Genomic DNA, 288,358 nt, shown 5'->3' on the forward strand with positions numbered 1-288,358 from the left:
CTGCTGTAACCGTCTCCTCTCTTGTCCCTCTGTCACCATCTCTACTCTTTGTCTCTGTGTCACTCACTCTCCCTGTCTCTGTGCCTCCTTCTCTCTTCTCCCCTTCTCTCCCTACAGCCGCTCTTTTCTCTCTCACCACACCCCCAACCATGCCTCCCCACAGAAAGTGCAATCAAAATGTTTTTCCAGTTTTCCCAACCACCTGCAGCCCAAAAGGCCATAATAGCCCTTAAAGTGTGTTTCTTCTCTCCTTTGACCTGCAACTTGATTAACATCTTTAATTCTCCTCTAATATTTACCATTCTGTATGGACACAGTAATAGACACTTTTAGGCTTGTAGAGTGACTCTCCTAGGGACATTTCACCAAAGACTCAAGACTACAGTGCTCAGGCCGGATCAGTCATTCCTAACCCCAGCAACTAGGTCCAAATCTAGTTACTACTTTTGGATCATGACAGAGTTTGTCCATGACCAAGCTCTTAACTTATAGTTAAGCATTATGGCACTTTGGCCATGCCCATTTCAATGCCAGGGTAGCTAGCTCACTGCTTGCCTTGGGTCCATCCAGTCCCTGGTCAGGACCCTGCTTTTGGGGACCTAGGAAGTAAGGCAACTGAGGCTTAAGTTGAGAGTAGGAAGTAATATCTGGAGTCAATCAACTCTCAAGCCACAGGCTTGTCTTTTTAACTGTCTTCCTAGATCCATACAAAAAGCAATTGCGGGGCAGGAGCGATAGCACAGTGGGTAGGGCGTTTGCTTTGCACTCGGCCGACCTGGGTTCAATATTTACAAGTCAGAGTCTGATCAGGAGACAAAGAGTAATTGACAGGTTGAGGGGCAATCAACAAACACAAGCTCCCAGCGACCAGGGAGGAAAAGCAAACCAACTTTATCCTACAGCTGGATGTGGTGCAAAAAAAAAAAATCCTCAAATGTGCATGATATTCCTTGCCTTGGATGCTTTATTTTCCCTTCCCCTTACTGAACCGTTCTTCACTCTTACGATTTCACTTTAACATCTCTTGTATTGCACCCAATTAGGTTTCACCTTCTGGACCACATTAAATAGCCTTTAAAGTGGCATTTGTATATTGTGGTTTAAATGTCTCTGAAGTAACTTTTACACTTAGTTAGGATTACTTGATAGCTTGTCTCACTTTTGCTTGATACTGTGACCTCCCAAGGAAATGCTTTACTTCCCTCACAGTCATTTCTAGAGCAGTATCTGAAACAGTATAATCTCATTAAGTATTTGATGAATAAGAGTTTGAGAAAGTTACAGTAAATAAGAAAGTTGTTAGATTTTCCAGTAAAGACCTTAGTGAACTATAATAATTTAAATATCAAAAGAAAAAATGAAAACACCCAGTGAATGACACAAGAATTGCTGATAGGGGGCTGGAGTGATAGTACAGCGGGTAGGGCATTTGCCTTGCACACAGCTGACCCGGGTTCGATTCCCAGCATCCCATAAGGTTCCCTGAGCACCGCCAGGAGTAATTCCTGCGTGCAGAGCCAGGAGTAACTCCTAAGCATTGCCAGGTGTGACCCAAAAGGAAAAAAAAAATAATCGCTGATAGGAGCTAGAAACAGTACAGTGAGTAGGGCACTTGGATTGCATGTGGCTGATCGTGGTTTGATCCCTGGCACCCTGAGCCTCACCAGAATTGAATATAAATACAGAGCCAGGAGTAAGCCTTGAACACTGCTGGGTGTGGCCCAAAAGCCCAAAGAAAAATTAAATACTGATAATAACTATGAGAAAGGGAAATGTAGGGCCAAAGAGAGCACAGGGACTAAGGCACTTCTCTCGCACATAGCCCACCCTGCACAGCCAGGAGCTATATGGCTACATGGCCACCTGGGCATGGTTAGGAATATGCCCAGAGCACCACCAATATGTCCTGCCCACAAAAAGAAATGCTTGGCTGGAGTGATAGCATAGCGGGTAGGGCATTTGCCTTACACGCGGCCAACCCGGGTTCGATTCCCAGCACCCCATATGGTCCCCTGAGCACTGCCAGGGATAATTCCTGAGTGCAGAGCCAGGAGTGACCCCTGTGTACCACTGGGTGTGACCTAAAAAAAAGAAAAGAAAAAAAAATGCCTTGGTCATCATTTTGTCTTGTCTTTATGCAAAGAGAGCTCAGAAACCATATCAATGTTTGTTTTGTTATGTTTTCTTTTACTCTGGGCTACAAATAGAATAATTATGGAAGAAAATCCTGATAAAAGAAAATGAGTACTTCTATTTACTGCACTCACTATGAGCAAAAAGATCCTGGGAGGATGTTTCATTTACTTAGAGGAAGATCAGGGAAAGCTTTTCGTTGTTTTCATTTTGGGTCACACCCGGCAATGCTCAAGGCTTACTCCTGGCTCTGCACTCAGGAACTAGTAAGGCAAGATACCTTACATGCTGGACTATGCACCAGTCTCAGGCAAAGTGTTATAGAAGCTGTAATGATTAAACCAAGCCTCAGAGGTTGGAGGACTTTTAAACAGCCAAACAACAAAAAAAAGTAAGGGCTGGAGCAATTGCACAGCGGGTAGGGCATTTGCCTTGCATGCCGCCTACCCGGCTTCTATCCCCAGCATCCCATATGGTCCCCTGAGCACCACCAGGAGTAATTCCTGAGTACAGAGCCAGGATTAAACCCTGTGCATCGCCAGGTGTGACCCAAAAAGCAAAACAAATACATAAATAAATAAAAAATGAAAAGTAAACAACTGGGCAAAGAAGAACATCTAAAACTCAGTTTTTATTCAGGGGAATGGTTTCTGCTTCAGCTCTGCTACTTAACTAACTGGCCTCAGGTAGGTTATGTAAGGCCTAACTAGGATCTTTTTTCTTATTCTAGAAGTGAGGTAAAGTTTTCTTAAGTCATTATAGTATTATTATTATTATTATTATTATTATTATTGGACTGGAGCGATAGCACAGCGGGTAGAACATTTGCCTTGCACATGGCCAACCAGGGTTCTATTTCTCCGTCCCTATCGGAGAGCCTGGCAAGCTACCGAGAGTGTCCCGCCCACATGGCAGAGCCTGGCAAGCTCCCCATGGCATATTCGATATGCCAAAAACAGTAACAACAAGTCTCACAATGGAGAGGTTACTGGTACCCGCTCAAGCAAATCAATGAGCAATAGGATGACAGTGATAGGGTGATTATTATTATTATTATTTTATTCTAGAGAGACTGAAATATTGAAAGGCAAAGTGGTTTGACTTGGTAGCACCAAAAAAAAGTACTATTAAGTATGACCTTATACAATATTAGTATTTTTACTGATTTGTAAAACAAAATCATTAAGCAGATAATTTATACACACACACACTGCCATACATAGTTTGTGACACTAAGATGAATGAGAAATGTCTGATGACACCAACCATAAAGTACTCAACATCTTATCCACAGCCTTCATTTTAACTTCACCATAGTCTTCACAGGGGCCACTTAAGTATGTTAGGGAAGATGGATGAATATACATGAGAACTGGTCTGAAATCAGCTTAAAGCTTTTTTCAAATTGTCCTAAATAGTTGAAAATGCCCGAATGTCAATGGGACAGCCTCACTTTCTTCTTTTTATAAAAAAGAACTTATCACAATGCCCATTCTTTGAATATTGCTCTTAGTTCTCACAGTGCCTGTCAGCGGAGCAGAGATCACCTTCCTAATTCTCATGTTTCACTTCCATTTAACCTAGGGAAGTGGACGAGCTGTAAAGCGCATGTACGTTAAAGCAGTGAAGCAAGAAAATCCAAAACACTGGCAATAGCCTGGCAGAATCTGGCTTTAGAATGAATATTTTTAATTAGCCTTGTCTACATAAATGTAAATCAATGAATTAAAACTGTTAGTTAAAATGTTATCAGTGATTTGAAACTATCAATGGGTCAATTCATAGTAGGACTTTTCAATGTAATTCCCCACTGAGTTTATTATAAGATAATGTTATTTGCCTTAACCAGAATTCAGGAAACTCGAGTTTTTCCACAACTGAAGCCAATGCAAGTGCATTAGCATTAACATAGGAGCTTGCAAACAATTCACTATCAAAAAAGATTATTAGGGCTGAAGCAATAGTATGTGTGTTTGCCTTGCTTGCAGCCATCCTACCTGGCTTCGAAACTTGGCACCCCATATGGTCCCCCAAGCTCATCAGGAATGATCCCTGAGCACTGCTGGGTGTGGTGCCCACGTAAAAGAAGGTTATATATTAAAGCACCATTTTGAAAAGCAAAACTTGACTTTTTAAAAGAAAATTTGGGCCACATTAGGTGGTGTTCAGGGCTTGCTCCTTTTCTGCATCACTCATGACCTAGTTTAACTTTAATAACCTTATAAAGGCTTCACTGCCACATGAGCGGCCTTCAACATACAGATTCAGGGGACAAAAGCATTCAGTACTACATGTCACAACCAGTAATGTGCTACCTAATAATATTCTTACTCATTGACATAAAATGATTGAAAGCCAGCCTGGAGATTAAGTAGCTGTTTGCCTTAAAATTATCTCTGCAAAGTTTCTCCATGATTTTGAAATGGGAAATACTGGGAATATTTACAATGGTTGAGCAGTTGTCTTGGGTGTGGGAGGCTCTGGGTTTGATACACACACACACACACACACACACACACACACACACACACACACTTGCACTACCTAGAAGGAAGAACACATTGACACTATCTAGAAACAAGAACAGTTTGTACACCCTTCTCTTCTGCTGTTGGATCTTCAGAGGTTCATTTTTACAGATCAGATAGTTTTGTATCATATTCTTTAAATTTTATAAAGCAGAAAAACTTTGTCTTTTGGGGGGCCACACCCAATGGTGCTCAGAGCTTATTCCTGGTTCTGGGATCACTCCTGGTAGGGATTGGGAAGACCATTCAGGGTGCCAGAAATTGAACCCAGGTTGTCAAAGTAAAACACCCAAGACTAGTTATAAAGCTGACTAGTTCCAGAGATTTCACCAAACAAAAATTCCTAGATCTGATCTAGATCAATCTATTTTGAAAGTGGGTGATACCAGCTCACTTCCCATAGCCCCTTCTCTTTCCCCTGCCTCCCCACCCCGGTAGAGATGCAGGATCCATCCAGCAGGTTGGAGTAGCTTCAGATGCAATTTAGGAATACTTTATTTGCTCCTCCCAGGAAAGGAGATTTCCAGGGAGGGCACTTATTGTTTTTCTGAAAAGGAGGTAGCAACCAAGTAAATTTTGGGAATCTCTGATCTAGACCAATGAGCTTTTCCTGTTAAGGACTAGCGAGAAGTGCAGCATTTAGAATGTAGAGGATACTGGGAGGTTTACTTTCTGTAATTTTCTTTTCTTTTTTGCAATTCTGTGGGTTGAACTCAGTGTGTTGCCCATACAAAGCACTGTTCTACCACAAAAGCCACTCCCCCCGGTACCCACCTCCTCTTCCTCCTCCTCTTATTTTTTTCTTTTGGTGGGGGGAGGGCACTGCAGAATTTAGGTAGGGCTGGGGGAACCATATGTGATGCTAAGGATCAAACCCATGCCGATATATGCAAGGCAAGCACCCTACCTGCTATCTATTGCTCCAGCCCCTATTTTCTTCTATTTTTAAGCAAGTAATAGATTTGACTTCTTCTCCTTCAGAAAACAACTAAAAACAATTCAAAATGAAACTATAGGGCAATTCTGGAATGTAACAAAAATAACCCTGAAGCAAGGAAATCTGTTTTATTCCTTAATTTATCAAATATTTGAGTGCCAGGGAGACACTGTACAAGGCACATGGTATCTGTCAATGAATCTTGCCCACATGGAGATTGTACAGAAAGAAATGAGGAAACAGACAATAATATATATGTTTATGTAGATATATATATACATAGATATATATCTATATACATATACAGATATCAGTGTGTGTATATATATGTACATATATACATACACACACATATATATGTATATATATATATGTTTGGTTTTGGTTTGGAGATCACACCTAGCAGTTATTAGGGCTTACTCCCAGCTCTGTGGGATCACTCCTGGCAGCTATGGGAACTATATGGGATGCCTAGGATCAAACCTGGTTCGATATATACAAGGCAAATGTCCTACTTACTGTACTATCACTCTAGCCTGCAGTAGATTTTTTAAAATAATACAACTTTATGTCATCATATATATTAGAGAAGGGTAAGAAATTTGTTTGGAGGTTTTGTTGTTTTGTGTTTGTATTTGGGTCACACCCAAATGATACTTGGGACTTATTTGTGGCTCTATGCCCAGGGATCACTCCTGGCTGGTCTTGGGGAACCATATGTGGTACCATATTTAACCCCAGTCAGTTGTATGCAAGGCAAGCACCCTGCCCATTGTACTATGTCTCTGGAGTGAGGGGTAAAACATTTGGAAGAGCGATAAAACATTTGCATAGAGTGATAGTACAGCAGGTCGGGTACTTGCCATGCATGCGGCCGATCCAGATTTGATCCCCAGCATTCCATATGGTCCCCTGAGCACCTCTAGGTGTAGTTCCTGAGTGCAGATCCAGGAGTAACTCCTGAGCATAGCTGGGTGTGGCCAAAAAACAACTGACAGAAATTTGGAAAAGTGGGGCCAGAGTGATGGTATGTTGGATAGGGTGTTTGCCTTGCACACGGCCATCCTAGGTTTGATCCCTGGAATTTCATATGGTTCCCTGAGCACCACCAGGAATAATTCCTGATTTTAGAGCCAGGAGTAACCTCTGAGCATTGCCAGATATGGCCCAAAAACTGAAAGAAAGAGAGAAAGGGAAGGAGGTGGAGGGGGGAGGAAGAAAGGCATTTGGAAAAGTAAAAAGGCTAGGATAAAGGATTTGGGGAGTAGCTCAACAGGATGGAGCACATGCTTTGTACGTAGAAGGTCCAGGTTTAAATGGTTCCCAAGCACTGTGAGAAATAAGCCCTAACATCTAGCCCTTTAGCACTGCCAGGTGTGGCCACAAACAGACTAGGATAAGGAAGCTTATCATAGCATGGGAGCATAGCTATGGGAGATGAGGTCATGAATGTAGTATTTAAGTAAACTAGTTAGGGAAATATGCACTGAGGAGGTGACATTTGAAATAATGCTTTAAGTATATGAGTTAGCCATATGTATATTTGAGATATAGCATAGCATGGTAAATAGCTGCACTAAAGGCCCTAAGCCCCCAAACAGGAAATACCCTGGAATTGTTAGAACAGAAAGAAGGCTAATGTGGAATGGAATGAAAAGAGGCTTGAATGGAATGATAGAATGATAAGGCAAGATAGAATGATAGGTAGATTTTGCAGAGATATGCCAAATACTGACATAACTTTTTTTTTTTATTGCTTTGTGACTACACCCAGAGGTATTCAGGGGTCTCTCTTATCTGTGCTGGAGGGACTACAAAGTGCTGGGTATCAAACCTAGGGTTCGCCTGTACAAAGCAAGTGTTCCAGCCCTTGGAGCCATTTCTTCAGTCCCTGCCTTTTTATATTTTGACTCTTGGACCACACCTGGTTGTGCTCAGGGGATGCTCGCAGCTCTGTGCTTGGGGAATCATGAGATGCCAGGTCTTAAACCTGGACCCCCTGTATACAAACTGTGTGCTCAACTTGATGAGCTGTCTATCCAACCCTGACTTAAAAAAAAAAAAACACTAGGTGATTTGTTAAAATAATCTGGACTTGGGATAAGTAGAAAATCAAGACCATATAGAAAGTCACTGGACAATCCAGGGAAGAGGGGATAATGATCAGGTCAGGGTCAGAGGAATGGATATTTTGATGAAAAGAGAAGATTTTGGCTTCATTTTTGAAAGTCACTGTCACTGTCATCCCATTGCTCATCAATTTGCTCAAGCGGGCACCAGTAACATCTCCATTGTGAGACTTATTGTTATTGTTTTTGGCATATCGAATATGCAACGGATAGCTTGCCAGGCTCTGCCATGTAGGCGAGAGACCCTCGGTAGCTTGCCGGGCTCTCCGAGAGGGTTGGAGGAATTAAACCTGGAATAGAGGAATCAAACCCGGGTTGGCCACGTGCAAGGCAAACGCACTACCCACTGTGCTATTGCTCCAGCCCATTTTGAAAGTACAACTAATAAATTTCCACATGAATTCTGCACAGAGTGTGAGAGGAAAAAAGGAATCAGGTTATGACTACAAGAGTCTTGTCCAAAACTGCTAGGAAAGTGGAATTTCCAGTAAGTAGGAGAATTATTTGTGGAACATAAAGGGAGGAGATTGGGGGTTTGGTTTTGGACATAAAGTTTGGATGCTTACTGGACACCCAAGTAGGGATATAGAGTGGGCAGCAGAACAAATGAAGCTGGTGCTTTAAAAAAAATGTTTAGAGATAATTTTGGAAGTACTGAAATAATTTGCATGCATGAGGCTGGATGGGCCAGATCAGAGAGGAGCTCAGAGGGGTGCCCGGAGGCACTTACACATCACTGAACAGGGAGGAGAGACACCTGAGGAGTAACAACCAGTGAGCAGGAAAATATGTCATGTCAAGCCTAGTGTTCAGTTTTGTATTTTGTGGCTAACATCAAAGCTTGTTCTTGACCAGATGTTGACTCTCAGGTAGTAAATCAAGAGTAGTATGGGGATGGGAGAGTGGTGCAGTGGTTTAGAGCATCGGCCTTACAAATGTATGGTCACGAGTTCAAATCTCTTGTGTCCACATGTGCTAAGAGCAATCCTGGTGGCTCTGCTGTTGGAGCCTGCCAGCTCTGCTGTCTGTGATCCCTAGAAATCCAGGGATTTCCCACCATACCACAGCGTGGTGGGCACTCCGAAAGGGGTGCAACCCCTTGCAAACACTGCAACTAGAAGTATGGGTGAGAATCATAACCATAACACGTGTGCAACTCAACTAAAGTGCCAGCCCTGGTGAGCATGTGTGCAAGAAGACACAGATACAGGAGAGCAAACGTTGGAGCACCCCAGCCAAGTGTGAGCATTACAACCTAATGTGTGACCCTGGTGAGCACCACAGCCAAGCATGTGTGCAATCTCTAGTCACCACAACAACTTCAACAGCAGAGGTGAAAGAGATCTGAAAAAAAAAAAAAAAGAAGTAACAAAAACTTTTTGTGTTTGCTTTTATTTGGGGGCCACACTCATAGGTGTTTAGGATTAGGGTTTATACCTGGCTTTGAACTCAGGTATTATTCCCGGGGGAGCTCGGCAGATCATATGGGATGCTGAGGATTGAACATGGGTTGGATGAGTACAGGTCAAGTGCAATACCTTTTCTACTATACCTGTGGCCCCTGAATTTTTTAATTAGAAAAAAATAAGTACTCCTGAATCTGAACATGTTTGTATCTTTAAATATTTAGTGGTATTTTTTTGGACTGCACATATTCAGAAGAAAAAACTATATCCATTTTGTGGAGGAAAATAGAAGCTCCATTTATAGAAAAAAAAACAGCTGAGCAAAGCCAAATTTTGAAGACCTTAATAAAATTTTGACAAGAATCTTCATAATTTTCATAATTTATTTCTACTTACTGGTATACCATCCCAAAATAGCCACCTGACTTTACTATAGGCGTTATTATGTTCTAAAGATTGGTTATAATATATATTTACATTAGTTTTTAATTCATCAAAACTTGTACAGAACAAGAGTGAAACAGCTGCATAATGCACTTCACTACTTCATGAGAAGGCTCATTGTTGATTTATGGTTTATATAAAGAACAAGGGGGTGGAATGTGAATAACTGAAATATTTCTACAAAATACTTATGGTAAACATTTCTATCTCAGTCCTCTCTGATTCATATAACCAAGTAACTTTATACAAAGTTAACATTAAAAATGTTCTGCTTCTTAAAAATAAACTTAGGATCTACAGTTATAGTAAGAATACTATGAAAACAGAAGGTTGTACTTGTGGTGAATTTCTTTATAGAGACTTTTTGGTTTTTGGTTTTAGGACCACACCCAGTAGTGTTCATGGCTTACTCCTAGCTCTGTGCTCAAGGATAACTTCTGGTAGGCTGGGGGACCATACGGGGTTCTGGGGATCGAACCGAGGATGGTCACAAGCATCCTACCTGGTTCATCACTCTGGTTCTCAACACGGTATATTTAATTTTTAAACTGTTAAGACACTGTAGTAGCCTGAAAAATAGTAACTGAAATCTTCAACATTTGATGCCTTATAACATCCAGTCATTTTAAGAGTTTAACCTCAAGCTTACTTAATATCAAAATTTCCTTCTTTCCCTTAAATATGCCCAGAGCAATGCATTATTGCTTAGCATTTCTGTAATCCTGGGGTGGGGGGGGTGGGAAATCATATATTCTATTACAGTGGAAAGAACCATGGAAAAGGTAATTTAATAACTTCCTTTTATACCAAATTTACTTATAAATTATGTATCAGAGTGAGAGAGAGGGAGAGAAAAAAGTATCTACTTCAGAGGCAGGGGGAGTGTAAAGGGGAGGGAGGAAAACTGGGGACATTGGTGGTGGGAAATGTACACTGGTGAAGGATGAGTGTTGGAACATTATATAACTTAAGCCCAATCATGAACAACCTGTAACTGTGTATCTCACTGTGATTAAATAAAAAAATAAAAAATAAAAATTTATGTATCAGAGCCTTTCCAGAAAATAGATTTCAATTCCCTTCTATTTTTAGCTTTCTCATTATTTCCTCTACCTGTTGGCCACAAAAATGATAGTGAAGAAGAAAGGGATACATTTCCTAAATACAAATAGTCTACTACAACAATTTTTGTTTGTTATAAAACAAAGCTGTAAGACATGAGTCTGGGGCCAGAGGTTAAGTGCTACCTTCCCCATGGTCAACCCCAGTTCAATCCCCAGCACTCCGTAAGTTTCTCTGAGCCCTGCCAAGAGTGACCCCAAAGTGCAAAGACAGAAGTAAGCCCTGAGCACCATTGGGTGTGGTACAAAAATTAAAAAATTAAAATTAAAAATATGATGCTAATTATTTCAGGAAGGGGTGAAGCCATAACTGGTGGTGGTTCTTGGGTTCCACTCTGAACTTGGGGTACACGGTTCACTCATGGTGGTGCTCTGGAGACCAGAGGTACCTACGGTCAAAATTGGGCCTCCAGGTAAGATAAAGGACCAGTATGATAATAATAGTTGGAAATGATCTCTCTTGACAAGAACTGAGTGTTGAAAGTAGGTGAATAGATATACATGATAACTTTTCAGTTCTGTACTGCAAACCACAATGCCCAAAAGGAGGAAGGAAGTGGCAGAGAGAGAGAAAGAGAGAGAGACAAAGAGACAGAGAGAGACAGAGAGACACAGAGAGACAGAGAGAAAGTAGTGCCTGCCATAGAGGCAGGTAACAGGGGATGTGACAGGAAACTGGGGACGTTGGTGCTGGGAAATGTACACTGGTGGAGGGATGGATGTTGTAACATTGTATGACTGACACCTAATCATAAATAGCTTTGTACGGGTCTATCTCACAGTGATTCAATAAAAAAAATTAAAAAGAAAATTGGGCCTTCACTATGGAAAACATGCTCTCTGGCCCATTCATTTATCTCTTTAGCCTAATAGCAATTTAAAATTTTTTTTAAATTTTGAGGAGAAAAATCAAAATATGCCCAATAGTGCATATAGTAAGAAAGAATATCTAGGCAGTATAAAATATGCTCCCTTCCCAGTATATTCTTCTAGTTTTGTTAGTCAAGATGTGTAGGTTGAAATAGTTAAGCAGGATTAATAGACAGTATCAATAAAATATGGCACTAGATAATGACATCAGTAGTCAAAGACTATATTGGGGCAATGTGGAAAAATCTGTTCAGTGAAGGTGAAGTTTGTTACGTTTCCAAGGATGAACTGAAGGTGGACTGAGAGAGAAGAGGCAACACTATTAAGGTTAGGTTGAGAAATACAGCACGAGGTGGTGAAACTCTCTTTAAACTGTTGTAAAAGTGTCCAACTTGTCGCTCTTTCAAAAGAGCCAAAACTGTAATTTACCCAGATTTGTTTTCAAAAACACAATTAGCTGGGGCCCGAGAGATAGTATAGTGGTTAAGGTACTTGCCTTGTACTGGCCAACCCAGGTTCTATCTTCAGCATCCCATAAAGTCCCCAGACATTTCCAGTAATGATTCTTGAGTGCACAGCGTCTGAGTTAATTCCTGAACAGAAAGAGAGAGAAAGAGAGAGAGCGAGAGAATGAGAGAGAGATAGAGACAGACAGACAGATAAGACAGACAAACAGACAGAGAAAGGAGGGAGAGAGAGGAAGGAAAAAATGTGATTAACTTTTTTTTTCTTTTTTTCTTCTTCCCCCCCTAAAAAAATGTGATTAACTTTTTAAAATTTTCTCAGCCCAATAGTTGAGATGGCCTTTGTTCATTCAGTTATGCACCATGGGACAAAGTTATCGGGGCAGTGGGTCGAGTTACTCATGAACTGAGCTGTTTTGCATGCTGGAGGCCTGAGTTGAATGTCCCAGCATCTCGGGGGAGCGAGCCCATAGAGCAGGGATAGCCTCTGAGAACCAGCAGATGAGCAACCAAACAAAACACAGGTCACTGGGCGCCAGAAACTAATTCTATTTTATGTTTTTGTGAGCTGTAGTGAAAAATTACAAAGGCAATTCCTAGAACACAATTGAGTCTGGGTTTTACCACCACCAGGGGGAGAAATTACATTTAAAAAAAGGATCTGCGGGTTCGCAACTTTTTCTAAATCCTAGGAGGGCCAGTTGCCCCTATTGAGAACAACCGGCCTCACCCATTGAACTCTTATTAATCTTCATAAATCTTCTACATTTGTGAAGATTAGAACTCGTGCCCATACATTGTGATTCTTAGTGAAGGTTCTCTGAAAGAACACGTAGGAGCTCCTTCCAATAAGCTAAGTAATGAACTCCTACTTAGCACCATTCTAATACACAATCTGACCATTTTGACATCCTCCTTCCAAGATGACGTTTAGATATGTACCAAAGGTTTAATATGATTGCAAAATTACTAAATTCGACATTTAAAAGGGCCAAGCATATAGCCATCGGTATTGGTTTCTTAGATCATTGATCTTAGATCTTGACCTTAGATCTTCAGATGAATACCCAACGCTGGAACCCCTGGATTCAACTTCCCGTGAACTAGGAGCCCCTGGCCATTACTCCCGTTCGGCGAGAATTCTATTCTCACCCGAGTTACTTTGGAGGTGTCACCAATTTCCCGACTGATAACCTCTTAGTAGATAGTGAATCTGAATGACTTCCGCTCATTCATTAAACTTCTTCGGATAATAACGGCAGCATGTGGGAGGGTGGAAGGCGATCTTGGGCAGAAAGAGGTCTCCCAAGCACCGCCAAGAATGATCCCCGAATCCTGCTGGATTAACAACCACAAAAATTGGTCTGTTTTGCTGTTGAGCCACACCCGGTGGCGCTCAGGGATCACTCCTGGTGATGCTCAGAGGTCCATCTGGGCAGGGTGGAGATCGAACCTGGCTCAGCCGCATGCAAGGCAAACGCCTTCCCTGCTGTGCTTATTTCTCCAGCCCAGACAACAAAAAATTCTAATTAGAAAAGAAAAAGTTTTTTTTTTCATTAAGAACAGTTCTTAATTCTACCCGCCACGTCCCAAAGGAAGACACGGAGGAGCCCCCAGACAGAGGATGGAGGTTCAAAACCCAGTCGATCTGAGTCGGCCAGGTCCTCGTCCTGCAGCTGCGAGGATGAGGCGAGGCGGCCCGGTGCCCACCTTCCGTCCCACCCTCCACCCGGCTACTGCGGGGGGCGCGGTTTCCTGAAGGGCGGGCGGGGAGGAAAGGGGGCGCGCCCCCCCACCCCCGTCCCCTAGCGCACGTGACTCTCAAGGCGGGGCGGGGCCTGAGGAAGCCACGCCCCTCGCCACGGAAGCCACGCCCCGGCCCGGGCCGGTTAACCGGCGGAGCGCAGACCTGCGGCGCTGGTGTGCGGAGCTGCGGCCATGGCCACGGTGCGGGAGAAGGCGGCGGCGCTCAACCTGTCGCCTCTGCACAGCCCCGCTCAGAGGCGGCCTCCAGGTAAGGTGCCGCGAGGTGTCGGCGGCTGCGGGGACCGCGCGGGGCGTGGGGGAGCCCTTCTTCCCGTGGCCGGCGCCCGCGCCGTGTGGGCGGACCCGGCTCCGCTCGGGCTGCCTGGGCAGCTGCCAGCGGCGTCCCCCGCAGCGCGCCCGGGCTCCGGCTTTGCGCTCAGTTTCTCCGCGTCCGCTTCCCCGCGCCGCGCCGGTGCGTCCGCCCGCCGCGTGGCCGTGGGGCTCCGGCGAAGTTCCACATCAGCACCTGGACGGCGGCGGCGGGTCTGTGTGGGCTTCGGGGGCTCGAAAGCGCCGAGACTGGGCAAGTTCAGGGGCACGAGCAAGTTCGGTGAGCCCTCCTGCCCTCTTACTAGTCCTCCAAACGCTGGGAGTGACGAGGGGGTTTCTGTTGTCTTCGGTCCCCCCCGCAGAAATCTGGCGTTTAAAAGGTGTTTATTTATTACACTATCTAGATAAGCAGTATGGCTGAACATAGATTTTATTTATTTATTTTTTTGCAACAAAGATTTCTCACGGGGAGTGTCATGACATTGGGAGCGACGTTGGTGAACTCTGCCATGATCTTTGGCGGCAGTTTGTTTAGTTTTCTCTTTCCTTTCAGTGTCCGGATTGAGCGGAGTCGGGTGGTGGGTTCCAAAATTGTGATTCTAGCTCAGCCCCTGCTCAGTGAGACCGAGTTAAGCGCGGCCTGTAACACTTGGAGTTTCCCCAGTTTTCAGATGAGTTTCAGCTCTTCTCCCTTTCTGCACTGCCGAGTGGCACCGTTAGAGGAATTGGTTCCCTGGCTGACCAAAAGCCTGCCTTTTGCACAGTGCCAGCTAGTGAAACGGACTTCTTCCTCCCGGCCACAGTGGTCAGTGAAAACACACAATCTAAGTCCGTGCCACTTCAGTGTCCCCAGTCTTGTGTTTGACTTACTAATAAACCATCCTTTCATTTATTTGGGGGAGACCACATAGGGGCCATGGTCAAGGGCTACCCCCAGTTTGAAGGCCAGGGGTTCCTCCTGACAGCCTCAGGGGTGGTGTGGTGCCAACTTCTAACCCCCCCCCCTTTTTTTTTCTTTTTGGGTCACACCCAGCAATGCACAGGGGTTACTCCTGGCTCTGCACTCAGGAATTACTCGTGGCGGTGCTCAGGGGACCATATGGGATGCTGGGAATCAAACCTGGGTCGGCAGCCTGCAAGGCAAAAGCCCTACCCGCTGTGCTGTCACTCCAGCCCCCACCTTGTAACCCTTTGAGGTGACTCCCTGGCCCAGAATGGTCTCTTTAATCCCTAAAGAGGCAATGATGGGTTGGGAGAAAGAAGCACTTTTTCATTTGCATGTTCCTAAGGACTCTCACAAAATGACTTTCTTCTGCAGATGACTTCCTGACAACTCCATCAGGTTCTCTCCTTGTCTGACTCTTTAAAATCCAATCATAGGGAAAACAGTTTTTTAAATTTTTTTGGGGGGGGGTCACACCCAGCGATGCTCTAGGGTTACTCCTGGCTTTGCCCTCAGGAATTGCTTGGGGAACCATATGGGATGCCAGCGATTGAACTCGGATCAACCGGGTGCAAGGCAAACGCCCTCCGGGCTGTACTGTCGCTCTGCCCTGGGGAAAGTCTTGAAAGGTCTGAGGCCCACTTTCTGAGTTAAAGAAAACCTCACATTTATTTAGGTTTTTATGCCACACCTGGAGGTGCTCAGGACTTTTAGTTCTGTGCTCAGGGAATTACTCCTGGAGGTGCTCGGGGGCCAGTATAGGTTGCTGGGGATCAAACCGGGGTTGGCTATGAGCAAGGCAAGCACAGTACCCACTGTACCATCTCCAGCCCCCAGAAAGCCCCACCTGTCACATACCTCGGGCTTTCTGCATTTGGGAGCAGCTTGTCAGATGGTGCAAGGGGACCTGTTTTCAACACTAAGTAGCTTACTCCCGGCGGGAAGTGCTGGGCAAGAAACCACCCTCCTCTGTAGACCAGGTGCAGCGAGGAGAGGGACCCTCTACCTTTCTCGTTTGCTTGAGTAGCTGCACTTGGAATCTTACCTGTTAGCGTTTGTTAATCTTCCTTCCACCCTTAGGTGCTCACAGCCCCGGGGAGCTCAGTAACAGTAACGGGAGTCTCTGGCACTTGCGACCTGGTCATACTCAGTGTGCTCTAGCAAGCAGCTCTGCGCTTCTGTTTCCCCACCTAGTAGTAACTTCTACCACTTCAAAGGCACTGTCACAACCTTATTAATGGCCCTTTACACGCTAACCTTCCGCAGATACTTTGAAGCCACTTTTTTTTTTAACACAGACAGAAATGTGGCATGTTACCCAGGTTAGCCTTTGTCTACTGTAACTCAACCCCTTGAATTCACATGGTATCACTTTTCCAGAGAGCTCAACATTCTTCCCATATGCCATTTCATTAGTCTCTCTGCATTAAAGCCGGAGCCAGCGCCTACCCTTGATAGATCTCTCAACAAATTTCAAATTGTTCTCACCAGTAGAGATTTATTTTACATGCTTTACGTGCCCTTTTTTCCCCCCCTCAAATAGTCAGCATGACAGCTCGACGGCCAGCCACAAAGAGGAAAATAAACTGAGCCACCAAAAGCAAGTTGCCATAAAAGTTTTGCAATGTTTGTGTTGGTGTTAGGAAGTTTTCCCACATGGTCATAGTTGTCTATTTTTAAGACCTGCAACACATTTCTCTACAATTTTTCTTTTTGTGTGAAATTTTGGTTACACTTTAAGGTTTTCTTCCTTTATCTTGACAATTCTCTTATAGTGTATTAAAGCCTCCCTTAAAAGTTATTAAATAAAATTAGTCCTAAATAATTTAGGATTTGCATATTCATTTGTTTCTTTTGTTGTTGTTTTACTTGGGGACCACACCTGGCAGTGCTCAGGGCTTACTTCTGGCTTTGTATTCAGGGACCACTCCTGGTGAGCTCAGGGTACCACGTGGGGTGCAGAGGATTGAACCTGGATCGACTTTGTCCAAGGCAAGCTATGCTATTGGGCTGGCCCCATATTTGTTAATTTCTAATGAAGTGTGTTAAGTTCTCGGTATTTGTAATGTCTTATCTTTCCTTAGTGTAGTCTTTATTGGGTTGAATACTGTTCAGACTTGACAAGACCTAGCAAGTGTGGACAGGTGAAGGGCAAACTCTTTGAGCTTGGGACTGTTCTCTTGGTTCGAAGAGAAGATTCTCTTTGCTTCTAAAACTTTGGCAGTCGATTTATATTTATACTTTAATAAAAACAATCATCCCGTTAGTACAGAGAGTTCCTGTCTATCACTCAGTTCCCTTATCTTACATTAGTATAGCTTATTTCTCAGAACTACTGATACAATTGATATTAACTAAAGCCCTTACTTTGTTCACATTTCATTAGTTTTTGCCCACTTGTACCCCTTCCTTGCCCCTAGGACCCCATCTTTTTTTTGGGGGGGCAGGGGAGATATTCCTGGCAGTGCTCGGGGTTACTGCTGGCTTTGTGCTTAGGGGTTACTCTTGGTGGTGCTCAGGGAACCATATGAGATGCCAGGGATCGAATCAGTGCCTTCTGGTCTATTTAAAACATTGACTAGATCTGACTCTTCTAGATTATGATGATTTCCCCCTTTTAGTTATCCAAGTTATCCATCTGTTCATTGCTGGCAAGTCAGCTAACTACTTTGCATATTTGTCTCATATAATCTTTATAGTAACTGAGAGAGGGGGAATTGCCTTTGTCTTAGGAGCAGAAAAGGTTGGCAGTTGGCCAGATTGCCTGATAAGTCTAGAATGGAAACAAGAAAGGAAACCATGTCTCTAGGACTCTAAACCTTGTACTCACAGAGACTAGTTCTGTGCCTGCTCCGCTGGCACAGTTCTAAACATTATTCAGTAGCCCCAAGGTTTCTGAACTTTGGTACTACTGACGTTTTGTTTGTTGGGGCTGCCCGGGTATTGTGGGATGTTGAGCAGCATTCCTGGTCCCCTTCTGCCCAGTAGGTGTCACTTGTCCCTCCTCAGTTTGTCACCAAATCTGTTACCAGACATTGCCAAATGTCCAGTGGAGAGTAAAATCACCCACTGAGAACCACTCTTCTTTAAAAATGTTTTAGTAGTTGGAAATAACCTATAGCTAATATATATTGAATAACTGTTGGTTGAGAACAATTTGTAAAGCTGTTAAAGAATTTGAACCTGGGGCTGGAGCGATAGTACAGCAAATAGGGTGTTTGCCTTGCGTGTGGCTGACCTGGGTTTGATTCCCGTTTGATCCCTGACATCCCCATATGGTCCCCTGAGCATTGCCAGGAGTTAATTCCTGAGCTGAGCCAGGAATAACCCTTGAGCATTGCTGGTATGACCCCAAAGCAAAAATAAATAAGTATTTCAACCCTGAAAACTCTTAAGAATATTTGAAAGAAACAGTGCACAAATTCATTGTTTCTAAAAAGCTTTGTGGAATTAAATACTTTTTTCTTTGTGAAGGTAATTTTATTTATTTTTATAAAAACATTGTGAGTTAGGGGCTAGAGCAATAGCCCAGTAAGTAGGGTCTTTGCCTTGCATGTGGCCAACAGGATTTATTCCTGAGTGCAAAGCCAAGAGTAATCCCTGTGCATCGCCGGGTGTGACCCAAAAAGAAAGAAAAACGATCGTGATTTACAAATTTGTACATAATACAGTTGTTTCAGGCATGCTTTTTATTTATTTATTTCTTGGAAGACCAGTATAGTGCACTAGAATGGAAATAGAATTATTTCCAGACATATAATAATAGAATTATTATATGTTTTTTTGGAAGTAGCATGCTCTAGTTATTCTATATGTTTGCCTTACATTGGGATCATATTTATGATGTATAGAGGTTTAAATTTGATGGATAAATCTGGGGGCTGGGCACAGGCTTGCTCTTTGAACCCATGTTCTCCCTTGCACATGTATCTCTCTGTCTGTAGGGCTTTGTTTGCTTATGTTCTCTCTGGAGAAGCCCGTGTTCTCTCTTGAACACATTTCCCTCCTCATCTCTTTACCTCTTTCTGAGCAACTTTCATTCAATAAAAACTATCTTTCTTCACACACACAGACACACACACACATACACACACACAAAATGGGGGCGGGGTGGTTAGATTTTAAATACATGAAAAGAGCAAGTCTTTGCTTTTGAGAAATTGCTGCTGTTGGTCTGGGGGTATGGCTCAGTGGCAGAGAACTTGAGACCCTGGCATTGAGCCCTGGCTCCATGTGTTTTTGTTCCCCAAGCATCTAGCCAGGGGTAACTCCTGAGGTATGGTACACAACTCCCACCAAAAAAAGAAAAGTAACTGCTTCTTTTATTCAGTTTATTACTGTATTACTGTCATCCTGTTGTTCATTGATTTACTCGAGCAGGTGCCAGTAACGTCTCCATTCGTCCCAGCCCTGAGATTTTAGCAGCCTCTCCTTACTCATTTTTCCCAACAGTTGGAGGATCTTTTCAGGGTCAGGGGAATGAGACTTGTTATTGTTACTGTATTTGACATATCAAATACCCTACAGGGAGCTTGCCAGGCTCTTTTTTATGGGTGGGATAATCTCGGTATCTTGCCAGGCTCTCTGAGAGGCATATATATATTTCCCTTTATGAGAATGTGTTCACAGCCATGCGGTCCAAGAATATTATGTTCACTCATGTGTGAGGCTCAGCCCAAGCATGTGGAAAGTGGCCTGGAGCGTGGTGGCAGTTGGGTAGTGGAGGTCGGCTGCTGGGGCTGGGTCCCTTCGGGCGGAGAGGGCTCTCACCCATCCCCTCTGGGGCATCCCTGGTGTAGAGTCCGATGGCATGATTATGGGGGCCTCATTTTATGCTCCCTTCTGGGAGAAGCAGCCGTGAGTTCTGGAGGGTGGCCAATGAGGAGATAATCTGGCCATTGTCTTTTATTCAAATAAAGATAAAATGTCTTGAAAGCAAACCTTGCCTAAACAAAGTACTTCTTAAGAATTTATTAGAGAAATAGAGAATTTGGGTTTTTTTTTTTTTTGGAGGGGGTCACACACAGTGATGCTCAAGGGTTACTCCTGGTTATGCACACAGGACTTAGTCCTGGCAGTGCTTGAGGGACCACAAAGGATGCTGGGGATTAAACCCAGGTAGGCGTGTGCAAGATAAATGCCCTGCCCACGTTACTATCGCTCTGTTGACTAGAGAACTTGTCTAAAGCATTTTTTTTGTTTGTTTTTGAGGCCACACCTGGCAGTGCTCAGAGGTTACATTACTCCTGGCTCTGCACTCAGGAATCACTCCTAGTAGGCTTGGGGGACCATAGGGGATGCCAGGGATCAAACACAGGTCAACCACATGCAAGGCAAACACCTTACCCACTGTGCTGTAATTCTGGCTCCTTAGAATAATTTCTGAGCCACATGTTAGGCCATCTTATAGAAAACTTTTCAATTTAAATAGGGTCAAATGCTTTATGTCTTACCATATTTTATTTGGTATTCATTGCCCCTATGTAAAAGAAAATAGAAAAAACTTGAGTCTCTAAAATCCTGTAATTGGCATTTTAGACCTAACATCCTGCTCAAGGCTTCTGATTCTCTGCTCAGGGATCACTTTTTTTTGCTGGAGATTGAACCATCTGGGGTGCTGAAGTTGAACCGGATCAGCCATGTGTATGGCAAGTGCTTTACCTGCTGTCCTATCTCATCAGCCCCTACAGAGATAGTCTTATCAAGGTTATTTAAGTTGATTTCTAGATATTATGATCCTTTGATCATAATATTTTTGGTGCACACTTAAGGAAATATAAACAAGGATGCATCAAGATGTAAATAGTGATGACTTCTAAAGAATTATCCAGCTTCCGGGAAAGTGAGATTTGTGACCAAGCTAAAGATTAAATTCTGATGGTCAGACTTACAAAGCATTTGTTATAGATGTCTCTTGAATCCTGTTTAGAAATCACAATAGTTTGTCCATACGGGGCTGTGTCTTCAAGGCAGTGTTTTTATTTTTCAGTTCATAAATATGTTTCATAAATTCAGATGATAAACACATTTCAAACCAGCTTGTGGGGGAATCTGTGTTCATCAGGTGAAGTCAGCACTTTAAAAAACAGGTTATCCAGGTGTGGGTTTTGGCACATTTACTTGTCAGATTCGGGGTATGTTCTGTATTAAAGTATCTGTAAGACCATGAGTTACTTTAGGTCTGTGGGTGGTGGTGCTTGAAGGAAAATATCCCAGCGTGCAGTGCTTGGGAATGAATGGTCAGTGAGCGCAGAGGGGACCTGAGCGGGCTGGGTTGTATCATGCCTGGGGAACTCTGGGAGTACGGTGCGGCCCACAGGTGCCCACTGTCCTGCTCTAACCTGTTCTTTAATCTTCTGTACCTTGCTATTCAACCTGTAAAACTTCCTGATTTCCCACCTTTACGAAGCAAGTTAATATGGGGAAATTTATTCTGTATTTCTTAATCCCCCTGGGAAGATTAGTCTTTTCAACGTCACAGGTTGTCTGTCCCCTCCCTTTTCCCTCCTTAGCAAATGACTCAGCCTTATCTTTTAGGATTTGTATGCTAACCTACCTGTAGCTCAACCATTACCTGCTTTTATTTATTTATTTATTTATTTATGGCTTTTTGGGTCACACCCGGTGATGCACAGGGGTCACTCCTGACTTTGCACTCAGAAATTACTGCTTGAGGTGCTCGGGGGTACCATATGGAATGCTGGGATTCGAGCCTGGGTTGGCCGTGTGCAAGGCAAACACCCAAACCCTCTGTTCTATTGTTCAGTTCCCCCCCCCCTTTTTTTAGAGGTTCTATTTATTTATTTATTTATTTGGTCACACGTGGGGATGCTCAGGGGTTACTCCTGACTCTGCACTCAGGAATTACTCCTGGCGGTGCTCGGGAGACCATATGGGATGATAGGGATCAAACACGGGTCGGCTGCATGCAAGGCAAACACCCTCCCGTTTGTGCTATCACTCTGGCCCTACAATTTATGCTTTAATATTATCACTAGCCCTGACATCTATTTCACTGATACATAAAGGCAGCCTAATCTCTACAAAGTTTTATCCTACTATTTTCCTTCACTGTTTTACCCTTGTACACTGGATTGTATATGTTACAGAATTTCTGATAAACTACTGTATTTCTTAATCCCCCTGGGGGATTAATATTTTTTTCTATTTTGGTTTTTTTGAGTGGTACTTAGGGCTTATACCTGGCTCTGCACTCAGGGATCACTCCTGATGGTGCTCAGGGGAACATATGGAGTGCTGAGGATCTAACTTGGGGTGACTGTATGCAAGGCAAATGCTCTACCTGATTTTAGGAGCAGTGACTACGAAGTTTGAAATACTGACTAAGGGTTCACAGACCTTAAAGTTTTTGTTTGTTTTTGTAATTTCATTAGCTTGCTGAAAGCTCTTTCATTTAATTCAAGTCTCCAATGAAAAGGTTAATAAAAAATTATCTGGTGGCAGACTTTTAGTATGCTTAAATACTAGAAAAAATATTTTTTATTAGTTGTATTCATGAGTGCAAATTTTTTGGTTTTGGGTCATATCCAGCAGTGCTCAGGACCCTAACCCCCCCCCAAATAAAAAATCCCAAAACCCTCTCAAAATCTTTCCCCAAATCTTATCTTGTAAAACAAAGGTAAATAAGATTTTCTTTTAAAAAATAATTTCAAAAAAGTTACCAGGATTAAATAAGAGAGGTTCAGAGTGATAGTACAGCAGGTAAGGCGTTTGCTTTGCACGCGCTGACCTTGGTTCAATCACCAGCATCCCATATGGTCCTCCCAAGCACTGCCAGGAGTAAGGCCTAGCATTGCCAGATGTGGGCAAAAAAACAAAAACAGAAACAAACAAAAAAAGGATTAAGTGAGAGAAAGCAAAGCTTTTCATGTTGTCAGTGCTCAGTTAACATAATAATAAAATGACATTTGGAAATAAACTACAAAGCAAATATTTAACTTCATTTAACTTTCAGCTATGAGTTCTAGTATTTGGGAAAGTTAGGAATAGGAACTGCCAGCACTCCTTTTATTGATTGTGTTTGGAAACAGTACAGCTATCCTTGAGTTCTAGATATCAGGAATGACTTGCACATATTTTGAGATTCCATTAAATGACTGATTCTGACTCTGTTCCATAGACACTAAATACTGTAGCATAAATGACATGCTAATAAATTATCCCTGTGCCTTTGGTGTTGGAAACATATTCACAAACAGTTTCTCTGTGTGTTATTAGTTTTTACGATAAAGATGTTCAAATACTCTCTAGAGAGTATAGCCCATGCTTGAGACTCACCTGTTTGACGCCTAGAATTGCATGATCACCCCAAGATCCAGTGACCTCCTGGCAAGGGCCTAACATTAAATAGGAGCCACATATCCTCCAGGCAACACTGAAGATGCTCTTTAAAACACACACACACATACACACACACACACACACACACACACACAGAGTTCCTAGTAGCAACCAAATTCCACTGGTGTAAATACAACCCACAGGTTCTCTATACTCCCATGTTTATTGTAGCACAAAGATAAAGTTTTTAAAATCCCAATATTATGACTGCCTCATTAAGTGGAAGGTTTTTCCATTTGTTTTGGGGCCACACCTGACTCTTGTGCTCAGGGGCCACTCTTGGAGGTGCCTGGGAGAAACCATAGGTGGTGCCAGGATGCTAACAAGGGCCTTGACCTTTATACTAGCTCCCCAGCCCCTAGTGGAGTTCTGAAGTTCTTCATGAAGTCATCCTTGCTTTCACCTTACCCTTTCTTTTTCCTTTCTTTCTGTTTTTTTGGGGGGGCCTAGCCCAGCTGTGCGTCATGCTCTGGGGGGCTGCTCTGAAATGGTTGGGGGTGTGCGGGGTGGGTATGTAGTGCAGGGATAAAACCCAGGCCTGCAGCATGGAAAGCATTGCCTCTTGCCCTTTGACCTCTTTCCCACATCCTACGGTGTGTTGATTTTAAGTTATTTAATTACAATGCTCTTTACTTACTTTTTATTTTTGGTAGAGGTGTTACTCCTAGCTCTGTGTTCAGGAATTACTCCTGGCATTTCTCAGAGGACCAGATGGGGTACTTGGGATCGAAGCCCCCACTGGCTACATGCAAAGCAAGTGCCCTCACACTATAGTATCACTACGGCTCCTCTCTTTATTTCTTACTAAGAGAAACTTGGTTTGGCCTTCTACCCTCTTTTCAAAAAAAGCCCAAACAAACAAATAAATAAATAAAAAATCAGTCTGCACCCCACCCCCAACCTATCTTCTTTATTTGAACAAAAAATTTTTAAAAGCACCGGAGGCTCTTACCACTCTCCCCCACCCCCGTCATTCCAAAACACCCCCAGAGTCAGTAGATACCTCTCTGGAATGATGTGGATTGCTTCCCTTTTAAGACTAAGACGGTAATGTTCGCAACTTCTCTGTCAGGATGTCCTAAAAATAAATAAATACACTCGACAGAAATGGGGGCTTGGGGAAAAATAAGAATCACTGAATAGCCAGAGGACCGCAGAAAAGCATGGTAACATCTCAAAGGATATTCTGTTGTTTATATAAAAAGTCTCACCATTCAGAAAGCCACCAAGCTGATTAGCTAGATTCTGCTCTACCCGTTTTCTAAAGCCTATGCTCCATTTTCCTTTCAGTGTTTCTCCTTTGTAGTTTATTAAATACCAACTGATTACAATGATGGGAAAATGTGATCTCTTTGAAAGCATGTTTTCTTTCTTTCTAGATTAAAGTCATGCTTTATTTCTTCTGGCTTTCCCTATCTTCCTAGTAGCTTGTAAGCTCCTCCTGGGCAGGAACCAAAGTGTTTGTTTACTCTGCTTACAAAATACTTAAGTCATCAGCCATGGGCCAAAGCAACAGTACCTTGCCCACAGCTGACCCGGGCTTGATCCCAGCACCCCATTTGGTTCCCGGAGCCCCGGCAGGAGTGATCCCCGAGCACAGCCAGGTGTGACTCAAAAACAACAACCAACTGCCCGCCTGCCCCCCCAAAAAAAAAACCCAGCAAAGCAAAATCCGGGGAAGTTTAAGAACATTAATTGATTTCAGCAACTATTGTGCGTATATACCTATAACTGTACCTACCTACGTATCTGAAAAATAATTGAAGTCAAAGTCCGTCTGTCATACCCAGGTCCACCCCCTCCGTTGTGTCTGGAAGTCATACTTCCCCTCTGGGGCAGCAGGGCTATCTCCTAGGGCTCCTCAGATGGGCAGATAATTACATGTGAGGCTCTTCATGGCGTTCTTAGCAAACAAGTCCTCCTTGATCTCCTCCACCCAAGCCCCATCTCCTCTCTTCTCTCATCTCACTTCCTGTTGTTCTCTGCCCCGATCACTCACTCAGGCCATCCCTCCCTCCTTCCTGTCCTAGCAGAGCACACTCTGTCATCGGGCCCGTGTTCTTTCTAGTGTCCGCCTTTCCCTGGATAGCTGGGGAGTGCATCCTGGGCTTCTCAGGTTTCCTCTCAGATCACCTTGTCAGAGAGGTCTTTGCTGGCATCCTTACACATGTAGCATCTTCTTTCTTTCGTATTTTTATTTTTCTTCCTATTACTGATCTAACATGTGTGTTGTCTATATCATCCCTCAAGACATAAATCCAGAAGAATAGGGATTTGGGGCCTGAGCTATATAATAAAGACCTGACATGTGGCCGACCCACGTTTGATCCCCAGCACCACATATAGTCAGTCCCTTGAGCCTTGCCAGGAGTGAGCCCTGATAGGAGTAAGCCCTGAGCATTCCCAGATGTGTCCTCCCCACCCCCCCCCCCGAAAAGGGAATAGAAACCTAACTGTGATCACTATTGTGCTCTAGCAAGAACAGTGTTTAATGTATGGTAGGCACTCATTTTTAAAATTTTGTTATTAACAATTCACTGTTGTAGTAACAAGCCACCCTCATAATTGTTCCTTACTAGCAACTTTGGAAGTTGACACTCTTTGCTTCCAAGTTGCTTAGAAAGGGCCCTAATTATAGATAAACAAAATTTCTTTATCATAATTTTTCCTGTTCCAGGTTTCAGTGTGGCCCAGAAGCCATTTGGGGCTACGTATGTGTGGAGCAGCATTATAAACACTCTTCACACACAAGTCGAAGTGAAAAAACGAAGACATCATTTAAGAAGACACAATGACTGTTTTGTTGGTTCAGAAGCTGTCGATGTCATTTTTTCTCACCTAATTCAGAACAAATATTTTGGTGACATAGATATTCCTCGAGCCAAAGTGGTGAGAGTGTGCCAAGCACTGATGGACTATAAAGTATTTGAAGCAGTTCCAACCAGAGTCTTCGGAAAAGATAAGAAACCCACCTTTGAAGATAGTAGTAGCAGCCTTTATAGATTCACGACGATACCCCACCAAGACAGTCAATTAGGCAAAGAAAACAAGTTGTATTCACCTTCTCGGTTAGTATGTGTTGGTAGACCTTCAGGATCTATCAGCAAGATTTTGTCTGCTGTTAATGAGATGCTCACTGGTTTTAAATTACTTTGAACCAGTTAATTAGGCTAATCTGGGTCTGTGGATAAATTTGATGGCTGTTATCTCCTAGAGTTCTTGTGTGCTCACATTTTGCACTTAACAGAAACCACCATTTATTTTTTTATTTCTCTGCTTTCAAGTTCTAATTTCAGAATGGACCAGGGTTAGAGTTGAGACACAAAGCAGTATGAGAACCAAGGGGAATGAAGGTATGTTCTCATGTCACGAGAATCCACGTGGTAATGTGAACTCTGAAAGGCACATGAGAGCCAGAATTCAGAGGGTTGCATGTGACATACTCAGGAGTTTACAGTTCACCAGTCAGGTGTGGAGGAGGCCCTGGAGGGATTGTTAAACCCAACAAGATTGTATTTTTGAAAGACTGTCCCAGCAGCTCGCTCGAGAGAGCCTGGTGGAGACAGCTGTGGGCGTCTGCCCCAGGTCTGCAGATGAGCACCTCAAAGAGCAGCAGTAATAAATAGCAAAGAGAAAAAGTACGGAGAGCAGCTGGGAACAGATCTGTAGCATCCAGTGAGCTGAAAGTGCTTCAGTTGATAAATTCATAATGAACTTATTTTTCATAACACAGATCTTTGCCCTTTATTCCCATCAGCTATGTACAAGTGCCTGTGTAATCAGTGCTCTGAAAGTTGAGGTTAGATCCAAAATCAGTTTTTGTGTATTCACTTTAAGGTTGTGTTTTTTTTTTTTTTTGCAGGGGTTGTGGGGGCTGGGGAGGTGGAGCTCCAGGGATCATGCAGTGCCAGGGATGAAACTGGGGGCTACAGCATGCAAAGTACATTGAGCCATCACCCTGGCCTGTCAAATATTTTCACACTTTACATAACACGAGAACATTGTTTCTATATAAGGAATGTAAAAACATCAAAGGCAGTGTGAACATATTGCACTGGCAGGTCTGCATGCCTTCTCTGAAACCCTTGGGCCCAGATGTGTTTAGGATTTTGGACTTCTTGGGGGAGAGGAGGTGGGTTGGGACCATATTCAGAAGTGCTCAGGGGGGCAAGAGCAATAGCCCAGTGAGTAGGGTACTTGCATTGCACGCAGCCGACTCAGATTCAATTCCTGGCACCCCATATGGTCTCCTGGGCACTGCCAGAAGTAATTTGAGTGCAGAGCCAGGAGTAACCCCTGAGCATTGCTGGCTGTGGGCCCCTCTTCTCCCAAAAATGAAGTGTTCAAGGGCTATTCATGGGTCTGCTCAGAACTGACCCCTGACCATTGCTGGTGGTGCTGGAGTTTGAACTAGGGTTGGTCACATGCAAGGCTAGAACTATCTCTCTGGCCCCAGGAATTCTGTTTTAGTTTTTTGGGAGGGGCACATCTAACTGTGCTCGGGGCTTGCTCCTGGCTCTGCACTCAAGGATCACTCCTGATGGGCCCAGAGGACCATGTGGGGTGCCAGGAACTGAACCCGGGTGGCAAGCACCCTGCCTGCTCTTCTATCTCTCAAGCTCTTGACCCCCTGAATTTTGGAACGTTGGAATTTTAGAAAGGTAAATTGTATATATTTGTTACAGGACAACCTTTGAAGGTACTGGAACAACATGCAGCGTTAACTCAATAAAAGATGAGTTAATAAAAGACTAGAACAGATTAAAGATAGATTTTGTCATTATGATAGCTCTGGATCAACGTGATTTTTTCAGAGTCTTAGGCCTTCAGAGATGTGGAGAAAGGACTGAAGGACCTGGGCAGGGAAAGTCTCAGGCAGGCTGGAGCACAGACCTCAAAGGCAGGAGCCGCAGGTTCAATCCTCTGAGCACCTCTGGACACGGCCCCAAAGCAAAAAAAGGATTGTAAATCTATATTTGGAAAGTGATAGGCACTACCTTCAAGTAAAGCCTCCATAGTAGACATAATTGATAAAAAATAGCATAATGTAAACTTGATGATGTTTTAAAATTGGAGACTAAAATTTTTATTATTGAATGTTTTTTGTTTTTGTTTTTGTTTTTATGATTTAGGGGGCACATTCCCCTGTGCTTAGGGGATACACCTGGCTCTGTACTCCGGGGTCACTCGTGTGTGGTGCTGGGGTTGGCTGCATAGAGGACAAGCACCTTAACCACTGTATTGTCTCTCTGACTCCCTGAATTTATTAACTATAAATATTTAAAGAAAAATTTATTGAGGAGTGCACTTTTTAAAAAAAATACTTTTTATTGAGGTACAGTAATTTACAAAGCTATTCATAACACCCAACTTTACGACCAGTCATGATCAAATTTCATGTGTACAATTTTCCCAACCTCAATCCCATCACACCAGTATGAGAGATCAACTCCCATCTGGGCACTGGGGCCAGAAGGGGTACCAGGGACCAAACCCAGATCAGCCACATTTTGCAAGGCAGACACCATAACCGCTGTCCTATAACTCTGGCTCTGAAGTGTGTATTTTTGAGCCTCAAAAGAAAGATGGAATATTTCTATGTTTCTACACTTCTAATATGCATTTGTTGTGGTTTTACCAATAAACTTTCCAGAAACCCTCTAAGTTTGGAAGTACTAAAATATTTATGTGAGCTTGTTTATAAAAATTGACGATCAAATAAACTCACTTTAGGTATGCAGATACATTATGTGAGTCATCTGATATCAAATCGGCAAGTTTAGAGGACCTGTGGGAAAATCTGAGTTTACAGCCAGCGAACTCTCCTCGCATAAATATCTCTGCAACCTTGTCTCCCCAAGGTAAGTGAAAGATGACATGATTATTAGAAACCTCTCTTCATGATAGTTGTTTAACATTTTTCAGTCTTAACCTTTATTAGAATTTAAATATTCAACCACAAAGAAAGAGCACACTGTATTAAAGCCATTTAAATTAAGTTTTAACAGAGGTCTATTATCTTTAACAAATAGATCAGTGTTGCAATTCTTGAACACTGACTTTTGTCCTATCAGCTGGCAGAGATTCAGGTCTGAAATGTTTGGCATGCAGATTTTTATTTGAATTGTGCTTTCACATATTTCTTTCCCTAATATTGTATTTAGGTTAAATAAAAATAGAAAATTACATTAAAAAATTAACATAGGCTTTTTCGTGTTTTTCCTTGTCTGTGGCAGTGGAATGTAGCTTAATGACTGATTTCCACCTTCCCTCCCTCTTTTCAGTTGTGGAAACCTTGAGTGGAATAATCTGCAGTCAATGGTTTTAAGCCAGTTTTCAGCTTCAATGAGTCATTCTTTCTTCCAAAGTCCTTATTAACATGTTATATGACTTGATCTCTTATCTCTAACATTCTGCTTTTTATAGTACAAAGAATGAGAAGAATTCCTGTGTTCAAAGTCTATTCTCCTAGATCTTAAAAAATAAATTTTGAATTGTTTAACTTTGTTATAAAAATTCACTCTACAAGGTTGGGTTTTTTTTTTCTTCTTGCCATAAATTTATTAGCTTAGACCTGCCTTGACAAATATTGTGGTGATGAGCCATTTACTAGTTATTAACTGATACTTTTCACCTTGTCATTTTCCTATTAGTTATTAATGAAGTATGGCAAGAAGAAACAATTGGGCGTTTACTTCAACTTATAGATCTTCCACTTCTTGACTCCTTACTCAAACAGCAAGTGACTGTATCCAAAATTCCTCTACCTAAGAGGCAGCCTGACTTGGTCAACAGTAATTATTTGGATCGAGGGATTCTCAAGGCTTACGGTGACTCTCAGTATGTAGAAATACATGGTGCCAATTTGATGTGTTTGTATGAAGATTCTAGATAATGGCTTCATGATCTTTTGGATTCTTCTAGGATCAGTGAATGTGTTCATTTGGTATTGGTATTTGGGAAGGTGAAGAACAAAATTACCTTTTTAAAGATAGAAAACGTTTTTTTTCATACTCATTTCACATCATTTACTTCCATGTCAAGTGCTTGTGTGTGGACTTGTGAGGAACTGTTTATGAGTAAAATGATTATAAGGTGAAGAAAATGGTAATGTCCCATCCTGGTAAATATGTCTTACTGTCTGTTCTTCAAAGGAATCCAAGATAAAATTGACAGATTTTACAAATTGTCTTTTTGGAAGAAGGCAGGGAATGCCACACTCAGAGGTACTCAGGGATTACTCATGACAGTACTCAGTGGGACCGTGCTGTGCCAGGGGTCAGTCAGTTTGGGGTCAGCTCATGCAAGGCAGGTATCTTATCCTCTCTACTATCTCTCCAGACCGAATTCTTATTTGTTTTTGTTTAGCTTTTGTTTGGGGGCCATTCTCCGCTCTGTTGCCCCCCTCCCTGTGTTTGGGATCTAACCTGGGGATGTAACCTGGGGCTCCAGGCATGCCAAAGTACCTGCTTTGGCTCTCCCCTGCCTTTTTTTTTTTTTTGAGCCAGACCAGGCAGGGCTTCAGTACTATATGGGGTGCCAGGGATCACATCCAGGTCAGCCGCATGCAAGGCGGGCACCATATCTGCTGTACTCTCCCTCCAGCCTTTTTTTGGGGGGTCACACCCACCAATGCACAGGGGTTACTCTTGGCTCTGCACTCAGGAATTACTCCTAGCGGTGCTCAGGGGACCACATGGGATGCTGGGAATCGAACTTGGGTTGGCCTCGTGCAAGGAAAATGCCCTACCCGCTGTGCTATTGCTCCAGCCTCCTCTCCAGCCTTTTAAGCCATTTTCCTGGCTCCCAGATTTGGCAGATTCTTAAACTTCTTTGACTGCATACACTCTTACACACCTATAACACCTCTTGAATATGTACTTTTTAGTTCACTAGTTCTTTTCTTAAAGAAATACAGCACAGTAGTTCTTGCTCTCACCTGTGACTGCACCCCTGAATATAAATACTAAGATATGAAGGTTTCTCATGCTAAGTAATTATGATATTTTTAGTTGTGTTTTTTTTTTTTTGCTTTTTTTTTGGGTCACACCCAGCGATGCTCAGGGGTTACTCCTGGCTTTGCACTCAGGAATTACTCCTGGCAGTGCTTGGGGGACCATATGGGATGCCGGGGATCAAACCCGGGTCGGCCGCGTGCAAGGCAAACGCCCTACCCGCTGTGCTATCGCTCCGGCCCCTTTAGTTGTGTTTTTTATTATTTTTCTAGCTTATTTAAATGTTAATTGTTTTGCTTTAGAAGCAGAGTTCAACTTAGTTCAAAAATGGTAGGACTCTTTCTTTTCTTTTTCAAAGCCAGGGTTCAAACACAAGCATTGAGCAATGTGCTCTACCACTAAGATATATCTTGGCTCTGAAAGAAAGGCAGCTTAAAACCTTATGTGAGGGCTGGAGCTATGTGCATCATAGAAGGCACTTCCCTTGCATGCAGTCAACGCAGGTTCATTCCCTGGCACCACATAACAGTCCCCTGAGCACTGCCAGGAGTAATCTCTGAGCACAGAGCCAGTTACAAGCCCTATGCACAGCTGGGTATGGCTCCCAAACAAAAAGAACTCTTAACGTGAAAGTTAACTTTAACACATTAGTTGTTGAATGCTGCTTATGTAAACAGGAACAGTATTCTGCAATTTAAGTTGCATGTATACATTCTGAAATAGTATGTTAAAACCTTTTATAATTACTAAATTTGAAATAGATAACTGACCTTTCATGAGGCTGACCCTGGTTTGAATCCCCAGCAATCTCACAGTTACCACTCCTGAGTACAGTGCCAGGAATAGCTCCTGAGCCCCTAAGAATATGCCCCCACCCACCCCAGCCTCCTGATCTCCCCCACCCCTAACAACAAAAATTGTTGTTCTGCATCCATTGCAGAAGAGAAATAGGTTAATTTGTGTGTGTGTGTGTGTGTGTGTGTAGTTGGGGCAGGGATTGGGTCACACCAGCCGATGCTCAAGGCTTACTCCTGGCTCTGCACTCAGGAATCACTACTGGTGATGTTCAGGGGACTATATGGGATGCTGGAGATCGACACGGACTGGCCGCATGCAAGGCAAGCGCCCTGTCCACTATACTATCACTCCAGCACTGAGAGATGTTTTTTTCTTTTTTTTTGGGGGGGTCACACCTGGTGATGCACAGGAGATGCTTCTGGCTCTGCACTCAGGAATCACCCCTGGCGGTGCTCAGGGGACCACATGGGATGTTGGGAATCGAACCCGGGTCGGCCGTGTGCAAGGCAAACGCCCTACCTGCTGTGCTATTGCTCCAGCCCCACTGAGAGATGGTTTTTAAAACAAAAGAAATTAAGAAAAACAAAATCTGTATATATATCAACCAAATGAATGTTATTTTATTTCTTGAAGTGTAGCGTGTTTTTGAAGTTGCCCAGCTGGCATTTTACTGGAAGTGGTAGTTAATATTTAATTGTTTTGAAACTTTACCTTCTTCTCTAGCCAGAACAAGGAAGGATAGGTCATACACAGAACTCTGAAGTAAGCCACATTATAGTAGAAAAATAATGGTGAAGACACTTCAGCAGCACTTATGCCGAAGTTCGACTGACAGAGAAGATTAGCATGGTTCTATTCTAGGATAATATACAAATTTGTGAAATGTTATATATGTTTTAAAGAGGGTGGGAGAGGGGAAATGCTGGTTTAAAAGTCAGTTCTGGGATCTTGTCTCATCTTGCCTTGGTACCCTGAGCAAGTAAATTTAGAGTTCCTGGGCTTGTAAATTTTGCGTTTTTTATTTTATTTTTTATTTTTGAGCCTCACCCCACAGTGCTCAGGGCTCACTCCTGACTCAGGGATTATTCCTGGTAGAGTTCGGGGGACCATAGGTGGTGCCAGAGATTGAACTCAGTCAGCCATATATAAGGCAAGGACCTTACCCACTGTACTATCTCTCTAGCCCCATAGAGATTTTTTTAAAGTAAAGTTTGAATTTTGATATACTATAAGTCTGAACTGTCAATAACTTGTTCTTTAAAGGGAAAATATGACAGTTCAAACTATTTCCCTGGGATATACAACCTCGTTGTATAGCAATAACTGGATTGTTGGGACTGGCAATAGAGTACAGCAGATAAAGCACTTGCTTGCACACAGCTGACCCAGGTTCAATCCCTGGAATCCCATATGGTCCCTCAAGTACCACCAGGAGTGATCCCTGAGCACAGCCAGGAGTGACCCTTAAAACAAATAATTGTGCTTATCTTTTTTTAAGTGCATAGAAATTTGCTCTGCTAACAAACCTGGAATAGCTAGATAGCTAGTAAATTAGTCACTGTGTGTAATTTGTTCTTCTTTACTTTTTAAAACAACTTTTTTCCCCCATAGGGAAGATGAGTGGCTCTCTGCAGCAATTGACTGCTTGGAATACCTTCCAGACCAGGTGGTGGTGGACATAAGCAGAAATTTTCCTGAGCAACCAGATAGAATAGACCTAGTGAAAGAACTTCTGTTTGATGCCATTGGCAAATATTACAGCAGCAGGGAACCTCTATTAAATCACTTATCTGATGTGCATAATGGAATTGCAGAACTCTTAGGTAAATAAAATCTTACTGGATTCTAGAATTTATCCTTTGGAGGAAGTAGAGAAAAGCTAATTGTTCTCAAAATTTACCAGAGCGATACTGCTTCAAGCTGGGAGATGGTCTGGATAAATCCATGATAAGGAGGTTTACCCCAAAGTTTCTAGGGCTTATTTGGAAAGAGGCTTTATGTAAAGCTTTGGAGGAATCTGACTGCCACAGGGGAATGATGCTCTCATTCACTGGAATTTTAATAAGCAGAGTATTAATTATACTCCTTAGACAGCATTACCATTACCACCTCATTCATCCTCCCATCGGCCTTTATAAAGAAGAACAGACATTTCTGCTTTGACCATTCTTCCTGTGAGCCAGACTGTTCAACTTGATTTGTTGAAAATAAATTGGGGTTCCAGAAAATCTTGTTATTCTCAAGTTGAGATGTATCACAAGATATACCCCTGAAAGGTATTAGTGAAGAACACAGGCTGAGAATTTACAAAGCCAAGAGTTAGATTTAACATCATAGGATTAGTATGTGACAAGGAACTTAGATAGCATCTGCCAATTTTATAATAGGCTGCTTTTTTTGTATGGCCATTCGCGTAATTTCTAGTGTTGTTTTGTTTTGCTTTGGGGAACAGTTTTGAATAAGTTTACTATTTAGATTAATTGGAATTTTCTTCTGTTTAAAGTCATGCTTATTTAAAATTAAAAGCATTTTCCCCCCTTTTGGCTGAAGTGAATGGGAAGACTGAAATAGCACTAGAAGCAACTCAGCTCTTTCTGAAGCTTTTGGATTCCCAAAATAGAGAAGAATTTAGAAGACTACTATATTTCATGGCTGTTGCAGCGCATCCTTCAGAATTTAAGTTGCAGAAAGAAGTAAGTTTTTTGTTGTTATGTCTTTAGTATCTGGTTTGGTGGCTTAGATCCTGTTTCGTGACTCACTGCTAGTGAGTTGATCCTGGTGGTTCTCAATGGTCCTGTGTGCCAGGGATGGAGCCCGGGGCCTCACCACACGAAAGCATGTGCTCCAGCCCTTTGAGCTCTCTCCCTGGCTCTGGACCCTTAGTCCTCCTTGGGGCCTTATCAGATGATTCTATCTTTAGCATCAACTGTGCTGAAATGGGCAATAGCTATGAATACTTGATATTACATCTATAATTTTGAGTATTTTTCTAGTCTGAGACCCATTTTGTTATATTTTTGTAGAGTGACAACCGAATGGTTGTGAAAAGAATATTCTCAAAAGCGATTGTGGACAATAAAAATTTATCCAAAGGCAAAACTGATCTGCTGGTACTCTTTTTAATGGATCATCAAAAAGATGTTTTTAAGGTAAAACTCTTGACAGTAGTTAAGTTGTACTTATGTCATAGATCACTAGGTTAAAATGTGTTTGAATAATTTCCCATCATCTTTTTTTCCCTTAAGATTCCTGGGACTCTACATAAAATTGTCAGTGTTAAACTGATGGCCATTCAGAAGGGAAGAGAGCCGAATAGAGACACAGGTAATCTCAGACACGGTGTTACCACAATCTCCCAAAGATAAATGCCTTTGTTTGAAAAGAGTTGCCGTAGTTGTTAAGCATACAGCTGAACTTAAATAGTCTTCTCATTTACCCAGCCTTGGTAGAGAGTCTCCATGTCCAATGCAACTTGACCAGGGGTTAGCCAGCGAGTTAGCAGAGCTTAGTATTGTCAGTGAGTTTTACAAAATGGGGAAGAAAAATAAGAAGTATAAAAATGATGATTATTAACTTTTTACTTTGAAAACTTCAAGGATATATTTATTGCCAGAGAATTGATCAAGGGGACTATTCTGACCATACACAGAAGACAACCAAAGATGAACTGTTGAATTTACTAAAAACTATTGATGAGAACTCAAAACTGTCTGCCAAAGAGAAGAAAAAAATGCTGAGGCAGTTCTATAAGTGTCACCCGGACATCTTTATTGAATACTTTGGAAACTGATTACTAATGTTTGTATATAATTTGTATGTTTAAAAATTATGTGTCCTAAAGATCCAATCATATTTGTAAGTTTGGGGGTTCTTCTAAATGTGAAACTTTGCAATAAAAAAAATTTTTATAACCATGTGTGCCTGAAATTAAATATTAGTTGGTATATTGCTGCTAAGTATTGACCTCTTTTAGGTGAGCTGATTCACAATTGTGCACAGTACTTGATAGAACAGCATAGGAATTTAAATGATTTTTAAATTCATAGCAGTGTTTACATAAGGAAGTATTAAACATAGGGAAGTCTGTAATTAAATGTTAATAGGAGTGCGGTTTGTACCTTGAAAGGTTCTCCTTCACTACAAGATAGAACTTTAGGCTTTGATCAAGTGAAGATGCTAATTACATAAACTGTATACAAGTCAGAAATTTAATTTACCATAATGCTTTAGAAAACTTTAATATAGTTCAAAGATTATTATGGAAAAACTTCAAATGAATAAAAATTGGAAAGGATAGGAGGCCAGAGAGATAGCCCAAAGGTCTGAACACAGACTTTTTTGGGCTTTTGGGCCACACCCAGCTGTGCTCAGGGGTCATGTCTGGCCATGTTTAAGGGACCATATGGGTTGCTGGGGATTAAACCCAGGTTGACTGCATGCAAGGCAGGTGCTTTACCTGCTGTACTCTCTCTCTAGCCCCTGAGCACAGACTGTGGATGAGGCTTACACTTAATCTTTGTGCCACACAGTCCCCAAAACACCGCCAGAAGTGACTCTCTGAGCACCACCCAGAAATCAAAAAGTGGTGAATGAAATTATACAAGTGAACTTATCATTCAGTTTTAGCAATTGTCAACATGTACCTAGCCTTGTTTTACCCAATCTTCCCACTCATTCCTTTCTCCTACTTCAATGTATTTCAGATATCTTACCCCTTGATCTATAAATTTTTAGCATACATATAAAGATACATTTTTTAAAAGACACAAACCCGCAAGTTTCATAATATCAAATATACTGTGCTGCTCTGCTTTGTATTATAAATTCATGGTGAAAGCTGAAGAATTTCAGCATTTTAATGTTATAAGGGATATGTTCATTAATTATCACCTTAAAAATACTTTAGGGTCGGTCCATCACATTTATATATATATATATATATATATATATATATATATATATATATATATATATATATATATATATATATATATATATATATATATATATATATATATACATATTTGCTTTTTGGGTCACACCTGGCAATGCACAGGGGTTACTCCTGGCTCTGCACTCAGGAATTACTCCTGGCGGTGCTCAGGGGAACATATGGGATGCTGGGAATCAAACCCGGATCGGCCGTGTGCAAGGCAAACGCCCTACCCACTGTGCTATCACTCCAGCCCCATCCATCACATTTTTAGAGGGAGTAAATTTACAGAAACTGAGCTACTTCAGAAAATAGTAAATTTAAAAAAGAAAATTTTAAACACTTTCTTTTTGTTTTGGGGCCATACTTGGTGGCACTCAGGGGTTACTGAGGGATCTCTCAAGGATTACTCTTGGTGATGCTTGGGAGCCATGTGGGATGCCAGAGATTGAACCCACATCGGCCACGTGCAAAGTTCAAACCAGGTTTGATCATCTGTGTGCGAGCACCTTACTGTGTTCTACTCCTTGAACTATCTCCTCTGGCCCCAACTACATAAAAAGAATGTATGTAAGCAAAACAGGTCTCCAACTCACACCAGCATTACAGGAAGCATTTCCAATGACGAGACATCTGAATACAGGATACAGTTTTAACAGAACACGTGCTAGGAAAGGGATTTGGAGATTCTATTATATATCCCATTAAAGAAATTTAGCATTTCATCCAATTCTGTTATTATTTTTGTCTTTGTGCCACACCTTCCTCCTGCTGCTGAGGGGTCACTCCTGTCACTCCTGAAAGCATCGGGGGGTTGTATGTGGTGCCATGGATTCAAACCAGGCTGCACTAGTATGCCCAGGGCCTATCTTCTGTCCTCTCTGGCCCCTTGAAATCTGTTTTTAATTTAAACATCTTCAGGTATCAGGATATTTAGAGGCCCATGAGATAATACAGTAGATAATATGCTTGCCTTGCACAAGACCAAACCAGGTTCAATCCCCAGGACACCATATGGTCCCTTGAGAGTCAGCAGGAGTGACCCCTGTGTGCAGGGCCAGGAGTAAGTTCTGAGCACTATCAGGTGTGGCCCCAGAACAAAGGGATATTTTGTTTATTATATATATATATCTAATGGGGATATAATTGGTATAAGTTTTATGCATATGAGAATGATTTAATATGTTGTATTTATTACAAAAGTGCTAGGTCTGTATTATTAGGAGGGAAGGCTATGTGTGTGTCTGTGACACCCAGTGGTGCTTAGGAATCATTTCTGATGATTCTTGGTTATAATATTTAGTGTTAGAATTGAACCATGCAACCCTGTATTATCTCTGGCCTCCAGTGAAAATATTTTTAATTGTGATTAAGACTTAAGATTTGGTGCTAATCAACTTTTCATATGTGTATGAGTATTAAATGCAATTGCTGTGATATATTATGTTCTCTCTCTCCCCTCCCCTTCCTCCCCCTCCTCGCCCGTTCCCTCCCCGACCCCTCCCCCCCCACCCACCACACACACACACTCTGGGATCAGGGATTACTCTTAGCAGAGCTCATCTGCCAAGGATCAAACCCAGGTCAGATGTGTGCAAAGCTAGTGCCTTATCTATTGTACTATTTCTCCAGCCCTGGAAGTTTGTACCTTTTGGTTCACTTTTGAACCTTTTGATTCACTTTTGATTCACCTCACCTATTTTGCCTATCCAAATCCTGCTTCTGGAAACTACCAAGCTTTTCTGTGTGTCTATGAGCTTGGATTTTTTTTTTTTTTTTTGCTGGCATGCTTGTATGCCATATCATGCAGCATTTGTCTTTCTCTGACTTCACTAGAACCTGAATAGACTTTGAAGGCATACTGACAAATGGTGAGGGTTTTGGGTTTTTGTTTGTTTGTTTTGCAGTAATGGGAATCAAACCCAGGGGCTCACACTGCAAGTGCTTTATCACTGAGGCATTCCTTCAGTCCTGTCTTTTTTTTTTTTTTGAGGAGTACCAAAGCAGTGCTCAGGAGGCTGAGGGGTCCCAATAGCAATTTTCAGCCCTTAAGGCCTGTGGTTTAATGAAGAGTCCGAGCATCAAGACCTGCAGTGCTGGGATTTTTAGAGTCACCTCTATGGCATTGAGTCTCCACGGTCACAGCCCGGGCTGGTGCTCAGGGGGATCATGTGGTGCTCGGGGCAAGTGGGTGAAGATTGGAGGTGGGCAAGAGGTCATGCAAGAGGTCATGAGAATGTGGGGATCCAACATAAGACCTCACACATGCTTAATTTATATTCCCCACACCAAGTGGCCTAATAAGAAAGGGCCAATGGAAATTTTTTCCTTTCTAGAACACAACATAGAATTCTCCAGTACTCATTGTGTCTATGAACTACCTGAGTTTGTGGAACCCTCATGGGTACCATTTTCCACATCCTTTAAGCCTCCACCTTCAGCTTTTCAAGGGCCAAAGTTTCACTCTTAGTTCTATGTGTAGTGGCCACCAAAGTTTCACTCTTCTAAGTGTAGTAGTCACTTAGATGACCGCCCACACTCCCTCTGCCACCCTTCCCAATGAAACACATTCTGTGCCATTAAAGTGAGGCTTGACAGTGGTGGGCCTGACTATTACTCTCAGCAGGTGCACCTGCCAATGGACCCAGGGCCTCATGCCAAAGTAGCGTGCATCCCTGGCTAGGAGTAACTATTATTGTGAAAGTAACACTGGTTTTCCATAGTGCTGCTTATGCTTTTGGCATACAGTTATTGCACCTCCCACCCTCAGATACCCAAATCCTGCCACTCCTGTCCTTATGCATGATATTTGAGGGGAGGGGGCACACACAGCATACTCAGGGCTTACTTCTGGCCCTGTGCTCAGGGAGCACCCATGGCAGTGCTCAGGGACTATACCGTATGCAGATATTGAACCGGAGTTAGGAAACATCTTCCCTATCCGGCCCCCCATGTGCGACATTTTTTTCTTTTTGGGGGGGCCACACCCAGTGGTGCTTAAGGCTAATTCTTTTTTTTTTTTTTTTAGAAACTCATTTCTTTTCCGTCAACCTTATTTTCACTTTCCGTTTGAGTCTAGAACAGTTTAAGACCACTCAGTGGTGGTTCCAACCCATTCCGTGGCCTGGGGCATGGGAGCTGCAGACCAGTCTTCTGTGGCAGGCTGAGCGCTCCAATCAGTAGGGAACTGATTGGGCACAGAGGGCACCTGCACCCCTTCAGACCAGTCTGCAACCTCAGGCTGAGTCGCCGTGAACTCCAGCGCTGGGGAGGACCATTCATCCTGGAATCCCTCCTTGGTCACGGCCTTCTTGGCAGCAGCCTGCTCTTCCTTCTCACTTTCCTCAGGATCTCTGTAGAAGTAGAGATCAGGCATGACCTCCCATGGGTGTTCACGGGAGATGGTGCCTCGCATACGCAGAACCTCCCGGGCCAGCATCCACCACATGAGACCCACAGAGTGAGCTCCCTTGTTGTTGCAAGGGATGGCAATGTCCACACAGCAGAGGAGAGTCTGTGTTACACAGAGCAATGGTAGGCAGGCTCACGTTAAGACGCCTCTGTGGGGGGCTGGTGGTCAGCCCTGGGATCAGTAACCACCAGCAGTCTGGGCTCCCGGAAAGCCGCCTGGATTTGGTCGGTGAAGGTTCCAGGAGTGAAGCGGCCGGCGATTGGAGTGGCACCCATGCCAGCAGCGAACTTCAGCACAGCACGCTGGCACAGCACGTATTCCCGGATGAGATCTCACTGACATCAGCTGGGTTTTCAATGGCAACAATGGCACGAGCTGCCAGCAGAAGCTTCTCCCAGGTTCTCTTCAAATTTATGATGTAGATGCCATCACTTTTCCTTTTGTAGATGTACTGTTCTATCTGGAAATCCAGGTTGGTGCCACCTAAGTGGGTGCCTGGTGCAAGGAATTTGAGGACATCCTCCTCCTTCATCTGCAGGACATTGAGGGCTCCGGACATTGTGAAATTTCCCTTTAAGTTACGACGGGAATCGTGAACAACGCCGTATGGATCCCTCGCTGGGCAGCGCGAAAAGAAGGCTAATTCTTGACTCTGCACTCAGTTATCACTCCTGGCGGGTCTCGAGGGTCCATATGGGATACCGGGAACCGAGCCATACAGGATGCCGCGTCCATTGCAATAACTAGTTTTCAACAGCAAAAATGGTGGTGGGGAAAGCAGGGTCTGCACATGAAAAACGCGGTAGTTTCAAAATCTGAAACCGCGGCGGAAGAACACTTTTGAACACGATGACAACTCAGTGTCCTTTTCCTGGACGGTGCTGGTGGACAAGGTCCACTCAACCACGGTCGTTCTCCCTAGAGAGCTCCGGCCCCGCCCCCGCGAGGTTTTAGTTCCGTACAAAAACATGGCGCCTCCCAGTATGGGGGCGACCACCTTTCAAGCTCCGCGCCTTCGCTCTCTTGAGTGGACCCCCATGCCTGTGTGAAGCCTAACCCTCTCGCTACCGCGTTCAGAAACGTGGCACTCTCGGGCCCGAGGCACCGATTCTACCGGCCCCCGGCCACCTCTAGTCGCAGAACGCGCCTCCCTCTTTTCCGTACGGAAACATGGCGCCTCCCTATGTGGGGCGGGCGCCTCGCCGCTAGGAGTTGCCTCCCCCCGCTGGCCGACGCCGGGGTGCGGGCTCGCTGGCCGCTCTCTGCCGAGCGGGGCAGGGAGGAGAGTCCGCAGCGCGGCGAGGGATGCAGCCCCGGTGGGGCCGAGGCTGAGTTGCACCTGCCAGCGCGCACCGCTCTCCCCGCCACCACCAGCACCACCAGTGCCTCCGCGCCGGCCCCGCTGCTCCTAGACTGGACCGATAGGAGGGAAATCGCCGGGTCCCCTGCAGGTGAGAGGCTGCGGCCGGGTCGGAACCTGGTGCTTTCCCTCGGGTCGAGCCGTGATGTCCGGTGGAAGCGAAGCAGAGGCCGGGACGGCGGGTGAGGAGAAGGGTCGAGAGGCCTGGGTCCCACGCCCCTCTCCTCTGCCCTCTCGGGCTGCCGCTGGGCCACTCCCTCGCCGACTGAGCACTTGTTTACTGCGGGATGTGGATGCTGGCAGAGAGTGGCACCGAGTGACCTCCCCCCCTATCCAGCGTCGGTGGACAGATCCTCATTCTTTCGCTGCAAGACCCTTGGCGGGGGTGAGGCGGGGAGCCGGGGGCGAGGGGGGGGGCGGTTCTGCTGGTCAGCGGTTTGGGTGGACGCTCTGCCCGTCCGGGGACGCTCCCCTGCACCGATTCCTCCCCGCCAAGCCCGCGTCGGTGGCGGCGGGGTGGAATGAATGGGCGCTCGAGGACCCGTGGCAGGTTCGCGCTGCCGCGTGGCTCCGCGCCCTAGCGACCCGGGTGGTGGCAAGTCGGCCCGGCGCGCTCTGGGCTCATCCCAGCAGAGCGGAAGAGGTGGGCTGGGCCCCGGGGAAACGCAAGTTCCACAGCTCAGAAAGAGCCAGACTTGCCTCTCCCGGATGTCCGAGACCAACGCCCCACGGACCCGGGCAGCCAGACGTGACACAGCTATATCCACCTGCTTGGGGCGGGGATATGCCGCACCCCACCCCCTCCCAGAGTCTGCTGGCATCCTTGCAAGGCGCTGGTCCTTCCGAAATTCAAGTCTAGGGGCTGGAGGTCCAGAGGTTGCAGCACACCTGGATTCCTTCCGAGCCCTGCACAGTGATCCCTGAGCTCAGAGCCAGGAGAAAGCCGTGAGCACGGGGTGGATGTGGGCCAGTTCCACACCCCATCCCCAGCCCCCCCAAAAGTTCAAGACTAGCGGCGGGGTAGATGGCCCTGAAGGGCTGGAGTGTCCTCTAGGAACCCGGAGCTCAGGCACCCTCCAAGCACCACGCCTGGGGGAGCCCCCAGCTCCGACAGGTGTGACCAACCCACCCTCCCCACAAAGGAAGTTACAGTGTAGAACTGGAAATGTAGCTCAATAGTGACACGGCTCCCCACCCCCTATATTAAAATCTAGGCTCAGGTCCTGTATTGTAAAGATTATCAATTGTCTCCTTCTGACCTGCTTTCAGGCATCATCGCCTGTCACTTCTTTATTTCTTCTCACTCGCCAGCCTTGTCCTGAATGAAATGCCCCCGTTTCTACTTCCTTTGCCTTTCCAGACTTTCTGTTTTGTGCTTTCCCTCGGGTCGAGGGAAAATCTTCTTTTTTTTTTTTTCCAGACAAATCTTCTTTTTCTCCTCTCCCTCGGCAGACCTGCTCAGATATCACCTTTATGGGGATAGATAGGCAGAATTAGTTTCTCCCTCTGCTGTATTTACCCTTAGTGATTCATAAAGCCATTTAAGCTTAAGGTTCACTTTGGTTCTTTATAATCATATCTGCTTTCTCCAGACCATCTTTCTATGTCTTTTATCTTTTTATTCCTATTTAAATAAGCATATTTTGAATTGCATTAGGCAGTGATGAATGCCAGATGTCTAGACACCAGGCCACATAGGAGTTCAGAAGAAGATGCAAACACTGAGAAGGTTGGGGAAATGTCCTGGGGAGAAGGACGCACCCGAGTCATTTTTTTTTTCCCAAGGATGAGGTTAGTGTACTTAGCGCAGATCCGAAAACCCTGCCCCTTTCTCCTCAATGGACAGAATGCATTACTTCATCCTTTCTGAGCTCATTCTCAGCATGTGAGCAGGATAAAATTAGAAGTGTTTTTATTTGTCCTTTATCAGAGAGTATGTTGGCAGTGTTATCTCTTGAATCTTGGACCATTTCCAGAGCATAAATAGGATGAAGGAAAGTGGAGAGGGGTGCCTGGAGCAGTATGTTAAAAGGTAAAGTGAGGCCAGGGGATGTCTCAGCGGGCTGAGTGCATGCAGGAGGCCTGGGTTTGATCCCTGGCACGGCTCAGTTCCCCCAAGTACCAAACCACCAGGTGTAACCCCTGAGCTCCAGTCGGAGCAGCCTCAAAAACAACAACAAAAAAAAAGTGGGACGTGGGTCAGAGTGATAGTACAGTGGGTAGGACCTCTGCCTTGCACATGACTGAACTGGGATTGATCTCCCGCATCCCATGTGGTCCCCGAGCACTGCCAAGAGTAATTCTTGAGTGGACAGCCAGGAATAATCCCTGAGCGTCACTGGGTGTGACCCCCTCCCACACACACAAAAAGGAGAAGGTAAAGTAGGAAGGGAAAGTTTATTAAAGCAACCCTCATATTAAACAATACAGGCCTGAAAATACCAATTCCAGCAACTTCGTCTTATTTATTGGAAGTTTCTAAAATTTTCAATAATTATATCAAGCAGTTTGGTTCTCAGCATCCGCAGTCATGTGCAGGCCAAACTTCTCAAAAGGAAACACTTCTTTTGATCCCTTGATTATCTTCCAGGTATGTAATAAAGTCAAATTAATGTTTATGAAAACGTTTTGTGATCTTCAGGTGCTAATAGTACAGATGCTAATTACTTTCGGTGTTGTTTATGCAAAAACTTTGTGTCATCTCCCGGAGTTAGAGGCATCTTATAAATGAATAGCAAGCAAGCTCTTAATAAACATAGCACTGTAGCACTGTTGCACTGTCCGTAGCACTGTTGTCCTGATGTTCATCAATTTGCTCGAGCAGACACCAGTAGCGTCTCCATTGTGAGACTTGTTGTCACTGTTTTTGGCATATTGAATATGCCATGGCTAGCTTGCCAGTCTCTGCCGTGCAGACGGGATACTCTCGGTAGCTTGCCGGGCTCTCGGAGAGGGACGAAGAAATCAAACCTGGGTTGGCCACATGCAAGGCAAATGCCCTACCCACTGTGCTATCATTCCAGTCATAGCTCAATAAACATATAGGGGGGTGAGGGAAAGCCCTGGGACTAGGGATGCAGCTCCTATGCTTCGCCTATGTGAGGGCCTGGGTTCAATTCCTGGCATCACATACACAAAACCTTGGAAGGAAACTGACAAATGCTTTTACAGTAAATAACAGGCAACTATTGTGGACTTGCTTTTTTTTTTCTTTTTGAGCAATGCACAGGGGTTATCCTGGCTTGTGCACTCAAGAATCACTCCTGGCGGTACTCAGGGGACCATATGGGATTCTGAGAATCAAACCCGGTTCAGCTGTGAGCAAGGCAAACACCCTCCCCAGTATGCTATCACTCCAGCCCCAGGACTTGCATTTTTGTTGGCTTTTGTTATGGAGGTCACTGCTGATGATGCTTCAGGACTACCAGGGCCACATTTGTGGTGCCCAAGGAGCCATGGGGTGCTTTGGGGATTGACCTCAGGGCCTTGAACATGCAAGACACGTGCTCTATCATTGAGTCATATCCCAGACTCCAATTTTTTGTATTGTTTTTTTGGGTCACACCCAACAATGTTCAGGGATTACCCTTGGCACTGCACTAAGGGAATTACTCTTAGTGTTGCTCAGGGGGACCATATAGGATGCTGAGGATTGAACCCGGGTTGGCCACATGTAAGACATATGCCTTACATGCTGTACTATCTCTCCAGCTCCCTCCAAGTTTTCTTTTAAACCAGTCTAAAGAAATTGAAAATGTTGTTATTCCTGTTTTTTTTTTAAATTTGTGCTAAAATCCTTAAAACATCTGGACTAGAGAGACTAGAGTATAGGCTAGAGTATAGGAGGGAGTGCTTGGATTGCTAGCCCTGGACTTTTGAACCCTGCTTCAAAACCTCAGCACCTCATATACTCCCCTGACACGGCTAGGGGTCTTAGCACCTCTGAGTGTGGCCCAAGATCCAACCCCCCACCACTGAATTAAAAGTCTACCCAACCACATGCTATTATCATTGTTTGCAACTTCTACTTTACTCACCACCTTTTCCTGGCAAGGGGTTCATAAAAATATTTGATCCATATGTATCCTACCTGCACGGTAAAGCATGGCAAGCTACCCATATTCAGTATGCCCAAAACAGTAAAACAAGTCTCACAATGGAGACGTTACTGGTACCCGCTCAAGCAAATAGATGAACAACAAAAAGACAGTGCTACAGTGCTACAGTTTTTCGCTGTTTTATAATATTCTACCTTTATTATCTCTTCAGTAGGAATGAGATCAGGGAACCAGCTCCTCAACCCAGTTGAAGAGGGTTTCTCATAGAACCCTGATTAAAAATATTATTTCCTGAAATCTCAGGAATAAAAATAAAGAATTTGAGGATTGAATTGGGGCTCTGGGAATGTGGCTCAGTGCTAGAGCACACAACTTAAATGTGTGAGGCTTTGAACCCTGACACCTGCCCCTCCCCCCCGCCAAACAAGGATAAAATAGAAGTAAATAATTTTTATAATTAATTTATTTTTTGCTTTTTGGGTCACATCTGGCGACGCACAGGGGTTACTCCTGACTTTACACTCAGGAATTACTCCTGGTGGTGCTCGAAGGACTATGGGATGCTGGGAATTGAACCCTGGTCGGCTGCATGCAAGGCAAACGCCCTACCCGCTGTACTATTGCTCCAGTCCCAGAAGTAGACAGTTTAAAGCATTTGTGTTATCATCTAACACTTGTTTAATAGTCCTGTGTCTTTGTTTTCTTCTTTATTTGGGGCCACACCTGGCTGTACTTAGCTTACTTGTGGCTCTATGTTTAGGATCACTTCTAGAAGCATTCAGGGGATAATGTGGGGGTGCTGGGCAAGAACCCTTTTCTCTGTACTAACTCTCCAGTTCAGTGGTCCCATGTTCTTATGACATGGAACTCAGGAGTGAGACAAGAATATTCAGATTTGTTACTCTATCTGAGGCACAGATCTTGAAATTTGGTAAACTACAAGTATCAGTTTACAACTATCTGTTCAGTCATTGAAGTAGAATATTACAGCTAGATAAGATCTTAGCAAGTCCATTTATTTTACGGATGAGAAAATAGGAACCCAAGGAGATGGAATGATTACCAAGAGTCACATTGCTAGGTTGTGACAGAACTGGTACATTTTTGGGTTTATTTACTTGTTTTTCTTTCCTAGGAAAGTGAATATACTTGACTGAGAATGTCTGAGAACCTTGACAAATCCAGTATAAATGAAGCAGGAAAATCAAAATCAGAGGATTCTGAGCAAGGCCTTGAAGATGCAGTGGGAGGTTCTGATGAAGCTTTACAGGAAACAAAAAATTCAGGCTCTCCTAGCACCCAAAGACTGCAGCAAAGACCTCACTGTAAGCAAAAGCAAATCATTTTTTAAAAAATATTTTATTTTGTGTATTTATTTGTTTTAGGCCACATCGACTGTGTTTGTGGGCTTACTTCCAGTTCTGTGCTCAGGAAACATTCTTGCCTGAACATATGGGGTGCTGGGGATCAAAGTCAGGTCAGCCATGTGTAAGGCAAGTGCCCCACCCACTGTACTATCATTATTGTTCCTGCCCCACAAATCATTGTTTTTAGATGAATTTGGGGGAAGTTTTTCGCTTTTGGGGTCAAACCTGGCAATGCTCAGGATTTATTCCAGGCTTTGCACTCAGGAATTACTCCTAGTGGTGTGGGGGGTGGGGGGAGGGACCATATGGGATGCCAACTATCAAACAATCAAATCTGGGATGGCTGCATGCAAGATAAATGCCCTACCCATTGCAATATATATATGCATACATATTGCATATATATATATGCTCCATCTCCCTTTAGATGAAATTTTTATTAGGCTTTCTGCTACAGATTTAATTAGAAGTAGAGAATAGCTAATAGAATAGTTTCTCTGCTAGCATCCTGGTTATTTAAGGTTATTGGTTGCATGAGAAATTAAAATTTTAGGATAGTACTTGGCATATTCCTGCCTTCCTCCAGCCTCAGTGACATCCAATGTTTCTTAAATGCTCTGAGAAATACTAGGGTGGAGTGCAAATTGCAGCTTTAATTAAGAGTGTCTGAAAAATCTGAGGCAGGCTCCAGCCAGGACTGTGCTTGTGCAGGTTGGGAAAAAAGGGGTTTTGAACGTGAGTTCACCACACCCTAACTTCACTGCCTGGGGGCCGAGTTCCCACGAGGTTGAGGGGATTCAGTGTGTGTGTGGTGAAGTCATTTCAGATCCCTGGCAGGGAGCAGACCTAGATGAAAGGGTGATGATTTCTATATGTCTTCCCAGCAGTTGTCCCAACTCATATCTTTTATTAAAAAGACTTAAGCTTTTTGAAGTGAATCCAAAAAAGTAAGTTATAAGTGGGAGAGTCACAGTCTAAGAATGTCAGAGTTGATATTATCTCTGCAAAGTGTAGCTGATCGGTGATTCTTTGTATTTGGAAGAAGTACAAACATTTTGGAGTTGAGATGTGGTCCTGCTAAAATGATCAAAGCCCTTCCCAGGTAATTTATTGGTCAACATAGTATTCTTATAGTGGACACAATTGGGTTCCATTTTATTTCCAGTTTATTATCCACATAGATTTTGCTAAGTACACAACTAGGTCAGACCATGTTCAGGGAAACGGTGCCAGTCCGTCATGCAAGAGGCAAGAGTATTTATCCCTATACCCATGATCAAGTTTTAGAGAATCCAGAAATGACCCCCCGCCAAAAAAGTGTCAAGAACTGGAGAAATACTACAGCAGGTAGGGCACTTGCCTTGCATGCAGCCAATCTGGGCTAAATTCCCAACACCCCATATGGTTCCCTGAGCCTGCCAGAAGTGATCTTGAGTACAGAGAGCCAGAAGTAACTGTCTCCAGTACTGATAGTTAGAAAGCATCTGTTTCCTCATTTTGGTTTAGTTTGTTTTGTTGTGTTTGGGGACCACATCTGACAGAGCTCAGGAGCTATTCCTGGCTCTGTGATCAGGAGTGACACCTGGCAGTGCTCCTGGCTCTCAGACTGTATGTGGTGCCGGGAATTTAGATTGGGGTTGGTGGGATACATGGCAAGTGCCCTAACCCTTGTTTTTATCTCTCCAGCCGTGTTTCCTCATTTTAAACAGAAATACACTTTTAGTGTGGTTGTAGAGATTAGAAGAGATTAAATGAATTTATGTAGGACATTTAAAAGTCGTTGGCACATAACAAATGCTCAATAATTTGTTAGTGGTATTGTTACTAGTATGTCATCTGTTGTATTAAGGATACCAGGACTAATTGCTGTGATGTGAATATGCACACTAGCATGATAGTTTTTATTTTTATCAGTTTCTGATAAAGGACAATCTTTGGTTTAGATCTTTTGTCTTTTGATGACTTTGCCTTTGGCGTCCTACCATGATACAGGATTCCAAATTAATGTCAGCATTCCAAATGTCAACACTAGCTTACATTTTCCTCAAATGCATGTAGTCAGTGACCTTCAGGCAAGAGTATTTATCCCTAAATCCATGACCAGTTTTTAGAGGATCTAGAAATGACAAAAAAAAAAAGTATTAAGGACTGGAGAGATTTTACAGCAGGTAGGACACTTGGCTTGCATGCTGCCAACCTGGGTTAAAACCAGCATGGTTCCCCGATCCTGCCACAAGTGATCCCTGAGCATAGAGAGCCAGGGCAAACTGAGCACTTCTGGGTGTGCCCTCCCCCCAAAAAAGTATATCTATATTTGGCTTTTTGTTTGTTTTTGTTTTTGTGGTATACCCAGTGGCTTACTCCTGGCTCTGTGCTTAGGAGTGTTTCCTGGCTGGGCTCAGGGAACCATAATGGGTGCCGAACATCAAACCCAGGTTGATCACATGCCAAGCAAGTGCTCTATCTGCTGTACCATCTCACCACCCCCCCCCCCAATATTTATGTACCTATTTTTCTAAGAGAAAGATCATGGAAACTTTCATTAAATTCTCATAAAAATTGATACCAAAAGTGGGGTTCAGAATCAATGGCCTGCACTGTGCCTGCAGGTTTCTTTGTAGTATGCAGGACTATGAGCTCCAGTGGTAAAACTAAGAGTCCCAGAGTCCCAGTTGCTGAACCTAGAAATGCTCAGAGAGACCAGGGAAGCTCCGCACCCTTCCCCATACTTGGCCTGTGCATCTCTCCAACAGGCTAGTACCAAGTTACATTCTTTTATTACCAGTAATTAACTAGTAAACATCATATTTTTTAGCTCTGTGGGGTGCTCTAGAGTCCTAGGTGGGCTAGGGTTGGTAAAGTCTGTCTGCCACCAGTTCCGGCCCAGCATGGCCCCTCACGTCCTCCCAACCCCACTGGACAGCCATGAAGCTGAACCTGACGTCCACTTGATCTCCCTAAGTGTGGGAACTGCCTCCCCACACCCAAGATTTTGGTAAGATGAGAACTCAGACTAGAGCAAGGAGTTTCTTTTTGCAGAAAAAAGGAAATTCAGACTTAAAAAAAATTTTTTTTGACATCATGAAATCAAGTTGTTCATAATACAGGCATTAGATGTCCCAACGCCAATCCCACCACCAGTGTGCCTGCCCTTTCCTCTACCAGTGTCCACAGTTCCCCACCCACCACTCAGCCTGCCCACTGGCCAGCACAATCAAATTTGATTTATATTGTTTGATGAAACTTAAAGGCAGATGGAATTATCAACACTTACATCAATAAGAGCCAATTTGTGCTCGTTGTTGTATCTCTCAGTGGTGTGACTAAAGTCACTGTCTGAGAATCTCCTGTGCTGGTTGGTGCTGTCTGAGCCTTCTGTGGTACGGTTTAGGCTCATTGATCTTGGTGGGCTTCTGTGCAACTTTTCCATCAGATTTGCTGTGGTCCTAATGCACTGATAGTACTATGAAATTTGGAGGTATTGGTCCAGGAGCTATAGACCTGGAACAATTCAGTGGCTTGACAGTCTGATGAGGTTCAGTTGCATAGCTGGGCTTTTTAAAATAAAAGTTGTGGAGGCTATTGGGTATGACTATGGCCTTCTGGGCCTTCAAGCAGAAGGCCTGCCCTTATCCGGAGAATAAGAGGCCCCAGAGTTCTCAGGTTGGACCAGTCTACCTGGACGATTCTGCAGCATCATGTTCTTTTGGAGACATGATGCTGGGCGGAGACTCAGTCTTAACCTCTGTCTATGGTTTTTAAGTTTGTCATCATCCCTGGCAAGAGAAGAATTTCCAGAGGAGATGAATAGTGAAGTAAAATAGTTTCATGTAGGGAAATATAAGGAGGGTAAGGGAAGAGGGGAGGAGAGAGATTTTCTTTTTCTAAAAAAATAATGTAGGAGTACTGCTATTTGTTCAGCCATTGATTAAGCTAATTGAATCTGGCGTGAACTCCATGTTACTTTTTTTTTTCTTTTAAATTATATCACCGTGAGATAGAGTTACAAGGCTTTTATGTTTGAGATTCAGCCATACAATGATGGAACAGCCATCCCTCCACCAGTGCACGTTTTCCACCACCCACATCCCAGTCCTCACCCTGCCTCTATGGCAGACAGTTTCCCCGATACTCTATCTCTAATTTGGGGCATTATGTTTTGCTTGAAATTTCCCACCACCCTTCAAGCCTACCTGCCAGGGGCAGATGCTAGGTAATTTATTTTCCATTGCTCATTTTGAGTATCATAAGAGCTCGCACAGCCTCGATTGTAAATGTAAATTTCTAGATTGTAAATGATTGGGTTCCAGAGACATCTCTGTATGGCACTAATCCATTTTGGGATTCATTTGGGATTCAGTTGGGATTCAGTCTCTGGGCCAGGGCTATTGGTGTGCTAAGAAGACACCCAGGGGCAAAATGTGGGCATTACAGCCAGTCTACTGTGGGTGAGGAGCCGGGGGCAGCCTGGGTCCCCTGCCGCCATGAGGTCTGGAGATTCAGTCCTGGGACCCACATATCTGGGCCTTGCTTGTGGAAGCTCTTGGTCACCAGGATTCCAACTGGAGTAGGTAGGGAGAGCACACCTGCTCCTTCTGGGATGCACCAGTGAATTTGGCTCGGTATGAAGCCCAGAATGATCTCCAGCGCTGTGGTGACTTCTGGAATTTGCTGCTGTGTCTCTGGATCACGGCTGTTGGTGTGCTAAGATCTACATTACAAAATTTTCAGCAGATTATATCTTGGTGAGGTCCATCTTGAGACGGTGGAGTCAGGCTGGGGGTATGGTGGCAATTTTGGATTGTGGAAGCAAGTGGCTGCTGGGGGCTCTGTTTGGGCAGGCACAAGCCAACCCGCCCCCGCTCCAGTTTACCCCAGTCTGTTCAGCCATGCACGGGTCCAAGATTTTCTGTGGCTTTTGATCTCTTCTGAGATTTATTTAGGGGTCTCTGAAGCAAGGCTGGCAGTAGAGCTTACAGAGTGGCGCTGGAGTTGGTTTGTGAGGGTGACGGCCAGTGCTTCCATGAGTATTGGGAAGTAGGGGGAGGTAGTACACCTCAACTCTGAGAAAGCCTGGAGATTTCAGTCACAAAGCCCGCATACCTGAATTTTCAGCAGATTATATCTTGGTGAGATCCATCCTGAGACGGTGGAGTCAGGTGGGGGATACGGTGGCGATTTTGGATTGTGGAAGTGACTGTTGGGGGCTCTGCTTGGGCAGGCCATCAGGCCAACCTTCCCACCTCCGATTTACCCCAGTTTGTTCAGCACTGAAGGTTCGAGATCAACAGTGGCTTTTTATCTTTTTCAAGATGTATCTATAGGTCTTTGGAATAAGCCCAATAAATGAGCTTGTATAGCTGAGCCGGAGGTGTTTTGTGGGTATGGCTCCCATATACCTAACTTCTGGCCATTTAATTTCTTGGTAAACTTGGTCCCAAGTTGTTGGGCTCTGGCCACAGGAAGAGAGGCAACTTTGGGGTATCAGGAAGCCTGAAGGCACCATCAGGCTGCTAATGCACTCGCCCCACAGGTACAGGTTGACCTGTTGGCGACACCATACCCCCAGAGAGAGAGCTTTTCAAATGGGTTTCTCTAAAGAGAAGGGTATCAGGGAATTACTTTAAATCCTAAAGAAAGAAATTGTGCATCTCAGGTTAAGATGTGAGCAACCCCCAGAATGAGAAATGCTCCCTACTTGGTTGCTGACTTTTTTATTTTTTTATTTTGGGGCTTTTGGGGAACAAGGCTTTTCTTTGGCTTAAGGATCACACCTGGCAGTGCTCAAGGCTTGCACCTGGCTCTGTGTGTAGGTTATCATTCCTGGGGTGACCGTACGGGGTGCCGGGGAGTGAACCCAGGTTGGAAGATTTGTTGTTGTTGTTTTGGAGCCAGGGTCTCGGTGCTCTGGGGCACTCCTTTCTCCAATGCTTAGAGGCTCAGGTGCCACTCCTGGTGTTACTCAGCCAGCAGAGGGGCAGTTCACTGCTGGGCCCAAGGATGTGGTGCCACTCACACCCTGCAGGTTACCACTAAGGTCACCCTGGTGGAGTTTGGGGGCTGCCAATGCCACATCCAGTGATGCTTGGGGGCCTTCTAGGGGAGACCTCCAAAGAGGCTCAGGGGGCCATGCGGTGCCAGGGATCAAGCTTTACATGTGTCCCACACCCTTTAAAATTTATTTTTAGAAGATAAGAACTCAGTGGAGTGTAAGAAGTCTTGGTACTTAATATAGATAAATTACAGCTTTATTTTCTGACAAACGGTATGAGAAAATACTATCTTAAAGAAATAGAATATCATCTGTTTTCTACAGAGTACCTTAGGAACGTGTTTTAATCAGCAGATGCTTTCATCAGACTGCTTTAATCAGTTTTATTAATGTATAATTTATATGTCATAAAATTCAACAGTTTTGAAGCATGCAATTTGATGAGTTTCAACAAATAGATTTCCAGGTGTGTCACTACCAACAGAATCATGAGCTACTAGAACACTCTGTCACCTTGCAAAATTCTCTTGTGCCCCTTGGCAGTGAATCTGTTCCTGCCACTTGACAACCACTGATCTTTCTGTCACTTTAGTTCAGCCTTTGTTTAATGTCACATGAATGGAATCATATTAGAGTCTTTTGTGACTGACTCTTGCGATAATAACCTTTTCAAAATTCTCCATATTTTTGCATATATCAGAATTCTGTTTCTTTTTTATTGCTGAGCAGTGCTGAATTGTGTGTTTATGCCATAATTTGTGTATCCATTCTGCAGTTGTTAGGCATTTGAGTTCTTTCCAGGTTTTGCCTCTGATGAGTAAAGCTGATGTTAACCATGAGTACAAGTCTTCACATGACTGTGCTTTCTTATTCCCAGGAAAAGAGCTAGGAGGAGGACTATCGAGTCATGTGGTACGTTTACGCTTTTCTTTTTAAGAAACCAGAACACTGTTTGCTGAAGTGACTCTGCTATTTTGCATTCCCAGCACTTAGGTCCAAAAGGAAACTCTAGGTGTCCCCTTTGTGTGCCAGCACTCAGCGCAGTCGAAATCTTTTAGTTTTTGGTCTTTGTTGTAAGTGTGCTGTTGTATCTTCTCTTTTATTTATTTATTTATTTATTTATATCATAATGAATAATAAAATTATTTATTTATTTATTTATTTTTTGCTTTCTAGGTCACACCCAGGACAGGGGTTACTCCTGGCTCATACACTCAAGAATTACTCCTGGCGGTGTCAGGGAACCATATGGGATGCTGGAAATCAAACCTGGGTTGGCCGCATGCAAGGCAAATGCCCTACCTGCTATGCTATCGCTCCAGCCCCGTATTTATTTATTTGTGTTTGGGGGCCATACCCAGCAATTCTCAGGGGCTGCTCCTTGTTCTGAATTATTCCTGGTGGTCTTTGGAGAACCATACAGGATTTCGAGGTTCAAACTCAGGTCAGCCTCATCCCAGGCAAGTGCCTGACCTGTGGCACTATTGTTCTGGCCCTATTTTTATAATTATGAGTATAGTATCAATATACAAATCAAACATTTGCCAATATAAAATTATGTATTTAAAAACATTCTTTAATAGGCAGCAAACCCACATGGGTTGTGGCCCCCAATTTATGATGTTAGCTCTAGAAAGTAGTAGATATATAAGGACATATTAAAAAGAATTCTAAAGACTAAGATTGTCTACTCTCATGTTACAGATCAGGAATCTAAGGATTAAAGAGATGGAAGTGACTTGAATTTTAGCAAAGCCAGAACTAGAATTTTGGAATAGCATGAGGCTGTTATCTCTCATCTGGCACTGCTTCTATCTATGTAGAATACATTTTCTCTGGACTGGAGTGATAGCACAGCAGGTAAGGCATTTGCCTTGCACGCAGCTGACCTGGGTTATATTCCTCCCTCCCTCTCAAGCCCAGCAAGCTACCGAGAGTATCCCACCCACACGGCAGAGCCTGGCAAGCTACCTGTTGCATATTCAATAAGCCAAAAACAGTAACAACAAGTCTCACAACGGAGATGTTACTGGTGCCCACTTGAGCAAATTGATGAACAACGGGATGACAGTGCTACAGTGGTATAAATTTATCATTTTTTTTAGTCATCATGAAATTACAAAGTTATTCATGAGTAGGTTTCAGGCATACAGTGTTACTCTAATCCCTACATCAGTGCCCACATCCCTCCCTGTCCTATCCCCCAGCCCCCTCAAGTGGCATATTTCCTATTGAATATCAATTCTCATGCTCTTCCTTTTTCTTTTTTCTCTTTGGGTCACACCTGGCGATGCACAAGGGTTCCTCCTGGCTTATGCACTCAGGAATTACACCTGGCGGTGCTCAGGGGACCATATGGGATGCTGGGAATCGAACCCGGGTTGGCCGTGTGCAAGGCAAATGCCCTATCCGCTGTGCTATCGCTCCAGCCCCCTCATGCTCTTTCTTTCCGTTGCCTTGGGTAGTCATTATTCCACAATTAAGTTCCTTGATATCTCGCATATGAGAGAGATCGTTCTGTGTCAGTCTCTCTCCTTCTGACTAATGTCACTCAGTATGATACTCTGTTGGTCCCTCCATGTAGCAGCACGTTTCAGGACCTTATCTTTTCTTATGGCCATCACTCTGGTTTTAAACTGCATTTCTGGTGGCTGATGATGCTGAGCATCTTTTCATACACTCATCGGCTCTTTGTATATCTGCTTTGAAGAAATATCTGTTCAGAGCTTCTGGGTTTTTTTTTTCCAATTGGTTTTCTTTCTTACAATTCAAGAATTGTAAGAGTTCTTTACCTGATCTGGATACAAGCTGTCCAGGGGGGAAACACCACTCTCCATCCTGCAGTGCTTTTCTTCTCTGTGTGTCCTATACACATCACTTCTGACATGTAAGGAGATTTCCCCTACACCGAGCAATTCTCTGTGATGTCAGCCAGGTGGCTTACACGTGGCTTACACAGGAACTTGGTCCGACACCCTGAGTAGTGTCAGATTCTACGGCCAAGGGCTCAGTCCTATAAAACCTTCCTGCCCTCTTCAGGCACCAGTAGTAAAAGTCTAACTTATACCATGCTTCACACTAACTACCTTAGTAGGTCTGTAGTATACTAACTGTACTTAGTAGGTCTCAACATCTACTCTTTTAGTTCCCCGTAAGCTGGCTAGAGCAGTTACAGTCTCAGAGAAACACTTTATGAAGGCAGTGATCTCCAGCCACTGGTCTAGGGACACGTTCAGGTCCACAAGGGTAGTAAGGTTGGAAACCACTGGTCTGCTGCCTCAGTTATAGCTCTGGTCCGTGGACCATTGTGCAGGACATGGACTGGTGTGCAGGTGTAAAAAGCCAAGGAAAGCTGTATTGATGGATGTGACAACCAGGACAGTGCTGAAACAGAAGAGATCTGTAGGCAAAGTTTGGAGGACAGAGTGTCCAGTCCCTCTCCAGTGAAACACTCTCCATCCCCTCCTCTGCACTTTCCATCTTCACTAACTAGAAAGTTCTTTCAACTCTACTGTTGGGTTTTGGTTGTTTTTCAACTCTGTTGGTTTTTGGGGAATGGGTGGGGGGGGCACACCTACAGGTGCTCAGGGGACCATATGCAGTGCCAGGGATAGAATTCGGGCATGCTAGGCAAGCACTCTCACCCCTGTGCTGTGTCTCTGTCCCTGTCCCATTTGTCCTATTGCATCTTCATGGGGGTTTATTACATAAGCCTTGCATAGTTCTGTTTGATTAGATCATTGACCTTTAAGAGTCGATCCAACCTCTGGGCCTCCTTCCCGACACAGCGGTGTGGGTGGGTGGGTAAGGCCAGAATGGTGCCTGAAAGGTCCACACCTCCATTGTGTGGTTGGTTTCCCTGGCAACCAACCCCTCTCCTTAGATGAGGTCCAAAAGTCACCTATACACGTGATCTGAGTTACCTTTGCTCTCAACACTCAGATAATCTCTAGGGTTTTAGGAGTTTCAGGGCTGAAAGCAATATTGGGTTTTTTTTGTTTTTAAAATTTTTTAAATTAATTTTTTGTCTTATTTATTTTCTCATTATAAACCTCAGCATCATGCAAGTCCCTTGTCAGAAAAGTGGTTTACAAATATTTTCTATCTGTAGTATGACTTTTTATTCTCTTTCACAGAGCAAAAACTATTAATTTGGTAAGATCCAATTCATCAGAAATTTCTCATATTTTGAGATTTCTCCATCCTAAGAAATTTTAATCTAACAAAAAAAAAAGGATTTTTCCTAGAGCAATATAGTTTCAGTTATTATACTTAGTTCTGCAGTTTATTTTTAATTTTTTCTTATCATGTGAGTTAAGGTTATAAAAGTTAATTTTGTTTTATTTTTCACATGTAGATAGAGGTGTCTGTGTTTATTGGTCTGTTTCTGGATCCTTGAACTAGCTTTGTTTTGTTGATCTTTTCATCTGTCTAGCCAAAAAACATTTTTTTATTTAAATTGTAGCTTTCTATTAAATCTTGTAAGCATGTAAATTCTCCAATGTTTTTTTTTCTCTTTCTCTTTTTATAAAATAGTCTTGTTGTTTTTGGGGCCTATTCATTTCCATACATTTCAGAATTTGTTTGGTAATATTAACAACGTTTGCTGGACTTTTGGGTGGGGGTTTTGAGTCGTACCTGGTGATGCTCAGAGGTTACTCCTGGCTCTGCGCTGAAGAGTTACCCCTGGCAGTGCTCAGGGGGCCATATGGGATGCCAGGGATCAAACCCAGGTTGGCCACTTGCAAGGTAAACACCCAACCTCTGGCCCTGTTTGCTGAGTTTTTTATTGGGATTACGTTTTGTTAATAAGGTCATTTGGAGGAAGTTGACATCTTTAATAATATTGAGAATGAGGAAAAAAATCTATTTAAGATTTATTTTTTGGGGTATTATCTTTTGCCAATATTCACTAAGCAATTTTATTCTTCTTTGGAAGTGCTAAGAATTTTGTGTTTTCTCAACTTCCCCTTATGTGAACAAGTAAAGATGCTTACCAAGCAGAATATAACCAACTCTTAGATTTGGTTCCTTGTTGTTGTTGTTTTTTTTAATGAGCAGGAGAAAAATGTCAAAGAAGGGAAATAACTTCACTACCCTAAGAAAGCCTTTATGCCTATTAAACTCTGGACAAGTCAGTGACATTATTTAGCTCATTTGAGTTCACCATCACAGAAAATTAACATCAGGACATAAAATTAACAATCATATAGACTGCTGTTTTTGTAGTGTCTGGGGGGAGTGTTTTGGGTTGTGCCTGGCAGTGCTCAGGGCTTACACCTGGATCTGTGTTCAGGTATCTTTCCTGGTGGTGTTCTAGGGACCATGTGGGGTGCCAGGAATCAAATGGTGTTTGGCTGCTTGCAAACACCTTACCCACTGTACTATCTCTCCAGACCAAGACTAGTACTTTTGAATGTATGGGCGTATGGTTTCTGGGGCCATCAGCTGGTACTGATGGTCCCAGAAGACTTGTGAGAAGTACAGCAACTTTGAGCGGGGTAAGCATCAGTCTGTTTACACATGCCCTCTCTCTAATCCTGCTAGAAGTTCACAAATGCTAAGACTTTGTGTTGTTTGGGGGCTGCACATAGCAATGCTCAGGGACTATTCCCTGCTTGGTGCTCAGGGGGCATTCCTGACAGTCAGCCCAGGTGTGCCACAAGAAAAACATGCTCTCTGCCCCTCTGCCCTAGGAGCTATGTCTCCGGTCCCTATCATGAACTATTTTTTTTAAAGAAGTGTATTTTTTTTGGCTTTTTGAGTCACACTGAGCGATGCTCAGGGATTATTCCTGGCTCTACACTCAGAAATTACTTCTGGTGGAGCATAGATGGACCATATGGGATGCCGGGAATTGAACACAGGTCAGCTGCGTGCAAGACAAATGCCCTATCCACTGTGCTATCATTCTGACCCCAGAAAGTGTATGTTTTGAGGGGCCAGGGTGGTAGTACAGCAGGTACGGTGCTTGCCCTGTATGTGGCCAACCCACGCTCAATCCCTGGTGCCCTGACAGCAATGATCCCAGAGCACAGAGCCAGAAACAAACAAACAAAAAAACCATTTCAAAAATGTGTATTTTGAGGTATAATTGATAATCAAAAGTGGGTCTTTACTCATAGGTTTTTTTTTAAGCCTCAGAATTTTCTTTGTTCCTTAGTTTGGAACACCTGGAGTGATGTGTATGAGACATTTTTCTTTCCAAAAGATAAATTTCCAGTTTTATCATGAGAAAGAGAAGTACAGGGGCCAGTTACAAAGCTCTTGTAGTTTATAGAGAAGTGAAATCCATGAAACTTGAATAAGGGGACAATAGGAAGGGTGTAATCACACATGACTCATTCTTCAAAATGTTTTGACTTATTCAGTGGTCAGTACAGGACTCTCACAGTCTGTCTTGTGGTGGTGTAAATCAGAGCTTCTAAAATCCCCCACTTACGGTCACATCTTGTTAGAAACACTTTGGCTTCTCTACACATTTGTTGCTTCTTTTGTTTTCATTTTTGTTTGGGGGCCCATTCCTGGTGATGCTCAGGGCTTACTCCTGGCTCTGAACTCAGGAATCACCCCTGGCAGGGCTGGGAGGACCATATGGGATGTTGGGGATCAAACCCAGGTCGGCCATGTGCCAGGCAAGCACCCTACCTGCTGTACTGACCCTCTGACCCCTTCTTACACTAAGGGTTTTGGATTCATAGTTGATGTTATATCATCAGAAACCCTTTACTGTCGCCTGATTTGCTGGGACCCACAGTTGAAGCAGCTAGGATGTAAACAGCAGCTGGGGCTCGGGGATGTGCTTGCCTGCCTGTGGACAGGAGGTTGTAGATGTGATCCTCATCACTGCCCCACCTCACTGTCCACTGTGCCACCCCCTGTGAGCACTTCAGCCAAGTGTGTGCGGTGAGCACTGCCTCCAGTTATGGACGTTGCAACAACAAAGGGAGAGGAAGAGGAAAAAATGAAATTGGATGTCAAGCAGTAGTTAGAAACAGATACCTCTCATCAATCTATAGTTAGAAACAGATACATTTTAAGATTATCTTTTAAAATGTATAAATGGGGCCAGAGAGCAAGAATAGGGGTAAGGCACTTACCTTGCTTGTGTCAGGCTGGGTTCAATCTTCGATGCCACACATGGTCCCCTAAGCACCGCCTGGAGTGATCCCCGAGCACAAAGCCAGGAGTAAGCCCTGAGCACTAATGAGTGTTGTCCCCCTGCTGCCTCCAAAATGTGCAGATGACAGCTACATCCTAAATGCCAAATTGAAATACCTCTATGCTGTTTTAACTTGTGGAGATTCATTTTGATCCCAGGTTAGCAGTGGTGTGACATATGAACTGTTGGTGGGAGCAAAAGAGGGAATCTTAAATCTAGCGTATTTTTGTTTTGATTTTCTAAATTAAGGATGTCAGGCAAAGAGATTGGAGAAGAAACCCTTGGTTTGTTGGGACTGTGATAAGAAGCCCTCGGTTTATTGGACTGTTTATTGGGTCTGTGACTAAGATGTGCTTCGATAGAGCACCTGCGCCAGGCTCGCTGGAGATCAGGAGCTTCTCGAGCGAGTGTGAGCAGGGCGAGTTCATTGGAATTTTTGTTTGTTTGGGGGCCACACCTGGCGATGTTCAGGGCTTACTCCTGGCTCTGAACTCGGGCTTATTCCTAGCAAACTCAGGGGAACATGGGGATTTCTGGGCATTGAACTCAGATCAACCAATGCAAGACAAGCGCCTTAACCTCTGTACTATTTCTCTGGCCCCCATATGGAGTTATTGGCACCACAACAAATGTGTGCAAGATCCCATGTAATGCCACCAGGTCTGTGACCCTTCAGTCTTAACAACAGCAAAATTAAGTGGGGGAATTTTTTTTTTTGGCGGGGGGAGCGGGAGGGCCACATCTGGTGGTCCTCAAGGGTTCCTTCTGGTTCTGCACTAAGGGATCACTCCTGACTGTTCAGGGGACCATACAGGATGCAAGGATCGAACCTGGGTTAGCTGTGTGCAAGGCAAGTGCCCTACCCACTGTGCTATCACTCCAGCCCCAGGAAGAAATGTTTAAAAGAAGTTTATTGTCATCATTTTTCACTGACTGGTCTTAGTACAAACAGAGATCTTGTAGTTACTATAAATGAGCTCTGCTTTTAGGATTCTGTGCTGAAAGAAAAAGTGAGTGTGAAATAGATGAAATTCTGTTGTTTAAAATTGTCACAATATTGTCATAAATAAAGTTACAAGCTAAATGATGAACTGATACCAGAATCATGCCCATCTTTAATAGGAATTTTATAGTAAATGAAGCAACTGTTTCTCTTTTCCTCTCCCTCTTTCCCCCTCTCTCCCTCCCTCCCTCCCTCCCTCCCTCTTCCCTCTCTCTCTCTCTCTCTCTCTCTCTCTCTCCTCTTTTATTTTGGGGCCACATTGGGTGGTGCTCAATCCTGATAGTGCTCGGGGACAGTGTGATTGAACCTTGGTCTGCCGTTGCAAGGCAAGTGCCCTCTCTGCTGTACTATCTCTTACCCTGGGTTTTTGTTACAGCCAGCCCTCCTCGATTTGTGACCGTAGAAGAACTTCTAGAGACAGTAAAAGGAATGACTAACATGGCTCTTGCTCATGAAATTGTAGTAAATGGAGACTTTCAGATTAAACCAGTTGATTTACCGGAAAACAGGTAAGGTGGTCAGCTGATTTGGCCAAACACTGCCAGTTTTGGAAATGTTTCCTTTACCTGATGTCAAAATGCTCAATTTTCTTTTTGCATGTTGTTGCTAGAAACTATCCCTAGCCCAGGAATTAGTAGAGTTTTAAAATGTATCTCAGGCTAGAGAGATGGTATAGCAGAAAGGGCCCTTGCCTTGTAATGACTGACCTGGGTTTGATCCCTGGTATCCCATATGGTTCCCTGAGCCTGCCAAGAGAGTGATCTCGAGTGGAAAGCCAGAAATAAACTCTGAGCACATCCAGGTATGGCCCCAAGGCACACACATACATACATACATACATATATATATATACATATATATGTGTGTGTGTATATATATATATACACACACACATATCACTGTATCACTGTCATCCCATTGCTCATCGATTTGCTCAAGTGGGCATCAGTAACATCTCCATTGTGAGACTGGTCTTACTATTTTTGGCATCTATAAAATATAATTTTAATATAATCAAATAATTTAATAATAAGATAATTCATTTAAATATTTATTTACCAATGTTTATAATTATTTAATTAAATAGTTTAATCACTGTCACTGTATCACTGTCATCCCATTGCTCATCGATTTGCTCGAGTGGGCACCAGTAACGTCTCCATTTGAGACTAGTTGTTACTGTTTTGGCATATCAAATACGCCACAGGGAGCTTGCTAGGCTCTGCCGTGCGGGCAAGATACTCTATAGCTTGCCGGGCTCTCCAAGAGGGGCAGAGGAATTGAACTCGGATCGGGCCGCCTGAAAGGCGAACGCCCAACCGCTGTGCTATCGCTCCAGCGCAAATAGTTTAATATTAAATTTTAATTGTAATCAGATATTAAATATTATTTAAAATAGTTAAATATTACATTTAAGTTAAACATTTACTACTTAGTATTACCTTTTTAGTATTTATTTTAGTATTTTAAATAATAATTTAATAATATTAACATATTTTAAATATATCTTAAAACTATCTCAGAAACTCTAATACAATGTAAATAAAAAGTCTTGAGCTGTCCTGTATAAATCTACTTTTCTTTTTTTGCCGTGTTAGGGGGTTTTTTTGTTTGGGGGACACACCTGGTGATCCTGGTGATATCCAGGGGTTACTCATGGGTCTGTACTCAGGAATTACTCCTGATGATGCACAAGGGACCACATGGGGTGCTGGGGATCAAACCCAAATTGGCCACATGTAAGACAAACACCCTACCTGCTGTACTACCTCTCCGGCCCCTGGAAATCATACTTAATTTTTTAAAAAAATTTTGGCTTTTTCCCCTGTGGAGAAGTTTGTGCTCTCTTTTAAACAAGTTTCTCTCTCTCCCTTCCTCACCCCTTGCATTTCTCTAAATTTCATTTAGTAACAGCTAGCTTGCTTCACTAAATATTAATTCAAAAAAGAAAAAGGTTAAAATTTTAATTAATTTTTGGGCCATACCCTGCAGTGTTCAGGACATACTTCTGGCTCTGTGCTCAGAGATCACTCCTGGCAGTGATCGGGGGACTGTATGGGGTGCCAGGCTCTGAACTGGGTCAGCCGGGTGCAAGGCAAACACCTTTCTCACTGTACTCTTTCTGGCCCACCTGTGGGAATCTTGTATGTCAGCTTCTTCCGGCTCTGCAGGATTTAGCCGCTTTATCTCGTGTTTTTATTTTATTCATCCTTTGTACTGACTCTGTAGAGTAGTTGCTGGCTTGTGTGTTCTTTACAGGATTGTAAACTACAAAGACAGGACTATGGGTTTTTCTCTGTGTCCCTACCACCTGGTTATATACGTTGAATCTAAAACACTTTATTAAAAGAGACAAGAGAAAAAAAAATAAAACAGTCTGTAAGATGTGCCTGTTAAAACATATTGTCATAAGAAAGATGTTGTAATTGTTAACTACTGTAACTGGAAAAATATCTTGGAAAAAAATCATGGGCTGCAAAGGTAGTTCAAGCCAAAGGCCTCCTGCCGAGCATGGACAAGGCCCTGAATTCAGTCCCCGGGCACCATATCCCAACCCCCGAGCACTGCTAGATGGAGCCCTGAGAAATGACATGGAAAACACTGGGAGTCTATCACAAAGAAGGAGTGGCTGCTGTGTTGGCAAGCTAGAATGTTCTGGCATGAGTTTCCTGAATATGAGTATGAATATTACTTAGATGTTCTGCAAAGGATATATTTTCACATTAATAACATTAATAGTGGAGAATTGCTTGTTTTGCTTTCATGAATCAAAATTAGTTTTAATGAGCTGTTTTAAGTTGTTTGATAACTAACCACTAATCAATTGTCCCATACATCATATAAAAATAGAGATCTTGGCGCAGAGGGCACAGCTGGCAATGCTCAGGGGCTACTCCTAGCTCAGTTCTTGGGGGTCCCTCCTGGTAGTGCCCAGGGGTCAAACCTCAGCCTCCTGCAGGGAAGCATGTGCTCCAGACCTTTAAGTGATCCCTACAGTTGGAAAATAGAATGTTTTTAGAGAATTAAAATCCTTCAGCCTATATACATGTTGAATTGTTACCCCAAATAATTTGTTACCCTAAATATCTTAGGAAGTTTGCCTGTGGCAGGGAATGATACTATTCACTATCTAAATACCTGTATAAACATTGTATAGTGTTTTGTATCATGATTTTTTTACATAACTGCTGTTAATTACACTTGTGTCTTCTATCAAATTAGTTAAAAGTTATTCTTTCCAGTGGTATGCTTACTGAAATAAGTTCATAACTAAAAATAAGGTATGTGATTGCTTTTGCTATTTCTAAAAAATCGTTTTTTCACCCAACTTATTTGAAAATTTTCTCACCCTAAATACATAAAATTTGTGCTTTTGAAAGTGATTTGTCATCCACATAGTTTCCTTTTTTTCTTTTTTCTTTTTTCATTTACCCCCAGCTTAAAGAAAAGAGTAAAGGATATTGTCCATAAGGCATTTTGGGATTGCTTGAGTCACCAGTTAAGTGAAGACCCCCCGACCTATGACCACGCCATCAAACTTGTTGGAGAGATCAAAGAGGTGAGGAGAGCAAAGGGAAGGCTTCTCTGGTGTGTGCTATAGGTGGATCTGTGTGTTTGGGGGCCACACCTGGCAGTGCTTAGGGTTGCCCTGGCTCTGTGCCAAGCACACTTCTGCAGAGGGGGGGGCATGCTAAATGGGGTGCCAGGAGTCCAGCCGGGTCGGCCACGTCCTGGGCCAGCACCTTGCCTGCCCTGCTTGCCTCCCTGGCCCCTGTAAGCACTCCTCAGCCCTCCTTTGTTACTGTGCCAGGAGACTCAATAATTGAAGATCTGATTACATTTAACCTTGGGACTCTGTGCTGGGTTGGCCATTCCGAAGTCAAGTGGTAAAGCCTTGGGGAAGGCTCTGAAAGACTCTGGTCAAGGAGAGAAAGGTTCTCATTACAAACGTGTATTGCAAAGGCTGTGAATAAATGAGAGGCTCCGTACACCTAGTTTGCATGACGACTCTATCATGATCTGGTTTTTGTTTTTTAAAGTGAAAAATGGGGGTTTTATTTAGAATTTTTGAGGGAAAGGGGGAAGGGAAAGAGAGAGTAACATGCTCAAGAAACAGGGTAGGGGGCTGGAGCGATAGTCCAGTGGGGAGGAGGGCATTTGCCTTGCACTCAGCGCACCCGGGTTCAATCCCTGGCATCCCATGTGTCCCCCCCTCCCCCAGCACTGTCAGGAATAATTCCTGAGCACAAAGCCAGGAGTAACCCCTGAGCATTGCCAGGTGTGACCCCTCCAAAGAAGCAAAAAAAAGCAAGAAAGAAAGAAAGAAAGAAAGAAAGAAAGAAAGAGAGAGAGAGAGAGAGAGAGAGAGAAAGAAAGAAAGAAAGAAAGAAAGAAAGAAAGAAAGAAAGAAAGAAAGAAAGAAAGAAAGAAAGAAAGAAAGAAAGAAAGAAAGAAAGAAAGAAAGAAAGATTTTTCCAGAGGCAGAAAGAGCCCCTGTACACATCCCAGTGTTCAAGTGTGAAAGTGTGAAAGTACATGGGAAGAGAGGGGTAATGCAGGCAGCACATGCTCGGCAACAACACACAGGCATAGGCAGCACATGGGCTTAAGGTTCAACAGGGAAGGACAGACTGTGAGCACACATTTGAACCAAACATAAAAGATAATTTAACCTTGAGCCACTAACGTAAGTGATGGCGGTGGTGATGAGTTTCGGAGTGGGCTTTAGTTACTGTAGCACTGTCGTCCAGCTGTTCATCGATTTGCTCGATTGGGCATCACGTTTCCACTGTGAGACTTGTTACTGTTTTTGGCATATCGAATACTCTATGGGTAGCTTGCCAGGCTCTGCCGTGCAGGCGGGATACTCTCGGTAGCTTGCCGGGCTCTCCGAGAGGGACGGAGGAATTGAACCCAGGTCAGTCAAGGCAAATGCCCTCCCCTCTGTGCTGTCGCTCCAGTCCACATTAGTTACTACTGTATGGCAAATCATGGCGATGTAATGGCAAGAAACAGTGTCATCTCAAACTCTGTGTCTGTTAGGAACTCAGAAGCATCTCTGCCAGAACCTGGCCTTTGGTTCTAAGGAAGTTAGGTTGCTAGTAGCTCCAGAGACAACTCAAAAGTTTTTGTTGTTGAGTTTTTTTTTTAACACTTAACAGTCTAGAGAGACTCTCTGTGAGCTCTTAGTGGCTCAGTTTAGAAGATCAGCAAAATGGCCTTCTGGGAGTTAGGCTGCGGAGTTAGGCAAAAACTCTCTGGGACTCGCTTAGAAGATCATATGGCAGGCCTTCCAGTATACCCTTGGTCACATCAGAAGTCCCAGGTCCAATCCTCACTCCAGGGAAAAGGAACAGAGAACATTTTGCTGGGTGGAGGGCTCGGCAAGCACCTTAATCTCTCTAGCCCAGGTTTATGTTTTTAGAAGCATGGTTAAATAAAGCAAAAATTATTTCACAAAATATAGGTGATTGGTAAAATTTTTCATAGGTCTGGACACATTCAATTTGGCCAAGAAATTAGTTTAGTCCTTGGGGGGCGCATTAGAAGGTGGGACTGTTTTTTGCAGTGTTCTACCAAAGGCATGACTGTGGAGATAGATATCAGCGCTCCCAGGATCACGTTAATGAACCGAGTTTTCCTTGTCTTGGCCTGGAGCGCCTTCATGCTAAACTCCTGCCCTTTGGGGCAGTCCCCTCTCACTTTTAGAAGTTTTTCCTTGTTGGCACATTCCATTCTGGAATCGCTCCACATCCCAGCTTGGGCTATGTCACTCCTTTCTTTTTCTTTATGGCATTCCCTGGGGCCTAGGGGGGCTGGAAACGAGCTTTTGGGAAATAATAAAATTTAAGAAAATGGTGCATCCCTGAAGTAGCCCAAAGGCAGGAAGGACTACATGCCTTTGAAATGCAAATCCTGAGCTCTTTGGATAAACTGAGGCATCACCTAAGGCAAAAACCTGAGGCCCCATTAAGAGTCCCCACCAGGGTAGACCCCTCAGGGAAGGAGAACCTACTGGAGAGTCTAAAAACTTCTATATCCCCCACCCCCCCAGAGGTAGGAGAGTTGGTACAGGGCAATTCCTGGCATCACCATTAGTAATTCCTGAGCATAGAGCCTGGAGTAACACCAGAGCATTGCTGGGTGTGGCCCCACAACCCCAAATAAATAAATAACTATCCTGGTAAGAAGGTGAAAGGACCAGCAGCAGCGCAAGGGTTTTCCATGACTGCAGCCAGATTGATTTTTTTTTTTTGGAGGGGAGGGGTCACACCCTGTGATGCACAGGTGTTACTCCTGGCTCTGCACTCAGGAATTACTCCTGGCAGTGCTCGGTGGACCATATGGGATGCTGGGAATCGAACCCGGGTTGGCCGCATGCAAGGCAAACACCCTACCCGCTGTGCTATTGCTCCGGCTCCCTGATTGATTTTTATGTATGTGGAGATCTCCAGACATGACAGTTTGGGGGAATTGTGTATAATCTCCCCGAGTTCTCTTTTGAACTCTCTCTCTCTCTCTCTCTCTCTCTCTCTCTCTCTCTCTCTCTCTCTCTCTCTCTCTCACCCTCCCTCCCTCTCCTCTCTTTGAATCTTTTCTAAATTCTCTTCTGTGAGGGAAGGCAAGGGACCTAGACACCCGTGCCGAGGTGAGGACTGATTTACCTTTGCTGCAACGGGCAATTCCTCGCTCCAGCCTGAACCCACAGCCCCCCCAGGAATGCGGGTGGTGGGATCATTCCCCACGCTGTGCAGAATAAGTGGATTTCAGATGCAGCTCAATGGGCTGCCTCTTGGGACTGGGGGCCGTGCGTAGTTGTGCACGGTAGGTGCTCAGGGCGGTCTTTACCAGTCCTGACCCACTCCAGGCGTTTGATTGGCCACGGCGGGCCGAGCAGATAGATGGAAGCAACCGTTTTCTCAAAGCAGCACCCCTCACTCTCCTCTCTACCAAGCCACCTGTGACAAATGGAAGATGGAGTAGCTCATTGGATTCCCAAGCATGATTTCTGTAGATTTATTCAATAATCACTGTATCGCTGTCATCCTGTTGTTCACCGATTTGCTCCAGTGGGCACCAGTAATGTCTCCATTGTGAGACTTGTTACTGTTTTTGGCATATTAAATACGCCATGGGGAGCTTGCCAGGCTCTGCCACGCCGGCGGGATATTCTTGGTAGCTTGCCGGGCTCTCTGAGAGGGACAGAGGAATCAAACCCGGGTCGGCCGTGTGCAAGGCAAACGCCCTACCCACGGTGCTGTCGCTCCAGTCCTTGTTCAATAAGAGGTTAAATGAAATACGTGAAACATTACAGTAGCTGCTGGCAAACCTTTCTGTGGAGAGTTGTAAATTCTAAGAGGAAAGAATGTCTGACTCAAACCCTGTGATTCAACCTGGCTTTGCTGTCTTCCAGACTCTCTTATCTTTCTTGCTGCCTGGCCACACTAGACTGAGAAACCAGATAACAGAAGTCTTGGATCTGGATCTGATAAAGCAGGAGGCCGAGAATGGGGCCTTGGACATTTCCAAGCTGGCAGAATTCATTATTGGCATGATGGGGACACTGTGTGCACCTGTTCGAGATGAGGAAGTTAATAAACTGAAGGACATTCAGGAAATAGTGCCCCTTTTCAGGTATGGGGGTTATGTTAATCACCTGGGGCGTGCCTACAGTACAGAGCCTGGTGTTTTTCTTAGTGATTTTGGGGGTCCTGGGGGTGGGGGTGAGGGTGGGTCACACTTGGCAGTGGTCAGGGGCTACACTCCTGCCTCAAGGCTTGGGGGTTGTTCCCACAAGAGGGATTGAACCCAGATTTCCTGCATGCAAATCATGTGTGCTCTGTCCATGGGTCTCTCTCTCTCTCTCTCTCTCTCTCTCTCTCTCTCTCTCTCTCTCTCTCTCTCTCTCTTTCTTTCTCTCTCCAGCCTCACAGTCTATTTGCAGCTTTAAATTTCCTTAAGTTTAGGTACTCTTGCATTTAAAAAATATCGATATGTAGAAGGAAAATACTGACCTGTCATCCTGTTGCTCATTGATTTGTTCGAGCGGGCACCAGTAACGTATCCATTGTGAGACTTGTTACTGTTTTTGGCATATCGAATACGCCATGGGTAGCTTGCCAGGCACTGCCTTGTGGGCGCGATACTCTCGGTAGCTTGCCGGGCTCTCCGGGAGGGGCGGAGGAATCGAACACTGGTCGGCTGCATGAAAGGCGAATGCCCTCCCCGCTGTGCTATCACTCCAGCCATGCTTTTATATTCCAGGGCACAGTTCATATGGTTCTGTTTCTATAGGAATGCATGTATGTATTGTGGGGCTACTCCTGGGGTCCTGGGGGGCCAGCAGGGCCACACATGGCAGTGCTCAGAGAATCTGCATGCTGTGGCTATTACCCAAAGGATGTCACATATGGCACACTTGCAGGGCTCTACCGCCTGAGTCATATCCATGGCTCATTTTATTTCTCAATACTTTATTATTTTTTGGTTTGGTTTTGATTTGGGGCCACATCTGTCAGTGCTCAGGGCTTACCGCTGGCTCTGCACTCAGGATCACTCCTGGCAGACTTGGGGAACCATATGCAGTGCCGGAGATTGAACCTCAGTTTTCTGTGTGCAAGGCAAGCATCCTACCTGCTGTACTATTGCTCCAGTCCTCTCAACATTTTATTTTATTTTATTTTATTTTTTATTGAATCACTGTGAGATACAATTACAAATCTTCATGTATGAGATTCAGCCACACAATGATCGAACACCCATCCCTTCACCAGTGCATATTTTCCAGCACCAATGTCCCCAGTATCTCCCCCCCTACCCATGCCAGTCCTCACCCTGCCTCTAGGACAGTCAATTTCCCCAGTACACTCTCTCTCTACTTTTGGGCATTATATTTTGCTCGAATTTTCCCATCACCATTCAAGCCTGCCTGCCAGGGGCAGGCACTAGATAATTTATTTTCCATCACTCATTTTGGATGTCATGAGAGGTTGTGTGGCCATAAAAGCGACCATGCGCTTCTGGAATTCTAGATTGGAAATGGTTGGGTTCCAGAGACATCTCTGTAGGGCATCAGTTGGTTTTGGGATTCAACTGGGAGTCTCTGGACCAGGGCTGTTGATGCGGTAAGTTGACACCTGGAGGCAGATTTTGGGTGAGACAGCAAGGCCGCCAAGGGAGCCAGGAGCCAGGGAGGGACAGCCCGGCGCCTCTGCCGTCATGTGGCATGGGGGTTTAGTCCTGGAACCCGCACACCTGGGCCTTGCTTATGGAAGCTCTTGATTGCCGGGATTCCATCTGGAATAGGCGGGAGAGCGCACCTGCTCTATCTGGGGTGCCCCCGTGAAATTGGCTTGGTATGGGGTCCCCAGATATCTCTGGCGCTGTGGTGTCTTCTGGGACTCGCTGCTGTATCTCTGGACCAGGGCTGTTAGCATGCTAAAATGGCCCCTCTTGACATTTTAAAAAATATTACAGAAAAGTTGAAAAAAATGGCATGAGTATGCAGTGTCTTTTACATAAATCTAATAGTTTTGAACAATTTTGTCAAGTTGCTTTGTCTTTTACTCTATCTGTGATTGTGTATGTATGGGTATAAGTATACATAGGAAGATGTATTTCCCCCTGAGATTCTGAGGATTAGTGGTAGACATGGTGATACATCATCCCTAAATATTTTAGCAAATACCTCCTATGAATGGGAACATTCCCTTACATTACTAAAATTTTAAAAGAAAGACATTTCAGGGGCTGGAGCAATAGCACAGCGGGTAGGGCATTTGCCTTGCATGCAGCCGAGCCGGGTTCGATTCCCAGCATCCCATATGGTCCCCTGAGCACCGCCAGGAGTAATTCTTGAGTTCAGAGCCAGGAGTAACCCCTGTGCATGGCCGGGTGTGACCCAAAAAGAAAAAAAAAGAAGACATTTCAGAAATATAACATCAATACAATCCCATTCAGTTGCCAGAATCCATATTAAGTTCCTTTAGTCTTTTAACTATATCTATTATTATAATTAAATTTATATAAGTTTTGTGCTGATATGGAAAAAAATTGTTAGGATGCTGTGCCCTCAAGATAGTATCGTGTGTAGGATGTCTGCCTTGCATGCATCTAGCCTGAGTTCAATCCCTGGTATCCCATATGGTTCTCTAAATCCCACCAGGTGTGATTCCTAAGTGCAGAGCCAGGAGTATCCCCTGAGCACCACCAGGTATGCAACCCCCTAAAAGAAAACAAAACAAAAAAACAGAAACAAACAAACAAAAAACCTCTGTATGTCTTTGAGAGAGAGAATAATGACTTACCATTATGGTTTTGATCTCAGATTCCCTAGAAGAGTCTTGGGAACCAGGATTCTGGGCTACCACTCGAGAACTGCTAGACATGACTGGTCTCCTTCCCACCTCTGCATTTATTGTTAAAGCTGTACAGCCCTCACGGCCAGAGCACCACCGTGCACACAGCTGTTAGGAGTCGGCCCTGAACACAGCTGAGTGTGGCCCAAAATGAAAATGGAACCAAAAAAAGAATTGTCAGGGCATTGCCCTGATAATTTCACTTTTGGTGGTGTTTAGTTTTGTTTTTTTTGTTGTTGTTGTTGCTTGTTTGTTTGTTTTGCAAACAGATCATTTATTAGCTATCGAATGTTTATAAGTGGCATTGCTCTAGAGAAAATAAACTTAGACTGGCCAGTTTCATCTGGACTGAAGGGAACCACAACTGAAGCAGCTGAACTATAAACCCTGGGCCAGGCACTAGCCATTCTCCAGCGGAGTAGCATTCCTGATGGAACACACTGGCACACTGGGAGCCGGTCATTAAGCTGTTGCAAGATATGCTGGGACATGAGGACTTTCAAGCAGGTCGATCCCTGCCGAGACAGCGAGTCTGAGATGTCTGCTTGGGGCTGATAGTGTGATTCTGGCTGAACAGGAATGCGAGCTTTTGCCCCGTTAGCAAGCCCCAGGAATATGTGATACTGAATCTGTGGCAGATGATAGTTTTATTTTGTTTGGGGGTATATTTTTTGGTCGGGGGTGGGAGTGGTGGTGGCTTTGGACCACATTCAATTGTACTCAGGACCCTTTCTGGTTCTGTGCTCAGGGGACGTTCCTTATTTGGGGATTCAATGCAGGCCTGATGCAAGGCTAGCCCCTTAACCCCTCCCTGCTGTCTCCCTGCAGCCTCTGCCTTTTGTCTTTCGTAGCTTTATGAGTCAGAGCATTCACATGAATCTTAGAAGACTCCTGGTGGGCATTGCAGGCCTGACATTTTTTGTTCACATCAAACCATAATCATTTTACTTAATTGAAAGTGTCACTGGGGTGATTATATATTCACATAGAATCATTAGAAATAATGTAATTTTCTCCTAATTTTCTCCAGTTTTCTCCTAATGTTGACATTTTGTGAAACACAGTGTAACACAGCCTGGATATAAACTTTATTTTTTTTTTATTGAATCACCATGTGAAAAGTTACAAAGTTCTCAGGCTTATGTCTCAGGTATACAATATTCAAACACCCATCCCTTCATCAGTGCCCATATTCCACCACCAAGAACCCAAGTATACCTCCTGCCCCCGTCCCCCCACCCCCAACTGCATAGCTGATAAATTTCACTTTATTTTCTCTTTACCTTGATTACATTCCATATTTCAACACAAAACTCACTATTGTTGTTGGAGTTTCACCCCAAGAAGGACAGCCCTACGACCAAGGAAGCATTTGATAATTAGTTTTCCATTGCTTAGAATGAAGAGATATGTAGCCCCACTGCTCCAAGTACATAACTCTTTTTTTTTTTCCTTTTCCTTTTTCCTCATCCCCCTTCCCGTGCCTCATAGTATGGTGGATGCCACGTCGCGTTTCTCCCCGAAAATGGGAAACAACCGGGAAAGAGGGATATTTTCTCTTCTCGGCTGGTGTGGGGTTATGGCTTAGTTCACAGTCTAGAGAAATGGCTGCTACTTTGATTACCTTCAATATTTCAACAAAAAACTCACTGTTATTGTTTGGAGTTTCCCCTCAAAGTCAGACCTGCTAAAAAGGAACTGTTTCACATTGCTGACAATTAAGAGATGCCACGGTCGCGCGGTTTTGGATTTTTGTATAAAGTCCAGGGAAAATTCTGCCAGAAATTGCATAGACCAGCTCACAGTCCCAGTGCATTGCTGTAAGGAGCCACTCTGGATGCCCAAATGGGTTAGAAGACCTCTGGAATCAAAGTCTTAAGGAGCAGAGGGTCTGTTTCCAGCTCAGCAGCTCCGGATTTTTCAGGGCCGAGGGCGTGCCGGTAACACCCACTTCCCATGATTGCCTAGGAGCCCCAAACTGTAAAAACCGTATACCTCTGGGTTAGGAGTCTTAGAAGGTGGCTCCTGCCACGTGGATATTGCTGCCGCCGCCATTTTCCATGCAGAAAAACAGGGTGGAGAGGGAAAATCCATCCCTGGGCAGCACGGAGTTGTAGCCCAGCTCACAGACCCAGTGCATTGCTGTAAGGAGCCGCTCTGGATGCCAAAATGGGTTCAAAGACCTCTGGAATCAAAGTCTTTAGGAGCAGAGGATCCTGGATATTAACTTTTTTGTTGTTGTTGAAAGTTTAGGGCCACACCTGACAGTGCTCAGGGAGATTTTACAGTTTGAGGGATCCACCCCAGGTCTCTTGCCCATTGGAGCATCTCTGAGTCCATTGTACTGACCTGGTGCAATCCACTGAAATTTCCTTTGTTGTTTGTTTGCTTGGGGCCACATCTGGCAGTGCTCAGAGCTGACTCTTGATTCTGCACTCTGGGATCACTCCTGGAAGGGCTCAGGGGACTATTTGAGGTGCCAGGGCTGAAACCTGGGTCAGCTGCATGTAAGTCAGTCCTCTCTCTCCACCCCCAAGATTCCTGTTTTATGTGTTTATCCCTATTTTATGCAGATTCCTATTTTATATGTATATTGGCTAATAATTTTTATTTTGGCAATTAATAACTTTTATACAGTCATATCACATCTGTCAGGATATTCATCACCAAACTCAAGAGGCTGAATAGTTACAAAACCTTAAGGATATGGAAATCAGACTATTATAAAGATTATATAAGTGGGCTTGCTTTATTTACTTATTTGTTTATTTATTTTTTGGGGGGCCTACGCTGGATGGTACTCAGACCTTACTCCTGACTCAGTGCTCAGGGATTACTCCTGGAAGGCTTGGGCACTGTAAGTGCTGGCTGATGGAAGCCAGGTGGACTGTGTAAGGCAAGTGCCTTACCCCTTGGTACTATCGCTCCAGCCCAAGTGGACTTGCTTTAAAGTTAATGTCCAGAGACCAGGAGTTGGCGAGAGAAAACACTGCAAGCCAGGAATCGAGCCCAGGCCAGACATGCATCTAGCCCATGGAGCCCATCTCTCTGAACTCCTCTACTTTCTTTTTAAAATTATTTTAAAAATAGTTTTTCATTCAGAAAGAGAGAGACAGACATAGAAGGTTTGTACTCATTTGTGGAATATAAAGTAACAAGATGGGAGACTGGCACCCAAGAATAGTAGATAAGTACCAGGAGGTTGACTTCACAGCTTGAAAGCTGGCCCCACATGCTGGAGGAAGGGGCAGCTCAGATAAGAGAAGGAAACACCATGTAAAGAATGGTTTGAGGACCCACTGGAGATGGGAGACACACGCTGAAAGTAGACTATAGACCAAACACAATGGCCACTCAGAGCCTCTATTGCAAACCACAACACCCAAAAGGAGAGAGAGAACAAAAGGGAATGCCCTGCCACAGAGGTGGGGTGGGGTGGGGAGAATGGGGGGTGGGTGGGAGGGTTACTGGGATCATCTCATCGGTGGTGGAGAATGGGCACTGGTGGACGGATGGGTACTCGAGCATTGTATGACTAAAACACAAGCAGAAAAAGTTGTAAGTCTGTAAAAATTTAAAAAAAAGTTTTTCATTAATTCACTTACTGATAACTTTCCTAATAGTTTTTTGCTAGCCTTTTGGAATTCGAAAGACAATCTGAAATCATTTTACCTTTTCTGTGAAAACAGTTTACAAGTGCCCTTTTCTGAATTCTTTTCTTTCAGAGCAATTTTTTCTGTATTGGACCTGATGAAGGTGGACATGGTGAACTTTGCTGTCAGTAGCATTAGGCCACATCTCATGCAGCAGTCGGTAGAATACGAAAGGACGAAGTTTCAAGAGCTTTTGGAGAAGCAGCCGAGTATGTTTAATTTAATTTTATTTTTTGCTTTTTGGGTCACACCCGGCGATGCACAGGGGTTACTCCTGGCTCATGCACTCAGGAATTACTCCTGGCGATGCTCAGGGGACCATATGGGATGCTGGGAATCGAACCCGGGTCGGCCTCGTGCAAGGCAAACACCCTACCCGCTGTGCTATCGCTCCAGCCCCGAAGCAGCCGAGTATGTTTAATCCCTTCTGGGTCTGACTGTGCTTTTTCATTGTGGGTTTGATGGTAGCCTGTTGCATAGTGATAGAGTTTTCTAAATGAAAATTTAGTGATATATACCTAATATGATGACAGCAAAACACTAAGGAAAATGGACAAACAAGAAAAATATAAATAAGCTATAAAAATTAAATTTTAAGGGCCCGGAAGATAGTGAGATAGTACAGTGGGGAGGGTACTTGTCTTGCATGAGGCCAACCTGGGTTCAATCCCCAACATCTCAAATAGTCTCCCGAGTATCACCAGGAAAGTAAATCCTGAGTGCAGAGCTGGGAGTAACCCCTGAGCATCTCTGAGTCTGGCCCCCAAGCCCCTCAAAAACAAAAATAATTAGAAAAAATGTTAATAGCAATATGAACATAAATGTTGTTATTCATTTTTTTTTTTTGGAGGGGGGAAGTTATAGCACTCGGGGCTCACTCCTAGTTCTGTGCCCAGGGGTCATTCCTGGCAGTGCTTGTGAGACCATATGCAGGGCCAGGGATCAAACAATTTTTGGGAGCACATGAGCAAAACCACTCACCTCCTTAACCATCTTTCCAATCCCAGACAGAAATTTTTAGGCAAGTTATCTACTTGGTCTTCATTTTTAAAAGCACCACAAAGTTCTTAGAACTGTTTAATTCACTTTGCTTCTTCCTATGAGGTCGATTTGTTTCTTTTTTTTTCTTTTTTTTTTTTTTGCTTTTTGGGTCACACCCGGCGATGCACAGGGGTCACTCCTGGCTCATGCACTCAGGAATCACCCCTGGCGGTGCTCAGGGGACCATATGGGATGCTGGGATTCGAACCCGGGTCGGCCGCGTGCAAGGCAAACGCCCTACCCGCTGTGCTATCACTCCAGCCCCTCGATTTGTTTCTTAAAAGAAAAAATCAATTTGCTTCTATTCTATGTACACATGATTTCACATGCAGAAATAGTGTTATTTTTATTACCTCTCAGATGACTCATCAGAAAACAAATGACAGATGAAGACAGAGCCCAAAGTGACGGTGCATTTCTAGGGGCCTCGTTTTGCTTCTGCATGGGCTCTCGTGCCAGGGAAAGCACAGCCTCCACACCTGAGGGGTGGGGGTGCAGCACAGCCTCTCACTGTGCTGATCGCATGTCGGACTTGGTGGAGACTCAGACGCCCCATTGCTGCTGTCCTGAGCCTGTTCTTCCAGCCCTAGCTAGAGGAACGTGAGATGGTGCTGGGGGTCTGGAGGGAAGAATGGAGAAGGAGCAGCGGGGGGGGGGGGGGGGAAGAAGACAGAAAAACTTTTGCTGAGGTCACCAGAAGCCCAGGAGGCAGAGACTTGCCTTTTTTTAAAAAAAAAAAATAGTTTAGGTAGCATGGTAGCATGGTTAAACTAGTAGTAAAGGTTTTATTTTTAGGGTTTTTTGTTTGTTTGTTTTTTAGGGTTTTGGGGGGGGGCACACGGAGCAATGCTCAGGAATCACTCCTCACAGTGCTGGGGGGGCATATGGATGCTGGGGATTGAACTGAGATCAGCCGTCTGCAAAGCAAACGCCCTACCTGCTATACTCTCACTCCAGCCCCAGTGGTAGTTTATGGTACTGACGTACAGAGTTCCTGCCCCGACCCCACCCAGCTGTCCGTGACCCTCAGCACTCTGTGTGTCACCGCTCCGTTCCCTCCCCTCACTGTCCAGTGATCAGTTTTGTCATTGTTCAATAGTAATCCAAGGCTTGTCATTGTTCAATAGTAATCCAAGGCTTGTCGTTGTTCAATAGTAATCTAATCCCTTGCTTTGCATCTCTATCCCACAGAATTTATCCTTCCCCCTCTGGCTTATTTACTTACCACTCTTCCTTCCAGGTCCATCATCCCCATCCCAGCGAACTGCAGGAATCTAGCTTTGGTTACAGCGGCATCGTTTTCCAGAGTGTAGAAGCACCGTAGCTTCTCCATTCGCCTGTAGTGACTTGCCACACGGGTCCCGTTCCCAGCCCGTGTTGTTCGGCTCCTGGGGAGTTCCCAGGGTGGCGGCTTCATCAGCGCCCTGTGGGAGAGGCGGGTTGCTGGCTGCTGGGCCTCAGGGCAGGCTGCGCCTCTGGAATGAAGGGTGCCCGCAGCCCGAGCCAGAGGCGGGCCGTTATTTCTCAGCCGCATACAAACCCAGACTTCAGGGCTGCCAGCAGAAGGCTAAGGTGACAGTGGAGCTCAGCGCCAGGAGCTCAGCGCTGCCTCGGGATGCCAGGCTGTCACGTCCCTTCTTGCGCTGGGACAGGTGGATGCCAGCCAGGACTGTCCCCAGGTTTCTAAGAGGGTCTCTACTGGCCATTCTGCAACACCACCCAGGGCCTGATGGAGGCAGTTTTGTTGAGAAAATGTGAACAGAAACCTCATCTTTTTTTTTTTTTTTTGCATCCTTCAATAATGTCTCATCCCTGATCCATTACTCAGATTAGAAGTTACTCCTCTGGGGGCTGGAGCAATAGCACAGCGGGTAGGGCGTTCGCCTTGCACGCTGCCGACCCAGGTTCGATCCCCGGCATCCCATATGGTCCCCCAAGCACCGCCAGGAGTAATTCCTGAGTGCAAAGCCAGGAGTAACTCCTGATCATCGCTGGGTGTGACCCAAAAAGCAAAAAAAAAAAAAAAAAAAGAAGTTACTCCTCTGTGTCACTTGTAGGTCATACTTTGCACATACTTCGCAGGAGACCAACCCACACCACATGGTTTCCTGAGCATCAAGCAGCTGCTTCCTGAGTGCCCAGAGTGGTCCGCAGCCCTGTGGGCATCACTTGGGGGAAAAACTTCCCCTCCCTCTCCAGCCTACATCCCCAGAAGAATATAGAAGTAAGGGGAGTCTGATGGTGGGTGAAAGTCAACCGAGGGGCCCCCCCACCAGGAGAAAATGCTGCTTTCTTCATGCCAGACACCTGACAGCTTCACCTCGCACATGCTGAAAGCAATCCAGACTAGGCGAGGTCTAGTAGGCCAGAGCCAGAGCACTGCAGGGAGGACACTCGCATTGCAAACAGTCGACTGGGATGGATCCCTGGCACTGCATCCGCGCCCTCAACCACCCCCAGGAGTGATCCCTGAGTGCAGAGCCAGGACTAAACCCTGAGAGCTGCTGGGTGTGGCCCCCAAACAAAGGTTTAAAAAAAAAAAAAGAGAGAGAAGATCTAGACAAGATCTTCCTCTTTGGCAGGGAGGCTGAGTCACTCTGGGAAGCCCTCGCCAGTGTCTCGGACAGGAATTTTTGTCATCTCACAGAGCTGGACTTATCAGCACCATGGGGTGGCCACAGTGGGGCCAGGAGGGGAGAAAAAGGGAACAAAGCTCCCGTGAACCTCTGGGGTGGGGGTGGGGGGCAAACCCTGGCCGTGTGTTGGCGCCACAGTCTACCCCACGGCCTGTGAGTATGTTTCTCTGCACCGGGATTCGGGCCGTGGGGCAGAGCTCCACGTGCCTCAGGTCTCACAGCCCGCCCTGGGCCCGACTTGATGTGAGCCGAGTTCTGTTTGACTCCAGAGTCCGTTGTCCGGACTCCCACACCCTCCCGGAGGATGGGCCCTCGCGTCATTCTGGTGCGCATCCCCGTGGAGTGGCGTCGTAAGGAGCCCGCCTTGTTTTTCAGACGCGCTGGACTTTGTCACCCAGTGGCTCGAAGAAGCTGCAGATGACCTTCTGAATCAGAAGGGTAAAAATGCCCTGCCCGCCGCGGGAGGGGCCGCCGGCCCCCGGGACGCCCCGGCCCCGAGCCCCACCACTGTCCAGAACCACGCGTACCTCAAGCTTCTGAAGTGGGACCACGTCCAGAGACCCTTCCCTGAAGTAAGTGTCTGGGCCCTTCTCATGGCCTGTTTCTTTCTGGATCTCTGAACTTTCAAAAATTAAAAAAAAAAAATCATTTTGTTATGTTCTAATTCACATCCTGGAAAACTCCTCGTTTTCCGTCAGCCCGGCCCTCCTCCACCTCCCGGCCACCAGGAGGCTCCTGTTGGTCTCCAGGGAGGTGACTGTTCCCGGTCCCTGAGGATGAATCATGCAGTTTGTCCTTTGGTGACTGGCTTCTGTCATTCAGCGGGACATAGTCCGAGTGGGTGCTGGCGCAGGTGCTAGCCTTACTTTCCTCCGTGGGCCACTTGACGGTCACGAGGTGATGAGCATGTGGGTTGTGACTGTTGTGAATTGCACATGTCTGTGCACCATTTTTTTTTTTTTTTTTTTGCTTTTTGGGTCACACCTGGCGATGCTTAGGGGTTACTCCTGGCTCATGCACACAGGAATTACTCCTGGCGGTGCTCGGGAGACCATATGGGATGCTGGGGATCAAACTCGGGTCAGCTGCATGCAAGGCAAACGCCCTACCCGCTGTGCTATTGCTCCAGCCCCTGTGCACCATTTTAAAGCATAAGTTTCAATAAATAAGTTTCGATTTCTCTGGAGCATGTATGTGTGGAGGTAGGATTAGAATTGCTGAGTCAGGAGCTGGAGCAATAGCACAGCAGGTGGGGTATTTGCCTTGCACACTGCCGACCCAGGTTCGGTTCCCAGCATCCCATATGGTCCCCTGAGCACCGCCAGGAGTAATTCCTGAGTGCATGAGCCAGGAGTAACCCCTGAGTATCACCCGGTGTGACCCAAAAAGCTAAAAAAAAAAAAAAGAATAAGAATTGCTGAGTCATGTGGTGACTCCTCCTTTTCACATTTTGCAGAACTGGCAAGTTGTTTCCCAAGGCACTGCCTCTGTGTGACAGCCCCACAGTGTGACCCCGGGGGTTCCTATTTGTGCTGCTGAACTTCCATCCATTTTTTTTTAATTCAAGTGCTAAGATTTATAATCCCATTACCATGATTTACAGTACCGTTACATTTCTCGGATGCAGTGCTCCCACACCACTGCCTCAGGCAGTGCCCGCTTCCCTCCCCCACCACGGTCTCAGTTCTCCCCAGAGTCTTCCTCTCCTGTCCCCTGGTGAACTCAGCTCAGAGCAGGGCTCAGATCCTGTCGCCTTAGATCATCTGTTATTCCCTTCCTATGTGTCTTTATTTCCCATCTATGAGAGATCACTCTGTCCATCTCTCTCCCGGTCGACTTCACTCAGCGTGGTCCCCTCCAGTTCCATTCACATTTCAATCTGAATTGCACAATTTCGTCTTTTCTTACAGAGGAGTAAGTTGTGTGCATATTTATCTTAGTTTCTTTATCCAGTCAGCGGTTCTTGGATACTTGTTTCCAGATTTGGGCTACCATAACTAGTGCTACAATGAGAATGGGGGTGCAAGTCATTTTTGAATAGAGTTTTGTGTTTGTGTGTGGTTGGGGGGGGCCACCGTTGGTGGTGCTCCGGGCTGACTCCTGACTTTGCACTCAGGGATCATTTCAGGCAGTCCTTGGGGGATCATATGTGGTGCCAGGGGTTGAACCTGGGTTGGAAAGCAAGCACCCTACCTGCTACATGGTCTCTCAAGCCCTAAGTAGAGTTGGGGGCGGGGCTCTTGGAGCAGATTCTAAGAAGTGGATAATATGGAAGCTCAATTCTCAGCTTGATGAGAAGTGTCAGATTGTTTTCCCAAAGAGTTGAATCCATCAACATTGCCACCAGCAGTAAACGAGGGTGCCTTAGCCCACACGCACACCCTCGCTGGTTGTTTTTGTTCTCTGGGATGTGTCCCAGTCTCACTGGTGTGAGGTGAGATCTCATTTCTTTTTGTTGTGGCTTTGGTTTTGTTGAAGAGGGCCAGCCACACCCAGCGTGCTCCGAGTTTACTCCTGGTGGCGCTTGGCAGGGGGTCATGTGAGGTGATGAGGATTGAACTCAGCTTGGCCGTGTGCAGGGCAAGGCAAGCGCTCTACCCACTGTACTAGCACTTTGGCCTTTTATCTCACTTCTGTCCTGCGTCTATTCATCTTCATTAAAATTGCTTTGTTGAGGCTGCCTTTGTTTATCTAAAGAAACTTCTTCCTTTTTCTCTGTGGAGCAGCATGTTTTTGTATCTTTGTTTTGGCAGCTACAGTAAGTGCTACTAACTGTGGACATCCTTTAGAAGGTGACTAATGGGACCGGAGTGATAGTAGAGCAGGTAGGGTGCTCTCGCCTTCTGGTAACCTACTGGGGATAATCCCCAGCATGCCATATGGTCCCCCAGCACCACCAGGAGTGATCCCTGAGTGAAGAGCCAGTAGTAAGCCCTGAGCCCAGCCGGGGGTGCTTCCCCTCCTCCATAAAAAACATGACTAGGGCTCCTCCATTCCTGAACGACCATGATTCCGGAGGCCCACTAGCTACTTTTGGAACCCTCGGCTTCTTGCAGAAATGCCTCTAGACTGTGAACGGCCCCATGCTGCCCCGGGAGGGGAAAGTTTTTTCTCTCTCGGCCTTTCCTTTTGCGGTGGCGTCAGTGGCGTGGTGACTGCCATTTTTTAGAGCCCACTAAGCAGAGGTACGAGCTTCCCGTGATGCGACTTCTGGCAGAAATTTCTATGGACTTAATTACTAAAATACCAGAAATCCAAAACCTCATATGCTCTTTATTCTCAGCAGTGGAAAACAAATTATCAAATGCTGCCTTTTGGCAGGTCTGATTGTTGGGGGAAAATTCCAAGAAATAAGTGAGTTTTCTGTTGAAATATTAACTGTAATCAAAGTAAAGAGAGAGTTAAGTGAAAGTCACCAGCCACACCGGCGGGGGGATAGGGTGGGATGGGAGGTATACTGGGGTTCTTGGTGGGGGAACATGTGCATTGGTGAAGGGATGGGGGTTTGATCATTGTATGACTGAGACTTAAACCTGAAAGCTTTGCAACTTTTCTCATGGTGATTCAATAATAATAATAAAAAAAAAGATGACTAACGAGGGAGTCCCCTTTTGTCTGCACATCGCTGGTTTGGTGGGCAGACTTCCCCTCTTTTGGCACACAGACTCCTAATCTCTGGCCTCAAATCCTGCTACTTCTCTAAATAACATTTTTTTCCATCCAAGTTCCTTATTTTCCCTTTATAAGATGTTATAAACTGATGGTTTCATGTCTTGCCTTTGTGCAAGGGGCAGAGCCTTTAAAGAGGGTGTGAATTGGAGGAAGGAAGGTTGGGGGTGGGGAAGGGTGTGTGTTTCTCCTCTGGATGGTGGAATGCAGGAGGGTAGTTCTTTTCCCGACATTGCTCTTCAAAACCCTTTTGTGGGGCCAGAGAAGTGGCTCAGTGGACCGAGCTTGAGCTCCGCAGGCAGGAGGCCCAATTACATCCCTCAGCCCACATGGTCCCCTGAGCACTGCCAGGCCCGACCTTTGAGCAAAGAGCCAGGAGTAGCCCCTGAGCATCGATGCCTGTGGCCTGCAAACTGGAAACAAGGAAATAAAAAACTGCAGGCAGTGGTGGCCCCAAAACTAAAATTTTTATAAAATAAAATTTAAAAGACAGTTAATGGGGCTGGAGCGATAGCACAGCAGGTAGGGCGTTTACGCCTTGCACACGGCCGACCCGGGTTCGATCCCCAGCATCCCATATGGTCCCCCAAGCACTGCCAGGAGTAATTCCTGAGTGCAAAGCCAGGAGTAACCCCTGAGCATTGCTGGGTGTGACCCAAAAAGCAAAAAAAAAAAAAAAAAAAAAGAAATAAAAGAGGACAACAAGGAAATGCAAACACATCCATCCCCTGCTTATGGATGAGGAGGATTAACATTGTCAAAATGGCAATACGCCCCCAAAGCACTGTACAGATTCAGTGCAGTTCCTATTTAAAAAAAAAAAAAAGACAGGAAACCCTGGATTTATTTATTTGTAAATTATTTGGGTCTCGGGGTGGAGCGACAGTACAGCGGGTAGGGCATTTACTTTGCACCCGGCCGACCCCGGTTCAAGCCCCAGCATCCCACATGGTCCCCTGAGCACCACCAGGAGTGATTCCTGGGTACAGAGCCAGGAGTAACTATCTGAGCATTGCCAAAAAAATGGTCAAATAAATAAATGTTTTAAAAAAATTATTTGGGTCTGGGCCACACCCGGCGGGGCTGGGGTGGGTGGGATGGGGGTGGGCCCATTCCTGGTCCTGCGCTCATGGATCTCCCCTGGCAGTACTCAGGGAACCCTATGTGGTACCCGGGATCAGTCAAACTGGGACTGGCTGCCTGTGAGCCAGGTGCTTTCTGTCCTACAGTCTCTGGCCCCAGACCTGGATTCACAGCCAGGCTCATGTTCTCAGGGCTCTGCTGCCTCCTTTCTCCGGAATGGGGCAGCGAGGGGAGGCAGGGGAAAATCCTCCAGGATTTTCAGGCGGAGGCCCGTGTGCTGACTGAGGCTACGGCGCCCTCTGCTGGCGGCACAAGAGCTGCAGCTCCGGCTGACTTTTTCAATCCCCGTGCTCCTTCCAGACAGTCCTGATGGACCAGCCCCGCTTCCAAGAGTTCCAGCTCCAGCTGGAGTACCTGAGCCTCCTGGGGGCTGTGCTGCTGGTCACGTTCAGCATGGCAGGCCCGGGGGTCTCCAGCCAGGCCGACTTCGCCGAGAAGCTCAAGATGATTGTGAAGATTCTTCTCACAGACATGCACCTGCCGTATGTCCTGGGGGCCGCGGGGCGGACTGTCCAGGGGAGGGTGGCAGCCGCCGAGGGCACAGTTGGTGCAGACAGAAGAGGTTCTCTCAGCAGCTGGCAGAATCGGGCCACTGCCCAGGAGCCAGAGCTCTCTCTCTCTCCACTCCAGATGGCCTCACAGGGGTTGAAATGACACACTTTCACAAATATATGGAACACAAAAGAAAACTTCACAGTGGGATGATTTTTTTAGAGTTCATCAGATTGTCATAATTTATCATAAATCCATATTTATTTATTGAATCACTGTGAGGTAGACCCTTTCAGAGCTGTTCATGACTGGGTTTCAGTTGTACAGTGTTCCAACACCCATCCCTCCACCACTGTGCATTTCCCAGTGCCAGTGTCCCCAGATTCCCTCCCAACCCGCAACCCCAGCCTGCCTCTCTATGTCAGGTGCTTCTCTCTCTCTCTCTCTCTCTCTCTCTCTCTCTCTCTCTCTCTCTCCTATACAGGTACTGAGAGGTTATCAGGAATATCCCTTTACCCACTTTTAACACTCAGTTCATATCTAATGTGATTATTCCCAGCTATTATTGTCACACTGGTCTCATCACAGAGTGGCACGTAACTGGACTATGCTTGATACATATCAATATTATTCTTTGGGGGGTTACACAGCTGGCAGTGCCCAGGCCTTATTCTCATGTTTGTTTGTTTGTTTGTTTGTTTGTTTGGCATTTGGGCAATTCCTGGTGATTCCCAGGGCTTACTCCTGGCTCTGTGCTTAGGAATCTCTTCTGGAGATTCTCAGGCAACCATACGGCATCCTGAGGATTGAACCCAGGTTGACCATATTCAAGGCAAGCACCCTGCCCACTGTACTATCTCTCCAGTCCCCCTACTAATATTGTAACTTATTTATTTGGATTTTGGGCATACTCAATGGTGCTCAGGACTTATTCCTGACTCTGTGCTTGGGATATTATATGTGGTGCCAGGGATCGAACCTGGGTTGGTTAGGTACAAGGCAAGTACCCTCCAAGACAGACAAAATATTCTGAAGTAAATTCTTAGTATTTCATCACACAGATGCTGGGTTTTGGGTTTTTGGTCTTGATGTATAGTGAGCTGTCTCCTTTCCATGGGCCTTTCTAGCAGAGAGGGAGAGGTAGAGAGAAGAGAGAAAGTAAGGAAAGATAGTGCGTCCTCTGGCTGAGCCGGCTGTAAGGTCAGGAACCAGGCTGGCGAGCACAGAATCTTTTTTGGAGCGCCTCAGCCCCAACTTGGTTTTTGTTTATTTATTTTTTTGTTTCTTGTGGTAGTCTCAGCTATGATCAGGGCTCATTTGAATTGAAGCAATTACTTCTGGTGCTTGGTGGGGGGGGGGGGGCATAAGGGATGCCGAGGATGGAACCCGGGTGGGCCGCGTGCAAGGCAAGAAACTTCCTCACTGGACTGTCACTCAGGCCCTCAGTCCCTGACTTGATTTCTGTGCCACTGACTGAAGTCGGGGCAGTTTGTGCCCTTCACTGCAGGCCTTCCCTCCTCCTGACATCTCCTTCCCCTTCTCTGTTCCAGCTCTTTCCATCTGAAGGATGCCCTGACCACGATCGGTGAGAAAGTCTGCCTGGAGGTGAGCAGCTGCCTTTCCCTGTGTGGGTTCAGCCCCTTCACCCTGGACAAGGAGACGGCGCTCAAGGGCCAAATCCAAGCAGTGGCCAGTCCCGACGACCCAGTCCGCAGGATCATGGGTATGTTTGGGGGAAGGCAGGAGGCAGAAATGTACCGTTGGGGACTGGTCAGACAGAGCCCTCTGTGGAGTTCCCCAAGGGTTTTGATGGGTCCTGAGGCCGAGGAGGGGGGAGATGGTCTGAGATACAGCCAGTAAGGGCCAGGCAGCTTGTCTTCATGCCCTGAAGCTCCGACTTTGCAATCACAGGCTGTGGTTCAGTTATTCCTGCCCTGTGAAGCAATAGTGTGTGTGTGTGTGTGTGTGTGTGTGTGTGTGTGTGTGTGTGTGGTCTGTGTGTCCTTGTCCTGGATTTGTGGCACAGAGCTTCCATATACCTTTTGAATTCCAAAGATAATAAGTAAAGTTGAGGTTGAAGCAATAGTGTAGCTTGCATGCCACCTACCAGGGTTCAATTCCTGGCACCCTATATAATTCCCCAGACCCACCAGGAGTGATCCCTGCCTGAGTGAATCTGGGAGTAAACTCTGAGCAAAATGAGGAGTAAGCTCTGAGCACAGCTGGACATAGCCAAAAAATTCCCAAAATAATTTTTTTAAAAAAAGTTTTAAAGTAAATTTGAGGGGCTAGAGTGATAGCACAGCAGGTATGGCGTTTGTCTTGCAGAGTAGCCAACTTGGGTTCACTTCCCAGCATCCCATATGGTCCCCAGCACTGCTAGGAGTAATTCCTGAGCACAGAGCCTGCAGTGAGCCCTGATCATAGCTGAGACTGGCACAAGAAGTGACACCTGTGCATCGCTGGGTGTGACCCAAAAAGCAAAAAAAATTGAAAAAAAAAGATGTGAAAGCACTAGAAACGTCTTTTATTGTAGTATTATTTATTTATTTATTTATTTATTTAAGGTTTGGGGCCGCTTACAGCAGTGCTCAGGGCTTACTCTTGGTTCTGCATTTAGGGATCACTCCTAAGTGAGCTCAAAGGACCATATGTGGTACCTGAACTTGATACCAGGTCAGCTGTAGCTGTACTATTACTCCAGCCCCATGTTCTAGTGTTTTATTATTATTTTATTTTTTGGGTCCTACCTGGTCAGTGCTTAGGGGTTAATCCTAGCTCTGTACTTGGGAATCACTCCTGGAAGTCTTGGGGGTCTATATGGGATGCCAGGGATGGAATTTTGGTCAGCTACATGAAGGGCAAGTGCCCTCCCTATTGTCCTGTCACTCTGACCACAGATGACATTTTTTCTTTTTTTTTTTTTAAGTATCTTTTTTTTTTTCTTTTTTTTTTTTTTGCTTTTTGGGTCACACCCGGCGATGCACAGGGGTTACTCCTGGCTCTGCACTCAGGAATTACTCCTAGCGGTGCTCAGGGGACCATATGGGATGCTGGGATTCGAACCCGGGTCGGCCGCGTGCAAGGCAAATGCCCTACCCGCTATGCTATCGCTCCAGCCCCGACATTTTTTCTTAAATTTACTGAATCACCATGAGATAGACCATTGCAAAGCTATTCATGATTGGGTTTCAGTCATGCAGTGTTCCAACAGCCATCCCTCCACCAGTGTACATTTCCCACACACCAATGTCCCCTGTCACTGCCCTCCATCAACCCTTCCCCCAGCCTGCCTCTGCACTCTCTCTCTCTCTCTCTCTCTCTCTCTCTCTCTCTCTCTCTCTCTCTCTCTCTCTCTCTCTCTCTCTCTTTCTCTCTCTCTCTCTCATGGTTTGAAATTCAGGTAGTAAGAGGTCTTTGTGTTTGTTCAGGGAGTTCAGTATTTTTATCGCTGGAGCAGATTTTTTTTTTCTAACTGGGTGACAACTTTGGAGTGTGGATGTGACTGCCGGGTCTTCCAGAAGTACAGGTGGGGGGCGGTAGCCCATCCCAACTCCGAGAAAGCCTGCAGATTCCAGTCACAAAACCCGCATACCTGAATTTTTAGCAGATTAATATCTCTGTGAGTTCTGTCCCGAGATGGTGGAGTCCAACTTAGGGCATGGTGGCAATTTTGGATTGTGGGAGCAGGTGGCTGATTAGGTCTCTGGGCAGGCACTGGGCTAACCTGACCCCCTCCGATGTGCCCGATTATTCAGCCATGCATGGGTCTGAGACTTACTGCATTTTTTTTTATCTCTTTCGAGATTTATTATTGGGTCTCTGGATCAAGGCTGGTGGAAGAGCTTACATGGTGGTGCTGAAGTTGGTTCATGGGGGCAACTGCTGGGGCTTCTGGGAGTATAGGGAAGTTGGGGGAGGTAACCTCTCCTGACTCCAAGAAAGCTTGGAGATTTCAGCACATGATTAATTTTTGAAGAAGTCTGTCCGGTTTCTCTGAGATCTGAACCTGTCAACACCTTAAGCCTTCCTTTATTTATGCATACCCTATTCTTCTATGCCTAAAGTGCTTTTCCTGGAGTATTCCAGAGAGAGAATGACAGACCAGCTTGGTTCCCACCCCGTAGCACTGTAGCACTATAGCACTGTAGCACTGTCGTCCCGTGGTTCATCAATTTGCTCAAGCGGGCACCAGTAACGCCTCCATTGTGAGACTTATTATTACCATTTTTGGCATATAGAATATGCCACGGGTAGCTTGCCAGGCTCTGCCGTGCGGGCGGGATACTCTTGGTAGCTTGCTGGGCTCTCCAGAAGGATGGAGGAATCAAATTTGAGTTGGCCATGTGCAAGGCAAATGCTCCACCCGCTGTGCTATCACTCCAGTCCCTAATGAAACTAATCACTGAGAAGTCAGGAAACATCACAAAAGGGGCTGGAGAGATAGCACAGCGGGTAGGGCGTTTGCCTTGCATGCGGCTGACCCGGGTTCAAATCCCAGCATCCCATATGGTCCCCTGAGCAGGGCCAGGGGTAATTCCTGAGTGCAGAGCCAGGAGTAACCCCTGTGCATCGCCAGGTGTGACCCAAAAAGCAAAAAAAAAATAAATAAATAAATAAATAAATAAATAAATAAATAAAAATTAAAAAAAAAAAAAAAAAGGAAACATCACAAAAGAGATGAGTGTCGAGACATGCAGGGTACTGAGAGTATCTGTTCTGGGAAGGCTCCCGTCCCCCCCAAGGAATATGAAAGTTTAATCAGAAGTTTGTGAAGTCGTTGGGAGTAAGAAACAGTGCCGGGCTTTCTTTCCTATCACAGATTCCCGAATCCTGACCTTCTTAGAAACCTACCTTGCCTCGGGCCACCAGAAGTCATTCCCCACAGTCCCGGGGGGGCTGGGTCCGGTTCAGAAAGAGCTGGAGGACGTTGCTGTGAAGTTTGTTCGCCTGGTCAACTACAACAAGATGGTCTTCAGCCCCTACTATGACGCGATCCTCAGCAAGATCCTGGCCAGATCCTGACACATGCGTGTCCCACCTCCATCGCAGAATTCCTCACTCAGCTCCCAGCACCCGTTCTCAACTCTAACAGTTGCTTCAGACGATGGCTATTTAGTATATTTCTATTTAGCGGCACAGGTTTTCCAAAGGCAAGACTGTGGCAGATCAACCGTTGAGAGGAACACGCCGGAAGACCACACCGAGTTCTCTTTTGAGAGTTTGTATTTCTGAGTGCAAGTTTACACATCAAAGAAGCTTTTTGTGATTTCGAGATTTGTGGGTAGCACTTTGCTTGGAAGGTGTCGGCTTCCTTGTGCCCCCACTCCGTCCTGATTGGCGCTGCCTTGTCCCTCCACGAGGCTGGGACATTAGGGTAGTTTTTCGTTCAGAAACCAAGACTATGACACCCAAGAGTGGAGGCAACCAGGCAATACACTTAGGGTTCTTACACCTCTGCTGGCTGGCCCCACTCCTCCCCCCAGATATTTTATGTCCTGAGGGCTGCGTTTGGCCTTACTGCTTGCTTCCTTCCCTGTTTATTGCAGTCTCTCTGCCCAAACTAGCTTGAACCCCAGGGCCCTTCTGTGTTCCATACAAGAGTGACTTGGTTTTTAATAAGTTACTTGATTGGAGTCAGGGATGAATTCCGTGGTAGGGCTGCATTCAATCCCAGGCACTACCAAAACAGAGTCACTAGGTTTGAAAAGTTTTTCCTTTTCAGAGGCTGGAGCACCATCGAGTAGGGAGGGCGTATTTGCCTTCCATGTGGTCAACCCGGGTTTGACCCCCCAGGCCCCATGTAACCCTGCCAGAAGCAAGCCCTGAGCATAGCTGGGAGTGGGTGCTAACCAAAACCCAAGGTTTTCTTTTAAAATTATCTATTTATTTATTTATTGGGGCATGGGGGGGGGGACTACCTGGAAGTACTCGGGGCTTGTACCTGGCTCTGTGCTCAGGGGTCACTGTTGGTGACCAAGGGACCATCATACTTGGGGTGCGGGCGATCAAAACCTATGTTTTAAATATATATGGTATCCTGGGGCCTGAGCAATAGTCCAACTCGCAGGGCACTTGCCTTGCATATACCTGACCTGGGGTTAATCCCTGGCTAAGGGACCTGCTGAACTCTGCTTGGAGAACGTCTGTTTCCCAGTCAGAGAGGTCTGCTATGTCAAACGGTCAGAAGGTCTTACCCAAGTTTGGACTCAAGAAGAGATCTTCCCACATCATCGGAAGGGGATAGAAATTCAGTAAGTAGAAACTACTATAGATCAAAACTCTGTGTTTTTCAGTGTATTCTGTGAGATCATTCTGGGAAGGTCATTGCGTGGTCACTGTTGTTGGTTTGGGGGCAGAGGCTGGAAAGCCCAGGCACCCGTGACTGACACTCCCTGCCTGATCCTCAGTGTTTGGCGCCCCTTCTCCAAGGCTGAGGGAGAGAACTTTGATCCCCAGATACACGGGGCAGATCAGTTCTTTCTCTCTATTTTTCTTTTCAAATTAATTTATATATATATATATATATTTTTTTTTTTTCAATTGAGTCACCTTGAGATAGTTACAAAGCTGTTCATGATTGGGTTTCAATCATTCAGTGTTCCAACACTCTTCTCCCTCCACCAGTGTACATTTCCCACCACCAATGACCCCAGTTTCTGCAGGCACTCTCTCTCTCTCTCCCCTAACCTCCCTCGCTCTGCCTTTCCCTCCCTGCCACGCCTCGCTCCTTTGGGACATCATGGTTTGCTATAAAGATACTGAGAGGTTATCATGTTTGTTCCTTTACCTATTATCAGAGCACAGTTCTTATCCAGAGTGATCATTTAGAACTATCATTGCCACACTGGTTCCTTCTTTATCCCAATTGCCGTCTCCTCCAACCTATGGACTAATCCACTGGCCCGTGTTTCTACTGTCCTTGGGTTTCAAAAGTTCTAAACTCTTGTTTTTTTTTTTAATGTGTGTGTGTTGTTGTTGTTGTTTTTTTGTTGCTTTTCTTTGGGGGGAGGTGGGGGGAATTACTCCTGGCTGTGCTGGGGAACAATATGGGATGCCGGGGATTGAACCCAGGTTGACTGCATGCCAGGTAAACACCCTACCTGCTGTACTTTGGCTCCAGATGTTTTTTTTTTTTTTTTAACCTGGTGCTTCTAATGTGTCAAGAATAAACTCGGACAGTTTGAAATCTTGGTGCATGTCTAAGTATGAGGGAGCTTCCCAGTAAGTACTGGGGGCCTCCCAATAACAGGGAGCCCCGCCTGCCTCAGTGTCCCCACTCCAAGTGGCAAACACGGAGAAGGAAAGAGGCAGAGCTCAGAAGCAGCAAGTTTATAATGAACCATTGTTTCCCTGCTAAGACAACTGAAATGCTTAGAATCCCACAGTATTATCACTAAAGGGCCAGGAAGTCTAGTTCACTCAGTAACAGAGGCAGTATTTATTCTCTACTTTTATCTCCCCTGTGTCCCTCCAAGCAAAAAAACATTTTGAGGGCTGGAGAGACAGAAGAGAAATTCAGTCTCTTGCCGTGTATGTGGTTGGACCTGGTTTAAATCCCCAGCACCCCAGTGGGTCTCCCAGTATCACCAGCTGTGATGGTGTGCTCCAAGAGCACTACTGGGTACACCCCTCCCCCATTTGTCATGCAAGTTATTCTTCAAACTTGAATTAGCTCCAGACATTGCCTCCTCACTGGATTTGACTTCCTAACTGAACAGATTTATCTTATTAGCTGATGTGACTTGATTTCTTGACTGAACAGGTTTACAGTCTAACCCCGTTTATCTGGTGGTGGAATATCACTGCACATGCTAGAACTGAGCACCCGGGGAGTTGGGTCACCATCACCAGGCCTTTTAGATTTGCAAGATTTGTCCAGAGCAACAGTTGCCGCTTTGTCAGTCCTTGGTTTCGTGGGTGGATGACTGGGCTTCGTGTAGGTGTTTCAGTCTCAGTTGGGTGGGTGGGTGGGTGGGTGGGGAGGGCTACAGATAGTTAAAGTCGTAAACCACATGCCTAGCCTGTGTCGGCAGGAGAGTGATCTCTTGCATTGCTAGGTGTGGACCCTCATTAAAAAAAAATTAAACACAGAAAAAGCTTCAATCTCAAAGCCAACTGTGAATTGTGATTGTTTACATGCATCTGTGAAAGTGCTTCCGGTGAGAACCACCACTGGGAGCCCAAAGTGATTAAAAGGCAGTAGAACTTTTTTTCTCCGTGAAGGAAGGTGGTAAGTTTGACAGAACAGGTGTGTCCTGTGCATATAACAAACAGGCCCATGCCGGCAGCCTCGGGAGGCGTTCCTCAGAAGTTGTTTTTGTGGAGCTTTAATGTGGTCTTAACCTTAGGAATCCTGGGAGTAGAGGGCCGCTGCCGCTCCCCTCCGGGGACTTCCGGTGGGTGTGTCTGCTCTGTGATTCCCGAGACCTTTCAGCTTGCCCTGATGCATAGGTATAGCATTTCTCTTCTCATTTTGTGGTGGGGTGGTAGGTTAGAAAGATTGGGAGTTGTCAAATCGCTCTGCTCCCTTTTGCTTTGTACCAGCCCACTTCCAACACCTATAAAATGAGCACACTAGCCCACCTCTGAGCTCCTTCCTATACTCTTGGGACATTCTGGGACCAGTCTGTTACGCATATCAAGCAGGGTACAGTTGGATTTGTGCAGTTCCTGGTTTACAAAAGTTCGGGTGTCAGCCTTTCCCCTGGCCTCCCTATTAGTTATATGATAGTGGGTCAGTCCCATGGGCTTCAGTATTTTCTTCTATAAAATAGGAATAAAGAGTAACATAGTTCCTGTGAGGATTGAAGCTGATATAAAAAAATATTTCACATGTGGAAAAGACGACAAAATGCTTGATTATTGGTGCCCAGGTGCCTTAGTCAAGCACATTTTATAGGTCTGTAGGGAAGTTTTTCCTCCTTTCCAGGCTGTTCTTTCATGACGTTTTCTGTATCAGGGCTGCAGTCTTTTCCAAGTCCCAACACCCATTCCCCCCCACTGGTTTCTGCCTACCTCGCTTATTTGAATTAAGTGCACGAATGATAGCAGTGGATGGTGGACTATGAACTCATTTATTATTTTGGCTTATTTGGCTCTGGGGAATGTCTGGTGCCAGGGATTAAACCTGGACCTCCCAACTGCATGCTCTCCAGCCCTCTGAGCCCTCTCCTCACAACCTGTCACATAAAGGCACTATCGCATCGAAAATATAATCTAAAGAATAAGAGTGGTGCTTGCATGGTGCTTGCAGTTGTATATTTGTAAGGGCTTTTGATGGATAATCTTTTTTTTTGTTTTGCTTTTGGGGCACATCTGGTGGTGCTCCAGGTTTGCTCCTGGCTCTGTACTCAGGAATTTCTCCTGGAGGTGCTTACAGGATCATGTGGAATGCTGGGAATTGAACCTGGGTTGGTCACATGCAAGGCAAGTGCCCTACCCACTATACTATCTCTCCAGCCCCCTGATGCATAATCTCTTTATTTATATAAAGAATATATAAAGAACTTGATGGCCAGGGAGATGACTGTTAAGTCCTATTAATCTATCAGAAATGTTCACTGATGACACAGCTGGAGTCCTAGAAAATGAACTTGAAACCCCTGAAAGGCAGAATTTTACTTACAATATCCCCCAGCGTGAGTTTCTGTTATTCCTGACTTAAATATATTGCTTTCTGACTGAGAACTAAATCTGTTCTAAAAGCCTGGTTGGATGGAGCAACGCTTAGTTTTGAAATCAGGCATTTCAAATTATCCAGAGTTAGAAACAACAGACCTCACCATTTGAAGTGTTTTATCTGAACTGAACATTAGGAACGTGTGTGTACAACTTCCGACTCAAAAGCAACTTTGAAATTGAAGTAACACTTCTCTATTCTTTTCTCCTCTTCAATTTTTCCGTTCTCTCTCTCAGTTTTTGGGCCACATCTGGTGGTGCTCAGGCCTTACTCCTGACTCTACACTCAGGGGTCACTTCTGGCTGTCTCAGGAGACCATTTGGGGTGCCAGGGATGGAACTGAGATCAGCCACATGCAAGGCAAGTACCCTATCCGGCATACTCTCTCCAGCCCCTCTCTCTGTTTTCTTAAATTTAAGAGCAGAACTTGGATAGTGCTTGTATTGGGAAGAAAATTTGATGAACTATCGAGTAGTTTTTCTTTTATTTCCAAAGCTTGGTAAAGAGACAATTTCCCTGAACAAGATTTTTCTTTTTATCACAAACATGGTACCTGAGTTTGTTATTTGGTATGAATTATCTTTCAATTGTCTTTGAAATTTATTATCTTTCTAGTCTTTCTAAATGTCAGTCAAGGAATCTACCAACTGTAATGAAGTTTGCTATGGGAATTAAAATGTAAAAACCCCAATTTTATGAACATAATTATGATACTTTACTATTGTATAAATGAACTCTTAACATTTACATATTACAGAGGGTTATATAATCCCAAATAAATTCGATTATTGATCAAAGTCAGTATTTGGACAAGTGTGTTTTTTCTGTTTTAGTAGAATTGATTTATTTGGGGGAGAGGGGCACAGACTTAGGCAGTGCTCTGGGCTGATTCAGGGACCAAACACATGTGTAGGACTGAACCTGGGCCTTCTGCCTGCAAAGCGTGCACTCCAGCCAGCTGAGCTCTCTCCAGCCCCAGAATTTGGGTACTGTCTATTAGCTACGTAGCTATGACCTTTTAGGGCTGGAGAGAGCGCTCAGTGGACTGAACACATCAGAGAGCCTCAGGTGCCAGCACGGTTCTCTGAGCACTAACAAGTGAGTTTCTAAAATAAAACAAAAAAATATACCCCAAACCAAGAAAATTTTCACTTGATTAGGTATGGTGACATGATAATTTGAAATGCAGCTGTAAAGTAGCAATCTGACTAGCCCTAGTCCCTTCATTTGGGAAGAACTCACAGTTCTTAAAAATTTTATTCCATTCGGGGCCGGAGCGATAGCACAGCGGGTAGGGCGTTTGCCTTGCACGCGGCTGACCCGGGTTCGATCCCTGGCATCCCATATGGTCCCCCAAGCACTGCCAGGAGCAATTCCTGAGTGCAAAGCCAGGAGTAACCCCTGAGCATCGCTGGGTGTGACCCCCCCAAAAAAAATTTTATTCCATTCAAGAATCATGGAGAAATGCTGCCATTGCTTTGTATTTGGCTCCAGGAATCAAGGCAAGCACCTAAACCAGTGTACTCTCTCTAGCCCTTGATATTTATTTTTAAATAATGTGGCTGAAGAATGTAAATACTTGTTTTAGATACAAGGTGAACAAAAGCAGCAGGAGGCATGATATTTTTGAGATCCTTATGTATTTTTTAAAGGATTGTTTTTAAAATGTTAAACTACAAAACAGATTCCATACATTCTGCCATAAATAAAAACAAACAATAAGGCAGGACTCTACATAAGCAAACCAAGAACAACTGTTTTCAGAAAATGTGATAAAAAGCTTTACAATCATAAGCCATCCAGTTTTTAAAATAAAACTGTCGAAAACTCACAAGTCTTCAAGTGGCAGATATAAGACACCCTTGAAGAGGGAACAAAATGTGGTTCTGGCATTTTGTACTAGTCTCACATTTTTGAAAACCTAATTTTGCTTACAGCATAGGTCTGTTCCATATTCTAAAATTCACACAGGTTGTTTTTTCTTTCCCTCAAGAACCATATGATCGAGGCACCAATGACAATACAACTTTGTTTCCAAAGACCTTGTAACAAAGCATTGTCTCATTTAAACATATGACTTAAGAGGCAAAAGGGAAAAACTCTGCAGGAGAGATTTCTTTCCAAGGTAGATCTGAGCCTGCTTCACCGAATCCGCTTCTGCTGCCGCGCTCTGTAAATGTCATGAACAGGGGGGACAACAGCTCCCTTTTCTTCATCGTCATCTGAGTCCTCATTAGGCCTTTTGACAGCCTTGGTGAGTACCGCATTACTCTCCACCGGGCCATTGCCTTCTACAGCCAGTTCTGGGGCTCCACCAGTAATGATCCTCACAGCTTCCTCGACAGCTATTGAAATGAAACAAAAAGGACTCTGGAGGACGTTGACATAACTTTCTTATGTCACAATCAAAGAGTATGTGAATATCACTTAACTTTCACCGCAAAGTTGGGATGCTACAGTTTACTAACACTAAGAAATGAAAAGACAAGATGCCACTGAAGATAAAATTATTCCTATAAGACATATCTAATAATGTATGTCCAGCTAAATATCAACAATAAGCTATTATGACATTTCACATTAGTGGAATTAGAATATGAACAAGCCACTGTGACAGATATGGCTCACTCCAGAGTTCTGAGATGGCCAGCTGGTTTAAAAACTTCAGTGTGAAAGAACAGTTTCCTTATAATACTGTAAGCCAATGACAAATCAGTGGGAAAACGTGTCTGCTGTGTAGCTGAGGATATGAATTCCAGCCTACAAAGTACAGCGCTCATCACTTACTATTTGGTATCTTGCATCTTCGGAAAATTTCCATCAGTTCATCCACTTGTACAAAAGGCCCCTAATTTAACACAAACATAATGTTTTAAATTTATATTTTACCTTTTTGTAGGATTTTTTCTTTTTTTTTGCTTTTTGGGTCACACCCGGCGACGCACAGGAGTTATTCCTGGTTCATGCACTCAGGAATTACTCCTGGCGGTGCTCAGGGAGTCATATGAGATGCTGGGAATTGAACCCGGGTCAGCCACGTGCAAGGCAAACGCCCTACCTGCTTGCTATTACTCCAGCCCCAGGATTTTTCTTTTTAAAAAGGATGAGGCCATGGTCAGAGAGACAATATAACCCCCTATACTGTGTAAAAAGTGTGTGCCTTGCACATGACCAGTTCAAATCCCTGGCACCGGATATGATCCCCCAAGTACCATCAGGGGTTACCCTTTTTTTGTTTTGTTTTCTTTCTGGCTTTTGGGGTCACACCAGGAGTGCTCAGGGTTTACTGCTGGCTCTGCACTCAGGAATTATTCCTGGCAGTGCCCAGGAGACAACATGGGATGCTAGGGATTGAACCCGCATCACCTGCATACAAGGCAAATGCCCTACCCACTGTACTATTGCTCAGGCCCCAGGGGTCACTCTTGAGTAGAGCAAGGAACAGTCCCCATGAGCACTGCTTTTGGATGTGGTCCAAAACAAACGGTGTGTGTGGGGTGGGGGAGGAAGGGTGTGCAACAAGCAGTCTTCAACAGGGCAGTGCTCGGGCTCTAGAGAGGTCTACCGAGATAGCTCAATGGGCTGAGTCACACTTTGCATGCAGGAGGCCTGGCTGTGCTCTCCTGTCTCACATGGTCCCCCCAGCACTCCTGGGTTGGGCTCAGAACAAGAACACAGTCAGGGCCCTAAGCATTTGCTCAACCCCTCGAGCTACCTTCCCAGCCCGCATTTAGTTCCCAAATATCTGAGAAGTTAAAGCAGCAGTACTCTAATCCCATGATCAAAGAAAAATCATACTACAACTAGTAATTAACAAAGCAATGTCTATAATGAAAAGAGTGATCGGATTTTTTAAAAAAGGAGCACGGGGGATAGTGAACAGACCTGGAAACAGATAGGAGGAGGGAGAAGCTTCATTAAAACCACTGCAGCAGGTGGCACGGGGAACACGCCGCCGGGCACTGGGTGTAAGCCAGGAGCTGCCGGAGAAAGAAACCAACGACTCAAACAGGACGAAAAACTCCTATACACATAAAAGCTAAAACAGGACATTCATACAGAAAGACACTGCGCATTCATGTTGCTTTGTTTTGGGCATTTTGAGAGCTCCTAGTTCTTAAACTTGTCTGACCAAATATTCCCACTTTTGGAAGATAGAAACGCAAACAAGTGACTTCATAAGACGGCCAGGGGCTGAAGCAAAGTCAGTTTTGATTGAAAACCGTTTCTAAGGCTCAAAAATTGTTTAGCAATCCTGTGTAACAGGATGTTAGAGGAGCGAGTTGCCGCTCATAGGTATCAGGAAGACCACTGAAGGGGCTTTCTGACTAAGAATCTTCACGAAGCAGGATTTGGGAAAACTATTACCACCAAAATGGGTCCCTGGAATCTGGGTCACTGAGGGTTGAGTTTTTTTCTTTTTTTTTGTCTCCTCCCACCCCGCACCCCTACTTCCGACACTCTTAACCCACCTGGGTTAAAAAATTATAGCCAAGTCACTTTCATAGAGACACTGAGTCTAGTAATTAACCTACGATGTTCAAGTCACATAGCTTTCCCCACCCGCTCCTCTGGATTTAGTCAATAAACTGAGGTTTCAGTACTGGAGCCAAGGTTAAGGCTTACGTGCTAAATGTCGTGGCTGAAATGGAATCATCTGCTGAGTGTCTGGCTTAGGGTACTCTGGTTTTCTATCCACTTCATCTTTCAGAACAGGCACTATAGAAGGAGCTACAACTGGGTCTGGAATGATAGCTGCTAGCTTAGCACGGGAGACATCCTGAAAATGCAGAACAAAAGAATCCTAAACCTGAAAATGGGATTTGTGTATATAACTGTGCAATTCTTTAATCTTCATGATACACTGAATTACTGGTTAAGAATCACAGAAAAAGAATGGACGGAAAACTGAGAACTTTAGTGATGTTAAAAGAGAAATTGTTAAGAACTCAATAAGGAAAAGCCAAAAGGTTCTGAAGACTTGCTATTTTAAATACGCAATACACCTCAAACCCGGTTACAAATTATTAAACTCTGTGTCCAGGGAGGACATTAATAGACCAGAAAGAAGCTTTTTTGGGTAAATACTTAAGACTGAGCACCAACCATATTTTTCGAACTGTTTTCTTCATTAGAACTAAACATCTATCAGTTTCTCTAAGTGAAAAAGACACAGTGAGGCTCAGCTTCATGAAAGCTAAAATAAATACTTAAACTAGTTAAGATTTTGCTAATGAAATGAAAAATTGCCACTAACTCATGCAAGCTAGAATAATCACTAAATTAGTTAAGGTTTTGCTAGCGAAATGAAAAATTCCCACTGTTCCAAAGAGGGTACACTTGAAGCAGCCTAATGTCAGTCATGTTTTCTCTCCAATGAGGCAGGCAATTTGAGAGAGGCAGCTGTTTGATAGAAGGCAGTGAGAAGCTCAAGGAAATCAACAGAAGGTCATGCAGCTGACAGGCAGAGGATTAGGAGCCCAGGTCTCCACCCTCAAACTCATCCAGTCTTCCTGATCACAGTAGAGCTAACAACTCTTCAGGTTAGATCAACGGGAACAACAGGGCAACAGTAGGGAACTGATCAATAGGGGTCTGGCTCAGAGAAGTTCCTCTGCTGCAGAGAACCCGGTGCCCACCTGCCTCTCTAGAACCCCCAAGAGCTCCTTTTGCTACCAGCAAGGGTCATAAGAGTATTTCACTTTTTCAACATTTGCTCACATGTGGTTGGTGACATCAAATGTAGACTGCAGCCGGTCTCAATGAGGCGGCCCACTGGGAATTACTCCTCTCCCTTCCCTCTCTCACTGGCACATCACACCAGTAGAAGTACCCAAAGAGAAATACAAGATGGAAAAACCATATTCAATAAGTTTCCACTCAGAAACGGTTCTACTTGGTTCCAATTGGTTCTACTAGAAACAGTAATATGTCTATTTTCACTCAATTCCTATTTCCATTTTGGTAAAGCTGGCACAGTCTTTCCTAATGATTCACAAATGAATCATTAATATATCTTTGAGGGTTTTTTTTTGTGGGGGGAGGAGGATTATTAAATCATATCTAAATTCTCACTTTGATCAGTCTTTTGATATATATGTCATAAGCCCACATTAAATCTGTACACTTTGTTTATTTCCTGAAAATATATACTAAAATTTAGACTAGAGATATGGCTGAGAAGTAGCACACATGCCTTGTATGCATGAGGCCCTGGGTTCTACCCCAAGAAGAGAGTGCTGCATACAACAACGATATACTGTAGAGTGGTGTTTACTCATGAGCTATTTTGAAACTTTGGAAAAAGTCAGGACACTACACACATTTTGATTCTAAGTACATACCTTGTAGCCAAGGGCTTTTAGCTCACTTGCAGAGCAAGGATATAAATCCATGAATTTGTATCTATCTACCAGTAAAGCTGTTTCTTTGCCTTCATACTCTTCTTTGAATGCTGTAAACCGTCTTTTCTCCACTTTCAGTATACTGGCTAGGTCTCCGATATTACTTTCAAAAGCTAGAAATCGGGCCCAGATTTCTCTGTAAGAAAGTAAATGTAATCAACATTTAATTATTTTGGATTTGGAGAAAGGAGGCCATTTAATAAAAAATTTAAGTTCTCTTGATCACCCACTTAAAAAAAAATTAGAAGTCTTTTCAGAATCAAGATTTCCATGTTAAAGAAAGAAAAATGGAATAGCACAATGAGCACACATATTTTAGCTAAATGTGGCATTAATAACTTCCTTCTCTATTACTATGCTTAAGAATTCGTGAAAGGAAATTACAGATGCAAGAAGTTTCCCTAAATACTTCTGTATTTAAACTCTTTTTTGGATTTTTACTTATTCAGCATTATCGTTTATGACCAATCAGAGACAGCCTAGTGCGAATAGGCAGAATATTACAGGATTCCAGACAGTTCCCATTTCTCGTGAGTAAAATGATCTCGGGCTGGAGCGATAGCACAGCGGTAGGGCGTTAGCCGACCCGTGTTCGATTCCTCTGCCCCTCTCGGAGAGCCTGGCAAGCTACCAAGAGTATCTCGCCCCCATGGCAAGCTACCCATGGCATACTGGATATGCCAAAAACAGTAACAATAAGTCTCACAATGAGAGATGTTACTGGTGTCCGCTTGAACCAATCAATGAGCAACGGGATGACAGTGACAGAACAGGGGAAAATACATTTCATTAATGTGATCTCAACATTATGTTGAGTAGCAGGAATTACAACACAGAACACATTCTTTATTCAATATGTGAATAAATACAATCTAAAATCCAATGACTTCCATTTCCACCCCCATATTCTTTGTGGGGAACACATTAATGCCTCATCATACAAAACAGTCTAAATTAATGCTCTGAGATTCTATTTGTATGTCACTAAGTACCTCTGCGCTAAAATAATATTTTCAGTTTCTATGATATAATAAATAAAGTAATAGCTATCACAAAAATTTTCCGCTGGCAGAAGTGGTTGCTCCAAGAAGAAAATTAGACTTGGTAAGTCTCTAGACCAGGGATGTGGCTCAGAGGGAGATCAACTGCCTTGCATGTGTGAGGTCCGGCATAAATGCCCCAAGACCACGAGACTGGGGTAGATGGGATGTCTGCATAAGAGAGGAGCCTGGGAGAATGGCTCAGTGGTATATGCAGAACATCCACTTCGGGTACTGGTCCAAAGTTCAATCCTCAGTGCTCCCACGTGTGCCCTGCGCAATCCTAACGGCTCTGCTGCCTGTGCTCTCTGGCTGCCACAGCAGGAAGTGTGTGAAATCACGGCCAGAAGCGAGGGCAGTGGATACTCCCCACTGTGAGCGCATGTGCATAACAGAAGAGCGCGCCTCCAGCGAGCACGTGTGAGTACAACTGCAAGGAGTGCAAGCCTGAGCGAGCGCTGCAGCCAAATGCCATCAAACAAGGAAAGAAGGAAAGGGGGCAGGGACTGGGGAGGCTGTAAAGTCCTCAACGTGTAGTTGGCTCAGATAAAATTTGAACTCAAGACTCAAGAGACTGTTATTTCCATGGTGGCACTATACAATGTTCCTCTGTTCAGTTAGAGTGAAAACAGCAAATCAGAAAAATAACAAGTGAAAGGCACTTTCAATAGGTAAGAGTCTTTACTCCAGTAAGGGAGGTCAGAATTTCTTAGCTCTTCCCTAATCGACCTATATCAATTTCCAGAAAAATGGGAACTATAAAGATCTCTTAAAATGTTGAGGGACATTCATTCATTCATTCATTCTCTCTCTCTCTCTCTCCTCTCTCCCCCCCCCCACCCCGGGGGAAGTGGGGGACGACACACTTTGCAGTGATCAGAGCTTACACACTTGGGTCAGTGCTCAGGGGTCACTCCTGGTGGGTTCAGGGGATCAAATGAGCTGCCAGGGTTCAGACCTGGTCAAATGCAAGGCAAGTGCCCTACCTGCTGCTGTACTGTCACTCTGCCCCCAGGGATATCTTCTCTTGAAACTTATTTATACTCAAGTACACACTTAAGTCATAGACCACAATTCAATGATTCAAGCCACCAACTAGTTTTCACACTTACCCAGACTTCTCAGGAGGAAGGCTTCCAGATGTTAAAACTCTTTCAAACAAAACTCGGGTATTATTGTCCTCTAGGATTTTAAAAAAAGATGTAAAAATTTTAAATACATATATATATATTTTTAAAAAGCAGCGTCACAATCCAACAATCTATCTGCATATGCGTTGTCTCATTTAATCTATAAATCCTAAGTGAAAAGGTGACTATCACATCAATTTCTTGTCCTGGGTCAGGACTAGAACCTGGAACCTTACACTTGTAAGGCAAATCTCTACCACTGAGCTATGTTCCTGACAATCTGGATTTTATAAATTAAGTAATTTCCGTTTAAAACAAGTAATTTGATTTGGTCTTTATAAAAGATGCAAACTAAAAGCATTACACTATTTTTCACACCCACTAGTTTTAAAAGTGTGGTAACTGACAGGTTCTCCATTTGACTTTTAAATTACAAATCTATTCATATTATCAGTGTCAGACTACTAATATTTTTAAAATATGTTGAATATGAAGGGTAGAAAGCTCAAGATTCAACATAGCTGAGTTTATTTTGCACCACTTGGATTACTCTATTTAGCTTAAATTCCTGTTATAGGCATAATAATTAGATATTTTAGATTGGTAGATAAGTATGAAATAGTCACTAGAGGCAGATTAAAACATAAGGGCCTCTGTGGTTAAAAAAAGAAAATGATACTTCTTGCTGAACTCTAAGGATCTATTAAAAATTAACTACAATAAATTTATGAATAATCATGAAATCAAAGGCCAGAGTTACAGCACAGTAGGTAGAGTGCTAGCCTTGCACACATCTGACCTGGGCTCAATTCCAAGCAGCACAAATGGTCCCAAGCCCACCAGGAGTGATCCCTGAGTGCAGAGCCAGGAGTAAGCCTTAGTTGTTGACGAGTATGACCCCCCCGCCCCCCGCAAAATAAAAATCACTGAATCATATACTTATAAGGGGTACATTTATAGTATTTAAACTATACTTGAGACAGTTGAAATTACTTTTTAAAAATTCCAGTATAGTGATTATTGTTTTTATTTTGCTTTGGTTTGGTTTTTGGGTTACACCGGCAGTGCACAAGGCTCACTACTGGCTCTGCATGTGCTCAGGGATTACTCCTGACAGACTGAACCCAGGCTGGCTGCATGCAAGACTGTCTAACCCCCCGAATGATGGCTCCAGCAATTGGAGCCAAGCAACTGGCTTTTATTAACTCTAAGTGCCCAGTTTTAAAACATGTTTATATGTAAAGTTAAGTGAAGAGACTAAAATGGCAACAAATTTCGGGTTTTCACCTTCAATTTAATATGCGCTATATATTTAAAAAATTTTATTGTAGTTGGTTTTGAAGTGACATCCAGTGGTGCTTGGGACTTAACCCTGGTGGTGCTCAGGGGACTCTAGGAGATGCCTGGGATGAAACTGGGTGAGCTGCACGCAAGGCAAATACCCTATCCCACTATTTCCTATTTTTTTTTTTACCTGCCTTACAATGTTTTACCCTTCAAAGCATCTTATGAGTCCATTATGACACTTTATAGTAGTACTTAAAGCAAGCTATATATGTATATATGTATATTTTAACTATATTTAAGAGTAAGAACAGGTGAAATTTTATTTTATTTAATCCAATGTAGCCAAACAATTACTTCAACATTAAATCAATTCATATTTTCACAAATGCTTTCAAATTTGACATGTATTTTATATCTCAAACACTTCGTTTTGACCTACCCACATTTCAAGAGCCCCGCACCTAACCTTGATGGCCACCATAACTAAATAGCATTATTCAGAACTAAATTAATACTCTCTTCTCTGCTTCCAAAGTACTTCATTCAGGGGTCTATTATAGTACTGTACATACTTCTGTATGATTATTACCATCATCATAAGTAGTTAAACCTTTAATAGAATGCTTGCTTACCACATTTCATGTAAGTCAAACACATGCAAAAAATTTATTTAATCCTCTCAACAATTCCATGAAAAGCACTCATAATCATTCTTCAAATGAAAAATCTGAAACAGGATTACATTCTTAAGCCCAGAACTCATGCTAGAGTTAAAAAACAAATGATGGTGTAATTGTGCTTCCATATCAGCCCACCATGAGAATGTTTGGTAGGGAAGAGAGTTCCTATTCCCCTGTTCCCTTTGCATTCTCACAGTAATAAAAAGGTACTGAAAGGTAATGAACAGATAGCTGAGTGGATAAACAAATGAACAAACTAAGACACTGGTTAAGGGAGATAATAATGGTGACATCAGACATCCTCATTTTTAGGATAATAAACATATGTATTGGCAATCATGTATCAATATCAAAGAGAAGAGCAGTGACTATTACATAAGAAAATTTCTTTATAAATTAAAAATTCCATTATCTCACTTTTTGGAGTTAAGTCTTTCCAGAGTATAGTGTCACTAAGCTGAAATACAAAATCATAATTTCTTTCTTTCATATTATTTAGGCATATAAAGTGAATTATTTTATAAAACATGAAAACCATTAATACCCCTAATACATAATTTTATTAAACATAATACATAATTGTGTATTTTTCCGTTAAATCTTCTCTAAAATCAGTTAAGAAATTGCATCTTAGTTAAGAAATTACATTTCCTGGGGCTGGAGTGGGAAAGGTGTCTGTCTCGCAAGTGGCTCAGTTTTGTTCCCAGTTTTATGGTCCCAAAAGCACCACCAGAAGTGATCCCTGAGCACTATACTAGGTGTGGCCTAAAAACAAAAAAATTACATGTCCTAGACATGTAACTAGACTAACTAAACTGAATGATACATATATGCATAAATGACACATACATACACAACTATACACACAAATTCCCTCAGTGCCTGGTATAAAGCAGGAACGCAAAAAAGGATAAATAAAAAGGCTAATATATATAATGTCTGTTTTGAAATCTCTTCCCCAGGAGCCTTGAAAGAAGCACTTTCTTTCTTTCTTTCTTTCTTTTCTTTTTTTTTTTTTTTTGCTTTTTGGGTCTCACCTGGCAATGCACAGGGGTTACTCCTGGCTTTGCACTCAGGAGTTACTCCTGGCGGTGCTCAGGGGACCATATGGGATGCTGGGGATCGAACCCGGGTTGGCCGCGTGCAAGGCAAATGCCCTACCCGCTGTGCTATCACTCCAGCCCAGCACTTTATTTCTTTTTTTTTTTTTTTATTTTTATTTTTTTTTTTTTTGGATTTCTCTATCTTCCACTTTTATTTATTTTTTTTTTTAATTTATTTATTTTTAATTAGAGAATCACCGTGAGGGTACAGTTACAGATTTATACACTTCTGTGCTCACACTTCCCTCATACAAAGTTTGGGAACCCATCCCTTCACCAGTGCCCATTCTCCACCACCCGTAAACCCAGTGTCCCTCCCACCCTCCCCAATCCCATCTCCCCCCCACCCCACCCTGCCACTGTGGCAAGGCATTCCCTTCTGCTTTCTCTCTCTAATTAGCTGTTGTGGTTTGCAACAAAGGTGTTGAGTGGCCGCTGTGCTCAGTCTCTAGCCCTCATTCAGCCCGCAACTCCCTTCCCCCACATGGCCTTCGACTGCAATGTAGTTGGTGATCGCTTCTCTGAGTTGACCTTTCCCCGGAACGTGAGGCCAGCCTCGAAGCCATGGAGTCAACCTCCTGGTACTTATTTCTACAGTTCTTGGGTGTTAGTCTCCCACTCTGTTATTCTATATACCATAGATGAGTGCAATCTTTCTATGTCTGTCTCTCTCTTTCTGACTCATTTCACTCAGCATGAAACTTTTCATGCCCATCCACTTAACTACAAAATTCTTGACCTCCTTTTTTCTAACAGCTGCATAGTATTCCATTGTATAGATGTACCAAAGTTTCCTCAACCAGTCATCCATTCTGGGGCATTCGGGTTTTTTCCAGATTCTGGCTATTGTAAACAGTGCTGCGATGAACATACATGTGCAGATGTTGTTTCGATTGAACTTTTTTGATTCTCTGGGATATATTCCCAGCAGTGGTATTGCTGGGTCAAATGGGAATTCAATATCTAATTTTTTGAGAGTCGTCCAAATTGTTTTCCAGAAGGGCTGAACCAGTCGGCATTCCCACCAGCAGTGAAGAAGGGTCCCTTTCTCCCCACATCCTCTCCAACAGCGGTTGCTTTTGTTCTTTTGGATGTGTGCTAGTCTCTGTGGTGTGAGGTGGTATCTCATGGTTGTTTTGATCTCCAGCACTTTATTTCTTAAGCAACTCTGATTTATCTTTTTCTTCTTGGGGGTTTGGGGGGTACGGTGAGGAGTCCACACCCAGCCATGTTTAGGGGTTACTTCTGGCTCTTCACTCAGGAATTATTCTGGTGGTGCTCAGGGGACTATATGGGGTGCCTGGGATTGAATCTGGGCTGGCCACATGCAAGGTGAGCACCCTACTTCTGTACTATCACTCCGGCATTGATTTATCTTTTATTTTTGGGAAGGAAATAGGGGTTTTGGGCCACACGCAGTGGTGATCAGGGGCTACTCCTAGATTTGTGCTCCAGAGTGATCCCTGGCAGTGCTTAGGGAACCTCATGGTGCCAGGGATTTGAATCAAGTTCATAGCCCTGCAGCCACAAGTGAGGCCAGTGCCTCACTTCCTGTACTACTGATTTTTTTCAATGGGTAGAATGATTTTGTCTGTTTCTTAGCCCCTCTGAAAACAACAATTAGCCTAGAGTCAGCAGAGATGCACAGAGAACTCTGAATTTATGATTTTTCTCTACTATTGATGGGACTTTACTTAAGACTGAGGAATCAAAGGCATCTACTATTACTTAATAAATATAAATTATTCACTAATAGGTAACAAATGTTTTTCTTTTACATTGCCAGGGATTAACCTGGGCCTCACACATGCAAGGCAAGTATTCTATCATGAGGCTACACCAGCAAACCCCCACAATATTTCTTAAACGTCTAGCAAGTGTGATGACAGCAACATAATCTCAAGAGAATGAACTTGATGGTTTACTATTAGCTGTCATTATTGATTAGAATCTACTACTTACCATTGAGGTGAGAAAGATAGTCAATATATGCAAGGACATATTCTGGGATGTCTCCATATTTCTTTAGTCCCAGCTCAAAAATCTTAAAGGCAACAGACTTGTCCTGAAGTGAAAAAAAGGAAAAAAATACATTTCATGATTTCCATGAAATGTCAGACAAAATGGCACAAAGAATAGCAAAACGGCATTACATAAATATGGTTTTATGTGCTATTTGGTATAATTTGGGGATTTGGAAAAACTAAAAAAGTTTTCTTTTGAGGCCACACACGGTGATGTTCAGAGCTTACTCCTGGCTTCTGCACTCAAGGATCACTCCTGGCAGGGCTCAAGGGATACAAGATGCTGGGGATCGAACCTGGGTTGTCCACATGCAAGGCAAGCATCCTATCTGCTGTAGTGTAGTTCTAGACTACACTCTAGACTACCAAGCTAAAAAACATTTTCCTTCACTTCATACCATTCTGGCTTACAAAAGATTTCATAGAGCCCAGAGAGATAGTTTAGGAGGTAAGATGCTTGTCTTATACACGCAACTGACCCTTGCTGGGTTCCAACACCACATACCGATCCCTGAGCATCACCAGGAATGACCCCTGAGCACAGAGCAGAAAGAACCCCTCACCCCCACCCAGCATCTCCAGGGGAGGCCCAAAAAGACCAAACGAAACCATGAAACAAACAAAAATCAATTTCATAGGAACACTCTATTTTCAGATGGCAGGAGAAACCTGAACACTTATGCTTCGCTTACAAAGTAATTACAACGTAGTGACAGAAACTATAACTTTTTTTTTTCATACCCACTGATGCTCTTGGAATCATATAAGGATGCCAGAAGATCGTGTGCATGACAAGCACCTTACCCACTAGACTACTGCTCCAGCCCCTAGAACTCTCTTTTGAGAGTATGTATCTCAGCTGAAGAAAATGATCTTACTTTTCTATTACATTTCAGTACTTACCTTACTACAGTAATATTCCATTAGAGCTGCAGTAACATAGACATGGTGACGGGTTCTGGTATCTTCTCTTGCTTTCTTAAATATCATTCTTCCAGATTTGATACCTTCTGCTCTTCTTGCAAATTTCATATATTGGATGTACACCTATAGAAAAAGACAAAAATATTTATTTCTTACAGATTAAGTTGAATGTAAGTCTCAATAGCAGCTCACACGATTCTTAAATATCTCCTATATAAAACCACCAATTTTTAAAAATATATTTATATACCACTAATTCCAGAGCATAAAAATTTATCTTTATGAAAAAAATATAAGAGAAGCTAGAAAAAATCCCACAAATGAGTAATACCTAAAAACTCAAGGTTTGATGTAATACAAATGTTTTTGTTTCTAAAAATGTTCATTCTTACATATGCTTACTTGTAGCTTCATGTTTGTTCTGTCTTTGAGGTTTTGGGCCACGCCCAGCTGTGTTCAGGGCTTTCTTCTAGCTCTGTGCTAAGTAAGCACTCCTGGCAGGGCCTGGCGGACCACAAGGATAGTCCGGGGTCCGGGACCCATACCATCTTACAGCCTTTTGTTTATAACTTTAAAAGCTTACTACTCAATTTTCTAAAGATCTTATCACAGAAATTCATTGATAAGCTGTTAATGAATCATTTTGAGTTGTCACTAGAGTTTCCAAAGTACAATGTGTATGCACTATTTGTTCAATGAACAAATAATCCTATGAGGGTGACTATGAATAGATCCATGAGTTGCCCAGTTTTGGTGATGTCACATATAATGTTGCCTAGTTTAGCAGATGGACGGATGGGTGGAATTTTACCTAGTGCACAATACATGGCATAGAATGACTTACTGAATGAATTTTAAACCAATTAAAAAGTGTAAGCAGGCCCTCTGCTTGCTGCTACACCCCTCCAGTGAGGCTGGTTTTCAGCTGACATCACTGGGCCTTCTTGGGAATGAGAGGCAGAGGCCCTCCCTTTCCGGCTAGGTCCCGGCAGCCTCCACACCCAACCTGTGCCATAGAAAGGGCCCACGCTACAGCACCTCAAGTGCATGTCCAAGTAAGTCTGTAAGGGCCCTGGGACAGCTCTACTCAACAAATTACTTGCTGCTCACAATTACGCTTCCTGTCACTTGGTGAGGACAGCCAGAGTAAAGAGCAATCTCTGGCCAAATCCTTCAGCAACTTCCAGGGGCTCTAACTACAAAGACTCACCCCCCAGTACAGCAAGAATACTAGAAAACCAATGGGGAAAACACTTAGAAGCTCACTAAGTTGAATGAGCAGGAACAATTATCTCTGAAGTCATAAATAACACCAACTAGTTCAGTAAATCCTCACATAATGTCTTTAGTGACACCTTTTGTTCAATGAAGCTCAGAGAAACAATGGCACAGGTAGTAAATCAGCTATTGCGAGGAGTTGGGAGACTGAGAAAAAGACAATTATAAAGGATAAAGGATAATGGGTCACATTAAGGGACTTTTTAGAGGGTATCAAAGTGTATATATTTATTATGATAAATATCACATGATCCATGACTTGATGCCATTGCCAGATTCAAAGAATGGTACATAACAGGAATTTTTAAAAATTGGTGTGAGACATTCAGCAAATGGGAGATTTGTATAGTTACTCACCAAGGTGGGGTCAATATCCTCGATAGACAGGAGTCTGTTATATATGCTGTGAACTTTCTCATATTTCATGCGACTCTAAGGAGGTAGAGAAGAATGAGCTTAAATATACACTCATAAACAAGCAGGCTTTAAGCTCTGAGGCCTCCGGAGGATGCATCCCATAATGGCACCTACTTGGATTAAAATACAAAATGAGGGGGCTGGAGAGCTGGGGGGATAGTACAGCAGGTACAGCAAGTACGGTGCTTGCCTCACATGGGTTTGGGTTGGGTTCGATCTCCAGCACACTGTCAGGAGTGATTCCTGAGTGCAGAGCCAGGAGTAGCCCTTCAGCATTGCTGGTTGTGACGCCCCAAAACAAAACAAAGAATTTGTATACACATATGTATGTATATGTATATGTGTATGTGTTGTGTATAGAATGAGTTAAGGACTATCTCTTGATATCATTCTTTGTCTACTAAAAGCAAAATGCCTGGCAAAGAGCAACCAGAGGGAAAAATTCAGTCTTGGCTTGCTCTTCAAGCCCATCCTCTCCCTTGTACATATTTGCTTGTCTCTATGTCTCTGCTTTTTTCCACTCTGGGGAAATCTTATTCTCTCTTGAATACATACTTCCTCTTTTTTTCTCCGCTGACATCTTTCTAAGGTTCATTCTATAAAAATTATCTTGCTTCAATTAAAAAAAAAATTCAGTCTTGTACTAAAAAATCCAATTATATGGAGACTTAAAAATGTTTATACTCACCTCTTCATAATCTGCATATGCAAAATACAGAAGCATGTTCTTTTTCAATAAAGTGCTTATGGCTCTTTCATATATATTAGCAGCTTCATCACTAAATAATTTGGCATTATTCATATCCTATAAGGAAAAACAGAAAATTCAGTCAATACTTTTAATATAGCTGGAAGATAATAAAATCAACTGCCAGCACCTTATTTATGAATAATATCTATTTAATATCTAAAATGGTGTCCCAGGGATAGCTCAGTGACAGAGTCTATGGTGTAGGCATGAAGTCACAAGTTCAGTGCCTGGCACAGCCTCACATGCTTGGCATAACCCTCGAGGCACTGTTGTTTGTGATGCCCGCTGTCACAACAAAGCATGCTATCTCCAGTACACAGTAATCAAGTATGCACAAGAACCACAACTAAGTGTGCAAGGACCACAGTCAAGTGTATGAACCCTAGTTATCTTAAAAGCAAAGCAAAAAGCAAATAAAAATGTTATATCATTAAAATTGACAGATACAACAAAGAAAACACATTCACATGCATACACATAAGGACTCAGATGCACGTCTGGATTCTGAAAATATTCAAAATCATTTAATGAACACTGAAATACACCAGTATGAAAATATAATACACTCATGGGAAAATTAAATACTATGAAAATATGAAGACAAGAACTGGAAAGACAGCTCAACAGTAAGTACGCATGCATGCATGTAAGAAGCCCAGGTTTGCTCCCCAGTACTGCTAGGGAACTGCCCAGTACCAGGGCAGAGAATTGCTAGGTGTGGCCTAAAAACAAAACATAAATAAAGGGCAGAGGCAAACTCTTGGTTTGTGGGAGGCCCAGGTATGATCCTTGTATTACATGGTCCCTGGAGCACCACTGGGTATGACCCAAAACCAAGAAAACAGGAAGACTGAAAATATATCTACTTCGATCTTAGTGCACCAACAGCCCTGGTCCAGAGACACAGCAGCGAGTCCCAGAAGACACTACAGTGCCAGAGATCTCTCCAGGCCCCGCACCAATCCAATTTCACTGGGGCACCCCAGATGAAGCAGGTGCACTCTCCCTACCCACTCCAGATGGAATCCCGGAGACCAGGAGCTTCTACAAGCAAGGCCCAGGTATGCGGGTTCCAGGACTAAGTCTCTAAGCCGCACATGAGTAGAGGAGTCAGGATGTCCCCCCCCCCAACTCCCCACCTGCTTGGCAGTCTGGTTGTCAAGCCCACAATCTGCCTCCAGGTGCCCTCTTAGTGCACTAACAGCCCTGTCCAGAGACTCCCAATTGAGTCCCCAAATGAATCAGTGCCATGCCATACAGAGATGTCTCTGGAACCCAATCATTTACAACCTAGAATGCCAGAAGCATGCGGCCACTTTTGCGGCCACGTGAGCTCTCATGATATTCAAAATGAGCACTGTAGCACTGTTGTCCTGTTGCTCATCGATTTGCTCAAGCGGGCACCAGTAACGTCTCCATTGTGAGACTTGTTACTGGTTTTGGCATATTCAATACGCCATGGATAGCTTGCCAGGCTCTGCCGTGCGTGTGGGATACTCTTGGTAGCTTGCTGGGCTCTCTGAGAGGGACGAAGGAATTGAACCTGGGTTGCCTGCATGCAAGGCAAATGGCCTTCCCGCTGTGCTATCGCTCCATGTAGTCTAATTAAATGTTCTGAATTATCAGCTTCACTTGTTGCAAGGGTTATGTCTCCTTTCATAGTACTGGCCACACAATAGTTCCATTTTTTCTTTTGGGTTTTGGTCATATTCAGCAATGCTTAGGGATCACTCCTGGCAGAGCTCAGGGGACCATATGCAGTGGCTAGGGGCTGGCGACATGCAAGGAAATGCTTTACCCCATCCTATCTCTTTGGCCCAGGACACAAAATAGAAATAATATTCATAAGATTAAATTTTTTTTCTTTTTTGCTTTCTGGGTCACATCCAGCGATTCACAGGGATTAGTCCTGGCTCATGCACTCAGGAATTACTCCTGGCGGTGCTCGGGGGACCATATGGGATGCTGGGAATCGAACTCAGGTTGGCAGTGTGCAAAACAAACGCACTACCCGCTGTGCTATCACTCCAGGCCCAAGATTAAAATTTTTAATTGTCAAATTTATTTCATTATTTTAGTGTTTTATTTTTAGCCATGTCCAAACCATGAGAAGATCAAAAGTGGGGGAAAGGAATACTCACCCCCTTCTCTGCAAGTAGCTTACTTGACTGTTCAAGATATTGGGCAGCTTCATACCAAATATCAGGGTGATGGCCCAGTACAAGCAGGCACTGTTCATAAGCAAACATAACTAAGGGAAAACATTCACAAACAATGAAATTAAAACCAGCAGTAAATAAAACTCTCAAAGTACCATAAGAAAATTACTAAGTTAGCACAGGGACCTCAATTAGGAAAAAAAAAAAAAAGCTTTACTAATTTCTGGCACCAACACCCACCTAAGCACCACTTATCCACCTTTCATTAAATTAGTATTTATGAAGACCACCTGTATACTAGGAAATGTGAAATACTGCATGACAGTACCAGTAAAGCATGAAGAATGCTTTGAATAAATGAATAAGACTTCCCGTACTTAAGAAGTCAGTGATACAGGTTCGAGGAAACAGCTCAAAGGGCTAGAGCACATGTTTGCCTGCTGGAACTCCAGGTTTATCCCTACACTGGATAATGACCAGAACACCCAAATGGGTGTACAAAAGAAAACCAAAAAGAAGTCTGCAGTCAAATGAACAGATAGACACAGAAAGAAATGACAAAAAGTCAGAAGTATCAGTTGAGGTAATAATTGTAATAATTGTGTACTCTTGAAACTTAACAGCAACAGGACTTAAGATAGCTTAAAATGTCTGAACAAGGGAATCTATGAGATGTCAGTTGAGAAATCTGAAGAAAGAGGAGGAGCAGCCTGAGAATCTGGGCATAAACATCTCTACACATATACAACAATAAATAAATGGGACCCAAGTAGAATGTTAAATTTGAAGGCTGAAAGATCTGAACAGATTTGAGCAGCTGCCCATCAAGTAAGAAGATCTGGGTAAATATCCTGAATTTTCTATAGTCTTTCAAGCACAGACTATCCCCCAGAACTAATACCTATACCTTGAAATTAGTGTCAAACAAAACCAGACAGATCTTAACAGTATAATGTAAAACCAAGCATCCACAACATCCAAGTTCTCTTCAGTAAGAAATGACACTAAAAATGTTTAGGGCTAGAGTTATAGTAAAGCAGGTAGGGTGTTTGCCTTGCACGTTGAGGACCCATGTTTGATCCCTGGCACCCGATATGATCCCCAAAGCCTGCCATGAGTGACCTCTGAGTGCAGAGACATGAGTAAGCCCTGAGTGTCACCAGATATGGCCCAAACACAAAACAGAACAAACAAAAACTTATCAGAGGTATAAATAGAATTCATTCTTTGCCCATATGCCCTCACACTATCCAAAAGAAGAAAATGAAATTACTGTATTTATGACAAGACATGGAAATATGTGGGGCTGGAGATATATATAGTACAAGTGGGTAGGGTTTGATCCCAGGCAACCCATGAGGTCCACAGAAGCACCACAGGAGTAATTCCTGAGTATAGAGCCAGGAGTAACCCCTGAGAATCACCAGATATAGCCACCCTCCCCCTCCAAAAAAACCCAAACAAACAAACAAAAAACAGGAAAATATGATCCATGGTGAGAAAAAACAATGCCATAATGCCATAATGTCCAAACACTGGAATTAGAATATAAACTATTTATAGTTAGTTATTTGGGGCGGGGGAGGTGGTCATGGAGAAATCATACCTGGTGGTGCTCAGGGATCCAGCAGAGGCCAGCCACATGCAAGGTAAGCACCCTACCTGCTGTACAATCTCTCCAGCCTCTAACTTTACAACTACTATTATAAATAACATTCAAAAGTATAAAAACAAAATAAAATCTCAATTAAATAAAACTAAAAAATTAAAAATGTCTAGAATGGAAATTTACAGATCACAAATATAAAAGGATAATGTTTGAAATAAAGCATTCACTGGATGAGTTTAAAACTAGCCTGGGAAGGGGCACTGGAAGATGGTTCACTGATTTGAAGAAAACCACTGCCAACCAAGCAGGAGGCTGTGAGGAGTGTCACTGTAAGCACAAGCATCATTCTGGCAGCAGCTCACCGGGGCAAGTGATTTCAGGCCATACACAGCCAGGCATGTGCTAGCCTAGGATCTGACTCTAGTTTATACTGCTATTCCAAAGCTGTGCAAGCACTGGGACCAGGAGTGTGACCCTCAACAAGCAAGTACATGAGTAACGCAGCAAAATTCTAGCAAATCTTTATAATCAGAATGTTTACAAGTGCCACAGCTAGAGTGTAATCCCTGACAAGCACCAAGGCAGAGTGCACAGATCTGTAGAAAATAATTCTGAAGGTAGGGGGAAAAAAAAAAAACTTGTGGCAAAAAGCAGCCTTAGGGATGGTAAGATAATCCAGGGGTAAGGCACACAGGCCCAATTCCAGTTTAATCATCAGAACCACATGGAGCCCAGAGTTGCCAGTTATAGCACTAGAGGCCCCCGAGCAGTGCTGGGTGTGGGCTCGTGAGCAACAGTACACCGCAGGGTCTGAGAAGCACTCCCTTCTCTGGCCCTATCAATGAACTGCAGTCCAGTTGGCTATCATCAGGAGTGGCCCCCAGGTCACTTGACACCCTCTCCCCAGTCCCCCAATCATTAAAAATAAAGCAGTCTTAATAATGGGTTAATGGGTTAGCTGGGATACTATCAAACGGTTCAGATATGAACTAGATTCCCAAGGTAGCTTTCTTACCTCTCTTAGTGATAAGGGTCTGATCTTCTGTACGCAGAGGGTTGCTCTTTTCCCACTGGATATATTTCTTCCACATATCAACCTGCTGAGCTTCTTGAGGAGTATTCTGAGGAGGCACTGAGGGAGCATTGCGATCCAAACCTTTCATTACTGTCTCATATTCCTAGACAACAGACATTCAGAATTCTGGGGTGAGCCTAGAACTACTCAGACAGAATTGATCAGTTAAGAATTCTGTTCAAAATGCCTGTTTTTTCCAAATACTACTTTGCTAATTCCAAGGGAGAAAGGTTACAGAGGATGACCTACGCAGTTAACAGTTTCCCAAACTGGGTGAATAGAACACCTAAAAATTTTCTCCTGTGGTAATTAGGAGAATTTTCTAGTTCACCAAGAGCTAATAGAACAACAGAAGTAATTATCTCTACTGGCACCAAGACTGCCATCTCTGAAGATACTATCTTTTAAATTGTCAATCGTTTGTATTACTAGGGAATTTCCTCTAACTTCTAGCAGATCAACTAAAGGAAAATTATGCAAATAAAACAAAATATGTCCCTGAGAGTTTTGTTACTTCTGAGAATTTGGGTTTTCTATTAGAAGTTTTTTCCTTGCCAAGTTGTACTATAGTATATCATATTAAAGGGATTTCACTTAAAATATATCAAGTGTTTAAAGTCTCCAAAATTGCTAATAACAGAAAATATCAAGGGTAAATTAAACAAAGAAGACTTTGTACATAGCATTCTCATAACAATCACTAAGAGGCCAAAAGAAAATCCATACCTTTGCTACACGCCTAGCATTCATGTAATCTCTACTCCGATCTTCAATCATTTTTTTAGCTAAATGAATATTGATACCCTATAAAACACAAAGGAAACATTATTTATAAAGATGAGTATATTTTAACTTTAGCATAATTTATTCATTTTCCAAGTTACCTTAAAAGTCACTTATTTTATTTTTTTGGTTATTGGGTCATACCCAGCGATGCTTAGGGGTTATTCCTGGCTCTGCACTCAGGAATTACTTCTGGCAGTGTTTGGGGAACCATATGGGATGCCAGGGATCGAACCCGGGCTGAAACACATGCAAAGCAAATGCCCTACCTGCTGTACTATCACTCTAGCCCAGTCACTTATTAAAGATAGTTTATGACATGAAAAAGATCAACTAGTTTTTATTTATTTGGGGGAGTGGGGTTTGGAACCACATCCAGAGATGCTCAGAGGCTATTCCTGGTGGTGCTGAGGGGACCATGTGGTACAGGGAATCAAATCAGGATTGGTTTCATGCAAAGGAAGCACCTTACTTTCCAATCTCTCCAGCCAAAAAAAAAAAAGATCAACTATTTCACATAAAATTATACAAAGACTTATGTTTAGAATCCTATAGCTGAATGGACATGGCTTGGCTCTCAAATTCTGTCTTCTACTGAGTCTATAGAACTTTACTTTATTGGAATTTTGGGCCACATCAAGTGGTGCTTAGGGCTTACTCCTGGCTCTGTACTTGGGGAACCATATGGGGGGCTGGGGATCAAATGAGGGACAGCTGTATGCAAAATGAGTGCCATACCCACTGTCATATCACTGACCCCAAGGTCTATATAGTTTTAAAAAAATAAATGCAGAGGTGGGAAAGAGACCATTTCACATCTAGCAAGCTGTTCTCAAGTAGTAGCGCAGAATCCTAGTTCCCAAGACACTTTTAGGGGATTTGAGATCAAAACAATAATGCTAAGACAATAGTGTCTCTTACAAATATACAGCAAAGTTTTGTTTCCATTTTTGTTTTGTTTTTTTTGGGCTATTCCTGGTTCTGCACTCAGGAATCACCCCTGGTGGGCTCGGGGGACTATACAGGATGACAAGGATTGAACTTGGGTGGTCTGCGTATAAGGCAAATGCCATACATGCTATACAGCAAAGTTTTTCAGCAACATTATGACATTCATATAACATTTAATTTAGGAACATGAATATTCAGATCCAGGGATGTGGCTAGAAACAAGAAAATCCAGGGCCTCCTTGTATATGGAAGACCTGGGCCTCAGCTCAATTGCTGGCACCAAACAAATACATATAAAATCATCTGTCTTCTACTGTGTTAGATATTAAAAGAGATTTGTGAGCCAGGTAGTACAGGAGTTTAGACACTTGCCTTGCATGCTGCCGGACTCCATGCCAGGCTGTTTTCACTTGGGGCACCCCAGAGGGGGGCAGTTGAGAGCCCTCCCTGCCCTAAGGGACTCAGCCCTGGCAGCCGACCTCTATAACCCAACCACCTCCTTGCTCCAGGCCACTTTCCACAAGCTCAGGCCAAGTCTCATGCATGAGTGAACATATTTCTTTTTTTTTTTTTTTAAGCTTTTTGGGTCACACCCAGCCTTGCACAGGGGTTACTCCTGGCTCATGCACTCAGGAATTACCCCTGGCGGTGCTCAGGAGACCATATGGGGTGCTGGGAATCGAACCCGGGTCGGCCGCATGCAAGGCAAACACCCTACCTTTCCTATCACTCCTGCCCCCAAGTGAACATATTTCTAAACTGCGTGGCTGCAAAAGCAGCGACATGACACATCATAAGACACTCTCTACTCATTTTCCATAATTACACCATATTTGATTGGAGGTCAGATAGCACTGAGGCTACCCAAACCCCTCGCGCTCTCGTGAACCCGGCTCACCATCTCGCCTTAGACAACGCGTGGCTCAGCATGCCAGGCATGAAACTCTACAAGTGATCCCTGCTGGAACTTTAAGCGTGATTCCTGATGGACATAGCTGGCTGTTTTACAAGATTCGGACAGAATGGCGTCGGTGGGGCACAGAGAAACCATGGTGGCAGCCGCAGTGTCATCGCTCGCCCTGGCCAGGCTAGCTGCAGTGCCATCAGACACAGAGCTGCGGCGGCAGTGCGTGAAGTGACTCATCTACTATGGGGTACTATCAGCCAACCACTGGGTGACCTGGGACTCGGTGCAGGTGTTCAACCTAGCACAGATCCTCCAAAATAGGGTCCTGTTCTGCCATCTGCTCAACAACCTCTGGGTACACTACATCAACCTCAAGGAGATCAACCTGAGGTCGCAGATGTCCTAGGTGCTGCCCAGGGGTGGAGACAGGTGTGTGTTTGTCAATGTGCAGATCGTTACAACATGCCAGTCAACCAAAAGCTTACATTCAGTAGACCGGGAACACCTGTAAAGGCGATTAGAGGCTGCCCCAAAAGCCTCCATCCCTCTCAGAGAGCATGGCAAGCTACCGAAAGTATCCTGCCTGCATGGCAGAGCCTGGCAAGCAACCCGTGGCGTACCTGATATGCCAAAAACAGTAACAACAATGGTCTTCATTCCCCTGATCCTGAAAGAGTCCCCAATATGTGATCGGGCTATACTAGCATGTGACAGGGACGAATGGAGATGTTACTGGTGCCTGCTCAAGCATATCGATGAAACAATGGGATGACAGTGATACAGTGATGATGCATAAAAATAAAAACGGCTTGGCTATAATAATAAACAACTTTGGAACTGGGGAGATGGCACAGAATGTAGCCATGCATGCGTTATTTCAAGGGTTCGACCCCTACCACCACAAGATCACCACGACACTGCCTGTGTAGTTCTGGAGGCCCCAAGTATGGCCGTGGTGGTCCCCTACCCCACAGGGACCAAGCAACACCAAATCCACAGGCTTTAATACTACCTGGTGACCCAGTTGGCCAAGTTATCAGAGAAAATGGCGACAAGGCCCAGTGAACACTTGGGAGAATGCTCCTCCACCCAATCAAGTACTAAAAAACTTAAAAACAAAAATACTCTGGCCTAATTTACCTCTTCATACTTGTTATAGTCTCTCCAGAGTTGTTCAATATTGATCATTGGATTAACACAACCTCGTTGGTAAACTCTTCGGACGGCAGTTATTCTCTGATTTTCTGCATAAGATCCAACAGCTTCCCTGGGGTTGGATCAAAAATGCCATCAACTATAGTACAGTTAAATATACTATTTATACATGCACAAACGACAACAAATTCTACAGGAATACTTACACGCCTTTTAAGAAATTGATGTAATCCACCCAAATCTGAGAAATAAAATATTAAATGTTACTGATATTTTAAATTTTATTAAATGTACATGATTTCATTAAAATTTATTAAATTGTATACTTTAACAAATGTTCATTATAACTCTACCTGATAAGACATAATTTCCATTCCAATTTTATCCAGTGCAAAGTCATATGCTTGAGCCATTTTTTCTCTGAAATAAATTAAAAATTTTAATTACTATTATGAAATGTACCTATAAGTATGTCATAACAACTTTTCATTATATCACAAGAATATTTGAACCCTTTGTATAAACAAAAAATGCAAGGAAATCTTTGCAAATGTATAGAGAAGTTCAAAGCAGCTCCTTTGTTTGAGTTTATCAAAAATAAGGCCTATACTTTAATTTTTCTATCCTTTAAATAGCATAATCTCTTATTTTACATTTTTTTGTACTGAAGCCACACCTGGTTCTGACCAAGGAAGTACGTTACATTTTAAGATCTACTAGTTCCAAATAAAAAATTTGGGAGAAAAGACTTCTCCTCAAAAGGAAATAAAAATTAAAATAAAAATTGAATTGTTATAGAAGAGCCGGAACAATAGTACTGTAGGGCACTTGCTTTCATGGTCAAACTGGGTTTGATCCTTGGCATCCCATATACTTCCCAGAACCCGCTAGAAGTGACCCTTGAGTGCAATCAGTAGTAAGCCCTGAGTACCACTGGGTGTGGCCCAAAACTCATCTCCTCGCCCCCAAAATTTCAATTTATAGAGTAACCTGCCCCTCTATCTTTTGATCTATCTGATAGAGAGAGATGCATTTGAGTAAGTCCAATATACAGACTGACTGAGATGGATAGGTAGGATTTTGTTAGTAGGAAGCCCAACTTTCTTCTTTTTTTTTTTTCCTTTTTGGGTCACACCCGGCATTGCACAGGGGTTACTCCTGGTTCTACACTCAGGAATTACTCCTCGCGGTGCTCAGGGGACCATATGGGATGCTGGGATTCGAACCCGGGTCGGCCGCGTGCAAGGCAAATGCCCTACCCGCTGTGCTATCGCTCCAGCCCCAGGAAGCCCAACTTTCAAAAAAAATTATAGGGGCCAGAGAGATAGCACAGTAGGTAGGGCTCTTGCCTTGCATGCAGGTGACCCAGGTTTTATCCCTGACATTCCATGTAGTCCCCCAGGCACCACCAGAAGTGGTTCCTGACTGCAGAGCCAGGAGTAACTCCTGAGTATCGCGAGGTGTGACCCCCAAAACAAAACAAAACAAACAAAAACAATAAAGTTTCTCAAAGATGCCTTAAATACTAATGTAGCACAGTGCATTGTACCCTGCCATGTGCTGGTGTTATGACAAGTAATAAGTGGAATTTGATTAAATTTGACAGGTCTGTGAACAAAATAATTTATTGTTACATTGTACAGTATTTTGATATAGAAAAGGGAACTGGATGATTCGATTCTAATACCAGTGGCTTTCTCTCTTTCATTCATGTATACTTTTTCCCAAGCGTTACCAAATCCTGACTTTTAGTCCTTCCTGTCCCCACTTTGAGTAAAGAGCAAGTATGAGTTTCTACAGAATTTACAGTTTATCCAGAGATTACTTGCATTATGACCTTGATTTGACTTACTTGTAACTTGGTAGTTTACCCTTGGTTTCTCGAACATATGAAAGATAACACTTCCACAAATCAATGTGCAAAACTTTCATAAGGCATCTCTGAAATAACTAAAAAAAAAAAAAAAAGAAAATATAAAAATCCTCAGTTAAATAAATTTCATACTGTGGAAAAGGATGAAATGGAACAACAAACAAATTAGCTCCTTCAATGAATTTATGTTCTTGGGGGCTGGAGTTATAGCACATCGGGTAGGGCGTTTGCCTTGCACGAGGCTGACCCGGGTTCGATTCCCAGCATCCCATATGGTCCCCTGAGCACTGCCAGGACTAATTCCTGAATGCAAAGCCAGGAATAACCCCTGTGCATTGCCGGGTGTGACCCAAAAAGCAAAACAAAACAAAACAAAAACAAAGAATTTATCTTCTTAGTCCTAAGTGGCAAATATTAACTCCCTCTTTTCAGTTTAGCTCATCAAAAACATTCTAAAGATTCTGGTCAGTCAACTGTATTTTCTGTATCTAAAAATTTTAATTTTCAGGCCAGTAAGCTCTTCCCTTTACATGTGGCGAATTCTGGTTAGATTCCAGCAATGCATTTGGTTCCCATAATATCACCAGGAATGAATCTGGTGCACAACAACTTAAGCCCTGCTAAGTGTGGCCCAAACCTCCACCCCAATTTTTAATTTCAGTAAATTTTAATTTTTTCCTTGAGATTTTAATTGTGCATTTTGAAGCACATAAAAGTCAAAAAAGCACAAAGAACTCCAAATAATCATGACTTAAGAGTATTTGCTTATATATAGTTTGGGCTAACTCACCTTTTCAACCTTGTCATAATTTTTAGCTTTAATCTGAAGAGAAACAGAAAGAAAAAGAATTAAAATCACTTTCCAGATTATTAGATTCTCTTTTAGCAGTTCGTTGCAAATTCACGTGTTTTTCAATTATTTGCCTTTGAAGAATATTTTCAACTTAATAGTAAATACTGCAAATATTTGTATGTAATCTGATTCTATACAACTAACATTTTAAAATCTTTTTATATAAAAATTTTGTAAATTAAAAATTATGTAGACCAGGGGCTGGAGCAATAGCACAATGAGTAGGGCATTTGCCTTGCATGTGGCCGAACTGGGTTCGATTCCCAGCATCCCATATGGTCCCCCAAGCACTGCCAGAAGTAATTCCTGAGTGCAGAGCCAGGAGTAACCCCTGAGCATCCGCCATGTGACCCAAAAAGCAAAAAAAATAATAATGAAAAAAATGAAAACTATGCAGACCTGGGGAAATGCCTCAAAGGACTGAGGAAGGCACTGCACATGGCAGGCTGGGTTTGGATTCCCAGTACACATGGTCCTGAGTACCACAAGGGCAAACCACAAATAACAAGGTGGAAGAGACCCCAAACACACTTAGTTGTAGCATAAACACAAAAATTTATGATAGTCCTAAGATGAAATATATATATATATATATATATAAATATATAGAAGTGTTCTTGAATAGGGTTATAATTAGAACAATCTGAATAGAGTGGCAAAAAAGATTTGGCTAATTTTACTATAAATCAACCCACCACACTCCAAGCACTGCTACCACTGAGTACAAGACACGAATTATCTGCCCCTGTCCTCGGTGTCAAAGATAAGAGAAGTTCAGGGGACTAGGGACCAATTAGGAAGAGTATGAACATGCCAGGAATTCGCAAAAATTTCTTGGGACAAGAAAAGAAATTTTAAAATGAAGTATTAGACTGGTAAATAAAGGAATTCTGAGCAGGAAGAATAATGTGCAATTACCAAAGTTAAGTATTACATTTAACCTTTACTTATGTTTATCAGTTGGAAGATGGGTTATTCAAACATATAATATCAAAAAGAATTTCTTTGTGACTGACAGACGAATAATCTGATTGATGGCAGAAATCTTGGCTTGAAATCCTTTTATCAGTTATATACCTGTATTCTTACTACTTTGACTGAAAGTACTGCAGATGAGAATTATGATAATCTCTTTATTTTACTGATAATTTCTCTCCAATTTGTAAGACTTCACCTTGAACTTCAGAATTCATAAATGCTAACCAGATAGCGCTTTGCTCACTGACGCAAGTTTTTTATGGCTCTGCAGTCAGACCTCTGGATTTACGGGCTCACTTAACCTTTTTTCCTCATTTAACCATTTCCTTAGCCATTAACTTAACCATTTCCTCATTGAGTAGCTATTTTCTAAGTCTGTTGAGAAACACAGTAAGTAAATGTGAAGCCATCAATAGTCCCTTGGACTAGCAGTGTGGCATTTGGTAATTATCATCGTGAATTCTGCCTGTCACTCACATGTTCTTTGAGGCTATTTTGATTCGAGCTTTATAACTTTGTGTTAAAAAATTATTTTCTCTTTGATGATTTTTGTCTTTCTACAATTCCTACCATACACATTAGATAACTGTCCTTTCCTTAAAATGTTATTTAACCCTGCCTCTGAAATTCCGTACTAAGTTTAAAATTATTTTTTCACTACATTTTCCAGGACACAAATTTGTCTCCATGTTATCGTTCTACTTACTTCATCTAATAGATTGATGTTACTGGTTAAAAATAATGATTCATGAGTTTAGGGATATAACTCAGCAGTAGAGCACTGCTTTGCATGTGTGAGACCCTGGATTTGGTTCCAGCACCACAAAAAGTAAAAATGAAAAATAAGAGTTCAAGTGCTAGAGCAGTAGTACAGTGGGAAGGGTGTTTGCCTTGCATTTGGCTGATACCCGGCATCCCATATGATCACTGGAGTCCACCAGGAGTGATTCCTGAGAACAGAGCCAGGAGTAGAGTAAGCCCTGAGCAGCACAGGGTATGCCCTGAAAAACCAAACTAAACAACAACAAGAACAAAACCAACCATAAAATTTGCTGGGTTTATTTTACTTTGTTCAAGTTACTATCTCTTTTCTAATTTTATTGGGGGACTGTCCAACAGTTTTATTTTATATTCCTTTCTCACCGCTGGATCTTCAGATGTGCAGTTTTTAATCCATATGCAGAACTTCAATATCAGCAATCTACACCAGCAAGTGTAGACAGTAAATTGATTACTAAGAACCAGAAATCAATCTTTGTTTAAAAGTGCGTAGGACTCAGACTATTCTTTGTTTTTTTTCCATGTGTACAGGCAGCTTTTATTTTTTATTATTTTTTTTTACTTTTTTTTTTCTTTTATTAGTTCACCATGTGGAAAGTTACAAAGCTTTCAGGTTTAAGTCTCAGTTATACAATGCTCAAACACCCGTCCCTTCACCAGTGCACATATTCCACCACCAAGAATCATAACATACCTCCCCCCTTCCCCCCACCTCCCCAGCCCCCCACCCCGCATGTGTAACTGGTAAATTTCACTTTACTTTCACTTTACTTTGATTACATTCAATATTTCAATAAAAAAATTCACTATTATTGATTTGGAGTTTCTCCCCCCTAAAGTCAATCTGCTGAAAAGAAAGCATTTGGTAATATGTTTTCCATTGCTGAGAATGAAGAGATATGAGGTCCGGAGGCTGCACTAGCAGCAGCATAGTTTTGGATTTCTGTATTTTAGTAACTAAGTCTAGTGAAATGTCTGTCAGACTATTCTTTCTTATGGGGCTGTTTTATTTTTGGTTTCCTAGAGGCCAGGATGACTTAAACATTCTTCTGGGGTAGATAGGAAACTGAAATGGTAATCAAAAGTCTTCCCCAAAACAAAAGCCAAGACCCAGATGAATTCACTAGTGAATTCTTTCAAACCTTTAAAGACCTACTGTCAATCCTCTTCAAGCTTTATCAGAAAATTGAAGAAAGAGAAACACTCCCAAACAGTTTTTAAAGAGGCAAATATTACCCTCATACCCAAAGCAGACAGAAACTCCACAGAAAAGGAAAATTTCAGACCAATATCCCGGATCGACAAAATACTAGCAAATAGAATCCAACATTAAAAAAATCATACACCATGACCAAGTAGGATTCATCCCGGGGATGCAAGGATGATTTAACATTCACATGTCAAACAACTTAATAAACCATATCAACAAAAGAAATGAAGAAAAACCACATGGTTTTATCAACAGATGCAGAAAAAGCTTTTGACAAGATTCAGTACTCATTCATAATAAAAACTCTTAATAAAATGGGATTCGAAGGCGCTTTACTCAAAATAGTCAAAGCCATCTACCACAAGTCCCACAACAAGCATTATTCTCGATAGGGAAAACCTAAAAGCCTTCCCTCTAAGATTGGAGACAAGACAAGGTTGCCCAACTCGCCATTTCTACTCAACATAGTAGTTGAAGTACTTGCCAGTTAGGGAACAACAAGATATTAAGGGCGTTCAGATAGGAAAGGAAGAAATCAAATTCTCACTATTTGCAGATGACAAGATACTATACTTAGAGAACCCTAAAGTCTCCACCAAAAAGCTCCTAGAAACAATACATTTGTATAGTAGAGTGGCAGGTTACAAAATCAATGCCCAGAAGTCCATGACTTTCCTATACACAAATAATGGAAAAGAAGTTATATAAAAAATTCCATTTACAATTGTGCTACAGAAAATCAAGTACATCAGAATCACCTTAACTAAGGAAGTAAAGGACCTGTACAAAGAAAACTACAAATCATTACTTCAATAAGTAAAAGAGGATAGATAAGAGGAAATGGAAACGTCCCCTGCTCATGGACTGGGAGAATTAACATTGTCAAAATGGCAATACTCCCCAAAGCATTATAGAAGTTCAATACAGTCCCTATAATGATACCCATGACATTTTTCCAAGAAATTGATCAAACATTCCTGAAATTCATATGGAATAATAACCCTCCATGAATAACTAAAACAATTCTTGGGAATAAGAGGATGGGAGGCATCACCTTCCCTAACATCAAACTCTACTACAAAGCGGTAGTAATTAAAACAGCATGGTATTGGAATAAAGACAGACCTGCAGACCAATGGAATAAGGTTGAATATCCTGGCACAGACCATAAACTATAAAAGATTAATTAATCTTTGTTAAGGAAGCAAGAAACATGAAGTAGAGCAAGAAAAGCCTCTTTAACAAGTGGTGCTGTGAAAAATGGACAGCCACATGCAAAAAAAATAAAAAAATAAACTCTGACCTCTATCTTATGCCATGCACAAACATCAAATCAAAATAAATTAAAGACCTTGGGGCTGGAGTGATAGTACAGTGGGTAGAGTGTTTGCCTTGCATGCAGCCGACCCAGGTTCAATTCCCAGCATCCCATATGGTCCCCCAAGCACCACCAGGAGTAATTCCTGAGTGAAAAGTCAGGAGTAACCCCTGAGCATCACTGGGCATGACCCAAAAAGAAAAAAAAGAAAAAAGAAAAAAAACTTAAAGACCTCAACATCAGACCTGAATCCATAAGGTACATGGAAGAAAAAACAGGCAAAACCCTCTAAGACAGTGAAACTCAAGGCATCTTCAAAGATGAGACACTGCTGACCAAGCAAAGTGGAAGCAAAGATTAACAAATGGTACTACATTAAACCAAGAAGCTTCTGCACCTCAAAAGTGACCAAGATACAAAGAGCCCATGAAATTAGAGAAACTATTCATCCAATAACCATCTGATAAGGGGTTAATATCAAAGATATACAAGGCACTGGTAGAACTTTAAAAGAAAAAAACAACCAACCCCATCCAAAAAAATGTGGAGAAGAAATGAACAGAAATTTCCTCAAAGATGAAATCCAAATGGCCAAAAGGCAAATAAAAAAATGCTCTATATAACTAATCACCAGAGAGGTGCAAATCAAAATAACAATGAGATATCATCTCATGCCACAGAGACTGGCACACATACAAATGAACAACCAGTGCTGGCACAGATGCAGGGAGAAAAGGATCCTCACTCATTGCTGGTGAGAATGCCAACTGGTTCAGTCTTTTTGGAAAATAATGTAAACATTCCTCAAAAAACTAAAAATTGAGCTCCTGTTCGACCCAGCAATACCTCTTCTGGGAATTATACCCTGGGGGTCCAAAAACACAGCAGAAACACCATCTACACTTCTATGTTCATTGCAGCATTATTCACAATAGCTAGAGTCTGAAAACAACCTAAGTATCCAAGGACAGACATATGGATAAAGAAATTATGGTACATCTACACAATGACTACTACATAGCTATTAGAGAATTTGCCTATAGATAGACTTGAAAAGTATCATGCTGAGTAAAATGAATCAGAAGGAGAGGGACTGATAATAGATTGACTGCATTCATTTGTGGGATATATATATATATATATACATATATATACACACACGTGTGTATATACACCACACACACACACATATATGTAAAGTATCACGGAAGAGCCTGGCAAGCTTCCCATGGCATATTTGATATGCCAAATACAGTAACAATAACAGATCTCATTCCCCTGACCCTGAAAAGAGCCTCCAAACGTTGGGAAAAATGAGTAAGGAGAGCCTGCTAAAATCTTAGGGCTGGGACAAATGGAGACATTACTGGCGCCCACTCAAGTAAATCAATGAACAATGAGATGACAGTGATACAGTGATATATAAAGTATGAAACTAATATAAAGCCAGGGAAAATGGGCCAGGACGACTGGTTAATAGTGAGGGAGATGGTGGATAGTTAAGACAGAGAAGGATCCATTCCAATACTAGTAGGAAATTATCACTCTGGATAAGAAATGAGTGTTGAAAGCAGGTAAAGGGATATATATGATAACCTTTCAACATCTGCATCACACACTATAATCCCTAAAATGAGAGAGAACAAGAGAGAAAAGATAGACTGGTGGTTCCCTGAGCATTGTCTGAGAGGTGCCTACCATAGAGGCAGGCTGGGGTGGGGGGTGGCTTGAAGGGGCAGGAGGGAAACTAGGGACACTGGTGCTGGGAAATTACACTGGTAGGGAGATGGATTTTGGAACACTGTATGACTGAAACACAATCATGAACAATTTTGCAATGCTCTCACAGTGATTCAATAAAAAGAAAAAGTCAGAAAGATAGTACAAGAGGTGAGTGGTTTTTACTTTGCACAAGGCTGACCCAGGTTTGATCCCTGGCAGCCCCGAATGATCCCTTCACTCCACCAGAAGTGATCCTTGAGTGCAGAACCAGAAACAAACCCTGAGCACCATCAGGTATGGCCCCCAAACAATAAAAGGCACTCGAGTTCCAAGCATTTCTCTGGGTCAGTTTCTTTTTCTTTCTTGGAGATGGGCACATAGCCAGTGCTCACAGGCTATTCCTGCTGTGTTCAGAAGTCACCACTGAAGGAGCTCAGAGAATGTATGTGGTATCGGGGAATCTGACCAGGATCAGCCACATGCAAGGCAAGTACCTTAACCCCCACCTCCCTTCAGACATCATCACAAAGAGGCAATGTGATACAGAACCCAAGTCCTCTCTCCCAGGTGAGTTTATTCAGTCTTTTATATCTACGAATTTAAGTAAAGCAAGGTTTTTCTTGGTTTCTTATATTCATCAATTATTTCCTTGGTATTCAATCCACATATAAAACGACAATACTAATATAGAAACTCTTTGGCTTTGAATATGTGGCTAATGAATGTTAATCATTAATTCAATAAATAAAAATTATTTGAGACCTGATATATTAGAGGGATTCAGGCTTATGTTTTTCACATGGTAACCCCAATTTAAACAACAAGTTTCCCAAGCACTGGTGGATACAACCATGGTGGTTCCCTGAGCATTGTCTGGGAGGCCCCACTACCCAATTTCCCCCCACACAGCCTACACTAGTAATATCATCACAAATATGATGGCGGTGGTGCCAGAGATTAAAGACATGACTTCACTCATGCCAAGACATGCATTTTACCAGTGATCCACACCCTGGTCTCATTTCTCAAACTGTTACTCATCAAAAAATGTATTTCAGGGGGGATAGCACAGCGGGTAGGGCGTTTGCCTTGCGCATAGCCTACCTGGGTTCAATTCCCAGCATCCCGTATGGTCCCCTGAGCACCACCAGGAGTAATTCCTGAGTGCAAACCCAGGAGTAACACCTATGCATTGTCAGGTGTGACCCAAAAACTAAAAAAACAATGTAGTTCAGGGGCTGGAGAAACAATATAGTAGGTAGAGTGCTTGGCTGGCATGCAGCCAACCCGGTTCTATCCCCAGCATCCCATATGGTCCCTTGAGTACCAACTGGAATAATTCCCTAAATTTTTTAAATTTAAATATATATCTGTACACACACACACCCACACCCACACACCACCGCTCCCCCCGCCAGCTGTAGAGATAGTATAGTGGATAAGGTGTTTGCCTTGCATGTGGCTGACCGAGGTTCGATCCAAGCACCCCATATGGTCTCCTGAGCCTGGCAGGAGTGAGGGCAGAGTCAGGAGGAAACACTGCACAGCTGGGTGTGGCCCAAAATAAAACAAAAAATACATACCAACCTGCTTTGAAGACAGTATGATAAAACAAAAAGAATCTCTCCCATAATGAGCATTCCCAACTATAAAAGTGGAATGGTAATAATTCCTTCTACTATACAGGGCTTCCAGAATTGTAAGAAAATAAAACACTCACATATTCTAAGTACTATAAATCATATGCTTCGATATAATTATGAACCAACTGAATATAAAATTTAATTTTATCTTTCTTAAATAGAGCTATCTAAACTATATACCCATGAAAAGCAATTATTATCATATTGGTCCCAAAGGAGAGAAAAGTAAAGATATTCTGCAAGTCATATTCAGATTCCATTACTGTTAAAACTACCACATGAAAACATAACTCATCCAACTACTAGTTCCTCTTATAAGGTTATTATCCTAGGTAACAGATACTAGTCAATATATAGTCTTACCTGTAAGTTACTCACATTTTTAAAATTAAAATTTTTAAAGTTTTGGTTTTTGGGACAAACTCAACTGTGCTCACATCTTACTCCTGGACGTAAACTCAGGGACTACTCCTGGGACCATATGGGATGCTGGGGATCAAACCCAGGTTAGCCTCACGCAAGGCAAACGCCCACCCACTGTACTATTGCTCCAGTTCCAGGTTAAATATTTTTAAAATAATTTGCATAGTTATATACATTTGTACAAAAATAAACCCGAAAAAGCCAGTTTCAATTTTTTAAATAAAGAAAATGATTACTGCTTTCAATCTTCTTCTATTTTTGTAGTGATTCTCAGATTTACATTTAAACCAATGCAGTTTTTGAATAGATTAGAAATATTAAAATAAGAATGTTTATGTATGATAGAAGCCTTCAAATTTCTGTAGTGTAGTTAGGACCTTAAAAATTTAAGGATGGGGGCTGGAGCAACAGCACAGCTGGTAGAGCATTTGCATTGCACTTGGCCAACCCGGGTTCGATTCCCAGCATCCCATATGGTCACCTGAGCACTGCCTGGAGTAATTCCTGAGTGCAGAGCCAGGAGTAACCCCTGTGCATTGCCGGGTGTGACCCTTCCCCCCAAAAATTATTTAGGGGCTGGAGAGACAGTAAAGTGGAAGGGTTCATCTTTTTGTTGGTATGTTTTGGGGGAGGTAGGCTCACATTTGGCGATGCTCAGGGGTTACTTCTGGCTCAGGAATTTCTCCTGGCAGTGCTTGATGGACCATATGGGTTGGCGGGAATTGATAGAATGGTTCTTGTCTTGTATGTGGTGGATCCAGGTTTAATCTCTGGCACTTCATATGGTTCCCTGAGTCTATCAGGAGTGATTACCTGAGTGCAGAGCTAGGAGTAAGCTCTGAGCACAATGGCATGTGACCCAAAAACAAAACAAAAATTAAGTTATTCTTTTGGGGGCATACCAAGTGGTGTTCAAAACTTAAGCTCAGTTTACTTCTGGTTCTTTGCTTAGGGATAACTTCTCGTGGTGCTTGGGGGTCATATACAGTGTCAGCGATCAAACTGGGTTGGCTGCATGCCAGGTAAATAACTTCCTGGCTGTACTACCGTTCCAGCCTCCAACTTTTTTTTTTTTTTTTGCTTTTTGGGTCACACCCAGCGATGCACAGGGGTTACTCCTGGCTCTGCACTCAGGAATTCCTCCTGGTGGTGCTCAGGGGACCATATGGGTTACTGGGAATTGAACCCGGGTTGGTCACATGCAAGGCAAACACCTTACCCGTTGTGCTATTGCTCCAGCCCCGAGCCCCCAACTTTTAATTATCTAAACATTATTTTTAGAGGTACACTTTTTTTTTTTTTGCTTTCTGGGTCACACCCGGCGATGCTCAGGGGTTACTCCTGGCTCTACACTCAGGAATTACTCCTGGCAGTGTAGAGGTACACTTTAAAATACTACTGAAATATTTTTACACTTGCAAAGCCACTGTATCTGTGTTTTAAGATCCTGCCAAGCATTGTTTCTAACATTTAATTCTCCACTTTGATACATCTAGTTTTGTTGGAGTTGTTCTGTGTTTTGAGGTAACACACAATGGAGTTCTTCCCAGACACACTTAGGGGTCAGGTTCAACTTGAACCCAGGTCTCCTGCATGCAAAGTAAGTGTCCCAGCTCACTAAGCCATCTCCCCATCCCTACACCTGCACCTTATTACTATTAAATGCTGCAATTTATCATGCAATTAACTGATTTTTTTAAAGCAAGTTTTTCGTGTTTTGGGGCCACAACCAGCAGTGCTCAGGTATCACTCCAAGGAACCATTATGGGGTGCTGGGGATCAAACTGATTGGCCACATGCAATGCAGGTGCCGTAACCCTATTATCTCTCTTACCCAAGATAATAAAAAATTTTTCACTGTATCATGGTCATCCCGTTGCTCATCGATTTGCTTGAGTGGGCACCAGTAATGTCTCCATTGTGAGACTTGTTACTGGTTTTGGTCTGCCGTGCGGGCGGGATACTCTTGGTAGCTTGCCAGGCTCTCTGAGAAGGGCAGAGGAATTGAACCTGGGTCGGCCAAGTGCAAGGCAAACCTCCTACCCTCTGTGCTATCTCTCCTTTTGTGGAGGAAAAAATTTTGAATTGTCAACAGTACTATTTTATAATGGGGAAGATAACTGGAATACTGCCAAGATTTACTTTTTCTTTTTACTTTTGTATGTAATCAAACAGTCTCATTCCTGTGCAAAATAATCTCTATCATGGAGTCACATTGCCTGCTAAGACTGATTTGTTTTCATTGTTTTGTGATTCGGTGGATTGAAAAAAAGAATCTCACAAATGCACAGTTAGCGCTCTATATTTGAAGTTTCCTAGCTATCAAGATATATTTTTAACTTTAAATGAGCGATTGTCTAGTGAAGAGTAAAAGTATTCAAAAGCAAAAATCTGTTCCTCACAGCAAAAGCTAAAAGGGTTGGAACTCATACAGAAGCCCTGGGCTCATATCTGGCACTTCGAGGTACCCTGAGCACTGCTGATGGTGTGGCCATTGAGAGCCACTGGGTGTGGCCATTAAAAAAAGTCTGATACTTTTGAAGAATTCCTAGTTCCAGTTTTTTTTGTAACTTCCACAAGTATTAACTGAACAGTCTTTACAATCTAAAATTATCAGGGCTGGAGATAGTTTGCCTTGCACGGGGCCAACCAGGTTTAATCCTTGGCAACCCATATGGTCCCGAAAGTACTGGCAGGAGTAATTCCTGACTGCAGAGCTAGGAGTAATACTTGAGCAACACCAAGTGTGACCCAAAACAAAACCCAAAAACAAACAAACAAAAAACAAGCCAAAAAAAGACAATTACATTAGGGAATGAATGGAATTAATGGTCATTTAGATATTATTTTGTAAAATGTACATCTTTTTAGGAGAAAAAAATGACAAATAGCCTTTGACAAACTGTAGTAATGTCCATTTGAAAATTCTGTTGTTTGGGGGTGGCTGGAGCTATTATAGTACAGTAGGTAGGGCGCTTGCCTTGTATGTGGCCTACCCGGGTTCGATACCCAGCATCCCATGTGGTCCCCTGAGCACCGCCAGGAATGACTCCTGAGTGCAAAGCCAGGAGTAACCCCTGTGCATCGCCGGGTGTGACCCAAAAAGAAAGAAAAATTCTGTTCTTTGGGGGCTGCAGTGATACTACAGCTGGTAAGGTGTTTGTCTTGCACACACCCCACCCAACCTGGGTTTAATCCCATATGGTCCCCTGAACACTGCCAGGAGTAATTCCTGAGTGTAGAGCCAGGAGTAAACCCTGAGCGTCGCCAAGTGTGACCAAAAACTTAAAAAACAGAAAAAAAAAATTCTGTTGTTTGGGGGGGAGTCAAACCAGGCAGTGCTCAGGGTTTACTCCTGGCAGGGCTTGGGAGACTATATGAAGTGCCAGGGATAAAACCCAAGTCAGCTATTTGCAAGGCAACTGCACTATCCTCTATACTATCTCTCATCCCACTCATTTTAAAATCTTTATTTAAAGAAAATTCTTTTGCAGTTCTAGAGCTATTCCAGGGCCTTACACAGCAAGGTATGCATTCTACTACCACTGTCACATACCTAACTTGGTAATGTGTATTTTTTAACAGCCATATCATTAGTCTCTCAATTTGTATTCTATGCCTTGGAGGAAAAAATCAGTGTCAGAATATCAGAAATTTAAACACAGAACAAGACTGTATTACAGGAGTTGGGGGGTTTGCTCAAAAGGCTGCAGGAAATGCCTAGCATGTCGGAGACAGGAGTTCTATCCCAGGTACCACACAGTCCCCAAGCACCAAGCTGGGAGTAACCCTCAAGAAGTGCTGGGGCTAGAGCAATAGCACAGCGGGTAGGGCGTTTGCCTTGCACGCAGCTGCCCCGGGTTCAATTCCCTGCATCCCATATGTTCCCTGAGCACTGCCAGGAGTAATTCCTGAGTGCAGAGCCAGGAGCAACCCCTGTGCATCACCAGGTGTCACCCAAAAAGCAAAAAAATAAAAAGAAGCGCTGAAAGTATCCTTCCCCCCCCCCATCTATCATAAATTGTAAATATAAGTAACAGTACAATAAATGTAAATGGTTAAAAATTTAACAAGTAAACCAAACAATAAAACTCTATAGAGAAAAAAACAATCTAGAGAAAGAAGTTTGATATATTTTGCTTAGATTTGCATATACATAAGTTGAGGATGTCAATATTTGTGTTTTAAGACCTTAATTAACAGCAGAGACAGACTAAGGCCCAAACTCAAGGCAGTTGCCTCAACTGTCATGAGTAAATAAATGAGTGCATTGCAAATAAATGAGTACATTTCTAATTTGTTCTCTTCATGTTTTCTACTGTGTAACACATTTTCTTCTATTGCTTTCAAAAATTTATCTTGGAAGATTACAGAATATAAGTTTTAATGAACTTGGAAAATATTAAAGATATACCAACAGATTTTTCAGTTGCTGGAGCAGCAATAAAATATTCTTCTTCCCACCACACATCCCAATTTTAAGAAAAATCTATCAGGAAAAAAGGGTCTGTCTACAAAGTAGTTTATTTTTATTCAACAAATGATTGTGTATCTATGTGACAGGCTCTCTTCCTAGCAATGTAAACTTAGAACAGATCAAACAAAAAAAATAGTTTTTTTGCTATACTCTGAAGATGTTCATTTAAAGTGCATATAAGACAATATATTTGGAAGCTTATAAACAAAAGCAATGACTATATATACTATGATTGGTCTACACAAAAAATTTGTCTAAACAACGTATTTAATTCAAAAAGCAAAGATGTATATTTATAAAACTGAATAGAAATAGGTCTACATTTAATAAAATCATTTAAAAATATAAACATTTGATATACTTATTTTCTGAGCAAGAGATACAAGCTCAGAAGAAATATATACAAAACTTATTACATGGATCATTGTCTAAGCTACACACTATCATTATGTTTTGTTTGTTTGTTTGTTTTTTGACTATGTAACACTCAGGGAACCATGCCAGGGCAGGAGTGCATGCCCAGGCCTCCAGTGAAGCATGCACTCAGTCCAGTGAGCTCTCCCTATAGATGCCAATGCATTTTATTTCTATAACAGTATCATGGCAGTCAAGAATGTGGGGTTTTATTTGGTTTTGGTTGGGGCTGGGGAGGCACACTCACTAGTGCCCAGAGCTTACTTGTGGCTGTGTGCTCTGTGCTTGTAGCACTCCTGGCAGTGCTTGGAGGGCCATATGGAGTTAAAGCCAAGCACTTGGACCCCCATGCTTTGCAGTCCACATCCTGTTTCTTACAAGGCAAAATCAGAACTGTTTCAATAAAGTTTCTGCTCTGTAATTCCTTTGTATTTTTCTAGTTATGAACATCTCCACTTCAAATAATTTGGTTCTGTTTCAAACTTTACAAGTTAATTTTGTGTACATGGCCTAGTTTTGATACTACTTCCAGTTCCAGTCGACTACCACGATCATCTTCTCAAAATCAATGGGATAGGGTTAGAGAGACAGTATGGAGTAACACAGAAGAAAACAAAGAGTATGGATTGAGCATAGCCAGGTGTGGCCCCAAACGACCTCCTTCCAACTCCCCACCTAAATCGATGATATAGACTATCTTGTAAATTGAAATTAATAAGAAATTTGTACAATCATTAGAGATCCATAATCTCCCATAAATGTTTGACAACTAAGATGCTGATCTCAAAACCAGAACCAATTTTGCACACAGAGCAGAGCTCCATAGGTATCTTAATTCAGTTTCCTCAAAAAGTCACTTTGTTATTTTCTGATGCCATAGACTGACGTGACAGCTTCACACTTTGCAAAACATGGTTTACTACTTTAGTCCCCAGACTAATATTTATTTCTCAAAGAAATTAGTCTTTTATCCCCTTATACTTTTTCTGCTTTAATATCTTCTAAATAAAAAAATTCAATTATATAATTTTTCTTTAACTACAACTTGAATTATAAAATTTAATTTATAAAAATTGCTTTAGGAAATGGTTCAGTTAGCCAACCATTAGTACATTCAAATAAAAAAGAACTCAGTATGTGGAAGGGAAAATTGTAGAGGGGAAAAACCATCTTCTTAAAACCTTGCAATACAAAAAAAAACAAAAACAAAACAAAACCCACCTTGCAATACATGTTTTTTGCTTGCATTTTGTAGTGACCGGAATAGAGCTCAGGGTCTCAGACAAGGCAAGTGACTACAACTGACTACATTACCAGCTCTTGCAATTTTTCTACTACATTTCTCACTGCATACAGATCAAGAATTGCATTTTAAAAAATAATCACAAAAAAAGGCAAGACAAAAAAAATCACAATTGAAGGATAAACACTTAATTTTTAGTTACTCCTATAATGAAGTTTCTCTAGATTTACCATTTTTGTGGATTTCTACCATGTTACCTAATTTTCATTGCATCACAAATGTCTATGTACATTTCCCTGTTATTAACTCTACATACCTTTATACAGTTAGCTTTCATACAAGTATCACAAGCAATGCTTTCACCCTTTATATATCTTTTGGGGGCCATACCGAGAGGCTAGTCAGCCAGGCAGCACTTTAGAGCTTTGATGCTCAGGGGGTCTCAAAGGCTTGGGACTAAAATCAGTGACAACTTGCAAAAATTCCATTTCCTCATTCTACAAAACAGATACTCAGTCTGCAATACTCAGACTAAATTATTTCTATAAACATTGCTATCCAAATACATTATTAAAGGGGAAGTTTTTGGGTACACCCACCTGTATTCTGGGCTTACTCCTGGCTCTGTGCTCAAGGATCATTTCTGGAGGTGCTCGGGGATCATATATGTTTCCATGGTTTGACCCAGCGTCAACTGCATGCAAGGCAAGTGCCTTATCTGCTGTATAATCTCACCAGCTCCCAAACTTAGATCAGAAATTTTTATTATTTGAGCAACTGTCTTGATACTTTTTAAAAAATAAATATTTCTAATACAAATATACTGGGCTGGAGCGATAGCACAGCGGTAGGGCGTTCGCCTTTCACCCGGCCGACCCGTGTTCGAGACCTCCGCCCCTCTCGAAGAGTTTGGCAAGCTACCCGTGGTGTACTGGATATGCCAAAAACAGTAAGTCTCAGAATGAGAGACTTTACTGGTGCCTGCTCGAACAAATCGATGAGCAACGGGATGACAGTGACAGTGACAAATATACTATAACTCAACTCTAGTTTTCTCAATACAACAACCACAGTTTATGTGTCATTAGTGAAATTACTTTGATGTTCCTTAAAAAACTCTTTACCAGGGGCAGGGTATATAGCTCAGTGGTGATATATTTGCCTTGCATATGTAAGCCCCTGGGTTCAATTCCCAGCACCATGAAAAAAAAAAATCATAAAGCCAAGAAAATAGCTACAAAAAAAAAGAGAAAAGCTTAAGTGCTTGCTTTGCACATGGGAGTTGCAGATTCAATTCCTGACAGCACATATTATAGTACAAAAACAAAAAGAAGTTAGTAAATAATCTCTTTTTTATAAGCAAAATCACTTATTTTGTAGTCTTATCCTCTACTTTTCAATATCCATTGTCTTTTACTGAAATTGAGGGTTTTTGTCACATATGGTGATGCTCAGGGGACCATATATGGTGTTGGGGACTGAACCTGGGTGGCTACATGCAAGGTGAGTGCACTATCTCTCTGGCTCCTATTTTTACTGAATTCTGAAGTTAGAAAAAAAAAACAAAAACACAGCTCAATTTGAAAGATCATGCTAGGAATCTTTGACACAAGCTTCAAAGGTAGACCTAAAAATTCATTAACAAATGTGTAGAAAGGAAAAGAGCAATAGTATAGCAGGTTGGGCGCTCCCAGGCTTGATAGTAATACAATCATGAAAAGTTCCTCTCTTCCTCCATCTTTTTATTAATTTGGTACTGCTTTTATGCTTAGTGATGACTCTAATAAATGTATTTTCTCAGAACTCCAAGTATTATTCCACTGCCTTTAAAAATAAGGCAACAGGGGGCTGGAGCGATAGCACAGCGGGTAGGGCGTTTGCCTTGCACGCGGCCGACCCAGGTTCTAATCCCAGCATCCCATATGGTCCCCTGAGCACCGCCAGGGGTAATTCCTGAGTGAAGAGCCAGGAGTAACTCCTGTGCATCGCCGGGTGTGACCCAAAAACCAAAAATAAATAAATAAATAAATAAATAATAAATAATAAATAACTCTCCAAAAAAATAAAATAAATAAAAGGCAACATAGGGAGTTGGAGCAATAGCACAGCGGGTAGGGCATTTGCCTTGCACGTGGCCGACCCGGGTTCGATTCACAGCAACCTATATGGTCCCCCGAGCACTGCCAGGAGTGATCCCCGAGTGCAGAGGGTGTTTGCCTTGCACGTGGCTGACCCAGGTTCAATTTCCAGCATCCCATATGGTCCCCTGAACACTGCCAGGAGTGATCCCCGAGTGCAGAGCCAGGAGTAACCCCTGTGCATCACTGGGTGTGACCCCCCCCCAAAAAAAAAAGGCAACATAAAAAGTAAGCAAACAAAAAGGCTGTAGAGGTAGTTCAAGAGGTAGAGCACATTCCTGGCATATGCCAGATCCCAAGTTCAACAGCACATGCCCCAACCCTGACCCCAGGTAGTCTCTATTAAAAAAAAAAAAAAAAAGATCCTAACAAGGGCTTGGGGCTGTTGTTCAGAATCTATTCCTCATGTGTATGAAGCCTGTATTACATCCTCAGTCAATATCCCACCTCCAATCTACCACTGCCATATTCATTCAGTTTCTCCTAGAGGACTGGAAGGATAGTACATCAGCTAAAGTGTTTGCCTTGCATTCGGCTAACATGGTTTGATCCCTGGCATCCCTTATGGTCTCCCAAGACTTGCAGGAGTGATCTCTTACCAGAGAAGCCAGGAGCAACTCTTTCTTCTGGAGGGATCAGATAGTAAGTACCGTGGTAAGGCACTTGCCTTGCACACACCTGTCCTGTGTTCAATCCCTGGCACCCCATAGGTCCCCTAAGCCCTCTAGGAGTGATCCCTGAGCACAAAGCCAGGAGTAAGCCCTGAGCAACACAGGGTGTGGACCCCAAAACAAACCTTTTGGAATTCTTACACTATATCAAATGTCAATAGAAGTAGAAATGGGGGCCAGAGAGATAGTAGAGCAGATAAGGTACTTTCTGGCTATGGGTTATCCCCTGCCCCAAAATGGAGATTGTAACCGTTTGTTTGGGTTTTTTGGTCATACCAAGTGGTGCTTGAAGTACCATATAGAGCTGAGGGATCAAACCTGGGGCTCTTAAACATGAGCTCGGCCTATTGAGCTTTCTCTAACCAAGAAATGTAAAAAGTCTTTTAAAAGTTGTCTTCTGGAGGCTAGAGCGATAGCACAGCGGGTAGGGCGTTTGCCTTGCATGCGGCCGACCCGGGTTCGATCCCCAGCATCCCATATGGTCCCCTGAGCACCGCCAGAAGTAACTCCTGAGTGCAAAGCCAGGAGTAACCCCTGTGCATCGCCAGGTGAGACCCAAAATGCAAAAAAAAAAAAAAAAAAAAAAAAGTCTTCTGGACTACACATGGCAATATTTAGGGGCTAGTTCTGACTGCACTTGGGGTGCCATGTGTTCAGCCCACTGGTCCCATTGATCTATCTCTCTGGCCTCAAATGAATAAGCTATTGTGGAAAATAAATGATTAAGTTCTGTAGAACTTGCTAAAAATATCAACTAAAAACTCATTTCAATATTTAGAAAAAATACTAAATATTTTACGTCCAATCAATTAAGATTAACAAAAAACTGAGTAAGAACAGTTAAAAAATTTACGGAGTTTTGATGGGCTGGAAAGATAGTTCAGTGGACAGGGTACTTGACTTGTATGAGCCAACATGGGTTTGATTCCCAGCTCCCCAACTGGTCTCCTGAGCCCCACCAGGGGTGATCCCTGAGCACAGAACCAGGAGTAAGCCCTGAATACCACCAGGTGTGGCCCCAAAATAAAGAAAACAAAGTATAGAATTTTAGGATTAGTAGAATTTCACCAACCCTATGGCTTACATAATTTCATATGAACACACAAATTAAGTTTATTAATTAGTTCTCATTATTTCCCATCAAACAATGTTTCAAAGAATGACTCAAATGCCATGAATATTTGAATTTTGAGAATGGAGTCTAAAAAAGGAAAAGTTAACAAATTATCTTTGAGAACACCAATGGGAGTGGGGTGAGGAAACAACATGTAAAACAGTCAATTTTACAACAATCAAGAAGTGAGAAGAAAAATAACCTCCCTTTGTGATATAATGTTTCAAAATGTTTTTCTGGGTTCAAGCTTTATGAGCTAAGTTCTACTTGTAAATTTTAAGTACTTATCATCTCTGGAATGCCAGTAAAGCAATCTAGGGCCCAAAGAGCTGGAGCTCATGCTTGCAAGCAGGACCTACAGCACCACATGGTTACCCCAAGCAGCAACCACAGGAAACAACCTACCAGTACCCACCCCTCCACCACCAGCCCCCAATCACTGCTGAGTATGGGCCCCCAGAAAAGCAAACAAAAAATTTTAAATAAAGAAATCTAATACAAAATTAAAAAAAAAAAAGTTTCCCTTGCTTCCTAAGTTCCTGACTGCATTTCTCTAAATCAGGCCATAGTGAAAGTCTTTTAAAAACATGCCAAATATTTTCTTCTCTTAATTTGATTTATATAGCTCTAAACATCTGGTTTGTGTTTTACAGTTTATCTCATCACAAATAAGTTTGTGATGACATTTTTCCAAAATGATACTACAGAAAGTAAAATATTAAGTTCAAAGTCTATGAATTACTTTCAAAATTTTAGTAAACAAGAATGAAGATTATAACTTAAAATCTTGCTATAAAATTAGGAGATCCTTAATATACCATCATAAAAATGTGAGAAGGGAAAAGTTGAATTAAAAAAGCGAACACCAAAATCTTGGTCAAGAAAATGATACTTGAACCTGCAGATATATTCTAGATGGAGACTCAATCTAAAAAACTTTTTATTATTTAGGCCATCTCCTGGGCCCTAAATTACTTAATCAGCGTTCCAGAGATGGTAAGTATTTAAAATTTAAAAGCAGAACATAGCTTATAAAGCTTGAACCCAAAAAATTCTTTTTGAAACATTATATCACAAAGATTATTTTCCCCCTCATTTCTTGTGTCTAACATAAAGACTCAATTTTTGTCTAGGTATTATGTAACCAACAGCTTACTGAAGCTGTCAAATTTTCAAATGTGGTGACATATATTTTTTTTTAAAAAAAGTTTTCTTCCTCAGTTTCTTAACAAAATTTGAGTTCCGGGCAAGTCTTTCATAATTACCTAAACCTGAGGGAGGAGGCTAGACCACTATTCTGTTCCCCTATCCACACCCTCCCACTATCCCCCAATAAGTATGCAGACAACGCTTAAAACAATCAAGGAATTAGGTTTCAAATTGCTCCTAGTTGAAACATAGTGATGGGTAAGAGGATGCACCTGTTCGGAAACCAGATATTGAAGAGTCTGGTGAATTAACCAGTAGGAAAATTAGTTTTAAAATGCTTAGTGAGGGGAAAGAGAGAAAGTAGGAAAATTAGTTTTAAAATGCTTAATGAAGGAGATAGAAAATACAGTGGGTAAGGTACTTGCTTTGCAAGTGGCTGTCCCAGGTTTGATTCCTGAGCGCTGCAACAGGTGCAAGCCCTGAGCACTTTGGGTGTGACCCAAAAATCAAAAAATAATTAAATAAAATGTGTAATGTTTAAAGAATAACTTTTTTTTCTTTTTGGGTCACACCCAGCGATGCTCAGGGGTTACTCCTGCCTTTACACTCAGGAAATTACTCCTGGCAGTGCTTGGGGGACCAAATGGGATGCCAGGGATTGAACCTGGTTGGCCGAATGCAAGGCAAACGCCCTACCCATTGTACTATCGCTCCGACCCAGAATAACATTTCTTATATTCAGGACACATGTCAAAGAAATTTCTTATTCTTAAAAAATGCCTGTGATTTTTTTAGCTCTGATTTTCAATGACCATATTGAAAAAAAAAGGAAAGAAAATCTGTACTGCAAGTAAGTTTTCTTAAAAATGTTGAGGATGTGGCTCATGCAAGTAGAGAAAACATCTTTCTTGTGTGAGGCCTTAAATATACCACACCACCACACCACTTCATCCACACCACATCATACCTCTACATCCACACCACACATTACCAGTACATCCACACCACACATAACCAGTACATCCACGCCCACCCACACCCATACAATTTCTTTACAATCTTAGACAAGCAATTCAGTTTAAGTGGAATAAAAAAATGTTAAAAAACAAAATTAAAATGCCCTCTTAAGTCCCCCAGCATCACAGGTGGAGCACTAAACTGAGTAGCTGTTGGACAATGCCAGGTGTGTCCATTCAATTAAAAAATAAAAAAAAACCACCAAAAATAGCAAGAAATTATTGGTCTTTCATCTTAGCACACATTTATCATTCCAATCTGACAATGAGACAAGAGCATAAGAATAAAAGCAATATACTAGTTAAATTACTTGAACTTCTAAAAGCAAATTATGCTAAGGGCAAAAGCTTCCCTTAACTTTTCTTATGTATGCAAAAAAGGGGAGGGAAAAAAAAAAACAGAAAAACGGGATTTTAGAAAAAGAAACCAAAGGATCTTTAAATATGAAAGTATTTTCAACCTAATTCATGAGATAAAAATCCATCTCAATATACTGAATTAGGATGTGAGCACCCGGGTTCGAGTCCTCCATCCCTCTCAGAGAGCCGGCAAGGTACCAAGAGTATCCCGCCTGCATGGCAGAGCCTGGCAAATCCCCCCCCCCCCCCGTGGCATATCTGATATGCCAAAAACAGTAAAACAATAACAAGTCTCACAATAGAGACATTACTGGTGCCCGCTCAAGCAAATCGATGAACAATGGGATGACAGGACAGTACTACAGTGCTACAGGATGTGAGCAAATAGACTCTCTAAGGACCAATGGAGTTGTAAACTGTTAAACCTATACGTGGAAAACAATTTTGGATATAAAGTTTAAATAAAAAATACCTGGAGGCCTTAGAGATATAATACAGGGATAAAGGCACTTGTCTTGTATGTAGCTGACCCCAGTTAGGTATCTGACACACATACAATGTCTTGAGCACTGCCAGGAATGATCCCTTAGCATTGCTAGGTGTGGTTGTAAAACCAAAATAAAATAAAATAAAACGTTATTTTTAGAAACAAGGCATGCAAGAGAAGCATCTTACCTCCTGTACTATCTCTCCAGTCAATTTTAAACTTTTAAAAAACAAAACCACCTTAAGACAAAACAAGTACATAGGTCCAAACCATAAAGTTTTAATTCCTCTGGGGTTGGAGAGATAGTATAGCGGGTAGGGCACTTGCCATGCACGTGGCCAATCCCCAGCACCCTATAGATCGCCCATGTCCGTCTGCAGGCGGGATCTCCAAGAATGGAGCCAGGAGTAAGTCCTGAACACCACTGAGTGTGCCCTCCACAACCACTCCCATAAATTAACTCATTTAATATTCAATCTTGAACACCAACTAATTCACTAGTGTTGACTAAAGAGTATTTAATATAACTAATAAAACTTAAGGTCATTAAAAATAGATGCATAGGAAAAGTATGAAAGTCAATATAAAAATTTCTGGTTCCAAACCAGCAAAATTTACCAAATTTATAAACAAAAGTGAAGGTCACGGCCATTTTCTTTTAAATGAAGCTAAAGCATGCCAATTGTAATCCTAAGCCTTTTCACTTAAAAAACCTTCTTTAGAACAGAATAACTTTGGCAAAGAAAATATTGAGTGACTTGATGAATATTAACAAAATGAGTAACAGTTTACATAAATAGTATGTTTTAAAGTTACATGTCATAATTGGAAATGCCCCAAAGCACAGTACTTGATGATTGTTATTTTGTCTAAATATCTTTCATCCTCATCCTCAAAATTATCTTGTAATATGACAGCTATTTCCAGCAAATTAAACTCAATTCCGCTGTCTCTAGCTCCCACTTTTTCAATCTTGCTTGTCATTTCTTTGAAGCTGAATTGATCTTTTGTATCCAGCAATCTAAGTTTTCTAGTTTCATTCAGAAATGTCTGAATGGGAAAAGTTTTCACTTCAAAACCCTGCCTCAGGGGCTGGATAGATAGTACAGTGCGTAGGTTGCAAGCAGCGAGCCTGGATTAAATCCCCTGCACCCGAGATGATCCCAAGCATGCCAGGAGTGATCCCTGAGCAGAGTCAGGAGTAAGCAAAAGATTTTTAATTAAAAATTTTTAAAAATCTTTCAAATTCATTATACACCCCAAATCTGTTCTAGATCTTTTGAATAATCCTGGAAGAAAAAAATTCTTTAAAAATTCTGTTTCTGGGATTGGAGCAATAGCACAGCGGGTAAGGCGTTTGCCTTGCATGCGGCCGACCCAGGTTCGATTCCCAGCATCCCATATGGTGCCCTGTGCACCACCAGGAATAATCCCTGAGCGCAGAGCCAGAAGTAACCCCTGTGCATTGCTCGCTGTGACCCAAAAAAGAAAAAAAGAAAAAAACAAAACCCACACAATTTGTTTCTGGGCCACACCCGGCAATGTCCAGACTTACTCCTGCCTCTGCATTCAGTAATCACTCCTGGCAATGCTCTGGGACCACATGGGATGCCAGGGATCAAGCCCAGATTGGCAATGCAAGGCAAGCATCTGCTGCACGATCACTGGGATCCCTTATTCTGGAAATGTTTTAGAATTTCTGAAACGTTTAGTATTTCATATTGTTCTACTGCCCAACACCTCATCTACTTCTGAAACTTCAGATACATTTTTCACTACAGACTTAGCATCTCATTCACTTTATTTCATCTTGATTTCTTTCATTCTCCAGTTATTTCTTAACCCATTCTTAATCTACTGTGAATCTAATTCAATCTTACATCTAGTTTCTAAAGTCATTGAAGATTTTTCTGATATAGGTGGATTCCTCTCATGTTTAGTTTTGAGCAACATAACCTTTTCCTTATGGGGATTCTTTTTTTGGCTTAGACGTTCAGAAAACGTCTAACAAACATCTAAGAGCCTAATTCAGGTTTTTGATTACTCAACTGGTGCTTATTGTAACCACTAATCCATACTAGTCAAATTGTTGTTTTAGAGTTTCCCCATTCTGCTCATTCATGAGAGCATAACTCTCCTTAGTCTCCTAATAGTAGGATGGTAGTCTATCTGGCTCACTTTCATCCTACTTCTTGCATAACTTTAAAGAGAGATGCCCCAGCAGCTGGGACATTTTATGATCTTTATCAAATGATAAAAATACTGGGGCTGGAGTGATAGCACAGCGGGTAGGGCGTTTGCCTTGCACGCGGCCGACCCGGTTCAAATCCCAGCATCCCATATGGTCCCCTGAGCACCGCAAGGGTGATTCTTGAGTGCATGAGCCAGGAGTGACCCCTGTGCATTGCTGGGTGTGACCCAAAAAGAAAAAAAAATAAAAACTGCAGCTCAACTCCCAGTTAAACAAAAATTTGGGGTAAAACATTAGGAACTATGCTTATCTCTTAGTTTTATTTGTATATGTGCATGTTTGTTTTCCAATACATAATGGCATGGTTGTTATTTTCCATGTTCTCAGTTCAATGTTTGCAAAATTTGTCCAGTAGTCTGAATAGTTTTCAATGAGAAGAGATCTGAGCTCAGCATATTAGCATAATCTTAAAAGTATTTAACTTTAAGCTTTCAAAAAAAAAAAAAACTGGATGGACATTAGTAAAGGAAAGCTAACTGCTGATGAGGCTGGTGTTTGAATAACTTTGCAAATCATGGTCCCTTAATCAAAAAAGTTTAAAATTACATGAAAACTGTCTTGAAAAGCAACTAAAAGTATTGAAACAATAAATCTCAAAGGTCAAAGTAAAAAGTTATAGAAATAACCAAATATATTCCCCTGGAATGTAGTAAATTCTCAATAATTCTCTGAAACATCTTTAAAAATCCAACTATTTAAATTTACCTAGAATGTTTGTGATGTCTACAAGTGAATACTGACACAGTAACAAAAGTAAAAAAAGCAAAAGTAAACAAAAAGTAAAAATATTAAATAATATTTAATATGTAAATTTAAAAGTAAAAGGTAAAAGTAAAGAAAAGTAAAAGTAAAATATTAAATAATAATATTTAATATGGGAACACTGGACTGAAGCGACAGTGCAGTAGGTATGGAGTTTGACTTGCATGCAGGAGACCCGGGTTCAATTCCTCCATATCTCTCAGAGAAGCTGGCAAGCTACTGAGCGCATCCTGCCCGCACGGCAGAGCCTGGCAAGCTACCCATGGAGTATTTGATATGCCAAAAACAGTAACAAGTCTCACAATGGAGGCGTTACTGGTGCCCGCTCGAGCAAATCAATGAACAGGTTGACAGTGCTACAGTGCTATGGGAACACTGGTGGTGAGATTAGTTTTAAAATGCTATATAAAATGCAAATATCAATAGCTTTGCAAATCACAGTTCTTAAAAACAAATATTTAACAAACAATTTTTTAAAGTGAAGCACAATGTATTTATCGAAAAAGAAAAAAATTACTTAGAGAAGTGTGAGGGAGAGATATTCAGAACATGGGATTCTTCAGTGGAAAAAGCAAACAAAAGCAAAATCAGAATTCTTTTTTAAAGATAAACATAGTAACTTTTACATATTCAAGAGAGAACAAGGGCTTCTTCCATGGGGGTGGGGAAGGAATATTTTTAATTTTTTTTTAATTTTTTTTTTTTTTTTTGCTTTTTGGGTCACATCTGGCGATGCACAGGGGTTACTCCTGGCTCTGCACTCAGGAATCACACCTGGCGGTGCTCAGGGGACCATATGGGATGCTGGGAATCGAACCCGGGTCGGCCGCATGCAAGGCAAACGCCCTACCCGCTGTGCTATCGCTCCAGCCCCATGGAATATTTTTAAAGATAAAAACCAACCAGAATTTTTTTTTAAAGATAGTGATATAAAACAATATGTGTTCAAAAATAAAACTGTATGACATTTTGGCTTAAGTTAAACCGAAGAGTTTATGAAATTCATAGTACCAGATGTCTTAATAAATTTCCAATCATCAGATATTGGAATTAATGAAGTACTGAAAGAGGATATTTGTATATGTGAACTAGATTTACAGTATACAGATACAAATGTCTTTAGAAATACGCCTTAAACTTTTATTTTTTAAGAGTTGAATATTTTTCTTCCCTATCAGGATTTTGATTCTGGCCATAGGGTAGTGTTCAGGGGCTATAATTATCTCAATGCTTGAGACTGGAACTCCTGGAAACAGGACATGTACTCTGATGCATTGAGTTCTCTCTCTGGTCCCCCTATGAGGATTCAAAGTGTTGATTAACACATTGATGCCAGACACAACAATTTCAAGTGTGAGCCACCAGTGGCAAATATCAGTGTCAACATGTTTAAGTACTTGATGATCACATAAACAAACTTAAAAAAATACTTAAAAATATATATATATACAGAAAGAGGGAAAAAAAGATGTTTCTAGAAGCTGGGATATGATTTCAATGGTACAGCAATGCTAAGTTGTAAATAACAAAGACTTTCTAATTCTGGATAAGTTTGTAATGCATTGTGACTTATTAACTATTCATACTTGGCAAAACCACATTAAAATAACTGAATTGAAAAAGAACAGAAGTGGGAGTCAGTACTGTGGGAGGGCACTTGCCTTGCATGGGAACCAATCTGGGTTGGATCACCAGCATCCCATAATGATCCCCTGGGACCACCAGGAATAATCTGAGTAGAGCTTGATGTGGCTTCAAAAGCCTCCCCCTTCCTCCAAGAGCAAAAAAAGTCTGGGGATGGTTAGAAAGATAGAGTGGGTAGGCTGACCCAAGTTCAATCTTTGGCATCCCCCCAATGGACCCCCAAGTTTGTGATGAGTGACCCTTGAGTACAGAGCCAGGAGTAAGGCCTGAGCACTGCTGTGTATGACTAAAAACAATGGCCGGTGATGCAGCTCAGTAGTGCAGCATTTGCCTTGCATGCATGAGGCCCTATGTTCAATTCCCCAGCACAGCACGTCTGTGGGGAAAAAAGCAAAAGATGTGAAGACATCCAAAAGACAAGACCAACAGATACAGGAAAGTATGCTTACCAGCACTGACTGTCAGGGAAATACAATGAGATGCTATCGCTTATTTGTGAAAACACCTGTATCAAAAATAAGTGCAAAAAAGTACACCAAGTTTAGTGTACTGTTGGGAATGTAATATGGTATTAGCCATTTTTGGAAAACAGTATGAAACTTCCTGCAGATGCTAAAGATAGAACTGGAGCTACCATATGAACCAACAACCCCACTTGGACTATCTAAATATGTAAATGTTAACAAAAATATTTAAATTCACCCAATGTTTACTACTATATTATTTACAATAGCAAAAATTACCCCAGCAACTTAAGTGCCTGTCAACAAACAAAGATGTGATTTCAGTACTATTGGAGGGATAGTACAGTGGGTAGGACGTTTGACTTGCACAAGGCCCATCTGGGTTCGATTCCCAGCATCCCATATGGTCCCCCGAGCACCACCATGAGTAATTCCTGAGTGCAAAGTCAGGAGTAACCGCTAGGAATCGCCAGGTATGACCCAAAAAAAGCAACAACAAAAAAAGAGAGATGTGATTTCACATCCAGAAATTATCCCTGAGCAGAGCCAGGAGTAAGCCCTGACTAGTCAAGTACCAAAAACACACCAACACACACAAAACCCAAATTAAAATTTATTGTAGGTACCAGAGCAATAGTACAGTGGGCAGGATGCTTGCCTTGCAGACAGCCAATCCAAATTCAATCCCCAGCATTACATATGGTTCTCCAAACCCCTCTAGGAGTGATGACTGAGCATAGTCAGGAATAAGTCCAAGCACCTCTGGGTGTGACTCAAAAAATAAAAAAAAAAATTTTTTTTAAGAAAATTTATTGTAAATTAGTAAGAAAAATTTTTTATCTCCCATTGTGGTTTTCATCCAACAAATACATATCTAGACCTGCCAAATGCATAGATGTGTATTATCATACAAGGCCATACTACTGTGTATTACATTCAGACACAGGGACCTGGGAAAGAAATCAAAAGGTTGGTGCACATGCTTTATATTAGGGAGGCCCAATTTTGATGCTTGGTACCCCGAGGCCCCTGGAGCAACACCATGGAGTGACTTCAAGCACCAAGACTGGTCAGAGTAACACACCAAGCACTGCTCTGTGTCTCTCCCTGCCCCCAGAAACCGCATCAAGCAAATTTCTATCCCTAAACTGGTATCGAAGTTTGCTCTCTCAAGCCCATGTTTCCCCAGGAACATGGATCTGTTTTTTATATTCTGGAAAAGCCCCTATTTTCTCATGAATATGTATTGCTTTCTCTCACCTCAGGTCTAAGTAAATTTCAATAAATTCAATAAAAACTATCTTGCTTCATTAAAAAGATAAGAAAAAAAATAGGGCCGGAGCCATAACAGGTAGGGCATTTGCCTGGCACACGGCCAAGCTGGGTTCAATCCCAGGCACCTGATATGGTCTCCCAAGCACTACCAGGAGTAATTCCTGAGTGCAGAGCTAGCGAGTAACCCCCTGAGCATAGCCAAGTGTAGATCCCCCCCAAAAAAGTACATAGTATTTAGTACTTATATTTTCTACTAAAAGTTGCCTTATTAACCAACCTATCTGAATTTTTTTTTTCTTTTTGGGTCACACCCAGCAAGATGCTCAGGGGTTGTTATTCCTGGCTTTACACTCAGGAATCACTCCTGGCGGTGCTCAAGGGACCATAAGGGATGCAGAGGAATCAAACTGGGTCAGCCACATGCAAGGCAAATGCACTACCCGCTGTGCTACCACTCCAGTCCCTGAATTTGTGAACAACTGATTGAGGTAACATTGGTTATGCACTTAACCACCAATAACCTTCCTTTCTACTAACTCTATTCCCCAGTTCCCTTCAGGAACCTTAGTTCTATTCTCAGTGTCAGGGCTTGTTTTCATTAGACAGTGTCTATTCTCTTAATATGAAGAGTTCTTAAATATCTTAGACTTCAAATTTTATTACCCAAAAGATACAAGTTTATTATACATTGTTGCTATATATCCCAATTTCCACTAGCTATAGATCCTAGCAATGTTTCTGAAAATTTCAGGATGTAGCCAAACATTATCAAGAAAGGGAACTCACAAATTCAGATGAAAATATCATTATAATCCCCACATACAACTATTATGAACATTTTATTTCACATGATATAATTATCATGAAAGTTTTGTTATCACATTAATACAATCTTATACTTCCCTCCTTGTATTAACATATGTAACTTTAAGAAGAATATAAAGACTGACATAAATTTCTAACCAAACACATTTGGAAGCCAGTTCTTTTCCTTTCACTTCTCAATAAATTAGGCAGTCTTTATTCAAAAGTTATGAAGAGGACATCAGAAAATTATCTTCAGGGTTTTGTTCAAAATTGTTTCAATTTTTGATGTGAGAATCAATGAAGGTAACATTATGGCACCTGAAGATGGCTCAGTAGCTCAAAGATCTTACACAGCAGGCAAAAAGGTTGAGTTCAAACCCCAGTGATAATCCTGAGTCCCAGGTTCCTCCTTGGGATCCCTGGCAAGGTGGAAAAAGTGACGCTTAAGTATCGTGGTTACTGGGGTCAGAGAGATAGTACAGCTATTAAGGCGCTCATCTTGTTTGCAGCCAAGTCAGGTTCAATCCTGGGAACCATACAGGATGCCCTGAGCACTGAGCCGGGAGAGGAGTAAGCCCTGAGCACAGTTAGATATGGTACCAAACCCCTGTCCCAATTATTTTTTGGTCCCTCCCTCTGGTATATTTAATTATCCTTTTAGTACACATTTGCACTTTAACAGTTGTATTTAACTAAAATTAAGAGGGTAGTTACAAATCTTACTCAACTTTTAGTTAATAAAATTCATGCAACAAATGTTTAATTTTCAAAAGGGACACCCCTAGTGGTGCTAAGGGAAGACAGGAGATACGGGGCTACTCTTGAAACTCTCAGCTTGGCAGTGGGTGGCTAATGTGTTGTGTTTGAGACTCTACTTAATGCTGTTGGGGGCACACAGTGCCTTGATGCTATTAGGTATAAGCTTTATTGCTTGTGCTCTGTTCTGGCCCAGTTACTTTTTTCCTGTATAAAAGGAGCCAAGCTTGAAATGATATTTTATTAGAAACTGGTAATGAGGTAACCTAGCACATTTATTTTTAAAAGAAAAAATATTCATTTTTAAAAGAAAAAACATTTATGCTCACTTTATCTACCAGTGAAAAATAACCTCTCTTCCAAAAGTGAATACTGCGGCTGTAGTGTACAACAGGTAGGCACTTGCCTTGCACACTGCTAACCTGGGCTTGATCCTTGGTGCCCCAACTGGTCACTTGAAATCTCTAGGAGTGATCTCTGAACTCAGAGACAGAAGGCCTAAGCACTGTTGGGTACGGCCCAAAACGAGTAAAGGAGGGGCTGAGAGTTAATATTATTCAAGGCAACAAAATATTTCATGGCTTCATTCTATATCTTATTACTCAGAAACTAAAGTCTCAGTCAATGCTTAAATTATGTAATAGACACTTGATTTTAAACAAAGATGAGGGACCAGAGTGATAGTACAGTGGGTAGGACGTTTGTCTTGTACACAGCCAACCCGGGTTCGATCCCTGGCATCCCATATGGTCCCTCCAGCAGTGCCAGAAGCAATACCTGAGTGCAGAGCCAGGAGTAACCCTGGGTGTGATCGCTGGGTGTGATCCAAAGAGCAAAAAAATTAAACAACAACAAAAAATCAAGAACTACGTATCAGGACCAAAACTGTAGTACAGCAGGTAAGGTGTCTGCCTTGCATGCTCTGACCCAGGTTTAATCCCCAGCACCATATGGCCTCTGGTGACTCCTGAGAGCAGAACCAGGAGTAACCCCTGAGCATCTCTGGGTGTGACCCAAAAAGAAAAAAGAAAAGAAAAGAAAAAAGTTGAGAAGTATCTCAACTTAAGGTTTTCCTAGAGCAAGGGGTGGGAAGGTCATGCCGTGGATCAAGAAATCCAGTGGTCTGGCCTGGTCCATGTCCCAGCCTGGAACAGACATGTTTCTTATCAGCTAGCCCTGGCCCACCTCTCCACATTATATTGCCCCTGAATCATGCTATAAATATTGAAATAGCTTATGGCAAAATAAAGACTACCCACATCTTTTCTAGAGCAGGTATGAACACTAATTCAATTATTTAAAAATTCCACGTGTATGTTTTTTTTTGGGGGGGAGGGGGACAGGCACACAGATGAGAAAAAAAATAGGTTATGCATGCTCCCACATGTGAGGCAGGCAATACTGCTGAGTCCCATCCCTGACCTGTTCATGTTTTCACCAGCTCTATTTCCCCATAGCTCAACTGCAATTTGAGATTCAGTACTGTGCTATATTAGCCATGTTTCTATAACTAAGAAAAACTTCAGTGCTCACAAGACATTTAAAATACAACAAAATGGGTAAAAGACTGAATGAATGGGAGAGAAAAGCTAGACTTCTAGTGATAGACACTGTGTGTTATATACATGTCAAGGTGTGATGCTGTACTCCTAAGCATGTTATAAATCAACTTTACCCCAAAAAATAAAAATAGAGCCAGGGATGTACTTGAGTGGCAAACTATATGCCTTGCATGTGTAAGATCCTGGGTTCAATGCCCATCACAGGCAAAGATAAAAAATTTAAAAGCATAGATACATGCAATACTGCCAATGTATTTCACAAATATACAATCAAAGAAATTATAATGTGAAGAACTTAGAATCGAAAAACTGTTTCATAGATAAAATAATTCAAATTTTGACATACCGTTGTAATGACACTTAGAATCAGTAGAGCTGTATCAGAAGTATCAGAAGTTTCACAAGATTTCAATTTTCGTGATAGATTGGAGATGTTTTAACAGTAGTTCATTAATTTCTATGTCTGACAGACCAGAAATTACAAGTAGAAATGATGATCCAGTTTCAGTATTTTCCCCACAATAAGTCAAGATTGTGCCTGTGACTTATATTCTCATTTGCACTTTTTAAAATTAAGTTGCTTCATACTTTCACGTTTTAAAGCATTTCTCCCCCAATCCATCCACTCCCCCACCCAAGAAAACCACCCTGCTTAATCAAATTAAATAACTTATTCTGCTTGTTCCCTATACATCAATGAAAATAAAGACAACTGTTTAATAAGTATACATTCAAAGTCTAACAGTTACCTAAACCGTAAGTGTTGTCAGTTTAAATGGCTGGTTATAAATTACAAAGGTTTTAATATCCTAATGAAACTCGTAATTGCTAAGTTAGAAACTGAAAGGTAAAATCTCTTGTTCATTCATTAATGTTGAATATAAATGTCTGGAACTATTAAAGGATATGATCTAATAAAAGTCCAGAATTACTTAAAGTCGTTGCCTCCGTGAAAGAATTCCCTTCTGTTATTTGAAATCAGACCAAAGTACAATGGCTAAAAATACAGAGAATAGCCAGAATCTCTCATCTTTTATACAAACTCTAAGTTGAAGTTGACAGAAGTACCATGTTACTGTGCCATGATACCTTTCTAAGATGTTTAACAAAATTTTATTGGCTCTTGAAGGCCAGAGAATTAACTGCAAAGGATATCAGCTGCACGAGGCCTGGGTTTGATCCCAGGCACGTGTGTCCCCTGAATCCCCAAAGCACAAATTCCAGCCCCAGCTTATAAACCAAGATAAAAAGAAGTTAGGTATGAACCTACTAATAACCATTTGCACTTTATTTTATATTCTATATTTTAGGTCCCATAAGTTAGTACCAGTGTTAACTCAAGAATACATGACCCAAGTTTTTCCACTTCCCAACAGCTTAAAATGGTATTGCTGTCTTTTTTTTTTTCTTTTTGGGTCACCCTGGCTATGCACAAGGGTTACTCCTGGCGGTGCTCAGGGGACCATATGGGATGCTAGGAATCGAATCTGGGTTGGAAGACATGCAAGGCAAACGCCCTACCCTCTGTGCTATCGCTCCAGCCTCGGTATTGCTATTTTATTTAAATCACTTAAATCTGAAAAATGAGGGGGCCAACACAGTAGCTCAAAACTGTAGAGTGCTGGTCTTATGATTGAAATCCAAGTTCAATCATCAGTATTGCATCCTTTACCTCCACAAATAGGTATAGCCTTACCCTGAAGCCACCACCTGGCTGTACCACCTGGCCTATAATGCTGGGAGCAGATGCTGAGCACAGCTTGGGAAGGTTCAGCACCTCCTTTTTTCCAGTAAGATATTAATATTTTTTGACAAAATCAAGACGTATTTTGATTAAATGTAAGAAGGCTGAGCATCTGAAAAAATAGTGAATACATGTACCTATCTCAAAAGGTAAAACATGGTACCCAAAATGTAACAAAGGCCTAATAATATTTTAGCTATTACTGATGTAGTACTGATGAATAAAGAAACTATTGAAATACAAGTGAAAATCAGTAACAGGCTTTGAAACTATGTATTTTTCACTTCTGAAATTCTACTTAGGTTGTTGGATTTCACCAAATAAATGAGAGTTGGAAACAATACAGCAGGTAGTGTTTGCTTTGCATGTGGCCAACTTGGGTTCGATCGCTGGCACCTCATAGGGTCCCCTGAACAAGGCCAAGAGTGATCCCTGAGCAGAGTCAGGCATAAGTCCTGACTACAGGTGGATTTGGCTGTATACATTTTTTTATAAATGAAATTATAGATAGAAAACACTTTCAAAAGTGCCTTCCTCACATAATTTTCCTTATAAATGTCCGATTTCTACAAAATGTAGTTTTACAGCTCTACACAGAAAACCTAACATAAATAAAAATAATCTATAAATTATAAATTAAATCTCACTGCAAAAAGAAAAAAAATCCCTCATTGCATATTATTTAAATTCTGAACAAAACAAGTTGAGTCAGAAAATTCATAAAGTCCCTCCATACTGAATATTATGGCAATCCTAAAAGTCAATTATCCTTTAAGGTACTAAGTAGGATTTTTTACCTATAGATCACTGAAATACATATAAGCAAATTACTGATAACACTGAAATTCAGATTAGTTTTTCCATGCAGATGAAAGTGAGAATTAAAGGGTGTGGAGCAATATTACAGAAGTTAAGGTGCATGCCTTGCATGTGGCCAACATTGGTTTAACCTTAAACAAGGTCCCTTGAGCCTCTCTGGGTATAGTCTTGAAGGCCATACATTTGGGATTTCCCAAATAAATCCTGGCACAACAGGGCCCACACACTAAACACCTAGCCTGGTTAGCTAAGAATCACTAGGAGAGGTCCACAAAGAGAGCAAGAATATTAAATATGTATGCTACTTAAAACAAAAGTCATAGCAAAAAGAACCATTAGAACGTAAAATAGGGGCTGCAAATACAGTATAGTGGGTAGGGCTCCTTGGCCTTGCACGTGGCTGACCCAGGTTCAATCTCCAGCACCCATTTTGGTCCCAAGAATGCAGAGCCAAGAGTAAGCCCTGAGCACAGCTGTGTATGGCTAAAAAACAAAACAAAAAAAGATGTTAAATACAATTGCAACTGCAGTGACCATGGAAATAGGAGCTTTAGGAACCTGGGACAGCTGAAAAATGAAAGTATGAGTTTCTTATAAACAATTTAGAATACTACTTTTCAGTGTGATAATACTGCACTGTGGTTCTGTACATATTTAAATATAAAGTAGAGGTGGCATGGAGGAATCAGCCGGGATGGAAGATGTGTCCAAAAGTAGATAATGAACCAAACATGATGGCCTCTCAGTGTCTGTGTTGCAAGGCATAATGCCCAAAAGTAGAGAGAGAGTATGGGGAGTATTGTCTGCCATGGAGGCAGGAGGAGGGTGGGAAGGGGGGTATACCAGGGATATTGGTGGTGGGGAATGTGCACTGGTGGAGGGATGGGTGTTTGATCATTGTGAGATTGTAATCCAAACATGAAAGCTTGTAACTATCTCATGGTGATTCAATAAAAATTTAAAAAATTAAAATATTTTTAAAAAGTAGAGGTGGCAGAGTGAGTTAAAGGAGGAGATATATATTTTTGCTATACCATTCAATATTTCTAAATTTCTATAATACTCAGGAAAGAAAAGAACAAAAAAAATTCATAGTGCATCATCCCAAATCCTATCACTCCTACTCTCTATCTACCCTTTGGAGTAATGTGTACCATCCCACTAATTCTGTGAACCACCCTTTAAGCATGCTTGCCCAAACACTGTTATCAGGTCACTAGATAGTAGGGAAGAACTCTAAACCTGAAGGAAATATCCATCCTACTTAAACATACAAAAATGTTTTTTACTTTTGTTCAAACTGAAATATAGTGGACACCATAGGAAATAGTATTTCTATGATTTATCATTTTAATCCCTCCCCCTATTGTTTTGCTTTGTGTGAGAGGCACGCCTGACTGTGCTCAGGGCTTACTCTGGGCTCTAAGCTCAAGGAACACTTCTGGTGGCCTTCAAGTGACCATATGGGGTTCTGGGGATCAAATCCGGGTCAACTGGGTGCAAGCAAAGCACCCACTGTACTATTTCTCTAATGCCTAAGTCATTTTAATCCTTTACATTTCTAACTTCCTAATTTATGTTTCAAAAGCTAAGAAACTGAGTCAGAGACAATACATGGTTAAAGTGCTTGCCTAGCATGTAGCTATGGCCATGACTCTGGATCAAATACAAGCATCAAATATGGTACAACATCAGAATGTGCCAGAGTAACAAAAAACAAACCAATAAAATGGAAAAGTTATTTAAATAAGTAATCTGAAACTATGGTACTTGTAAACACATTGTAATATATAGGTAATAATTTGAACTTTGGGGGAAGTAGGTAAAGTCTGGGCTATGCCTAGTTGTACTCTGATGTCCATGCAGTACCACAGACCAAACTGGGGTTGACTGCCTCTTAGGCATGCACTTAACCCCTTCCAAGTCCACTTGAACTTTCTAATTTGACTATGAATGAATGAATGAATGAATGAACGAACGAACGAACGAACGGGGACTGTGGAATAGCAAGGCAGGTAAGGCCTTGCATGTGTCTGACCTGGCTTTGGTAACCAGCATCCATATGGTCCCCTGAGCACCGCCAGGAGTAATTACTGAGTGCAGAGCCTGGGGTAACCCCTGAGCATTGCTGGCTACCACCCAAATACCAAGTAAAATAATATGGGGTCAGAGAGATAGTACAGCACATAGCTAGAAAAAATGATTTTTAGAATTTGATGATTTACATTTTTTCTAATTACCTTGCCTTGCTGACCCAGGTTCAAATCCCAGTATCCCAAATGGTGCCCAGCCCTGCCAGCAGTGATACCTGAGCAGAATCAGGAGTAAGAAATTTTGGTGTGGAAAAAACAAAACAAAACCCAAAAAACCAACAACAACCTACACACAACATGAAGTTAAATATAAAGTTTAACTCTTGAGCCTTAAGTGATAGCTTAGAGAGCTGGACCTCAGGCGATACAGGTAGGAGGACTGAGTTTGATCCCCAGCAATGCACGATCCACCAGGCACCACCAGGAATGACCTCCAGCTGATGGTAGCCACGCTATGTATTCTGTATTTAAAATAAGATCAATTGGGGCTGGAACAGTAGTGTAGCATGTAGTGCACTTGCCTTGCACATAGCCAACTGGGATTCAATCCCTGGTATCCCATTATGGCCCAAAAATAAAGCAAAAAACAAAACCAAACCCACAATAAGGCTTTTAGTCAATTAATTACATCATGAGGGTAATTACAATTAATGAAAGAAAATATAACACAGTGGGTTTCTAACGAGGAGGAAAAAAGAGGGGATAAGGGCCACACCTAGCGGTGCTCAGGGTTTCCTCTTGGCTCTGCACTCAGGAATTCCTCCTGGAGCTACTCAGGGGAATATATGAGATGCTGAAAACCAAAACTGAGATCAGTTACACGCAAGGCAAGTGTCCTATCTGCTGTATTATTGCTCCAACCTTGGAGAAAATTTTTATATTCTCCAGATAGCATGATAGTATTTAAAGACATTACTGGCAGAACCTAATTTTATATTTTGAAAACTTGTTGTAATCATAAACCAATCAAAATCCTGTAAATCATCTTTTCTAACCACTCATTAGGTAAGTTCTTTAAAGGGAGAAAAGTGATGGCATAAGAAGCAGCTAATATTTTCTAATATAAATAAACTTAGTTTATTTTAAGCTAATTTAAAATAAAATTATTTCAGTCATTAATAGCAATCATACTCAACAACAATAAAAACATTGTATGTCAAAAAGTATATAAAGGCCACTCATTAATCCAGGCAAGAATCAAATGGAGAAGTTGGAAAAGAAATAGGATATTTAGAGAATCAAAGGATCTCCTTTTTATTAATCACAAAAGAAAAAAATAGTATCAATAAAGCAAATGGCCAACAATGACATAAATATTATGTAGTGAATAAATATCAGTATGCTGTCTCTGAACACAGAACATCATTTGTAGTTTTTCAGCTGAAATATAATGTAAAACTAAAATCTGTAACTGTGAAGAAATAGCCAGGAGACCCCGAGCTTAAACAGGAATAGCCCCTGAGCACCTCTGGACGTGGTCCAAAACCGATCCCCCCATTCCTAGAAAAAAACAGGAAAATTTAAGCAGAGGAAATGTTCAACATTAGGCAAAAGAGTAATGACAACTATAGCAGACCCTCATATAATTTCATTTCCTTCTTTCATGCTAACATTGCTGTGGAAAAAAATTAAAGACAACATAGAACATTATTAGGTAATGTGAAGATGCAGTTTCCCAAAATCTACAACCCTATCATTATGTATACAATGATCATGGAACAGATGATTTAGAAGAAAATTGATATATACAGGAAAATATTAGAATAGAAGAACACAGACTTAGGTTAACATTGTTACTGTAAAATATCCTGAGTTTTCAAAAGAATTTATTCATGAAACTATTTTTATTGAGAAACAGTTTAGTATTAAGATACAGTGAATGAAATCTAATCTCCTATGGTTCACGGAAAAAACACACACACACACAGATAAGGATTATGTACAATGTTAAAAATCTGTGAGAAAGGTGTATGCATTTTGGAATTCCATACATTGTTCTAGCAATGTTTTTGTCTAGATTGAAAGTAACAAGATACATGATAAAAACTACTTTATTAAAATGTCAGTTTTATAAGTCTTAAAAATATTAACCTGCTGTTTAATATCTAACAAATTAGATCATGGATTCCCAATGACTGGCATATAACTTGAATCTTCATCTCTAAACAATAATCTTAACAACTGTTTTGGCATTACCTCACGTAACAAATCCTGAGAACAACATAATTAAAAATTTCAGTTACACAAAAGTCAAAATTGTTTATCAAGGAAGTGGTGGTTGAGGTAATGTGTACATATATACTACAGGAAAGTTATTTGTTGGAATATTCATTATATTCACTATATTCTATACTCTATAAAGTAGTACCATTCTTGGCATTTGTTTCACAAAACTTTGGTATTACTGAAATACTTATCATGGGTGATAAAATTCTCATGAATAGTTGAAAAGAGCCCAATCTCCTAATAAATATTAATTGGATAGACTGAAAGAAAAAAATAACATCTACTTGTTTCTGAAACCATAAAGACAAAAGGGGGAATAAATTAAGGGAGGGACATTAGTAAAAAAATTATTGAAAGAGTTAACTTGATTTTTGGAGAACGATTCAGAAACAAAGGCCAGGGAGATGGCCCAAAGGATTGAAGTACATTCTTTGCCTGTGGGAGTTCCAGGTTCAATTCCTGTCACTGCATGATCCTCCAGCACAGTGTGGTGTGCATCATCTCAGGCAGCTAGAAAAGACTAGTTCTTTGTAAGAAATTCAACAAACCTCCCTCCATCCATAATTGTTTGCATATAAAGACCGAAGTAGTAACTAAATGAATGGATGCTAGCTAGTAATCTGAAAAGCTGTGGTACTCAAACATTACAAAAATGACAGAACCTTTTTTCAGCGATGCTATCTAATTTGTGTGGCTATCTTAATAATTTGAAACCTTCCTTTGTAGTCTAATTCCAAAGGAACCTGGTACTGCAATGATAATGCATCCATTAAAAAATGTTTTTGGAGGAGACAGTATAGTGGGTAGGAATTTGCCAAGTACACAGTTGACCTGGGTTTGATTCCCAGATTCCCATATGGTCCCCAGTCCAGTCAGGAATATACCCTGAGCGTAAGTGTGTGACCCCCCCCCCAAAAAAAAAAAGGTTCTGGAGCCCAAAACAAAGTTTTGATATCAGAAGATCAAGAACACTGTCAAAGTCCATGAACATAACTCTAAATGTAACAGTCAGCACACGGCCAAGAATACTAGGAAACTCAGTAAATGCTCAAAGATTACTACTTAATACTGACTGATAAACACAGTTAAATGAACAAGCCAAGAGAATAATCACTTTATTGTCCACATGGATATAGGCAGTATTCTGTATAGTATGAAATATACACACATCATTAAGACTTAACTACTGCCTCCGGGTCTCAATTCCCAAAAATGACCATCAGACTCACCCCAAAACATTTCATTTGTTCACCCTTTGGAAAGTGAGTCAACAGTACCAATTTGATAATAGTGGAGGTTTAAAGCTTCCCAGGTGATCAACTCCAAAGCAGTCAAGTATGTAAACTATTAAGAGATAATTAAGGATTGGAACCAAATAGTACAGCAGATAGGATGTTTGTCTTGCACATGGCCGACCCAGGTTCAATCACCAGCACCCCATATACTCTCTGAGCACTAGCAGGAGAAATCAGAGTGCAGAGGCAAAAGTAAGCCTCGTACACTGCTGGGTGTGGCCCAAAACCCAAAAACAAATAAATTAGAGATCAAATGAGTTGAGGGGGGACAAATAGGCAAATGGACAAGTCAGGAGCAACCGTGGCTCTGCAATGGAAAGCATGGTACATGAACACTGTCTGCCTAAAAATCACATATTGTAAATTATTTCCTTCCAATTTTATGAAAATGCTGCAGAAAATGCCACCCTCAAAATCAATTGTCATGGAAGTCAGGGGTGTTAAGTAATGTACTATAATAATCTGAAAAATACAGTTATCTTTTATAGTAAATTTTAAAATTATATGTCATTTAAAAAAGGGACCATACCATATCACCTATGCTAGGGTTAAAATCGTGCTTATTTTTAAAAATCTAATTTACAACTCAGTTATCATCAGATCTTATTTCAAAGCATTATTCCTTATTTTAATTAACATACATCAATTCTGACAACTGAGGGGAGGGTGCCAAGGATCAAAGCCAGAGCCTCACACATGCAAGGCAAGTGCTCCTCAACTGACTTAGTGTTACGATGGCAAAGGGTCCCCCAATGGAGTATTATAATAATCCCTGAGTGCAGGGCCAGGGGTAATCCCCTGAGCACTGGTATAAGTGGCCCCCAAACAAAACATATATAAATAAAATAACTGTGGAGGCTGGAGAGAAAACTCAAAAAGGGCTGAGGCAAGACACAGCCCTGTGAGCAGAGCAGGGAACAATGACCCAAGTACAGTCAGGTAGGGCCCAAATCAAAGTGAAGAGAATTTTAAATATGGGACAGAGAGGGGCCAAGAGATAGTACAACACTGGGAAGGCAATGTGCAGCTGACCCAAATTGGATCCATGGAATTCCATAATGGTCCCCCCAAGTCTGCCAGGAGTGATTCCTGAGCACAGAGCAAGGAGTAAATCTTAAGCATCGAGAGGTGTGGCCCCAAAACAAAAACAAATAATATAGGAAGAGTATATTTATTTGAGCTTGATACTTTGAAACGCGGTTTTCTGTTCCCAAACCGCTAAACGGGCCGAGAGACAGTACAACAGGGGTACAGTGCTTGTTTGCTTTGCACATAACTGATTCTGTTTTGAATACAAGCACCACATATGGTCTCTTGGGCACCATTAGTATGGCCCAAAACCCAAAAAATAAAACTTAAAAAAATTTTTTTAAGCAAATAAGTGCATTCTTATCCACATTTAGAAGTACATATATTTACAGATATCACTATGTACTTGAGACCAGCTTCATTTCTAAGAAGTGATTTGAATCAGAGTTAATCAGAAATTGTTCTTTGCAATTTGAAAAGAACATACTGAACAAAAATAATGAACCCGTTAGAAATTATCTGAAACTTTGACTTTGAGATGTTTTCTAGAAAGTCCATTTTGATCTGGTTCTCGAAGAGTGCTCTGCACCCTTGGTTCTTTGAACATAAAGGAACCAGACAGGATTAATTCTCTCTCCAAATAATATTTCCAATTCTGCATAAAAGGCTTAAATGTGTTTGTGCTTATTCATGAAAGCCATTTTGGAGTCTATCTTTAATTAGAGAGAAAGGGAGGATATACCAAAATAATTCCCTATGATCTTACCGACTACTATGCTGATAATTTTTTAAAGACTATTAGTATTCTGTATTTTTCCATTCATGTTTTAATTCATAAGTTAAAGAAATTTAACAAAAATACTAACCACAGGGAAACTTCAAGTTGCATGATTGAAGGGCATTTTTTAAAAAAGAGCAAATATTCTTGTCATAAATCTGGCTGAAGATGATTTTCCACATTTTCATAATATACCATGAACTCCTATTTTACAAACACAAAAATCGAACATAAAAAAGCTGGGCTTAAATGTTAAGAAAGTTTATAGAGGAGGACCAGGGATGTAGCTCAAGTGTAGCTCAAGCACTTGCCTTGCTTGTGTAATGCCCTGGGTTTTTACCTGGAACCATGTGACGATGGGGAAAAAAAAAAAATTACAGATTTTTATGTTCATCAGTAACAAAATGTTACCTCTGCTAATATAAACACAAAAAGCATTAGGTTAACACAAGGTTTTGCTTTAAAGGATATATCCTGGGGGTTGGAAAGATAGCTCAATGGGCTGATCATGTTTTATTTAGGAGACCAACGGACTGCATAGCTATATTCCCCCAGTAGAACCTGAGCACCACATATATGGCCCAAAACAAACAAAAAGGTCAACTCCTCCAAAAAAAACTCAACGGAAATGAATGAAAATGGCTCTATTGTAAAAAAGAGTAAGACACAAAGATTTTCAAAAGATAAAGATGGGATATTTCATAAACTAAAAATAGAACCTTACCATCTTTAACATTAACAAAGCAACTATTTCCTGTTTTAAAATAGTATGCAATCAAAATACTATTGATCAGTTTTGTGTATTCAAATAATTCTTCATGCTTTTACACCTACTCTACATTTTAATTGTAGATTAAAGGGTATATTTGTATTTTAGAGTAACATTTGAATAATCACACAGACATGGACCAACATTTATTACAAACAGGAAAAGAGCAGATTTATAAGAAAAAGAGTACAGACTTTTCAAAAAGGTCTTAAGCTTAAGAAAAGAAATTATAAACTATGTTAATTCAATAATTTTATCTGTATTTAAAAACCACATTACTTAAAATACACAAGACACTGCAATACAGTACTGCTATTTGGAGGCATGAAAACATTGACAGTGGAGAAGTTCATTTCAATTTAGGTCACTCATGTTCCATCCTGAGTTCAGTTCCATTTTCCAAGAAGAAAATTATTTAAAGTCATTTTTCCGAAGTAGAAAGGCTTTTTAAAAAATGATTTACTCCATAACCCATTATGTATATGATTCACTTTTTTACACTTTTAAAATAAAAAGCAATCAATTCTCTATATATTTTATTAGAAATACAGCTTTCACAGATAGCAAGATACATTGTTTCTATTACCAACAGTACTGCTTTCATTTCTCCTTCAGCTAGTAAAAATCACCTGATCTTAGGAAAATTTCTTATGAAGATGGCCAATTCAAAATTTATTTGTAGCAATAAAATATAGCTTACATCGAATGTACTGCTACATAAAAGGTTATAGAAATCAAAAGACATGGAGGGGCCAATAATTAGGCAAAACTACCTCAGTGCTCATAGTTTTGTTTGGGGGCCTCATTTAGCAGTGCTCAAGGTTCACTCCTGGCTTGTGCTCAGAGATCACTCCTGGAGGGGTTAGCAGTGCCAGGAATTAAACCCAGGTCAGTGCAAGGTAGGCGTCCTAACCCAGATTATCTCTCTGGCCCGCTAAAATCTCCAGTTTCTTAAGCTCAAAAATACACTGCAACATGATAGTCTCCAAATAATTGACTAAATGACAGATTAAAACACTTCCTTTTATAAGTAAGCAGAAGTTTCTGATTTAGATACTTTACTGAAACTCTAAGCATCATCACTTAACTGTTCATTGCTTCAATACTAAGGCAGCTGTTTTGACCTACAGAGATAGTTTAAGAGGTTCAAGCACACACAGTGCATGTTGGAGGGCTGGGTTAATTGCAGGCTACTGCATGATCCCCTGAGTACTGCCAGAAACTGTGAAACTCAAGAACAGAGCCAGCAGTGGCCCCTGAGAACTGAGGGTGTAGTCTCAAAAAAAAAAAAAAAAGTAGCAGTTTTGGAATTCAAGAACGAATATATTTCACACTTGAGACATATCTCCTATGTAACATATAAAAAATATATAAAACACTTAAGTAATTTAGCTCAATCTTGAGATTATGTAACTATACTGACGATTAAGTAGGTATTAAATGTCAATTCAATAGTTTTACTTAAAAAAATTTCTATGCAAAAAAAAGGAAAGTGAGTAACTATGACATTTCAAAGCTCAAATTTCACACAAGTACTAAGGTACCATTAAATGCTCACTCATAAAAAAGCAGACATATTGACAAATAAGAATTAAATTCTCTAAGAAAAAATTACATTATGCTCATTTGGTTTGAAAATTAATTTTTCAAGCTTAAAATGAAAAATAACCCTCTTTTGCCACATTGTTAAAAGGATTTTAAGATATTTGAGGAAGCAAATTATATTGTTATTAAAGATGTATTTTCTATTAGATAAAAGCAAAGTATCTTTGGATGCACACATGTTGATTTAGCTGAAGATAAAAGAAATGAAACACTGCAATTGTCCCACCACAAAGTACTGATTACAACAAATGTAATAACAAAACTTTATTTTCTTGAGAGTGCATACAGGATGTTATGTGAATACTTTAATATCACCTTTAATGTAATGACATTCTTATTATCATTTCAGATTTATTATAAATAGATCGTGGGTCTTATCCAGAAATATTAGAGGTCACACTGGGTCAGAGGACCAAAGAAAACTTTAGCCTGTCACATCTAAACAAATACATATTTGAAAATGTAAGTAAATCAGAAAGAAGAAAACCACAGTTCTGAAATTGGCATAGAACCTTAATTCCTCAACTGGAAACAGAAAGTTTACAAAATACTACTTTACCATTTTTCAACAGATGTTTCATACATATGTATCTGTATGTGAATTAACTGAAAACATTATCTACTGATAAATAGCTCTTTGCACCTCTAAAATATATGACATAGGCTGAAGAGACAGCTCAAAAAGTTGAGCACATGCTTTACATGTTAGAAGTTGGGTTTAATCCCCAATCCACCCCAGCACTGAACCAGTAGCAGCCCCTGATCACGGCAGGGAGTGCCCCCCACCCCCCAAAAAGCAAATATATGTGATGTGCTTGTTAGCTGGACAAATTTCAAGCCTTTGGAATAACACCTGCCACCCCCTCCTTTTTGGTAGTAAAATGGATCACACCAAGGACTCCCACATTTGAGGCAAGCGCTCTACATTTGAGTCATATCCCCAGCCCTCATGTAGTCTGTCATGGGATTGGTTGTTTTTTTTTTTTTAAGGATTATACAGTTAGACAGGAAATGGGACAGACTAATTGTGTTTATACTTACAAAATGGAGCATTTAAGCGCCAATTTCAGTTTAACTTATGCTGTAATAAAATACTCTCTGAACATTTGAGAAACAAATTTCTAACTCAGAAAGTACTGCCATATTATGCAAAAAGTATCACGTACAAAGTATGTTAATTTATGATGAGTTTGCATATATGCAATGTGTTTATAGACTGAATGCAGACCAAGTGTGGTGACCCAGGATCGTTGCATTAAAGAAAAATATAAAGCAGCACAGCCTTTAGCACACTTCAAGCATGCCAAGTCACTCAGTCAGTGAATTCTGTGCTAGTATACTTTTAAGGTTAAATATATTAAGGAAAGAAATGATTCCAAAGGATAAGTGATGAAATCTTAAGGAAACAGATGGTCCTGGGCCAAAACCACAGCCAGACGCCACATGACACAACCTCTCTCACACATACAAGTACACATACCACACACTACCACAACACACAAAGAATGAACACACACACACAATGTTCCTGGTCTTGTCAGTTACTTCATCCCTTCCCCCCAACAAATACAACAAAACTACAGAACAAATAAAATGAGTACACTGTAGCCTCAATTTCAATCTGCTGTTAGCTGGGTCTATTATAGCACTGTTGCATAGCAATATGTTCAACACTGCTGATACTGAAGCCCTTTGGAAAGGTCCAAAATGAACCGGCATATCAAATTTCAGCTACAGTGAAAAATGCTATGAGGAGGCTGCAGTGTACTTGTCTGCCTAATTTGTTTTAGAAAATATTCCAAGATAAGAAAATGTCATGATAGTTATAAAAATGAATATCATTTTCAGCTTAATGTGGCTGTTATTCCCACCTCATCCCATTAACTAGAACCTGAAAAATGATTACATGGTGCCACTGTTATCAACACATTAACACTTTATTTTCATGTTGATTGCTAACTCTAGTTTGCAAAAATGAACATTTTCCTTCTAATCAAAATAGGGACCTTAATCTTAAAATAGAATGGCTGACTTCAAATTTCAAGATAAAAATCAATTAAGTATCACTGGGTGAAGCATGATTATATAGGTTTGAGTCACATTAGCTTATTCTGTATAATGTAACTTTATCCTACAAAACTTTTCTTTAAACTACTGAAGTGCATACATGTATTGATAAAACCATGCAATTTCACATTAAATCTGAAATAATTTTTGCCTAGATGTTTCATTTTACAACAGACACTCAAAATACTCTACAAAACTAAAACATTTCTGTATTTTCTCATACCATTCATATTAAATTGTAAGTAGGAATAAAAAGAAAAATGAGATCTAAATAAATGACACAGGAGGCAATAAATTGACACGACAAGTAAATAAAAGGCTAAAGCACTCCAATACCATTGAAACTGTTTTAATGTTGTTGCAACTGCAAAATGCAACAATCATCAATTTATCAAGACCCAAGTTTCAAAAATGCATTTTAATTACTACTTTATACCTATTTTACAAAATAAAGGCAAGAGACATTTAAATCCTCCTTGTCCTAGTTATGCTATCTACGTTCCTAACTGATTTACTATCACTATAATGTATAAGCTGCAATTCCCATAAAATGCTATATAAGAAAAAATAAAATAAAATATTAACCTCAGCTTCAATGTATAGTTTCCAGAATCTGCCAGAACTGGGGAACTGGGAAACAAGGCGTTCATAAGTCTTCCGTGCTTTGTCTATAGGTTGATTCTAAAATTGAAAACCAATAAACAGCATTTACAATGTTAGGATCATGAAAATATCATTTACTGTAGAACCAAGTAGTGTGATTGGACCCATAGAGAAGGAAATGTAATCCTATTATCACTAAACCTGTGCCTCTCGAATGAGAATGCTCCAAGCGTCAAGGTCATATGGATTTTCTTCTAATTTCTTTTCAGCTTTCTTCACTTTCTCTGGGACATACTCAGCTGCCTGGTGGGGGGAAAAATAATGAAGTTAATATTTTAAAATCTCATGCTTAATTTAAAACAAATACATCACACAACTGCCCTCAGATACATCATAAAGTGAATAAAAACGTTTTCTTATACAAGAGATCTTGGAGAGATGGAGTGCTAGTACAGCGGGTAAGGCATTTGCCTTGCACACAGCCAACCCACGTTCTATCCTCAGCATCCATCCCATATGGTCCCCCGAGTAGCACCAGGAGTAATTCCTAAGTACTGCCAGATGTGACCCAAAAGGCAAGAGTGAGAGAGCAAGAGAGAGAGAAAGAGAGATAGATTTGGGGACACTAGGGCATTAGCCTTGCATTTGGTCAACCTTGGTTTGATCCCTGCACCCTATGAGCTCCACCAGGAGTGATCCCTGAGCACAGAGCTAGTAGTAAGCCCTGAGCACTGCTGAATGTGGCACAAAAAACAAATTACACACACACACACACACACACACATATGTATACAAGGACTGCACTTTGTAGTATCTATATGCTTATATACATGTACAGCTACAAGTCACACATAAAAAAGAACAGAATCATCCATTGGGGCATTTTAAAGTTCAAAAAGTCTATCTTAAATACTACAGAGCAGTAACTGAGATCAAATGTGATCTCAAGATACTTCCCTTTGGGGCCGTAGTGACAGTAAAGTGGGTACGGTGCTTGCCTTGCTTGCAGCCAACCTGGGTTCAATCCTCTACATCCCATAAGGTCCCCCGTGCACCACCAGGAGTAATTCCTGAGTGCAGAACCAGGACTAACTCCTGAGAATCACCGAGTATGACCCAAAAAGCAAAACAAAACAAGATACTTCCCTTTAATGCTCTGAAAATTGTGTACATAGGAGGGCCAGAATGCTTGCCTTGCATGCTGCTGACCCTTGTTGATTCCCAGACCAACAAAATGAGTGCAGGTTCAGGAATGTGGTTCAATTGTAGAGTGCACGCCTTGCCTTGCATGCATGAGGCCCAAGGTTTACTCCCCAGCATCTATCCCCCCACTTGACAATTAGAGTATACTTAAGAATTTCTGCCTCTATGGTGACGAGGCGGGGGAGGGGCTTGGAGCGTGTCACGCGGGGCGGGGGACGGGGGCTGGAGAGTCGGGGTGGGGGCACGGAGAATAAAATAAAAAACTTTTAAAAAAAGAATTTCTGCCTCTATAATCTCAATCTTTAAACTTTATAATTAAAATATATAAATATATATGAAACATCTGTTAACTTACAAACATGTGCATGCTATTTTTATGAAAAACCTCTTAAAATTCACTTAGAATATAATATAATTTCACACATTTGCAAATCTAATAAAGGGCTGACTTAAAATGCATCTGGACTTTGAGCATTCAATCTGTGGCATTATCACATCATTTCACAATTCCATTATATACTAATCAGAAATTGAGTGAAAAAGGTACAAACCCCCCAGTCCTGGGAAGAAACTGCCATAGGTCATTCTAGAGAGACAGCTAAACTGTCTAGAGAGCATGCTTTGGCCAGTTCTTTGGTTTAGGGCTCACACCCAGTACTGCTCAAGCCACACTTATCCCTCTCTCTGCACTCAAGTATCACTCCTGACAGAGTTCTGGGACCATATATGGTGTGAGGGATCAAAATTAGGTCAGCTCTGGGCACATCTAGTGCCTTACATACTGTACTGTCACTCCAGCTCTGATCACAAAGCTGGGTTTGCCCAAAAAACGTGCATGGGACAGAGAGAGAGGGAGGAGAGAAAGAAAGGGAAAGAGGGGGGAGGGGAGAGAAGGAGAGAGGGAGAGAGAAAGATTCATTTGACTGATTGATTTTAGGACATACCCAGCAGATGTTTGACCAAAACCACGTCTGCGTGTGCATGTATGTTAGATTTTGGGGCCATACCCAGGAGATGTTCAGGAGCTACTCCTGGGTGCTTGGGAAACCATATGGGATGCCAAAGATCAAACCATGGTCAGTCGTGTAGAAGGCAAGCACCCTACCCACTTTACTACTTTCTCCAGCTCTGCAAAATATATTCTCATACGAAAAATTGTCTTCTGGTATTTTCTAAATACTTCAAATGGTAGTGTTATGAGCTAGAACCCTAAAATATTAACTAGCAGGTAAGGCATAAATATAAATAATCCTTCTACATTGTAGCTTGCCAGGCTCTCCAAGAGGAACAGAGGAATCGAACCCAGAACGGCCTGCCAATAAAAACAAGAACAAAATATCCCAAAATACAATGTTTGGTCATATAGAATTAATCAAAGTCTTGCGTTTTTTTGTGGAACTTGCCAAATCTTAATATCAATACAAGAGAATGTTTTCAATACTCTCCTTAAAAAAGGTTGTCATTACTATTATATAAACAAAATATTTAAGCCAACACCCTCAACCATTAACTAGTAAGCATGAAATTGCTACTTCAGTTAGGTTCCTAATACTACCATGTATAGACACTTAAACTTAATTTATCCAAAGTTTTCTCTTACATTTTATAACACTTGTTGAAATGTAAATCTGTCAATACAGTAACATAGTTTAAAAGGAAAAGATGAAAGCACTCTCCCTGAAATCATTCTATTTATCTCCCACAGTCACATCTAATAAAATCTCATAAAACAATCCTGCCCCAAAGGCAGTTAGAGAAATTATTTTCGAGGTCTCATTTTATAACTTCGGAGAAACCTATTCTTCTTTAGAATAAATTAGTTCACATCACTGTGAATATACATTTAGGAGAAAATCAAAATTGTGGTGCTAGGGATAGAATCAGAGGCCTACACATGCAAGGCATGTGTTCTACCCTGAACCAACTTTTCCAAGAACCTAAGGAAGAAGTTTTATTTTTTTAATTTTTGGTTTTGGAGCTAAACCCAGGGGTAACCTGGGAACAACGTGGCACCAGTGTAGAACCATGGTGCACAGACATGAAAGCATGCACTCCAGGCGTTTTGCTGACCTACTGTAATTGCTGGCTACTATAATTTTAAATTGCAAAATAACTTTTAAAATAGCTTTCACATACACACACACACCAAAGCAACAAAAAACAGGCCGGAGATATAGAACAGTGTTTGCCTTCCACTCAGCTGACCAGGATTCAATCCCCAGCATCCCCTATGGGCCCCAAGCACCGCCAGGAATGATCCCTGAGTGCAGAGCCAAGAGTAACCCCTGAGCATCCCCAGATGTGGCCCCCAAACAAACAAAAAACAAATTAAAAAACTTAGTTTTCACCAAAAAATAAACAAAAGCCCTTAAGAAGCCTAAAGACTAAAGTCATCTACATGTTTTTAAAGAACGTGGAATTAAATATAACTGACAAATTAATTACTGGATTAGAAAGGTTCACAAAATAAAGCTGAAAATTAGCAAGGATGTGGCATTTCAAATCAGACTGGCAGATTAGTCAAAAAACGGCAGCAGACTAACTTTTAGCTATGTGAAGAGTAATTATAGTTAACTTTCTCAAAAATAAAGCTAAATTCCTATTTACACTTTCTGTGAAAGTAACGCGGTAATTAAGTAACGGGGTGGGGTGGGAGTGGCCTTTGGGTCATACCCAACAGTAGCCAGGGCTTACTCTTGGCTCTGTGCTCCGGTGACTGTGTGTGGTATTGGAGAATCACACCTAGGTCAGCTGCATGCAAAGCAAGTGCCTTCATCACTACACTACCTCTCTAGATGAGACAAAAGATTTTAATATCCAAGTTACAGGGAATGGATTTTACATGGGAAATGCCTAGGTTTGACACCTGGCATGGTGAAATGCTTGATCCCTGGCATCACCTTGTCCCGAGCACTGTACATAAAGCAGCCTGGAAACCACACAATGCCCATACCCTACCCACCATGAAAGAGTAAACTTAATTACAAAAAATTTCAGTTCGCCCAGGAGAAAAGAGTAACCAAAGTCAAACTTTAAAATGCCCACAAAAGACATAAGAAAGTGCTAAACTAATTATGTGGTCCTAGCAATGAAAAACCAATTCAAAAAAGAAAATGAGCAAAGTACATGAACAATTTCAAGGAAATGTTTACCAGTGTAAGGTCCAGTCAGTAAAAAACTAATTCAAGGAGAAATTAATTATATAAACAATTCCTAGAAAAATAAAAATTAACTACAAAACTGGAATAAATATAAGCCTTAAAAATGAGGTACTGAGGGACACTACAGCCAGTAGGGCACTTGCCTTGCATGTTGCCGACTGAAGTTCGATGGCCAGCATCCCATATGGTCCCCAGAAATAATCCTATAGTCCCCATTCCTATAATGTCCCCATGAGCACCAGGAGTAATTACTGAACGCAGAGCCAGAAATAACCCCTGAACATCACCAGGTGTGGCCCAAATTCTGAAAAGGGGAGGTAGGGATCAAAATTAACAAAGCAGTAAAAAGGTATGCAGAAGTGTGTGCCTTGCACACAGCTAACTCAAGTTCAATCCATGGCATCATATATGGTCCTCCAGAGCTTGGAATGATTCCTGAGCATAGCTGGGTATGGCCCCAAAACAAAAAACAAGCAAAAAGGAAAAAGAAAAGGAAAAAAAAAAGTAAATACTGTGTGCCAGAGCTAGGAATAATCCCTGAACATAGCTGGGTGAGGTCAAAAAATCAAAAAAATTTAACATGAAAATCTAATCCTTAATTCCACTTTGTGCAACTTAACCTGATAAAAATGAATGAAAATAAGCTGTGAAGGGGCTGGAGCAATAGCACAGCGGGTAGGGGCGTTTGCCTTGCACGCGGCCGACCCGGGTTCGAATCCCAGCATCCCATATGGTCCCCTGAGCACTGCCAGGGGTAGTTCCTGAGTGCAGAGCCAGGAGTAACCCCTGTGCGTTGCCGGGTGTGACCCAAAAGGCAAAAATAAATAAATAAAAATATTTTTTAAAAAAAGAAAAGAAGCTGTGAAGAATATTCAGCTGTTAGGCCATTTGTAGTTGCAGAAAAAAAGATACCGTTTAAATAATCATAATTTCTGTTACCAAAAGGAACAAGGCAGGTCTCTAAATGGAAACAACAATTTTCAGAGTAGGTTTTAAAATGTGGGGGGAGGTTTGGCTAGACACACACAAACACAACATACACATTTTAAATTTTCATTGTATACTCCTCTGCTCTGAATTGTCACTATTCAATTGAAAAATAACAGCTCAGTGGCTAGTGTGTAGCCAACATTGCTGAAGGGCCACTTGGGATACAATAAAATAAAGACAATTACTTCATGAAACAATCATTGGAAGATTGGGAAGATAATACAGGGGATTAAGTACATGTAATGAATGCAGCTGACCCCTGGCACTGCACAGTCCCATGAGCACCAAGAGTAGCCGGACAACACTGTCCAGAGTCCTCCAAAATCTGCCAGCCACCCACCTATCCACCTCAAGCCAATATTTGAGGGCAGAGAAATAGCTCAAAAGGCTGGAGCACTACCTGGTCCCCTGAGAACTTCCAGGTGTGGCCCCCAAATAACACAAACAAAAACCTTTAAGTAAATTAGGAACTTTGGTATTAAGATACCAACTAGAAGATGTTAATGGTAAGGGTCAGGAGTTAGTTCAAGGGGCTGGAGTGCATTCCTGGCATATGCTGCGCTCCAGGTTTGGACCCCAGTACCACTGGAAACTATTCTATAGCTCTACAGACTGTGCACCCAAAACAAACTCCAAAACTGTAATGATAGAATAAGTAACTTCTATCACTGTTAAGACACAGAAACTTTAAACCAGAACTAAAACCAATCATCAATTGCCTCATTTAACAAATGCTAACAGTGTATTCAAAGCAGCCTGAATAATCGACGAATCATTCAATATCCACCTGCTGAAAATTAAACCTGACAAACCAGGTAATAATGTATACCGTGATTTATAAAACGAATTCATAAAATAGCACCTCGTATATGACTAAGTATGATCATAGCCAAGTAGAACTGTCTCTTTACTGAACAAAATACATCTTTACATGATTTGCCAATGCGGTAACAACATATTAGAATCCCTGGGGAACTGGGGAATTAGAAGATGATCCAGTCCAGACCAATTCAATCAGAATCCTTCAGGGGGCTGGAGTGATAATACCGGGAGCAAGGTGTTTGCTTTGCATAGTCAACCCAGGTTCAATTCCTAGCACCCCATACAGAACCCTGAGCTCACCTGAATGATCCCTGAGCAATGCCAGGTGTAGCCAAAAACCATAGAAACTAAATTTTTTTTTTGCTTTTTGGGGTCACACCTGGCATGCACAGGGGTTACACCTGGCTCACGCACTTAGGAATTACTCCTCGTAATTCCTGAGTGCATGACCATATGGGATGCTGGGGATCGAACCAGCCCCTAAATTAAATTTTTTTTAAATTTTAAATCAGAATTCTTCTAGAAATGGGCATAAACCAGATACATTTTGAAACAGCACCGTGGGTTAAGATTTTTTTTTTTTTTTTACAGAAGGCCGACCAGGTTCGATCCTTGGCACCCCATAAGGTCCCCCAAGCCACCGTGCGGAGTGAATCCTGAGAACACAGAAGTGTGGCCCAAAAACCAGAAAGAAAAAAACAAATGGGCAGAGTCGAAGAGATAGCACAAAGGACACATGCTCTACCTAAAAAAGGCCCGGAATCCATCACCCACCATCAGAAGCAATTCCCGAACACTAAGCTCCTGGGCACCGCACCAGGTATAACCAAAGGTCAAAAATACCCATAAAAATGTTTTAATTGTTTAAAAGAGAGGTAAGTCCTATATTCTATCTGAACATTTGGGAGAAATGGTCCCATGTATTTAAGAATCTTTGCAAGAATTGTTGCAGGCCAAGGAGGGGCTCAAAGAGCCAGAGCACATGCCTGGTATGCACCCGGCCCTACGCTGATCCCTGGCACGGCATGGTTCCCCAAGCAGTGATCCAAAGTGACTGACCCTTGAGCACCACCTGGTCTGGCCCAAAAAACAAACTGCTGGCCCCACAGAAAAATCCAGAGGGTTTGGTAGAGTTTAAGTTATCATTTCACAAGAATTAAGTTATATCAATCTTCCCAAAGTACTTACATTCTGGCAGAATAATGGCTCAATCTTTTCAGAATTTATTGCATCCCTTAGTATTTTCCTCTGGTCAAGGATTTAGTCTAATGTTCTTGAGGGCAAGGAAAACAGCTCAAAGGGCTGCTATACAGGCATTCTACACAAGAATTCCAAGTTTGAGCCATAGCACCACAAGAAATTACCCCTCCACTCCCAGTACTGCTGAGTGAGGCCCACTCAGCACACCACTCAATATCTATGAAATTCTCTAAATATAAATGTGTGTGGGAGTCAGAGAGGAAGGGGGTGTATGTATACGTGCATCTAGTTCACTCCCCACACACACTTCAATCAAGTGTGATAATTAGCAATGAAAGCCAACCCAAATGGCCACGAATTTTTTGGTAGTTGTAATTCACATAATAAAAGGCACTTAATCCATCAGAGCTACAAACTAGTTAGGGTAGAAAACACTCTTAATATCTTTGTTTCTTTGCTTGGTTTCCATATGCTATAGGGTAAAGAAAAGGTAGGGTCAAAGAAAGCAGTTTTCTACTACACCTAAAGAGACTTGGGCCTTTTAAGGAATGGGGCTTTATTAACAGTTCTTGAATCTCTTGTCAGAATAGGCAATTTTGCCAAGCTTTTAATCACTCATTTGTAAGGGACTAAGATCAATTTCATCTATATCAACCAAAATAACTGTCCTATCCAGCAGTTATTATTAACTCCTGGCAGTGCTCAGTGGACCATACGGGATGCTGGGAATCAAACCCGGGTCAGCCGCGTGCAAGGCAAACGCCCTACCTGCTGTGCTATTGCTCCAGCCCCTATTTTAAGTTCTTATTGTGAGAAACTATCAGATTTCAGATTCTGCTATTAGAATATAACCATTTTTCTTTCTGGGAATGTTAAAGAAGAGCAAGCTTCTCTACAAATTAAGTAAGCAAGCCAAAGCTGGACTAGTTTCCCTGGTACTGCATAATGTACAAAAAATAATAGATAAGGGCCAGAAAAAACAGTACAGCGGGTAGGGCACTGACACTCAGCAACATGGGCTCTATCACTGGCACCCCATATAGTCCATGGAGTCACCACGAGTGAGCCCTGAGAGCAAAGCCAGGAGTAAGCCCCACGCACCACCGGCTGATCCAAATACCAAAGAGGAAACAACAACACACCAGAAAAACAACACAACTGTATGGAGTAAATAGAGATATTAACATACACTACTTCAAGTGGTATATTTAAGATATTATATACTTAAGTGGTATGCATTTTTAAAAAATCTAAAAATCGTGAACTAGACAACATACTTTTTTAATAGAGAAAAATGTCATTGAAGAAATACAAAGCTAGAATCTGTTCTACAAAATTTTTCCCCCAGGGACAGTATACTGCTGAGTATTAACTGACTTAATTGACTCCTTTTCTTTTCTTTCAAGCTTTTACTACTTTGCACACTCTCAAAGTTCATGTTTTATCATTGCCTGTACTTTTCCTTCCTTTTGCTAAATACTCTATTGTATAAATATTCCACCTCTGATTATGTCATTACTTGACATATATTTGGACTACTTCCATTTTAGAGTGAGTTCCTCTTGTGTTTTTTTCTTAGGCTTATTATCTGTAAGTGAAGTTACTAGGTTTTATCTTAATAACAACAGTTGACAATTTTGGGTGGTCACAGCAGGGATTCAATCCAGGGCCTCACACAGGTAGGGCAAGTGATCTACTACTGAGCTATACATCTTGGCGATTCAATTTAGAGATGACCTGCCAGCTTCCCAACTTGCATAGGTACCAACAATACATGCTGCTACCTGTGTTATTGAGGGTTCCAATCTCCCCATTACCTCAGTATTATTGTCTATCTTTTTAACACCAATATTCCTATTTTTTTGTGATGGTGAGACTGAACCAAGGCCTTACATGTGGATGTGAGGTGAGCAATCTACCACTTAGCTACCATGGACCTACTTGTCTTTTTGAAAATTATAATCATTGTTGGGTGAGAAGCAGGATCTCTCACTATAGTTTTGATCTACATTTCCCTGAAAGCTAATGAAGCTGACACTTTTTATTCCCTTTCATGTTATTTTGGCTCTGTAGATATATTTTAAGTAGTGTTTGCACAATTTCACTGCCCATTTTAACTTGGTGGCATTTCTATTACTAAATTGCAAGAGCCTTTTAAGTAGTATAGGTACAAGCTCCCATCAGATAAGGGACCTTAGTAGAGAAACCGAACATGACCTGAGTTCCTTAAATTGTCAAACTTTTCATAGATCAATTAAAATTCTTAAAAATTGAATAACCTGGGTTTGAGAGTATTAAAATGGGTAAGTCGCTTGCTTTGCATGCAACCAACCCAGGTTTGATCCCCAGCATTCCATGTGGTTCTCTGAGCTCCGCCAGGAGTGATTACGAAGAGCAAAGCCAGGAGTAACCCCTGAGCACCACCAGTAATGTCCCCAAAACCAAAAGATAAATAAATAAAATGTACCTACGAATACTGTACCAGCAATTAAAATTAGTAAGATTCCAGTATAGTACAGTGGGCAGGGCATTTGCCTTGCGCGCGACCAACCTGGATTTGATCCCTGGTATCCCATATGGACCCTCTAGCGCCTCAAGGAGTAATTCCTGAGTGCAGTCAGGAGTAACTCCTAAGCATCACTGGGTGCTGCCCTGGTGGTGTTAGTGGGGGACCTGGCATTCCTGACCTGGCACTCAGAGGACAACACTGCAGGGAAAAGAACCCAGCACCTCACATATCCTCTACCATTGAGTCACATTCCGCAGCTCATTTTAAAGTTCCTAAAAAGATGAATTCCTTTAGGGGCCTAGAGTAGCAATACAGCTAGAAGGAGCTTGCCTTGCTCGTGACTGACCTAGGTTTGGTCCCAAGGCACCCCACATGGTTAGTCACCTAAGCCCCATGAGGACTGATCCCTGAACTCACAGCCAGGTGTAAAACCTGAGCATTACGAGATGTGTCCCAAAAACCTAAAACAAATTAAATAAAATCCCTTTAAAATTATTTTCCAGGGGCTGAAGTGATAGCATAGCGAGTAGGGCGTTTTCCTTGCACGCGGCTGACCCGGGTTCAAATCCCAGCATCCCATATGGTCCCCTGAGCACTGCCAGGAGTAATTCCTGAGTGCAGAGCCAGGAGTAACCCCTGTGCATCGCCAGGTGTGACCCAAAAAGGTAAAATAAATAAATAAATAAATAAAAATAAAATTATTTTCCAGAGCCAGAGAAATGGTCCAGCAAATAAGGCTCTTGCCTTATACATAGTTAACCTATTAGGTCCCCTAAGCCTGCCAAGTGTGATCCCTGAGCACAGAGTCAAGAGTAACCCCTAGGCACACTCGGATTTAAGAGTTTGTCCTACAATCAGCCAACTCTGATTCTATTCCTGCCACCACATGGGGTTCCGCCAAGCAAAGTCAGTAGTATTGTCCCTGAGCCCTATCAAGTGTGACTTCTAAGTTCCCCCTCTACCCCTAATCAAAACGTTTTCCAAAACAAAACAGTAAAATATTTTACTTTGAGTGTTTGGCTTTCTATTATATTTGGGGGCCACTGTGTGTGGGGGCGGGAAGAGGGGGCCTCTGGGGGAATACTACTGTCACATCTGTATTAGGTGGTGACTGCTCACAGGGTTGTTCACACCACTCAAGAGACCATAAACATGTCAGGGTCAGTTCACTGAGTTCTCTCCAGCAGTTAGGTTCATCTTTCAGTCTAGTGCAAAATATTCTGGATGAACAGATGAGGCCTCAAAGGTATGCAGTGGAAAAGTGACATACTATCATTATTAATCACTGAAAGAATGAAATCTAATTTCTTAGTCCCATTTCCACAAGGAAATAAAATTGGAAATAAATTCATAAATTGAGAAGGTTTTCTGTTATATGTCACACAGAAATGAGTCATTCAAGAACTTCTTAAGATCCACATATCCTCAACCTCTAACTCAGTAGTTTGCATGCCTATATAAAAATCGTTATGTGGGGATGATTGCAGGCAGGAGACCAGGACTGATCCCTGGCACTGAACCAACAAGAATTTGATGGGGTGGGGATGGGGGAAACATGGGACAACGGTGGAGGGAAACAAAAACTCAGTGGACTTTAGTTTAAAGTCCACCAAAATGCCAAACAATTTTTTTAAAATTCTAAGAGGCCAGTGGCTCTAGCGATAGTAAACGGGTAGGGCATTTACCCTGCACACGGCCTACCCAGGTTCAATCCCCAACATCCCATATGGTCCCCTGGGCACTGCCAGGAGCAATTCCTGAGTAGAGAGCCAGGAGTAACCCCTGAGCATTGCCAGGTGTGACCAAAAAAAGTAAAATTAATTAAGTAAAATTTAAGAGACCAAAATGATTTCATAGCAAATAGGATGTTTATTTTACATATAGCCAACTCAGAACAGTTTGAATGATTTATGCAAGAAACCCTACCATTAACAGTAAACCAACCGACATACCTAAAACATTTATAAAAAAAAAATTTTTTTTTTTAGTTATACCCAGCCATGCTCAGAAATTACTCCTGGCGGTGCTCAGGACCTGCTATGGGCGCAAGCTCCAGGAGTAGTTGGGAAAACTGGAAATAGTGGTGGTAGGAAGGTGCAATGGTGGTGGAATACTGAATGTCTGTAACTATACTAATAACTTAGTAAGGGGTTTTTGTTTCAATAAGAGAAGTCCATGGATGAATAAACTATTTTTAAGGAGTTATTTTAAAGATCTGGGAAGAGATAATATAGTATAGCAGATAAGGAGGTTGCCTTGCACACAGATAATCTGGCTTAATCCCCAGCAACCCATATGGGCCTGAGCACCACCTGGAGTAATTCCTGAGTGCAGAGCCAGGAGTAAACTCTGAGCATCACTGATTGTGACCAAAACAACAACAAAAATCTGATAGTCTGTCTACTATCTCTTTTATAAATACCTGTGAATATAAGGCAATGAACTTCATTTTAAGAAACATGACATAGTTTATCTATGCTGTAAATAAGTATTTTCCAAATGTTAAGCTTCAGAAGTTGGGTAGACAAAGGGCAGAGGAAACTGGACTAAATCCCCCAGAAGTCTATGGTCCCTGGAGGACAAATGGGAGCAACTACTAAGCAATGTGTATCCCCCACATAATTTCAGACCCAAGTCATTACATTATTTTTGCTATTTACAAAATTAAAAGCATTTACTATGTGGTAGTAGAAACTAAGCTAATTTATATACTTGGAAAATAACGCACTTAGGGGCTAGAGAGATAGTACAGCAGGTAGGGCATTTGCCTTGAACACATCTAAACTGGACCCAGATTCGATCCCCAGGATCCTATAAGTCCCCGGAGCACTGTCAGAAGTAATCCCATGTACCGTGGATGTGGCCTCAAAACAACAACAAAATAAACAAGAAAATGACCCACTTCTAATGTGACAGGTATCACATTAGAATCAGATGTCAGCTTAGCTGTATTCCATTTATGGGCTAGGGGGGCATGATTTAGGGTTACTTCCAACTTCTCAAGAAGTGTATGGAAGTAACCATACACCACCATGTATGTGGTGCCAGGGATCAAACTCAGGATTCCAAGTATACAAAGCATACACTCCAGCACTTTGAACTATCTCCCTGGCCCAGTTTTGTGCTTTTACCAGTACAATAGAACTCGACAAGATCTTTGGTGAAAGTTTCATGTGGACCCTACCTATACATGCAATAATCCCATCAACCTTTCCCAACACTAGAAGCCCATCAAAACTTCAATTTAAAAAATTATAAGGGGTTGGAGAGATAATACTGTAAGTAGGGTGCTTATCTTACATGTACCCATCAGTAGTGATCCCTGAGTGGAGAGCCAAAAGTAAGTCCTAAGCATCCCCAGTGTGGCCTCCCTTTCCAAAAAAATGTAAGTAAAAATAGGCTTAATATTACTAATCTAAACACCTTCATTTGCTTATTAAATTACTTTACCACCTAGGAAGCAAGTACCAACAAACCAAGGCAAAAAATGTTTAAAATGTGGAACCAGAGGGATATTATGCACGGTTTACCCAGTTTCAATCTGTGGCATCCCATATGGAAATGTCTCCAGGACGCACTGGGAGTGATCCCTGAGCACAGCGCCAGAAGTAAGCCCTGACCACAGCCAGGTGTGACACAAAACTAGTTTGTTTTTTTTTTAAGTTAAAACTTGAAAAACAGGATCAGAGCAATAGTACAGTGGATAGAGTGCCGGTCTTGCACCCGTGTTCAATCGCCAGTATCCCACATGGTTCCCTCAAGAACTGCCAGGAATAGGAATAATTCCTGAGTGCAGAGCCAAGAGTAACCCCTGAGCATCGCCTAGTGTAACCCAAAAGCAAATAATAAACAAACAAACATAAAACATTAAAAACTGGGGCCATTTTAAAAAAAAGGATCACACACAGGGGGGTTGCTGGAAGGGATTTTGACCTGAGGACACAGTACTGCTGCTGGAAGATATGGGGTGGGGGGTAAGCAGGCCATACCCTAGAGTGCTGGAAGGAGGTAAGACATGCTAAGGATTAAATTTAGGGCCTCATACATGCAGGACATATGCTCTAAGACTGACCCATAGCTCTCCACTGGGGGACTTCTTTATACTGATTAATCAGGAAGACAGTGTTCCCTTCTGACTTTACTCAGTATTCACTGCCTACCATAAACTGTTCAGAGTTCAACTGAATGCACGCATGAAGGAAGCTCAGGTCTGATCTCTGGCACTGCACGATACTGAGCAAACCTGGAATAGGCTCCAAGAATTTCCCTTTCAAAAGCCCAGCCCCAACCAAACCTGAAAACCAGAAACCATTCAAATTGGTTTGGGAGATAGCTCAAAGCCTTGCATCCTTGACATCCTTAGTTCAATCTCTAGCATCACATGGCCCCAAAAAGCACTGCTGGGAGCAACCCCCAAAGAAAACCCTGGGAGTTGCCCCCAGGCAGCACCCAGAGTGACACAAAACCCAAAAGATAGCAAAAACGCTGCTCAGTATAAAAAATTTAAACATCTGTCCAACTAAAATTTATTTTTACTTAAACCAATTCTCATACCACTACCAATTGTACAGCAAAATAAGACCCAAAAAAAAGATGAAAATTTATAGGTAGGGCTTGTCCAAAGAAAATAATTTTTTTTGTTGTTTTTGGGTCACACTGATGATGTTCAGTCTGGGGCAGGGAAGAGAAGGGATTATTCCCTATAGATTCCCTATAGTGCTGAACCTTAGGGCTCCCATATGCAAAGTAATTAAGTATGTGTTCCAGTCCTGTGCACCTGAAAACAAATTAAAATCGCTAGACAATGGCAAATAATCTTTAATCTATGAATTGTTAAGACCAGAGAATTACGTCAAAGGTCTGAGCACATGTTTTGCATGCAGGAGGGTTAGACTCCGTATCTGGCGCTGCAGGATCCCTGAACACTGCCGGGAGCAAACCCAGAGCCCTGAACTGAGTTGCCCCTAAGCTCGCTGTGTGTGGCTCACCTCCCTTAGCACAAAAATAAATAAATAAATTGTATCAAGGGGCTGAGACACAGTACAGGAAGTAAAGCACTTGTTTTTATGTGGTTCTGAGCACAGCGATCATTCCTAAACAGAGCCAGAACAGCCCAGGAGCACTATTGGGTGTGGTCCACTCCAGCCCCCAACTCCCAACCCCACTGCGCTGGGCAGTCCATTTGCACAGTAAGAACAAATATCTAAATACCTCTTGCCATGCCAAATAGTCTACATTAGACATAAACTTCAGTATTTCCTGAAATTCCTGTAGTTCTATTGCTAAAGAAACACAAGTTCTCCCAATATAGCATCTTTCTGCTCCGCCTCCAAATAACAATACTCTTAGTCTGTAAACACAGACCAAAGTCTCTGAGGAACAACTGCCAAATTCTGCACACTCCATTTCTCAAGAAAACATACAACAAAGACGCAAACTAATTGGTCCAAAACTGTTAAAATAAGGATTAGAATATGGGAAAGTAAACGATTATAAAAGACTTTGTTGTGGTGGCTGTTTTGGTTTTGGGGCCACACCCAACAATGTTCAGGTCGATGTGAGGCCATGGACCTCCACGGCCTTCAGATCTACAGCAAGATTTTGTTAAAAATAAAAACAATTGGGGCTAGAGTATCAGCACAGCGAGTAGGGTGTTTGCCTTGCACACAGCCGACCCAGGTTCGATTCCCAGCATCCCATTCAGTCCCCTGAGCACTGCCAGGAGTAATTCCTGAGTGCAAAGCCAGGACTAAGCCCTGAACATCGCCCGGTATGACCCAAAAAGCAAAATAAATAAAATAATAAAAATATTTGGGTCAGAAGAATATATATTTAATCCCTTTCCTTCCTTGCTTAATGTTGTCCAGCCTGAAGAAAGTTCAGTGCTCAGAGGCTGGGAGCAGTTTGAGCTTTACTGGCTATGGTCCCAAACACAAGTCAATCTTAAAATTGATAGTGTTTTCTCTTAGTAGGGAGTAGATACTAATGGTCACCCAACAAAACAAAGCAGCTTTCAACAATGTGGGCATTTGAGTACATAACAGAACATACTTTTTGTATTTTTTATATCTTCCCAAACATTTTTCACCAAAAAAACCTTTTTGTTCAAAACTACTGACAATAAATTTATGCAGCTAACATCAAGCAAGCTTCCCAAACTGATCACCATTGTGTTTTTTTATTTTAGGTTCATTTCTAGGATATGTTGGCTTACTCTATAAGTGAAGTATTTTTTTTAAAAAAAGTATAGATGAAAACAAATTTTACAAGTTTAAAGGCTCATTTGAGTTAACGAGGCTAAACACATTTCTCCTCCTCTTGTTCAACAAACTTTAAAAACCATTTACTCGTTTTCAAAACATTTTACTTTGTATTATTTTTAATGGGCTGGAGCGATAGCACAGCGGTAGGGCACTTGCCTTGCACGGGACCGACCTGGGTTCAATTCCTCCGCCCCTCTCAGAGAGCCCCGCAAGCTACCGCAGAGTCTGGCAAGCTACCCGTGGCATATTCGATATGTCAAAAACAGTAACAAATCTCACAATGGAGGCGTTACTGGTGCCCACTCGAGTAAATCGGTGAGCAACAGGATGACAGTGATACAGTAATACAGTGATTTTTAATACACCTATCTTCCTAAAAAAGTTAAATTCTTTGGGCCAGAGATAGTACTGAAAGTAAGGTACTTGCCAGGCTCTGGCTGCAACCCTAATTGAAAGCCCTGGTACTACGTATGGTCCTAAGCATCACTAGGAATCACTCCGATACAATGCCAGGAACTGCTCGATTTTAGATTAGGGGTAGCATCAAACCTCCTCTCCCTCAGCCCCGTCCCACCCCCACCCCCAAACTGGAAAAATTTAAAGAACTGAGAATTAAGTGTACTACATATAGTCTTGTACCGAAAGTCATTAGTTTCAGAACACCTAGGTTTTCAGGTTCTTTTGTTTTTGTTCTGCCTGAAGTAGTACACCTGCCAGTGCTCAAATCATTCCATTCTGGTGCTCAGAAGTGACTCTGGTTATGCTTAGACCATGCAGCACCAGGGATTAAGCCCAGGGACCCCATATATAAAATGTGCACTCGAGACCTCTGAGCTATCTTTCTAGCCCCTAATACCTAGTTTTTAAAGAAGCAACAATGATTAAGGCAGCCCCTGTTCAACTCAAGTTCAAATCCAGTAAAAACTCAAAATAGCCAATGGGCCACAGACGTGGCTCTGTAACATGTGGTCACAAATGTGGCTAAGTGACAGAACCCAGGATGATCCCTGGGTTCTGGCCCCAGCACCACCCACACACCCACACACCCTCCAATACCTACTGATACAAGGTGAACCGAAGCTAAGATTGAGATTAAAATGAACCCAGAGGGGGTTAGAGAGACGGTATAGTGGGCAGAGCACTTGCCTTACACTGGTAGACTCAGCTCTATTCCTGGCACATCATATAGTACCCCCCACCAATATCACCAGTAGCGATCCCTGAGTGCAGAGCCAGGAGTAAGCCTTAGCACCACTGAGTGTAGCTACCCTCCTCAAAAAAAGCTAAACCAGTTATTTAAAAGGGGGGTAGGAAGGGAGGCTTAGTGATAGTATAGCAGGGAAGGCACCTGCCTTGGAACATGGCTAACCCGGGTTCAATCAATCCCTGACACCAAGATGGCTCCTCAAACATTCACTGTCAGGAGTAATTCCTGAGTGCACGTGTGGGGCCTGTCTGGGAGGGGGCAGTTACTGACCCTATACACAGTTTTGTCACAATTAAACTGGCAAAAACAGTAAATGAACAGAAAAAAAATGTATGAATACTGGAAGGTGATTTAAATAGCCCTCTAACTCCAAAATGAAACTTCTTCCTTACAAGAATTAGGAGACTAGATGAGTAGGGCACAAAGGTGAGGACTCCTTAAATAGACAGTATCTTAGGGGAGAAAAAAAATAAGGAGACCACACTAGGAACATAACCCCACTTCACAGGAGAACCTAGATAAAAATTCTGATGTAAAACAAACCTAGGAATCATTTTTTTGAGATCTTTAAAAAATCTGAACATGGACTGGATTTTAGAAAGGTAAAGGGGGACAGGGTGAGGCTCAGTGGTAGAGAGTAGATCTCAGTATTTTGAGGCCCTGAATTTTTATCCCTGTAGCGAAAGAAAGAAAGAAAGAAAGAAAGAAAGAAAGAAAGAAAGAAAGAAAGAAAGAAAGAAAGAAAGAAAGAAAGAAAGAAAGAAAGAGGATACACACTCAATATTAATTTTCACAGGTGGAAAATGGTGTAATGTCATCCAACAACATTAAATACCTTATAAGGTGTGATGCAATATAGAGGTCTGAAGATATGTCTTGTTTCACAGCCAGATCCCTGTGATAATGGCAAAGCTTTCTCTTCTCAGGCAACTTAACCTCCAGAATATAAAGAAAGAACTGACTAAGGAGATCGTGTTTCATGTCAAGATACTCAAATTTGAGGAATTAAAAATATTAAGGAAGGATGGAGGATGTGCTCTCACGGGTTAGTTCTTGCCTTCTTAGTTTGAGGATCTAGATCCCATCTACTGCACTACACAAAATAAATAAATCCTCTTTAAAAAAAAAAAAAAGCCTAAAAAGTCAGCACTAATCTCTGGGAGGGAGATCAGACTGACTTTCAAATAAATATGTATTGACAAATAGAACAGCTGGAGCAAACAATGGCTGATTCTAGTCACTAATTCTATTTTCTATTACTTTATAGCTGCTTCGGCACCACCCCCACCCGCATTTTTGAAACACAGCCGTGGTGCTCAGGGATCACTCCTGGTGGGGTTTCCGGGGGCCCATATGGAGTGCGGGGCATTGAACCCAGGTGGGCACGTGAAAGGCAAACGCCCTACCCCCAGTACTGTGCCCCAGCCCCTGTTTCAACTTCCTCTAGATGTTCTCAGTTTTGAACAACTCTTGGGACAAAATAACGTAAATTTTCACCATCAATACACACAACAAAGAAATAAATTACCAGTTAAGAGACATCGAGGCCACGACCACGTTTCAGGGTCCTTACAATTTTAGATAGACACCATTTCGAAAGCTTTCCGTGAAACCTCAGAACCTGATTCTTTCTTCTATGTTTCGAGAACAAGTCCGGAAAAGGGTAGGCACACACACACAGTTCTGGGGTCGTTGCAGGCAGTATTTCGCAATCTTGGGCCCCCTAAGCCACCTTAAACCAGACGACGAGCGAGTATGAAACGCAGGCCACGCACTTTCCCGACTGAACGGAAACCCGGGCTCAACGGCAAAGCTCCGACTATCCCTGATCTCTGCCAGACTCCAGCGACAGCCTTCTCGTTTAAAACCCGAGACTTGAATTTAAAAAAAAAAGAAAAAAGAAAAAGAAAAACCTCAGCGCATCTCGTTGCCATGGAAATAGAAAATTCCAGGAAAACGGGGACCGCATGCTAGGTAGCCTCCATTTCTAAAACGATTTTATTCACCTGAACACGAACAGGAATTAAGACCAAAAGACGAACGCAATTATCTTCCCTCTTTCCAACTAAAAGATAAAAATGTGATCTTACAAAAGCTGGAATGAACGAGTAAATGACCTAACAAGCTGAATTTAAAAGTCACATTAAATATATATGTATATATATATATACACACACACACACACACACACCAAAGGATGGCTTTTATTTACAATGACCAAAAACAGTTTTCTTTTTTCCCAATTCTGCGATACTTGTGTCGCCGCGGGGAATGCAAATGTAGAGAGGAAAGGGAGGAAGAAAGCGGGGAAAGCCATCAAATCCGCGAATCTCGGTCTCGAAAAGCTGTGTGGTTGTTGTTTTTTTTTTCCACACTCGCTCTGGCAAGCATCTAATACACCTCAAAGTATTTCTGTATTTCTGAAGCTAGTAACCTATTACTGAGGAAGAGGATAATTCGGAGACGGAGGCGACCCGAGCGTTCTCGAGGTATTCGTAAACAGCGAGCTCAAGATAAAACGATCGGCCCCGAGCATCATCTTTTAAAGCCATTTCCTCAGCAAACAGCCCCACGCACCTAACCAGGGTCAAGGCAGCTTCCGCCACGATTGTCCGAACCTGTTTTTTTGTTCACATGAACGCCACTGAGCCCCAAAAAAGAAAAGAAAAGCCCACAATTTTCAAGTATCAATCAAGATCTTGCTCCCCCATTCCTTAAAAACCTGACGTCCGATTTCAGTAGACCCCCCACCCCCGCCCCGACACACACCAAGGGGTTCCCTCGGCAAACATGGCCCGAGTTCCCGACAACAGACGTGGAGAGAGGTCGCCACGAGGCCCCATCACCCTCCTTCCTCACCTGCTCCGTGGCTCCGTCTCCTGACATGGCCTCCGCGGGTTACAAGGTGGGAAAATGGGCCGCGAGGAGAAGCTAGAAAAAGAAAAATTAAACTAAAAAACGCTCGCACACCAGTCAGGCCACCCCCGGCCCAGCGGAGCCAGACCGCCGACAAGACTCGCCACCGCCCACTCAGAGATGAATTAAAATGGCTGCGCCCCTGCCGGACGAGGAGGGAGGTGTGGCTTCTGCATTAACTTCCGGGGTAGTGGGCGGAGCCGCGCGCATAATGGCTGTTACTGCGATTGCGCAGACGCAGAGCGCTCTCCGGGAACGGGACCTCAGCCAGTGCTGACGTCACGGCTCCAGGCTGGAGAAACTGTTGATTGTCTACGGCAGACTTCCTGGAGGCGGGAAGCTGTTTTGCCGGTAGTCTCGCGCCTTTGGGAATTCAATTCTCAACCTTTGGACCTCAGTTCTTCTCCATTGAGGCCTGACTGCCAATCATTTCTGCTCAAGCAGTGCTAAGCGTTAGATAGCGTGTATTTAGATGAGAAATAAATCGAAGTTTGTTTTTTTTTTTTAATAGTCTGGGTTTATATGCCTTAGGGGCAGAGGGAGGGGGAGATTGGGTTTAAGAATCATACCTGGTGGCGCTTAAGGGCTGCTCCTAGCTATGTGCTGAGGAATGGCTCCCTGGTGGTACTTGGGGGACCATGCCCTGCGAGGTATGGCACCTTGGCCTCCCACGCGTATGCGACTTGGCTCTGTGCTATCTCCTTGGTCGTAATCGAATGCCTTTCAACGCTTATTCTTGTGGGCAAGAGAGGCAGAGCAAGTACTTACTAATTTATATCTGTACCATCTACTACTGAAATCAGTGAGTTAGAACTTAAGCTTACTTTTCATTAAGGTTTTTCATCTGCAACGTGTTGATTACAGCACAGCACGCCGGCTCTGGAGCCAGACTGATCAGGGCTTATTCCTGGCTCTGTGCTCAGCCATCACTCCTCGCTGGGCTCCGGGTAAAGGACCCGGGTTGGTCACAATGCCTTACCCATTGTACTACCTCTCCAGTCCCTAAAGTAGTTTACTTTAGGGCTGGAAAGAATAGAGTCGGTAGGGTTTTTGCCTTATGGCTGGCGCAGATTAGAGCACCGCCAGGAGTGATCCCTGCAGAGACAGACAGAAGCCCTGAGCGCTACTGAGTATGGAACACAGACAAACACACACGCACAAAGGTAGCTTATTAGATTGTGAGTCACATTTTCTCAACTATTTTGTTTGTTTTTTCGTTTATCTACAATGACAACAGTTTAAGACTACTCAGTGCTGGTCTGATTACAGCGGTGTTTACAATTAATCACAGCCTAATTATAGATATCTTTATTCCTTCTCCACTTTAGCCTTTAAAAAAAAAATTAGTATTTAGGAGTCAGGGAAATAACTACTGTGCTTGCTTTGCATGTTAGGTTGGTTCCCCCTGAGCACTGCCACGTGTGGTCAAAAAAGAAGACATTCAGGACCTAGAGGAATGGTGCCCAGGCATAGACCCTGCCTTGCACCCTAGTTATGAATTCAGGTCTCCAGTGACATACATGTAGCAGCACCTGGCAGTTCTGCTGTTTGAGGCTGGTCTCTATACTGTCTACAGCCAAGGGCACAAACAATTTCCAGGGGAGGTAGAGGTGGGATTTAAAGAAGTTGCTGAGTCATCAGCCCTAAAGTAGCTTCAGGGGATGAAGGGAACCACCCAGAGAAGGGTGTGTCCCTCCCGGGAAACTAGCTTCAAGAACAAAAGGTTATGATAAGGACGGACCATACAAAGCTCTTCCCCTTGGTCACACCCTTGCATCAAAGTCCAGGTGGGGCAGTTTGAGAAAAGCCCTAAGATTAAAGCACCTTTGCAAAGCAAATAAGTGATTCTCCTGCTTTCTTGACCTGACTTTCATCTTTCATTAGTATCCAACCAGGGTCACATGCTGTCCTTCTGTCTGGGCTAAGAGCCCTGGGGAGAGAGACCCACAGACAGAGACCAAGAAAGAGACATAAAGAAATGGAGGGAGGAGGAGCGGGAGAGGAGGAACCTTTCCCTCCCCCCCCTCCTCCTCCTACTCCTCTCCCTCTCTCCCTTTTATTTTCCGTTATTTCCCACCCCATTATATTCTTGATTGGATACCTTTTCAGGCTGGGTAAGATTAAAATGACCAATTAGATTAACCTTAGGTTAATTCATTTATCCAGCGTTCCACCCTTTCACTCCCACTGTATCAGTGGGGACCAGTTCCCACACCATGTACACAAGGTAGACTTAGGACAGATACCAGTGGGGCTGGTATCCAACTTCGCAGTGCTTCTGGGTGACTTTACAAGTACCGAATGCTCCCAGGTACTTCCCTGGGTGACTGAGGTGGGTCAGGCAGGGAGGGAATAGCACTTTCTCCGGCCAGCTCCCTTACTCCCTGCTTCACGCAAGTCAGGACTTGGTGTGATAGCCAACAGTAGGGTGACCTGCAACATAATTGGCAATTCAGCCCAAATAAAGAATTAGAACAAAATTTCACCAGCCACCCAGAAGACCTATTTCTTTTGGTGGGACCCACTTTTGCACCTTCAACATTCTTGTAAACTTGTGACCTAAGCCATAATAATTGAATTTCTAAACTTTTCTGTTTAGAATCCAGCTGGATTCAGGAATTTCACTCCTGGTAATGCTCAGGGACCATATGGGATGTTGGGGATCAAACCTAGGTCAGCTGGGAGCAAAGTAAAATGAGTGAAATGAGCCAGAAAGAAAGACATAGAAAGATTGCACTCATCTGTGGAATATAAAATAACAGAGTAGGAGACTAACACCCAAGAATAGTAAAAATAAGTACCAGGGGGTTGGCTCCATGGCTTGGAAGCTGGCCTTACATCCTAGGGGAAAAGGCAGCTCAGATACATAAGGGAACACCAAGTAAAATGTGGTTGGAGATCCTGCGCGGGAAGGGAGATGCATGCTGAAAGTAGACTAGAGACTGAACACGATGGTCACTCAATGCCCCTATCGCAAACCACAACACCCAAAAGGTGAGAGAGAACAAAAGGGAATACCCTGCCACAGAGGCAGGATGGGGTTGTGGAGATGGGATTGGAGGGTGGGAGGGATACTGGGTTCATTGGTGATGGAGAATGGACACTGGTGGAGAGATGGGTTCTCAAGCATTGTATGAGGGAAACACAAGTATGAAAATGTGTAAATCTGTAACTGTACACTCACGGTAATTCATTAATTAAAAAATAAATAAATAAATAAATAAATAAATAAAAACAAATAGCCTTACCCACTGTAAGGTCCCAAATTTCTAAAATATTTTAAAATAAATAAACAGAAATAAATTTTGCATGCCATGAAGATAGGCTTCCTTGATAAAAGTGCATTTCCACACCAGGGATACTACTCAGTGTGGGAGGGCATGCCTCATTTGTGTGACACCTAGGTTCAATCTCTAGCACCACAGAGAAAAAGAGAAAGATGTTTTGTGTTGCAGCTTGTTGGGGAGAGGGGGTGTTTTCTTTGCTTTGGAGGGGGGCGGCAAGGGTGGAGGATTTGGTCCAAACTTAAGAGTGCTCAGGGCTGATTCCTGGCTCTGCTCTGGGATCACTACTTGTGGAGCTGGAGGACCTTATGTGGTGCCAAGTATTTTGTTTTAGGTTTTGTATTTAGGCATTACTAACACTACTCAAGGATTACTCCTGCCTCTGAACTCATGGGTCACTCCTGGTGGTGCTCCAGGGACCATATGTGATGCCGGGGATGGTATCTAGGTTGGTTGCATGCAGGTAAAAGTCTAGCTACTATACTCTCTCTCCAGGCTCCTGACCACAGCAATTATGAAGCATAGAACAAGCCAAAATCAAATGCAAATTTCCGCCTTCCCTTCCCTCTGTTTAGGTTATTATTTTGATGACCTAGTATGACACAGACACACTTTGTTGTGTACTCACTAAGGGCCACGCCCTTTAATTGTAGTGTGTAGCACGCACACCTGGCTTCAGTGTGGCTGGAAGTTGCTTGAGGTGGCACTGGGAAACGCAAACCTCCAGGCACAAATAACAAAGCTGTCAGGGTCACCTGGGTACATGTGGCGACACCATGAATTGAACTAGGGACATCATTAATAAGGAGCTGCAGCCACTGAGCTACTCCTGCTCGCCCAACTCTGACATAATAGATTTAAGGAAGATTGCCAGAGAGAGCTCAGTGTGTTGAACAAGCTTCATACCCAGGAAGTCAGTTCAATCCCCAGCACAGAAGGTCTTGTACTGCAAAAACAAAACTGAGAAGCATGCAATAACCTGCTGCTGTCGTGATCTCCCAGTTGCCAAATGCAGTGGCGAGTCTTCAATTCTCTTCATCTTATTTGATCAATTAGCAGCAGTGTATAAATTCATAACTTTATTTGTTTTTTTGCTTTTTTGGGGTCACACCCAGCGATGCACAGGGGTTACTCCTGGCTCATGCACTCAGAAATTACTCCTGGCGGTGCTCAGGGACCATATGGGATGCTGGGAATTGAACCCAGGTCGGCCGCATACAAGGCAAATGCCCTACCCACTGTGCTATCGCTCCAGCCCTTAAAGGTCATTACTTTATTTCACCACCCCACTTCCTTTTTTTTTTTTCTGGTGTCAGGGATCAAACCCAGAGTCTCAAGTAAGAGGCTCGTGTTTTACTTCTTTTGGAAGGTTTTTTTATTTTTCCATGAAAAAGCAGTGTTAAAATTATTATGTAAATAAATATGTAGACAAATTCTTCTGAATTTTCCACTTGCAATGCTTCCATAAATCCCCCAGGTGGCAGACAAATACACTTTCAACCTGATGGTAAGAGCATCAGTTCCTTAATCCAAATCAATTTAAAATATTAACCAGAATTTTAAAATACAGCTTAAGGATATTTACCATCTGTTAAGAAAATACATAACTTATATCAGTATCTTATTCACAACACACGCAGCAATTATAAATTACTTTGCAAATGTAGATACTCATTAGGCACTCTGATAAAATGCTATCATACATTCCATTTACTTCATTATCCTGAACACTTGGAAATGTATCTGTCGGTCGTTCTTTGGAATATGCAGAATAAATTAAACCTTACTGATGGTAAAGTGAAGTCTCTATTAATACTAGTTGTATTGAAATATTGTTTTTGAGATTCCCAGTTATTTCAAATTTTAAATTCATCAATACAAATTGCACATAAGAGACCAGAAAGACAATTCTCAACAGTCTGGAGCACATGCTTTGCATACGGGAGACTCATGTTTGATCCCTGATTCCACGTGTTCAATACCAAGAGTGACCCCAAAGCACCAAGCTGGAAGTAGCCCCTAAGCACTACAGGGTGGGGCACCCAAAAAAGTGGTGATAGAGGCTCAGTGATAGAGCACATGCATGGGTGAGGCCCTGGGTTTGATTTCTGATGCTGCAAAAAAAAAATGTTCATCAGATATTGTGGGGGGGGCAGAGGGGTTAAAGATCAGAAAGAGACCTCAGTGGGTTGAGTGCATGGATTGCATGGCAGGAGGGTCAGGTTCTATCTTGGCACTGCATAGTACCCTTAACACTGCCAGGAGCAAGCCCCAAGCACCCAACCATAGTAGCCCCAGAGCATCACTGGGCATGGCTCCAAAACAAAACAAACATCCGTAGATGCTGAGTATATATTGTAACATTCCCATTAAGCTATACCTGTACCTCATTTCCAATCGCACAACTATATTTTTCTAGTAATACTTCAGACTGCTTTTTGTATTCTGATCTATATTGCAAAAAAGAAAAAGAAAACAACTTATTGGGCACATTACTTCAGCTAGGTAGAGGAATGGGAAAGTATTTATTTTTTAGGGGCCAGTCCTGGCTGTGCTCAAGGTACTTGGGAATCATTCCTAGTAGGACTCTGGAGACCATATGGGGCACCAAAGACAGAACCCAGGTCAGCTGCATGCAAGGTGAATGCCTTACCTGCTGTATTATTATCTCTTCAGCCCCATGGATGGGAACATATTTTAAAAGCTTGAGCTGGGGTTGTAGCACAGCAGTAAAGCACTTGCCTTGCATGTGAGACCCTGGGTTCCATTGTTGGCACTGGAGGTAAAAGGTAAATATAAACATAAAAATTGTGTGAGAAGGACATGGATAGATGGAGTTTTTATTGTTTTTAAGTATAAATAACCATTCCAGATAATGACTTCTCCATAAGAGTAAACTGACTAGAACGATTCGTGACAGCAACAGCTCGAATTAGAATGGTAATTAAATACAATTCTCATAGCTCCTAAATTGACTGATTTTCCTAGTTTGATTTTCCAGATTGAATTTAAATGATTTGGAAAAAAAACCCCAGAGATGATCAATTTAAAATATCATCCAGTGTTCTGCACTGTAGCACTGTCATCCGTTGTTCATCGCTTTGCTCAAGCGGGCACCAGTAACGTCTCCATTGTGAGACTTTTATTACTGTTTTTTGTCATATTGAATACACCATGGGTAGCTTGCCAGGCTCTGCTGTGCAGGCAGGATACTCTTGGTAGCTTGCAGGGCTCTCCGAGAGGGACAGAGGAATAAAACCCAGGTCAGCTGCATGCAAGTCAAATGCCCTACCCGCTGTGCTAATATTCTTATAGCTTTATTTATTTGTTTGTTTGTTTTTGTTTTTGTTTTTGTTTCGAGGCCATGTCTAGCAATACTCAGTAGTTAGTCCTGGCTTTGTATTCAGAAATCACTCCTGGTAGGGCTCAGGGAACCATATGGAATGGTGGTGATCAAACCCTGGTTGGCCACGTGCAAAGCAAGTGCCCTACCCACTGTACTAACACTCTGGCCTGAAGATAAACTTGTGTGTGTGTGTGTGTGTGTGTGTGTGTTAGTTTTGTTTACGTAGGCTGCACCAGCAGTGCTCAGAGGTTACTCTTCAATATGCACTCAGAAATCACTCAAGGGATGCCAGGGATCAAACCCAGGTTGGCACATGCAAGGCAAGCAACCTACATGCTGTATTATTACTCAGGCCTCTCTTAGTAGCTTTCTTTCAATTGTGAAAGAACTAGATTAACACAATTGGACCTGAACTTAGCCAAAGGACTAGAATAGCACTACCTCACCACCTGGAGAAGTATTTTAATTAAAAAATATTTTGATGCAGGAAGAAAGTACAGTGGGTAGGGAGCTTGTCTTGCATGTAGCCAAGCCAGGTTCAATTTCTAGCATCCCATATGGTTCCCTGAGTAGCATCAAGACTGAATCCTGAGTGCAGAGTTAGAGTAACTCCAGAGCATTGCCAGGTGTATGGAAACCCCCACCCCAGAAAGAGAAAAATTCCATATTTTATTTTAAGTCATAGGCATCTAATTTTTTCCACTGTGGTAAACACTGGGTAGATATAATTTTGCTTTATGCAGGGGACTATTTTTATTTTAATGTGGGCCTACCCTGATCATTTTTGTTTTCAAATGTGGGACCTATTCAGGTCTGGAGAGATAAGGAAGTTAAGGTGCTGCCTCGCATGTGGCCATAGCCATGACCATATGTGGTCTAGCCCCCTGTACCACATATGGTCCCCTGAGCACGGTCAGGTTTAGCCCCTGAACCCCACCAGACATGGCCTCAAAACAAAACAAAAAAAAACCAAAAAATGTGAGGCCTATCTAGGCTAATATGATATGCCACAGACATTATATTCCCTCCAAGGGTCTTGATTAGGGCTTCATCTCTGCAGGGCCGGGACCATGCCATGTCAGGGATGGAACTAGGGGCTCCCACATACACAGCATGTGCTCCACCACTGAACTACATGCTTAGCCTGTGTCTCCTCTCTTTTGAAGTGAGCTTGCTCATGGAGTGATTCATTTGAAATAGAAATGATTTTTTTTTTTTTTTGCATTTTGGGTCACACCTGGCGATACACAGAGGTTATTCCTGGCTCTGCACTCAGGAATCACCCCTGGCGCTGCTCAGGGGACCATATGGGATGCTGGGAATCGAACCCAGGTCGGTCGCGTGCAAGGCAAACGCCCTACCCGCTGTGCTATTGCTTCAGCCCTAGAAATGATTTTTTGGTTTGTTTTGGGGCCACATTCAGCAGTGCTCAGTGCTTACTCCTGATTCTGTGCTCAGGGATCACTCCTGGTGGGACTTGGGACCATATGGGATACCATATGGGACCAAACCCGGAGCAGCCATATGCAAACAAGTGCCCTGTGCACTGTACCATTTCTCCAAGCTCTACAAATGACTTTTTTAAAACAGATGTCACCAACTCTGAAAACAATTTGATGTTGTGTAAAATTAATGAATATTTTAGAACTTTGCTTCCACGGTTTCCTTATAGTCCTTTATTCTGCAAATTGAATAAAAGATGTATTCATTTTATAGGAAAGGAAAACCTACTATTTCCATAAATTTGCATTATTTAAAATGCCATCTCTGTCTTGGGGACATGAATTTGATGCACAAAAGACTCCCAGTAAAGTGTGTATGCTTCATAATCTTTGGCATAATAATATTCTATATAATAGTACAATACTACCACTATACTCTGTGGTGATTTTCCTCCAAAGACTTCAAAATTCCTTTTGAGGCAACAGATACTTAGACTCTATGATGGTCATTTAATAGTTTACTAGTAATAGTACAGAGAAGCATGGAATGTGCTATCTTTGGACTAAGAGTTCCGCTAGAAATGGAAGAGAATAAAATGTCTTCATATTTCAGTGACTATGGAGAAAACACTTGTGGTAAATATAGAAAGCAAAGATCCAGGAATTATGTATTTATTATTTCTTTGCCGGTTAGTTGTAACTCCTGGTCTATGAGGTCATAGTTTTGATTCCAATGTGGCTCATTTATTTTTGCTAGCTCCTTAATTATAATATTCACCCCCCAGGTCCAGCCAACAGCTTGACAGATATCTCTTTTTTATCCAAAAGGGTAAAAAAGGAACAAAATATTCTGTGCAAATATACCACCATAATTGGCAAGACAATTTTCAAGCTTGCTCAATTGATTGTTTTAAGTTATTTTAATTTAGATACTTGTTAGTAATCATACAAAGAAACACTGAGTATACACAAACAATTCTTTTTTTTTTTTTTAAATTTTCCTGAAACTTTATTTTTTTTTATTTTTTTTTAAATTTATTTATTTTTAATTAGAGAATCACCGTGAGGGTACAGTTACAGATTTATACACTTTTGTGCTTATACTTCCCTCATACAAAGTTTGGGAACCCATCCCTTCACCAGTGCCCATTCTCCACCACCCGTAAACCCAGTGTCCCTCCCACCCTCCCCAATCCCATCTCCCCCCCACCCCACCCTGCCACTGTGGCAAGGCATTCCCTTCTGTTTTCTCTCTCTAATTAGCTGTTGTGGTTTGCAATAAAGGTGTTGAGTGGCCGCTGTGCTCAGTCTCTAGCCCTCATTCAGCCCGCAACTCCCTTCCCCCACATGGCCTTCGACTACAATGTAGTTGGTGATCGCTTCTCTGAGTTGACCTTTCCCCGGAACGTGAGGCCAGCCTCGAAGCCATGGAGTCAACCTCCTGGTACTTATTTCTACAGTTCTTGGGTGTTAGTCTCCCACTCTGTTATTCTATATACCATAGATGAGTGCAATCTTTCTATGTCTGTCTCTCTCTTTCTGACTCATTTCACTCAGCATGAAACTTTTCATGCCCATCCACTTGACTACAAAATTCTTGACCTCCTTTTTTCTAACAGCTGCATAGTATTCCATTGTATAGATGTACCAAAGTTTCCTCAACCAGTCATCCGTTCTGGGGCATTCGGGTTTTTTCCAGATTCTGGCTATTGTAAACAGTGCTGCGATGAACATACATGTGCAGATGTTGTTTCGATTGTACTTTTTTGCCTCTCTGGGATATATTCCCAGCAGTGGTATTGCTGGGTCAAATGGGAATTCAATATCTAATTTTTTGAGAGTCGTCCAAATTGTTTTCCAGAAGGGCTGAACCAGTCGGCATTCCCACCAGCAGTGAAGAAGGGTCCCTTTCTCCCCACATCCTCTCCAACAGCGGTTGCTTTTGTTCTTTTGGATGTGTGCTAGTCTCTGTGGTGTGAGGTGGTATCTCATGGTTGTTTTGATCTGCATCTCTCTGATGATTAGTGATGCAGAGCACTTTTTCATGTGCCGTTTGGCCATTCGTATTTCTTCCTTGGTAAAGTTTCTGTTCATTTCTTCGCCCCATTTTTTGATGGGGTTGGATGTTTTCTTCTTGTAGAGTTCAACCAGTGCTTTATATACCATTGATATCAACCCCTTATCTGATGGGTATTGTGTAAATATCCTTTCCCATTCTGTGGATAGTCTTTGTATTCTGGTCACTGTATCTCTTGCGGTGCAGAAGCTTTTTAGTTTAATGTAGTCCCATTTGTTGATCTCTGTTTTTACTAGATTGCTTAGTTCCGTGTCACCTTTGAAGATACCTTTATCTTCAATATCGTGGAGGGTTTCGCCGACCTTGTCTTCAATGTACCTTATGGTTTGTGGTCTAATGTTGAGGTCTTTAATCCATTTTGATCTGACTTTTGTGCATGGTGTCAGGTCAAGGTCTAAACCCATTTTTTTGCATGTGGTTGTCCAGTTGTGCCAGCACCATTTGTTAAAGAGGCTTTCCTTGCTCCACTTCACATCTCTTGCTCCCTTATCAAAGATTAGATGGTCATACATTTGGGGTTGTGTGTAGGGATATTCCACCCTGTTCCATTGGTCTACGGCTCTGCCTTTGTTCCAGTACCATGCTGTTTTAATTGTTACTGCTTTGTAGTAAAGTTTGAGGTTGGGGATGGTGATGCCTCCCATCATCTTTTTCCCAAGAATTGTTTTAGCTATCCTTGGACGTTTGTTATTCCATATGAATTTTAGGATTGCTTGATCCATTTCTTTGAAGAATGTCATGGGTATACTTATAGGGATCGCATTGAATCTGTATAATGCTTTAGGGAGTATTGCCATTTTGACAACATTGATTCTCCCTATCCACGAGCAGGGTATATGTTTCCATTTCCTCATGTCCTCTTTGATTTCATGGAGTAGCGTTATGTAGTTTTCTTTGTAAAGGTCTTTTACTTCCTTGGTTAAGCTGATTCCGAGGTACCTGATTTTCTGGGGCACGATTGTGAATGGGATTGCTTTTTTCATGTCCCTTTCCTCTGCCTCATTGTTTGCATATATGAAGGCCATGGATTTTTGGGTATTGATTTTGTAGCCTGCAACTTTACTGTATAAGTCTATTGTTTCTAAGAGTTTTTTAGTAGAGGTTTTAGGCTTCTCTAGATATAGTATCATGTCGTCTGCAAATAGTGAGAGTTTGATTTCTTCCCTTCCTATCTGGATGCCCTTAATCTCTTTTTCTTACACAAACAATTCTTAAGTGATAATGAATGAGCAGTTAATCAACCCATCTTAGTGACTATAGGATTTCCCAAATGTGTTTCACTATGTCAATAAATGTACAGATAACCATACTATTAATGTGAAGGAACTGAAAGGTTTTTAGCCCTACAATTGTAATACTATTTTCACATCAAAATTATGCATTTGAATATGGAGATCTATCACAAATAGAAATAAAACTGCCAGATGACCCAGAGATATTTTTTTCAGAAAAGAAAAAACAATGACCTTTACCTCTTGGGCTTTCTTGGTCAAAGGCTATTAGAAGAAGAATTTAGTGCCCTCTGTAAATCAGAAAGAATGTAACATGTCCCTTATGACTACCTTTGAACTACAGCTATGTGATTGCCAAAGTATTATTTGATAAGAAAGTAAATTAGCATCTATCTCCAAAATACAAAAATATTAATTAGAATTATATGTGCACACCTTGTTTATCAACACTTAGTACAATAACCAAGATATAGAAACAACGCAAATGCCCAAATACAGATAAATGGATCAAGAAATTATTTTATATACACATTGGAAAGCTATAGCTCTAAGAAAGAACAGAATCATGCAATTTACAGTGACTTTGCTGCAACTAGAGGACATCATGAGTGCAGTCAGTAAGAAAGAAAGGATAGGTAGCAGAGTTATCTCTCTCATCTGTAGGATACATAGCAAGGTATGTATGGGCAAAGGACCAGAGGCAGCACATAGAGAAAACTGATCCACTCACATGAACTGGTGGGGAAAGGTTGAAAGAAAGGGGCATAAAATACAAGGTCTTTGTGGGAAGAAGATGAGTACTCTGGTGATGGGTGTGGTGTTGGAATTATATACATGAGGTATTATCATCAACAGTATTGTAAATAACAGAACCTCCTCTATAAGATTTATTTTGAAATTCCAAAATCATGCATTTGAAGCACACCAAATAAAACTATATATACTTTTATTTGTTTGGTTGTTTGTTGGCTTTGGGCAATACTCAGCAGTGTTCAGGGCTTACTCCTGGCTCTGTACTCAGGAATTACTTCTGGTGAGCTCAGGGGACCATATGGACTGCTGGGAATCAAACCTGGGTCAGCCACAGCATGACACATCTTCTATTCCCTCTACTATAGTTCTGGCCCCTCAAATCAAACAATAGTAGAGAAAAAATAAAAGCAATGAGCTTCTGAACCTTTTGGGCTTCCTTGATCAACAGCTATTAGTAGAATTTAGTGCCCTCTGTATGTCAGAAAGAATGTGACACATCCCTTACGTCTACCTTTCAACTACAGCTGTGTGATTGCCAAAGTATTATTTGATAAGAAACTAAATTTAACCCAAGGACAGTAGAAACAAGGGCAAGGAGGATTAGTCCACAGTTGGAAGCCTGCCTCAAGTGCTGCGGGAGAAGGCAGTTGGGATAGAGAAGGGACCATTATGACAAAGATAGTTGGAAATGATCACTGGATAAGAACTGAGTGCTGAAAGTAGGTAAAGGAACAAACATGATGACCTCTCAATATCTGTAATGCAAACCATACTGCCCAAGAGGAGGGAGAGAAGGAAAGTGACTGCCAGAGAAGCAGGCTGGGGGAGGCAAAGATGGCAGGAGGGAAACTAAGGTCATAGATGGTGGGAAATTGACGCTGGTGGAGGTATGGGTGTTGGATCATTGTATGACTGAAACCCGATCGTGAACAGCTTTGTAACTGTGATCACGGTGATTCAATAAAGAATAAATAAATAAATAAATAATTTTTTTAAAAAAGAAACTAAATTTAAATAAAAATAGCACTAATACTGGCAATACTCTGGGGGAATATGGTGCTGGGCTAGATCCCAAGGCCTATCACACATGCAAGGTAAGTGTTCCAGCTGCATCTTTAGCATATTTTATTCTCATATTTAAGGTAGGGTACTCCCAGCAGTACTGAGGGCCTCAGGGTCACACCCAGTGGTTCTGGGAATCAAACTTAAGGCCTCACATATATGGAGGCCTGAGTGATAGTACAGCAGGTAGGGCATTTGCCTTGCATGTGGCCTACCTTTTTTAATCCCTGGCATCCTGTATGATCCTCTGAATACTGACAGGGGTAATTCATGAGTGCAGAGACAGGAGTAGTACCTAAGTACTGTCTAGTGTCGCCCAAAGACCCCCCCCCAAAAAAAAGAACTGGTATTATAGTATATATTGATCATAAGAAGTATACTACAATAAATTATTTATTAATATCATATAATTTTGTATATTAATTTTGTGTATTAATTATATTATTCTGTTATTATAAAAGCACAATTAACACTTCCAGAGAGTGTGTGATAGCATACATGACTCAGCAGTATTCAAGGATTATTCCTAGCTCTGTGCTCAGGGCTTACTTTTGATAATGCTCAGGAGACCATATGAAGTAGTGGGGATCAAACCTGGGTCAGCATAATGCAAGGCAAGCGCCTTAACCCCTGTATTACCTCACTGGCTCAATAACATACACTGGCCTCTCAATAACATACATTGAGGGGCTGGAGCAATAGCACAGCAGGTAACGCGGCCGACCCAAGTTCAAATCCCAGCATCCTATATGGTCCCCCGAGCACCACCAGGAGTAATTCCTGAGTGCATGAGCCAGGAGTAACCCAGGTGTGACCCAAAAAACAAACAAACAAACAAAAAAACAAACAAAAATAAACATACATTGACCTCTTATTAACATACATTCAACGAAGTGTGACCCTGTATTTGCTAAAACACGTGCAATGTTGTAAACCAACATTACCTCACTGGGCTGGAGCACATGCTTTGCATACAGGAACCCTGGGTTTGAGCCCCAGCACCACATGATTTCCTGACCACCACCTGAAGTGACCCCGTCATGATGAGCTGGGAGAAACCCCTGGCTCCTGAGTGCTCCTGAATGCGGTGTGTGGGGAACTTACAGCTCATCCTGTACCCATAGCAAGAAACAAAGGTCAAGCCAACTCTGATCCTGATCAGCCAGGGTCTAAGGAAAAAAAAACCAAAACTCCCCAAAGTAAGGACTTGAAAACCAGCTTGTCTACAGAAAAAGAAGCCAGAATTGTGCTAAAGGGCCTCATCCCACCATTTCATTGTGGGGCTTATTCTATGGTGGAGAAAGGGGGCGTGACCCTCAAGAGTCACTGCTTTAGAAAGATGGTGGTGTCCCCCATGATGATGAAATCTCCAGTGGCCTGGACCTGGAGAAGCTTAAGGAAGAGATTGAAGAGCCAGCACACTGGAAAGAGGATCTACGGCAAAGAAACAGTGTAGACGAGTTCACCATGTCCGTCTTTGAGGAGTCGCTGTGTGTTCCTGTGTTCTTTCATCCCCCTTTCCTTGGAGGTGGAGGGGAAAACCTCTCAAAAGGACCCGTGAGTCCCTGAGAAGCTGCTAAGTTTGGGGGTTGCTAATCAGTCAAAGCCAGAGTTGTATAGTTTATATGCCAATCAAATAGGCTAACAAAAGAATAGGGGCTGGAGAGATGGTAGTGGGTAAGGTGCTTGCCTTGAATATAGCTAATCTGGGATCCCATCCCTGGCACCCCCATATTTGCATTCAGGAACCCTGGGTTTGAGCCCCAGCACCAGGTAGTTTCCTGATCACCCCCAGAAGTGACCCCGTCGTGATAAGCTGGGAGAAGCCCTTAAGTGCTCCTGAATGTGGTGTGTGGAGAACCTACAGCTCCTCTGAGGTCTCTCCAGGAGTGATCCCCGAGCACAGAACCAGGAGGAAGCCCTGAGCACAGCCAGGAAGAAGCCCTGGCCTCTGCTGGATGTGGTCCCCCCAAAAAGAACAACAAAATCAAAAATACATCTACTTCTATGAATGGTCACACCTCAAAAAAGTGGCAGAAAGATCAGAAATCAAATGAAGAGTGAGGTTATATAGTCAATCTGGAAGATAGCTCAGTGGGCTCAGAACAGGCTTTGCATGCGGGAAGCCTGACTTTGCTTCCTGGTATGAGACAGTCCCCTGTGCATTACCAGACACAGAGCTGGCATAGCTCCTAAGCTTCACTGGGAATAGCCCTAGAACAAAAGCAAAAATAAAAGGCACCAGAGAGATGGTACCGGTGTTGAGGAGATGTCCTTGCATGACACCAACCCCCCCCCCCCCCAGTACTACATAGTTCTCAGAGCATCACTAGTGGGGCTCTGGAGACTTCTAGACACTGCTAGATGTGGCCCTGAAGGTGCCTGAGGGCACAGCACTCTCATCCTGGCCCTACCTGCTGGGAGCAGCTCTGGAGCCCTTCAGGACACTCCTGAGTACATGCTGTCTTGGAAAAAAAAAAACTAAAATCTATTCACTTCTCTCCACCCCTACTTCCACCACCCTGTTTCCCAGCTATAGTGCTTTCTCATCTGCATTCATCTGATTTCTCCACATTGGTCTCCCTGCTTCTACCTTGCTGCCTACGTTAGTTCAAGTTCCAATAAAAGAGATGCCAACTGAGGGTGAAGTGTACAAGAAATGTATTATGGGAACCCCTGTGGAAAAAAAGGAGAAAGGAATTACAAAATTCTTGGAGAGCCATCAATGATCCAAGATTGACCTCAAAAGGAGAACAGAATGGTTGGGAAGAATAGTCTAGGGTGCTGTGCAGGAAAGAAAAGTTCTTGAGGATGCCAGAACAGACAGGGTGCTTGCCTTGCATGAGGCTGACCTGAGTTTGATCCCTTATGCCCCATCCCCATATGGTCCCCTGAGTCATGCCAAGAGTGACCTCTGGGCTCAGAGCCAGGAGAAAGCCCCTGAGCACTGCCGGGTGTGTTCCCTCCAAATCTCCCCCAAAGAAAAGTGTTTTGAAGACACAGGAAGGCTCAGTGCTAAGCACCTGACTTCTAGGCATAAGGCCATGAGTTTAAACCCCTGCACTTCTATACCTACCCTATGTCATCCTGATGGCAATGCTTTCTGGGATCCCTGACACATAACCAAGTATGTGTGAGCACCACAACCATCAGCATCACAACAACAACAAAGGGAAGGGATAGGGGGAGTCAAAATTAATTGTCAAAGGCATCCTGCCTCGGTATCTTTGCAGTGCTCAGTCATTGATTGACAGCACCCTGTGGAAATCTTGGCTTCAAGTGCCACAACTGGGGCCCTCTGTTTTGCTTCCTGCAGAGGGACACTGTGCATCCGGAATGGCCATGGCCCCTTTGGCCTATTTTCTGTACAGTTGTTAGAGAAACTATGCTGCAGTATAGTCAGATCACGGCCCAAAGACAGTACAGTCAAGGCATCTGCCTTGCATACAGCCAACCCTGGTTTGATTCCAGCATTGTTGGGGTGACCCTGGTTGAGGCCCCTGAAACATAAGAACTAATAAGCTAAATCTTCAAAAAAAATAATGAAGTGTCATCAGATCATGTCACTCTGTTGCTCAAAAGCCTCTGATCACTTCTCACCCAATTCAGAACTAAGACTCCCCACTCTGCAAAGAAGGGAGAGAAATAGGTTCTCAATCCAAATGCTGAAACATGTGGGGCGGATGTGAGGGTGGCTTGACCTGGCAGTTGGCTCTGACTGGATTTAGAAACAGTTGGAAGGTCAGATGATTTGGAATTCTTAGAAAAAATACATTTTGACGTTTTTGGATCTGGACCAAAATATCCTGGTTACAGTGTTAGACCATTTGCTCAGAGTATTAGGTCACAGGACCCAAAGGGGATTGCAGCAACATGTAATACATTTACTTTTCCAATGAGAGAAGGCGAAACTATGCATACTTGAGGTTTTCTTGAACAAACATCCAGAGATTCATTTACAACCAGGCGCTGTTAAGACTGTAAATAGATTGGAATGTTTTTCCTAGCTTCCTAATAAATGAATTTGATTTTTTGATTATTCTTATTCACTTCTGGAAGTTATAGACGACTCACGCTGGACTCGATGTTGAGAAAAAAGCAAAAGGAATAAGCATCCTGGGTGAAATGGTTGAGTCCAAGGTTATAGCTGAGTTTGGATCATTTAATATCAAAAAATAAGGAAGTGGGGGTTGTGAAGTAGGAGGGGTTAGGGCACATGCCTACTAAGTGTCTGGTCTGGGTTGATTTCTGAAACCACTCGGTCCTGTGGGAAATGGGCCTGAAGACCCCCAGCACCACCCACGTGGCCCTGGCTCTTTGGGCCCAAGTAGCACCACATGCTGGGGATTTGCACAGAATAGACTGCCCAGGTGCCTGAGAACTGTCAGTGAAGCCTGCAGACTCCTGAGCACTGCTTGAGAGTTGGGAAGCAACCCCCGCAAAAAAAGAAAAAGAAAAGGGGAAAAAAAGTGCTAAAGGTTGAGGAGAATGGGCTGGCATGATAGTACAGTGGGTAGGACTCTTGCCTTGCACACAGCTAACCCAGGTTCAAACGCCAGCATTTCAAACCCCGGTACTCCATATAGTTCCCCAAACCCACCAGACATGATCTCTGCGCACAGGGCTAGGAGTAAGCCCTGAGCACCACCCAGTGTGGCCCCAAAACCAAACATATATACTTACTATATATATATATTTGAGGGGAACACGGAAGCTACTTAGAAGTTGTTCCCACTTGCCAAATGTTGTGGCCTTAAACATTAAAATACATAAGAGTAGGAGTGAATTGCAATTCATTGCTTCACAAAAAATAAATTGCTGAGTCCATGGTATAGAAGAAAATTTTCTAGCACCCATAGCAATAATGGTGTCATACATATAAGAATCATCAACAGACACTGAAAATACTAAGATGAATGAAGACTGGGAAATGTAATACAGAAATGACCCTACTTTGTTGTTTGTTTGGGGGGGCCTTACCTACGGGTACTCAGGGGGACTAGGTCCTTTCAAGGATTGAAGAGTCTCTGGTATGTAAAACATGCACTCGAGTCCCTTGAGCTGTCTCCCCAGCCTTATATAGACATTTTTATAGTATCATTCCACAGTGTAATTGTAAAGGGAAAGGATATATTTATGTAAGGGACATTCAGAAACAACTTAGCAAAAATGAGCAAAGTGAACACCAGGAGGAAGCAAACCAACATTAGGACTTCACATTTAGCAATTCACCAAAAGGACTTACACAATTCTCAAAGCTGTTATAGTCATATTTTAATATACCAAGATGATATTAATTTACTTCAACTGAGTGAAAAGGAGTAAGGAGAAACCAGAAGGAAAGTTTCCATAGTTCATGTGCTGTGGGGTCACAGGAAACGTTAAGAGGCATCAGTGAAGAGAGCACATGCTTTGCGTGTCAGAGACCTGGGTTCTGGGTTCCATTTCTGGGGCTTTCTGTTCACCCCACTAATACTGGGAACAAGCCTCTGGTGTGGCCCATAACGCCCTTCCCCCACCTACAAACACACACACACACACACACAATTTCTCATAGTAACTATGTTGGACATTACATGTAAAGTGGTGCCAAACTTTGCACATAATGTTTACATATGTAAGGAAGCTTCCCCAAGACTCAGAATCTAGGGACGAATCGTATGGGTATTAATATCATGGGACTGATCTTAGCCACTCAGTGTGCAGAGTACTCCCAGTGCCAAAGCAATCTGACTCAGTTCAAAGCCCAGAGCACATAAAAACAGGCATTTGGGCTGGAGACACGATGACTTGCACACAGCCGACTGGGGATGCCAGGGTTCCATCCCCTATGGTCCCCTAAGCTCTGTCAGGAGTGATCCCTCAGAGCAGAGCCAGGAGTAAGCCCTGAGCTCCAACAGGTTTGGGCCAAAGAGTCCCCCACTGTACTTCCCCCTCCACACATCAAAAGAAAAAGAGAGAGAGAGAGAGAGAGAGAGAGAGAGAGAGAGAGAGAGAGAGAGAGAGAGAGAGAGAGAGACCAAAGAGACATCCTAAGTAAACACCTTGTGTGTCTCTTGCCTCTTATTTTGCTATAGGGTCCCAGGACACTAAGGCCATTTGAGGTGAAGCCTCCTGTCACTCTGCTACTAGCCAGCACCTAACAGCACTTGCCCAGCTTCTACCTACCCCCATGGCCTCTTCTGCATCCACTCAGCCCACATCCTGCACAGTAAGGTGGAGGTGGTGGTTGCAGAGGATAGGAGCGACAACCTCATCAAAACAGCCTGTATAATAGCTGAAGTTTTGGACGTGGCTGGTTTTCGGAGGCTCTGTCCTCATCAGGAGTCCCTACAGCCCAGCAGGCTTGCACCAGTGCCCCAGCAGAAGGGCCTCTTAAGAACATGGAAGGTGGTGGGAGAACGGGCTAAGCAGATGCTTTTCCTGAGGGAAGCCCAGGTTCGATCCCCAACACAGTTAAGTCCCCAGATAGAGCAAGGTCAGAGTGGAACAGCCCCGCCCCCCCCCCACACCACCAGGTGTGGCCACCTGCATCTCCCAAAAAAAAAAAAAAAGTTGGAGCCAAGAAAGGAATTTTGGGAGTCTGGTGATGAAATGAATTCTGATTCCTTGGATTAATTCTCTTCTGTAATATGTTCAATAAAAAGTGGATCTCAAAATAAAACAAACACAAAAAAACAGGAAACATGTTCCTAATGATGACAAAATAAAATGCAACAGCTACAAAGATAGTATTGGTATAGGCGGGGGCATTTGAACATGAACAGCATAGCATATTCAGTCAGTAGCATGTAATATTATCACATTTTGAATCCACATTAATTTTACCTCAAAGACAAAACTACCATTTCCTTTGATGAAAATGAGACATGAGTTAGATTCTTTTGTCATTTTTCTGACTATGACCCTGACCTTGGACTATGACCTTGCATTGTTTAGTCCAGTTTTAGCAAGAATTCTACTGAATAAATTTATGGGAAAATCTCTCACTATGAGGAACAGTTAACTCTTGGTATTTTATCAAATCCCTTAATGCCGCTCTGTCTAATGTTCATCGATTTTAAGAAGGCCTTCGATTCTGTTGAGACTGAAGCGGTCATTGAAGCCCTAGCTAAACAGGGCATTCAAACTCAGTACATCAAGATCCTCCTCGAGCTGTATTACGGATTCACCACCAGGATCTCACCATTCTACAAGGAAGTGATCATTGACGTAAGAGAGGGGTTCGGCAGGGTGATACCATTTCACCAAAACTCTTCAGTGTCACCCTCAAGAACATCATGTGATGACTGGAATGGGAAGGAATGGGAGTGAAGATAGACGGTCGGCAACTACACCACCTCCGCTTTGCTGATGACATCGTTCTCATAATGCCAAACATTAGCCAAGCGGCACACCTGCTGGCTGACTTCGACCGAGAATGTGGAAAGGTCGGACTGCAGCTGAATCTCAACAAAATGATGTTTATGAAATGAACTAGTTCCTGAAATTCCATTTGCTCTCAATGGAACGAACATCTCTGAATTCAGCAGCTATGTATACCTGGGTCGAGAACTCAACATGAGGAACGACTTGGCGGCAGAACTGCACAGGAGGAAGAGAGCATCGTGGAACGCTTTCAAGAGCATCAAAGTGGTTAAGAAGATGAAGAACCTCCAGCTCTGGGCACATCTTTTCGAGTCCACCGTTCTTCCTTCACTAGCATACGCCTCAGAGACCTGGGCCCTATGAAAACAGGATGAGAACGCTATTAGGGTATCCCAAAGAGGGATCGAAAGAGCTGTGCTAGGAGTATCACGTCTCACTCAAGTGAGAGAAGGAATCCGGAGTTCTGACCTCCATCGACAGTCAAGAATCAGGGACACTGTCTCGTTTGCCAAGGCGTCGATCAGATGAGCCAGACATGTAATCCGATTCAAGACGACCGCTGGACTAGAGCTGTTACCGACTGGATTCCACAGGACGCCAAAAGACCGAGTGGCCGCCCACCAACGATATGGTCAGACTTCTTCGTCAAAACCCTGAATGAACGATTTGAGGCTCTTCCTGTTCCTGGAGCGTGCAGATATCATTGGGCTACACTCGCACGTGACAGGGACAAATGGAGACGTTACTGTTGCCCGATCAAGCAAATCGAAGATCAATGGGATGACAAGTGATACAAGTGATTTTATCAAATCCCTAGTCCTTGATACTATTTTTTAAAAATTTTATTGAATCACCATGAGATAGTTGCAAGCTTTCATGTTTGGGTTACAATCACAGATACTCTTTATTGTATCACCCCACTGGTCTTTAGCACACATTTTGTCGAGTTGATTTTTCTAACCAGTATTTCCTTACACATTGCTGACCCAGGTTTGATTTCTGGCTTCACATAATGTCCCCTGAGCCCCACCAGGAGTGATCTTTGAGTGTAGACCAGGAGTAAATCCTGAAAACCATTAGGTGTGGCTGAATTTTTTTTTTTAATTTTTAAAAAGAGAGAGAAAGAATTTCAAATATTTTTAAAAGCACATTAATTTAGTCATCTTAGTCATCTTATATTTTTATTTTGGGCCACATGTGGAAGTGCTGAGGGTCTCCTCTACAGGCTTTGACCTGGGGGATGTAGGACATGCAGGGCTGGAGGTCAGACCAGGACCTCCAGTGTTCACATGCACGATTCGGCCCATTGAGTCATATATGCCATCTTACCCATTTTTAAGCTTACAAACCACTTGAGTTCCCGCTAATCTTTTCTCTACACTCTTCTCCAAACAACCACCTTTCTACTTTCTGTGACTTTGAGTGCTTAGATCTCTCCTCTTAGTGGAATCATTCCATATTTGTCTTTTATGACAAATACTACACTTATTTCACAGAACCTAATGTCTTTGAGTTTCATCCATGTAATAGAATGAGATAGAAAACTCTTGTTCTTTCTTTCTTTCTTTCTTTCTTTCTTTCTTTCTTTCTTTCTTTCTTTCTTTCTTTCTTTCTTTCTTTCTTTCTTTCTTTCTTTCTTTCTTCCTTTCTTCCTTTCTTTCTTTCCTTCTTTCTCTTTCTTTCACAGCCAGTAGTGCTCAGGGGTCAGGCATTACTTCCAGAACTATGCTCAAGAGTCACTCGCAGTGGAGCTCTGGGGATCATGTGATACCAGGAATCCAACCTAGATCTCATGCATGCGAAGCACACACTCAGTCCATTGTCTCTCTTTCTGTCTCTGGTCATTCTTTTCAGGTTTTTGCGGCTTTTTTTCCATTGTTGTTTGTCTTTTACAATGGCTATTTATTTTATTTTCTATTTATTTTCTTAATGCCTTTTTATATTCCTACTAATTATACAAAGTATTCTAATTTCTCTGCATCTTCACCATTTTTTTTTTTTTTGCTCTTTAAATACTGATCACTTAATTTGATCACACCTGTGTGTTTTTCTTCCCTTTTCTTTGTTGTTTGGTTGGGTTACACCAGGAGATGTGGGGTAGTGCTAGGGATCACTTTTGTGTTGCCTCACACATACAAGGCAGGTGGTTTACCAACAAGCCACATCCCAAGGTGACAGCCCTAGGGTTGTTTTGGTTTTTTGGGCTGGAGCAATAATACAAAGGGAGGGCATTTTCCTTGCACGCAGCCAACCCAAGTTCAATTCCCAGCATCCCATATAGTCCCCTGAGCACTGCCAGGAGTAATTCCTGAGTGCAAAGCCAGGAGTAACCCCTGTGCATTGCCGGGTGTGACCCAAAAAGCAAAAAACAAAAAAAAAAAAGATATGGTTTTGATTTGCATGCCTCTATGGCTAGTAAAGTTAGGGCTTTTTCACATGTAAGGTTTTATGGGGGTTTGGTTTGGTTTTCTTTTGAGGGGAGGACACACCTAGAAGTGCCTCATGATCACTCTCTGACTCCAACAGAGCCAGCTGGATAGAAAGAACAATCCCGAGACAAAGAAAGCCGTTTGCTCACACCCAATCCTGGGGTTGCCCACACTCCAACCTGGGGTGCATGGTTTCTCTCCATTTACTTTGTGAGACATACTCTCACCTCTTCTATTCCCAAAATCTGTTTTTTGACACAAAAATGAACAAGCAATTTGTTTGCCCATTTGCTTTCCATAATAGCAGTAACAAGTACACCTTGCTTAGAAAATGAACATTGAAAACAAGCTTGTAAATCTCACATTGTGCTAAGTATTTCTCTGAGGAAAAAAAAAAACCGAGGACTGTCTTAAGTAATAGGATAGTGGAAGATGGGACATAACAAGAGGCATTTAGGTTGATTTAATTAGTGTCCTGTTGAATTTAAGAATACTGTGTCCCACACACGCACAAACATAGAGCGTGTAGATTTAGAGGCGCACTATTGGTCTGCACCTGTTTGTCTCTGTGAGCCCGTCCTTGTCTAGGGCTTCCAGCTGGCGTGGGCAGTTGTTGCAGGGATTAGATTATTTAAAGCCTTCAGCTGGCTAGTGTAGGCAAGCAGTAGCTTAGAAAACATTTAATCTATTTTTTAAAATCTGTTCCTAAGTTTGCTTTGTTAGGAGGTCTTAAGGTTTCTCACACTACCCACTTGTTGCTTTCTGGAATCTTTTACTCTGAGAGAGTAAATGTATCAAGGAGACGCAAAGGTTTTTAAAGAAATATTAATCCAATGAACTTGTATTAAAATTAAGTTCAAAAAAAAATAAATAAAATAAAATTAAGTTCATTACCTAATCAGAGAGAGAGAACAAAGGGGAAGACCCTGCCATAGTGGCAGTGTGGGGTGGGGGGAGACGGGACTGGGGAGGGTGGGAGGGATGTCGGGTTTACTGGTGGTGGAGAATGGGCACTGGTGAAGGGATGGGTTATCAAACTTTGTATGGGGGAAACATGAGCACAAAAATGTATAAATCTGTAACTGTACCCTCACCTTGACTCACTAATTAAAAATAAACTAATAAAAAAATAAAAAATAAAAAATAAAAAAATAAATTTAAATAATAATAAAAAAGAAAAAAATAAAATAAAATTAAGTTCATTGATTATGCTGAGCATCATTTATTTGTAATAAATCGTATTTTGTCAAACCACTGCCACTGTCATTGTCATCCCATTGCTCATTGATTTGCTCAAGCAGGCACCAGTAATGTCTCCATCGTGAGACTTCTTGTTACTGATTTTGGCATATTGAATATGCCACGGGTAGCTTGCCAGGCTCTGCCATGAGGGTGAGATACTCTCAGTAGCTTTCCAGGCTTTCTAAGAGGGGCAGAGGAATCAAACCTGGGTCTGATGCATGCAAGGTGAACGCCCTACCCACTGCGCTATCACTACAGCCCTGTCAAACTACTATTGATTACATTTATTTTTCAAGTGGGAATTACTTCAATGGCATCTTTCAAAGTTTTATTTTACTCATTATAGATTTCTTGCTGGGTCTGGGCTACACCCAACAGTGCTTGGGACCTTCTCCTGTCTCTCTGCTCACTCCTGACCAGAATGAGGCCTGGCAGCATTCAGGGAACCATATAAGGTGCCAGAGAACTAAACCTAGGGCGGCCAAGTGCAAGGCAAGTGATTTAACCCACTGTGTTATCTCTTCAGTATCCCCAGTTTTTTTTTTTTTTTTAAAGTTACAATGGGGCCAGAAAGATAGTATAGGGCTTACGGCACTTGTCTTGCATGCAGCCAACCCCATTCTGATCTTGGCACTGCATATGGTCCCCAGGATTGATCCTGAGCAGAAAGCCAGGAGCAAGCCCTGAGAATCACTTGAGAGTGGTCCAAAAATAAACCTAACAAAAATTATTGTGAACCCACACCTAGTGGTGCTCAGAGACTACTCCTAGCTCAGTGCTTGGGGGACGGACAAGGGAGAACATTGTTCCTAGTAGTGCTCTGGGGATCATGAGTTGCTGGGTGATCGATCCTGTGACTCTTACTTTCAAAAGACACCCTCCAGTTCTTGGAATTATGTCCTTGACCCACCGTTAATTTTGGTTATAGAGAGGCTTTTGGTAACAAGTAATATTTGAATCCTTTCAGCAGAAACATTTTTTTTAATTTTTTTAATAATAAATTTATTTATTTGTAATTAATGAATCACCATGAGGGTACAGTTACAGATTTATACACATTTGTGCTTATGCTTCCCCCATACAAAGTTAGGGAACCCATCCCTTCACCAGTGCCATACTCCACCACCAGTAAACCCAGCATCCCTCCCATCCTCCCCAATCCCATCTCCCCCCACCCCACCCTGTCACTGTGGCAGGGCATTCCCTTCTGTTCTCTCCCTCTAATTAGCTGTTGTGGTTTGCAATAAAGGTGTTGAGTGGCCACTGTGCTGTCTCTAGCCCTCATTCAGCCCGCAACTCCCTTCTCCCACATGGCCTTCGACTACATTATAGTTGGTGATCCCTTCTCTGAGTTGCCCTTTCCCCAGAATGTGAGGCCAGCCTCCTAGCCATGGAGTCAACATCCTGGTAGTTGTTTCTACAGTTCTTGGGTGTTAGTCTCCCACTCTGTTATTCTATATGCCATAGATGAGTGCAATCTTTCTATGTCTGTCTCTCTCTTTCTGACTCATTTCACTTAGCATGAAACTTTTCATGCCGATCCACTTAAATAAAAAATTTGTGACCTCCTTTTTTCTAACAGCTGCATAGTATTCCATTGTATAGATGCACCAAAGTTTCCTCAACCAGTCATCCGTTCTAGGGCATTCGGGTTTTTTCCAGATTCTGGCTATTGTAAACAGTGCTGCGATGAACATACATGTGCACATGCCATTTCGATTATACTTTTTTGCCTCTCTGGGATATATTCCCAGCAGTGGTATTGCTGGGTCAAATGGGAGCTCAATTTCTAATTTTTTGAGAATCGTCTATATTGTTTTCCAGAAGGGCTGAACCAGTCGGCATTCACACCAGCAGTGTAGAAGGGTCCCTTTCTCCCCACATCCTCTCCAACAGCGGTTGCTTTTGTTCTTTTGGATGTGCGCTAGTCTCTGTGGTGTGAGGTGGTATCTTGTGGTTGTTTTGATTCAGCAGAAACATTTTTTAAAAACAGTTTCATGCTTATTGAATAATTCACAGCACACTAATATATATCTATATATACATATATATGCACACATATATATATATTAGTGGCTGGAGTGATAGCACAGTGGATAGGGCATTTGCCTTGCACATGGCCAACCTGGGTTCAATTCCTCTGCCCTCTTGGAGAGCCCACAAGCTACCGAGAGTATCCCGCCTGCATGGCAGATCCTGGAAAGCTACCCGTGGCATATTCGATATGCCAAAAATAGTAACAAGAAGTCTCACGATGGAGACATTACTGGTACCCGCTCGAGCAAATCGATGAGCAACAGGATGACAGTGGTACAGTGACAGTGATATATACTAGTGAAGCAACACAGTTTTCATTGAACAAAAATTTCTTCAAAAAATGTGAGAGGGGCCAGAGCAATAGTGCAGTAAGTAAGGAGCTTGCCTTGCTCATGGCTGATGTAGGTTCAATCCCTGATATCCCATATAGTCCCACTATATGGGATATAGCACTGCTAGAAGTAATTCCTGAGTGCAGTGCCACAAGTAGCCCTTTAGCACATGTCGCCCAAAACACTTTATTTAATTTTTACTTGAATTACAGTGAAATATAGTTACAAAGTTGTTCGTAATTGGGTTTCAGTCATACAATATTCCAACACCTGTCCCTTTGTCAGTGTAAATTTCCCACCACCAATACCAATATCCCCAGTTTCCCTCCCCTGCCTCTATGGCAGGCACTTTTCCTTTATCTCTCTCTCTCTCTCTCTCTCTCTCTCTCTCTCTTTGTGCATTATGGCTTGCAATACAAATGCAGAAGGTTATCCTGTATATCCCTTTACCTACTCTCAACATTCATTTCCTGTCCAGAGTGATCATTTCTAACTATTGTCATACTGGTCCCTTCTCTATCCAAGTTGCCCTTTGTCACCTCCACACTTGTGGCAAGGATCCAAAACAGTTTTTAAAAAGATATGAGAGGAGAGAAAGAGGGGAAGTAGGTGTTCAAAAGAGAACACAGGCTTCTGCCAAATGGTAAAAGCAAGCAAAGAAACAAGAGACAAGCAAGTGAGACATGTGCTCAAGGGAGGACATGGGCTTGAAAAGCATAATATATTAAAGTATATTTGACTTAAAAAAATAAGAAGAAAGGAAGGAAGAAAGAAAGAAAGAAAGAGAGAGAGAGAAAGAAAGAAAGAAAGAAAGAAAGAAAGAAAGAAAGAAAGAAAGAAAGAAAGAAAGAAAGAAAGAGAGAGAGAAGAAAGAAAGAAAGAAAGAGAGAGAGAGAGAGAGAGAAAGAAAGAAGGAAGAAAGAAGGAAGAAAGGAAGGAAGGAAGGAAGGAAGAAAGAAAGAAAGAAAGAACGAAAGAAAGAAAGAAAGAAAGAAAGAAAGAAAGAAAGAAAGAAAGAAAGAAAGAAAGAAAGAAAGAAGAGAAAACTGGGACTGAGAGATAGTACTATGTATTTATCTTGCTCACACAGACAATGGTTTGATCCTCATCATCCCACATGGTTCCCTGAGCCCCACGAGGATGATCCCTGAGTATTGCCTGGTGTGACCCAAAAATAAAAAAAAAAAAAGAAAATGGGTGTTACCTATCAAACCATACTGTGCTTGAATGACCTATCAAAGCCTTTGGATGATTTGTTCTAGATAATTTTGAGGCAGAGGATTTGTTAGCAAATCTCCTTATAAGCAATTAACCCCTATGTGGATGCCCAATGTATCTGTGTCATTGGTGGAACAAGCAGATATCTTCCTTCCTACTAGAATGCTTTACTCTAGTGGGTATCAGTCATATGAATTTGTTGGAGGCATGATAGATTTAGTTAACATATTTCCAAACTAAAGAGCTATGTTTCTGACATCACGGACTGCCTGAAGTTCTTTCTGAACTGCCTCTGAAAAGAAACGATATTTCAAAATTTGGGGGAATGAAACAAAATAACTGTGGGGTAAGAAACAAAATAATTCTATACAAAATAAATTTATAAAATTGGTTTGGGGGCACGCCCAGCTGAGCTCAGGGCTTACCCCTGACTCTATGGTCAGGGATCACTCCCGGCTGTGATCTGGGACTATACAGGATGCCTGGTACTGACGATATGCATGGCAAGCTCATGTCTACTTAAAATGTCTTTCTTTCTTTTTCTTTCTTTCTTATTTTTATTTTATTGGAGGCTTCCTTAGCAGTGCCTGGGAAGGGGCCACTCCTGAAGAAACTCAGCCTGACACTTGCAGCTCTAAGAGGTGCTCTGGCCTGCAGTGGAGGTGGAGTCCTGCTATATATCTGCTGTGCTGGGGTCCACCAAGGCCATACCCCAAGTTGCTTGGGTATCATGTGATATCAGGTTCAAAAATAAGGCTCATTGTATGCAAAGATGCACCCTCACTCCTTTGAGCTATTTTTTTTTTTTGGATCAATATGTAGAATTTTTGTCTTTCTGTTTGGAGGCCACAATGCTCAGAGTGTATTTCTGACTCTGTGCTCAAGGATTATCCCTGGTGCTGCTTGGGGGACCATATGGGATACTGGGGATCAAACCCATATTGGTTGCATGCAAGGCAAGTCCCTTACATGTTGTACTATCACTTTGGACCCTCTTGTGTAAAAATTTTGGAACAAAAACCTATGAAATAAAAATAAAATGTTGAATTTAAAGTTCTAAAACTTTTTTGCTTATTTTTTATTTTGTGGGGGGTCACCACATTTGACTGTACTCAGGACTTTTTTACTCCTATCTCTGCACTCAGGAATCACCCATATAGAGTGCTGGGGATTGAAGCCAGGTCAGATGCATGCAAGGCAAGTGTTCCACTGCTGTACTCTGGCTCCAAGGCCTAAGCATGTGTGTGTGTGTGTGTGTGTGTGTGTGTGTGTGTGTGTGTACGCGCGTGCTCACCAGGAATCAGAGTCAAAGCCTTAAACATACAAAGCATGTTCTCCACCATTAAACTAAATTCTCTGATCCAAATCTTTTAGAAGATTGGTTTCAGACCTTTTATTTGAAGCTAAGAAATTTTACCACCTTCTTTCTTTCCTCCCTAAGATTTTTCACCACTTTATTTTTAGAAGCTTATTTTTGTCCTGCAAAGATGAAGGAAAAAAATGTTAGGTATGAAGCAGAGGAAGAAAATCAATTTAGGACAAACTGCCTCTTAAATAGATAAAATAACGGGCGAGCTATTCCAGTACATCATATAACTTTGCTACTACTGTACTCCCAAATAAAAGTGAAATTTGACTTCATTTCAAATGCTCTGGGCATCTTTAGAAAGGAAGATTGGGCAAACCAAACCAAATGACCGGAACATTTACACTAGCCATATTATTGTAATTATTATTAAAAAAATTTTTTTGTAATGAGGCAGAATGTCATAGTTTCTCCAGTTTGGTTTCTTTAAAAATATTATCATTGGGCCCTATCCCAGGACCCTATGAGCAAGGCAGCTAGGAAGTGCCCAATCTAAAAGGCAAAATTAAACAGATTTTTTTTTTTTACAAAAAGGAGGAGGGATCCTTTTTGTTGCTCAGCTATGGCAGTGCTGTACACGCCTCGCACGTGTGAGGCCATGGGTTCCATCTCTAGCCCCACAAAAGACACAAATAAAAATGACAAGACAAAACAAGCAACAAACAGAAAGAAGTGACAACTCCATTCCCTAGTTAGCCTCATCCCTTAGTCTCTTGGTTTGTTCAGCGGGCTCTGGAGGGACTCAGCCCCCGGTCCTCTCCTTCTCCCCCGCTCCCACTGCTCTTATTTCCTGCAGTCGTTCCCCCTGCCCACCCCACCCACCTCTAGCTGGCCGTGGTCTGACCCACTTTCTTTAGCTTCCTGGATTCCCCTGCTCTGAAAACAAGTCTAAAGGCTATTGACATACCAAGGGAACAAAGCACAGGGACAAAAATGCCGTCAGCTACCCTGCCTCTGTCACACACATATCCTTTGCTGACCCATCACCCTAAGGGCCTGCCGCCCCCATAGGGTCCGAAGTAATAAAAAAAAAAAACAGTGTATGTCTTTATAAATGATTTGCCTTTTCAGCTTGCCCTGCTTTGCCTAGAGTGGCTGCTTACTCCTAACACAATGATTAGCATGACCTGGTAAAACAGTAGCACTGAACGATGCCAGCGACTGTTGAGTGGTGTCAGGAGGAAGCCACACTCTTCATTGTCTACATGGATTCCAGGCATCAGTGTTTCTTCTTTCTGCAGTGGGTCTTTTTCAGCTGAACGTTTGTCCAAATCAGCCCATCATGCCTATAGGTTTATCGTGCATGCTGTGAGAAAAGTTCAGAAATCTGACACAATATGTCAGAGCCTGGATTTTTCACATGTAACCAAGAACTTCTCTTTAACTTGATTTTAACTTCTGTGGGAAGACTCCTTGCAGGCAGTGCACAGGGATCTAGGAGCTGTTCAGTCAATGGTTCAATGTTAGGGTCCAGTGATTTGATGCTGAGTGTCTAGTAATGCTAGGGCCACCAGGAGACTTTCTAGAGGGCTGGCATGATTTTCTAGAGGGCCGGCATGACCCCATGAACCATCTCCCTGGGCCCTAATTCTTTCATTTTGCTCTTTCTCACTACACACACTGAGGGACTAGTAACAAACCGGGCCCCACCCTTATCCTCCTATATTCAAGTATTCAAGATCTTCTAGTCTATTTTGAACCACCTCCCATTTTTACTCTCCTCTAGTTCCAAGCAGATTGGATTTATGTATCTTGATCTACAGCCCTCATTTGGATTTAATTAGCAGCCTTCAGATTCTTTTTTCCCCACCCCCCAGGAATTGACCTGGTAACTCCATAGAATGCTGCCTCTGGCAAGTTCCTTTGACCCTATGGAAAATTGGGTTAAAACTTTAAATCTCTTCAAGAACTGGGGCCCTATTCTGTCTCTTTTACCCACGGGACTAGAAGGATTTCCTCTTGCAATAGAATTCAGCAGTGGAGGACTCATCTTTGCCTGTGTGAAGCTGTGGATTTGATTCCCAGCACAGCAAAAAACAAACAAAACCCAAACAAGAAAGAATGGCATTCTTTGTGCAGTGAGAATTCATTGTGAAGCCTTGTCCTTAAACACATGGTGTTGAAAATTATGGCACGGTGACTAATTCTGCTTGGAGAAAGCACTCTGGTCCTAGAGAGATGGCTCACAGGGCTGGAGCACATTCATTGCACGTGGGAGGCTCCAGTCTGATCACCAGCTCTTCATGGTTGCCCAGCACTGCCAGATGTGACACCCTAACATAGAGCAGGAAGTAGCCCCTGACTATGGCTGGATGTGACCAAAATACAAAAAAACAAAAACAAGGAAAGGGAAAAATAATGTAATGCCTGTAGAGAAATAAACCAGTAAACGAAAAATATCTTAAGTCAGGGAGATGACTCTAACGGTTAGAATGAGTGCTTTGCATGTGAGAGCCCTGAATTCAATCCCCAGTACTGCATGATCCTCAATATAGGAAAACCGTCCTCCACCAAAACAAAACCAAAGGTTAAATAGAAATACATTTCACATAAAATAAAGCGATACCAAGGAAGTATGTGTTTAAGTACAGTAGAAGCACCAAAATGTTTTAGATCTTCCTGCATTTTGTTTTTGCAGATTCAGACCAACGTGTAGACAACACCCTAAAAGAAAATGATTAAAATGAATCACTGGGCATCCTTAACATGGTCTGCTATGCAGCTGTTTAAAAGAATGCGGCAAATTTATATCTACTAACACGTAATTGTTGCCTGGCATTAGCATGATTTTAAAAAAAGGAAAGTGTGGAACAGTATGTCTGGCATGCACACAGATGGATGCTTTTAAACAATCCTATTACATGAGCCGTGCTCAAAATAAGGAAAAAGTTAAACCCAACTTTATTTTTTCCCTTCACTGTCCTTTAAACCTTGGAGGCAATCTGGTGCAGGATCATAATTTTTTTATCACTGCTAGAAAATGAAAAGTCCCCTGAGCACTTTTGTTTCCAATAACAGTTTCATTTCTGTAATTAAAGTGGCCGGTCTGCTGAAATAACTGAAACTCTAAACCTCTATCTAATTCAGAGCTTAACCTTCCCCCACCTCAGCTCCATTTTCAACGCAAGGGAAGAGACAGGCTGGCTGACTGCTCCACTGCTCAGTTTTGGTCTTCTGCCTCTGTCCTGCTTCTCTAAGCAACTCTGGCTCCTTCAGGGTTATAAGAGGAAAAAAAAAAGGACAGGAAAGGTCACTCGACTGGCAAACCAGTAACCTGACTTGGAGATTTCTAGGAGTCGCAGGTTCTGGTTCTGAGTCATTTTTGGTTTTGTTTCAGTTTTACTTTTTGGACCACAGCCAATTGTGCTTGGGATGCTGTTGTCTGCCTGGTGCTCGGGGGTCACTCCTGGTGGTCTTAGAAATCAAACCTGAGGTCTCACACATGCAGAGCAAGAGCTCTACCACTCAGTCCCAGTCTCAGTCTCAGTCTCAGTCTCTCTGATTTTAATTTTTTTTCTTTGTTTCTGGGCTAGATTTAGCTCAGATGCTACTCCCAGTGATGCTTAGGTACCATGCATGCGATGCTGAGAATCAAAGCCAGGCCTCCTGCGTGCCTTTCCTTTGCTCTAGTCCATTAAATGATCTCTCTATCCTGATTCTGATTTTTGGTGTCTTTTAAGGTTTTCTCAGAGATTCCCAAAATGGGCACCTCCAAAGAAATTTCAGTAATGGGGTAAATACTTTTTTCCTGGCAAGCCATTCCTGCCTCCATCTAAGCTTTGGGTATCTGGTGGTCTGTAGTACACATACATATGCATACGCATACAACCACTCTGTCAAAGTCTCATTTTAAAACTTAGTTGATTTTTTAAAAAATTTGTTTGTTTTGGGGCCACACCCAGCTGTGCTCAGGGCTTACTTCTGGCTCTGCATTGAGGTGTCACTCTGTCAAGTCTTATGGGACCATATAGGGTGCCAGGGATTGAACATTCTTTGCCTTGTACAAGATATAGGCATTGACTTGTCCTTTCTCCTCGGCTGCTAGGAGCTTAGATTTACTGAATAACACCCATCACAATGTTCCCGAAGCACTCCCATTTCCTTGATATTCACCTTTAACTTCTCCTTTGTGATTCCCTTATCTGTTTATCATTCATTTCCCCTAACCAGAACCTGTGACTTATACAATCAAATTCTTCAGAAATCTCTGGATTTGTAATTGTAAGTGAAATATTGCTTTTCTCTTTCCTTTATGTCCTTTGCAATTTACCTTAGAGTAATGCTATTTTTGTATAGGCACCGGAAGACAGTTAATGCTATGCTTTTATAACTTGGGAGTTAATTGACTCTGAATAATATTTACTCCTGGGAATCTGTCATATTTACTTAATTAAGCCTCAGTTGCCCTTAGTTCCTAGTACCCCAAAAGCAGGGTCCCAACGAAGGGACTGAATGAATCCAGGGCAAGCTGTAAGCTACCCTGGCATCAAAACTGGACAGGGTAAGTGCCATAAAACTTATAATAAGTTTAGTGCACAGTCATGGACAAATTCTATCATGAGCCAAAGAGAAATGACTGGACAAGGAGCCTGCTAGGGTTAGGAAAGACTATTCTGGCCTGGGGACTGTAGTCTGGGATCTATAGTGAGATGTTCTCAGAAGAGCCACCCTTTAAGCTTAATATATCTCTTACTGTGTCCATACAAAATGACTAGAAAGATTATTAAAAGTAAATTTAAGGTGACTGTTAAATGGTTATGGACTAAGGAAAGGAGAAATACACCCTAAGATGAAATTACACCCTTAAGCAGAGCTCCTAGCAGGATGAGATCTTTGTCTTCCAGGAGTTTCCCCAAAGGAAGGGCTTTACGCATGTTGACTGTGCTATCTGACCTGGGTGTAATTGCCACTCTCAGCCTTGGAGGCTGGGCTTTTGACTAAGGCTGTAAAACTGGGCACAAGAAGACTAGCATGGGAAAGTAGGAGACAGGAATGAGAGGTAATGTAAGACTGAAATGAGGTTCTCAGTGAGATTGGAATAGGAGTGTGGGGAGAATGGAATTAACTGCAGGACAGAGATTGGAATAAACGGCGACTGATCACCAACCAGTTTGGCAGCCCTATTTCCTCCTTCATGCGTCTGTTGCGGTGGCTGCAAGCCCAGTTGGGGAAGCAGCTCATGGCCACCGAATGCATGCCCCCGGTGAGAGCCCACATTTTATCAAACACACAACGCAAACACCCTATCTGCTATACTATCGTTCCAACCTCTGACATTTTGTGGGGGGAAGGTCACACCTGGTGGTATTGAAAGTTACTCCTTCTATGGTACTTAGGGGATCTACCCATGGTAGTACTGAGGGAAGTATGTGATTCTGGGGTTTGATTCTGGGGCAAAGCATGTGCTTCAGATCTTTCAGCCATTTTTGTGGCCCCAACTATTATTTTTTAGAATTCCTTTTCCCACTTCCCTTCATTATGGTTACTGATATCCCTGGCACATTCATCTGGCTGTGGTGCTCATACACTTTTAACCGTGATGCTTTCCAGGGGTCCAGCATCAGGTTGGTGCTTGTATGCTTAACCATTTGCTCATTGATATCTGCTCTCTTTCGATGTACTTGCACATGAGCTTGCTTGGTTGAGGCACATAAGTGAGGGCTGTGACTCTGTGGGGGTCCTTGCAATACTCCAACATGTGCTAGCCAGAGGTCTCACTTCCTGGATGTAGCACGCACACAACTTTTCATCCGCAGTGCTGGTCATCCTTTTCATGGTGCTTCCACACATCTGGTGGTGGTGTGGCTGGAAATCATTTCAGGCACAGATCGAACAGGAACTCAGATCCCTGATCTCTGTTCAGGGATCGAACAGAGCAAAATTGTCTGGAACAGGTGTGGCACATGTGAGACACCAGGATTTGAATTTGTAACCATGAACTTTCCAGGTAGGTGGTACAAGGCACTGTGCTACTCCTATAAGCTGGCAATAATTCTTGAGTTTTTTCTTTTGGAGGTGGGGTCACTCCTGGCAGTGCTCAGGAGCTACTCCTGACACTCACTTAAAGCAATGCTCAGAGGACTAAGTGGTGCTGGAGATGAGATCCAGACTTCCTGCATGAAAATCATCCACTCCATCCATTGAGCCATCTCTCTGTGCCGGGCAAAGTCTTCTGAAGCCAAAATCAATCCGTTTCCCTCATGAATTCATGTGACCCTTATGCAAATAAAGCACCAAAGGAAAGGTGGCCTTTAATTCCTGCCATTTTCAGACTTAAAGATTGTCACCCCACATTTCTTAAGATTGTATCATAAGTCATTCCACTGTGTCTCCAAATTCTACCGTTGAAATTCATCCCAATACTAGAAGACTTCTTTTGGGTTTAAGGCTAGGGGAAATTCCATCTTTCTGATTCACATAAGCATGAAGAAAACACACAGAAATAATACAGTCCCCCGCAAAGTAGCTTTCTGTTTCTCACGAATCATGAACCACGAAATCCCTGTTAATCATCGATTTCTCGAGCAGGCTCAGTAACCTCTTATTTGTCCTTTCCCTAGGATCTTAGAAGTCTCTCTCGACTCAGCCCTCCCAAGGATGTTGCACTGGAGGCTCTTTCAGGGTCAGGGGAATGAGATCCAGCTTGTTACTGGCTTTAGCATATGAATACACCATGGGAAGCTTGCAAGGCTGTCCCATGTGGGCAGGAAACCCTCAGAAGCTTGCCAGTTTCTCCCAGAGGGAGAAGTAGACTACAAGATATATTCTGGGAGCTGGCTTTTAAGTCTCTGGATGTTGGCCGTTGATGGGATTACACACACGTGGGTTCCTCTGCCGGTACCTTCATGCATGAGGCCTGTTCGAACGTGTGGAGAGGGGCCTTGAGCATGGCTGTAGCTAGGTTCTGGTGGTCTTCAGCCACTGGGAGCTCTGCTCGGGGTGGGGAGGGAAGCTGGAGCCCATCCCCTCGGAGGGGCCCTGAGGGGCTCCGAGGTTTAGATCAGAAACAAGATGAAAATCAATGAAAGGTTTTCTAAAAATATAACTCCAGTGCCGATGACCAACACGAGGACCACGACAAGCATTTAGTGGCTGTCTAACAAATATTTATTACATAATTGAATATAATGCCATATATCGTCCTTCTCTTAAAGTGCAACATTTTTATGTAGCATAATCATGAGAAAAGATATATTGCTTTCTTCCTAAAAATGTTCACCATTTTTCATAAATAGCATAATGGCAAGTGTCTGAATAAAAATAACACTGAAAACCAAATTGCTGCACTTCTGCTTCTCAACCAGAAGAAATCAAGGACCTTGGGAATATCTATGGTGTAGAGGAGAGATAAAGCTATATATCCAAACTATAGAGCCAACAACACCAAAAACACAAGACCCACACCAAAACAACCAAACTTAAAAACGTGCTTGTCGAGAGGTTGGAGCGATAGTACAGCGGGTAGGGCGTTTGCCTAGCATGCAGCCAACCCGGGTTTGATTCCCAGCATCCCATATGGTCCCCCAAGCACCACCAAGAGTGCAGAACCAGTAGTAACCCCTGAGCATTGCTGGGTGTGACCCAAAAGGAAAAAAAATGTGCTGTCGAGGGAGTGGGTACACATGAGTGTATTTGGGGTATGGTGGTGGAAAGGAACCTGGAACACTGGTGGAGGGAAACTGACACTGGTGGAGGGATTGTAATAGAGTATTGTCTATCTAAAACTCAAACACCATTAACTTTGTAAATCACAGTTCTTTAATAAACTTTTTAAAAATAAAAACCAAGAGATTATCCACTTCTGGGCATTTGAACTTCAAGCTTTCATATCCTAATTGGCTCTAGTTCACAAAGCCAATGTCTTTGTGAGTCTTGTTTATAAGGTTGTCACTCACTTTGGAATGTGAGATTTTCTACCAGTTGCTTCCAACATTTGAGGTTGCAATTGAAACTAAGACATAGGTTTCAGTATGGCATTCATAATGGTCTCATTATGGCATTCTGTAATGTATCTGTCAAAAAATACTCTTTTCAGGAATACCCAAGGGGCAGGTGCCTGGTTGCCTCTGAGGGAAAGGAGGGCAAGGAGTGAAAGATATTTAAGGAGACATGTCATTATTGAATTCCCTCAATATTTTATTATAATTAAGCTAATATGTTTTCAGTGGAATTGACATTTTTAGTTACTTATACCTTTTACACTTTGTACTACAGAAGCATATTACCTGATCTTTACACTTAACAGTCTTGTCTTAAAAGGCTTTTCTGTAACTGTTTGTTTTTCAAAAGCAAAAGTATAGCTTAAGGCACAAAGTGAAGAATTGATGCAATTATATGTATATTTTCCAGCCAAGAAAAGGACTTTATCTTTAATTCTCCACATGTCTCACTGCTGGGTTTTATTTTGCTTTGTTTGGACTAAATTATGTTGTCTCAACTCTTCACTGTGTTTCTGCCTTTTCAGTATAACCAAACTGATCAATTACGGCTGACTGACTTGTTTTTACTTAAATTCTATTTTCACATATGGTTTTGAGTCAGATTTCCTTTCTTTCTTGTTTGGTTTTGGGGCCACATCTGGTGGGACTTGAGGAACCATGTGGTGCCAGGGATCAAACCCAGTCTTCTCACATGCCAAGAATGTGCTTCAGTCCTTTGAACTAACTTCTTCATCCCACCCCCACTCCCCGCCTTTTTTTAAAAGCAGTGTTGGGGATGGAACCCAGGGCCTCATGTGCAAAGCAAATGTTTTACCACAGAGCTACATTCCTAGTTCTTCTTTTTTTATTTTATAGATTCTTTTGTTTTGAGCATGAGACCTGGTGGTGCCTGGGAGCTGCTTCCAGCTTGGTCACTCAGGGGTCAGTCCTGGCAGTGTGACCATGCGGTGCCAGTGATGGAACCTGGGGTTACTATGTGCAAAGCATACGTTTTTTAGGCCACTTCCATGACCTTCTTTGTTATTTTACTATTGTTACTTTTGTTTGTTTTTTTGGCCCACACAAAGCAGTCAAGCGGTGCTCAGGGCTTACTCTTAGTACTATGCGGGGTCACTCCTGTCAGTACTTGGGGGATTATATGCTGTGCCCAGGATGGAACTGTGGTTCAATACATGCAAAGGAGGTGCTTTTACCCCTGTACTACTTCTCTAGCATCACTGTCACTGTCAGCCCGTTGCTCATCGATTTGTTCGAGCGGGCGCCAGTAACGTCTCTCATTGTGAGACTTATTGTTACTATTTTTGGCATATCGAATATGCCACATGTAGCTTGCCAGGCTCTGCCGTGCGGGTGCGATACTCTCAGTAGCTTGCCAGGCTCTCCGAGAAGGGCAGAGGAATTGAACATGGGTCGGCCACGTGAAAGGCGAATGCCCTACCTCTGTGCTATCGCTCCAGCCCTTCTCTAGCATTTCTTTATATATTTAAATTTCATTTTTATTACTTTTTTTTGGTTTGGGGGCTATGTCAGGTGATGCTCAGGGCTTACTACTGGGTCTGTACTCAGGGACCACTCCTGTAGTGCACAGGGAACTAACTACATGCAGTGCCTGGGGATTAAACCAGGGTCGGCTGCATGCATGGCAAGACCTTAACCCGTGTTTATTTTTTCAAGCCCCTCTTTTCAATTTTCAAAATATTGGTACCTAAAGAAATAGAGCAGTGACTATAAGAGTTCCTGCCTTGCAAGAGTAAGGTCATGAGTTCAGATCTCTGGTGTCACCCACACACTGAGTATGACTGAGCAACTGCATTGTTTAAGCATGGCAGTGAAGCTGATGCCACAAACCATTTCCTCTTACTCTGCCACAAAAATTGTGGCAACCCCTGTGAGTACCACAGCTTAGAAGATGTGCACACCCCACAACACCTACGGAAGAAGTGTGATCCCTGGAAAGCACCATAACCCTAAGAGTGTGACCAGCAGTGAACACGTGTGCAAACAATTAAAGGAGTGCAAAGCCAAGGGAGCATGTGTGAGCCCTGGGGAGCACCACAGATAAAATGTGCAAGAATCAAATCCAGGTGTGTGCAAGCCCTGTTATAGTAATAACATCCTCAACAATAACTAAGAGGAAGGAAAGGAGGAGAATTAAAAAGCATTAAAGAATGTTGGAGAGATAGCTCCAAGGGCTGAGTAGCAGGAGGCCTGCATTTTATCCCCAGCACTACCTGGCTCACCCAAATATCACATGATCCCTCAAACACCGCTGGGAGCCCCTGAGTGTTGAGTAGCCCCTTGAGTAACCTCTGAGTGTTGCCCAAAAGAAGTTAAAAAAAAAGGTGGGCTCGGGGAGTGGAGAGATAGTACAGTGGGTAAGTTGCTTGCCTTGCTTACTGCCCACCTGAGTTCTACCCCAGGCACTGAATGTGGGTCCCTGAGCACTGCCAGGAGTAACTTCTGAGCAAGCACTGAGCAGAGCCAGATGTGGCCCCAAAACCAAAAAACAAATGAAAGAAAGAAAGGGGAAAAAGTAAAACAAGTGTTGAAGATGAAGCAGTGTCTACTATATTATATAACCTAGTGACTGTTATTATTTCTGTCTTGCGCTACCCTTAGGGTACAATTCAGTAGTTTGTCTTGTAACCAAAAAAGAAAATCTACACAGCACTAGAGGGAAGATTTTGTAGAGACAATGGATGGGAGGGTTATGTCATACAACACAGAGTAAAATTTAATAAAAATCTTTCATTAACAAGTTCTTGGCTAAATTCATCCCCAGACACCACATACCTCTTTTCCCTACTAAAATTTTATTTATGCAGCCTTGTCAGACATGGATACAATCAGTTTTAAGTCTCCGGCAACTGAATTTTCCCCCCAAACTCCTAAGTGTGTCTTTGTTCTCCTGCAGAGCACTTGAACTCTCTCCTGCTTTCTTCACTTTTGTATCTTCACCTATGAAATATCATTCAAATAACAATGTATCTCTACTAAAAAGGAAGCAAGTGGTTAAAAACTTACAAATCTTGAGTCAAAAACCATTTTTTTCTATCAAATTATAAGAAGATGGCAATAAATAAACAGAATCCAGTTTGATATGACTGAAATTCAGTGTTTACAAAACTCCCAGATATCAGAGGGGTTTAGGGGCTGATATAATAGATGAAGAAGTTGAGTCCTAGAGCAAGATTCATGAAAACAATTAACTATCCTCCAAAATTTGCTTTCCTTTCTCCCACAGGAAATAGATTTATAGCTCAGTGTAGCCACAGGACTACATTCTTAACCAAAGGAACAAACAAAGAGGTGATTTGTGATGCTTCCAAAGAATTTTCTCTTAACTTCTTCTCTTTCCCTCTTCTCTCAAAGTAGGAAATTCAGCATGATTGTGACAACTCATAGTTCTCAAAGGAATGCCCCAGTATCTTGCTACTCTAAGTGTAATTCATGAGCTAGAAGTAGCATTAGTATTAGAACCTCTTAGAAAGAACTTCTCAGGGGAACAGAGAGATAGTACAGAGGGTAGAGCACTTGCCTTGAACATGCTGGCCCCAGATTGATCCCTGGCATTCCACATGTGCGCCCCCACCCAACACTTCCAGGAGTAGTTTCTGAGTGAGGAGCCAGAAGTAAGCCCTGAGCATTGCCAGATGTGGCACTAAAAACAAAAAGCAAAGCAAGCAAACAAAGGGAAGGGAAGGGAAAGGAGGGAGAGGAGGAGGAGGAGAGGAGAGGAGAGGAGAGGAGAGGAGAGGAGAGGAGAGGAGAGGAGAGGAGAGGAGAGGAGAGGAGAGGAGAGGAGAGGAGAGGAGAGGAGAGGAGAGGAGAGGAGAGGAGAGGAGAGGAGAGGAGGAGGGAGAGGAGAGGAGAGGAGAGGAGAGGAGAGGAGAGGAGAGGAGAGGAGAGGAGAGGAGAGGAGAGGAGAGGAGAGGAGAGGAGAGGAGAGGAGGAGAGGAGAGGAGAGGAGAGGAGAGGAGAGGAGAGGAGAGGAGAGGGAGAGGAGAGGAGAGGAGAGGAGAGGACCTTTCAGAATAGGTCCCACCACAAGCCTGCTTATTCAGTACCTACAGTCTGACTGAAATGTGAGTCATATTTCTATTAAAATTGGAAATTTGGAAAAAGTTACTTAGATGATAATCCTTAAGATGAAAGTCATCAGGGTCCCTGACTATCACAAGCAGGTCTACTTAACTCCTCTTCTCAATTTATATTGTGGTGAAATGCACAAACTCTTATAACCATTTCTAGGTATGCAGGTTGGTCTAAAGTACATACATACTGTTGTGTAGCCTTCACCATCATTCATCTCCAGAACTCTTTTCATCTTGCAGAACGAAAACCATTTTCCAATTAAACACTGTCTCAATCCCTCCTTCCCTGGTTCTTGGCAACCTCCCTTTCAGTTTCTGTGGGGACCCGCCTACATTTTGAAGGTTGGGGGAAATCACATCCAATGATGCTCAGGACTTACATCTGGCTCTGTGCTCAGGGGATCACTGCTGGCAGTGTTCAGGGAACCAAACGTAGTGCCGGGGATCAAAACCAAGGGTCAGCCATGTGCAAGGTAAGCACCTTAACCCTGAAATAATCTTTCCAGCTTCCTTTAATTTTTCTTTAATTTTTTTTTTCAGAGATGGAACAGCATACCTGGCGATACTTGGGGCCATTCCTGGTACGGCACTGAGGAGCCTCTCTGGTGATGCTCAGGGAACCATGCAGTGCTGGGGAGGGACCTAGGAGAGTTTCTATGTGCAAAGCATAAACTCTAGGTTTTGAGTTATCTCCAGGCCCCAAATTTGTTTGTTTTCTTTCATTTGTGTCTTGGGTATTTTAGATACTTTGCCTTTACATACAAACTTTAGAACCAATTTGTCAATGTTCTTCGATATGCCAAAATCAATAATGATAGGTCTCATTCCCCTGACCCTGAGAGAGCCCTCAATTGTTGGGAAAGATGAGTAAGGAGAGGCTGCTAAAATCTCAGGGCTGAGTGTAATAGAGATTTTACTGGTGCCCCGCTTGAGTAAATCAATGAACAACGAGATGACAGTGATGACAGTGACAGTGATACAGTGATGCAAATAAGCTTGCTGGGGTTTTGATTGTTACTCTACAACAAGTTAGGAATAATTCTTATATTTCAAACCTGAACACAGAATTGTGCCTCCAGAATTTTCCCTCTCTCTCCCTCCCTCCCTCCCTCCCTCCCTCCCTCCCCTCCCTCCCTTCCTTCCCTTCCTTCCTTCCTTCCCTTCCTTCCTTCCTTCCTTCCTTCCTTCCTTCCTTCCTTCCTTTATGTAGTGCTGGGGAATCGAACCCAGAACCTCACATACACAGAAACGCTACCACTGAGCTTCATTCCTAGTCCATGATCCTTTCCCCACATCTTTTATCTGAGTATTATGCCATATAAATTCTGAATATATTGATTTGTGCTCAACTATTTACATGTTGAGTGCTAGTAAAACAATATGGTTTCTTATTTTCTTTATTTTGTGGTTACAGGGTTTCACATATGCAAGGCAAATGCTCTACTGATGAGCTACAATCCCCCAGTACTACGATGTTGTTTCTTAAATTTCAAATACCCATTGTTCATTGCTTGTATATAGAAAAGCAAAGAGCCTTTGTGTGTTATTCTTGGGATCTTATTATATTTGCTTCCAGTACTTTTTGGTGTTGTTAATTCTTTGGGATATTTAACACAGAGTATCATGTCTTTCAACAAAGATGGTTTTGTTTCTTTTTTCCCAATAGATTTCCTTTTTGTTTACTTTATTTAATTTTTCTTGTTTTAGTAATTTTCTTGTTTTAGGTCTCACCTGGTGATGCTCAGGGATTACTACTGGCTCTGCACTTAGGAATTACTAGTGGCTGTGCTAAGGGGACTATATGGGATGCTGGAGATCACGTGCCATACCCACTGTACTATGTCTCCAGCCTCTCACTCTTTTTTTTTTTTTTTTTTGAGGGAATGTTTTGGGGCTATACCCAGGAATGTTCACAACCTATTCTTGATCTGTACTTAGGGGTCACTCCAGACAGTATTCAGGAATCATATGCAGTGTTGGGGAATAGGCTGGGATAAGCCACATGCAATGCAAGCGCCTTAACCCCTATACTATCTCTGGTCCTTCGTTTCCCTTTTTTCTCATATTGCAAGAATTAATACTTCTGGGATTTTTTTTCTCTCCAGAGAAGCTGCTGTTCTCTCTTGAACATGTATCTCTCTCTGCCTTTCCCCCCTCTCCCTTTCCCCCGCCTTCTCTCTGTCTCTGTCTCTGTCTCTGTCTCTGCCTCTGCCTCTGCCTCTGTCTCTGTCTCTGCCTCTGCCTCTGCTCTGTCTCTGTCTCTGTCTCTGTCTCGGATTTTGCCTCTGCCTCTGTCTCTGTCTCTCTGTCTCTCTGTCTCTGTCTATGTCTCTCTGTCTCTCTGTCTCTCTCTCTCTCTCTCTCTCTCTGTCTCTCTCTCTCTCTCTCTCTCTCTGTCTCTCTCTCTCTCTCTCTCTCTCTCTCCTTCTGGCACTACATTGTCTTTAAGCACTACCAGGAATAAACCCTGAGAACAGAGGCAGTAGTAGCCTATGTATACTGCTGGTTGTGATCCAAAACCAAAATTAGCAGCAACAACAACAAAAAATAGCAACAACAAAAACAAAAACACAAAGTAGAACTACCACAAAAGCAAATCACTAATAACTCAACTTCACTTGCTGTACAAATTGCTATTTTTTTTCTAGAGAAAATTAAATCTCCTGAGATGTATGATGCAACCATTGATCTAGTGAATAATTTGTGTCAAAATTATAAGAATAAGTTTGTGTATATTTACAGTCTAGCCCGTATTGTGCTAAATCTTTTATATCCTTTTCAGGTTGGTTTTGTTTGGAGGCCAGGCAAGTGCCCTACCTGCTATACTATCACTCTGGCCCCATATTTTCCATCCTTATTATAAGGAGCTTTGAGCCACACGGACATTTACCATTAAATTGTATCATTCCATTTTATTGACCATCATGATAATTTAATCTGGATGAGAAAAAACAGTGGCAGGTGGGTGTTGGTGAAGATATAGTGACTTTGTACATCAAAACTTTTATTTTTTGAGGGGTGGAATTTGCATCACATCCAGCAGTGCTCAGGGACTATTCCTAGCTCTGTGCTCAAGAGTAGTGCCTGGAAGTGCTCAGGGGACTATATGTGGTGCTGTGTAAGATAAGCACCTTATCTTAAGTTCTTATCTCTTGACCTCAAACTATAAAGTTTTTGCTATCTGTTCGGTTTCTTGTGGATGGTATGTTAGATTTAGATTAGAACACCAACCACCACAGGTTTTCTCTTTTACAACTCTTTTATTTAGCAGCTCATATTGGTACAGGAAAGGCAGGCAGAAAGGTCAGAAGGAGAGGAGAAAATGTGGTAGAAAAGGGTCTTTTTATACACAGTGAGCTGGGCTTATCACATATTCCCCACCCTTGAGTTGTTTCTGCTGAACAGTTATGTCTTTTTTTTTTTTTTTTTTTTGGCTTTTTGGTTCACACCCGGGGATGCACACTCCTGGCTCTGTACACAGGAATTACACCTGGTGGTGCTCAGGGGACCATATGGGATGCTGGGAATCAAACCTGGGTGCAAGGCAAACACCCTATCCGCTGTGCTATTGCTCCAGCCCCTGAACAGTTATGTCTTATGTTTCACCCAATTGAAACAATCAATCTAGTTATATATGTAAATGAGGATGTGGGTTGCTTATGAGATGGCCAATCAGATTGTACATGCCCTTATATGGCTATGTGAGGTGGTAGAGTGTACCCTTATGCAAAGAAGGTTTAGAGGATGGCCAATTGAATCACATATGTAAATTAGGGTGTGCAATATCATCTCTCAAAGGCCTGTCCCTTCTTTCCTCCTTCTAGTCCCTCCCTACTCACTTCATCCTTAACACTACCTTTCGGCAGTCTAGGTAGCTTGGGGTATACTAGGAGAGACTCTGCAGTGTAAAAGACACAAGTCCATTTCAGTGTTGGATTCCCAGAAGCCAACTGGTGGCATGGAGCCTGTTATTGTAAAAGGTTAGCCAACCATAATTAACTCTGTACTTTGTACTCACTGAAACCTTACACTTGGTATGCATAAGTGAGGACACTAAGGCTCAAAACGGTTGGTAACTTTACTAAACTACTAATAGTGAGTAACAGAGCTAGGTTTTGAACCCTGAATGTCTGCTCTCCAGAGCACAGTATTAAATCATAATGTGCTATTGCCACTCCAGTTCCAAAGTCAAGCCAAGGTCAGAAACAAATCTGAAATTTGGATGTCCTAAATACCAGTTTAGTACTCTTTTAATTTCTCTTTCTTCTGTTACTGCATTTCCCAATTTCTGGGTAATGTTCTTGTTCTCCGTTTAAGAATGTGTCCCCAAAATAAGGTTATGGTGTCAGTTAGACCTGCTTTTCTAGTACTTAATAGCACTTAATATTATAGAGGGTATTACTTACACTCCTCAGGTCTTCCTAAGTAATAATAATAATAATAATAATAATAATAATAATAATAATAACTATAACAGTACCTATTTTATATGGGTGCTGTAAAAACTAAATAACATAACATTTAATATTCAGGGTAAAGCTCTGGTATATACAAGCCTCAATAATACTGACATATTCTTGGGACCAGAGAAAAGTTCAGGGGAGAAGGTCTTGTCTTGCATGTAGTTGACCCCTGGCATCAACATATGATCCCCTGAGCACCACCAGGAGAGACCCCTGAGCACCATTGGATGTGGCTTTCCCCAATTCACCAGTAAAAGAAGCAGTCTCATTCTTCTGCCTAGTTTTTGGAGAGCTAAAACATCTCCATCTTTCTTTGCTCTGCACAGAGTCAGGAGCAAGCCCTAAGCACTGCTAGATATGCTCCAAAAGACAACAAAGAGTTTTAAACGTTGATTGGAAGATTCAATGCAACACTTTGAATATCCCTGACCAGTAAACCACATAGGGATTTACTTGAATCTCAAAGGTATTCAGGATGTTATCACAGAGAATGTATATTTAACTCCATAAAAGTGGAAGTACACTCATTTGTGCCTTGAATCTCCCAATCATGCTGTTGTTAGGGAGATAGTTTTTCATTGAAGGCAGTAGTTCGAGGAGAAGATCCTTCATTTTTGACAGATACAAAATTTGACAAATAAAATTACTTTATAACATGTCCCTTATTTTCCCGAAATAAGATTTATTGGCACAATAATCCATTCTCCATTAAAAAACAATGAAGCCCTAATTGAATATGAAAGAAAAATGAGGGGAAAATATTTCATAATAAAATATGTATTTCAATATAACCAGGCTCAGACCTGACTACAGTGCTAGATGATGAGGCAGGAGGCTGCCTGGCCCTGAATGCTGCTGGGAATTGAGACGGAAAGTACTCAATGCAGGCCAAACGCAGACTGCTATGGCCACGTGGACTCTGAGTGTTATGAGAACTGTTTATGAATTTTTTTTCTTAAGATGGTAAACAAATTCTTAACAAAATTCCAAAGAGACCACAAAACAGCTAGACTCTTTTTACCTAAGTAAGTGCATGAGTAACTTTTCTTTTCCAAACAGGGTTAACTTAGGCCCATAATCAATGGTAAACCCTGTGCCAGGAGTAAGGACAATATTTTATTGTGATGGTGGTACATATATGTGCTTGTGAAACGATAAACACAAGCATTAATCTTTGGAAGATGAGGGCTCCTAAGCAGTGTGCAGGAGGCCCGTGGGCCTCCACAACTAGGTGCTCCTCAGGTCCTGCCCTGATGGTACCTGGGAGGTCTCCACGGTCATACTCAAAGATGCTCAAGGGTCTTTGGGCTGTACCCAGCAATGCCTGAGGGACCACGTGGTGCCTGTGATGGAACTGGAGTCTGTCATGGCTGAACTGTCTCTCTGAACCGCAATTAAAATTTTTTTTTATTTTTTTAATTTAAATTTTTTATTTTATTTTTATAAAGTTGTTCACAATATTTGATTACATTTAATGTTCAGACACCACTATTATACCTTCCCACCACCATATTTCTGTCCCAAGCCCCAACCCCTGCCCCCAAAGCGGAACTGAAATAATTTATTTTGTATTACTTGCTATGAATAATACACTAAAAATGAGACAAAAAAGTTTCTTAGAGGAAAGAGTGTGAAGACTGTTGTATTTCACCCAGGAGCCAGTAAGCCCTTTTGTAAGAGATTAGTAACATGTTGTTAAAGGTTGAAACTTGTGTGCTTATATCTATATTTGCATAAATATATTTCTCCCCAAGATTGGTTGCCTTCTACTTTAAACCCAATCAAATGTGGTAAACTACTCTTGGTATATTGGTGGTGTAAAGTATGAGATGTCCAGGAATAGATTCATTCATGGGTGAGGCTCTTCCAAGCATGTGGAGTGCGGCTGTGAGCATGGCAGCGGTTGAGTTCTGGAGCTTTTCGTCTGGCTCCGTTGAGATGGGGAAGGGCCTCACCCGCCCCCCCTCCGGGTTGCCCTGAATGAAACAACCTGGCAATCTGACCCACAATTATTATTATTATTATTATCATTTTTTATTTTGGGGCCACACCTAGCAGTGCTCAGGAATCACGCATGGTAGTGCTCAGGAGACCTATCTGATGAAGGATGCAGGATTGAACCCAGGGTAGACCTTGTGTTGTACTATCTCTCTGGCCCTCTGGCCCACAATTATTAATCTCAATAGAACAAAGAAGTACATGACATGTTTCAAGGGCTTATCAGTATTCATTTACTTTTTCCCTTTTTTATTTTTATTTTTTATTTTTATTTTATTTTATTTTTTATTTTTTATTTAGGGGGCACACTTGGTAGTACTCAGGGCTTACCTCTGCCTCTGTGCTCAGAGATTTCTCCTGATCAAACTTTATGCAAGACAAGAACCTTACCCACTGGACTATCTTTCTGGCCCAATATGGTCTGTTTTTCTTATTTTTAATTGATACTTGAGCTTCACCTAGCAGTGGTCAGGATATACTTCTGGGTCTGTGCTCAGCCCTAGTGGGGCTCAGGGTGCCAGAGATTTAACCTGGGTAAACCATGTGCAAGGCAAGTGCCCTGGCCACCATACTACTGCTCTAGCCATGTGCATCAGTATTCTTTTTTTTTTTTTTCTGTTTTCGCTTTTTGGGTCACACCCAGCAATGCATGGGGGTTACTCCTGGGTTACTCCTGGCTCTTCACTCAGGAATTACTGCTGGTGGTGCTCAGGAGACCATATGGGATGCTGGGAATCGAACCTTGGTCAACAGCATGCAAGGCAAATGCCCTACCCACTATGCTCTCACTCCGGCCCCGAGCATCAGTATGCTTAAATCAAGCTACTAATCTTTAGATAAGACCTCTTGGTGAGGAATAAGAAACCAATTACAAGCTCAGTGGACAGTACTTGCTTTTAAAGTTTCGAGGCCCTGGTTCCATCTGTGGCACAAATAAATAACAACAAACGTGTGTGTGTGTGTGTGTGTGTGTGTGTGTGTGTGTGTAGTCAATAGTCAATGGAGTTCAAAATGCTTTAGTGACTGGGTAGATAACTCAAAGAGCTGGAGCAAGCTTGTATTCTGGAGTCCCAGTTTTGATCTTTGGCACCACGTGGTCCTCAGGGGGTCCTCAGTGCTGGACCCCACTCCAACAGCCATGTGTGGGTCAAAAACAAAAATAAAACAAAACAAAAAGACCTGGGATCTGGCTCAGCAGTAGAGTACTTGCCTTAAATGTATTAAGCTTTGGATTTGATCACCAGAATGGAAGAGAAAAATAAAAATAAAAACAATGATTTTTATTTCACTCATTAAAATTTTTCTATATTTTTAAACTTCATACAATGAGATTGTTTCATTTATATGCCTCTCAAATTAAAAACTATTTCAAAATAGATTACTCTAAAAAATTAAACACTTGTGTGATAAAACTCATGATAAAATTTTAAAGATAGGTGAGATAATGGGATGTTAGTAATAAGTTAAGGAATGTCATCATCATCATCATCCCGTTGATTGTCGAATTTCTCAAGCAGTCTCAGTAATGTCTCCATTCGTCCTAGCCCTGAGATTTTAGAATCCTCTGTTTACTCATCCTTCCCAACGATGCCGCATTGGAGGCTCTTTCAGGGTCAGGGGAATGAGACCCAGCATTGTTACTGGTTTGGGCATATGGGGAGTTTGTAAGACTCTCCCATGTGGGCAGGAAACTCCCGGTAGCTTGCCAGGTTCTCCCAGAGGGAGAACTAGGCTATAAGATGTCTCTCGGCCAGGAGCTTGTTTTTTTTTTTGGGTGGGGGGTTTGGGGGAGAGCTTGGTTTTAAGTCTCTGGATGTGGGCCGTTGGTGGGATTACACGGCACCAGGGGAAGTCCCTGGGTGTGACCGCCTAGCTACTGGAAAATGGGAAATCTGGGCAGAAGAGGCCCAGTCCCAATCCGAGCAGGCTTGGAGGTCTCAGCCCTGGGTCCCACACACCTGAGTTCCTCTGCCAGTACCTTCATGCGTGAGGCTCGTCCGAATGTATGGAGAGGGGCCTTGAGCATGGCTGTGGCTAGGTTCCAGAGGTCTTTGGCCTCATGAGCTCTGCTCGAGGCAGGAAGGGAAGCTGGAGCCCACCCCCTCCGAGGGACCCTGGGGAAGACAGCCAGGCTAGCGGGCAAGAGACTTTCTGCAAGGAATGTGTATAGCAAAAATATTAATATTCACTAAACATAAAATGCTACCATGAATCAATAGAAAAATAAAATTTCTAAAAGTAAAAGAGACTTTGTAGCTATATATAGTCAATCCTCAGAAGAAATAAAAATAGGTCAATTAATAGAAGTTTATTCTTAGTCACAATCAAGGGAATGTAAATTACAATAATAAAATATTTTAATCTATTTAATTGACAAAAATCAAAATTATTTAAAGTATAAGCTTTAAACTATCTTAAACTATTGGTGTGCATACACAATAGAGAAAAAATTTTATCAAATTGTTTGGTGTTGGGAATCAAACCCAGGGTCTTAGTCATGAAAGACATGGACTCTCATGCTGAGATACATCTTTGGCCCCACCAAGAACATTTGAAAGTAAAAATTTTTTTTCTATTAAACTTAAAATTCATATATACTTTAATCAGAAAAGTTTATTTCTAAGAATATATTCTTGGGGCTGGAGCAATAGCACAGCAGGTAGGGCATTTGCCTTACACGTGGCCAACCTGGGTTCGATTCCCAGCATCCCATATGGTCCCTCGAGCACTGCCAGGAGTGAGTCCTGAGTGCAGAGCCAGGAGTAACCCCTGAGCATTGCCGGGTGTGACCCAAAAAGCAAAAAAAAAATAATAATAATAGAAAAGAAAATATTTTTTAAAATACTCAAAGTAAAAAAATGTGACGTGAGATGTTTGTTGCTTTACCATTTTGAAATAACAGCAACAACAGAAAAACTAACCCACAATAATTTCAATGTCTCTAGATGGAGAAATAAACAATGGTTTTCTGCGCTTTGTTACAGTGTGCTGTAGTTTCAAATGAGTCCATCGTGCCTCTATGTAATAGCCTGTAAAGAACTCATGAAGAAAGTTTGGGGGATATGGTTTAAGTTGTAGAGAACATGCCTGAACTTATGTGGGGCCCTAGGTTCAAGCCCTGGTACCACGTGACTCTCAGAGCACTTCCAGGTGCGGCCCCCTCCACAACAACAACAGAAATCTTAGAGACCAAAGAGATAATACAGGTATTAAAGTGCTTGCCTTGCATCCTGCTGACCCCACTTTGAATTTCTGGTACCACATACATTTCCCTGAGCAGGGCCAAGGGTCGCTCCTGAGCACACAACTGGGAATAGTCTAGCATAGCTGGGTATAGCCCAACTACTACCCCACCAAAACCAAACCAAAACAACAACAAAAATCTTGAAGACCTGAAAATAAAATTATTTAAAAAAATATTTTATGGGTCTATATGAATAGATACATATATAAAATTCACACCAAATTAGCTATTGAGAGAGGATTTTAATCTTCTGGAGAGGAGAAAGGAATCTGAAGAAAGATGCAGAGTGATTTCTATGGTTTTTCTCTGTGTATTTCTCTATTGAAATACCTTTGGCAATAAGAATGTGTCCATGTGATATTTGCAAAGAGTTTTATAAACAAATAAAGACAAAATATTTTAGACAGTAAATGTATTCTCTAAGTCAAATTAATGACTTTAAGAGGATAAACAAGATTTAGCTTCTTACAGCAGTCATATTTTCTAAAGTCAAAGTTCTGAGGACAAAAAGATCTGATCGTATGTTTAGCAGAACTGGGAACAAAATGTCTTTCTCACTTTAGTGATATAAAAAAAATGAATGTTTCTGTAAAGTACATTTGAATATGAACATGAAGCACATTTTGATAGTATGTACATGTTTATTTTGGAGACCATTCACTTACAATTCTCTTCAATTCACAGAAGTTTCTCAGCCATCTCCACCAAATTTTTGAGGAAACATAAAGAAGCTGATAGCATTAAATGGCAGCCATTCAATATTTTGTACTCTGGACACATGTTATTATGTAAAAATAGGATGTTTTAATAGTGTGGAAGTACATCAGGGAAACATTTCCATCTGTGGATAACAAATGCCTAACTAAAGTTTGTTTAAAATAGGAGCAAGAGCAATAGTACAGTGGTAGATCACTTGCCTTACAACTGGATGACCTAGTTTTGATCCCTGGAACTTCATATGGTTCCCTGAGCACTGCCAGGAGTGATCCCTGAGCAAAGAGGTAGGAGCAAGGCCGAAGCACTGATGGGTTGGCCCCAAAACCAAATAAGTAAATAAATAAACAAATTTTTTAAATTGCTTTTTTTTTTTGCTTTTTGGGTCACACCCAATAATGCTCAGGGGTTACTCCTGGCTCTGCACTCAGAAACCACTCCTGGTGTTGCTCAGGGGACCATAGGGGATACTGAGGATCCAACCCAGGTTGGCTGCATGCAAGGCAAGAACCCTACCTGCTGTACTGTCTTTCTGGAACCAAATTTGCTTTAAACAGTGTTTCTCAGCCATGGGCATGACTCAAAGGCTGGAGCACATGCTATACATTTGGGAGTTCCTGATTTAATCCCTGGCACCACACGGTCCCCTGAGCATTGAAGGGAGTGATCTCTGAGCATAACCAGGTGTAGCCTCAAAACAAAACAGTAAAACAAGTTTGGGAGAGAACTGTTCTATCTATGAAGGGAGAGATAGCATCTTTTACCTCCAAGTACAAGTGTGTCTGCCTCCACCTCGTCATTAAATCACCAAAATCCACTAACACTTCCAAATTCTCTTATCTTCAGAGTATAATTCCTGGAAGAAGATGACTAGTTTAAATAGTGGGACCATTTATTGTTGTCATATAACAAGAACCCAGGTTAATAAAGTAGTTCAAAGATGTTATGGAGGGGTCAGAGCAATAGTACAGCAGGTAAGGCATTTGCCTTGCACGTGACTGACCCAGGTTTGATTCCTGGCATTAATATGGCAACCTGGATTCAATACTGGCATTCTACATGGTGTCCGAACTTTCCAGGAGTATCCCTGAATATAGGCCCAGAAGTAAGCCCTGAGTATCATCGGGTGTGTCCCCACAACAACAACAAAAAAGACGTCTTGGAAAATGCAGAATCTTTCTATATTTTTGAACTTTGCTTCTTACCCACATTAAAAAAGTTTTTTTTTGGAGTGGGGAAGGATGTTTTGGTTACAACCAATGGCTCTTTGCTTAGGGGTCACTCCTGGCAGTAGTACTCAGGACTCATATGAGGTGTCAGGGAGTGAATCCAGGTCTTCTTCATGGCTGTCTACACGACAATGCCTCAACCTCTGTACTAGCCCAGTGCTGGGTAGTTGTTCCTGGCGGTGCCCAGGGAACCATGCAGTGCTGGGTGGGTGAACTCAGCCCTACTCCCGGTGCTGCAGTCCTGGTGTAATCTCTCTGCCTACCGAATTCCTAACTGTACCAGAATCAGATCCTTGCCCATGTTCTCCCCATGTGCAGGGGTGGATAGTAGAGTAATAGCTGACATTTGCATTTCATTTTAAGGGAATAGTGGCTAGCTTCTCGCATTCTAATATCTTCTGGCTGAAGAAAAAGACAGATTTGTTTTTCCCAGTCAAGGAAGTCTTTGTGGTCTGAAAATGGCTCAAGCTCTAATGACTTACTGCTTTTTGTTCCCTTCATCATACTACATTTCCATTCTATAATCAATGGGATTCAATAAGGACCTCAGAAAGAAAAAAACATGGGAAGTAAATGGCTGGAGCTCAAGGAGACCACACTCTAGGCAAGAAAAGTTAATGTCTACAGCTCTGCATATTGTTTCTGTCTTACCTTTCCTCCTTCCCCTAGGTGGCTGAACTACAGCAGGTGGTAGCAGTATAGAGGAGTGGTTCTGGATCTGGATTATTCTTTCTAAAATATTTCTAGTTCTGCCAAACAGCACTAATATGATTAATTTTCTTTATTTTTCCTAAAAAATGCATGAATATCTCTGCTCTTATGAAATAGATATATTTCAGTTTGGTGTGTGCTTAAGCACTACCATTTGGCAGTGCTTAAGAATGACTCCTGTCGAGAGCGAGCAAATGGGAGTGCTCTGCCACAGAGGCAGGGTGGGGTGACAGGGACAGGGTGGGGGTTTGGGGAGGGATGATGAGACCATTGGCGGTGGAAAATGGGCACTGGTGGAGGGATGGGTACTCCATCATTGTATGACTGAAATGTAAGCATGAAAACCTGTAAGTCTGTAACTTTGTCTCACAGTGATTCACTAATAAAATGAATGAATAAATAAATAAACAAATGACTGGTTAAAGAAAAAGAAAAAGAATAACTCCTGTTTCAGTGCCCAGTTAGGATTTATCCTCAGAGGTTCTTGGTGGCTTATAAAGCAAGCACAACAAAAATGACGTCTTGGAAAATGCAGAATCTTTCTATGTTTTTGAACTTTGCTTCTTGCCACATTTAAAAAAAATTTTATTTTTTGGAGTGGGAAAGGATGTTTGGGTTACAAGCAGTGGCTCTTTGCTTAGGGGTCACTCCTGGCAGTAGTACTCAGGAATCATATGAGGTGTCAGGGAGTGAACCCAGGTCTTCTGCATGGCTGTCTACAACGCAAGTGCCTCAACCTCTGAACAGACATTGAGCTCTCTGCTGCCCCTTGGTATTTGGCTTTTATTCTGAGTCTGATGGGGAGACCTTGAAAGATTCTGAGGAAAAGAGATAAAATCTGATGAGCTTCTCCCAATCTTGCTTTCCTCTGTGTGGGGAGTGGACAGCAGGAGAGAGAAGGGTAGAAGCAGAGATCAGTCAGGGGCTTACCAGTGAGAGAGGTGAAAGTCACACTCAGAACACAGCTTGCAAGTAAAAATAGCAGGAAGGCTTGAAAGACAGCCTATATGGCTATTGAACAATTGATATTATTTTTAGTTTTTAGGCCACATCTAGTGGTGCTGGGGGCTCCTCCTAGCTGTGAGCTCAGGGGTCGTTTTTAGAAATGACCAGGGGACAGTGTGGTACCTGGGATCAAACTCAGACTTTCAGAATGCAAAGCATGAGCTCAGCCTGTTGAACTATCTCTTTGGTCCCTGCCCTGACTGGAGTTGCCTTCATCCCAAAGGGCAAGAACAAGAAGGCAGGCTCAGAGCCGCAGCACGGCAGGTAGGGCCCTCACTGGGTTTGATCCCTGGCACCTCCTATGATCCCCACAGCCCCTCAGGAGTGATCTCCGGGAACAGAGCCAGTAATAAACTCTGAGTACACATAGGTGTGCCTCTCTCCTGCAAAAAAAAAAAAAAAAGAAAAAGAAAGAAAAAAGAAAGAAAGGGAGGACTCAGAGTGCTACTTTTGACATTCTAAATTTGAGATGTCTACAAAATAAAGAGAGATGTCAATGTAAGAAGAGATGTGGTTGATATGACGCTACAGTTTTTGTTTGTTTTAAGGCATCATGATTTACAAAGTTATTCACCCTGGGATGAATCAATGAATCATACTTAGTTGTAGTGCATGATCTTTTTGATATGATGTTAGACTTGATTTACTGATATTTTTGTTGAGGATCTTTGCATCTATGTTCATCAGGGATAATGAGCTACAGATCTCCACACAAATGTGTGGTGTCTCTTCCTGCTTTTGGTATCAGGGAATATTTGCCTCATAGAAACTGCTTGGGGGGTCAGTGAGATAGGATAGCAAGCGAAGAGCTTGCCTTGCACACATGGCTGATCCAGGTTCAATCTCAGACACCCCATATAGTAACCCTGTACCCTACCACGAGTGATCCCTGTGCACAGAGCCAGGAGTAAGTTCTGAGCACTGCCTAGTGTGGCCTTGAAACCAAATCAATCAAAACCAATAAAAGAAAACAACAACCTAGTGACCCAAGGAGAACATCACAACTCAGTGTGTGCAAGCTCTGGTCATCATAACAATAATGGTAACCTAAAGAAAAGGAAAAGCGGAGTGTGTGTGTGTGTGTGTTTGTGTGGTGTGTGTGTGTGTGTGTGTGTGTGTTTGGGGATCAAATCTCAAATTCAGGGTCTACTTATTCAAGGTTTTTCTTCTATTGATGAACTATATCATGAGACCTAAGCATCTCTCATTCACTGTATCACTGTCATCCCATTGTTCATCGATTTACTCAAGTGGAGCCAGTAACGTCTCCATTCATTCCAGCCCTGAGATTTTTTCTTTTTTTGCTTTTTGGGTCACACCCAGCGATGCTCAGGGGTTACTCCTGGCTTTGCACTCAGGAATTACTCCTGGCGGTGCTTGGGGGACCATATGGGATGCCGGGGATCGAACCCGGGTTGGCCGCGTGCACGGCAAACACCCTACCCGCTGTGCTATCGCTCCGGCCCCCAGCCCTGAGATTTTAGCAGCCTCTTCTTACTCGTTTTTCCCAATGATTGGAGGCTCTTTTCAGGGTCAGGAGGATGAGACCTGTTATTGTTACTATATTTGGCATATCAAATACACCACGGGGGCTTGCCAGGCTCTTCCATAGCTAAACATTAAAAACTCAGAAATCAGTCAAGTATGTTCCTCATACCATCTCTCATTCAATGCCAGAAAAATAGCCAATTCTCAGAGTGGTAACTACAGTGGCCATATGATGATGAGGATGATGACACTTACTCATCTCTGAGGGCACGCTGATGTTTAAAGACCTTATCTTTTCATTCAGCTAAAATATAATTATACATTTTATAAGTCCATCTTGATTGTTACTTAGAGTGCAAACAAAACAGCACATTAGAGCAAAATTTTCTTTTTTTTTTCTTTTTTGGGTCACATATGGCAATGCACAGGGGTTACTCCTGGCTTTGCACTCAGGAATTACTCCTGGCGGTGATCAGGGGACCATATGGGATACTGGGAATCAAACCCGGGTCAGCCGAGTGCAAGGCAAACGCCCTACACTCTGTGCTATCGCTCCAGCCCCAGAGCAAAATTTTCAAAGAAATAAAAGTTTTATAATCTCAATCTCTACTCATACCATTAGTTTTTATTTGTTTCTCTTTGTTTCACCATGAGAACATAATTGACAATGGCTGAATCATGGTGTGTATATATACCTATGTGTTCTGGTTACTTCAAGTAACTTTATCCCATAAACTATTTTCCAAACTGTCATATAGTTTTTATGTTTATAATTTTTTGTTGTTTCAAAATAATCCACATTTACTTGTCCCTTTGTTATTACAGCTCATTTAGATTGTTTACTAACCTAACACTCCTATAACTGGGACTGTCATCTCATGCATTTGCAATGTTTTTCTTCTTAGGATATATTGCCAAGAGCAGAAATACTAGGTCAAAGGGTATGGACATTTTTGTAACTCTTACAGAGTGCCAAATTGTGAAAGGATTGTGCCAATTTGCAATGCCAGATGTTTTTTCATGAGGAAAAAAAAATCTGAACTCGAATACATAAAGTTGAGCAAAATAAATTTCTTAGTTCCATTTTAACAAAACTCTACCCATAGTTGCCTTTGGGTAAACTACACAATCTCAACTTATCTATCCTATGTGTTTTTTGTTTACACTTAAATTTTAGCCTCAGTTAGGACTTACTGTGAGATGTAGTGAATGTGCAGATATTATCTTTTGTTACTTATACTAAGAGTTGATTTTAAAAATTATTTATAATTAATGCATCATGTTTTCCTTTTTGCTTCCTCACACGATTGTTCAGATGTTCAGAGATTTTTATCCCCCTCCTCGTTATGCACCAGGGCATAATCAGGCTTTTAATCTGGTTCCACCCACACTGCATTGGTTTGGGTTAGCTATTCAGAGATATTTAAGAGGTAGAATTAACTGGCCTTGGTAATTAACTGAATACCTAACCCTTTCCTCTTTCAGAGTGCAAGGTTGAAGTTTGAATACTGCAATATAACCAAGAAAACTGGCTCCTTCTGGGTTGATTATATCTCAAGGGAACACTCTACAAGCAAGGTCAGTTAAAGCCAGCCTATCAGTTTATTTAGGTCACAATAATGTTGCTTAGGGCTGGAGCGATAGCACAGCGGTAGGGCTTTCACGCGGCCGACTCATGTTCAATTCCTTGGCCCCTTTCAGAGAGCCCGGCAAGCTACTGAGAGTATTGAGTCCACACAGCAGAACCTGGCAAGCTACCCGTGGCATATTGGATATGTCAAAAACAGTAACAATAAGTCTCACAATGAGAGACGTTACTGGTGCCCACTCGAACAAATCGATGAGCAACGGAATGACCGTGACAGTGACAGAATGTTGCTTAACCAGCTACTCTCTTATTGAGTATTTAAATATCCAATCATTATTCTTCCCCTCTCCTTTTCTTTTCCCTTCTCTTCCTTTGCTGGTCAATTCCATTCTAAAGCTAATAGGTAGACCTGAAGAATATGGCATCAGTGACTTACAGACTTAGGGAAGCCATGGGTGGTGGAGGAATCTAATTCAGGGGAGGAAAGCATCTGTTTGGGAGCCAGGTCAGAGAGCATTCAATGGGCTGAAAACCTGTTTTACATAGAGACCTGAGTTCACTCCATAGCATCTCATGGTTTCCTAGGGACCACTTGCAATGACCCAGGAGTAGTCTATAAGCATCACAGGATATAGCTAAAAAAAAAAAAGGCAAAAATCAAGGTGTCAACTTGGGGTACAGCCTTGTTAGGAGTCAAAGTCTGAATGAGGTAAGAGAGAAATGGCAAGAATGTGGACAGGTTATATAAAGCTGCAAGTTCAAAGAAATAATACAAGGACTAAGACTCTTGCCCTGCATGCAGCTGACCCCGATTCAATCCCTGGCACAACATACGATAGCCTGAGCTCCACCAGGAGTGATCTCTGAGCACATAATCAGGAGTAAGCACAGAGCACTGCCAGGTATGTTCCAAAAACCTAAGTTGAAAAAAGAAATCTGACAGCAGCTACATAGAGATAGGTTCCAATTTCACAGGTTAAGGATTCTATGCTACAAAGCATCCATTCACCACCTCTTCAGACACTGACCACACTTGCCTGTGTTCCTGAGAGACTGATTATAAACAGAGTTTCCTGTAATCCCCTTTCAGTTTCTATTGATTTGCTCATGCAGTTCATAGAACTAAGAGGTCACTTGCTGGCAAGGTCACCTTGCACTCTGAGCAGGCAGTTGGAAGAGATGCAAAGGACAGGCATGGGGAAAGAACTTGGCGTTTTCATGATCTTTCTGAGTGAGCAACTCTCCCACCATAGCCACATAGTTCACCAACCCACAACTTCTCTGAACCACCAGATCCCATAGGACTTTTCTAGAAGCTTCATTACACAGACATGGTTTACCATCTCAGAGACCATTGACTAATTCAACCTCTAGGCCTTCTTTCCTCCCAGAGCTCAGGGGTAAGAACTGAAATTTCCAGTCCTCTAACCACCTGGTTGGTCCTCCTAATCACTCACCCCCATCCATCGGTCTTTCCAAATGTCAACACATTCATCTAACAAAAGCCAACTCATTCACCTAACAAAAGAGCTTGCCTTTTCTTGCAGAACTAGAACAGAAAAGAAACAGAACTTCTCTTTAGTTCACCTACCATTGAGACAGCAACCAACTCCTGGGCCTGCCGAGGCATGGCAGCTGGCCCAAGGCCTGTGCTGGAGCAATGCCTCCAGCTGAAGCACCTGTATATTGCCAGAAAGAAGGCCGTGGCCGTGGGAAAGCTGCGGTTGGTGTGGAACTTGCTCAGTTTGTCTGAGATATTGCCAGCAAGGGGGGGGGGGGGTGGTGGCAGGCATCTACAAGGGTAAGGTCTTCAGCCAGAGGGAAATCAAATCTGAGATCACTGGCCACAACCTTAATGGGTGTTCCATCATCCACATGCCCAGAAAGTGTGGCCTGTCCAGAGTTAGCCACTCCTCCAGCATCACCCATTTCAAGTCAGAGAGATTTGAAAATAGAGGAGGAGTCCCAGAGAGCTAGTACAGGGGTTAAGGTGTTCATCCTGCTGAGTCCGGTTGGCCCCCGACACTGTATATGGTCCTCTGATCAACCACCAGGAGTGATCCCTGAGCTGAGAGGCAGGAGTAAGCCCTGAGTACTGCCAGGTGTGCATGCCTTTCCCCAGCTTCACAAGGGCACCTTTATCACTCCTGACACTTAGGAATTTCAGGGATGAAAGAGCTGTGAGTCAGGAACTGTGGCAAATATACATACACATGAAATAAAATTTGGTCTTCAGAATGACCAACTGTATTTTTTTCCCTCTAAATCACAAATGTGTGGAGATTGTATGGCATTCTTTATTTCTATCTGCTGAGAAGACTAGGAGTAGTGACACCCACAAGTTATGCCATCTCTGCTCAGATATTTATCTAGAAATAGTATTTTCCCTTAATACTGCCTGCTCAGATTGGGACTGGGCCTTCTCCACCCAGGCCCCCCATTTTCCAGTAGCTTGGAAGTCACACACACAAACTGGCCCCAGCGCAGTGTAATCCCACTAACAGCCAACATCCAGAGACTATAAGACCAAACTCCCAGAAGCACACAGCCTCAAAGGGCCGCATGACATCTAATAGCCTTGTTCTCCCTCTTGGAGAACCTGACAAGCTACCAAGAGTTTATTGCCCACACGGAAGAGCCTTGCATGCTCCCCATGGCATATTCATATTCCAAATGCATTAAAATATGTATACAGACCTCTCAGAGAGCCCGGCAAGCTACGGAGAGTATCCTGCCTGCAGGGGCAGAGCTTGGCAAGCTACCCGTGGCGTATTCAATATGCCAAAAACAGTAACATAGGTCCCATTCCCCTGACCCGGAAAGAGCCTCCAGTTGTTGGGAAAGACAAGTAAGGGGAGTCTGCTAAAATCTCAGGGCTGAGAGGAATAGAGATGTTACTGGTGTCCGCTCGAATAAATCGATGAACAATGGGATAACAGTGATACAGTGATTTTCCTTTAAAAAGGAACCTTGAGGACCTGACTAATTTCAGGACTGTGCAGAGGAAGTAAAAGATGAACTTGGACTATATTTAAATTAGAAAGCAAGGAAGTGTTCAAAGAAATATGTCAGAAAGTTTCAGAAGCCAAAAAGAATGAGTTCCCACTGGCCAAAAGGAGCAGTGGGGGAATCAAACACCTTAGTAAAATAATAATTGCAACAGGTTGTAAGTCATTGAATAAAATGGGAACCATGGTTAGTATACATTCACTTATATCACTTGTCATCCCGATGCTCATCGATTTGCTTGAGTGGGTGCCAGTAACGTCTCCATCCATCCCTGTTGTGTGCTAGTGTAGCCCAATGGCATCTGCTGGCTCCAGGAACATGAAGAGCATCAAACCGTTCATTCAGGGAGTTGACAAAGAAGTCTGACCATCTCGTAGGTGGGCGGCCAGGCATTCTTTTGATGTCCCATGGTAACAATAGCAAGAGTATACATTATTACAAATAAATGAGTAGCTTGAGAATTTGACAAAGAAGAGGAAATTTCCACTGAATCTCTACAAAAGGTTTGTTACAAAAGGGAAATAGAGGGGCTGGAGAGATAGTAGGAGGGCAGTGATGTAGGCAGGTAGATAGAACAGGGCCCCCATGGTTATGGAATTCCTGGGAAGTAATAAAACCAATAGCCCAAGGTTGCAGAAAGCCCACCTTGCAGACAAAGAAGACCACCAGCCACTCTCATCTCCATTCCCTTGCTAAAATGGTGGTACTGTGTGAAATGACCCCTGAGCACAAAGCCAGGAATAGCCCGTAAACACTACTGAGTGTCACCCAAGCCCTCCCTGTGCCCCCCCACCCCCGCCTCACCAACCCCCATTGAAAAGCATCAACAAAAAAACCTGGACCTAAGAGGTAGCACAGGAGATAAGCCATTTCTTTTTCTTATAGCTAACCTGAATTTGTCTTTGGTACCTGGTACCCTATATGAGTCCTTTGAGCAGGTCAGGAGTGATCCCTGTGCACAGAACCAGGAGTAAGCCCTGAGCAATGTCAGGTGTGACCTTAAATAAAAACCTGTAAAGATACCCAGCAAACTGAAACTTTATTATTATGTTTCTCTCTCTCTCTCTCTTCTTTCTTTCTTTCTTTCTTTCTTTCTTTCTTTCTTTCTTTCTTTCTTTCTTTCTTTCTTTCTTTCTTTCTTTCTTTCTTTCTTTCTTTCTTTCTTTCTTTCTTTCTTTCTTCCTTCCTTCCTTCCTTCCTTTCTTCCTTCCTTCCTTTCTTCCTTTCTTTCTTTCTCTCTCTCCCTTCCTTCCCTCCCTGCCTTCCTTCCCTCCCTCCCTCCCTCCCTCCTTCCCTTCCTTCCTTCCTTCCTTCCTTCCTTCCTTCCTTCCTTCCTTCCTTCCTTCCTTCCTTCTTTCTTTCTTTCTTTTCTTTCTTTCTTTCTTTCTTTTTCTTTCTTTCTTTCTTTCTTTCTTCTTTCTTTCTTTCTTTCTTTCTTTCTTCTTTCTTTCTTTCTTTCTTTCTTCCTTTTCTTCCTTCCTTCCTTTCTTTCTTCCTTCCTTCCTTCCTTCCTTCCTTCCTTCCTTCCTTCCTTCCTTCCTTCCTTCCTTCCTTCCTTCCTTCCTTCCTTCCTTCCTTCCTTTTCTTTCTCTCTCTCCCTTCCTTCCCTCCCTCCCTCCCTTCCTTCCTTCCTTCCTTCCTTCCTTCCTTCCTTCCTTCCTTCCTTCCTTCCTTCCTTCCTTCCTTCCTTCCTTCCTTCCTTCCTTCCTTCCTTTTTTCTTTTTTTTCTCTTTTGGTGTTGCTTCGGATTAAATAAAGTTTCAAAGACATGTCCCCTTTTCCGTTGAGCACATCCATAGTCCTGCTTGTAGTCATTTGATTGAGGGAATTATGAATTTAGCAGAAGGCAAGAGGGATCTTAAGAAGTTGCCTTGTGGTAGGTCCTCGCCTCTTCTCTGGGAAGCCCTCATTCTCTTGGATGTGTTTCTGCTTACCTCTTCAAAAAATGTCTTTTCTTCACTGGAAAAAAAACTTCAGGGCATTTTTTTTAATGAACTTCTGTATTATTAGAAACTTTTGAAATATGAAACAGATATACAAAAAAGTAGCACTGTAGTACTGCAGCACTATCATCCAGTTATTCATAGATTTGTTCCATATGCCAAAAACAGTAAGAACAAGTCTCACAATGGAGACATTACTGGTGCCTGCTCTAGCAAATTGATACAAAACAGTACATAAAATAATTTTTTTTTTTTTTGCTTGTTGGGTCACACCCAGCAATGCACAGGGAGATTACTCTTGGCTCTGCACTCAGGAAATTACTCCTGGTGGTGCTCAGGGGACCATATGAGATGCTGGGAATCGAACCTGGGTAGGCTGCGTGCAAGGTAAATGCCCTACTTGCTGTGTTATTGCTCCAGCCCCACATAAAATAGTTTTAATCGGAACAGTGGTGGAGGGAAGTGGACACTTTAGGGGTGGGTGTAGTGCTCAATTATGTTATGTCTGGAATCCTAGCATCAATAGTACTGTAGACCGTGATGCCCAGAATAAAAGGAAAATTTTAAAAATATTAATTTTAACTCCCCTTTCTATGAAAGTTGAGCTGTATCACTGTATCACTGTCATCCCATTGTTCATTGATTTGCTTGAGCAGGCGCCAGTAACATCTCCATTTGTCCCTGTTGCGTGCTAGTGTAGTCCGACGGCGTATTGGGGCTCAGAGTCAAGTTAATACTCAGGAGAGTGCTCTGGGGAGAATTCGGGGTGTGTGTGAGGCCCTGGCTCTGACCCTGGCCTTGCAGAAGAAAAAGGAAGAAAGAAAAAAGGACCTTAATAAAAAGGAGAGAATGTTAAAGAGATGTAAGTTATAAACACTATTCAGCCATGCTCAGGCTCCAGACAAATGTCGATTTAGAGATATCTATTTTTTGTTTGGGGGCCACTCTCAGCAGTGCTCAGAGCCTAGACACCCAACTCAGCATTTGTCGTTGCTCCAAGTGATGCTCAGAGGACCGTGCAGTGCCAAATGATTGAACCTGGGCCGCAGCCTGTGACGCTCCAACTCTTTGAAATAAGTCTCCATTTCACTAAAAGCTTTTAAAGGATAATTGAATATGTTAGTTCCCCCACAGTAGAATTGCATATGGCAATATTGCTTCTACCCATATGTTTCTTTCGGTCAAGGGACTGGAGCAATAGTGTGGCATTTGCCTTACACACAGCTGACCTAGGTTCAATCCCCTGCATCCCGTATGGTTCTCTGAGCACCACCAGAAGTAATTCCTGAGCACAGGGCCAGAAGTAACTCCTGAGCATCACCAGGTATGACCCCAAAAAGCCAAAAAAAACTTTCTTTTGGTCAGCAAGCCTTATCAAAGAAAGTCAAGCTTATCTGCCAATATGTTTCTGTAATGTTTATTTTCTCTTACCTTTCTTTCGTAGTTGTTGGGAAATTGTAAGTACTTGATTCAATAGAACTTTCTGGTATTGTGTTCATAAAACCAGAAGTATAACGTAATGGGTAAATATTTAACAACAAAAATTAATGAATACACTATGGAGAGGGACTACGTTGCATAGACTATTTAAAATAAAAGCCTGAGTGCTTCTCCTGACCCTTGAGGAGTCCACAAGAACTTAAAGATTGTTGTTGGAAGGGTGTTACACGGAACTGGATGGAAATGCTACAGTTTAAGCTCGGTGTTTCTGACTAGATATTCTAACTGTATATAAAGAAAATAAGGAATTAAAAAAAAAACATATAACCATGTTTTATATCAAATTTTATATCAAATCACAGAGCTGTGCGATTTCTTCTGTCTTCTATTTTGGAGAGAAGTGTAGAGGACTCAAATATAGTATGTGGAAAGGGTCACTTGTGGTTCTTGAATAACACCTTTAGTGGACTTTGGTCTCTAAAGTGTTTTCAAGTCACTTGCCTTGTATTTCAAATGTAAATTGACCCTATAGTAGTCTCAAATAAGGACTCAAATTTCTTTCTCTACTTTCTGGTTCCATTTGCTCACTGTTTGGTAGTGACTATCATAGAAGACTTCATACCATTCCAGGAGTAATTTGGAATTATTAATAAACATGACAAAAATAGAAACATTTATGGAAACTTTATGATTTGGGAGGTACCTGATATAAAAAATAATTTGGGGTTTCAGGAGAAGCAAAGTTTGTACTTTAATTTTTTTTAAAAAGTCAAAGCAGGGGCTGGAGCGATAGCACAGTGGGTAGGGCGTTTGCCTTGCACGCGGCCGACCCGGGTTCGAATCCCAGCATCCCATATGGTCCCCGGAGCACCGCCAGGGGTAATTCCTGAGTGCATGAGCCAGGAATGATCCCTGTGCATTGCCGGGTGTGACCCAAAAAGAAAAAAAAAATCTCAAAGCACCCCATATGGTCTCTCCTAAGCCCGCTAGGAGTGATCTCTGAGTACAGGGCCAGGAGTAAGCCCTGGATGTGGCACTAAAACCAAAATTTTTAATTAATTAAAAAATTTAAAAATCAAACTTTGGAGCCAGAGAAGTAGGAGAAGGGGTAGGGTTTTTTGCCTTGCACATGACTGACCTGGGTTTGATCCCCAGCGTCCCATATGATCCCCCAAGTTTGCCAGGAATCATCCCTGAGTACAGAGCCAAGAGAGATCTCTGAGCACCACTTGATGTGGCTTAAAAACAGAACAGAAACCAAAATAAAACAAAAATAACTTAGTTGAGCTAGAGAAATAGAACAGGAGTTAAGGATCTTGCTTTCTATCTCCTTCTCCCTCCACTGCCGACATGGTTCCATTCCAGCACCAAATAGGGTCCCTGGAACACTGCCAGGGCCACTCCTCAGCACTGAGCCCCACAGAGGATGGCTCAAGACCAAACTGAAAGAAAAGCACAATCAGGAGATGTGGTTCAGCAGTAGAGCACTTGTCTCGCACGGTTTGAGGCCTTTGGCTTTATTCTTAGCCCCACCAGCCCCCTTCATCCCCACAAAAGTCTTCAAACCCCCACTCTTCTCTCCCAAATCCCCAAGTCTCAACTCCTTGTTCTCTCTTTTTTTTAATATGTTCTCTGATATGTGTCCTTGGAGACACAATTCCCGGGCCTGATTCCCTGAGACATGTATAAAAATAGAATCCGACCAAAATGCATTGCAGAAACAGACTTCTGAAAATAATGCAATCCCGGGTGATTTTTTCACCCTTTCTACCAATGAACACAGTGTAGCCATGTACATGGGATTGCTATTTCACCTTATTTTCACAGTCGCTGAAGAACCACAGATCATTTAGGTATTTAATTTGACAGTATCTGAGCATCAAAGTTGTTTCTCATTTAGTAGTACTTCCTCACAATCCATATCCCAGAGAGGTTGAGATCTGACTTCTTTTCCTGTTTCCCTAGCCTTTGTTTTTGTCATTTCTGCACTGATTGGTAGTCATACACCTGGTTGTGGTGCTTGCACACACTAGGTCAAAGTGTGCCGGAGATGACACATTTTGTGAAGGCACCGGGGGACTATACATGGCAGAGTTTTCAATCATGTGTGGGGTGATGCCAGGGATTGAGCCTCACCAGTTTCACATGTGCAAGACAGGCACTATACCACTGAACTATCTTGGGACCCTCTAAGGTTTGACTTTTATCCTGTATTATGTTAAGGGGGAAAATGGGCTGGAGACATAGTACAGCAGGTAGGGTGTTTGTCTTAAATGCTGTTGACCTGGGTTTGAGTCACCATTCACATGGTTCCCTGAGCACTGCCAGGAGTAATTCCTGAGTGCAGAGCCAGGAGTAACTTGTAAACTGAGCATTGCTGAGTTTGACCCAAAAAGCTAAAAAAATATAAATAAACTAAAGAAAGGAAGAAAGAAAGAAAGAAAGAAAGAAAGAAAGAAAGAAAGAAGAGAAAGAAAGAAAGAAGAAGAAAGAAAGAAAGAAAGAAGAAAGAAAGAAGAGAAGGAAGGAAGGAAGGAAGGAAGGAAGGAAGGAAGGAAGGAAGGAAGGAAGGAAGGAAGGAAGGAAGGAAGGAAGGAAGGAAGGAAGGAAGGAAGGAGGGAGGGAGGGAGGGGAGGGAGGGAGGGAGGGAGGGAGGGAGGGAGGGGAGGGAAGGAAAGAAGGAGGGAGGGAAGAAAGGGAGGAAGAAAGGGAGGAAGGAAGGAAAGAAGGAAGGAAGGAAGGAAGGAAGGAGGAAAGGAGGGAGGGAGGGAGGAAGGGAGGGAGAGAGGGAGGGAGGGAGGGGGGAAGGAAGAAAAAAGAAATTGGGGGTGGAGGTCTGTGAGATATGCCTGGGCATGCTTTGTATGCTTGAGGACCAAGTTCAATCTCCAGATCTCTAGCACCACCCTAGGATTTGACTTATCCCTGAGCAAAAAGGGATTACTCCTGACCACTGCCAAAAGTGGCCCCCAAACAAAACAAAAACATGCAACAAACAAAATACAAGTTTTAAAAAAACTCATTTAAGGATTGTTTTGTATATTTTTCCCAATACAGTTCCACTTAATTATCGTGCACTGATTTGTAGGATATATCATTTGATTCTTTATAAGTTACGCATTTGGAGGGCCGGAGCTATAGCAGAGCAGGTTGGGCATTTGCCTTGCACTCAGCCGACCTGGGTTCGATTCCCAACATCCCACATGGTCCCCTGAGCACCGCCAGGGGTAATTCCTGAGTGCAAAGCCAGGAGTTACCCCTGTGTATCACCGGGTGTGACCCAAAAAGAGAAAAAAAAAGTTACCCGTTTGGGGCTGGAGTGATAGCACAGCGGGTAGGGCATTTGCCTTGCATGTGGCCGACCCAGGTTCAATTCCCAGCATCCCATATGGTCCCCTGGGCACCGTCAGGGATAATTCTTGAGTGCAGAGCCAGTAGTGACCCTTATGCATAGCCGGGTGTGACCCAAAAAGCAAAAAAAAGGAAAAAATTACCAATTTGGAGTCAGAGAGATAGTACAGAGATTTAAGTGCTTGCCTTGTACACGACCAAGTTGTATTAAATCCTTCACACTGTATATGGTCCCCTGTACCCAGCCAGGAGTAACTCTGAGCAAGGCCAGATATGGATCAGCTCCCCACCCAAACCATGAAGCTACTAGTTTTGAAAAAACATAATTTTTATTCAAAATAACAATAAAAATGTTATATTCTTTTCCCAAGTTACCAGCACATATATGTACATATATATATATGTGTATATATATATTAGAATTTTAAACTTTTTTATTGAATCACTGTGAAATAGATCCTTACAAGCTCTTCATGACTGGATTTCAGTCATATAGTATTCCAACATCCATCCCTCCACAAGCATACATTTCCCAGCACCAGACCAGTGTCCCCAGGTTCCATCCCATCCCCCCCATCCCCACACCCCCTGCCTGCCTCTATGGCAAGTGTTTTCCTCTCTCTCTCTCTCTCTCTCTCTCTCTCTCTCCTCTCTCTCTCTCTCTCTCTCTCTCTCTCTCTCTCTCTCTCTCTCTCTCTCTCCTCTTTCTGCTTTTCTCTCTCTCCCCCCTTTTGGGCATTGTGGTTTGCAATATTGATACTGAGACTATCAAGAATATCCCTACTTTTAACCCTTAGATCTTGTTCAGCCTGATCATTCCCAGCTATTATTGTCATACTGGTCTCTTCTCTATCTTATCTATCCTCAGCCCCCCACACACATGTAGTTAGTTCCAACCATTGACCAGTCCTCCTAACCCCTGTTTTCCCTGGCCATGGATATTATTCTTGTACTATATACTTGTTTTATATACCAGAAGCAGCATTTATATTTTTATAGTATTGTAGTTAAGAGGCAGCTCTGACTTCTGACCACCTATTCAAATCTCTGCCTTCATTACTGTGGCAAATTCAGTTCAATTCCTGGTGCCCTAGTTTCCTTAGTTCTAAAATGAGAATACTAACTTTTGTTTTTGTTTTATTGGGGATAGGAGAATTTGGAGGCTACATCCAACTCTACTCAGAGTTTATTTCTGACTCTGTGCTCAGGAGTGACTCTTGGTAATGCTCAGGGGACCATGTGTGGAACACAGATTCAAAATGGAGTCAGTCACATGCAAAGCAAGCACCTTATCTCCTATTCTCTCTCTCTCTGTCTCTCTCTCTGACCCAGCAGTATTGAAATCCATCATTGTAAAGATCATATGATGCATTGCTTCACACTTTGTCCTTGGCACAGAACAAATTGGCACACGCAAATGTGCCTGAAACTGTATTAAACTTAGACTGAGGTGCAAAGCAGAATGATACCAGTTTGTGAAAACTTTCAAATCTTGAACAAGTAAGCTTGTACTAGAATAATTAAATGCTAAGATGTGAACTTAGCATTTCTCTATGTTCAGAATGAGTTCAGAGTGAGGAAAAATCTTTGGGTTGAAGTCTTCATAGGGGAAAATCTGGGGAACTGGGTCATGCACTGAACTTTGAAGAAGTAATTGATACTAATGGTATGCTTTGCTTTGTAAAATAAAAGCAACTTTGAGTCTTTTGTATAAAACTATTATGGTAAGAGTTCAGGGATGGGTTAGTGGAGAACATAAAAACAAATTAAAAATAGACTACCTGTCTTGCTTGTGTGAGGATCAGAGTTCAACTCCTAGTGCCTTCCACAAGTTGTGCCCCAGCAGTACTACAACAGTGTGTGATCGCTGATGCACAAGTGTGTGCAAGACTCTCTCAAGAGGGCATATGCACCCCATTATTCATTGCTGCACTCAGTACAATAGCTAAGCTATGGGACCAACCCAGGTGTCCAACAACAGATGAATGGATTATGAAGATGTGGTATACTATAGAATACTATGCAGTGGCAAGGAACTATGAAATCCATCCAATTTGGTTGGAACTGGAAGATATCATGTTGAGTGAAGTAAGTCAGAAAAAGAAAGACACACAGAGGATCATGATCACAATCACGAAATCCCGTTAGTCGTCGATTTCTTGAGCGGGCTCAGTAACCTCTCCATTCGTCCTCTCCCTAAGGTCTTAGAAGTCTCTCTTGGCTCGGCCCTCCCAACGATGTCGATGTCGCACTGGAGGCTCTTTCAGGGTCAGGGGAATGAGATCCAGCTTGTTACTGGCTTTAGCATATGAATACACCATGGGAAGCTTGCAAGGCTGTCCCATGTGGGCAGGAAACCCTCATAAACTTGCCAGTTTCTCCCAGAGGGAGAAGTAGACTACAAGATACTGTGCATGCTTCCGGGAGCTGGCTTTTAAGTTTCTGGATGTTGGTCGTTGATGGGATTACACACACCTGGATTCCTCTGCCGGTACCTTCATGCGTGAGGCCTGTCCAAACGTGTGGAGAGGGGCCTTGAGCATGGCTGTAGCTAGGTTCCAGTGGTCTTCGGCTGCCAGGAGCTCTGCTTGGCGCGGGGAGGGAAGCTGGAGCCCATCCCTTCCGAGGGGCCCCGGGGAAGACAGCCAGGCGTGCAGGCAAGAGACTCTCTGTGTTAACCTGCAGACACAGAGGATAATCTCACTTATCTGTGGAATAATGGAATATTGGATGAGGAGTAAAGGGGATTCCTAGACTATTCTTGTCCCCAGTGTTTAGAGAGGAGATGGACAAAGAAGGAAAGAAATCAAAGGGGGAGGAAAAGAATTAGAAATAATGGGAGAACAGATATCAGGGCTTCAGTTATACCAGTGATAAGAGTGAGGGGTATAGTCCTATATCCAAAACACAATCATCTATGAAGTAAGATATGATATCTAAGCAGCAACCACTGAAACTTTGTAATGTGCCTGTCAAGTTTGACAGGTGGGGGTGGAGTGAGGGTTGGATGGGGAGAGAATCTGAGAACACTGGTGGAGGAAAGTCGACACTGGTGGAGGGATTGGTGTTGAATTATTGTATGCCTAAAACTCAACTATCAGTAACTTTGTGAATGATGGCTCTTTAATTAAAAAAAAAAAAGTGTGTGTGCAAGCACCACAACCAGATCTGCAGGCCCCAGCAAGCTCCACAACCAAGCATTTGTGTGACCATTAGTCATTGGAACAACAAAGAAAGTGAATGGAGGGTGGGGAATAAAATGATTTTGATTATAATCTATATGTAATGTTTCTATTTGTTTAAATGATACATTCCTGTAATAAATAACACTTAAACTTAGTGAATTCCAATTGAATGGTGAGCCCTTGATTACAGTTCTTTCATATCCAAAGAACAAACTAATTTCCTAGCTACTAATGACTTCTCAGCATGAAGATGCCTGTTTTCATCCATCTTTATGGAAAACTTGCATCTGTTATACACATGAAGAAAATATAATTGATCTGCTAGTGCCAGGCTCCACATCAGAGTTACCAGTGTTCAAAATCAATGAAGGTATTATTTTCTGGGTGTTTTTATTTGTTTTGGGGGCAACACCTGGCAGTGATCAGGGCTTATTCCTGACTCTGTTCAGGGATCACTCCTAATGGCCTGGGGGGACCCTATGGAGTGCCAGGATAGAACCCATGTGAGCTGCATGCAAGGCAAGTGCCTTCCCCGCTGTACTATCTCTCGCTATCCAAGTACTAATGAGATCTGATTCTGATTAGCTTTAGAGACGAGGAGAGACCAGGTAGGGTCAGGATGGTATAATTGTAGGCTGTATGATCTCTTCCACCATGAAAGTATAGTTTTAAAGTTTTATTTAGTGTTCAGGAGAGATATGAGCCCTCATAATATATAATAATTTCAAAAAGAGAATTCAAAGTTTGAAAAGACATTTTACAGTTAGGCAGATTGAACCTTCTTTGTTTTTAAGTTAGGAAACTAAAGCAGATTTTGTATATGTGTTGAGGGGCGGTATTTTGTTTTTGTGGGTCACACCTGGCAGAAATCTTTGTTGCTTGGGAGACTATGTTACTGAGGATCATACCTGGGGTTCCTATGTGTAGAGCAGTCATTCCATCCTTAGTGCCATCTCCTGGGCCCTCAATCAGATTCTTTTAAGGATCTGAGTAACACTGAGAGATGCTTTAATTCTTACAAGCCCTCCACCCAGGCATCCCTTTTGATATCACTGTCTTCTAACTCACCTACAAGGTGGGAAAGCAGACTATGTTCTCAGATGTGATTCCTAAGAGCAGTTGCCATATTCTGATAAATAGAAAGTCTGTTTCCACAGCCTTAATCAAAAAGCACCAGTTTTGGGGTCAGAGCGATAGCATAGTGGAAGGGCACTTGCCTTACACACGAACAACCGGGATTTGATCCCCAGCATCTCATAAGGTTCCCCAAGCACTGCCAGGAGTAATTCCTGAGTGCAGAGTCAAAGTAACCCCTGAGCATTGCCATGTGTGACCCAAAAAGCCAAAATAATAAATAAATAAATAAATAAATAAATAAATAAGCACCAGTTTTAAAGACACACACTTTGCATGGGGCTGACTGGTGGACACCCATGAAGTTCCCAGATCACTGCCAAAAGTGATCCCTGAGCACCAGAGTCAAGAGTAAGCCCTGAGCAACCCTGGGTTTGGGCCAAAAGTTCAAAGAAAGAAACACACTTTCCTCTTTTTAAGTTCCCCAACGACGTCCTATAGCTTCCCAGATCATCTCATACTGCCAAGTCTTTCTACCACTGTAGAATTACTCACCCTTCTTCCCTCTCTAAGCACTGTTTCATGCTTCCCACTCTCTATTCTTCAAAGGCAATCAGGCCCATGACCTCTTCCTTTAGGGTTTTATCTCAGAAACTACTAAAGTAATAAAAAGATTATAATAGGAAATCAACAATTACTTCTCTTCAGCATCTTTCTGAAGACAATGCTTACGTTTTCTCTTGGAAACCAGGAATACTGTGTTGTGGGCCTGGGGATGTGATTTGAATCTGCTAGTTTGGTCCGGCGCATTGCCCCGCATCTCAGAACCATCCTTGGCTCTGCCAGTGTGATCCCCGCATACACCACTGCCATAACAAAGGGACAGGTGGTGGGGGGTGAATAGTATGTATAATTTTAAAAAATAATACAGTGTTCTGTTTGGAAATTTATCTTCTAAATGTTGATCCTAATGAGCTCTTTTCACCTAGAGCATCATGGAAGGAATAATCACTTTTATCAAGCACTTTTAATGAGATTAAAAAAAAAACGAGGTAAAATTTAGGTCTGCTAAAATGTATTTGTGGCTTTGAAATCTATTGTTAATTTGCACAGCATGTTCTGATGGCAGGATGACTTCCTAAATTTGAACTTGAAGTTGACACAGTGAGAAGCAATCTGACACCTCTGCTGCAACCAGCCTATTTTCAACATTCAGGAAAACAAACCCAAATAAAAACTTATCTCTGAGTTTTTGCTAGGGTACAACTGAGAGGATGATGTCATTTTCCCTTTTTCCTGCTTTAAAAGCTTCATGAGGCCATTTTCCAGGAGATGTGTACTTTAGTTATAATGCATGTGGCTGGCAGATACATCTATCTCACAGGGATAGTTCAATGTCTGAAAATTTGCAGTTTCTGGTAAGAACTAGAATGCCTGTTTTAAGTAGAGGCTTGTTAAACAGTCTCAATAACTGTTTACTAGATTGCTTAAATCTTAAATATTTGATAGTTTTAGGAGGTGGGATTCACAACGAAGAAATTAAGAAGCCATTTTCCAGAGCCATAGAGATTGTTCCGTGGGTTAAGTACATGTTTTGCATGCAGGAGGCCTGGGTTTGATCCCTAGCAACCTCTGATCCCCTGACTACCTCTAGGTATAATCCTCAAGCTCAGAACTGGGGAGCAGTCCCTGAGCTCTGCCAGCTGTGCTCTCCCCACAAAGCTGTCATTGCAAAGTCCTTCAACATTAAAAAACCACCACCACCACCACCACCACCACTACCACAGTAATAAACATTTTGAATAAGCACTTGTTTCAACAAATAAGGCTGCTGTCTTTAGCAGGAGGGAGCTTTTTGCTAATTAGATACCTTGGCTTTATTGCTTTTATGATGAAAAATGATGTAGTGTTTTGGATGTTCTTTGCCAAGAAAAGAACTATGGAGTAATGCTCAGATGGAAATGGACTGTTTGGGAAATGATTCTTCAAATTGCAAGTGCTTACAGGTATCCTTCTTTTTAATAAGTGAAGTGGGAGAAAGGGAACCAGTATATCACTTATTATGTAAGTTGCTTTATTTGAAAAGGACAAGCAAGAAAAACTTTTTAAAAGGCCCCAGAGAGATAGTATGGGATTAATGCACTTGCTTTGCATGTGGCTCTCCCCAATCTATTCCCTGCACCACTCATATGTTCCCTTGAACACTGCTAGGAGTGATTCCTGAGTACAGAACCAGGAGTCAGCCTCAAGCACAGCCATGTGTGGCCCCAAATTTAAAAATAATTAATTGGAGTGTCAGGAAAATGTCTGCAGGGGCTGGTGCACATGCTTGGTGTGCAGGAGGCCCAGGTTTAAGAGGAGCACCGCACGGTCCCTGAGTACTGCTGAGACTGACCCGAGCACTGCTGGGTGTACCTCCAAAAGTCAGAGCCAAACACAAACAAAAAAATGTTTTAATAAACAAAAATTTTAAAAGCCAATAAAGAAACAAATGAGAGAACTGAGAGACAGTGCTGAGTTTAAGGCACTTGCCTTCCATGCAGCCCACCGATTGCAATTCCCTGCACCGCTTGATCCCCCCAGCACTCCCAGGAGAGACCCCCTAAGCACAGAGCTGAGTGGAGCTCTTGAGCATCAGCTGGGTTTGGTTGAACCCCCACCCCAGAAACAATTAAATGATTATGTGTAAACCTTTTAATTTTTTCATGTTCTCCAAATCCGTTTCCTTTTGATTGACTTGACAAAAGTAGATACAAATGCATATAAACATATACAATAAAAATGTATACAAAAATTAAATCTATTCTCTATAGGTTGCGGGTGTTATTTTCTGGAGAGAGGACAGCTCAGCGGTGGTGCACAGGCCTTCCATATGAGAGGCCCTGGGTTCAAGTTGTCATAACAAAAATTTTTTTCAACTAATAAAAAAATTTTTTTTTTGGAAAATATCATGGTCTTCAGATAGGATTCAGAATTTCACAACTTGGAGAATCTTTTTTTTTAACACTAAAGGTTGTCACTTGTCACTTGTCATTTCGTTGTTCGTTGATTTGTTCGAGTGGGTGCCAGTAATGTCTCCATTTGTCCCTGTCATGTGCTAGTGTAGCCCAATGGCATCTACTCGCTCCAGGAACAGGGAGAGCCTCAAATCATTAATTCAGGGTCTTGATGAAGAAGTCTGACCATCTCATAGGTGGGCAGCCACGTGGTCTGTTGACACTCGTGGAATCCACTCAGTAACAGCTCTAGTCTAGCAGTCATCTCTAAATCGCATTATATGTCCAGCCCATCTAATTTTCGACGCCTTGGCAAACGAGACAGCGTCCCTGATTCTTGATTGTCAATGGAGGTCAGAACTCCGGATTCCTTCTCTCACTTGAGTGAAACGTGATACTCCAAGCATAGCTCTTTCGATTCCTCTTTGGGATACCCGAATAGCGAATAGCGTTCTCATCCTGTTTTTATAGGGCCCAAGTCTCTGAGGTGTATATTAGTGCAGGAAGAACAGTAGAGTCCAAAAGATGTGCCTGGAGCCCGAGTTCTTCATCCTCTTAACTAACCACTTCTTCAATGCTCTTGAAGGTGTTCCATGCTGCTCTCTTCCTCCTGCGCAGTTCAGGTGTCAGGTCATTTATCATGTTCAGTTCTCTACCTAGGTACACATAACTGCTGCATTCGGAGATGTTCATTCCATTGAGGGCAAATGGAACATCAGGAATTAGTCTCATGAACATTGTCTTTGTGAGAGTCAGCTGCAGTCCCACCTTTCCACACTCATGGTCAAAGTTGGCCAGCATTCGTGTTGCTTGGCTGATATTTGGTGTTATGAGAATGATGTCATCAGCGAAGCGGAGATGGTGTAGTTGCCAACCATCTATCTTCACTCCCATTCCAGTCGTCGTATGATGTTCTCAAGGGTGGCACTGAAGAGTTTCAGTAAAATGGTATCGCCCTGACAAACCCCGCTCTTTATGTTGATGATCACTTCTTTGTAGAATGGTGAGATCCTGTGATGAATCCGTAATACAGATCACAGAGGATCCTGTGATCTGTTTGGTTAGGGCTTTGATGACTGCTTCAGTCTCAACTGAACCAAAGGCCTTCTTTAAATCAATGAATGTTAGACAGAGCCTCATCTTGAACTCTGGCGAAACCTTAATGAGCTTGGTCACCATGTGGATATGGTCGATCGTGCTGAATTCTTTTCGGAACCTGGCTTGCTTGCATGGTTGTCCTTCGTCTAGTGTTCTGCCAATCCTCTTCAGGATGACTCGAGTGAATAACTTGTAGACGACGGACAACAGGCAGATCGGGTGATAGTTGCCGATGTTGTGAATGTCTCCCTTCTTGTACAACAGGACGATCCTGCTGGTTCTCCATTGGGATGGAACCTTGCATTCAGACAGGTAGTGTGTGAAGAGCTGAGCCAGTGTATTGATGAGCACTGGCAGCAGATTCTTCAGGTGTTCGGGTCTGACCTTATCTGGACTGGGTATTAATCTAAAGATTAGAGAAATGTATTTTTGGGGGTTGGGATAGAAGGTTGAGATTTTCCTTTTTTCTTTTATTTTGGGGGGCATTTCCAGCAGTTTTAAGGGTTTAATCCTAGCTCTGCACTCAGATATCACTCTTGGCTGGCTCAGGAAACCATATGGGGTGACATGAATCAAACCCAAGTTTACTGCATGCAAAACAAGCACCCTACCTGCTGTACTATCACTCTGGTCCCAAAGGTTGGAACTTTCTTGATCCTGGTATCTCCCCTGGCAGGTAAGAATAAAAGGTTGGGACTTTCTGAGGAAATAAAAAGTGCTGAAAAGTAAGAGGTAAATTCCACTCCTTTTTTTTTTGCTTTTTTTTTGGGGGGGGGTCACACCCGGCATTGCACAGGGGTTACTCCTGGCTCATGCACTCAGGAATTACTCCTGGCAGTGCTCGGGGGACTACATATGGGATGCTGGGAATTTAACCTGGGTTGGCCGGGTGGAAGGCAAATGCCCTACCCACTGTGCTATTGCTCCAGGTCTGGCAAACTCCACTTTTGGAAAGCAGCCTGTTTCTTGAAAACTGGCTGGGTTATATTCAAATAGTCATCAGTTGCCACATCCTGTGTTAGCAGGAATTATAGCTGCAGTGTCCACAGCCCTCAAAGCAATGCCACCAATCCTTTATGGAAATCAAAGGCACAACTTTCTTAACAATTGTTTTTATAGATGGGTGAAAGCTGGGGCGGAAGTTGGGGGGGACGGTTCTACTCCTCCACTGGTCCGTACTTACCTAAGTCATCTTCTGGAGAGAGGATGTCTATTTGAGCGATAAAACTATCCCTCATTTTTTAAAACTCTCATTACACTTTTTTACTATCACATGAGACCAACATTCGTTTTTACTAAGCAAAATAAATTTGAAGAGGCCCAGGGCTGCCTCCATGGGAGAATGGTAGAGTGCTCCCCTTGTGATGTGAAGTCTGGTGAGTCTGGAGAGGGATTGACTTCCATTCTTGGTACCATCCCACATGTCAGAATGCCATTCCAGCAGCTCTGCTATTTTAAATTCCTGGAGTCACACACAGCATGTGATCTCTGGTGCAGGACAATCTAATATTCTGGGTACAGTACTAAAGTGTGTGAACTCCAGCAGCATGATGACCCAGTGCTTCTGACCTCTGATCACCACATAAACTCTTTTTTTCCCCCCTTCTTGGGTCATACCTGGCAATACATGGTGGTTACTCCTGGCTCATGCACTCAGGAATTACTCCCAGAGGTGCTCAGGGGACCATATGGGATACTGGGAATCAAACCCAAGTCAGCCGCATGCAAGGCAAACACCCTACCCACTGTACTATCGCTCCAGCACCACATAAACTTTTCTTTTTTAATTGGGAAGGGAATGGATGGGAAAATCAAAATTTAAAATACATATATATTTTCTTTTTCTCGCTTTTTGAAGAAAAAAAGGAATCCTCAGAAAAGGATCTTTTGTTTTTAGGACAAAAGGCAAAAAGGAAAAGTAAGTGTTCAGCAACTGTTTCTCAACACTCTTGCAGAGACGGCAGTAATTCCCCAGGCACAGGGGCTCTGCCAAATTCTTTCCCCAGAAACTCCTTTATACAGGCCATGTGAGCCTCAACGAAACTCCTACTTCTTTTTACTCTGTGTTAGTACTATATTCAGTTTTATATGTTATTTGGTGTGGTTTGACAGGATTTGAGTCTAGCAATGTTAAAGAAATCTCCATATTAGTGGTAATTCATTTTTCATATTCTGCCATTTCAATTTAAGAAAGGCTTTGGATTCCTGTATTCTATGTTTCTGCATATATAATTACATGTTTGTATTTATCTTTATCTTCTAAGCTAGTGGAGACACATTATTCACATTGTTCCAGACTGTTTTGAGGTGGTAGGTTGGGGCTGGGGGTTACTCTGGGACCCAACAGTGCTAGGGGCCATCTGGGCCACTCCAGTGGTGCTAAAAGGAACAGATGATACAGGGAATTAAATGTCAAGTGTGTGCTCCAGCCCTTTGAACTATTTCCCTATATCCTAGACTTCGCTGTTTTGTTTTGTTTTGCAAAGTGAGGGGGTTCTGGTTTGGAGGCTATACCCAGCACTGACCCGGGTTTATTCCTGGCTATGTGCTCAGGGATCACTATTCCTGCCTATGCTTGGGGAAACATATCCAGGGGTTGAACTGAGGTCAGCGTCAAGAAAAGCAAGAGCCTTAACCCCTGTACTATGTCTCTGGTCGCTAGACGACATTCCCCCGCCCCCCGCCCCCATTACATACTAGTACATACAGAGTCTGTATGTATGTACATTACATACAGAGAGTCTCTTACCCACACGCCTGGCTGTCTTCCCTGGCCCCTCGAGGGAATGGGCTCCAGCTTCCCTCCCCGCCCCGAGCAGAGCTCCCAGTGGCTGAAGACCACGGGAACCTAGCCACAGCCATGTTCAAGGCCCCTCTCCACACGTTCGAACAGGCCTCATGCAAGAAGGTACCAGCAGAGGAACCCAGGTGTGTGTAATCTCATCAACGGCCAACATCCAGAGACTTAAAAGCAAGCTCCCAGATATCTTATAACCTACTTTTCCCTCTGGGAGAAACTAGTAAGCTACTGAGAGCTTCCTGCCCACATGGGACAGGCTTGCAAGCTTCCCATGGTGTATCCATATGCCAAAGCCAGTAACCAGCTGAATCTCTGACCCTGAAAGAGCCTCCAATGCAACATCGTTGGGACGGCCAAGAAGAGAGAGGCTTCTAAAATCTCAAGGATAGGACGAATTAGAGGTTACTGAGACCGCTCAATCAACTCAACGAACAACAGGATTTTGTGATTTGTGATTTGTGACATACTAGTACACAAAAACATGCTTCATTTTATTTAATGGCTACACAGATCTGTTATATGGATGTTCATAATGTGACTGGGTTCCTGTTGATGGTTTTCTTTTAATTGAATCACAGTGAGATACACAGTTACAAAGTTGTTTATAATTGGGTTTCAGTAATATAATGTTCTAATGCCCCCCCTTAACCAGAGCATGATTCCCACCATGTGGTGCATAGAATATATTTGAATATACATATTATTTTATAAATATATGAGAATAATTATAAGATAAATACCTTTGGGGACAGAGAGGCAATACAGCTGGTAGGGCTGTTACTTTATACTTGGTCAACCCTGGTGCAATCCCCTGCATCGCGTATGTTCTTCTATGTACAGCCAGGAATAACTCCTGAGTGCAGAGCCAGGAGTATAGCCCCCAAATAAAAATAATAAAAAAATAATATAAATACCTTTGTCTATTTTTTGGTATTAAATTGATCTCCATCACTTGTATCACTTGTATCACTTCTAATCCCATTGTCAATTTGTTCGAGCGGGCGACAGTAATGTCTCCATTCAACCCTTTTGTATGCTAATGTAGCCCAATGGCGTCTGCTTGCTCCAGGAACATGAAGAGCCTCAAACCATTCATTCAGGGTCATTTTTTTTTTCTTTTTGGGTCATACCCAGCGATATTCAGGGTTTACTCCTGGCTCTGCACTCAGGAATTACTCCGGCAGTGCTTGGGGGACCATATGGGATGCTGGGAATCAAACCCGGGTCGTCCACATGCAAGACAAATGTCCTACCCGCTGTGCTATTGCTCTAGACTCTAGTTCAGCGTCTTGACGAAGAGGTCTGACCATCTTGTAGGTGGATGGCCACCCAGTCTTTTGATGTCCGATGGAATCCAATCGGTAAAAGCTCTAGTCCAGCAGTCGTCTCTAAATTGCATTACATGTCCGGCCCATCTGATTTTTGACGCCTTGGCAAATGAGACAGCATCCCTGATTCTTGACCGTCGACAGAGGTCGGAACTCTGGATTCCTTCTCTCACTTAAGTCAAACGTGATACTCCAAGCATAGCTCTTTCGATTCCTCTTTGGGATACCCGAATAGCGAATAGCATTCTCATCCTGTTTTTGTAAGGCCCAGGTCTCTGAGGTGTATGTTAGTGCAGGAAGAACAGTGGAGTCGAAAAGATGTGCCCAAAGCCCGAGGTTCTTCATCCTCTTAACCACTTCTTCAATGCTCTTGAAAGCGTTCCACACTGCTCTCTTCCTCCTGCGCAGTTCAGGTGTCAGGTCGTTTGTTGTGTTGAGTTCTCTACCTAGGTACACATAACTGCTGCATTCGGAGATGTTCGTTCCATTGAGGGCAAATGGAACATCAGAAACTAGTTGTTTCTCATGAACATTGTCTTTGTGAGATTCAGCTGCAGTCTGACCTTTCCAAACTCATGGTTGAAGTTGGCCAGCATTCGTGTTGCTTGGCTGATATTTGGTGTTATTGGAACGATATCATCAGCAAAGTGGAGGTGGTGTAGTTGCCAACCGTCTATCTTCACTCCCGTTCCTTCCCATTCCAGTCGTCACATGATGTTCTCAAGGGTGGCACTGAAGAGTTTCAGTAAAATGGTGTCACCCTGCCAAACCCCTCTCTTTATGTTGTTGATCACTTCTTTATAGAATGGTGAGATCCTGGTGATGAATCCATAATACATCTCATGGAGGATCCTGATGTATTGAGTTTGAACACCCTGTTTGGCTTGGGCTTCGATGACCACTTCAGTCTCAACTGAACCAAAGGCCTTCTTTAAATCAATGAATGTTAGACAGAGCAGCATCTTGAACTCTGGCGAAACCTCAATGAGCTTGGTCACCATGTGGATATGGTCAATTGTGCTGAATTCTTTTCGGAATCCAGCTTGCTTGCATGGTTGTCCTTTGTCTAGTGTTCTGCCAATCCTCTTCAGGATGACTCCAGTGAATAACTTGTAGACGACAGACAACAGGCAGATGGGGCAATAGTTGTCAATGTCTTGAAAACAGGATGGTCCTGCTGGTTTTCCATTGGGATGGAACCTTGCATTCAGACAGGTAGCGTGTGAAGAGCTGAGCCAGTGTATTGACGAATACTGGCAGCAGATTCTTCAGGTGTTCAGTTCTGACCTTGTTTGGACCAGGTGCTGTACGTGTCTTTACTGATGAAATGGTGTGTCGGATTTCGGAAGGGAGAACACTGGGAATGACATATCTATCCTGCGGAATTTGGTATGTGGGCAGGTAGATGTGGCTGTCAAAGAGATCCAAGTAGAAGTCATGAATAATTCTCTCCATTGCCTTTCTGGAAGATGTGATAGATCCATCAGGATGTCAGAGAGCAGTCATCTTGGTCTTGTAATTGGCGAAGGATAGGTGAGCATTGTGAATACTTTTCCTGACTTCTGCCATATCGGCCAACACTGCTGCTCTTCTCTCTTTGAGTTCTTCTTTTATCACTTCTCTGCACAGCTTTGCGAGCTCGGATGTTAGCTTGTGGTTGCCTGACGCTCGTGCCAAACCATGTTGGCGAATGAGCTCGAGAGTTTCTGAAGACAGGCGTCTGTTTGTGGTTTTCTCACTCTAGGCATTTTTTGCGCAATCATTGAGGTGCTGAACTAGTCGATTGTATTCCTTGTCGATGTTGTCAACGACGGCATCTTCCCACGCTGCCGCAATAGTGCCAAAGAGCTCCCAGGTGGTGGTCATTCTGGGAGTTCTCTTCTTAAACTTAAACTTTGTGGTCCTTTCTCCCCGCTCTGTGAAGTAGAATTTTGCACAAAGGAGACAGTGGTTCAATCCCCTTTGGAATTTTGGGACAACAGCAACATCAGTCAGGCAAAACCTTCGATTGGATATGATGTGGTCAATTTTTTCTCCACCGGGAGACTCCCATGTCCAACATTTAGATTTGGCCTTCCAGAACTGTGAGTTACCATGGATGGTCTTGGTCAACATGATGAACTCAGACAGTCTCTCACCCTGTTCGTTCCATTCTAGACTATCAGACCCAATGTGGAATTCTTTGGGCAACCTTCTCAGTCCTATCTTGGCATTAAAATCACCAACAATGATCTTGTAGAAGGTGTTGTATTCTTTATAGAACTTCTCTAGCTCCATGTAGAACTTCTCAATTTCTTCATTGTAATTGGATGTTGGTGCATAGACGACAAAGATAGAAACTCCCAGAAGTGACCCACATCTCTTCAAGCATATTTGTCCAATTCGGATTGTTAGGCATTTGAATGAATCAATGCTCATGGCCAAATTTGTGTTGACAAGGACACCGACACCACCGATGCCTCTGTTGTCGCATGTTCCGAGGAACAGTTCTTCTCCAGTGTCGAAAATGGCGTGATGTGATTGATGCCTTCTCATTTTAGTCAGACCAATGATGTCGTACTTGATCTTCTGCACTTGCACCATCAGGTCCTCAGTCGATGCTTCTGATGCCAGCATACGTGCATTGAAAGTACAGACAGTCATTTTAGTCTTTCTTTGTTTTGGCAGTCTAGTTTGTCCCTGAGATTTTATCAGCCTCTCCTTGCTCAACCTTCTTAATGCTGCCATATTGGGGGCTCTTTCAGTGTCAGGCAAGTGAGGCCCATTGTTGTTACTGTTTTTGGCATATTGAATATGCCGAAGATAGCTTTCCAGGCTCTCCCGTGTGGGCAGGGTACTCTCAATAGCTTTCCGGGCTCTCCAAGAGGGATGGAGGCTTTTAGGGCGGCCTCCAATCACTCTTACTGGTGTTCCCATGGTTCAGACCATATCTGGAGCCCATCAAATGTGGTGCAAAAATTATGGTAAATGGGTATTAAGTGTTCTGTGCTGTGTCAAAGTGGTCCAGAAAGCATCCTGGAGCATGGTGGTGGCTGGGTAGTGGAGGTAGCGGAGGTCTGCTGGTGAGGTATTTATCTGGCTCCCATAGGGTGGGTCATCTGGGTTTGATCCTTGAGGAGTGAAGATAGACGACTGGCAACTATACCACCTTCCCTTCGCTGATGATATCATTCTCATAACACAAAACATTAGCCAAGCAGCACAAATGCTGGCCAACTTCGACCATGAGTGTAGAAAGGTAGGACTGCAGCTGAATCTCACAAAGACAATGTTCATGAGAAACAACTAGTTTCTGATGTCCCATTTGCCCTCAATGGAACGAACATCTCCAAATGCAGCAGTTATGTGTACCTAGGTAGAGAACTCAACACAACAAATGACCTGACACCTGAACTGCGCAGGAGGAAGAGAGCAGCATGGAACACCTTCAAGAGCATTGAAGAAGTGGTTAAGAGGACAAAGAACCTCGGGCTTTGGGCACATCTTTTCGACTCCACTGTTCTTCCTGCACTAACATACACCTCAGAGACCTGGGCCTTACAAAAACAGGATGAGAACGCTATTCGCTATTCGGGTATCCCAAAGAGGAATCGAAAGAGCTATGCTTGGAGTATCACGTTTCATTCAAGTGAGAGAAGGAATACAGAGTTCTGACCTTCACCGATGGTCAAGAATCAGGGACGCTGTCTCATTTGCTCAGGCATCAAAAATCAGATGGGCCGGACATGTAATGCGATTCAGAGACAACCACTGGACTAGAGCTGTTACCGATTGGATTCCACAAAAGACCAAGTGGCCGCCCACCAACGAGATGGTCAGCCTTCTTTGACAAAATCCTGAATGAACGATTTAGGGCTCTTCCTGTTCCTGGAGCAAACAGATACATTGGGCTACGCTAGCATGCGACAGGAACAAATGGGGATGTTACTGGCGTCCGCTCGAGCAAATCGAGGATCAATGGGATGACAAGTGCTACAAGTGATTAACATAATTTGTGGGTCACCCCCAGTGGCCAACCCAGTGGCAGGTAGAACCCAAATCAGCTGCATGCAAGACAAGCACCTCTCTCTCTCTCCTCCTGCAGTCCTTAGTTTTTATAAGCTCATGCTAAATGCTAAAGTGGGTGGATGCGATGGGATTATAGAGATGACTCAATGGGCTAAGCACATGCTTTGTCTGCTGGAGGCCCAGGGTGTATCCTGATACAACACGGTCCTCCCAAACATTGCCAGAAATTAACCCTGAGCACTACTGGGTTATAGCCTCAAAACCAAATCAAACCAAAAGCACATAAACAAAATATTTTGATATGAAGTTTTAAATTTCCTCTAATTTTTGTTTTTTTTGTTTTTGAGCAACTCGGAGGTTGGCGGGTGCTCTTGATAGTGCTGAGGGGACCATGACATGCTGGGGATCAAATTCAGGTTTTCTGATGCAAAATACATGTTCCAGTCTCTTGAATAACTCTCTAGCCCAGTTTTTCTTTCTGAGTTTTTAGGTCATTTTGGGCAGTGATTTGGAGCTATTCCTGGTTCTGTCTGGTGGTGAGGGGTCACTCCTGGCAGTGCTTGGGATCCCATATAATACTGGGAGCTAAACGAGGGTTAGCCAGATACAAGACAAGTGCCTTAGTTCCTGTAGTATCTCTATGGCCTTAGCTCTTTTTTTTTCCTTTTTGGGTCATGCCTGGCGATGCAGGGGCTACTCTGGGCTTTGCACTCAGGAATTACCCCTGGCGTTGCTCAGAGGACCATATGGGATGCTGGGAATCAAACCCAGGTTGGCCTTGTGCAAGGCAAATGCCCTACCTGCTGTGTGCTATTGCTCCAGCCCCCGGCCTTAACTCTTGAATTATGAATGTACATAGTATAAGGGAAAGAGGGAGTTGTCTAGTTCCAAGATGAAGATCTTTAAAGTTTCTTTACTTAATATTTTCCTTTAAATTAATATCTGTAAGAACATACAAAAAAATTGTATAGAGATGGAGCTATGAAATAAAATAATCATTTTACCATTTTACATTACATGAGAAAGCTCATTTTCTACTTGATACAATGTTTTTTTCTTGAATGCCAACCTTAAAGATATATTACTTTAATTTGAAATCACAGAAACAAAGCCAAACATAAGCCAAGTTAGGCCTTTTGTCTTGTGGGACTAATTCTCACAGACACAAAGCTCCAATATAATACAATATTTCTGGAGAAACTACAACTAGAAGCTACACCCTATAGAGTTACATATGTTTGTTGTGTTTACAGTAACTTTGAACTGTAGAATCTTAAGGCAGTTTTTTTTCATAGTAAATGAAGTAATATCCAAGAAGCTCATTTATTATTGATCCTGTGACTCAGGATTAAGAAATTTTAGAAAACCCTTCTGCATTCAGTGTTTAAAGATGAAGTTCTTTACTTTTTAGAACATTTTTCATTTCAGCAAAGAAGTAACTGTCACTTATTAAATGGTGTCAGTTTTCTTCTGATGCCAGTTTCTGAGAATTCTTTAAAAAACACTAACCTTAGACACATGTTTATCTATTTGCAAGGAACACAACCCCCAAGAGATTTTATGGACTGTTCCCTAATATATTTGGATTTTTATCAAATTTCCTGCATATGCTCATGGCACTCACAATTAGTCATAATATTCTTTCAAAAAGACTGCTTTTAAAGAGAGGCACAACAACTGCCATATCTTTGAAACTTATAAATATCCAGTGTAGGATTTCCTTAAGCTTGTCATCTGTTTCCTCACATCTAAAGTTGAAAGTATTAGGCTGTGCTTATAAAATGTCTGGTTTGTTTTGCAAATACAGGAAAAGCAACCCTACCTAATTTGCTTAGATGACCAGCTAATTTGGAATTGTATCAGCTTTAGATAAGTACTGTTTTAGTAATGGGAATGATCTGGCTTGATAAATGTGCATACATGAGATACCTATGGGGTAGCTTGAAAAAAATGATAGAGAACTTCAGAGAATTAAGTATGAAAATGAATTATTTCTTTAAATATTTATGACAAACAGGATGACTGAACTAAAGTGAACACACTAAAACAACTTTGCAATTAGAACTATAGTGTAACTTTGCTGAGGTCATAAATTTATCTCTTAATAAATTTTATGCTCAAATAAAAAAATATAAAGTAAACTTTCCTTGTTCTACTAAGCACTTTCTCTCCTTCAATCATTGATTAACTTATTTCCTTAAATGGAAAAGAAATAACCTTCCTTCCTTCCTTCCTTCCTTCCTTCCTTCCTTCCTTCCTTCCTTCCTTCCTTCCTTCCTTCCTTCCTACTTTCTTCCTTCCTTCCTTTCCATGCTGGGGATCAAACTCAGGGCTTTGCACATGCAAGGGAAGTGCTCTTAAGCTATGCTACAATGCCAACCTAAATTATTCTCATTTTTCTTGTTTTCTTTTGTTTTCTTGGAACCACAGCCATCTGTGCTTAGATTTTACTCCTGTCTGTGCTCAGGGATCACTCCTGGAGGTGATCTTTTTGGACTAATGTCTTTGCGTTTTGGTGATTGATGCCAAGAAGTGTTATCATTGGGTTGTATGATAGTTCCATTTCTATCTAGATCTACACTTTATTTCTACATGGTACTGTGTGCCATTATATTACTGTACCAGTTATTTATCCAAAACCCCTCTAGATACATAATTTCTTTTAAACATCTTAGCAATTTTTAAATCACACCCTGCTTTTATTTTGCAGAATCACCATTTAAGAAGTACTATCCAGGCGCATATGCTGCCTGAGCCCATGTGCTGCCTGTGCCCAGGTGGTTGAGCACATGTGGTGCCCGAGCATGTGTGTCGCCCGCATCTCCCCCCTTGAGATATGTACTTTCATGCTTTCATATCTCGTGCTAGGATGTATGTAGAGCTTCCTCCACCCTTGGAGAAGCCCGAATTCTCTCTTGAGCGCATTATTCTTACTATTCTCTCTCCCACTTATCCCTTCCTCCCTCCCTCCCTCAGAAACCTCTGAATAAAATCTATTTACTTAAAAAAAAAAAGTACTATCCACCAGACAACCATTGTGACCTGGTTATCTTGCCTAAATCTCTTGTGAACTCCTTTGTAATTATTTAAACGCCATCACTTTTAATTCAGTTATGTATTTTGTTAGCGCTTTAGGTATTGAGTTTAAATAGACTGTTTAAAATGTTTGTAAAAGGAACTGAGATTACATGCTTTGTATGCTGGAGACCTGGGTTAGATCTCTGAGATCAAGCACTGCTAGGAGTGGTTCCAAAACAAAACAAAAAGTTTAGGGAAAAGATCTGTCCAAAATTTCAAAATTTCTTATTTAAATAAAAATGTGGAGGGGCTGGAGTGATAGCACAGCGGGTAGGGCGTTTGCCTTGCACGCGGCTGACCCGGGTTCAAATCCCAGCATCTCATATGGTCCCCTGAGCACCGCCAGGGGTAATTACTGAGTGCATGAGCCAGGAATGACCCCTGTGCATTGCTGGGTGTGACCCAAAAAGCAAAAAAAAAAAAAAATGTGGAGGCTGGAGCGATATCACAGCAGGTAGGGTGTTTGCCTTGCACACAGCTGACCCAGGTTCAATTCCCAGCATCCCATATGGTCCTCTGAGCACCACCAGGAGTAATTCCTGAGTGCATGAACCAGGAGTAACTCCTGTGCATCGCCGGGTGTGACCTAAATAGCAAAAAAAAAGTGTCATTTACAGAGAAATGTACAAGCACAGAGCAGCTTGGTGTTTTTGTGACTATTTTATTAGCCTGGCTTGATGTTTTGATGATATTTACCATTCATGGAATAACTAATTTCATATATGCATATATATGTAGGTATATATGTATATATACATATTTGTGAAGAACTGTTTTCCCTCTACCACCATTAGTTGGACCTCCTCCATTGTGTATATCCTCCTACTCTGGCAACCTCAATTTTATGTATCTATCTATTTATTTATTCTAATGGAATCACCATAAAATACCCTGCTGCAAAGCTGTTCATGGTTGGGTTTCAGTCATACAATGTTCTAACACTCGTCCCTCCACCAGTGAACATTTCCTATGACCAATTTCCCCAGTTTCCCTCCTGTCACCTCCCACCCCACCCCTTTGCCCCCAGCTTGCCTCTATGGCAGGCACTTCTCTCTCTCTTTTCTTTGGGGCATTTTGGTTTGCAGTACAGGTACTGAGAGGTTATCATGTTTGTTCCTTTACCTACTTTTAGCAAGCAGTTCTTATCCAGAGTGATCATTTCCAACTATCATTGTCATAGTGGTTCTTTCCCTATCCCAACTGCCTTCTCTCACCCCACCCCCCATCCCCAACCACCACCACAGCTTCCAATCATGGACCAATCCTCTTGGCCCTTGTTTCTACTGTCCTGGGTAGTAGTCCCATACTATGTTTTTTATATCCCACAAATGAGCACAATTATTTTATGTCTGTCCCTCTTCTTCTGACTCATTTCAACTCAGCATGATAATCTCCGTGTCCATCCATTTATAAGTGAATTTCATGAGTTCATTTTTCCTGGTGACTGCATAGTATTCCATTGTGGAGGTGTATCATAGTTTCTTTAACTGGTCATCTGTTCTCAGGCACTCGGGCAGCCTTATCTTGAGGTCTGAATTCATACCTGATGGTGTTGAGAGGTTAAGGCACATGCATATGGTGCACAGAAATCATTTCCTATGGGACTGGAGAAACTATGCAATGCCAGGGATTGACCCCAGAGCTCCTGTATGCAAAGCCTGTACTCAACCTGTTGAATATCCCTTGGTCCAGCAACTGTTAGCTTTGGCTTGATTTTGTCTATTCTCTTGTTATATTTCTATCTCATGCAGGGCTGGAGCAATAGCACAGGAGGTAGGGTGCTTGCTTTTCATGTGGCAACCCAGGTTTGATCATCAACATCCCATATGATTCTCTGAGCACTGCCAGGACATATTTCTGACTACAGAACTAGAGTAATCCCTAAGAACTGCTAGGTGTGACCAAAAAGACAAACTAACAAACGACTCAGATATGACTCTTGTTTTCTGACTCAGCTTATTACCTCCAACTTAGCCAAGAAGTCATATTTTCTTTCTCCCCTTCTTCTTTTGTGATTTTTTTTATGTGTGTGATGTCAGGGTTTAATCTAAGAGCTTTACACATGCAAAGCATTCACTCTGTCTGACATCTTTATCCACTCATCTATCGTGAAGTACTTGGGTTGTTTCTATAAATACTCCTTCAGAGAACATAAATGCACTTGTATCTTTCTCTATTATTTTTTCTTTTTGGGTCACACCCATCTATGCACAGGGGTCACTCCTGGCTCTGCACTCAGGAATTAACCCTGGCAGTGCTCAGGGGACATATGGGATGCTGGGAATCGAACCTGGGTCGGCCGCATGCAAGGCAAACACCCTACCCGCTGTGCTATTGCTCCAGCCCATCTTTCTCTATTTTTTGAAGTTTATTATATTATAGTTTCAGTTACATGGTTACAACAGTTTCAATGTTTACGGAATTGATGTACAAAGTTACTGCACTCCACCAGCATCAAAGTTCCAAGTACCCTGAACAACACATTATTTAAACACTTTATTGCTAGTCAGATGCACTTCTGCTTCCCCCTTCTACCTCTCCCTAGTGAAAGTGTCTTTTCAAATTAGTGTTTTTATATCCTTAGGATTGAATATGATGTGGTCAATTTCATTGTGGAACTGTCCACCGGGAGACTCCCATGTCCAGTGTTTAGATTTGGCCTTCTGGAACTGTGAGATACCATGAATGGTCTTGGTCGACATAATGAATTCAGTCTCTCACCCTGATCGTTCCATTCTAGGCCATGTGTCCCAATGTGGAGTTCTTCGGGAGACCTTCTTGGACCTATCTTGGCATTAAAATCACCAACAATGATCTTGTAGAAGGTGTGGTCTTCTTTATAGAACTTCTCCAGTTCCATGTAGAACCTCTCAATTTCTTCTTCATCGTAGTTGAAAGTTGGTGCGTAAGCGATGAAGATAGAAACTGTAGGCAGTGAGCCACATCTATTTAATTGAAGGTTTTGCCTGACCGATGTTGCTGTTGTCCTAAAATTCCAAACGGGATCGGACCACTGTCTCCTTCGTTCGAAATTCTACTTCACAGAGCAGGGAGAAAAGTCTGCAAAATTTAAGTCCAAGAAGACAACTCCCAGAATGACCACCAACTGGGAGCTCTTTGGCACTATTGTAGCAACGTGGGAAGATGCCGTCCTTGACAACATCGACAAGGAATATGATTGACTGGTACAGCACCTCCATGTCTCTGCGAAGAATGCCGAGAGTGAGAAAGCCACAAACAGACGCCTGTATTCGGAAACTCTCGAGTTCATTCGTCAACGTGGTTTGGCGAGAGCCTCAGGCAACCACAAGCTAACATCTGAGCTCACAAAGCTGTGCAGAGATGCTATAAAGGTAGACCTCAAAGAGAGAAGAGCAGCAGTATTGGCCGGTGCAGCAGAAGTTGGGAAAAGTATTCGCAACGCTCGCCTGTCCTTCACCAACTACAAGACCAAGATGACTGTCCTCCGACGTCCCGATGGATCTATCACATCCTCCAGAAAGGCAATGGAGAAAATTATTCACGACTTCTACTCGGATCTCTTTGACAGCCATGTCCACATACCCACATACCAAATTCCGCAGGATGGATATGTTGTTCCCAATGTTCTCCCTTCTGAAATCCAACATGCCATTTCTCTGGTAAAGACGAGAACAGCACCTGGTCTGGATAAGGTCAGACCCGAACATCTGAAGAATCTGCCGCCAGTACTCATCAATACACTGGCCCGACCGACTCTTCACACGCTACCTGTCTGAATGCAAGGTTCCGTCCCAGTGGAAAACCAGTAGGCTATTGATTCTGAGACCTTATGAGTTCAGACGTCAGCAAATTTTTTTTTTTTTTTTTTTTTTTTTTTTTGCTTTTTGGGTCACCCGGCCATACACAGGGGTCACTCCTGGCTCTGCACTCAGGAATTACCCCTGGCGGTGCTCAGGGGACCATATATGGGATGCTGGGAATTGAACCCGGGTCGGCCGCGTGCAAGGCAAACACCCTACCCGCTGTGCTATTGCTCCAGCCCCTGGAAAACCAGTAGGACCGTTGCCAATCGGCACAAATGCTGGCTGACATCGACCGTGAGTGTGGAAAGGTCGGATTGCAGCTGAATCTCAACAAGATGATGTTCATGAAAAATGAACTGGTCCCTGAAGCTCCATTTGCTCTCAGTGGAACAAACATCTCCGAATGCAGCAGCTATGTATACCTGGGTCGAGAAATCAACATGAGGAATGACTTGGTGCCAGAACTGTGTAGGAGGAAGAGAGCAGCGTGGAATGCATTCAAGAGCGTCGAAGAGGTGGTTAAGAGAATGAAGAACCTCCGACTCCGGGCACATCTTTTCGATTCCACCATTCTTCCTGCACTAACATATGTCTCAGAGACCTGGGCCCTACACAAGCAGGATGAGAATGCTATTAGGGTATCCCAAAGAAGAATTGAAAGAGCTATGCTGGGAATATCATGTCTCACTCAAGTGAGAGAAGGACCGTCTGACCTCCATCGATGGTCAAAATTCAGGGATGCTGTCTTGTTTGCCAAACCATCAAAAATCAGATGGGCCTGTCATGTAATGAGATTCAGAGACGACCATTGGACTAGAGCTGTTACAAATTGGGTTCCATGGGACATCAGAAGACCTCGTGGCCGCCCTCCAACTAGATGGTCAGATTTCTTTGTCAAATCTCTGAATGAACTATTTGAGGCTCTTTCTGTTCCTGGAGCGAGCAGGTATCATTGGGCTACACTAGCTCGCGACAGGGACAAATGGAGATGTTACTGGTGCCCGCTCCAGCAAATCGGAGATCAACGGGACTACAAGTGATACAAGTGATATCCTTAGGATAAATACCTGGGAGTGAAATTGCTAGATCACACAGGCCATTTTTAGCAACTTAAGAAACTTCCACACCAATTTTTAAAGAGTCAGGGCTGTCATGCTGAAAAATTATGTAAATGTTCTACATATATTTATAGTTGAGTTTTTAAAAATGCCTTAATTTTAAGGCCAGGGGATTAAGGTGCTTGCCTTGTTTGTAGCTGGCCCCAGCTTGATCCCCAGCACCACCAGGAGCTATCATGAGCACAGAGATAGGAGTAAGCTCTGAGTGCTCTTGAGCGCTTCAGCCCATCCCCTGAAAATTATTTTTAGAATAGTCTTGGTTTACAAAAAATTAGAAAATAATTCAGAATTGGTATTTAATTCTCATATATACCAGATCTAGTTTTCATTGCTAGTACTTAATGATGTTTTCCATAGTTAAAACCAGTATTCATATATTAATTGGAGTCTAAAGTTTACTCAGATTTTCTCAATTTCACCTGTTCCAAGCTCCCATTGATATTTGCTTATCATAGCTAACTGAAGTTCTTGACAATTATCATTTGTCAGACTTTTCTTATTTTAATTAAATATGAAAGATTTGAAGATACTTGTCAATTGTCTTATAGGATACACTATTGTTTCTCAATCTTTTTATGACTACCTTCTCAGTCACTTCTGTTTTCTTCGTTTCTCATCTCCCTCTTTGTATGCCTTGTTTCATGCCCACAACCCTTCACTTATGTGACTTTAACCTGTAGTCTTCTTGGAATATCCTGGGAGCTGACAGGGGGGTCATATGGCTTCCAGTTGAGAAATTCTGAGATACACTGCTAAAAGAACTTATGGTTTTCTTGTTTGATTGATATAAAGGATTTGGGGGAGGAAAAAAACCACAGGATTAAAATACACTTTCAAAATATCATGTGAGAAGTATACAGTATTAACCTGACTTCTCACTGATATAAATCATGGTCTTTTGAATAAGATAGTGTTTGTTAGGTTTCTACTGAAAAATTACTTTTTTTGTTGATTTGTTTTGGAGTCATACCCAGAGGTTCTCAGGAGCTACTTCCGGCTCAGGCCTCAGAGGCCACTCCTGGTGGTGCTCAGGGGACCATGTGATGGCAGGGACTGAAGCTGGACCTCTTACATACAAAACATGTCTCAGCCCTTTGTACTGTCTTTCCACCTCGAAAAATTATTGTCCCTGACCTCATGCTGGATCACAAAACAAACACAAAATCAAGAAAATAGAAGTCACACCAAGGGTCCTCACAATGCTTTGATTATGAAAATAAACCCAAGACAGAAAATGCCTGGAAAGCTGAACAATTCATGACTAAACAACCACTGGGTTAAACAGGAAATTAGAGAAAAAGTAAAAAGATTCCTGGATACAAATGAACATAAAGACATGAGCTCCCAGAACTTATGGAACACAGCAAAAGCAGTACTTAGAGAAATGTTCATAACAGTACAGGCTTTCATTAGAAAATAATAATGGGCACAAATAAACCACTCAACCGCAAATATTAAGAAACAAGAAAAAGAACAACAAAAATATCCAGAAGTAAGCATAGAAGGAGGGAAGTGAAAACTTGAGCATAAATCAAAGATATAGAAAAATATTTTTAAATACAAAAGGATAATAAAACCATGAGTTGTGTTTTTAAATCAACAAGATAGATAAATCCTTAACTAGAATCACACACACACACACACACACACACATACACACATACAAAAGAGAAAACCTTGATAAAATCAGGAATAAAAAGGGGAAAAGTAAAGACAGACACTTCAGAAATGCAAAATATCAGATAAGATTACAGTGAATATGCCGCTAAAATGAAAAATCTGGGACAAGTGAATAAATTTCTAGGGTCCTACAATCTCCTATGATCCTACAACCTCCTATGACTAAGTGAGGAAGAAGCAAAAAGTCAAATATACTGATTAGTATCAAGAAAGTTAGACAGTAATCAAAAGCCTCCCCAAGAAGGAAGCCTGGATCAGCTGGGTTCAGGAGTGAGTTCTACAACTTGAAAGAGGACCCTCTTACCCATTCTTTTCAAACTCTTCCAGGAAGCAGAAGAAACAAAATCCTGATGAACATTTCTATGTGACTAGCATCCCATGATACTAAACACTGACAGAGATATTACTTTAAAAAAATTCAGACCAATATCCCTGATGAGCATAGATGCAAAGAATTGAAATCAGCAGTACATTAAATGTATTATATATATATACATATATATATACATATCTCAATTGAGATTAACATCCTTGATACAAGAATGGCTCAATATTCTGAAATAAATTATTTTGATATCCACATTAATAAAAGGAAAAAGCATAAGATCACCTCTATGTATGCAGAGAATGTGTTTCACAAGACTCAGTACTCAGGGGCCAGAGTGATAGCACAGCGGGTAGGGCGTTTGCCTTGCACGAGGCTGACCTGGGTTCGATTCCCAGCATCCCATGTGGTCCCCCAGCACCTCCTGGAGTAATTCCTGAGTTCAGAGCCAAGAGTAACCCTTGTGCATCACTCGGTTTGACCGAAAAGCAAAAAGAAAAAAAAAAGAAAATCCTCAACTAAAAGGGAATTTAAAAAAACTTAACTCAATATTGTAATGGTGTAATTATAAAATACAACAACCACACAGATAACATCATCCTTAGTAGTGAAAAACAAACCCTTTCCTCTGAGATCAGGAACATCAAGGATGTCCACTTTCACCACTATTGTTCAACATAGTACTAAAAATTCTAACCACTTCAATTAGACAGGAAAAAAGATGAAAGGAATTCAAATTGATAGAAAATATTAAGCTTCCATAATTTCAGATGACATGCATTTGTTGTACATGGAAAACCCTAAGAACTGAGTTTTTTAAAAAAAAAAAAAACCTAGAAATTATGAGCCTGAACAGTAAAGTAGCATGTTACACAATCAATACAGAAAATGTTGCATTCTTATATGTAAATAACAATGCAGAAGAGAAAGAAATTTTAAAAGTGATCCCATTCAAGATTGTGTAAAAAAAATTCCTCTAGTATCTAGGAATCAATCTAATAAAAGAAGTAAAATACTTATTTAGTGAAAATAATAATTCATTTCTGAAAGACATAAAAGATGACACAAGGAAAAAGAAACATATTTGCTCATGGATTGGAAAGATCAACATCATTAATCTTGCCCAGTGAAATTTACAGAGGCCCCACCAAAATTCCCATGGCATTCTTTAAGGACTAGAACAAATACTTCTAAAATACCTTTGGAGCCATAAAATTTTCAGAATAGCCAAAATAATTTTAAGGAAAACGAAGATGAGATACATTACATCCCAAGACTTTACTCTTCATTACAAAACTATAGTAATCAAAATCACACGGTACTGGAACAAAGACTGTCAATCTGAATAGAATTGAACTTTCAGATGTAAACGTAAGACAACTAAGTTATGAAAAGGGGTCTACGTGCATGAAGAGGAGAATGGAATGTCCTATCAACCAATGGTGCTGGGGAAGAAAGAGAAGAAGGAGAGGAAGAAGGGGAAGGAGGAGAAAAAGTAGAAAAGGTGAATTATTTATACCCCTGTCTCATACTGTAACATAAAGATCAATTCAAAATGGATTAAATATCTTGCTATGAAACCTATCTCTACAAAATACATTGAAGAAGACATAGGCAGGGTTCTTCAAGATCTGGACCTCAAAAGTTTTCCACACACAACGTGATTGGCAAAGAATACAAAAGCACAAATAAACAAACTAGACTTCATCAAACAAAAAAAGTCTTCACTTACAAAAGAAATAAAGCCCCCCAAAAGGGCTAGTACAGCAGGTAGGGTGCTTGCTTTGCATGGGGCTGACCTGGGTTCAATCCCTAACACCCCATGTGGGTCCCTGATCCCTGCCAGGAGTGATCCTTGAGCACAGAGACAAGAGTAAGCCCTGAGCACTGCTGACTGTGGTTCAAAAAGCAAAAAATAAAAAATTTAATTAAAAAACAAAGACACTTTGCTGATTAGAAGAAAGTATTTGCATACTATACATCAGACAAAGACATTTATTTCCAAGATTCATAAAGCACTGATAAAGCTCAATGACAAAACAATTAAGCAATGCCATTATTCTTTGTCCCTAATCAAAAAATGGAGAGATGAACAGACATTTACTCAAAGAAGACATAAAGATGGCCAATAGGCACATAAAAGATTCAACATCACTGAAATGCAAATCAAAGGGACAATGAGACATCACTTCACACCAGTAACAGTGATATATATGAAAAAAACTGGAAATAGTAAGTGCTGGCAGGATTGTGGTGAAAAGGAGCTCTCATTCACTGTTAGTGGGACTGATATATGGTTGAACCAATTTGGAGCACCTTTTTGAGACTTATGAAAACGCTATGAATAGAACTTCCTTATGACCTAGAAATTCTACTTAATCAGAAAAAAATACATATATCTATTTTTTCTGATTAAGTAGAATCAGAAAGAAATAGTACTAAAAGTTCTAACCACTTCAGTTAGACAGGAAGAACGATGAAAGGAATTCAAATATATACATATCTCACAGCTATCTATAATAGCTAAGATCTGGAAACAATTCAAATGCCCAAAACAGATGAGTAGATAAAGAAATTGTCGTAGGACTGAAATGATAGTACAATGATGGGCAGGGCACTTGCTTTGCACAGGGTTGACCTGGGTTTGATTCCTAGCAACCCATAAACCCTATCAGGAATGATCCCTGAGTGCTAAGCCCTGCTGAGTATTATATATATACATATATATATAACAAATTGTTGTATATATGCAAACTGTTGTATATTTACACAACAGAATATTATTCAGTTTTGAGAAGAGATAAATTTTTGCTATTTGCTGCAACTTGGATGGAACTGGAGGGTCTTATGCTAAGTGAAGTAAATAAGAAAGCAAAAGATAAATATTAAGTAATCTTGCTTATATGAGGAATATAGAGAAACAAGAAAGGATTAGACAATGTCCAGTGCAAACAAACCCTGATTCATAAAACTGGGAACTGAGCTGACTAGGGAAAAGTTCAGTGGAAAAAGTTCTGAAAATTAATGTTGGAGGGGACGGAGAGTGGGTAGGGCATTTACCTTGCATGTGGTCAATGCAGCTTCAATCCCCAGCACCCAAAATGGTCCCTGGAGCCCTGCCAGGAGTGATCTCTGAGTGCAGAGCCAGGAGTAAGCCCAGAGTAGCAAAACAAACAAAAAACAAAATCAAATGTTGGAGGAATCTTGAAACACTGGTGGAAGGGTTGATTAAGTGCTACTCCTGCAGCCACAAAACAATGACTCCAACAGTCTTGTAAGTTTGTAGTATCTCAAGTTTTAAAAATTGGCCAAGGGATTGAAGAGATAGCACAGTGGTTATGATGCTTTGCATGAGGCTTACACCAGTTTAATCACTGGCACCACTATGGTCTCAAGAGCACTGCCAACAGTGATTTCTTAGCATGGTGCCAGCATTCCTGTGAGAGAGAGAGAGAGAGAGAGAGAGAGAGAGAGAAAGTGGGAGAGAGAGAAAGTGGGAGAGAGAGAGAAGAGAGGAGAAATTTATAAATATAAGGGTAGGGGTAATTATATTTATCCTTTTTTTTTTTTTTTTTTTTTTTTTTTGCTTTTTTTTGGGTCACACCTGGCAATGCACAGGGGTTACTCCTGGCTTTGCACTCAGGAATTACCCCTGGCCGTGCTCAGGGGACCATATGGGATGCTGGGATTTGAACCCGGGTCGGCCGCGTGCAAGGCAAACGCCCTACCCGCTGTGCTATCTCTCCAGCCCCTTATCCTTTTGTTATTTACTATACACTTATTATTATTTTGTTTTGGGGCCACACCTAGAGATCCTTAGGGCTTACTTCCTGGCTCTGTGCTCAGGAATCACTCCTGGCAGGTCTTGGAAGACCATGTGGGATTCCAGGATTCAAACCTGGGTTGGCCATATGTAAGGCAAGTGTCCTATCTGCTATACTATCACTGTAGCCCTTGCATATTGATTATTTTAAATATATATTTAAGTACAGCCAGCCACAGCCATGTCAACTCAGCCACATCCCTGCTCTTCAGATTCATAAACTAAATCTCAGAGGAGATGCAAGCCAAGCAGCTGAAATTCATAGACACCCTGGTCCCCCTGGCTGAAACCCCTGGGGTGCCCTGAGGAGCGGGAACAGGGCCAGTCTCACCCTGTCGAAGCCCTGGCAGCCAAACACACACCAACGGCCCACAACCTTTCCACAGCTTCACTAAGAATCTCTGCTGACTCATCCCAGATTTACAAATCCTGAAGTTTCTGAATTGTGCAACACTTCCACCTTCCATTGTACTAAAATTCCAGTAGGAGCACACCAAGTTGTACGAGAAAGTGGTGTTGACGGCAATTAAATTCAACAAACAAAAGCAATCATGCAGAAGACTCAACTAGTGATGAACAGCTTAGTAAATCCTAAGAGACTTAGCAACCCTGTGTCGAGATATAAAGTTTTTCACCAATTTTCATTTTGTTATAGCCATTTTGTTGTAGCAAATAATATAAAACAAATTATTGTGTGCCTGCTAAGGGGCAGTCTTGGGGCATGACTAGGAAAATGAGGACAATGCTGGAGGGAAGGTCACTTAGGAGGTAGGATTGGGGTTGGAACATCGAAAGCACATAACAACTATATTATGAACAACTTTGTAAACAATAGTGTTTATTTATTTTTTAAAGTTGTTCACAATAATTTATTACATTCAATATTCCAACACCAATCCCACCACCACTATACCTTCCCATCACCGTATTTCGAATATTTCCACCCAGACCCCCAAAGCCTACTCCCAAAGCAGGATCTAAATTATTTCTTTTGTATTGCTTGCTATAAATATTCTGCTAACAATGATCCAGAAAATTTTCCTTAGAGGGAAGTGTGTGAAGATTGTTGTATTTCACCCTGGAGCCATTAAGCCCTTGTCTGGTACATCAGCAGTGCAGAGTATGAGATGATGAGTAGCTGAGAATGTAACCACGCACTCCAAAAATTCTAAAAGTTTAAATACTGTGAGGTTAATTTAATTCTTTTTTAACTGGATGTTGACTTTGGGGTCCAAAGGCATCTCTGCTGCATGTTGTTCTTGTGTTGCTCTCTTCTGAGAGATTTATTCTAAATCTCTGGATCATGGCTCTTAATGAGGTGATATGGCACCAGAGGCAGTTTGTGTGCTTTACTACCAGGCTACCAGAATTATTATTTTTCCTATTATATCAATTATATAAGAAATACATAAATATACCATATTTTTTTCTGGTTCTAGGGATCAAACCCTGGACCTCATGAGAACAAACATTCCAGCTTCTAATATATCACAATTTCATGCATAGAATAATTTATGTTTTAAAAAATTATGTGTAAACAGATTATATTTTTCTTGGCATGATTTTGAAATAGTCTACTGCAAAGAATGAATAAATTGACTCACTTTATTTTTATCTCCCACACCCTCTTCCCTTCATTGTTTTGGGTGATGCAGTTGCTCTCACCAGGGGCTGCCCACTATGCCTCGCTGTGTGTGGTACTCCTACATGTTTTAGCTGTGGTGCTACCACATTCAGCCTTAGCACCCCCATGAGGATCACATCAAGCTGCAGGGCTTGCATGCTTATTCCCGGTGCTTGCTTAGGTTGATACTACTCTAGTTATGGGGCTTGTCCACATGCCCTACTGGGCTCACCCTCTTAGGTAAAGCACACAAGTTATAGTTGTGGTACTCTCCTGGGGGTTACTGCAGTGTTACCACACATGTTTACCAGGGGTTGCACTTCCTAGACTTATTGTTCACTGAGAGTCATATCCCTTTTTTGGTGCGCACACACTACAGCCAGAAATTGCCTGTGACATCAGAGAGTATAGCTGCCAGGATCAAATAGCAAACTGCCAGGGTGGACCTTGGGAGATGTGGGACACTGGGGACTTGAACTTGTGATCATGCGCTTGCAAGGCAGACTATCTATACTCCTGAGCAATTCTGCTGAGCAAGC

The 288,358-nt window shown here is 42.3% G+C and overlaps 3 protein-coding genes and 2 pseudogenes across 3 annotated transcripts; 2 read left to right on the forward strand and 3 right to left on the reverse strand.

The window, feature by feature from the left end:
• Window positions 1-13,936: 13,936 nt before the first annotated feature.
• On the forward strand, window positions 13,937-36,060 carry DEPDC7 (DEP domain containing 7). The gene is made up of 9 exons (XM_004607884.2): window positions 13,937-14,046; window positions 26,090-26,480; window positions 29,146-29,273; window positions 30,066-30,252; window positions 33,777-33,988; window positions 34,716-34,858; window positions 35,189-35,314; window positions 35,411-35,489; window positions 35,762-36,060. Exons 1-9 carry the CDS (start codon window positions 13,971-13,973, stop codon window positions 35,953-35,955), a joined length of 1,536 nt encoding a protein of 511 aa, XP_004607941.2. The 5' UTR covers window positions 13,937-13,970; the 3' UTR covers window positions 35,956-36,060.
• Window positions 36,061-40,138: 4,078 nt separating this feature from the next.
• Window positions 40,139-41,070, reverse strand: LOC101537291 (40S ribosomal protein SA-like; annotated as a pseudogene).
• A 753-nt stretch (window positions 41,071-41,823) lies between these two features.
• Window positions 41,824-90,560, forward strand: TCP11L1 (t-complex 11 like 1). Its single transcript, XM_004607886.2, has 10 exons — window positions 41,824-41,961; window positions 47,064-47,253; window positions 61,829-61,961; window positions 64,891-65,011; window positions 68,867-69,087; window positions 75,536-75,672; window positions 79,516-79,712; window positions 84,253-84,434; window positions 85,995-86,167; window positions 89,267-90,560. Exons 2-10 carry the CDS (start codon window positions 47,088-47,090, stop codon window positions 89,467-89,469), a joined length of 1,533 nt encoding a protein of 510 aa, XP_004607943.2. The 5' UTR covers window positions 41,824-41,961; window positions 47,064-47,087; the 3' UTR covers window positions 89,470-90,560.
• A 5,187-nt stretch (window positions 90,561-95,747) lies between these two features.
• CSTF3 (cleavage stimulation factor subunit 3) lies at window positions 95,748-188,653 on the reverse strand. Its single transcript, XM_004607885.2, has 21 exons — window positions 188,436-188,653; window positions 168,423-168,524; window positions 168,204-168,299; window positions 122,467-122,499; window positions 121,656-121,753; window positions 120,157-120,223; window positions 120,010-120,044; window positions 119,789-119,915; window positions 116,734-116,811; window positions 115,948-116,110; window positions 113,306-113,415; window positions 111,102-111,218; window positions 110,354-110,428; window positions 108,698-108,841; window positions 107,733-107,835; window positions 102,683-102,752; window positions 100,471-100,666; window positions 98,753-98,906; window positions 98,012-98,106; window positions 96,914-96,974; window positions 95,748-96,471 (listed from the first exon to the last, which is right to left on the reverse strand). The coding sequence occupies exons 1-21, from the start codon at window positions 188,460-188,462 to the stop codon at window positions 96,269-96,271; spliced, it is 2,154 nt and encodes a 717-aa protein (XP_004607942.1). The 5' UTR covers window positions 188,463-188,653; the 3' UTR covers window positions 95,748-96,268.
• Window positions 188,654-249,370: 60,717 nt separating this feature from the next.
• LOC129405848 (uncharacterized) lies at window positions 249,371-271,021 on the reverse strand (annotated as a pseudogene).
• Between the last annotated feature and the right edge of the window lie 17,337 nt (window positions 271,022-288,358).

The sequence above is a fragment of the Sorex araneus genome, chromosome 6, assembly GCF_027595985.1.
Source record: "Sorex araneus isolate mSorAra2 chromosome 6, mSorAra2.pri, whole genome shotgun sequence".
Lineage (NCBI taxonomy): Eukaryota > Metazoa > Chordata > Mammalia > Eulipotyphla > Soricidae > Sorex > Sorex araneus.

Coding starts and splice junctions, on each gene's coding strand:
- TCP11L1 (XM_004607886.2), top strand. CDS start 47,088: ATGTCTGAGAACCTTGACAAATCCAGTATAAATGAAGCAGGAAAATCA. Junction 61,962..64,890: donor GTTGATTTACCGGAAAACAG/GTAAGGTGGTCA, acceptor ATTTACCCCCAG/CTTAAAGAAAAGAGTAAAGG. Junction 69,088..75,535: donor GAAATAGTGCCCCTTTTCAG/GTATGGGGGTTA, acceptor CTTTTCTTTCAG/AGCAATTTTTTCTGTATTGG.
- CSTF3 (XM_004607885.2), bottom strand. CDS start 188,462: ATGTCAGGAGACGGAGCCACGGAGCAG. Junction 121,754..122,466: donor ATTATGACAAGGTTGAAAAG/GTGAGTTAGCCC, acceptor TTTTTTTTTTAG/TTATTTCAGAGATGCCTTAT. Junction 100,667..102,682: donor CTTCCTCCTGAGAAGTCTGG/GTAAGTGTGAAA, acceptor ACTTTCTTACAG/AGAAATCTGGGCCCGATTTC.
- DEPDC7 (XM_004607884.2), top strand. CDS start 13,971: ATGGCCACGGTGCGGGAGAAGGCGGCGGCGCTCAACCTGTCGCCTCTG. Junction 14,047..26,089: donor CGCTCAGAGGCGGCCTCCAG/GTAAGGTGCCGC, acceptor TTCCTGTTCCAG/GTTTCAGTGTGGCCCAGAAG. Junction 35,490..35,761: donor AGAGCCGAATAGAGACACAG/GTAATCTCAGAC, acceptor GAAAACTTCAAG/GATATATTTATTGCCAGAGA.